The sequence below is a fragment of the Ictalurus punctatus genome, chromosome 17, assembly GCF_001660625.3.
Source record: "Ictalurus punctatus breed USDA103 chromosome 17, Coco_2.0, whole genome shotgun sequence".
Lineage (NCBI taxonomy): Eukaryota > Metazoa > Chordata > Actinopteri > Siluriformes > Ictaluridae > Ictalurus > Ictalurus punctatus.
In genome coordinates, this window is record NC_030432.2 from 16,320,053 (window position 1) to 16,580,473 (window position 260,421).

At 38.9% G+C, this 260,421-nt stretch overlaps 13 protein-coding genes and 1 long non-coding RNA gene across 24 annotated transcripts in view; 6 read left to right on the plus strand and 8 right to left on the minus strand.

Annotated features, from left to right (window-relative positions):
• egln2 (egl-9 family hypoxia-inducible factor 2) overlaps window positions 1-27,270 on the minus strand; it is a 29,717-nt gene extending 2,447 nt beyond the window's left edge. Inside the window, exons 1-4 of the mRNA XM_017491121.3 lie at window positions 27,037-27,270; window positions 25,127-26,359; window positions 1,404-1,523; window positions 1,040-1,176 (exon numbers count right to left, since the gene is read on the minus strand). Of these exons, the coding sequence (XP_017346610.1) occupies window positions 1,040-1,176; window positions 1,404-1,523; window positions 25,127-26,212 (1,343 nt within the window). The 5' untranslated portion in view covers window positions 26,213-26,359; window positions 27,037-27,270. The remainder of the gene's footprint in view (window positions 1-1,039; window positions 1,177-1,403; window positions 1,524-25,126; window positions 26,360-27,036) is intronic.
• A 14,165-nt stretch (window positions 27,271-41,435) lies between these two features.
• pitpnaa (phosphatidylinositol transfer protein, alpha a) lies at window positions 41,436-50,828 on the minus strand. Its single transcript, XM_017490642.3, has 12 exons — window positions 50,668-50,828; window positions 49,592-49,622; window positions 48,800-48,945; window positions 48,611-48,702; window positions 48,398-48,405; window positions 48,057-48,131; window positions 47,768-47,851; window positions 46,961-47,038; window positions 45,164-45,274; window positions 44,768-44,890; window positions 44,385-44,453; window positions 41,436-42,321 (listed from the first exon to the last, which is right to left on the minus strand). The coding sequence occupies exons 1-11, from the start codon at window positions 50,682-50,684 to the stop codon at window positions 44,406-44,408; spliced, it is 813 nt and encodes a 270-aa protein (XP_017346131.1). The 5' UTR covers window positions 50,685-50,828; the 3' UTR covers window positions 41,436-42,321; window positions 44,385-44,405.
• Window positions 50,829-50,977: 149 nt separating this feature from the next.
• LOC128635258 (uncharacterized) lies at window positions 50,978-65,476 on the plus strand. Of its 2 annotated transcripts, XR_008398194.1 has the most exons (4): window positions 50,978-51,562; window positions 60,471-60,579; window positions 61,661-61,802; window positions 65,110-65,476. It is a non-coding gene; the product is annotated as an uncharacterized LOC128635258 (long non-coding RNA). The 2 variants fall into 2 exon arrangements; XR_008398193.1 differs by lacking the exon at window positions 65,110-65,476 and having other exon boundaries at window positions 61,661-61,931.
• On the minus strand, window positions 52,585-77,984 carry slc43a2a (solute carrier family 43 member 2a). Its single transcript, XM_017490641.3, has 14 exons — window positions 77,808-77,984; window positions 75,115-75,344; window positions 70,916-71,144; window positions 70,752-70,807; window positions 70,578-70,654; window positions 64,091-64,183; window positions 63,447-63,580; window positions 63,087-63,289; window positions 61,315-61,458; window positions 60,423-60,549; window positions 58,552-58,684; window positions 58,171-58,244; window positions 57,963-58,086; window positions 52,585-56,412 (listed from the first exon to the last, which is right to left on the minus strand). The coding sequence occupies exons 2-14, from the start codon at window positions 75,272-75,274 to the stop codon at window positions 56,251-56,253; spliced, it is 1,716 nt and encodes a 571-aa protein (XP_017346130.1). The 5' UTR covers window positions 75,275-75,344; window positions 77,808-77,984; the 3' UTR covers window positions 52,585-56,250.
• A 735-nt stretch (window positions 77,985-78,719) lies between these two features.
• On the minus strand, window positions 78,720-88,055 carry si:dkey-118k5.3 (NLR family member X1). The gene is made up of 8 exons (XM_017490640.3): window positions 87,719-88,055; window positions 85,601-87,591; window positions 82,653-83,075; window positions 82,436-82,522; window positions 82,230-82,313; window positions 82,002-82,085; window positions 81,271-81,354; window positions 78,720-81,185 (listed from the first exon to the last, which is right to left on the minus strand). Exons 2-8 carry the CDS (start codon window positions 87,472-87,474, stop codon window positions 81,092-81,094), a joined length of 2,730 nt encoding a protein of 909 aa, XP_017346129.1. The 5' UTR covers window positions 87,475-87,591; window positions 87,719-88,055; the 3' UTR covers window positions 78,720-81,091.
• A 2,502-nt stretch (window positions 88,056-90,557) lies between these two features.
• Window positions 90,558-147,399, minus strand: myo1cb (myosin Ic, paralog b). Of its 5 annotated transcripts, XM_047161192.2 has the most exons (33): window positions 147,254-147,399; window positions 147,026-147,169; window positions 114,674-114,829; window positions 114,465-114,580; window positions 111,994-112,192; window positions 108,306-108,386; window positions 107,853-108,032; window positions 106,276-106,374; window positions 105,035-105,148; window positions 104,055-104,126; window positions 103,793-103,912; window positions 102,943-103,022; window positions 101,949-102,054; window positions 101,474-101,554; window positions 100,528-100,619; window positions 99,789-99,883; window positions 99,603-99,649; window positions 99,394-99,474; window positions 98,919-99,024; window positions 97,708-97,825; window positions 97,355-97,468; window positions 97,182-97,258; window positions 96,920-96,988; window positions 96,712-96,796; window positions 94,664-94,823; window positions 94,487-94,570; window positions 94,294-94,387; window positions 93,895-93,950; window positions 93,455-93,590; window positions 93,303-93,373; window positions 93,119-93,216; window positions 92,679-92,778; window positions 90,558-92,126 (listed from the first exon to the last, which is right to left on the minus strand). In XM_047161192.2, the coding sequence occupies exons 2-33, from the start codon at window positions 147,116-147,118 to the stop codon at window positions 92,100-92,102; spliced, it is 3,207 nt and encodes a 1,068-aa protein (XP_047017148.1). In that variant the 5' UTR covers window positions 147,119-147,169; window positions 147,254-147,399; the 3' UTR covers window positions 90,558-92,099. The 5 variants fall into 5 exon arrangements, with proteins under 5 accessions (XP_047017148.1, XP_017346428.1, XP_047017149.1 ...); XM_017490939.3 differs by lacking the exons at window positions 147,026-147,169; window positions 147,254-147,399 and adding an exon at window positions 143,053-143,527; XM_047161193.2 differs by lacking the exons at window positions 147,026-147,169; window positions 147,254-147,399 and adding an exon at window positions 124,066-124,098.
• Window positions 147,400-153,041: 5,642 nt separating this feature from the next.
• prpf8 (pre-mRNA processing factor 8) lies at window positions 153,042-169,080 on the plus strand. Its single transcript, XM_017490530.3, has 43 exons — window positions 153,042-153,194; window positions 153,899-154,015; window positions 154,136-154,304; window positions 154,761-154,925; window positions 155,095-155,313; window positions 155,432-155,644; window positions 155,750-155,875; window positions 155,966-156,071; window positions 156,554-156,744; window positions 156,826-156,945; window positions 157,093-157,282; window positions 157,411-157,530; window positions 157,737-157,871; window positions 157,986-158,115; window positions 158,233-158,429; window positions 158,539-158,745; window positions 158,828-158,991; window positions 159,109-159,235; window positions 159,350-159,542; window positions 159,672-159,859; window positions 160,955-161,193; window positions 161,465-161,611; window positions 161,722-161,932; window positions 162,056-162,172; window positions 162,332-162,579; window positions 163,211-163,390; window positions 163,490-163,625; window positions 163,731-163,900; window positions 164,001-164,130; window positions 164,231-164,377; window positions 164,526-164,686; window positions 164,865-165,056; window positions 165,169-165,406; window positions 165,529-165,657; window positions 165,789-165,902; window positions 165,998-166,171; window positions 166,278-166,471; window positions 166,652-166,891; window positions 167,035-167,176; window positions 167,265-167,405; window positions 167,534-167,673; window positions 167,962-168,164; window positions 168,527-169,080. Exons 2-43 carry the CDS (start codon window positions 153,907-153,909, stop codon window positions 168,679-168,681), a joined length of 7,017 nt encoding a protein of 2,338 aa, XP_017346019.1. The 5' UTR covers window positions 153,042-153,194; window positions 153,899-153,906; the 3' UTR covers window positions 168,682-169,080.
• Window positions 169,081-173,235: 4,155 nt separating this feature from the next.
• On the plus strand, window positions 173,236-188,726 carry rilp (Rab interacting lysosomal protein). 2 transcript variants are annotated; one of them, XM_017490534.3, is made up of 8 exons: window positions 173,236-173,896; window positions 177,120-177,246; window positions 178,400-178,521; window positions 181,724-181,918; window positions 183,179-183,330; window positions 184,457-184,579; window positions 184,661-184,747; window positions 187,159-188,726. In XM_017490534.3, the coding sequence occupies exons 1-8, from the start codon at window positions 173,588-173,590 to the stop codon at window positions 187,283-187,285; spliced, it is 1,242 nt and encodes a 413-aa protein (XP_017346023.1). In that variant the 5' UTR covers window positions 173,236-173,587; the 3' UTR covers window positions 187,286-188,726. The 2 variants fall into 2 exon arrangements, with proteins under 2 accessions (XP_017346023.1, XP_017346024.1); XM_017490535.3 differs by having other exon boundaries at window positions 173,238-173,896; window positions 177,123-177,246.
• Window positions 188,727-188,920: 194 nt separating this feature from the next.
• Window positions 188,921-200,380, plus strand: scarf1 (scavenger receptor class F, member 1). 2 transcript variants are annotated; one of them, XM_017490531.3, is made up of 11 exons: window positions 188,921-189,236; window positions 189,480-189,538; window positions 189,681-189,782; window positions 195,071-195,602; window positions 195,855-196,073; window positions 196,908-197,036; window positions 197,126-197,229; window positions 197,327-197,435; window positions 197,554-197,678; window positions 198,776-198,901; window positions 199,029-200,380. In XM_017490531.3, the coding sequence occupies exons 1-11, from the start codon at window positions 189,127-189,129 to the stop codon at window positions 200,102-200,104; spliced, it is 2,691 nt and encodes an 896-aa protein (XP_017346020.1). In that variant the 5' UTR covers window positions 188,921-189,126; the 3' UTR covers window positions 200,105-200,380. The 2 variants fall into 2 exon arrangements, with proteins under 2 accessions (XP_017346020.1, XP_017346021.1); XM_017490532.3 differs by having other exon boundaries at window positions 189,506-189,538.
• A 17-nt stretch (window positions 200,381-200,397) lies between these two features.
• On the minus strand, window positions 200,398-206,776 carry vtna (vitronectin a). The gene is made up of 8 exons (XM_017490533.3): window positions 206,625-206,776; window positions 204,670-204,789; window positions 204,315-204,548; window positions 203,975-204,114; window positions 203,095-203,251; window positions 202,795-202,950; window positions 202,228-202,716; window positions 200,398-201,387 (listed from the first exon to the last, which is right to left on the minus strand). Exons 1-8 carry the CDS (start codon window positions 206,683-206,685, stop codon window positions 201,266-201,268), a joined length of 1,479 nt encoding a protein of 492 aa, XP_017346022.1. The 5' UTR covers window positions 206,686-206,776; the 3' UTR covers window positions 200,398-201,265.
• Window positions 206,777-209,032: 2,256 nt separating this feature from the next.
• sarm1 (sterile alpha and TIR motif containing 1) lies at window positions 209,033-217,746 on the plus strand. Of its 3 annotated transcripts, XM_017491373.3 has the most exons (10): window positions 209,033-209,226; window positions 209,458-209,564; window positions 209,687-210,100; window positions 210,174-210,792; window positions 211,048-211,260; window positions 211,471-211,562; window positions 212,851-213,177; window positions 213,418-213,607; window positions 213,687-213,808; window positions 214,399-217,746. In XM_017491373.3, the coding sequence occupies exons 3-10, from the start codon at window positions 209,697-209,699 to the stop codon at window positions 214,538-214,540; spliced, it is 2,109 nt and encodes a 702-aa protein (XP_017346862.1). In that variant the 5' UTR covers window positions 209,033-209,226; window positions 209,458-209,564; window positions 209,687-209,696; the 3' UTR covers window positions 214,541-217,746. The 3 variants fall into 3 exon arrangements, with proteins under 3 accessions (XP_017346862.1, XP_017346861.1, XP_017346863.1); XM_017491372.3 differs by having other exon boundaries at window positions 209,458-210,100; XM_017491374.3 differs by lacking the exon at window positions 209,458-209,564 and having other exon boundaries at window positions 209,675-210,100.
• Window positions 215,603-222,026, minus strand: slc46a1 (solute carrier family 46 member 1). The gene is made up of 6 exons (XM_017491375.3): window positions 221,509-222,026; window positions 220,202-220,593; window positions 219,573-220,033; window positions 217,975-218,058; window positions 217,713-217,869; window positions 215,603-217,496 (listed from the first exon to the last, which is right to left on the minus strand). Exons 1-6 carry the CDS (start codon window positions 221,836-221,838, stop codon window positions 217,442-217,444), a joined length of 1,479 nt encoding a protein of 492 aa, XP_017346864.1. The 5' UTR covers window positions 221,839-222,026; the 3' UTR covers window positions 215,603-217,441.
• A 7,274-nt stretch (window positions 222,027-229,300) lies between these two features.
• Window positions 229,301-244,602, plus strand: foxn1 (forkhead box N1). 2 transcript variants are annotated; one of them, XM_017491376.3, is made up of 10 exons: window positions 229,301-229,783; window positions 232,564-232,641; window positions 235,647-235,775; window positions 236,404-236,739; window positions 237,888-237,995; window positions 238,547-238,674; window positions 239,984-240,080; window positions 241,493-241,700; window positions 242,483-242,920; window positions 244,268-244,602. In XM_017491376.3, the coding sequence occupies exons 3-10, from the start codon at window positions 235,668-235,670 to the stop codon at window positions 244,552-244,554; spliced, it is 1,710 nt and encodes a 569-aa protein (XP_017346865.1). In that variant the 5' UTR covers window positions 229,301-229,783; window positions 232,564-232,641; window positions 235,647-235,667; the 3' UTR covers window positions 244,555-244,602. The 2 variants fall into 2 exon arrangements, with proteins under 2 accessions (XP_017346865.1, XP_017346866.1); XM_017491377.3 differs by lacking the exon at window positions 232,564-232,641.
• Window positions 244,603-245,433: 831 nt separating this feature from the next.
• unc119a (unc-119 homolog a (C. elegans)) lies at window positions 245,434-259,783 on the minus strand. Its single transcript, XM_017490162.3, has 5 exons — window positions 259,356-259,783; window positions 249,579-249,692; window positions 249,313-249,415; window positions 248,696-248,868; window positions 245,434-247,545 (listed from the first exon to the last, which is right to left on the minus strand). Exons 1-5 carry the CDS (start codon window positions 259,468-259,470, stop codon window positions 247,433-247,435), a joined length of 618 nt encoding a protein of 205 aa, XP_017345651.1. The 5' UTR covers window positions 259,471-259,783; the 3' UTR covers window positions 245,434-247,432.
• Between the last annotated feature and the right edge of the window lie 638 nt (window positions 259,784-260,421).

The following is a 260,421-nucleotide window of genomic DNA, read 5'->3' on the forward strand; positions in this document are numbered from 1 at the left end:
GCTCATTTGATCTGAAACTAAAATTACTCTTACATTTCATTCATACTCTGAAAACTGAAAATAAATATATAAACATATCTAAATACAAAGTCAAACTGTGAATTGAAAACAGTTTAGCTACTACACAAAAAAAATAAAAACAGAACACAATGGGCCCAATTTTGCATTATTATCTAGACTACACATAAAATAAACATGGCACTGTGCTAATGTTTACTTAGCAAATATTACCTCTACAGCAAGAGCTATTTGACTTTATTTGTTAGTGACATTCACTAATAAGGTATAAAATGTTTGGCTAAGTATTACATCATCTACTTGAAACCAATAACGAAGCACTACTCGGTTACATTAAGCTAACTTTTATACTGTGTACACCAAGACTGCTAATCAAATAGCTCACATTATTCTAATTATTACATCATTCAAACCAGTAGCTAAGGTCACTAGCCAACTAGCTAATGTTAATTAAATTAACTAATCTATTTCAAATGGAAACACAAGACAATATACTAAATAATAAACTCACATTTGATTATTTTTTAAAAAAACAAACAAACAAAAAACTAAACTATGACACTGATTCAGTCACAAACTAATTCAATTCAATAAATTAAATAAACTAAAACAAAGGGTGTTTTTCTGGCTCAGTGAAAGACGAAACATTTAACATGACAAAATTAGACTTTTTAACTGAGAAACACTTCTACAAGAGGACCTGCTACACCTTTTAAAAACTCCATTATTTATTTCTTTTTTGGTAAAAGTTAACAGCATAGTGGGGAGATTTGGAACAAAGTAAACGTAAAAATATGCGTGTGAATTAGCATGCTATGGTTGGCTAAGTAAGAGGTTATATGAAGGACTTGTGTCAAGAGGAAGCATGTGCGGGTGAGCACAGAACAAACCAGCAGTCAGTCACAGATCACAAGGAAGTAAGAAACGTGTGATTATGTGTGATGTGTGTGAGATGTCAAGCAGCCCTGATGGTGCTCTCTACTGTTACAGCACGAAAGTAAATTCACAACAGTTAACTCACCGAGTAGCATAGGCCGGCTTCACTTCGTGAGGGTTTCGCCTGTCTGACCAGAAAATGAGCAGACGGTCAAAGAACGGCTCGATGCTAGCGACAACATTTCGGCCCTCAGGATAGATCTGCAGTAATCCACCATGAACCTGAACACACAGACGCACACCAAACAGACAAATACACACAAACATATCACGCATGCTGATAAGACCCAGAAATCAACTGTGGATAATAATCATCTTTAAAACACATGCACTGGTTTATCTGTTGGCCATGTATAAAATATTCCCTGATGGGTTTTTTCTTTTTTTCAGTAAAACAAGCAGGTTTGAGATCAGCAGATAAAGGAAGGTAGTATAACATCATACTGCACCTTCACATCCCAGTTCTTATTCAGATAGTAGATGCACGTAATGCAGCGTCCATCTCCGTTTGGATTATCCACGTGACGCACGTATTTCGTGCCGTTGCCAGGGTAACACGCCACCATAGCCTGAGGAGGAAAGCAGAAAGGTCATTCTGAGTAACAGTAGCAGAGTAACTGTGGGTGAACAAAACAACAACTGAGCCTTATTATAATCTAATCTTTTTCAAATCCTGTATTACAGTCTTTGCTTGTAATTTATGCACTGTACACATATATAAAATAACCATAAGCTGTGATTACCTTCAAAAGTTTTATTTGGATGTCAAAGTACTCAAATGCTTTTATTAGCCTATAATTTTTTGACTTGTATAGACAGTACATTTTTAAACATTTATGAGGAAAACCCCTGTAGGATATTGTTGTCCCATTCCCTTTTCAAAATTTTTATTTTTGGAATGCATTTGATTATTAATGGTCCAGTAATGGTCCAGCCGAAACCTTCACGTTTTTATCGAGCGGAAAACAAAATCAGCTAGAGGCAATGTTTGTTGAAAATGATCAATAATAGCTTTCCGACACATACTTTGATCATTTAGATGTAAACAGACAATTGATAGGTAAATGTGCATTTATTCAAGAGTCTTAAGTTCATCAGGTGAAAAGGGTTATCTGGCCAAGAAATATAAAAACGTACATTTTGATTGACTTACAGTACATTTTGTAACTAAAGTTATAATATGGGATTGTAAACATTTACATTACTTGCTTTCAAATAAATAGATATTAAGAAAAGTTCAAATAGGATTCGATCAATAAAATTAATTCTCACAGCTCTAAAGGGCAGCTCGAAAACAGCATGTTATAATGTACAGTTTCCTTGTCCAGGCCAGACACTGAGTGCCTAGAGACTGACAGTTTAATTTCCTTATAGATCCCAAACCCAGACACACAGAGCAGTCGTTCCAGATTGCTGTATTAGGTTTAAATATGGCTACTGTTAGCAGAGGAGATTAGCAAACAGTGCAATAGGCCACCCTGCCCTCTAATCCCAAACTCACACACACACACCTGCATGCACAAATATTGCCACTTATTTACTTTTTTCCAGTCCTGTAAAAGGACAAACGCAAACTAGGCCTGGGCAAAATTACAAAAGAAAAATTTTTCAAATGTATCAAACTTTTCAAACTTCTCAATTAATTTTTTGTAGTTCTTACATAATGAAATTGAAAAATTACACAATTTATTTATAAAGTTTTTTCTTTATTAGAATGGACTTTGGAAAATAGCACCATCTATAACAAATAATGCAAAAAATCCATCCATTTTCTATACCGCTTATCCTACAGGGTCACCGGGAACCTGGAGCCTATCCCAGGAAGCATAGTGCACCAGTCCATCACAGGGCACAATCACATACACCTTCACACGCTCATTCATACACTATAGACACCCCCGGCTTCACGAGGAGAACATTCCAACTCTGCACACACAGGGCCACAGCAGGAATCGAACCCCCAACCCTGGAGGTGTGATGCGAACGTGCTCACCGTGCACCTTAGTGCAAATAATGATCCTGGTAAAGGACAATAAAAAAAAACCTGGACAATAAAAATTGCTATGTGAGACTATTATTTGTTTAATAAATATCATATTAATACTGTCATTCCGACCAAGCTGATCCACAAGCTGCTAGATCTGGGACTAAGTGCCACATTGTGCAATTGGATCCTGGAATTCCTCACCAACAGACCCCAGCATGTGCGAACTAGCAGTAAAACCTCTTCCCCTCTGAACCTCAACACTGGCATTTCACAGGGAAGCGTTCTGAGCCCGGTGCTGTATTCCTCGTTTACATATGATTGTGTGGCCGTTCACAGCTCCAACACTATAATTAAGTTTGCTGACGATACCACAATTGTGGGTCTGATCACCAATGACCAGACGGCCTGTGGAGAGGGGGTGAAGCTCTTGGGACAATGGTGCCAGAGCAACAACCTGTTTCTTAATGTCAGTAAAAGTAAGGAGCTGGTGATCGACTTTAGGAAACAGAAGAAGGTACACGCACCCATCAACATCAGTGGGGACAAAGTAGAGACGGTCAACAGCTTCAGATTCCTAGGGGTCATCCTCACTTCTAAACTCACTTGGACTTAGCACACAGCATCCATCATCAAAAAGGCTCACAAACACCTCTATTTCCTCAGGCATCTGAAAAAAGCCAGGATGACCACTACAGTTCTCACCACTTTGTACAGAAGTCTGGTGGAGTCTGTCCTTACAGGGTGTACTGCATCCTGGTATGGCACTTGCTCCATACTGGAAAGGAAAGCTCTACAAAGGGTTCTTAAAACAGCTCAGAAAATCATCAGCACACAGCTACCAGCAGTTGAGGACATGTACGCTACATGCTGCCTCAGAAAGCAGAGTGCATCATGAACGACCACGGTCACCCTGCACAGGCACTTTTCTCTTCTCTGCCCTCTGGCAAACAACTCAGGACTATTTGAACACGTGCTACGTGATTCAGGAATAGTTTTGACCCCAATGCCATAAGACTGTTCAACACACATTAATGTGTAATAACAATAATGACTCTGGACACTTTATAATAACAATATTGTCACTTTGCAACTTGTTACTTTATTGCCTTATTGTATTGTCACTTATTGTCTTATTGTCTAGCAATTATTTATCTTTGTAATTTTTGTAAATTGTTGTAATTTCTGCACACATGTACACTTGTGTGCAATAGCAGTGACATATCTATTGTATTCCTGTCTTGTCTATAGTCTGTGGAGTAGCATTCAAGAAAGTTGTACACGGTACTTGTACACATGGTACTTGTACAAACGACTTTGACTTTGAATATGACGTCGTTCCGACCATCACATTACCACTCAGGAGAGAAGTCAAATTCAGCATTCTATTTTATTTTATGTAAACTTGTTCATCTAACTTTTCAAACTTGTACCAATTCCATATTTCTGGAGTGATATCTCCACCTTTCTTTGCTATGAGCTTGTTTTTTTTTGTTTGTTTTTTTAATTAAAATGTGAAATATGCATATCTAAACATGTCGTCTTGATTAGAACATCTGAAAAATTAAAAACACTCATTCGTATTAACCGAATTAATTGTGAAAATCGCCCAGCATTAACGTAACACAAGCAGCTTCAGATGATTGAGTTTTTAAGAAAAAGGTCCTGCTCCTCCAGTTTAAGGTCATCTCCATGTCAAGACAATGAACAGATTGTATCGCACCTGCCTCACTGCACGTGCACCTTGACTCTGAGCTAACACTGCCTTAAGACATGTTTCTCCTGCTGCAGGTGTAAAATGGTAAATGGCGCACTTATATAGCGCTTTTATCCAAAGCGCTTTACACTGTCTCTCATTCACCCATTCACACACCAATGGTAGCAGAGCTGCCATGCAAGGCGCTAACTTGCCATCGGGAGTAACTTGGGGTCCAGTGTCTTGCCCAAGGACACTTCGGCATGTGGAGTCATGCTGGCCGGGAATCAAACCATCAACCCTACGATTAGTGGACAACCCGCTGTACCACCTGATCCACAGCCGCCCCTGTACTTCATTCTTCGCCAGTGGAAGCACTTAACAGAAGACCCCTCTTTCTGCCAGGAGTGCATTTCATTTAACACCCTTTCAGCCTTTCATTTTTACTGTAAATGAGCAGAAACGAAAGAAGAAGCATTACCGGTCTGAAGATCATAAACACTACCAAAATGTTCCGTCACTAAGCCATTAAAGATGCAGTCTGTGATTTTTGTACTTTGTAATATCTGTTTAGAGGAGAAACTCCTACAGGAATAAAATATTAAAAAACGTCCAAAAATCATCCAACCCAGCAGGACAAGGAGACATCCTGCTAAGTCTCGCTTACACCTAGCATACAGGCTTTCTAGCCTAGGCAGCTTGCATGCATGTTTTACGGTGTGTGCTGTATTTGTTTGAATTTTCAAAACCACTTTAGAGAAATTATACTGACATTGCTGATTACACAAGTAATCCAGTTAATGGTATTAATGAATATTCATTAGTAGGTCTAAATACCTAGCACTATTAGTACTATAAATTATGTCTTAGCACCCAATTGCTAGAATGGGTGTACAGTGTCACAGTGATAAGATAGTTACCTTAAAGCTGACTTCAAAATGCAGATAAAAACATAAAAATTGTCCGTATTATTGCTATTTTTGCCTCATTGTGCCACTTTTCCTTGCTGCCACACTGTTTCATGATAAGGTGACAAAAATATCTGGAGATATTTGTTGTCGTATCCTGTGAGAAAAGAAATTCCAGGAGGTACTCGCTGCTTCCTTTCATCCCCCGCCCAAACCAAGCATTCGCCAAGTTTAAAATGTAAAACATAGATAAAGTTTAAAAGAACTCAGAAAAGCAACACTTCCTGCCTGCATACATGTTATAGACCGTTTCAAACGAATACTCAAGAGCAACGGAAGTGACATCGCTATTCCTAGGACATATCCTGTTGCCGGTTAACAGTTTCCAAAACAGTAGTGAAGAACCATAATTCACACGTCTGGAAGGTGGATTTAAGGACAGGACATCCAAATTAAAATGAGGACCCTGGTGTTTTGTTGTCAGATGGTCAGGTCACAGACGAGGAACTTAAGTCTTCCCTCACATATGGTTCCAGAGCCACAAGAACTGGAGCAACATTACTACAAACTTTGGCCTAAAACTAGAGGCCATTACGAACTGCATGTTTTATCCTAAAAGGGTGCATACTGAACTGTGTAATGTATTCATTTGCCAATCTTGAAGGTTACCCAATTCGCTAGCTAACTCATCCAGCCATACATGTACATTGTCCGCTTGCAATTTCCGCTTCCTTCTAGCAATTAACTATGCAGAATCAAGCGTTTTACTTACTCCAACTTCACCATACACAAGACAGATGCCATCCGCATTAATAGGTGCACATATTTCCCACGTTTCCTCTAAGAAAGTAGCTGTATGCATCCAAAACATGGTAGACTTTCAGTGCCTCTCTGGTGTAAACACACTGAGACGCTTGCAATTGAATGAAAACAATTAAGCGTCTTAATCGAGCGTCATTCAAGCGTCTCTTAAATGAGACGCTTGCAATTCCCGCTTCCTTCTAAGCGTTTTACTTACTCCAACTTCACCATACACAAGACGGATGCCATCCGCATTAATAGGTGCACATATTTCACACATTTCCTTTAAGAAAGTAGTAGAACGCATCCAGAATATGGTAGACTTTCAGTGCTTCTCTGGTGTAAACACACGCTGTATCAATAAAGTAATTCATAAATAAAATAATGCCTATCAGGCAGTCTATACAGGATTTCTCAGAGAGGTTTTTTTTTGTGACTGATGTGGCCAAGAATGCTTGATTTTGCTGCGGCTTTTTTTTCTTCAAAATTTGCGATGCAACTTGTAGAGTTTTTTCTTTTTTTTTGCTTTTTTTGGCGGAAATCTACTTGAATTAGTGAAATAGTTTTGTACTGTGTTTCACAGTGATGTTTGCTGGTAAATGTAGCTGTACTCATGTCCGACGCAAGTAAATCAAAGAGGGCTTTGACTGAATGCACATCTTGACACGTCTTGGTCCAAATCTGCATTAATTTAGAAAAATTTGAAGCTCCTCCGAATATTGCGGAGTTTGCTTGATTTCACGTTAATTACTGCGATTGCAAATTCGCAAAATCCTGGAGGGAATGATCAGGTTAACGGATCCAGTAATTACAAACTATCGTTTATTGTTCATTTCTGTATACATCTTATTTGTTTGCTCGTTGGTAGATTCGTAAATTACGAGCTAAATTTAGTTTTGACAGCTGCATTTAAAAAACAGCACAGCCAGAAAAGTTTTAAGAGAAGACATGAGCAATAACTTTGTTATTGTTTTGTCTCTAAAATGGAAGGCATGGTATTCTAGTGTGACTGGTATGTGTACATCATAAAGACACTCCTATTTCTGTTATCTCTTTCCACGTGCGAATAAATCCTAATTATTATAAATGTCCTCTCATGAGATAAAAAGAACAATTAGGGGATTTGATCCGTTTGGTTTCTGCTATATATACACAAGGGTGCGCAAATATTTTGTACAAAGATTTCATAATGAATATTGTTTTCATTTTAACCATTGTCTGATGTGTTTTCAACTGGTTAATTAATACCATGATACCGTGAAATTTTTAGACTAAGTTATCATTATATGAAAATGAACCTTAACACCCCTAATTGCTACCCATAACGTGTCTGTCTACCTCCATCTTCACACGTTTGTGTGGTTTTGTTTGTGTGTTGCTAAAGCATTGTATCTAGTATTTGAAACTTCCATGAGAAAACTTGTATGTTGCTAGCCCTTTAATGCGTGTCAATTTTGATGTGATCAGCATGCATGTATGGAGTTGACTGATGGCCACATGGTGCACTATTAGGTAAGGGAAGTTCCATCAGTAAAATGAGCCATCACGGTTCCTGCTTTTGCTGGCTGATTCTGAGACAGTGTCTGTGCTTTATCAAGCCCCAGAGAAAACGTATCTTGCCTTCCCCACCCAAACAAGTTCTTGCTCTCGCTTTTCTCATGCTCCATGCCTGTGGATTAAATTTTGCAATATGCTGTTTACTCAATTATAGTTTAAACACCAAACAATAACGTGCAAATCCTTTTAAAAATCCTTTTGTGATTGGTTAACAGTGGGATTTGGGTCAGGAATTGCAGTCTGATTGGTTCCAGTGGCAATGAGAGGAGGAATTTACAGTCAACAAAAGGCTAACAAACACAAATTAGTTAGTGATGTAATCAGATATTGGCGATGACTAGCATAACTGGTGCTAATCCTTGACATACAAAGATATCACTCATTTTTGTAAGGAAAACAGATTTAGTAAAGAAAATGGACCAGATTTTAAACAGCTTCTGAAATCGGCTAACATTACCCAAATAATATTAATATTTTATTTACATTTGCTTATTCAGCAAATAAGAAAAGTAACAGCAACTTAATAAAAATTCCTGAATTATGAATCTAGGGACTGGAGTAGGCTACAAATATTTTAAGAAAGGCAACAGGCAGCTTAAATTACCTCATGAAGTTACTGTATCTAAAAAAGAAAGTAAAAAAAGGCAAGATGTAAATCTGTTTATTTATTTTCTTATTACAAAATGTAGAACTAGATCTTTTGAGAAGCAAACTAAAACCATTTTATTTTCAACTTACTGATTATTAAAATAAACTATGTCTAGACCAAAGCTTATAAATAGTGCTTTATGTTCAGAGGCAGCATTGAAAATCTGCGTGAAGGAGGAGGATGGGAGCAGTGCTGAAAAAAGTAGAAAATCAACACGATTTATGAGAAACGCTACCAAGATAAACCTGTAATCAAACTCACATGTGCAATGTGATCTTTTATCATTATTTTTAGATATCACACAACCCTAGACAGGAGCACTTAAATAAATCCTAACTAATAAATCCATTGAAAAGGAAGCAGACCACTGGAGTGTTGAATCCCTTATTCTAGGTCACAGTTGAACCATTAGCAGATGAGCTATGGCTTCATAAACGTACAGCGACATGAATCACTGACATTGCTGAGGAAAAACACAATACAGTTGTGAGGTATATTATATAACTCTGCTACTAAGAAAGTGATCAATCAAACACTACCACTGAGTGATGTTAGCACAGAGAGCAACACAGCTAATAAACAAAATGTTAGCCAAACCTGCCCCTTTCCCTGAGAATTTAAGTCCTCAAACTGTCAGAAAGCATGTATTCTCTTAGTAGAGGAATAATGTGGTATAAAGGAGTTTAAAACACAGGGCAGGAGAGTCCTCATAGAAGGACATCGTCTCGTCTGTCCTGATTCGAGCTCTATCTGTTGACCCTTCATTTTGTTTGCACTCCGTTTTTCCCCCCTCGTCATTCCTTCCTGTTCTTGTTCTCTGTTTGCCAAGACTGTTCATTAGTATCACCTGTTGATTGTGACTCTTTTTGAACCCTCTGTGCTTCTCTGAGTGTTAATCAGGCGAGATCATGTGATACACAGATTCTGAGCTGGTGTTCCTTTGTTCCTTGTCATGATTCTCTGATGTTTATGTTCGGCCTGCCCGTCTGGACTGATTATAGATGTGCTCTCAGTGTGCTCGCTGTCTGCCTGCGTTTTGACCTCTGTCTGGGGTACAGATTACGAGTACTGGATTAGAACAAATAAGTACGTGTTTAGTACACGCTTTTGTCTGCAGCTCTACATTACAAATGAGGCAGCGTGTTCCATGCTAACAGGAGGATTTCATTATTCCAATTAACATGAGAACAAGGCACTTCAAGTATGAACACAGCAACCTAAAGATCATGAATACAGGCAGGTGACAAATTAAAGGAAAACTTGTGACTCTGGCTATGTTCACATTAATAGATAGATCTGAAAACTGGATTTACGTTTTAAAATGCTCTCCGTATAGACTGGCGTTTTCAAACGTTTTCCAAAAATTGCTTGTCTACACTGAAACATCTGAAAACGCTTATATCCCTATATGGTGCATGCGTAAAAAAAAACCTTAAGAAGCTTTGCGACGCGTCATTTCTGTCAGGTGTTCATTTATTTTCCGTCTCTTTGAATTGATGCCGCAATGTCAAAGACGTACAGAGTTGAAAAAATGCAATCTGAAGGTTGTAAAAGGTGACATTAATCTTTAACAAAGCTATCAAACTGGATAGCAGGCACAACAACTGTAGTACATCGTCCATCAGCTTGTTTGTTTTGCGTTGAAAGAATCACCGTGTCACGTGATTAAAAATACATATTTTGAATATCTCTGTTTTCGCATCCACACTACAACACGAAAGCGGCATTTTCAGATTAATCAGTGCGTATAGGATTTCGGTGAGGTTTTTTTTTTTGTGAAACAATGCTTGACTTTGCTTTGATCATTTTCTAAATTTGAGTTTTTTTTGATGAAAACTACTTGAATTGGTGAAATCACAATTGCACAAAATTGTTTTTCGCAGTGATATTTGTTGGTAAATGATAACTTTTAGCTGTAATCATGTTTGACGCACGTGAATCGAAGAGAGTTTTGGCTCAATGCGCGTTATGATGATGTCACATGACATGTCTTGACCCAAATCTGTAGAAAATTGCAAGCTCCCCCAAATATTGCAGAGTTTGCTTGATTCTGTGTCAAGTTCTGTGATCGCAAAAACCTGGAGGGACCGATTTATCAACTTGGGAGAGCGTTGTTTCGGAAAGCGGCATATCCGCTGGACAAAAATGCTGTCTCAGTGTGGACAGAAGCCCAAAGGTAGAGAAAAAGATGCATTTTTCAAATTTATAAAGATTCATGTGGACATAGCCTCTGTTATGCTGTTTGGGGGCATTTCTTTTGCTGGGATCGCTGAATGGTTTGAGGAGTATGAAAATGAAAGCACCACCATCATTAAAACACCAATTGAGGAAATATCTTTTGGAACTGTGGCGTTCATCCGTCCAATACATTTCCAGAAACTTGGAAAACCCATGCCAAGGTGCACAGAAGCTGTTCTGGTGGCCCAGTACCTTACTAAGTCACAATACTGTTTTTTCCAATTAATTTGCCATCTGTCTGTATGTAGGTATATATACTTAAAACTAACAATGGCACCGATCTGACACCCAGTATTAGATCGATACCTGCATTACATGGTGGAGGACATATTGGATACTGTAACAAATAGGACAATTTGGAAATGGATTTGAAAAAGTAATTTATCTTTGGAACTGGAAATGTTTACTTAGTTTTTGTTAGGATTGATTATTATATTCATACTTTGTTACACAATATAATGATTTGTGAGTGAAGATTGAAGTGCTTCAGTTTTTAAAAAAAAAAGCTTAGTGGTTTTTAAAGAAAACAATATCAGATGGTTATCGATATTGGCTGAAACTCAAGGTTGCAGTAGCAGAAAAGCAAAAGTGGTATCATTTCATTTCCACTTAAAATAGATGTTCACTCTAGATGCCATATGGCCAAAAGGTCTGACACATACAAAATCTCAATCACCAAAAGGTATATTGTCATTAATAGGAATGCAAGAATGTTTCCATAACAATGATTTGTTGTTAAGACCATTACAAGCTTCATATTTTGCCATTTTGGGCTTTAATATTCCCCCCCCCCCCCCCCCCCCCCCCCAGGAGAGTACTGTAGAATAATTAGAATTTAAAAACTCTTTCATCCCATTTAAAACAGGGAGATCTTGTAAAAATGAGAATAACGCTAACTGAACACATTTTGTGCAATGATAAGAACAGAACAACAAGTAAGAAGGACACGGGCATAAGATAAGACCGTACAAATACAGGGACACAGTAAGTGCGGCCCAGGGCAGCTCTAACGGCTCTGTATTCTCAGAACATTTAGAACAGTCAACAGTAAAACAATAAAGGGTGAATCAATGACGAGTCACAGGGTTTGTTAAAGGCTACTCTTGATCTCATATGACCAGTGCTCTGAGTGAGTCACCATTTTTATTATGCATTAAAATGTCATGCTTCATCTTTTATGTCCTTTTGTTTCTACCGTGTTAATTTAATACGTATTACACGTTTATCATCTGAATCATAGCTAAGCTCATTTCATCTTAAAAACAAATAAAAGAGGAATCTTTTGAAAACAACTGTACTGTACATTTAGGGCAAAATACTATTTAAATGTCATGCCTCTTGTCATGCCAGCTGTTTCTTCTACAGTACATTTTTGCTGCAAGATTCCTCTGTTATTTGGTTTGTTTGTTTTTTAAGATGAAATGAGCTAAGCTATGGCTCAGATGTCAAATATGTCACAAATATTCAATTAGCAAGGTAATACTTTATATCCATTTCCTTAACTGACATTATTTAAGGCATACGTAAACAAACCAGAACTTTAGGCATCAAGAAAGTTCTACTTTCTTGTAATACTTGTAATCAAGTAATAGTTGTGTTAGTTGAATTTAGCATTTAACATACCAAATAATTACCACCTATATTAAACAATGTTCATCACTGAGAAAAACCCACAATGTGCACCTGAACACAACCTTAATGAACACATTTGTGGCAACTAAGCCTGAAAAGTACGTTTGAAATGTTTGCACTTGAAGACCAGCACGCAGAATACAAGTAAATCAAAAAAAACTTTTAGGAACAAGCTGAAATGTAATTTTTGCTAATTTATGAGAACTAATATTTATCACGTGTTGGATAAACATTACTCTGTGCAGGGGAATTTAGCTACTTTTAGTTATTTAGTCATGTTACTATTACTTAGTGTATTAATGCTCATGTTTAACATTTGTCAAATCAAATCAAATGTTAATCAATGCAGTAAATAGTGTTAGATAAGGTAAACTTCATGTAAAGCATTGCATAAAGCATTAGGAATACCGATGTATCACTATCGGACTCTGGCTCAAATTGATAAGGTAAAACTGACGACATTATTATTGAGTTGAAAAACTGACACGCACTATAAGAGGTAGACCAATCACAACAGACTGGGACACCTGACCAATCAGAGCAGAGTAGGCTCTCTGAAAGGAGGAGTTTAGCGTGAACGGATCCTTGAGCAAGTCGTTTGTGACACTGAGAAAAAGAGGTGATGCTGCAATGTACATTATGAGGAAATTAAAGTGACCTTGGATGCATGTAAACCTATTGTATGAGAGCTCTAAAACAAAATTAGGCACTTCTATATAGCATAATAGGGGCACTTTAATCAGTATGTAATACAATTCTTCATTTTCTTTATCATACAGGGTGTCCAAAAAGTCTCTAAAAATTAACATTTTAGCTAAAAGTCTTCCAAAATGTATTATTTATATATATATATATATATATATATATATATATATATATATATATATATATATATATATATATATATATATATATATATAGAGAGAGAGAGAGAGAGAGAGAGAGAGAGAGAGAGAGATTTTTTCAGATAGCCTTCAGCATACCTTTGACAAGAAAAGAACGTCTTTAAATCATTCTCATGGCTGGATCAAGAATCTTTTGGGACACCCTGCAGAATAGACAGTGTCAGTTCTAAAATCTGATTGGCTGAGCCACAATCGGAGCCATATATATGCATATCTGTGAACGTATGATGATAACTGAATCCAGTATTAATGCAGAAATAAAACCATTACACTTAAGCATCCATTGTGTCCATAGAATAGCCCAATCTTTGTCCTTTGCCAAAGCTTACTATTAACAGATTACACTACCTGGACAAAGAACTGTTTATAGTCAGTATTAATAATAATAAATGAAATTATTTATTGAACACTGGATTTTTCATATTGTTTATCAACTTGCAACACAATGCAGTGTGTAAGATGTCTGTGACAGCGAGTCTGCCTGAAATTTGAAACAGTGTACCATATCTGACCTTGTGTTGCGCACTGCTCCCAAACAATTAATCTCACAACACTACATGCCCTACAGCCCCCATGGCAATTTCACCTTTCCCTTCCATATTTTTTTACACAACAATGCCTCTTAGTCAGTTGGTTATGAGCTCACGGATGAGACCTTGGTGAGGTTGTTGCTGTCAGAGGAGGAATCCCAGTGACTCAGTGTGTCCAAACCGCTATAAAATCACTCAGCTGACCCTGCTTTTTCTTCTACTATCCAAACACCACTGGACTGACTCACTCTCATTTCAGAGTACTTTAGTCATCGCCTCCTACTTAATACTGAAACTCAAGTTTCGTTCTGAAAGTCACTGCAGGCTTAAAGAAGACGAGGAAGTATTAGGAAATATACAAACCTTTTCATGCAGCATGAAAACTTGGACACAAGTTAAAAAGTAATCGTGTGGTGGTATTTTAACAGTTTTCATGTATACTACTGTACTGACGTCAATACTGTCTAACGACGTTATCTTTGTTCTTGTTGTTTCACTGGCATGCATACTTGTGTGTGTGTATGTGTGTGTGTGTGTGTGTGTGTGTGTGTGTGTGTGTGTGTGTGTGTATGTATGTGTGTTGGTTTGTGTGTAGCTGGCAGTGTGATATGTGATGTAATTGCCAGTCTGCAGCACTCAGCGAGGGGAGGATGAGAAAACCATTCAGGCAGTGTTTCTTAAACACAAACTCCCTCTGTCTCTTTCTCTCTCCCTCTCCCCAGCATCCACCCATCCCATTCCTCTGCTGCGTTTTACAGTTGCATAGGCAGTTGGGGGGGGGGGGGGGGGTCATCTAATGTGCTAAAGGTCTTTGTGCTAAAGGTTTGGCATAGGCAAATTATTCAGGGTATGCCTACCCTTATGGCTACCCTTATTCCATCTTCACCTTCTGCATGCCTTGTTGCCAGGGAAACACTGGCGAAATATTTTCTCCAGCTAGTACGAAAGGGCTTGATAAGGTACCAGAGCAAGCAAAATAATAAGAGAGGGAGGAGGATGGATAGAGAGAGAGAGAGAGAGAGAGAGAGAGAGAGAGAGAGAGAGAGAGAGAGAGAGAGAAAATCCTGGGAGTGAGAAGGCAACCGCTTGGAAGGACCAGCAATTCAGATGCAATGATATTAGGGATTCAGTCAGATTCTCATTTTGTAACACTTTTGACCTCCTTTTCCTCTTTCTTAGACTCAGAGCCTGGCAGCAGAGATTCCAGACCGAGGGTTCTTAAAATTGTTGGAACAAGGATCCTTTTAAGTATAAATGAACTTTTATGGAACCCCTCAGAACGGATTTATTTTTTAATCATCTTGTTATGTTTAGAGTTACTGGGCTTTGTATTAAACCCATTTATTCATGTGACCAGTCAAACAGGCTAGAAACAACTTAAATTAAGCCTCAGAAATTAATTAATTGAGCTAAAAAAAATTTACTGTGATTTATCACAATTAACACTTGTTGGCCAAAAATATATCAGTTCTGCTGTAAATGTCTTTTTCTATCTAATGCCAAGTGACAAAGCTGTGTGTGAATTTGTTTCTTAACTACTTCAGAACCAGGGTACAGGTGTATTGAAGTCATTGTATAATTATTCATTTGAGTAGATATTAACACCTCACTTTTTTCTCTGAATGAAAGAAAGCAGCTTTTACACATGCAGAGGCGTGTTGTGATTTCTTATGTCTACTGGATTAGTTGTGTGAATACACACGAAAACTCTTAATGCATGTGACATCAGGAATGGGGAAATTACTCCATTGTTAGGTGTCTTGTGATTCTCTTCTGAATGATACAGCAATATTCATAATAGGACTTTTACATAAGGTCCAACACAGCTGATTTCCCTGCACTAATACAATGCTAATGCAGAATGACTGTCATTCATTTTCGATATACATGCATGACACAGAGCCGCAACTTCAGAGACAGCAGCAAGCCACAAAGCGACAGTGTGACAAGAAACAACTGAATCGAGATTTTCTCAGTTCTATGCAAATTAGGTAGAATAGGGTAAAGCAACAAATCCAACAAACCCAATCCTATGGATTAACTGCAATTAATTCACATTAATTCACTGCTTGACGCACAAAACTGTAAGAAAAACTTATAATTGTGGCTTCACTTTATTGTCATATGCAAACTTACATTAAACGTGTATAGAGACATTATGAAGAAAATTAAAGTTCCGACAGAAGTAGCAGAGCTCATTGTTGTCTCTAGTGAGTGTACATACACGGTGTGGCCAAAGGTATGTGGACACCTGACCATCACACCCATATGTGGACCTTCCCTAAACTGTTTGGAGCACACAATTTGTTTAGAAAGTCTTTGTTCTGTAGTATTGTGAGTTTCCTTCACTGGAACTAAGGGGCCCAAACCTCTTCCAGTATGACAGTGTACCTGAGCACATAGTGAGATCCATGAAGACATGGTTTGCCAAGGTTAAAGTGGAAGATGTTAAGTGGCCAACACAGAGCCCTGACCTCAACCTCAACCTCAACTTTGGGATGAAATGGAATGCGGGCTGTGTGCCAGGCCTTGCGCCCAACATCAGTGCCTGACCTCACTAACGCTCCTGGGGCTGAATGGGCAAATCAACACAGCTGCGCTCCAAAATCTAGTGGAAAGTCTTCGCAGAAGAGTGGCAGTTATTATAACAGCAAATGGAGACTAAATATATAATGGAATGCTCAAAAAGCAAGGATATGATTGGTTGGGTACTTTTAGCAATACAGCGTAGCTAGTACAGTTTCTTATTTGCCAACAGAGATCAAACAAAGCCCAGCATGTAACATGTACATCAAACAGTGTATGTCCACTGTAGCAGTCACAATACACTCACAAGAGACAAATTAAAAGTGACACAAGCAATTTGTCACTTGCCAGTAGGGCTGAACCTAGGGTTATGATTAATTACTGACGTGAGTAGTTATAGCATGTATATTCTGGAGACTAATTATTAAAAAAGTAATTCAAACGGAAACATTTTTGTTAGGACAAAGATAATCATCCTCGAACCAAGCATGAATAAAATGTGAATTAAAGGGTGTCTCCATACATAGGGAAAATAAACACGTTCTAGCAAAATGTCTTAAAAATACTTAATTTATATATGTTTTTCCAGATAGCCTTTAAGAATGCCTTTGACAAAAGAAGAACGTACTGAAATCATTCTCATGGCTGGTTCGGGATGCTGTCGCAAGGTTGCGATGGACTGAACTGGGGGCCGAAGTTGGGAGCGACGACTCGTGTGTGTTTACAAAAAAAATGGCAATAATGCAGAGGATGCTTTGTAAATAAAGTTACATTCTGCGAAAGTGTTAATTTCCTCTATGTATGTATGGAGACTTTTGAGACACCCTGTATTATGCTTAATGTTAATGGCCAGTTTTAATATGACAATGGACAATATTCCGGTCATGTGTTTGATAAACGCAAGAGGCATCAGTGGACATCATGGAGAAAAAGGAACAGTACATACTGGCATGACCCGACTAGCTCAAATAGTCAGACCTGCGTCATTGCAGCAGCTCCACTCCTCCCTATTGATGTGGGCTTACGGGCATGGTGGAGCACTCACAGACTGCATCTGGGTCAAATACCTCATCATACATAACTCAACCTTTATTTTCTGAGCAGGTGTGTTTGCTATTTGGCACAGAGAAAGTGCATTAACCTTCAACTGCACTGTGTTGCCAACATTAAGTCAGACCTGTCTGGTTTATAAGATTACTACACTGAATGCCGCACAATGTTTTTGTGAATAGCATGCTACATGCGTTGTCTTTATTGTATTTCTGTCGAGGAACAACAGTATAAACTATGCATCTTCTACAAGTCAAGTTTTGATAAGCGCTCACTCGAAGACACAAATACACAGGAAGAGCACTACACAACAAATACCAACAGACACAAACACACACACATACACAACTGTAGGCTGCAGATGCAGTAAGAATGCATTGTTTTGGTACTGGGTTGCAGGTAGATACTGACAGAAAGTCTACAAACCTGAAGCTCTGATCGTGAGAGTTGATAGGACAGATGCTCGGCAGAATGACAGCGAAGCTACATTCTACTCCCTAACTGTGAAAAACATTCAGAACGCTAATACATGAGTGACTTGATTACATCATATCACCCTGCCCATAACTTCCTTCATACTTTAGACAGGCAAGATACAAACTATGATGTCTGCCATTGTTTACAACTATCTGCATTAGCTGAGTTACACACAAGCATACGCTTTGTCTCTGGGTTATGAAAACAGTGCAATAATTCTCATAAAAACATTGAACCATCTGCACTAGGTTCATCAAAACTATATCCAGTGCAGACGTCAGGGCTCTACCCAGCCCACCTCTCCTAATTAGCCTCAATTGAGTATTACCATGCGCATACTTCACCCTCACAATTTCGGAAATGAGGCAACTAGGACAGCACAACATAATAGAGGATGTGCAATGACACTGCTTCATTTCACAAGCCAGCCACGAGTAAGCGCCAATCAGAGCCAACGACTGGGAGCCAATCTTTGCTGTCCTTTGGGGGCTACAATGGACAGGCAATGTAATTCTAATACACTGATCATTTATTGTATTATTCATAAGGATGTCCCACTTTGTGACCCTAATGCCATTGCTTCACTACCACACTACCTCATGTCTCAACTTTCACCCTACTAGGGTGGTCACGATAACATGAACATATGATACTATACCCGCTAAAGTACCACTATACTAAGTAGTATCACAATACCATGCAAATGGTACCACAAAATTGACATAAATACATAGATACAAGTGAAAACAGAGAAAACGAATTTTCCTCTGAATACTTTATTAAAGAGAATGAATAACTGGCTATTGGAAAAACTCAAGAACGATCACATAACTGGCAAGCAACTAATTCAATGTGCCACATTTCATCTATTGTTCCCTAGAGCAGTGAAATCATGCAAATGGAATTGTCCTAAGAGTAACAAGAATGAACACAACATTTCTAATAAATAACTGAATTTGGAAATTAACTCCAAAAATATTATAAAATTGGAAACGTTAGCTCACTTACTAGCAAACGTGGCTAATTTTAGTATTTACACACAGCGGTTAGTATAACGTTAGCTCGCTTGCAAGCAAACAGGAAATCTTTAAAGATATTAAGGTAAAGAATTTAGGTTAAACGAAGTGTCACTAACCTTTGTGTATTCTGCAAAAGCAGTGAGATGTGATGTTTTAACGAAAATAGTATTAACTGCCGCACATACAACATTGCTTACAGTACTACCGTATTCACGATCCTACCGTTTTAAAAATTCAGTAGCATCAGAGGTATTTTGAAGCTTTAGTATTGCGATACTACTGTAGTGCTAGTATACCATGTATAGTGCTAGTATACCATGCAAATCTACACCGTACCACAAGTTCATCTGGCTTCCATTAACCTCAAGAAGGTCTTTAATTGGATCTCTTCATGCCTCTTCAAAGGACTTTCAGATCTCGTTTCCAGAAAGTACCATCACCAGGACTTTATCTCCTAGCAGTACGTACAGGAGTTTTTTTGTGATTGTTGCGGGCAAAAATGCTTAATTTTCAATCAAAATTTGTGATGCAATTTGCAGCGTTTTTTGTGCTTTTTAACTGAGAAACTAGTTGAATTAGTGAAATTGCAATTGCACGAAATTGTTTTGCACAGACTTTCACAGAGATGTTTGTTTGTAAATGAGACCTTTTAGACCTGTACTCACGTTCAACGCACATGAATCTAAGAGGATTTTGGCTGAATGCACGTTGTGATGATGTCACATGACGCGTCTTAGCCCACGTCTGCGGAAAATCTGTGGTAATTTTGAAAAATTGCAAACTCCTCCAAGCGGAGTTTGCTTGGTTTTGCATTCATTTCTGCAATTGCAATATTGCCAGATCCTGGAGGGACTGTCCCAGGCACACTACAGCTACATCCAGACCAAGATACAGAGCCTCGGAAATGTCTTTCAAGATAAAGCATGCATCAATTTGACTTGGACTTCTTCAAGAGCTTGGCTATCTAGCTACACATAGAAGCTGCCCAAAACTGCAGCCCAAGTTCTTGGATTCCTCCCCAGTTTTTATAGTCCCACAATCATTCTTCATTTCATTTGGTAGAGGACAGGACCTGCAAACATATCTAATCCCTGCACATGTTCCCAAACACAGTCAAGTGCAGCAGTATTTTAATATTTAGTGAAGTTTGAGCGCAATCCTAACTAGGTAACATTTTAAAAAATAAAATACATTTCAAAAACATACTTGTACATTTACTGAAGCTGAATCTCAAATTACTTTCTACACTATTCATGATTTGTACTGACTAGAATGAAGGTGGATTTTAGTTGGATCATAGCTAAACAGAAACATTAAATCACTGCTTTAATCATTTGATTGTCTGGCCTCTTAAATGTGCTAGAAAAATTACTTTTAAGCCATGGACATTAATCAGGACGTCTGTGCGATCAATCAACTGGTCACAACTGTAGAAAGGCACTATAAGTGAGCACAGACTTGCATTCATTTCACAGATTTTGGCAAGTATTTTCTGTAAATTACACGACAGAAGCAAATATGTTTTGGAACGGAACATCTCATTTTTCAAATCATAACGAAATTTTTATTTCAAAACAAAACATAAAAAAAACTCCTTTATCCATTATATACAGTCAGTCAGGAACCAATGGGAATAGCAATATATAATGCTGATCAGCAAATATGCTGATCAGAATATCTTGACCAAAATCTGCAAAAACATGATACGGCAGCTGAGAAAATGCATAGAGCATGTAGAGGTGCAACAACTAATCGACGTTGTCATCGAATCTTATTATTGATTGGTTAGTCTGTTGGATTTCTTTTCCGAAAACATGCATCCGAAAAATGGCAGAGAGTACAGACCCAGATAAGTTGTGCCCCAAATATGGTGAGCAGACATCCCGCTTTGTGTTGAATGTTCTGTGTTGCAGTGAACGGAGGCAAGAATAGAAAGTCGGGCTCCTCGAAAGACAGAAAGAGTCAACCAGCACAGAGCCATGTGTACATGCGTGTGTCTATAAAATAAAACTGCTGAAAAGTGAAAGTGAAAGATAAAGAATAGCGCTAGAGCCTTTTGAGTTGTTCCAAGCCTGCCTCCAGCTTCCTCATTCCCTACCCGAAGCTGGGAAAGTGTTACACTAAGGTTTTAGTTATTTTTTTCTCATGTTTCTACGATAATATTTCAGTATATTATAAACTGGAATAGACAGAAAACATCAGTTGCATTGCTCTCGAAGCAATCGTTCCCAGGGGCGTTGGCCAGATCTGACATTAATCCAATGATTGTGAAGAAAGTATTGACGCCTGTCATCAAAGAAGTATGGTGTCTCCGCAGAACAAAAAAAGGCGTTTTCCAATTATTGGGTGTTTTCAAACCAGGATAGGCGTTTTCAACCGCTTTACTTGAGTTGTTAAAATAATTCACACCGTTAACCCTATTCATAAACGTAGTTGATTGGATCATCCAATTTGAATGGCTGAGCAGTGTCTAGCCGGTCTGAAGACTGAACACTGATTGGGAAACGCCCATTTATGTTCTGCAGAGACCTATACTTGCATCAAAGGACTGTCAGCTTTCACTCCAACTGGACACACGTCAGGACAAGCCATAGAAATTCTTTTTTTTTTTCCATAAATTTTTTTATGCAGTAATGTTTCTCTTTGTTGCATTGTTTGATATAAGAGATATAAATATAAATAAATATAAATGGGCCGTGTACACGTTTCTTACTCATTTAGATAGGCATCAAAATGGTAGGCCTTCGAATGTCGGAAATATATCCCACATTGTGCCACACAAACTTACTACATGTCCCACATTTGGTCTGTTTACATCTGGTCACCCTAGTCCATAATGATGTACTATACACTATGCACTTACACTATGCACTCTACAGTCTAGTGTATGAAGTTCAGAAGGGTAGTATCGTCTCAAATGGAGCACAAGCGTTCTTTTTACTGACCAGAAGTGTAAGCCCTTTCCAAGTCGATGGCATGTGGCGTAAAACATACGTAATGCAACTCAGCTAGCGTTAGCAGAATTAACGAAAATTCATTTGTTGAGTTTACGTCAACGTTACCTTTTATGCCCAACATAACCTCAGGTCACCATCACACGGAGGCGTAATCGTCAAGTGACAGCGGAAAAAAGTGTACGACCCTAAAGCATAGTAGCATTTTATATTTAATGCGGCGAAGAAGATTGTAACCTGCAAATCTTGGAAAGTGGAGTTTGTGTAGCACGGAAGCACGACAGTGATGCACGAGCACAAACTTATGTTTATATCCAAAAGCTCCACTGTGTGCAAGGGGTTGGGGAAACTGGTGTGAGTTCCTTAAAAGGTTCAGTTTAATTCAAGTTTATTGTCATTATATGCTGTGTTTGTGTGCTTGCAGTGTCAATTCTGTCGTTTATTATAACAGGAGCAATCTATTTGTAACAAGGCTGTGCCACTCCTCACTCGCAATGGAGACGCAGTGATAAACAGTGTAGCACAAGTAAGATCTCTGACGTCTAATTAAAATGGTATGAACAAAGTAAAGTAAAACAATTTGCCTAATGGCAGTGAGGAACAGAAACCGTAAGGTGCAGAGAAAATGAGATTTTGTTATTAATTTAGGACTGTAGTTTAATTATCAGTGCTTTTTTTTTGTGCATCCACAAATATTATGCATAAATACTATTTATATACACACAGTACTGTGCAAAAATTTTAGGCACATGCAAAGAAATGCTGTAGAGCAAAGATGTCTTCAAAATAATGAAATTAAATGTTTCTACATTTTTTTAAAAAATCACACAAAAAAAAACAATACAGTAAAGAGCAGTAAACAGTAGTATATGAAACAAAGTCAATATTTGTTGTGACAAAAAAATTTAAATAAAAATGGTATTCTCTGATACAATTAGTGCAGTTTTATAAGGAAATGGGCTGTAAGTTGTATTGAGCATCTTGCAGAACCAGACACAGTTCTTCTGGAGACTTTGACTGTCGCACTTGCTTCTTATTTTTGCAGCAAAACCCAGGAGCCTTTATTATGTTTTTTTTTTTATCTGAAAAGTGTCTCTTATATTATATACTGCTTTCTTTACTGACATACAGATGTTACATTTTTCTGTAACATTTAATTTTGTGCTGGAAAACTAATGTTTGGGACTCTAAAATGTTTTTGTACTGACTCGATAATGTAGAAGTCATAAAATAATAAAGTAAAAATCTATAACAAAGTTTGTACTAAAAAAAAAGGGGTGCCTAAAACTTTTGCACAGTACTGTATGTGTGTAACTAGCTTATATGTATAACACTCAGTTTGTGTATTTTATTTTAAATAAACCAAAAAAAAATGGTATAAATTTTTTTTGCTGCTATAAGATCATGTTATAAATGATAATTACTATAATTAATAAATATAAATAGAATATAAATTAAATATGTAGTTTTTTTCTCATTGGTTACTGACTTTAAAGACACCCTGTAGTGTAAAGTGACTTACATGACCGAGTCACCTTATTTGCCTAACTGAACAATGTTCAAAAAAACAGTCTAAACTCACAAGCAAACATAGCTGACGAAATAGATAAAATTTGCAAGCTAACATAACTACTTACCTAGCTGAGGTTCCTAGCTAAGTTGGCTTTCTTTGAGTAAACACACTACAAAGTAGTGACTACATGCTCAAGATATTTTGTAGATTTATGGTTCAATAAATAGAATAATAACATTAGCAGTTGCTGCACTAATTATTTGGTGGGTTGGGGGAATTTCCACAGCTTTTAAAAGCACAACCTTATCAAATTAACGCAATACGATATTATTAGATAGAATTAGTGCTAGCTAAAACCTATAATAGCTCATCAGCTCGTCATTCCAATGCTAGATAGTGTTGTTCCCTCAGGGTGAAAATCAGATGATTGACATTAGACATCATACAAGACCTATTTCCAAATTTTAAATATTCTCTACAAAACTACAAGCAAGTATCGTTTCCATTCAAATGACAAGTTATGCGATCTATCTTTGATGTGTGTGTTAGTTTGAAAGGGCCTTTATTTATAAATGAAGAGTAAAACTTGATAACCATGAAGTGGGTCCATTTTGTTTAGTTTGTCTATTCATTTAAAATATAAAATCACAAGGTTAACACCAGGTTTGCATGTACTGCAGTACAGGCAGAGGGCCCCATCGGTGTGGTAGTTCTGCTGCTGCATCGAACATATTACTGCTATACTATAATATCTGTGCTTTGAGACTCTGAGGAACTAGGCCTTGATCGGAGCACCAACATGTAGTGCATGCACAATTGACAAGATTTTGTAAGATCAGCACATTTAATGACGCCTTTTTACACAAACACATGTATGTAAGCATGACATTTATCCGCATGATCTCTCCAGTTACAGCTTGTTTTACTGTGAAATGCTATGATCGGTTTTCAATATAGTTTTATCCTCACTGAAGGAATATTCCAGCATTTTTCCAACCTTACGGCCATCTACTGCATACGTAGGACGTGTGATTACTACAGGCTATAAATGTCCATTCCCAACTCACTTAAAATGGACATCTAAGAGCACGTTTGAGGGCTTTTTCAATAAATGTGTGCAATTTGTTCATTCAGAGATGGGATTCTTTTTCAGAGGAAACCATCATAGTCCACCATCATATCATTTTACCATCATAGTCGACAAATTAAAATAGACAAGTGACTCAGTTTTAATACCACAAACCTTACTGCAAGTAATTAGAATCTCTCTATACTGCATTGCTCCAATAGTAGAAATATAGATAAAACTACATGACATCTTCAGTAAGACATTTTCTTATGGCTGTTTCATCCTCAGACCTTTATTATTAGAATGTAAACAATTTAGGTGTTTGTTTGTTTTTTGTTGCTTTTTTCTCCCCATTATATAGTCACATATCTTGATCAATTTATGACAAAATTCAACAACTACCCTTGGGCTTCCATTATCAGTGAGTTTTGAATAAACAGGATTTCTGGTCTTCTCTCAACTCAGGGATAATGTGTAAATTTTTTTTTTTTTTGTCTGTGATAATCAAACATGCTATAGATGTAATGGATAGAAAAGGTTGAAAACCGGTTGAGTATCCCTTCAAACAACCTAGGTGTAAATGCACACACCATGTGAATCCAGCTGTCTTCCCTCCCACTTTATACCAAAGTGGTTTATTTGTACACATACAGGCATATCTTACCTTGGTACGGCCATTAATAACATATTGCCCAAGCTGTCCTTTTGCTGAACTGTGCATTATGGCTTCGTCGACATGAGCCATGAGCATGCCGATAGCTTCACAGCCAGGTTCTCCACCCTCCACCCAGGCTATCTGATCTCCACGGATGTTCTTAGATGGGATGTTCCTCTGGCTAACCAGCTGTCCTCCACGAAACTTCCCACTCTGATTCAGCGTCTCCACCTCCTTTAGCACCCGGTCACCCAGTTGTGCCCCAAGGAAGTTATCTTTAACACAGATGCCATAGTATTTCATACAAGGCACTATGTAAAGCTGGGCAATACTTTCCATGGACCAGCTGTTTTCAACTCCACCCGCCGGCGGGACGGAGGGCACACCTGCAGTCATCACGCCGCTTGGTACTGGGTTCAGGGTCACCACACTGCGCCCGTTCTGGTGGCCTCGTCCAGGAGGGGACATACCGTGCGAGCTGCTACAGTGATTCGGATGCTGGCTGTTGCCCGGAAAAGGGCCTGTGGACGGTGTGCTTTTCACATTTTCTGTTTTCGAGTCATTTTCTAGCCGCCTCTTTTTGCAGTCAAGAGGCGGGCAGAGGTCCTCGAAGTGCTTTGGTGACCCTAAATCTGCTCGGGCTGCATCTAAATCCCCAGAGATAATCTCAGCATCTTTCAACCGCTGACTTCTGCATTTCAGATCTCCGTTTGCTCGCTTCACGTGGAGGGTGCAGTTGTCTGCTGGCCGCAGGGTGCAGACGCTCGGGCCGCAGGGCGTCTCGCTCGGTCCATTCTTCTGCCTACAGGAATCTGCTTGTAAAGGAAATCCGTTGCAATTCCCAGATAGAGCTGCAAGTGATGATACTGCCTCGCCGTTGGTTTTCGGCTCTTGCTGCAGAGCTGAGACTCCGGAATTGGGCGTTAAACCCCCCAGGAGCTCGTCCGGCGCGGACGGGCTGCAGTAAGTGGTCAGGCCCATGCTCGCTGTCGCAGAGCCGCCTCGGGCCGCTTCCTTCCGCTCGGCACAAACGCTATCGGGATCGTGAGACGAAGAGCTTTCTTTTACAAAGTCCCTACTGTCCGAGCTCTCCATTTCATTTCGTCTGCTCCCGGATGCGCACGTAGCTCACGTCCGATCCTCATTTTCTACCCAGTGCTCGGTGCACATAGCCGCGCGTTGCACAACTGGCGGCGCTGTTAGCACGGAGCCACGGGACCGCGGCCAGAAACTTCTCACGCGCTGGAGGAGGAAACACAGGACTGCTTCAGTTTATCGCCCTTAGATCGGTATTCGTATAGACGAGTGGAAATGAGATTGTGTTTAGATTAACACCGTAAAAACGCTCGTGCAATCGTAGCTAATTTACTTCCACCTTCATTCTCATGCATCTGCAGGTGTGTGAGTCGGGCTAATGATAATATTCTCTACAAAACTTCATGCATCTAATGTGCATAACGACTCTTTGTCTTAGTTACATGGTTATAGTCCTGGCAGCACAAATAAATAACTAATCATTATAACACACACACACACACACACACACACACACACACACACACAGAGAGAGAGAGAGAGAGAGAGAGAGAGAGAGAGAGAGACAGTGACTAACACCAAACCCACGCACGCGCTCAGTGTGATCTGAACACATGCACGTTTACAGTAAACATATACAGATAGCTATAAAGCAGGTTTTACTGTATTCACGCTGCCCATGATATAATCTCAAATGCTGACCAGAAACAGCTTTAGAACTGACACACACACACCAAATCGCATTTACAGCAGACACGAAGTATTACTTCAAGTACGATTATTTGGGATAGGTAACGTGTATTATCTAAGCTACATATAACAAGGACCTGTCATATTTTGAAGCTGTACTAGCGTTTGAATCGAACACAAATAGATCCACTTACCCCCACACACGCACTGCTGTATAAATGACCACGCAGCCGGCTATGACACTAGATAGGGCACTACAGACAGTGCACGGGTATTTATTCACTGCTTTCTGTTTTTTTTCCCCTTTTTTTCTGACTACGAGGGTCACCACTTGTGGTGTAAAGTGAATTCTTTCACGCCCTTTATAGTGCACGTATACAACGAGTAATGAATCGTTAAAGATAGAGCCTGTGTGTGTCTCTCGCTCGGCCCCGCCCTCTTTCACTCTCCATCAGCGCCTCTGCAGCTCACACGTGCGCACAGATCACGTGACACGGGCCCCGCGCGACAACAACAAATGCATCTTCATCGACGGTTCTTAGAATAAATCAACAAACTTAAATGATAGAATAAACCTAACTATTAAACACTACGTGCAGAAGGGGAGAAATGTTCTTGGCCATAAATGTAGTTACAGTGGCTCTGGTGTCAGAACTTTTTCCACCTTCAGTGTGATATAACAACTGGGGAGGGGGGGGGCTAAAAACATACAATAACTAAGAACAATAGCCCAAATAACACTTTAACTAACACTTTGTTAACGGACATTTTGCGTCTTTTTGGGTAAGAGTCTACCGACTCTGACTTGCTCCAAAAATGCTCCAGATCTATCAAATTGCGAGAGGATCTCTGGTGCACAGCCCTCCTCAAGTCATTCCACAGCTTGATAGGATTTAGATCTGAGTTCTGACTAGGCCATACCAAAATGTTTATCTTCTTCTTCTTAAGCCATTCCTTTGTTGACTTGGATTTGTGCTTTGGGTCGTTATTGAGCTGGAAAGTTAAATGTTTCTTCATCCTCAGCTGTCTAGTAGAGGCCTGTGGGTTTTGTGCCAAAACAGACTGGCATTTGGAGCTTTCCATAATTCCCTCTATCTTGAATAGAGCCCCAGTCTCAGCTGAAGTGAAGTAGCCCCATAAAATGACGCTGTCACCACTATGCTTCACATGATTTTTCTAGCTTTCATTTTTTACATAATCAAAACCTGATTTTAACTGTAATCTAAATATTATTATTGTTATATAAAAATAACTTGTTTGTAAGTTAAAGAAAAAAAGGCCAAAAGTTGAAAATTAAATATGGTGTATCCGGCAACACGGCAACAATAAAACACAAATATAAAATATTTTAAGAAGAACCAAAATTATCATAGGTCCGGCCTGATCTGAAGGAGGCAGTGCCTGGGACACTTGTGGCATCTGGTTTTAACCATTGTGCATCAATTAAAAAAAGTTACACATAGGCCAATAGAGGACAAAAATGTCCAAAAACTGTCATAAAAATATTATACATTAATATTTTATTCCACTTTCACTGATTATAATTACCAAACATTCATTCGTTTTCAGAATTGTATCCCTTTAAATGCTGGTTTGTTTACATAATGCCACAGATGTGTTTTATGGAAAAGAAAAAAAAAGAAAGAAACATAGTCATTATTTTCCATATACTAAATGCTAAGCAGAATTTTTTTTTCTTTGATTATTACAGTATTTGATATGTCAGTGATTAACAACAACATTAATTTAGATGCATTCATATTTTTTATGCAGTGTCAGATTAAAAAAACAAAAACTTACCACTCAGGTTCATAAAGGACAAACATGTCCATATCAAAAAACTGTCATAGAAATAATATATAGCCCTATTAATATTTTTTCCACTTTCACAGATTTTTTTTTTACCAGGATCAGTTCTGATCATAACTACCAAACATTAATTCGTTTTCAGAATTTTAACCCTTTAAACGCCAGTTTCTTTACATAACGCAAAAATCTTCAAAGCTCAGTAACCTTCTTTGACTCATATGGGTGGGATTTGTGATTTCCAAAATATAATTTCTTTCTTTCAAACTGTTCACACACATTAAATTTTCAGTACACATATACAAATCAGAACTCTGGTATCCATACAAACACACACACACTATATCTGCATTATTTATTCAGTTTGTCTGCAGTGCTCTATAATACAGCAGAATCAGAAAAAAGTAAAAGCATGTATTTTCCCCACAGGCTAAACCTGAGAACATTTTTCTCAAAAATTTTTCTTAAAAAATTAAATGTTTTGAAATCTTGTAAACAAAATAAAAGCCTATTAACACAGAATGCATGGTTTTATCCTAAACGCCACAGGGATTAAATATTGCAATTTGAATGGGTTTCAATGGGGGCATTTTTGTCCTTAAGGTCCTGAGTGTAACTATTTTGCATACTTTGTTTAAAATTGATTTATGAAAGATGAGGGTGAAATATTACAATTCCAAAAAAAATACACACCTTTTGCAAAATTTATGCTGTTTGCATTAACAGGGACAAAATGGTTGTTGTTTTTTTAATGACAAAGACAAAAATGTCCATAAGGACGCACAAGGGTTAACAGACACGTCAAGAAGAATGTAGGGTAAATGTAACAGTTGAAAGGATCCAAAAGCTGGTCACAAGATGAGTTATAAAGGGAGAAAGTAGGCATACAATATTTGTAATCACATTCAGAAAGAGAGATGCAAACTTTTGAACTGACTGTTTTTTAAAAATTATTTACCATTTAATGTCCTCACCTTGTTGTTACTTGAGCTAATCAGGGAACATATGTGAACATGCTAAATGTCTTATTGGTTAAAATAATTTAGTGTGGTTTTGTCCTAAAGGTTGGAAACTTTTGCAATTAGCCTTACCAAACTAATAAACACACCCATTAAAATAACAGATAGGGTTAAGGTAATAGAATTGGGATCAGGCCTGACACAAATAATATGCAGAGCAAGAGGACTCCAGGAGGTAGGATTGAGAAATACTAACGCAGGTCAAATCAGTGGCTTCTCTCTCTCTCTCTCTCTCTCTCTCTCTCACACACACACACACACACACACACACACACACACACACACACACACACACACACACTTGGCCACCCAACCAAACTAAGCACATAATATTCAATAGGCTATTTGTGTGTTAACAGTCACACACACCCTATGTCTAGCAGCATGTGGCTTCCTTTCTGTCTTTCTTCCTCTATTGTGAAAAATAAGTCCAAAGAACAGAGAAAATGCTGTGTCCACTAAGGCAGTGAGATGTTGGACATCCCTGCACAAACATTTTTCATAGTACATAGTCATAGTCATACCAATTTAGACTTATTTATCATTTACTTATTGACTGATTATTAAAAGAAAAAAAAGTAAATCCTCTATAACATTAATATATAACCGTAATGGCCACGCTAATGGTTTACAAAGATATTATCTTTATGAATTTATAAAGGGAGGAAAGTGTGGCCTTTGAGTGATGCACTGTAAATGAATCATCAAAAATGTGCCTGCAAAAACAATATAAACCTCACCATTTCCTGCCTAGTGTCTCCTCTACTCACAAACCTGATCGTTCAGCAAAACAAGAGTCAATTACTCAGTTTCTGAAGAATTATGCTTTTTCTAAAGTCAAAGAGAAAGTCAGAGAGAAAGTGAGAGAGAAAGTGCGTGAGAGAGAGAGCTTCATAGGGACGGTTCAAAGGACAAAGGTCTATACTGATAAGTACTGATGAGAGCTGTAGAAAGGAGATACAATGATCTTAAACCTCTTCATTGGGCTACTGATCGGAAGGTTGTGAGTTCAAACCCCAACACTGCCAAGCTGCCACTGTTGGGCCCTTGAGCAACCTTCAGCTGCTCAGATGTATAAATGTAAGTCAAGTTAATACAGCTTTATTTCTATAGCACATAAAAGACAGCAAATGTCAACCAAAATGCTGCACAGTAAAATCAAAACAGTATTAGATTAAGATAAAATAAAATACCAATTTTAAAATTAACAACACAACTAAGAATTCAAATATACTGAATAAAACAAACAAACAAAAAAAAAACACCATCAATAACAAGACAAAAACACATACATAGCTGGATAATGGAGACCTTACAAGCATTCCAATGTCTTGGAAAATAAACAGGTTTTCAAATCAGATTAATAACTGTCTCTTGTGGGGGATGACTTTTTAAGCAAGGGTAAACTATTCCACAATCCTCTGGGAGTGTGGATTTCTGAAAAGCTGCTTATTAGAAGATCATAAGGTTCTGGAGGTGGAAAGGGAGCAAAGAAGATCAGAGATGTAACTTGGTACCATGTAGAGCTTTAAAAACAAACAATAAAACCATGAATTCAATTCTGTAATTAATTGGTAGCTAATGGAGGGAGGCCATGGCAGGGACAGGGATGTTTTTTCTTTTATTGGTACCTGTTAGATGCCTAGCAGCAACATTTTGGACCAGTTACAGGCGTGACAAAGTTGAGTGACTGATCCCAAAATAAAGAAAATGGCAGTAGTCTACATGGGAAAAAATTGAAAGCACGAATGACAGTTTACAGATCTTTAAAGGATAAGATGCTTTTTAGTTTAGCAATGGCTTGAAGCAGGATAGATAGATAGATAGATAGATAGATTTTTTTTAGGATGTATGACACGTTCAACTTTATTTAAGATGTCCTTATATACACTATACTTACTTATACTTATTTATATTTATATATATATATATATATATATGTGTGTGTGTGTGTGTGTGTGTGTGTGTGTGTATATATAGACATACTATATATTCAGATTTTTTTTTTTGAAAACAACAATGGTAAAATTGCAGTGGTGATTCTAAAATTCTAATAATATGTACAGTGACGGAAAAAAGTATTTGATCCCCTGCTGATTTTGTACGTTTGCCCACTGACAAAGAAATGATCAGTCTATAATTTTAATGGTAGATTTATTTGAACAGTGAGAGACAGAATAACAACAAAAAAATCCAGAAAAACGCACGTCAAAAATGTTATAAATTGATTTGCATTTTAATGAGGGAAATAAATATTTGACCCTTCTGCAAAACATGACTTAGTACTTGGTGGCAAAACCCTTGTTGGCAATCACAGAGGTCAGACGTTTCTTGTAGTTGGCCACCAGGTTTGCACACATCTCAGGAGGGATTTTGTCCCACTCCTCTTTGCAGATCTTCTCCAAATCATTAAGGTTTCGAGGCTGACGTTTGGCAACTCGAACCTTCAGCTCTCTCCACAGATTTTCTATGGGATTTAGGTCTGGAGACTGCCTAGGTCACTCCAGGACCTTAATGTGCTTCTTCTTGAGCCACTCCTTTGTTGCCTTGGCCGTGTGTTTTGGGTCATTGTCATGCTGGATTACCCATCCACGACCCATTTTCAATGCCCTGGCTGAGGGAAGGAGGTTTTCACCCAAGATTTGACGGTACATGGCCCCGTCCATCGTCCCTTTGATGCGGTGAAGTTGTCCTGTCACCTTAGCAGAGAAACACCCCCAAAGCATAATGTTTCCACCTCCATGTTTGACGGTGGGGATGGTGTTCCAGGGGTCATAGGCAGCATTCCTCCTCCTCCAAACACGGCGAGTTGAGTTGATGCCAAAGAGCTCCATTTTGGTCTCATCTGACCACAACACTTTCACCCAGTTGTCCTCTGAATCATTCAGATGTTCATTGGCAAACTTCAGACGGGCATGTATATGTGCTTTCTTGAGCAGCGGACCTTGCGGGCGCTGCAGGATTTCAGTCCTTCGCGGCGTAGTGTATTACCAATTGTTTTCTTGGTGACTATGGTCCCAGCTGCCTTGAGATCATTGACAAGATCTTCCCGTGTAGTTCTGGGCTGATTCCTCACTGTTCTCATGATCACTGCAACTCCACGAGGTGAGATCTTGCATGGAGCCCCAGGCCGAGGGAGATTGACAGTTCTTTTGTGCTTCTTCCATTTGCGAATAATCGCATCAACTGTTGTCCCCTTCTCAGCAAGCTGCTTGGCAATGGTCTTGTAGCCCATTCCAGACTTGTGTAGGTCTACAGTCTTGTCCCTGACATCCTTGGAGAGCTCTTTGGTCTTGGCCATGGTGGAGAGTTTGGAATCTGATTGATTGCTTCTGTGGACAGGTGTCTTTTATACAGGTAACGAGCTGATATTAGGAGCACTCCCTTTAAGAGTGTGCTCCTAATCTCAGCTCGTTACCTGTATAAAAGACACCTGGGAGCCAGAAATCTTTCTGATTGAGAGGGGGTCAAATACTTTTTTCCCTCATTAAAATGCAAATTAATTTATAAAATTTTTGACATGCGTTTTTCTGGATTTTTTTGTTGTTATTCTGTCTCTCACTGTTCAAATACAACTACCATTAAAATTATAGACTGATCATTTCTTTGTCAGTGGGCAAACGTACAAAATCAGCAGGGGATCAAATACTTTTTTCCCTCACTGTATTCCAGTACAAAAACAAATTTTTGCATTCGACTCAAAGTTAATACAAATTCCACACAATAATGTTTTCAGATCTTGAGTTCAAAAGAGAAAAACCCACACAGAAAATGAGATCTTGTAAAACAAGCACTGCAGTGCCATTTTGTCAATACATAATACTACTATAATTAATAGTATTAACATCAACATGTATCAACATGGGATCTTGACACATTTATTAACTATGTGTTCTGCCATATGTGATCAGTTGTTCCTTGAAAATATCACTTTGTCTTATTAATTCATTTTTTACAAATAAGCAAGCCAAAAAGTTCTTTCTTGACTCACTTGCACCTATTAGATATTTTCTATCAGAACCAAGTTCTGTTCTTTTATAATAACGTTATAGTTTTATAGTCTGCACCTGTTAGATGTAGTATTTAACGTACATGGGCCACAAACTTTATAGTGAGAAAATCCCAACTGCTGTTATCTGTTTCACTGCGTCATAAAACAGTTTAATGTCTTTGCATGAATTTGTACGAATGGATTTGTATAGAAATTATTATAAAGCTCTAGGTTTGAGCATCAATTCTCAATGAGTAGAATCAGAGAATCGACTCTTTTTGGGAGAAACTCCCAGCCCTTAGCAATTAGAGTATTTTATTCCTGAACATTACAATCAACAGAACCCAAACCCAATACAGCGGATTAAAAGATGTGAAACATTTTGTATCATATAAACTGCATGTCTCCTAGTATTTAGGTAAAGTTTAATGTATTTATAGTTGATATTGTTGTTGTTGTGGGGGGGGGGGGGGGTTCTCTACACTAAAATCAAGGTATAAATCAATCAGGTTGATAATAATAATAACTTATTAATAACTATAATTTATAAATAACTATAACTGTAACAGTGACTGATCATGTTCTCCGCCACAAATCACAGACCCCTCTCAGATATACTTCACTGACCCCCTTTTAAGAACCATTGCACTGAAATATCCCTTTCATGAGAGACTACAACTTTTCATGTTTTGTACTCTGTGTGGTTTTTTTTTTATACTGAAGCTACACGGTAACAATGTTCTATGTGTGTCTTCGATGTGTGCTTCTTTTGTGTGGAAAAGTAGCTTTTTTACTCTCCAGTGATTGCGTTCTGTGAAACAACAATGGATTTTTCTTGTAAGTTCAGACACGAAACAGATACGCAATCTTAACCTGATTTCTAAGAATGACTGCATTTCAGTTCCAGGTACGACGGTGACTCATCCCTTGCCTGCCACACAATTTAATGATTTGTATGTAATCTAAGAGTTCTGAGACACTGGATTTCCTGGCAGTGCTTGGGCCACTGAAACTGCTGAGAAAACAATTTTCAACACACAAACCAATTGTATCGTAAGCTTCAATAGCAGCAGTGTTTCTACAGTTATTTACATGAGATATGTACACGATTAAAGCTGATCCCCCTCCCCCACCCCAACCCCAAAGAAATCTGCCAAATGCACTGTGATGCATGTGCAATAAAAACATTATGAATGTAAATATAACTTGATTTATTCAAAGGAGGCAGATGTTTGGCATTTATATGTACTATTATTATAAACATAGTAAAAAGGCAATAGATAACATTTACATTTGTTCAAAGTGACTTGGGTAATAACTAGGGGAGAATCCAATTCAATCATAGACCTATTAAAGGAACTTAGAGAGATACAAGTGTTAAGAAGCTTTCACTAGCTGACCATGAACAAGATCATTGAGGAATGTGAAAACTTAAGAGTTAGATTAAGTGCTGGTACTCAAAAGTGCTATAAACATGTCATAAAATAGTCTATCAATCAATGTCATCTATCAATAGGCTTAAAACAAGCAGAATACAACATAAAACCAGAAGGAACACAGGTTTCTAATAAATGAGTAGCAGCAATTTGTCCAAAGAGAACCCGTATGAATTAAGGCAGGACATGCTGAGAACAGATCAAATAATGTCATGTTCATGCTCTGTATTTTACTTATTACACTATTATTGCATCCAAAAGCACACAGGAAGTCATTACACCACAGATTGTAATTTTTGTATAATCTTATTTCATCAAATTATTACTTTTTTAATTATTTAATCTTTAATTATTCTTCACTGTTTTCTTTTGCACTTTTGCATGAGCTGCACATACATAAATGAATATATATATATATATATATATATATATATATATATATATATATAAAACATTTTATATAAATATAAAATACGTGACTTGAAAAACCTTATATTTTAGATGAAGTGACGTTTACTGCTCGCCATATAAAAATTAAAATATAAATATTTATTATTGAATCAAAAAATAATATAATGTTTAATGTTAATTACTAATGCTGGATACACTAGCTGGCTACTTTAATAGGAACACCTGCTCATTCCTGCTCTTATGTAGTCATGCAGATACAGGTCAAGATGTACATGTATTTCTCACCATTCATTCTAAACTCTATAGGCCGTTGTGTGCGAAAGTCACTGGAGATGAGTAGCTTCTGAAATATCAGAAAAGCCTGTTTGGCATCATCAACCACAGTCACTGAGATCAAGTTTCCCAAATTGTGATGCTTTCTTCGAACATTAACTGAAGCTCTCCACTTCTATTTTATGCATCGTACTGCTCCAGCATATTTTATTTTATATTAGCCTATATCATTTAAAACCATAATAAAGCGTTACAGACTACAAAACAGAGTTTACAGCTATAATTAGGAGCCTAGATGTAAAGACTCCATCAAAAACCAGATTCTAGCATGCCAAAACTATATATAGATAGGCTTATCTTTTCGTTTTTGGTCGGTCCACCCAAAAACAATGAAGTAAATAAAGAAAACAAATCCATGTGACTGCAGTGATGCACAACAATACATGTTGCTGGAAACCAAGTGGAACATGATGAAGCTGATTAAACACACAGACTGCAGGAATGTAGGAATATAGGATTGAAGAACAGGAAATATCCAGTGTGGGAAACACCTGATGAAGAAACTCAGATCAGCCTGTGTTTACTCATCATGTTTCCGGAGTTCCACAGAATCAGTTGGCATGCTGCTTATGTTGTTTGAGTGACCAGATGTAACCTACAACTTCTGAGGAAGAAGCGCTTGCACTCTGATTATATAAATAACCACAGGGTTTAAATCAGGTAATAAAACACAGTAAGCATACACTGTGTGTGTTCTGCATCACGTGGTTTGTCTAGTAGATAAATATATGCAAACAATTCTCTTTGTTTTTATTTTTTTATTTATTTATTTATATGTAATGACATTAAACAGTGTGCTTGTACGTCTTGGCTATAATGATCAGTAGGCTGTAGAGTTATAATTAGAAAGGCGGGATCCTGCTGCAAAGAGATGACTAGTAAGTAGTGCCAAGGTCACCGTTTTCTAGACAGCTGTGCTGAAATCCCCCAGCATGCATTGCGCTGAAGTGTGCAGGACAGCACGTATCCAAAAGCGGCTCGCTCCCCAATCCGACGCGCGCTCCCTTCACTTCCTCCCTTGTTTTAGCTACTGCACTCTTACCTACACAACCCGAGTGACTGCTGGAGAGGAGACAGTACTTGAAACCAGCGGCGGATTCAAGACAACGGAAGCAAAAAATATTTTTTATTGTGCATATAAAACAGCAGCCATGTGGAGAATTGAAAAAGAGACGATAAACTACATATGCAAAAATATATATATATAAGAAAAGAAAAACCATTAAAAGAATGTATAGGCAAATTAACAAGCTGAAAAGAGTGTTACATTTCCAAAATTTAGGTTCTGAAGGTAGGGGCTGTGACTTTTTTTATTTTTATTTATTTAGTCACTGCTCTTTACAACCCACCATGATTAAAGTTATTATATTTCTGTATTGAGTTCTTAGACTTATTAGTCTGATTGGCTGGTCAATGGAATTGGGTTTAACATTAATAACCCAAAAACTAGTAATAACATCAACTAATGTGTTCTTGGTGTATATTTAGCAAGAATATTAATCCACACATTTGAATAATAAGCCTAATATTTGCATAGTTCGTAAAATAAAATAAATATTGTGATGCTATGAGGGGGTATGTGGAATAAAGACCACCATTCACCGGAGGCTATTGCTGGCTTTTGTATGTTGTTGAGCTCACATATGAGTGTCACTACAATTTTTTTTTATTTAAAAAAACAAACAAACAAACAAACAAAAACCTCTCCACCAGTAGACTATGTTTTAACCAGTGTTTCTCAACCGGGGGTCCGCGGACCCCTAGTGGTCCGTGGCGTAATTGCAGGGGGTCCGTGGGAAAGTTTTTAAAATATTATATATATTGTTAAATATATCATACGCCAATCAAATGTAAGAACAATTTAATATATGTTTTAAAATTAACCAATTTTGTTATTCGCGTGCATTCACAAATATCACGTTAGCTGAGCTGGCAGTCGTCCATTGATGCATTTATTTAAAATTTAATTACAAATGAAATTAAAATTTGCAAAAACCTACGAGTGGTAGACAAGTTCAAGTGTCGCACTGACGGATAACAAACAAACAGGTAATTCAGGGAGTCAAATAAAATGTGACACCAACTATAAAATGTAAAAAATATATATATAAATAAATAATGTTTTGATTCAATTATAAATGTCCAATGTTAATATTATTAATGTTAAATATTAATAAAATAAAGTAGCATGTATAAAAATGACTGTTAAATATATAGGCTGTAATTGTTGTTGTGGAGTGAGGGGGTCCTTGTGGATTGTTCGAAATATGCTAGGGGTCCAGAGCTCACAAAAGGTTGAGAACCACTGTTTAAATCCACTAATAACCCTGAAAACAAAGTAGTTTAATATAAAATTGATCAATTCATGATTTTAATGTATTTAGTGGGCAAGCTTCAAATTTGTGTGTTGAGATTTGTCCTACATCATACACTTACATATACACTAATCAACTATAACATTAAAACCACTGACAGGTGATGTGAATAATATTGATTATCTTGTTACAATGGCACCTATCATGGGGTGGGATATATTAGGCAACAAGTGAACAGTCAGTTCTCAAAGTTGATGGGTTGGAAGCAGGAAAAATGGGAAAGCGTAAAGATCTGAGCGACTTTGTCAAGGGTAAAAGTGTGATGGCTAGACGACTGGGTCAGAGCATCTCCAAAACAGCAGGTCTTGTGGGGTGTTCCTGGTATGCAGTGGTTAGTACCTACCAAAAGTGGTTCAAGGAAGGACAGTAAAATCCGACAGGGTCATAGGCACCCAACGCTGATTGATGCGCATGGGGAGTGAAGGCTAGCCTGTCTGGTCCGATCCCACAGAAGAGCTACTGTAGCAGAAATTGCTGAAAAAGTTCATGCTGGCGATGGTGTCAGAACACAGTGCAGTGCAGCTTTCTGTGTATGGGGCTGCATAGCCACAGACCAGTCAGTGTCCATACTGATCCCTGTCCACCACCAAAATCACCTACAATGGGCACCAGTACTGGACCATGGAGCAATGGAAGAAGGTGGCCTGGTCTGATGAATCCCATTTTCTTTTACATCATGTTGCTGGCTGGGTGCATGTGCATCGCATACATGGGGAAGAGATGGCACCAGGATGCACTTGATAACTGAATGTATTTCTTTAATTGGGAGGACAACTTTATTTATAAGTGTGGCAATGCCATCTGGTTCTCAGTATGTAAACAGAGAAGGTGTGTATGCAGTGTTTTGATGAGTAAAGGAGAGTGAAGTGTTCCAGCCTCATATAAATACCTTATTGCCTGAAATAGCTGTTACTCTCTGTAACAGATCAATATCACAGCTGTTGGTACATGTTTTTAATCCTGATTGCAGTAAATATTTGTATAGCCCTCAAACTAAATAGATGCAACCTGAGTAAACAAATAAAGTTATCTGCCGTTTTAACATATTATAATACACTTGTTTTTGTACATGTAATGCAGCTTTTTGGGGATTCAAAAGTAAGAAATTAATTAATAAACATTTATATTAACTGAATAAAAATTTGTAAAATACCAGTTAAAAATGTAGATAAAAAGCATAATAGGTAAAAAAGAAAAACAAAACCTAATTTACTGTATTAGTCAAAAAGACCTGTAGATGGTTTTCCAAGATCTGCATAATCACTCACATGTGCACTAAAATGTAGATATAATATAGCATTGAATGCTTTTAACCCTAAAGTTTTTTTTTTCATCCTCCTAGTGCTGAAAACATGTACTACTCTAATCTCTGAGAAAAGTATGAATCGTTTTTTTAACATCTTATAAGGCAAGAAGGTTAAACTCAAGCACTCCTGTGCTAGTAAAATAAGGCAGTTATATCCACATGTAAATGCATAATTTACAAACTCAAACGAGAGAACCTCATTTGTTTGATTGCAATTAATTTAAAGAAAAATGCTTTCTGTCAATACTGGGAACCTGCCTATAGAGAGAAAGGAACAGGAAATATGGACTATGGTGCTATCTTGTGGCTCTAAACAGATATTGTGCTATCAATCAGCTAACAAAATAATATCCAGTCAGCACTTCTGCAAACAATGCTATCGTAAACTGGTGTCATTGTAAACGATTGTTGGTATGAGACACAGCATCAGAGCAGAATCAGCTTTGTATACAGTTTCTTTAAAAACAGAATTTCTGAGGGATCTTTTAGGCTGGAACCTACCTTCAGTGTTTGTTGCCCAAATGCTGTTTTTGTCTCCTCTGACCATAGAACCTGGTTCCTGTCAAACTCGAACTCTGGGAATGCACTTTTGTGTTAGATGAAATAAAAGTCTTTCTTCTGAATTGCATTCCAAACAGTCTGTTGCCATCGAGGTGGCGTCTAATTGTAGATTTAGAAACTCCGTGACCACAAAATGCTATAAATCTGCAAATCTCCACCCATGATCCTTGGAGAACTTTCTGCTTCTCTAACCCTTATCTATACAGGACATGGGCATTTTCAGCTGTGTAACCTTTTTTTTTTTTTTTTAAACAATTGCCTTATTTATGATGATCAACACACTCTCATTTCAGTATATTTTCTAATCATCCTAATCATCTAATCATTAATGAATGACCAAGGGAATTTGGCTTCTGTCATCTCTTGGGGTGGCTGTGGCTCAGGTGGTAGAGCGGGTTGTCCACTAATCATAGGGTTGGAGGTTTGAGTCCCTGCCCGCATGACTCCACATGCCAAAGTGTCCTTGGGCAAGACACTGAACCCCAAAGTTGCTCCCGATGGCAAGTTAGCACCTTGCATGGCAGCTCTGCTACCATTGGTGTGTGTGTGTGTGTGTGAATGGATGAATGAGACACAGTGTAAAGCGCTTTGGATAAAAGCGCTATATAAGTGTGCCATTTACCATTTATCTCATATTCGTACCACTACGAAGCAGGAAATCAAGGATGACTGCTTAAGGATTCCTAAACAACTAGAACTTGCTGCCAAAGGCATCTACATGCCTCCTCTGCCAAGTCTAGTCTTTCTTGTTACAAATTTATATGCCTGAGATACCAGCAACAATCTTCTAACAGGAAGGAAAAACAATTACACATTTGGCCTAGCTGTGACCGTGACCCTGTTTGGATAAACTTCAAGATCTAATCAGTTCATCTGCTTGTTACAATGATGACTCCATATACATCCTTGAGATATCACACTAACGATAATCTTGGATGGACATACAACCTGAAAACATAATGCCTCAATCACCCAGTGGCATAAATATAAGTGGGGATGTGCATTGTTACATTTTGTTCCCAAGAATTATTAATGGTGCCCAGAATTGGATTTGCGAACATTTGGTTTTGAATAAATAAATAAATAAATAAATAAATAAATAAATAAATAAAAACCAAATAAGCCTTTTTTATTTTAAAAAAATAATAATAATAAATGTACATTAATTACAAGTTTTTTTAATAAAATATATTTTTAAATAACCTCTCATCTTTCTGAAGGGTGCCAATAATTATGGAGTTTGCTGTAGCTCACTGATTGTTCCTTTGCTCTATAATAAGTTAGATGGATTCTAGACTCACACAAACAAAGTTTAAAAAACGTCAACAAATCCATTAAAACAAAAACAATACAAATATAAGTCTGTCATTTTATTGATCCGTTTCAAATGATAGAATTTCCAGAAGAGTAGAAAAATGTCAGCCCTACACAGTGTTGCATAATCCCAGAAGATTTGACAAACTGTAAAAATACCCAGTGAATAAATAAACTAACTTCAGTGCCCCGGTTTAAAATAGAGGCAAAGTAGACAACTCCAAACTTTCAGACCAAATTGAAAAGGAGTACAGCACTGATGTGACCATTACAGTGAAGACCAAGTCACATTGGCGCTTAAAAAAAAAAAAAAACCTCATTCCCTTAAACACGTGATGCATATTCAATCAGGCTGAGGTTATGTAAACACAATTACACCATACTGCTTACAAGGAGTATTTTCTCATGTGTTAAAAGTGGTGGGTCACATGATTAGGAGAAAATGCTAGCTTGAAACAAACACCCACACAGCGCCCTAAGGCAGCATTAGGAGCAGACAACAGTGGGGTGAATGTAGCTGAAAGAAGTGAATAAAGCAAATCAAACTAACAAGAATGAGTGTATGAGAAGTGTTACAGTGGTGGGGTCAGTGCTTATACAAAAAATAAAACCAAAAAAAAAATAAAAAATCTAGTTGTCAGTTAGCTCAATAAAATCGTGCAGGGGAAACGCCTGTGGTGATGAATACAATTTTAAAATAAAAGCAGTAAACATTAAAAATAAAAGGGAATAATCAGTAATATTAGAATTATATATATTATTGTTTAGTGTAGAAACCAGCTTTAGGAGGGTTTATAGTGTGTAGGAGTTCTGTGGTTGTGGGAGAAGGACTTGAAGGAGGCACCTTATTGAAGTGGATCAAGAGGAAAGACTTCCTCTTGAGCACTGCCTGGGACACAAACAATACTGCTGCTCACTGGGCAATATCTAAAACACACACACACACACACACACACACACACACACACACACACACACACACGAGAGTGACAAAGTTATTATTTAAACACTCATGAACTAATCATATGAAGATGAATCATTTGTTTGAATGTTTTTTTTAATGCCCAAGAAACAACAAAAAATGGCCTAGGACACAAACCCTCATTAAAAACAAGGATATTTGAATATCAATGTATAAACGATATAAATATGCCATTTGGAAGCCCACCATATCCACCTGCCGTCCCTAATAACTAGCCAAACCTGTTAACATATACCACAACACTCTACTTCATCTCTACTTTTGAAATTGCACATGTAGAAGAATTATTGAATTGAAATTGCAATGTTAAGGGTACATACAAACAGCACTTTTGGAATCTGCAATCGGATCGAATTCATTCGGACTGACGAAAACTGGTGCAAGTAAACTTACCTAATGAGAGTTTAGTTGAAAGGTAAAAACCCAACTGACTCTCAGAGTGTCTCAGCCCTCTAGTGGTTTGCTGCAGTTCAATTTTAACCCCACCCAAACACATACTAGTCACTGGTCCTAGCACCAACACAAACACATTTTACACCACTGAAGTGTTTCAGCAGTTACGTTCCGTCAGTCCTCACATTAATGAGCATCTTCATACTGTTTTCGTCACTAAATGTGTTTTATAGAAGAAGTTACTGGATACTTGAGGTTGTTGGCTGATGACTGATGGATGGCACCTTGATGGTGCTGATAATAGTCATGCCACATCATGTTCTGCTATAAACTTTTTTAATTGTTGGTTTAAAGGGATGGATAATACTATACCATTGACAATACAGAAAAAGGGGCCAGAGTCAAGACAGCTTCAAGTCAAGCATTTATGGTCAAGCGGCCTGTAGGATTAAAAATACAGCACAGTCAACATTGGATTGGATGCGTTTAGCATTGATCTTACTATGGTTAATATGGGAGAGACGTCTTGGCTGTCATATGAAACGTTATGCTGAACTATTCTCTGACCTTTCATACGGGAAGTGGAGTGAAACGGGCAGAATGGAGAGAAATTTGTATTCTGCTGAGTGAAAAACCAGTATCAGATTCTAGGTACGTGTCCCAGTTGTCTCCTTGATCAGCCATTTCCTCAGCTGTCCTAGAAGTTGTTCAAAGTCTGGCAACTTTAAGGAATTGTTAAACCTTTAAATCCGTTAATCAACGAGAGAGAAGAAAGGAGAGTTCTCGATTGAGGATACCATGTGCATTCTACAGGGAAGTCCTTGTGCGCGTGCCATAAGCGTACAGTACGAATGCTCCACCTATCCAGAAAACAATAAGAACTACAAAATACAACATTCATAACTGAAGAAACAATTGGTACGGATTTAAAGAGCTGTATAAAAGTTGATTACATTGCGCCTGACTTTTTTTTTTTTTTAAAGGAAAAGTGATACGCACACCCTTCTATATGCTAAAAGATCAATATTTTTTATGTACAATAATGTATTTACTGATGTTTATTCAGGGTGATAATTACACCGGACTGTATATATGCTGATCTGTTATGTCCAGTGATACACAAAAGACCCTGCGCAAGTCATTAATAAGTGAAGTCACTTCTAAGTGATGCTTCAGTGAGCGAGGACATCTCATTGATGCTGCGCCTCTACTGCGCAGACTCCATCTCCAATTTCCTTCTCCTGCGAAAGCAAGAAGGCACCTCCTATTCTACCTTTTGGCTCAAAATCAGCTTATCCATGCTGTCAGTCAATCATATATACAGTCTAAAGTTGCTGTTTTTTTTTTATTTTATTATTATTATTTTTTAAGTGACCATTGTGCTGTATTAACATATTTGACACAATCCATATAATCAGGATCCTTCATGCAGACATTGTGGTGTCTCTCTTCTGGAATCTCCAATATACAGACACTGAAAGCCTAACCACACAGTCAGTAGCTGACTGACGATGGCTAGGAGCAGTTAAGATGTCTCTGTATGCCAGTGATATAGCACTCAGCAGCAATTATTCTCCCTGAGACCAGTAATTAGAAAACGTCTTAGTATACTTACAGAGTCCCAGCTGCAGGGCCTTTACTCATCTGAGGCAGACATCCCTTTTACTGGGTCCTTTTCTCGCATCTAAAGGTGAGGAAAATAAGAGACCTGCTATGAAAACTGCACAAAAATTGGTAAAACATTTCTAAATATAGTTCTGCTACTTCAAAAAGGTCCAAACTGACCATGATGACGCATTTGCTATGCGGTCATAATTTATAGTGACGCTGAAATCTAAATGTTAGCAAATGCAACACAAGTTTTTTTTTATTTATTCTCTTACATAAACAGTTCTATAATAACAGGCTTTATTAATAATATACATCATCCGTGTAATAAAATATAAGGCATCCATGTATCCAATTTCCATCAGTTAAAAGCCTTGAAACACAACACACCTTATCAAGTTCCTTTTGTGTCTCCGCTTCCATCCGTCGAATGTCGTCCATTGTCAAGTCAATCCACCTGTCTATCCAGCAGAAAAGCTGCCTGTGGAAGTTGGTAAACAAGCGCTTCTCTTGCTAGAAACCACACCACAAAAAGAAAAGAAAAAAGAAAAAAAAAGAGAAAAACATTAAAAAAAAAGGAAAGAAAAAAAGAAAGGGTCATGTTTCTCAGATAAAGGTAAGTGTGCTGCAGTCACAATACAATCCTGTGACACAGGAACAAAGTGACAATTTCATTTTTTAGACAGTTAAATAAAGAACAGAACATACTTTCCTTACTGTAACAAATAAATTCAATCATGCTGTACAAAAGATGGCACCATGAACTTCAGTAGTCCAGACTCGTACCTTGTGGATGAAGCCTTCCACTTTGTTTTGCAAACCAAACCACTTAAACTTGACAGTGACAAGTTTATAGGCACACATGTGAGGGCAGTCAGTCTTCTGAGGAAGTTCTTTCTATATTTGGATTAGACAAGTAAAAAACGCATTAGCTTGGATGCAACACTGTGAATGTGAATTAATTTCTAGAGAAAATGGAATAGCTGGAAACAGATACATCAATGTACAACCCCACTTCTGAAAAAGTTGGGACAGTATGGAAAATGCTAATAAAAACAAAGAGGAGTGAATGCAAATGTACTTTGACTTGTATTTATAAATAAATAAATAAATAAATAAATAAAAACACACCTTATCAAATACCTTGTCTTTTTATGTTTTACCTAATCAACTGCATAGTTTTTTGAAGATAAACTTTATTTTTTAAATTGATACTTGAAACATGTTCCAAAAAAAGTCAGGACAGGGGCGATTTAGGACTAATAGTGACGTGGCAAGTTGAAATAAGCAAGTGATGTGAAACAGGTGAGGCAATCGTCTAATCATAGTATGCAAGGAGCCTCCAAAAAAGGCATGGTCCTTCAAGAGCACAGATGGGTCGAGGCTCGCCAATCTACCAACAGATGCGTCAGCGAATAATCCAACACTTTGAGAACAACATTCCCCAAAGACAAATCGGTAGGATTTGGGGCATTTCACCTTCTACATTGCGCAATATAATTAAAAGATTCAAGGAATCCAGTCAAATCTCGGTGTGTAAAGGGCAAGGCCGAAAACCACTTCTGAATGTGCGTGATCTCCGATCCCTCAGACGTCAATGTCTTAAAAACCATCATGAGTCTGTAAATGATATCCTGACATGAGCTCGGGAATACTTTGATAAACCTTTGTCAGTCAACAACATTTGCCGCTGCATCCACAGATGCAAGTTAAGACTTTACTATGCAAAGCACAATCCATAAATAATCACTGTCCAGAAGCTCTGCCGACTTCTCTGGTCTCGGTCTCATCTGAGATGGACTGTAGCACAGTGGAATCGTGTTTTGTGGTCCGACGAGTCGACATTTCAAATAGTTTTTGGACAAAACAGCAGTCGTGTTCTCCGGGCCAAAGAGGAAAAGGACCATCCAACCTGTTATCAGTGTCAGGTCCACAAGCCAGCGTTTGTCATGGTATAGGGGTGTGTCAGTGCCCATGGCATGAGAAACGTCCACATCTGTGAGGCACCATTAATACAGAAAGATATGCACACATTTTGGAGCAACATATGTTGCCATCCAGAGCAGGACAACACCAAACCCCATTCTGCCCGGATTACAAGAGCATGGTTGCATATGCAGAAAGCACGAGTGTCAGCATGGCCTGCCTGCAGTCCTGACCAGTCTCCTTATTGAGAATGTGTGGCATATTATGAAGCGCAAAGTACGGCAGCAAAGGCCCTGTACAGTTGCACAGCTAAAGAACTGCATAATGGATGAATGGAGGAAAATTTCGGTTGCTAAATTTAACCAACTGGTGTCTTCAGTTCCCAAACGCTTAATAAATGTCATTAAAAGAAAAGGTGATGTTAAACAGGGGTAAAGTCGACTGTCCCAATATTTTTGGTGTGTTGCAGTCATCCGATTTGAAATAAGAATATATTTTCCAAAAATAAATTAAATTCACAAAGTAAAACATCAAATAATGTGTTAATAAAGTGTTTTCAATATAGTACAGGGTGAATTTAATTTTCAAATGACTTTTTTTTGCATTTTCCATACTGTCCCAACTTTTTCCAGAATTAGGGTTGTATATTATACACACTCGCCACTGAGGTCCTAGAGGTCCTCTTCCAGTCTTCGTTGACTTGAAAGTGGCTGGATCCTCCTCAGGTTTGTAGTCCTGTAAGGATTAAAAAAAAAAAATTAAAAAAAAAAAGAGCTGACTATCTGAAAAGTGTATCTGCTCTTGAATTACATTACATTGTTTAGCAATTTGCTCTTCTGCTGACTTGTTCTCTTGAAATCAAGTTTCCTATTGGACAAGTGTTATTAGACACTATAACCATTTCTAAACAACAGCTCTAAACACAGTCAGTGACTTTTCATATTCCCCTTCTGGCTGAGTCTTCCAACCTTTCACACACTGTTAAAGTCTAATTGATTTTCATATGCAAAGAAAACAGGGAGACTTCATGCAGATAAGCCAAATGGCAAAAACCATGAGATGTCGTTACACGATGGTGTTTTAGACCAATACATTATTGGGTCTTTAGTATGTGTGTACACAAGTCATTGTCTATTTAAGTTATAAGATGTTTCGGTGAGTCACAGTTGGAGATACATGATGTGACAGCACCAAGCCCTGACATTATAGGTCTGTGGTCAAGGCTTCATTCTAAACATAGCCATGACGAATAGTAACACGTCTTCGTAAATTTGATGGTTCAGTAATTCTATGTATGCAGACTGAATTGTCATTGCATAAGATCTCTTACCACTTGATCTGCAATTATTTTGAATAATATTAATGGACTAGATGGAGTAAAGGTTAGAGCTTTTGGTAGTAGCAAAAGGGAAAGTGGTTACCTTTTTCTGTACATACACAATAGAGACATTCCTTTTTGCTCACCTTGTCATCTACCTGACTCCTGTCAGCAATATCAATGTAAACGACCTCGGTCTTCTTCCATGCTTCTGCATCAAGTTTATGTACCTACACAAATGACATTTAAGATTGGGAACACTGAGACACTGACCTTCTGTTTACAAGATTCAAAGCTTTCTATAAAAAAAAAAAATTCTCCATATAAATGGACAAGATAAAGTTCATATGGTTTGTTTCTAGAGTCCAGTAAATTGTTCTAGTTATATGCACTGGTCTGGGTACATTTAGCTTCATTAGATAGGTGAACACTTACATTTTCTTGGTCACCGTAGTCAGGCTTGTGCCACGTCTCAATCATGATCATAAAGTTATCCTTCATGTACTCGTTCTACAGCGCAAAGAGGAACAATGTGATTTAAATAAAAAATCTCATCTCTTTAAATTTCCATTCAGCAGCATTTCTCAATTCTAGTGAACTTTCTGCATCTTAAGTTTATCAATCATTACCATTATTATAATAGTGTATCTCTTAACTAATACTACGGAACAGCAGCAGCATTTTACACAAAAACACTTTAAGGCAATACAATAGTCTCTGAATGCTTATTTGCAGAAATCAACTACTCTGGGACAGGTCATAGCTAAGATACTTACTGTGAGAACTAAAGGTGTGCAGAAGAAGAGCAGCACATGGAAAAGAAAGAGTTGAAATGAATTTTGTGCCATTTTTGTGAAGACATTGAAGCAATGCATTGATCATGTTAAAATGACCACATGCAAGTGCATTTTTAATATATAGATAAACAGAGTGCAGATGTAATGTGTCACTATTTGTGAATTAATCCGTGATTAAATTTGGAAACTTACTTGTGCGACAGTATGGGTAAGCATTCCAGGCCTTCTCGTGGACCTTCAGAGCCGAAGCCGGAGCCAGCATCCGCACAAAGCCTGGTACTTTACTACAGGAGACGGCGAGAGAGAATGAAAGCACTGAGCAATTAAGACCGCTGTGTTCAAGAACCCATATTTACACGATCTTAATGGCGACATGCATACCTCTGCAAATGGTAGATCTTATGGGTGTATTGCCCCTTCTCTCCATCCTTCTCATAAGGCTCATTCTTCAGTACCTCCACTCCTTCTCCTCCTCCCGTCTCATTCTTACTGGCCTCAGCCACCGAGTAGAGCTGGGCCACTTGGTACTGCAGAGCAGCGGAGACAACACAGTTCCTTCCACATTCACACAGCACATACATAATGTGTGGGTTCAAACACTGGCAGACCAATGAAGCAAATGTAATTCATTTACTGAATAATGCGAGTGAATAACAACCTTTAGAGGGCCATGCCACTGACGCCATATTTAGGAGGAGTTATTACCAAAACATATAACCATAGAAATTTCTAGAACTACAAACATAGGTTATATCATTTCCACTCCTCATAACCTAATATTTCTGCTGATTATACGATTGATTGGGCAGTTATGAGCCATTTTGACATACATGATGTGCATACATAATACAGCCAATGTGGAAAAAGACTGAAGGACACACATGAAGTACAGGAACAAGGTTAGGATACTTGATTAAATCATAAGCAGCACTGTTTATACTTGTGATTAGATAACACTGACTTGTACAACATGCAATACAACAAACTAAATCTAAAGTGCTTATAAAGCACACACATCAGCTGGGCCTGGCTAGTAAATCCCACCGAGGAACTTCCCAAGTCTGTGTAAACCGGGAACACTTAGTCACAGGGTTGGTGGTAATTCTGCTCTGTTGCATAATGCTCAAAGTTCTAAAGGTCTGGATGGGTTAATGGAAAAAAAGCCACACTTACCTCTTCAACAGAAATGGGAAGAACAACTCGGCTGAAAGACGGAAGACATTTCCATTACAATTAAAGTCAACAAAGACAGATTTACAGGTTTTCTTTAATCTAGGCATTGGAAATGAATGTAACTACAACTGCATGGTTATGTTCTTTCAAATAGACTAAATGTTTAATTCAAAAAAACAACCTTCCTGATGTGGGTTTAAATATCAAGCACTGCTCTACTAATGAAATATTCTGGAAAAACCCACATGATTTAAGACTCAGTCCTTTGTGCTCCATTTCTAGGGTCAAAAAATTGTTTTTGTGGGGTTTTTTTGTGGCTAGTGTTTTATAATATCAACGAGCTGTGTCAGCATTTAAAATGGCACTTTGAACAATGTTCATGTAGTGAAACGTGCGCTTATCACACGCTCTATGAACTGTAGGAGCAGTGACGTAGACAAGTGACGTACAGGTCGGCAGCACGTGACCGGCACGCTCATTAACATAAAGAAAAAACTGTATGATTCACACAGGTGTGGATTACTGTACCGTAGTTTGGGATGAAACGGTTTACCAATGGAACTTCATTATCAGATTAAATAAAATGTTCAAAAAAGCCATTCTGTGATTGTACATGCTTCTTTATTTTTTAAATCGATGTCATTTAATCTCATGTTTTCTCAAGCACCGTTTACACCAAGTCAGACAGTTGGTAGATGTTGGTGTACTTGGCCAGAGCAGTGATTCATTTCAGTATGAACAAACTAATTGGGGTTTGATTAAAATGGCGAGCTAGCTAGCAGCTGTAATGTTAGCAGTTATAACCTAACTAACTCCCACAGAGGAATGGGCAACACTATCAACTGCTTCATCGCTTTCATTTCGCTTTTTAACGTTGGACTGAAAAACTCATTCAAACTCGTAAATACACGAAAACCTACGCTAGAGAAACAGGTGAATTAGATGACTTAGAGGTAGCAGGTAAACTAGCCAGGCATAAGTCAAGTTCTCACACAGAACTGGGGTTAACGTTACTTTTCTGTACAAACTTGTTTTTTTGTGCATTTTCGAGTATCGTACTACTTATCATTACTTACTATTCTTTAATAAGCATCTTCTCGTACTCGCGCCGGCGTCCGTAACATTCAAGCCAAACTTCCCCCTTCAGCAACTGTTTCGTCCGCCTTCAAGTGCTTCGAGTTCCTGCTTTTCTTATTTCTCTATATTCATTTCCTGAAAGATGTCGAAGGGGCACGGCGTTGTCACGACAACCACTCCCTCGCGTAATCGACACCGATTACGTTTCGTGTCGCGATTGGACAGAACACTTGAGGAGCCGGCGCGTGGGAACTCAAGGTCACGCCCCATTACGTTACCTAACAGGTTTAAAAAAAAAAAAAAGCAGTTGGTGCCTTTACTAAAGGTAAATGGCGTCAGACCCACCCTCTCAGTAGAACCCACTCATACAGCTCAGGCTTTTAAACGCTGATCTCTGGTTCCATGTGTTTAGAGAATAGAAAATCGTTACAGGGTGGAGTGTTTTCAGGCAGCATTTCAGTTTGAACCTGTTCTCGAACCCAGACAAGCCTTTCCAGTGTCTTTGTTTAACAGAATAAACACACCAAACTGGTCTTCCTCCATTCTCTCTCCATGCATCCTGCTGACAGCTCTGTCAGGAAGGTGTGGAAGTCTGCACTGCAGATAATTATGGCTGAATTATGAACATGATTATTGGCCGCCTTCATGAAAATGAAAATGGACACGTGAGGAAGCATCAGCTCTACGTATATACTCTGTAAAGTCACAATCAGGATCCTATTTAGTGGTGTATTGTTGAGGCTTGTTTTGTGGTTCGGGGACTCTTATAAAGATGTATGGCATCATGAATTCTGTTAAGTACCAGGATATACGTTCATTCATCTTCAATACAGGGTCGTAATGGATTTCCAGCCTATTCTGTGAACACTGGGCACAAGTCGGGAATACACCCTGGTAAGGAAGTCAGTGCATTGAAGGGCACCATGCACACACACTTTTACACACTCATTTATACCTGAGACATTTTAGTGTACTTAGTCCACCTGGCAGTATGTTTTGGGTGTCAGTAGAAAATTAAAGAACCCAGAGGAAACCCACACAGATATGGGGTGAAAATTGACCCATGAGGCACCAATGCTAGCTTTACTTTGCCACCATTGCTGAAGTACCAGGATATGTTAGCCCCAGTATAATTTGACTATAAAAGGGGGGTGGGGGGTATTAAAATTAAAAAGATATTAAAACCAAACATATACTCATATTTACAATGTACAAACTTCAATGTTTTTTCTTTATCTCTATTATCTATCTCTTTATTATAAAAAAATCCTTCAACAGAGTGTTTCCCTATCATAAAGGGTTCCAAAAGATAGCAAAGAGCCCTTAATTACCCAGTGAGCCATTAAAGAAGCCTTGAAGAACCAAGAGTCAAAATAAAAAATTTTATGTAAGAACAAAATGTTTTAAAATGACCATCTCAAATTTTGGATTTGAACTTTATGTGCTGTTATTCTCTCCCTGGTTCACCAAATATTAATTGTGGGTGTGCTAATAATTTTGAAATTAGTATGTTGCAGAAAGATGTTCATCAAAATATTGTTAAAATGAAACTATACCACATTTCCATATGTTTGACCAAATGTCACTAATTGCATATGGTATTTAATTTACATATATATTTTTCTTCATTTTCATATAAGGTGCCAATGATTCTAGAGTTTACGGTATGTAATGCATAATTTACAGCTCAGATAGTCAAGAAATATATTTTTTCTGTCAGTGACTGATTAAATGGAAAGAGAATTGGGATACATTTAAGATAGACTGTATATTATTAATGATAACATAACCCTAAGTTCAAACCATGCCTTTTTGGCTAAAAATAATAAAATGAATTAGCCAAATAGTGTCTGTGTGATGTACAGGGCAGCCATGTGCACACACAAACTGACATATTCTAGATTTTAATAGAAAACTGATTGTGAATTTATATTTATTTTTCATATATTTGATTATTTTTTTTTTGGTTAAAACAATTCATTTAAAAATCAAAGAGCAGGTGCTAAATAGTGATATACAACAAAGGAACCAAAATGCCATATAAACCATTGAGACAAAATCTTTCACACACAACAGAAAAAAGACCTAGAAAAGATGAAACAGGTAACAAAGTGGGCTACAATTCAATGAAGTACAAAAGACAAGTTGAGGAACAACATTGATGTTTCAGCTGATATTACTTTCTACACTTCAGAAGCCCAAAAGCATCTGCACTTTATCTGCTTCTATCAATGATCAGTTACTCAAAATTAGCAGGGGCAATCAAACATGTAAAAACCTACATGTATACACTTGAATTATGACTCTAAGGATGAACAATTATGGCATGGCAGTGAAAAAAGTGCATTTTCCCCCTGTATTTGGGGGTGGGGTTGGGAGGGGGTATGAAGGTTGTACTCCAACATTCATTTGCTTTTTTACAGTACTGCATTAATGTGAAATACCATCTGTAATATTCAAACACGTTCAAGTCTGTAAAAGCTGAGACATGCACGCTCTACACACAGATAAACTCCTTACAGAGAACCGTTTTATGCAAATACTAGAATGTGAGAAAGATTTAACCTGTTTCTCTGCACAACTCACATCCATTCTACTGAAAATCACAGCAAAACATCTCTGAGAAAAATCAGTGAAGCTGTGTTGGGCTACATTTGGTCAGATGCAAGGACATTTTTTTTTTTGGCTGATTTATCATCCTGGTGAAAGGTCAAGGTGCCACCAGTGTCACTTTTTAACCACAGCACTCATTCACTAAGACAACAGAGATGTTTATCTGTGATGTTTACATCCCATGATGAATCACTACACAGGGTCTGGGAGAGCTGTGACTATCTCATTACTAGCAGTTGACAGGACGGACATTTCAATACAAGTCATGATTTATTATGTTTTTACTTGAATCTCATCTCAAACGATTTTTATACTATTTCATATGGGCACATAAAATGCTGAGGTAAATAGTCTGAAATGAGAACACAGAGTAATTTATGTCTTTGTTGGAGTTGAGCTTTTAAGGAAAGACAACACTGGGCTAAATCTCAGCCTGGACCCCTGCATCTCAGCCTTATGTTAGCTACATGAATGTAGGACTAGATAAGAGATACAGCATTTTTTAAAGCACCTCCCTTTTTGATTATCAAAGTAAATTCAAGTTTAGTCAAAAAGTGTGACTATGGATGTATGATAACCTATGTTTGTAAGATTCACTAAGGTACTCATTTAGGTAAACACAGTAACAGTACAACACCCAAAACGCTTGAGCATACACATGACTGACTGCCTAAACAGCCCTTTGTGCGCTTGTCTTAGATGGCTGTGTATGGTGAAGAATTACAGCACACATTCACAGTAAATACTAGCAGAAGCAAGCTAAATCCTCAATTTTTAACCAACACCATGATGTCACGTGTTTTATCTCTCCATAAACACAAAACACAAACTGTCATGAGATGGAGCAAAACTTGAATGGGGTCAAGCCACATTGCAGTTAAAAACATACAAAGAGTTATTACTAGTCTAACTGTTTTCACCCAAAAAAAAGAAAGAACCTAAAACATGTATAATAATAATTATAGGTAGCATGTTAACCTTTACAACAAACTGTATAGTTCAGTACTGAATGAGCAGGTGGGTGGAAACACACTGACACACCAGTAATCAGTACAATACCTACAGTCTAAGAACTATTCACTAAAGTGTCGCAAATTATTGCTGGTGAAGTTCAATCTGTTGTACTATATGTGATTTTTTTAGATTCCTTACAGTCACTTGTTTACTATCAAGTTACTGTCTATGAGCCACTCTTAAAGCAAACCATGTCTTTAGAGTAATACTTCTACTGCAACACTGTGATCGTCTGAAGTTGAAATATATTGCAAAACATATCACATGCCAATCTATACTGCATTGCTAATAATCATATCAGATCAATTCAGATAATAATCAGCTTGTTACTTTTTTTCAAGATTAAATGCTGCATCTTTAACTGATCTTAAAAAGGAGAATTCATTTTATAGAGCGCATTGTTTAGCGTAATTGTAATTAAGTACATGCAGCGTGTCTCGGATATGCTCCATTCAGGAAAAGCTGCAGTCTCATGGCCATGCTGTGCTGTGTGTATTAAGGTTGGGCAATATGACAATATGATATAAATATTGCGATATATATTTAATATATTAAGATCATGATACACTTTCATGAGCACTGTGAGCAGTGTCTAGAGTCAGTGCTTCTTCATTATCGCTGTAACTGATTCGACGTAACAAAAAAATACAAATCTGCTTTTGAACCAAGTGTTTCCTTTTCCCTTATTAAATAGTTAAATTGCGAATATTTCATAATATGGCTCTACTGTCTTGTTAAACATCAGCAAAACTAAATATAATGATATAAAATGATTATTTTGAAGGCGTCATTAAATATCGCAATATGATATTTTTGCCATCTCGCCCACTCCTAGTGTTTAGTATGCTGCAGGATCTGGCCTGGTCTGTATTTATAAAATATCTCAAAGCAGGAGCATTGGGCTAGGACCTGTTTTTGTAATTATAAGATCATTGTAAACACTGGAGGAACCAGAAATGTCAAGCCACATACTGTAACTGAGGTTGCAGTCATAATTACTGGCAATAATGCATGTCTGAAAACACTTGTAGCAGTCTTTTTCTCTTCTGTTGTTTAAGCATGATGTCCAACTGGTGGCTGAGTCTTAATATTGTATATCAATATATCCATAGTATGAAGAACAGGAATATGATTTTTAAGAATCCAGAAGGAAAGGACAGGATAACATGTCTTTGTGGCGTTTCTTCTCTACGTTCCTCTTTCTTTGCACACTCTTGGCATGTCAAGCCAGATAGGTAGTGTGGATGTAGCACATTCCTGTTTTATTCAAGAGGACCATGAGCTCTTTGAAAAGTTGTTGTGTTATGAGAGGAGAGCCAGTGCAGGTAGCATCACATGTTGTGCCTTGAGATTCACAGTGTTCATTAAGCCCACTAATAATATAAAATTATCCAGGTGAAACAATATTGTTTGGTATCATCGCTATAGAATTAATCCTCCTTGCATTTTATTCTAGCCACACAGGCCAGGATCGGAAACTGAGGCAAGAAATCAAGGACTGCTCCCAGTAAATTTGGTAATCACACCTAAAAACAAAGGTATTACTGGCTAACCCGGGTTGTTATCTGGGTTTATATGATGGACAGAGAACTAGGAGAGGGGTCTACATGGAGTAGCTAGATGCTCATAATCCATAGGAGAATTCCAACTACACAGACAACACTGTATTTAATTGTAAAGGAACATTTTCCAGTATCCAGATGTTCTTGGTTTACACATTGAATCTGGTGCTGAGACTACAGAGTGTGTAAACATGTTTAGGTGGCACACTGTCACTTTCAACTGTATTTGCTGCTTTGCCCATGTGTCTGTGTTTCTGTCTGTTTGTGTAATAGTATTGGAACACTGATGGAGATGGATAAGGGAAAGAGGGTAATTATTATTCCCTTCTCCTTTCCTCTCTCTTGCCTCCTGGCTCTCAGACTGACTTGTGCTGTTCATGTGCGAGTCCATGTTCAGACAAAGGCCTCTTGGTTGTTGCCATTGCTGATCTTGAGACAGATCTTGGGGTCGTCCTCCCGTTCCTGTTTTTGCCTGCGCAGCTGCTTGCCATAACAGAGCAGGTAGCCAGGGAGGCAGAAGCCCAGCATGCTGAGACCCAGCAGGCCCACATTTACCTGCAAACAGCATACAACATGGTCATCAGGGAACACACATTACTGTACTGCATTCACTGTGGCTGTTATTAGATTTATAACATCAGAACCAGAACTGAAATGCAGTGGAGATTGCAATCAAGAATGCCTTTACTATTCACAGAGCACTATATTACCAAAGCACTATATACACAAAGTACTATATTCCCAGAGCATTATATTCCCAGAGCACTATATTACCAAAGCATTATATTCCCAGAGCTCTATATTACCAAAGCATTATATTACCAAAGCATTATATTCCCAGAGTACTATATTACCAACGCATTATATTACCAAAGCACTATATTCCCAGAGCTCTATATTACCAAAGCTCTATATTACCAGAGCATTATATTCCCAGAGCATTATATTCCCAGAGCTCTATATTCCCAGAGCATTGTATTCCCAGAGCACTATATTCACAGAACACTATATTCCCAGAGCATTGTATTCCCAGAGCACTATATTCACAGAGCACTATATTCCCAGAGCATTGTATTCCCAGAGCACTATATTCACAGAGCACTATATTCCCAGAGCATTAAATTCCCAAAGCACTATATTCACAGAACAATATATTCCCAGAGCATTGTATTCCCAGAGCACTATATTCCCAGAGCATTATATTCCCAGCGCACTATATTACCAAAGCATTATATTACCAAAGCACTATATTCCGAGAGCACTATATTACCAAAGCTCTATATTCCCAGAGCTCTATATTACCAAAGCTCTATATTACCAGAGCACTTTATTCCCAGAGCTCTGTATTACTAGAGCACTAGGTTCCTTCAGTACAATACATTATGGGAACTAGTGAAAGGGTTCCCATGGTCATGGTCATGGTCAATGTCAGGGAGTCTCCAAATATCAGACCTCAAAACACCCTTGAGCTGGAAGCTGTTTTTAAATGTAATTGAAAAGCTTTCAAGTGATCTGACTGCTACAAATGATATAAGGGAATATTAAGGATATATAGGATTAAGACTGAATAATAGCGCATTGGGAAGTTGGGCTGTTTCCTAGAAAATGTCATTGAGGGAACATAGAGCGTTAGAGATATAAGGTTATATCTGAAATTACAAAGAGGGAAGACACTGCTGTATGTATGTCTTGGAAAGCTAGGGGCTAGTTGCCTGTCTGATTAAATTATATTACCTAGCTATATTTAGCCACAGGAATGAATCAGTCTATGAAGCTGACAGACACGAAACAACTGAATGGGACTGAGTGTGTACATGTTGTCTAATTAATATATTTTTTATAATAACCCCTCACCCTCTCAGGAATCATCACTGAGTCCAGGCTTACCTTATTCGTGCTTGTAACTACAAATGTTTCCAATTAGTGTTACTGTAGTTTATGAATAATTCATAGTTGTTAAATAATATGCTTTAAGATTAATAACTGAATAGTAAGTCTGGGGTTTAGGAGGGTTAAACAATATTATAGTAATTAAATATTGTGGTTATAACTGATTATTGGAACATGGCTACAGTCACATGATGTGTGTGTGCTGTAGTCCTCACCCAGAGAGGATCTCCCATTAAAGGGCCCATCATGGCCATGAAGAGAGGCTGTTGCAGAAGAGCAAAGAGAGCACTGATCAGAGACTGCAGTCCTGTCAAACTGCCAAACTGAGAGGAGGGGTACCTGCAGAACAGATAAAACCACTGTCATAAACCGGTTTCAAAGACACAAATGGGCTAAGGTCCAAGTCAGAGCTATTGTACTCACACAGCAGCATATAGGCCTCCCACAGCAGAATGGATAAAACCTCTCACGATGGTGTGCAATATAAAGGACAAAATCTATGGGGAGAGTGAAAACATCATCTTCACATCAAACGTTATATAACAATACCTCCATATGCTGTGTGTATGATTTTTCTGTTTTCCTAAAATGGATTCTGTAATGCATAAATGATGATCGGAAGAATAGGCAGTTCCTTGATATGGAAAAAAAAGCCAAATTCATCCACAAGGGGTCACTAAATTACTGTACATCTGCTATAGCAACAGCTGCAGTGACATATTAGTGGCTTTGCACCCACTTCCTGCCCTGTGGATATGTGGTGCAGGTAGGCATGTGGTAAACACTGAGTATAGTATAGTGTACCTGAAGAGGCAGGTTGGGGATCAAGCAGGTGACCCCGAAGCCCACTAGCAGTAGGTTTGTGAAGACAAAGGCTCTGGTGGCATTGCTGATCTGCTGGATCTGCCTATTACGCTTCGTTGACTGGGTGGGGTCTCTAAGAAAAGGAGAGAAATACAGGCAAATTGATTATACTGACACGCGTCATATCCAGAGGTTGTGTTTGGGAAATAGACGGCAAAAGGTTGTTGAGCTTCTCAAAATGGGAAGTGGATATAAGGAAATAGCACAAGCATTGAAAATGCCCATTTCACCATCAGGGCAATAATTAAGAAGTTCCAGTCAACTGGAAATGTTATGAATCAACCTGGAATTGGACATGTGTCTATATTGTCTCAACGCACTGTGAAGAGGATGGTTCGAGTGGCCAAAAAATCTCCAAGGATCACAGCTGGAGAATTGCAGAAGTTAGTTGCGTCTTGGGGTCAGAAGTCATCTACAGTCGGAAGTCATCTACATCACCACAAGTTGTTTGGAACGGTTTCAAGAAAAAAGCGTCTACTCTCATCCAAAAACAAACTCAAGCGTCTTCAGTTTGCCAGACACTACTGGATCGGGTTCTATGGTCAGATGAAACCAAAATAGAGCTTTTTGTCAGTAAACACCAGAGGTGCTTTTGGTGCACACAGCGCGGTAGCCATGTAGAAAAGTACCTCATGTCCATGGTTAAATATGGTGGTGGCTCTTTAATGTTTTGGGGCTGTTTTTCTGCCAGAGGACCTGGACATTTTGTTAGGATACATGGGATCATGGACTATCAAATATCAGACATTAAATGAAATCCTGACTGCCTCTGGCAGAAAGATAAAAATCTGCTGTGGTTGGATCTTTAAGCAGAACAATGATCCAAAGCATACATCAAAATCAACATAAAAATGGTTTACTGGCCACAAAATTACAGTCCTGCCATGGCCATCCCAGTCTTGTAAGTCAAGTCACCCTTGACTTGAAACCCATAGAAAACCTGTGGGGTGAACTGAACAGGAGAGTCCAACAATGTGGACCTCGAAATTTGAAGGATCTGTAGAGATTCTGTATGGAGGAATGGTCTCAGATCCCTTGCCATGTATTCTCCAAGCTCATCAAGTATTATAGGAGAAGACTCAGAGCTGTTATCTTGGCAAAGGGCGGTAGCACAAAGTATTGACTAAAAGGGTGCCAATAATTGTTGCACACCTATATTTAACAAAGATTTATTTATTTATTTATTTTATAAACCTGTGTTTTGTTTGTAATTGTTTTATATCAATGAGAGCAGAGTATTTTGTTAATTTTTTTAAACAAAAGATCAAAGGTTAAACAATGAAGACAATTTTTCACAGCCTTCTTTGCTCATATTTACCAAGGGTGCCAAAATTAGTGGAGGGCACCATATATAAATTTGTTATATTTTACTTATAAAATGTGTATAATAGGTATGATATTATATACTGATAACATATGATTATGCATGATATTAAGTTAATCATGCACATACAAGTGACATTTGATATTTGAGTGTTAGAAGGAGAATCAGAAGGAGTCATTTGTGAAGATACACAAAAAGGCCTGATACAGAATATTATGCTTCATTCATAATTTGCACCATCCAAATAATGAATGTGAATTACAATTAATACAGTGCACTATTTACTTTAGTTCTATTGAAGGGTTGGGAGCTGATGTTAATATGTGGGTGCTAATGTCTATCATAAACACATCTCTATCAAATATTAAGACCCACCAATTTGAACAAGCAAATGAAACAGCAACGGGTATACACTTTCAAGTTGGGGTAAGGGGAAGTATGACGTGAATGTGCTAGTAGTATTAAAGGGTTTAACTGTCCCACTCACTTGGTGATCTGTTCGTCATTCTTGTCCTTGCACTCTTTTAATCTCCAGTCCATGATGTAACCAATCACTGGAGAGGTCAAGAGACACAGCAGCTGTAGCACACCAAAAATAGAGGTGTATGTGCTCACTGAGAAAGGAAGACAGAGAAAGAACCACAGTAAGTATCAAATCCTAAATCGTTCATTTATGGCTGTATCGAAATTATTTCGATATAAGTGTGGGTGGACAGATTGCGTAGTTGAGTCGTGACACAAAGCAGGATTTCTAATCCAAGCAAGAATCCATTTGTGTTTTATATGACAACGTGAATTAATGTCAAAGTTAGGAGGTGGAGGAGCAGGAAGACAGAGAATGAAGAATGCACATACAATTTAGCCTGCAGTCTTACCCACTTCCATCTTTTCCACTGAGAGGGCATTAGAAAGCATGAGAACACGCAGAAAAAGCAGAGAAAACACACAGAGAGAAGAGTTAGAGCATGAAATAGCCAGTGGAGTAAATACACCTTCTCCAACATGAACGACATATCAGAACATCAGAAATGAGCAGCAGTGACATTCCAGGGAAAACAGCCCAGAAGTAGTCAGACATACTTGACAGAACAAACACTAGTGACTATAAAGCTTCAGTTTTTAGTGTGTAGTATTATGCTCTGTATTTAGCAGTGTCACATGAATGACAAAACTACAACATTCTATGCTTCTTGACACACCAAGCCATATGTGTATCAAGTCTTTGTACGTAGTTTTTGTGCATCCAATACTATTGCCGCTTTATAAGTATTTGAGTGTGCGTTTCCGCAGAAGACGTTAGCCAGTGGCATTCAGTTATTAGTCAGCCTTCGTTGATGCTAGTCAGGACCATCAAAGTTAACCTCTTTTTTTGTACACACCCGTGCTGAGGTCTACTTCAGTAAAGGACTCCAGGATGCTGTTCATGGCTCCCATGTAGAAGATGAGTCGCAGCTGAGTGGCACACATTGTGATGAGGCTGAGCAGAAAGATGGGGCTGAAGACACTGCGCATGAATGACTGGGCTAGAGAGAAAGAAAAGAAGAATCCTTTCAGACCTCATCTTATCTACAAGACAAAATTCCTTCATCTTTTGAGCTTTTATATATATATATATATATATATATATATATATATATATATATATATATATATATATATATATAGATGCATCATCTTTGTTTGATGAAGTATAAAGTGATCATTTATCCGCTGCTTTTTTCTCAGAGGTGCTGAATGGAAAAGTACTGCAGTTCGTGTTGACCAAGCAAAGCTGTGGCCATACCTCTCATGACAGGAGACGGGAAGAAATATTTCATTAATTACAGCAGCCTCTGGAAAATAATTCTACAGGTGCTCGGATGGCAAGGTAATGGCTGGAGAAACCTTATGGTCCATTACAGGCTGGAAAATCTGGCCTGTTAATAATCAGCCAGTCATGGTGTTGACCGATGAAGAAAAGGGATTTATAATCCTGGACACAGCTGTGGTGACCAGTTATTGCTCAGTATTTTAGGAATCTACCTTACTTCAGGAAATAAAAACCCTACCAGAAGACACACACAGACTGAGTGTGTAATGAAAACATGAGGTCCTGAGGGCACTAGTTCTAGGATTTGATCAGTATCAGACTATCCTTTAAAAAACAACTCACCCATCGCTGCTGGCTCTCAGTCTCTGTCCCGCCATACTTTTTACCAGCCAGAGCTTCTCATAATACTGTGTGAATTGATTACATGGTCCATTTAGCATGAATGAGCCGAACGTGGGACCCCCATTGTGAGTTAAAGACCCTCATATGGGAAGAGAAGGCTTGCAAAGGTCTGTGTGTTCATCACAGTTCGGCCTTACTGTATTGTATAGATCTGGGTTAGTGCAGCCAAAGTTCACAGAACTCTCCCTCCAGCCCTGAGACACTGGCTCTTAGTCTGACTCTGGCTACTAAAGGAACTTAAGGAACGCCCACATAAAAGCGCTTTAATTACATCCATTTGTTAGCTTGTTTGCTGACACCCCATTATGTTGTGGATCAGGATGCGAGGTGTGTGCTTTAAAGGGAAAGCCTTCTTAAATCACTTGGACTTGGACAGCTTGCAGGCAAAAGGCTGTCCATCTTGTCTAGACTAATGTGGGCTTGAATAAGGCTTTCTGCTTGAAGGAATATGTGATTTGTAGCTTGACTGGCAATTGTAACAGCATTACCAACTGTTTACTGTATCTCAAGAATTAAGTTCTTTGAAAATCTTTGTTGAAAGCCAATGGACTGACAGTGTATGTTCTGGGACACTTCAGAAATGTTATCTCAGCAAATATCTTAGCAAAATATCTGAATATAGGCACATTTATCTAATAGTTCTTATGATGTGATCATTGTACATATATGAGATTATCAACCCTATTCCTAAACATTTTTCAAATTTCAAGCTTGTGCTTTTGGTAGATAATTTTGCTTATTTCTGGAAATAACAGCAAGGAAATAATCAAAATAATTAGCACAATTATCTTCAAAAAGAATACAACAAATTAAAAAGACAAAACAATCTTTAAACTGCTTATGCAGTTCTGCCAAAAGCTAGGTCAATATCTTTCCTACCTTCTAAGAAGACATTGCAATCATATTAAGTATGTACGTATGAATAGATATGACCCTTACACTCCTCTGTAGACTTGCACTGCACATCTAGGTCAACAGTGGACAAGCAGATCTTGTTTCCGTCCTGCGTGGCCAGCATTTTGGTTTGGTTTTTCATAGAGTTCCCCACACTGAGTCTGCGGCCCACAGTGGTCACCTGTCTGTAAAACTGCTTGCCTGTGATCTTATGGTCAAAACCCAGCCAGCTGAACTTGATCTTCACACTAATGGAAACAAGAAGCAGACATTTTGAAACAAATTAATGATGAATTGACGAGTCGTGATCAAAGTCTTCTTTTCATATGATGGTTGGATGGAACAGACTGAGAGTGATCAGAGTGAGATTTGTGGACCTTGTTGTGTTTGCAAGAGATCACATACGTGTAGTCCATGTCCTCAGGACCAGGGAAGGGCTCCAGAGGCCAATTGAAGAAGCAGTTGAAGAAGACAAGGCCAGCGCAGCTAGCCCAGACAAACAAAATGGTGATAAAGGACACGCCCAGGTCATAGATCACCTATGAGAATAATAAATGTTAATTCAAAGACACAATAAAGGGATGGCGACATTGGTTTGTTCTATCGTTTTTAATACTCGTGTAAGTTGTGGAATTAGCTCAAAAAAAATAAAATGTTTTAATAATGATTAAAATCAACACTTAAGCTATATACAATATATTAAGTCTACATGAATTGCACAGGAGTAATATACCCCTCAATGATGTGATCTGAGGTCACATTGGGATGGCAAGGCTTATCACATGTTGTGTCACCATGTGTCACCATTAATAATGTGTCATTAATGTGTCAAGAAGCTGGGGTCAGCCATGATACAGCACCCCTGGAGCAGAGAGGGTTAAGGGCCTTGCTCAAGGACCCAACAGTGGCAGCTTGACAGTTCTGGGGCGTTAACCCCTGACCTTCCAATTAGTAGCCCAGAGTCTTAACCGCCAAGCCACCACTGCCCCAATGTTACCATTCTTCTAACAGAATCACTAACAGAACATGAATTGGCTTTGGATTTTTACCTTAATGCCTGGAAAAGTGACAGCAGAAGAAGCATATGATCCAATCATGAGTGCAATGAAAGTGGAGCGTAGATCTCCAAACATGTTGGGAAGCTGAGAAACAAAGAAAGACAGCATTCAGGAATCCAGTATCACAATGAAATAAAATGTACAAAAATTCTCAAATTTCAAACTAAGCAATTCTGTTTATAACACAAGGTTCTAATATTTTATTTACAAAGAACAACATGTCATAATTTATATCTGTCTATAGTTAAATGGTGTGTAATACCGGCAAATAATTTTAATAATTCAACAATAACTCCCTCACCACCTCTCTCTCTCTCTCTCTCTCTCTCTCTCTTTCTTTCACTAGCACTCTCACTCTCTCTCTCTCTTTCTCTCTGTCTCTCACTCTGTCTCTCTCTGTCTCTCTCTCTCTCTCTCTCTCTTCTTTCTTGAAAACAATGTGAAGGAACCACTGAACCAGCACATTAATATACATCTATGATTTGTGCCTTGTAATGTGTAAATATTGAATCAGTGTGACATATGAACAGAGCATTATGTGGATGGTTGGATTTTTTAAAATCAGAAGTCTGATTTGTGTGTGTGTGTGTGTGTGTGTGTGTGTGTGTGTGTGTGTGTGTGTGTGTGTGTGTGTGTGTGAGAGAGAGAGAGAGAGAGAGAGAGAGAGAGAGAGAGAGAGAGAGGTTGTAAGGTCTTGCATAAGAGTATTTCCCTTATGAGCAGATAAAGAATTGAGGATAGAAGAGAGGAGCACAGAGTGTTCTGAGCTAAGCAACTATCAGGTATCACGAAAAAAACCCCCAAAAAAACCCAGAACAAACGAGTGAAAGTGTTGAAAAACATGCTCTGACTTCCAGATTCCCTGAGGACGTTTCAGAATTTAATGTATCACTGTGACAACTAGAATGCCAAACCCTGAAAGTGTCATAGTATCCATACTGGCTGACTGTTCTTAAAGTCACACTACTGTTTTTTCAAGAACTTGTCTCTTCCTCTCCACCCACACCCAGGGGGCAGGAATGAAAGAGGCGACTGGAGCCCAACCAGACGAAATTCCCTGCCTCTAATTAGAAGAAAGGTCACTTCCTGTCCAGGAAAGACAAGACATTCCCTATCCAAAACATCCAAGATGACACTAGCAACAACAGTCTCTCTCTCTGTCTCTCTCTCTCTCTCTCATACACACACACACACACACACACACACTTGGTCGGAGAGGACCTTATGCTGGCAGCACTACAGTGACCCACATGAAGTGCTTTCTGTTCTTTTTCAAGACTGCAGATGGTTGAGTGAGCAGTAAACAGGGAAGAGCACATTAAAAACACCACCACACTCATACAAAACTTGTAGATTAAAGAGACTATTTCAACATCACCACGCCAGTGTATTCCTTCTTCCTTCCACAATGACCTGAGCACAAGACCTCATTTATTAATTTATACATTCACTATCTATTACAATATGTTCACCATTGTACTGAATCACAACACATATACAGTATTTTAACAAACATGCATCAGACGTACCAAGCCCTGTGCCTTTTGTTTGTAGATGTCCAAGACATCAGTTTTTATAATGTTTTAACTGGAACTTTGCCTTTTATTAGTTTCATGCGCTGTACCACTTTTGCACTGCACAAGCATGGGAGGTTTGATGCAAGTAAGTGGGGCAGATTAGATGATGATAAGACCAGCACATAGCTTTAAAAAATCCGAGGGGAGAATGTACTTTAAACCTGTTGTTAATTAAAATAATACATACAAAATTCCAGGTTGCTGTCTAATGCAGCTATGTTACTGTAAGTCCAAGACAAAATTATCTGATGGACAACTCAGACAAATATCTCAATCTTAAAATTACAACATGGAATTCTAGTCATTTGAATTACAAGAGTATGCAGCAAAGCTAATGATGTGAGTAGGACAAGGGAAAAACTGGTTTGTGCATCTGCCTAGAAAGTAGTCTATTTGCAGTGGAGCTCAGGTTAAACATGACTTGCATGATATTCACTTAATGTTTGTGCTATTTTTAGATTCGCCTCAAAGCTGAAGCGTCAGTGTTCAATGTATTGTGTTACCAGGTCTAACTCACTTAACACACTTCTCTATAAAGGGTCAAAGATGAGATGCATCTTTTAACTTGTTCATTTTACAGAAAATAATTCCATCCATCCATCCATCTTCTACCACTTACTCCTTTTCAGGGTCACAAGGAACCTGGAGCCTATCCCAGGGAGCATTGGGCACAAGGCGGGGTACACTCTGGACAGGGTGCCAATCCATCGCAGGGCACAATCACATACACATTCACACACCCATTCATACACTACGGACACTTTGGACACGCCAATCAGCCTACCATGCATGTCTTTGGACTGGGGGAGGAAACTGGAGTACCCGGAGGAAACCTCCACAGCATGGGGAGAACATGCAAACTCCACACACACGGCCCCGGCGGAACCTGAACCCTGGACCCTGGAGGCATGAGGCAAACATACTAACCACTAAGCCACTGTGCACCCCAGAAAATAATTGACATTCATAAATATTATATGATATCACTCCGCTCTGCATGGTAGCTTAGTGTTTTCATGTTCTTGCTGTTCTTTGGGGGTTTCCTCTGGGTTCTCCGGTTTCCTCCCCAGTCCGAAGACATGTGTTATAGGCTAACTGGCATCTCTAAATTCTCCATAGTGTGTAAAAGGGTGTGTGAGTGTGTGCGCGATTGTTCCCTGCAATGAATTAGCATCCGGTCCAGGATGTCCGCCGCCTTGTTTCCTGAGGTCCCTGGGATAGTCTCATGGCTGCCTCTGACAATGTGTAGGATAAGTGGTGCAGAAAATGGATGGATGGATGGATCACTCCTCTTTTTGGAGTTGTCTCATAAAGGTGCATAAATAATTACACACCAAGGGAAAAGTAAAGTTCTAAAGCATAATGCTGTTGGAGTAACAGTTTGCTAAGTTTTTTAAACTGTGTAAAAATGTTTAGAAGGAATATAAATAGGCATTTATGTATTTAAACTCCCAAATATGTTGGTAATATACTGTCCGATTGTCTGCATTATGGAAAACTAACAAGAACGTTCCATCACATTGAAATGCAGGGCACTTGCCCATCCGCTCTGTCAATAAAAAAATGTACAGATGCCAAGAAGAAAAAAAATCAGTAAAGCTTGTGATGGGGGAAATAAAACACTAGAAATGGAATTTCCAGCTTGTGTAAAAGTAATTTCAATGCCTGCCCACCCCACTTCCTTTGTACAAAACAGTCCTCTACAGCAAACTGTAACTTCTTTTAGACTTCCACTTGAACAGGAGGGATTTCGAACTGCAGAAGAGAATGAGTCATGTAGCGTGGCTAAGTCTCTCACGCTAACCACAAAAGACCTGGAACCACAAAGAGGGAAATGAAATGGACATAGAAGTGGAAAAGAAACTGGATTGAACTGAGTCAGGTCATGAAACGAGATGTTCTGTCACAAGAGACTCATGTGCTGATAGCACAGAACTGTATTTAAGGAAGCACAGCACACAAAGCAAGGTTGTTCAAAACAGCATCAGTGTGCACCTAATGACCCAAACTGACTGAACAAATCAACATGACCTTCAGATCTGTGCCAGTCAGAGCAGATGATAGAAACAGTGTCTCTGATAAACAGTGCTGGTATGCCTGTTTACTGGCTGTTCTCAGTTTCGGCATGTGTATCTGTCTGGAACTATTATTACTCATCCAGCTCCATCTTGCTCCATCTGCCAACACCCCCTCCCTCTTAAACCCAACCCAGTCGCATTAATTCTCTCTTCCTCACTCCATAGCCAAACCTGTTTTGATCAAATCTGCACATGAACCAACATGACCAAAAAGTACTGAAACTTCATTTCAGGCAAGACTGACTCCAAAACAGGGATTACTGAGCAGAGTGGAAGAGAATTTGTCCTAGTGCAACTGCATAGTCTAGAGAGCATAACAGGTATCTCACACAGTAGATGAGGGAATTGATGTCAAATCACACAGAAGAAAGAAAAAGAACGGAAGAGTAAGGGCGACTCCATGATTGTAGATTTATCTGAGACCATGTTGTGAGAACAAGCCAAGGGTGTGAGGTGAGCGGTATGCACTTAGACCCCCCTCCTCACTTGCTTACTGCAGTTAGTACACATTGTGCTGAGTGAGCAGATAGAGACTGTAAACAGATAGAGGGGGAAAGAAAAGGAAAGAGATAGCGGGGAAACACAGGATGAATGAGCAAAAGGATAGGAAAGAGATTAAAGCCTAAAATTGTTATATACATTAAGCAGTTAAGCAAGATTGATAAAAATCTTTCCTGGTTTCCAAATTTGAGCAATTAAATCTTCTTCTTTTTTTTTTAAGGGTACTTTTCTCAGTTCAGCTGTGATTAAAATATGCAAAGCACATACAGCACCTCAGGATAGAAAGCATGTCATAGGAAAGAAAGACACCCCTGTGGAACCTCCAGACTCAGCTGTGTAAAACCAACAGTTATTTCAAGTAGCATGGGTGTGCTTACTAGAACCCAGCAGCTGAAACAACTAAAATTACTAACTGTAGCATGCTCCACAGCATGATCTGACACACATTGTACACACATTTATTTCTTCTGCCGGTCTTCAACGCTTCCTCTTATGTAAACAGAGCAGGTATGCAGCTCTAAGGCCACATTGTGTCACCTGATGAAAAAGTAAAAACCTTTTTTTTTTTTTTTTTTTTTTTTTTAAAAAAAAAGACCTGTTATGGTGTCAGGGTGTCACGCATGTTGTGAACTCTGTGTCTGTGTATGTACAGGAAACACCTGCTATATACAATTGCATGTCAAAAAATTTTAATATCATGGAAAAGTTCGTTTTTTTCCATAATTTAATTTAAAAAGTGGAACTTTCATATATTCTAGATTCATTACACACAAAGTGAAATATTTTAAGCCATGGCTTACAGCTCATGGAAATCAAAAATCCAGTAGCTCAAAATATTAGAATAAAGAGTTTATAATACAGAAATGACGACCTTCTGAAAAGTATGTTAATTTATGCACTCAGTACTTGGTCCAGACTCCTTTTTTATTTCCTTGAGCTGTAAGCCGTAATCATCAAGATCAAAACAAAAAAAAAGGCTTGAAATATTTCACTTTATGTGTAATGAATCTAGAAGTTCCACTTTTTGAATTAAATTACGGAAAAAAATGAACAGATTTTTTGAGATGCACCTGTAGGTTTTATTACAATTTCTGAAGAACGGGAAGTCTGGTTGGTTGCCTCTACCATAAACTGAGCAAAATGTATTATGAAAAGTTACACACTGATATCTAAAAGAACACAATAGGGTTTACACAAACACGGCTCTTCCTCAGACAGCCTGGGTTGCTGTGAGGATGGAACACAGATTGGTTGTCTGTACCATTCCTTACTAGCACAACTGCAGGGAACATTTTGTTCATCCAAACAGTAAATCATACTGATGTCTTTTTCTGGACCTTGCTTGGAGCTTAGAGCTGAGGCAGAGGGCAGATAAAACAGAACAGAGAGAAACATGTCTGCCATGTGAGGCTAACAAAACTAATAGCACTTAACAGACAGCTGAAGGAATTTTTATGCTTACATAACTCTACCCAGGAAAGTAGAAGGAGCTCTCAGGAGGTTATCATGTGGTAAATAATGATAGCCATGTTTAGTAAAACATTGCTTGAAAAACCAAAGTTAAATGAAACCAGGCATAACCCATTAAAGTTCAAATGTATATGGCACTGCTGCTTGCCTCAATAACAGGGTGAACTATAGTGATAGCATTAAAATATTACAAATACTCCATGAGTCAAGTACTTTATGTGGCTGAATCTAAAATATCATTGTTCACTATGCATGTAGGGTGTACAACTGCAGTAAGGAGTTCTACTCAACTCACAGGTGATAAATATAAACTCAAGTTAAATAGTGACTAGGATAATTAAGTGAATAAACAAATATGAAGTCATTAATTACTTTTAGTGCATCTGACAGACAGCCTTATCCAGAGTGACTTTATTTTATTTATACAACAGAGCAGTTGAGAGTTAAGGGCCTTGTTAAGGATCGAGCAGTGGAAGCATGGTAGTGCTGGGATTTGAAATCATGACCATCTGATCAGTACGCCAACATCTTAACCACTGAGCTACCACTGCCTTATGAATGTCTACATGGGGGAACAAAAAAAAAGCTAAAGATTCTACACTATTGAAATGTTCTGGGAGAAAAGCAATCCTAGCCGGAAATATCATCAGGACTATTGTGTTTGCCCAATCAGTGGTCTGCACAATGTTTAGCTCCGCCTGTATGTCCTGCTTACATAGGCTTGCATATGCTATTGCATAAGAGTAATCAAATTCAACACAGGTACTTAGGATCACAGTTAATTTGCTGTGCTAAGCAATGCCACATCACCTAGCAGAAAACAAGACGCCTAATATAAATAGAGACACTCACTGTGAGGGAGGTGAAGGTCATGCACATTCCCCCGAACCCGTTCAGTGCCAGAGCAAAGAAGATCAGGAATGAGAGGTCTGCAATGATCAGACAGACACCGTATTAGATTAAACAACCAAAGATAGATTTTGGAAAGTGACTACTGTTTCAAACAAGCAAGGTTTCTGTACTTACTCTTTGGATTATAGGCTCCATAAGCGATCAGCATACAGGAGAGGGCGAAACTGGCACTGCAGTCACAGAAATCTTATATTAATGGATTTATTTTTTACATTTGAGGAGGTAATTATAATGATTTTTACCTTGCATACCAGTAAAATCAGTCAAATCACTCTTACCTGCCAAGCAGACGAAGTTTGCGTGGCCCATATTTGTCCATAATGATACCCAGCGGCAGTGTAATGGCACTCAGAAGGAAGGAGCCGATGGTGAAGGCCAGATTCAGCATCTCATCCTGCTCTTTACAGATGGGCCAGCCTTTCATTTTCAAGAACTCTTCACTTTTGTTTCCTGAGTTTATCATGGCTTTCTCACTCTCTTCAGACACGTTCTGCATTGTACTGTTGTCTAAAGAAATACAACATAAGTGATCAAACCAGTCACCCAGTAAAACCAGAAAATTGTCAAATAGTCTTGTACCTTATTATAATAGTTATGTAACTTATTATAATATTATAATAGTCCATCCATCCATCCATTTTCTATACCACTTATCCAATAGGGTCGCAGGGAACCTGGAGCCTATCCAAGGAGCATGGGGCACAAGGCAGGGTACACCCTGGACAGGGTTATTATAATAGTCATGTATCTTATTATAAAAGCTGCATGTGTCTTCATTATAATAAATGTGTGATTTCTGACTACAAATTTGTCTGCTGATCTGGATTCATAATAAATGCCTTATGCTTACATCCACCTGCCTCCACTCGGTGACAGTCATTGTTAAGTTCAATATGAAAGCAACATTGTTTGGGATTTTTTGTTTCACTGATAGGCCATTTCAACCATTATTTGAAAAACCCACAATGAAACAACATGTACTTTAACAGTGTACGTACTTTAACAGTTTAGTAAAATCACAGTAAGGTTAGCACCCCACTGATCAGCACCAACTCTGAATTAGTTAGTTGCTAGTCTTATGCAGGTACCAAATATCCTACTTCTGGAACCTTTGTTATTTGGACTGGTGTCCAATGGAAAAAGGCATTTCAGGTTTCTTTTTAATGCCAGACGTACTTTGTGCAGTTGAAACCTGCCCTTAGTTAGAGCTGAATTCTAGATAAAAACTTAACAGGAACTCATGCTCAGGGCTGGGTAAGAGGAAAATGCATTTGGAAAACAGGCTGAGCACCTCAATTCTCTCTCTATCTCTCTCTCCCTCCCTCCTCTTTCTCTCTCTCCCTCCTTCGCTTTCTTTTTCTCTCCCTCCCTCCCTCCGTGCGTGTGTGTGTGTGTGTGTGTGTGTGTGTGTGTGTGTGTGTGTGTGTGTGGGGCCATGGTGAGACAGTGGTCAGGAAACAGGCAGAAAGGTCAGACCAAAAGGCACAGCCTCACACCATGTAAACTGGCAGAAATAGAAGGACTGGTGTCTTCCCTGAAATTGAACTCTTTCACTGAAGTTTGCTTCAGAACCTTGCCATATTTTTTATAAACATCACTTGTTTTGACTAGTGCATTTTTTGCAACACAATCGAATCCACTGAGATGACTCAATAGCCTTGAGAAAAGTAAAATTGTATAACTGTACTAAAGTGGAGTCAAGGAGGGCACATGGTTATGCAGTGCGTGGGTGAGTGTCATGATCGTGCAAATGTAAGGGACAGAATGTCTTTGTATTTCCTGGAAGGAAAGACTTTTTTTGTGACTGACAGACAAAGGAGACACGCTTGTTAAGCAAGATTGATTTGCGGCAGCAAATAGATGAAGCCTCATGAGACAGTTACTGGAGAACAAACAGCAGCTGGGCTTTAGTGGCTCTCACTGAGTAAAAAAGAAGCCCTGAGTGGCACCAAGCCAATAGCAAAATGAAGCCTGTGTAACACTCATCACACTCACATCCAAACAGGGTCTGGTTTAGCACACACAGTAATTCACTTCCCTCTTTGGACACACATGGTAGGAAGTGAGAAAGGCTGAGTATGCACTGCAGAGTTTGGTTTAACTGATCTGAAGCCTGTCACACACTCACACTTTGTCAGAAAAATACTACATGAGCGCAGATTCTTTGCCAGCTATGCAGTAAGACTCACATATCATGTGCTTACTGAGGTAAAGCAAGCTGCTGAAAAAGGAAGGTGGAAGCTTCACGTGTGACACAGGATGATCATAGTGATGAGCTAGACACAAATCTGTTCTGTTTCTAACCATGTGAGTCCAAAATCACTGACACAGTCATGGAAACTGGACACAAGCAGTTTAAACAAGATCTAACCTTGATATTGATTTTAAAAGTGCAGACCATGATTAAAAAAATCGTGTACATGATCACACTCTTGCTGAAAAGCAAAGTAAGGACTTACTTCACTGTTTGAAGTGTCATAATAGTCATAATATGTATGATATTATATATAGGAAAATAATTAATAAGGGAGTAGTATGATTATTATTATGGAAAATAATGATTAATTGGTTATTTTCCAATAACAGCATACATAAGCTAACACCCTTTTCACCATATCAACAGGTAGACATTTTGCTTTGTTCATAACAATTTTTTTTATGTTTATATTTATTATTAGCCTTCAATTATGTCAAGCATTTGCCAAACAAGTCCCTGTATATTAGCTGCTACTGTAGAAACAATAATGTATTACAATGAGTAATTAATATGCAATAAAGCAACACCTTCTAACTAATGAGATTCGATAATTAACTGTGGTATAAGATCATATAAAAATCCATGTCTGAGATTAGTAACTAGTAGCTGATTGGACATTTAAATTTTTTCCATTCTGGTTGTTTAATTTCTCCTTCTTAAACATTACTGTCTATCTTTCTGAAAAGATTCCAGGTAGAGTCAGGTTGAGCTAAAAAGCCTTAATGATCCAAAGAACCCCTAAAGAGCTCCTTTTCTTAAGGGTGCAGTGTATGTCTATATCAGTGTGAGCATTATATTGGCTATTTCTAATAACAAACTATCTTACTAATAGCCAGGTAGAAGAAGGGAATGTTGGCGTGTAGGCTTCAAACCTGACACATTGACTTCCCTTGACATGACTCCTTGACTACTGCTATTAGCTGGGTGATAAATGTGCTGCCAATGTGCCACTAAAGAAACTCAGCCAAAAGACTGGGGCGAGACTTTTTCACAAGAACAGGATGGAAAGTGAAGGGTCTATTCCATCTCTCAGAGAGTGAAGTAGGTATAGCAATTCTCAGTAAAACACCTCCACTTCTTAGAATGGGAAAGCAGTTATTAGAAGGGAGAACATGCGCAATGAAGTCATTAATCAACAAGATGGAGCAACATTTCTAACATCTACAGACCTGCAGGAAGCAAAGAACGAGTTCTAATAAAAACAGAGTTACAATAAGAAAACTGAAAATATGGGACATTTATTTCATAATGTGGATGTGTATGTATGTATATATGACTTCATTGCGCATGTTCTCCCTAATGATTTTAGTTTTTTATAATGTGGATGTTTGAGTAAGAACTCTTCATAAACCATGAATTCAATATGGTTTATACTGGTGAGTGTTAATCCTGTATGAATAACATATAATGTTCTAAAACATAATGTTTCCTCTCAGTGGATAAACACAGTCATATACCAGTTGCAATAAATAGCATCCAGATCACATTTCTTTTTCTTTTCTTTTTTTTTGCAGTTAAAGAAAACACATATCACACATACAGGCAGGAGTGCGTCATCAATATTGATTGCCCTGTTGATCTACACATTTGCAGCTGCATTGAGTATCATTCCTGCACTATACTGTGCCAAATAGCTTGGGCTTTATTGATGTTTTTTCTCTTTCCAGATTTGCTTTGTGTGTAAGAAAACAACATTCAGAAGTCTTACTTAAATACTGTAATCCTCAGCCAAGTTGTATGATCAGCAACTTCTAACAGCAATTTAAGAACATAAGCAAATCCAAAACAGATGGATGCAGCAAAGCCCTGGAGTTTAAATCCAGCCTACTCTGCAATGATTATTGTGCAAGATAGATCTTTTAGACATCTCTGATTTCATCTTACCTTTAATGAAATTGCTTTTTTGTGGAAGTTATACATTATGTTGGAGGTAGTATTGTGCAATTATAGTGTATTAACATCTTAGTCAGAGAAACTGTGGGAAACCCCACTCCAACTAATAGTTTTGAATAATTCTCTAAACTGATTAAGTAACTGAGTGCTATAAAAAGTCAGTTGGAGGTAATGAGAATAGACTAATGTGAGCCGGCTCCTTCTTTTAAATTGTGCCCATGGTGAGTTTCTTTGTTGTCAGATCTTTGTTCTTGCCTAATACTGCACACTACCTGCATTTAGCATGCCTGTGAGTCATGCTTATTACCTTGCTGTAACCGTTCTTACCTGGTACTTTGCAGAGGGAGGAGTAGAAGCCCTCTGATTTCAGCATGATGAGTAACGAGCCCCATCCCAGGAGTACAGCAGAGAAGAGCAGATTCTCAATCACCGCTGTCACTGCCATCCACCAGCGGCGTGAGAAAGCTGTGGCCAGTGAGGGAGCCATGATGCTGGGCGCTCTGACACTCACACACCAGTTATAATGGCAAAGGCTCGGAAAGCTTTGATGACTAAGCCTGGAAAACCCAACATGTTGTTAAAATCAAGAGGGCAGCCCTATAAACCACATCTTGTTAAATGTAGTGTCTTGACTACATTATCCTCCACGGCAGCATAATTTATATATATATATATATATATATATATATATATATATATATATATATATATATATATATATATATATATACACAACATATGCTTTAGTCAATATACTGATGACATTGGTCCATTGGGCCCCTATTGGACTGCACTGATGACATCAAGCTGTCTCTGAAAATTATATCTAGGGATATGGGAATCGTTTTTGACAATGGACGATCAGCAGAAATGATATAAAGAAATATATCATTATCATACAGGCCCAATTGGTTGTTAACTTGAAATTATCCTTCTAGGGGGAAAAAACAACAACAGAAAACCTAATAGAATTTGTAATGGTTTTAATGGTTATAATCAGAATTGTATTGGTTTTAATGGAAACTGTAAAGTTCACTGTGGGTCTCTACTGGTAAATTGTTGCCTTCTGTTGGCATGTTATGTCTAGTGGATACCATTAAGGACCAATAATGGTAATGGTTAATGGTTAGCTGATGGTTTGTAATGGTATTTGTAGTGGAAACCATTACATTATTGCCAATTTAGATCTAAGTGTTATCTTAACTAAGCTAGTAAAAAATTTAAAAGTTCTGTAATATAATAAAATGTTAACTGAATTTTAACACTGTAACTGGTTTGGGTCTCATGAGTGGGAAGTTTAGGAATCAAAACACTCTCTTTGAATAAACATGATGGTGCATACTCAACTAATGTGTTAATATCCCTATTATTTGAATAGTAAAATAATCTGATTCTGATAATCTAGTAAACAAAACAAAAAAAACGAACAAAAAAAAATCCCTTTGATCATCTGGCAACAAGTGCTTTCTGTGTTCATGGTCTCAAAATGGAATTCACTTCCTGTTTAGGTTTGGGCCATCGTCATTGTTCACCCTCAAAAACACATGTTAAATAACGGGCCTGTTTGTTTAATATTGGAGTGTATACTTATTAACGTTATAAACGGTGTCTTGTGGTTACAGCCTCGACTTTTTATCCTTTCCAACTCGTCCTTTGTTCCAGTTCTCTACAAAACAGCTCATAAACAGAAAACAGCTGAGCCACAAACGCGTGCTGTTTATTAACTCCGCCCATTATTCTGGCCAAGCAGGACTGATTGGAGGACGGTTTTCCTGCTTCTCTGTCATTGGCTAAAGAAGAATCCTTTAGCAACAGAAACTCCATGTGAGACCGAGATCCATCCGGTTTAAACCAGCGCGGCGCGAGACTATAGCGGTTTTTCTTTGTGCGCGTATGTAATGTTCATTTTGATAATTATCCACATGATCGTTAATGTTATTAGATTTAAAACGATTTTATAAAAAGAATATATATATATATATATATATATATATATATATATATATATATATATATATATATATATATATATATATGTAGTTGGAGCGAATGGGAGTTAAAAGATGTGGCTTTTTCCACATAAATGTTTACTATTCATTTGCACCTTCTGAAAGCTCGTGCATGGATGTTTTCACGAAAAATAAATCCTCGATTGCACTGCGGGTTAAATGTTATGCGGTATCCTGCGGAAATAATCAGCTCTGAAACTGGTCTGAACTGGACAGAGTAATGAGCGCCTCCGCCTGGAAGCCCCCTCCCCGCACCTTGTGTATATGCATGAAGAGCTGTTTGCAGAGGAAGGACTCTGTGCGCTTCCTGCTTCCAGCACTCTCTCATCCTTTGTTGGCTATTTTAAAATGACAGTTAATTCAGTGTTGCTCTCGAGAAATACTCAGGACTAAATTTCTGCGATGGTTCTCCTGGTGCATTACAGGTTGTCATGTTAATGCTTCATCATATCTTTTCCTCCAGCCCTGTTTTTCTAATCTAATATAGGATCTCCCACTAGCGTCTGAGCAATCATCTGCAATGGTTTATTTCTTACCGTGCAGAAGAACAACAACAACCAAATATAGACTATATGGATGCGTTGATGTTTTGCTGTGTATATTAGATCACTCTGCACAGTGAGTGGTAAGGCTTATTGTCGAGGGTTCATTTTAGCCGGTAAACATAGTTGCGACACAGGATTCAATACATCAATACAAAATGCATTTTAACAATCTTACATGATGTTTTTCCAAGCTGTCATCATCAGCATCACTGTATGAAATAACTAAATTCTTCTGGTATGTTGATCATCTCATCTATTCTCTTAAACAAGGATGCTCAGCCCTGCAGTACAGGCTCTAATACAATAAAAGCATAACACCTGTAATTTCGTCTTTGTTTATATCATTATTCTATAATAATAATAATAAATTGATGATGTTCGACGTGTTGTTACAGTGTATAACCATCGGTTCGTTACAGTGCTATAACTTACTGCAGAGCATCCTTACGATAAACAAAAGTCATACCTGCTTATCAGTGATCTTCACCAAAATCTTGCTCTTTTCCGACCCGACAGCACCCATAGATGAGTAAATGTTCCGATGTTACTATTAATTTGGCTTCTCTGTATCTATACATTTTCTAAGGTAAGAGGTTCCTGTTTTATATTTGCACCGCTGGCTTCATAAACAAGACAACTTCCTGATTGGCTGTTGGCTGAGCTAGAGCCGAACGCAAGCCAATCAGGACCGAGCACTCCTGACTATGTAATGAGATATTATATTTTCTTCTCTGTGTCCCACAAAAGATCATTTTCCGTGAAACAGATGTGTTTTTCGGGCTATAAAGACTGTCTCTCCGATTTCTGAAGTTGTGCAACACGTAGTTTAAGATCATTATCATAATCAAGATACATTTATGTCACTGTTCCCCATTTATAGCACTGTAGCATTTATAGCACCTTCACCATTTATAGCACTGTAGCATTTACAGTTCTTCAGAACAAAGATTTCCGCATTGGCTCTATAAGCAAATTAAGCTGGAGATAACAGCAACTACAAAACGACAGAAAAATAACAAAACACGGCAATAATAGTCAACATGTAGGGCATATTATTAGTCTAGAATAACTTTCTGAGAACTATCCGAGAGGAGCATATAGACTACACTGCCTTAATGAGGAGTTTAAAACACTCCTTTAAACAAAGTGATAATAAATGTAACTCCTTACAGTCTGAAAATTAAAGCTGGTCTAAATAACCAAAAAAAAATAGCCCATGTTCACCTTAATCATGTAATCAACATAGTAATGAAATATACTCAGTGAGTTCCACAATACAAGAGCACAAACACCCCCATGACTATTTGTTCACATGAAGAAAACTTTGGAGGGACAAAAGGAGTAACAAACCAATTAAAACACAAACACAGTCTCCCTCTGGTGGTGGAAATCAGTAATTACACCTTTAATTAAATCCACATATTCCTTACTAATGCACAGATTTCCTGCCTGTACAGTAGGGTTTTGTTCCTTATAATCATTGAAATGTCTGCTCATTCTTGATTCAGTTACAGATCCAACAATCAAGTTGTAATTAACCATATCGATTCATATGAGTATTCATTAATCTAATTGAAAGTACTTATAGTCAGTGGTTGGTATCAAAGCAAAACACAATAAATAAACACACAAAAAAAACATAAAGGTCCAGAGACTCGTGAGAGATGACGTTATATCTTCAGAAACCATGTGAATAAAAGAAATCACCACTTCATAATGACGACTTTGCAGTGGTTGCATTTTAACAGCTGGAAACATCTGTGAAAACTCATGCACTTAAAAAAATATTTTCTGTTGAGTATGAGATTAGAACTTTAATCGGAAGTGAAGTTTATAAAAAAAATAATAACTGCATCTTTCACACTGAGTTATGAAATCTAAATACTATCTACTGTATACAGTATAATATATTGTATATATAATACGATATATCATAGATTAAAGAGCACCAGAAGCAAACGTAACGTTCAGTTTTTGATACTGAATGATGAAAAGTCTTAATAAATGTATTGGGCTTGTTTAACTTATATGTACTGCCCAAAAAGACAAAACACATTAAGGACAATTTTGGTTAAAATTGATTTATAACTAAAAATAAACTTGTGTACATTAATCATGTGATTCAAATGTCTTTGGTTTTTGGAGAAAATATGGTATATCAATTTATCTACAGCACTTTGGGCAGAACACCTCATTATAACTGGGAACCATTTAGCAGCTTTGGTGTTTATGGAGATGCTTTATAGGAATGAATGATTGCAATATTGAGATTATACACAAACACACCAATCCAATCTAAAGTCCTGCATACATTAGTTATGAGATAGAAGGCTTTTTGAATAATAATAATAATAATAATAATAATAATAATAATAATAATAATAATTTTAATACAAACGATAAATAAATCCACAAAATACAAAATCACATTATAGAATTTTACTGTATCATGCAAAAATTCCATGACTAACACTTTAAAAAACATGTTTGACTGAATGTGCATGGAAAGAGAAGCATGTTTCCTAATCAGTCATTCCTGTCTACTAACTTTAATATCGGCATGACAGAGCCGATTTCTTTCTCTTTTTTTTTCCTTTCTCATGTGCATTTGTCTATTTTGTAACAGCAATGTAAAACAAACAACCACAAAAAAATACATAATTGTGAAAGTAGAAGTTATCTTGTCAGTCCAAATGAGGCGTCTCTGCAGGCTGACATTCAGAATTCTGGTCTGGTTAGTGCATGTATACTGTGTTTCAACACTGGAATTTGATTATTGCCACAATAACATCAATGGACATATGATTTCAAATTCACAAGAACTTGATTGATCCATTGTGATGAACTGGCGTCCGATTCAGAGTGTATTACGACCTCATTCCCAGCGTTCTGGGTTATAGGCTCTGGATCCACCAAGATAAAGCGGTTCCTGAAGATGAATAAATGAATGAATTCAATGATCCAACTTGGATGAAGCGTTATGAATAATTAAGGTTTGGTCTAGGGGAAAACTTGGCTCTTGTGAAATTCAATAAAATAACTCTTACTTTTTGTTAAAGGCACACATTCTTTGTAAGATCGAGTGAACTTCCACTACAGTGTACAACTTACACTCTTGTAAACTGGACATTCCAACCAAATGACCTTAGTGACTTTTAACATGGCATGACATTTGCCACTAGGTCAAAACTAGAGTCCTGGTGAGTGAAAAAGATACTTGGTCAGACAAATCCAGGTTTCACATCTTGTTAATGGAAGAGCAAGTTTGGCGCAACAAACAAAAAATCTGTTGAGTTCTACCTGGTACATAGTAGAGTTCATAGTACCTACTGAACATCTGTAGGGCAGGGTGAATATAAACTTCACCACTGGTCAAGTTAATCCATTCATGGCTACAGTTCATCGATATCTTCAGTGTGATAATGCACCATGCAAGCCATGTATCATCAATGAATGATTCCAGGAACATAAAGTGCAGGTTCCAGTCACACGTCAACCCTTCCATGAAGTTTTGGGATGAAGTGGAAAGCAACACTGTCTAATGTACAGTAACTGTGCAGTCCCTCCCACATGGTACGACATCCCTGTATAACAGATCCAGCGTCTTGTAGAACCCATGTCCATGCGGATTCAGACCAAAACAGGCGCAATACAATCCTAGATAAGCACAAACTAGGAGTATCCTGAGTTCGAACTATTCCCTTTTACCAATAGCATGTCTTTAATCTATGATTATTTGTTAACTGGGGATCAGTAGCAGACCTTGATGTCAAGATTGGGTCTGTTCTTTGAAAATTCCTTCAGCTGCCGCACACCTTCCTTGGAAAATTTGTTGTCAAACAACCTAAAAGATAAAACAGTGCATTATGAAATTCAAGTCACTCTGTTTAACAGATCTGTGCAGCAGTTTGGTATAGTGACAACATTACCACAGGTACTCTAAGGTGGTGTTGTCCATTAGGGCTGCCTTGAGGAGTTCTGCCCCTTTGTCCGTCACTACATTGTCCCTAAGTCTAGAAAATATACAAACATAAAAATAAAGAATAAGAACAATATTAAGGAGTAAGAATGCTAATTATATTAATAATAATTCATTTTAAATATAATTATTATTATAAAGAATGTCCCAAAAATCTCCATACGTAGGGAAAATGAACACTTTTTAGCCTTTGACAAAAGAGGAACGTATTGAAATCGTTCTCATGGCTGGATCGGGAAGCTGTCGCAAGGTTGTGATGGACTTTAACAGGAAACATGCCAAGCACATCACACACACACACAACACTGCTGTCAAACTTTTTAACAGATTCAAACTGACTGGAAGTGTTCCAGACCAGCCGAGAAGTGGACGTCCACGAACACCCATTGACGAAGGCACAACCGAAGTGGTGCTGGCAAACATAGTCCCCTACGTATGGAGACTTCCGAGACCTCCTGTAGTATTTTATCAATATAACACCTTTACATAATGTAAATTTAAAAAACTTGACAGTATTTGTAAAAATCAAATCAATGTACTGTATATAAAACAGAAAACCTTATTTAAAACAATACAATTACAAAAAAATAACCTGCTAAAATGTATTTTTTTTTAAACTGAACTCTCCCAGTGTTTACCCCATGGGTGTGTTTTCAGAATAATCAAAAGTATATTTCTTACCGAATATCTTTTAGAGTACGATTAGTCGTCAATAATTCAGCAAGAGAGGCAGCTCCAATGTCACCAATATTATTAATAGCCATTCTGCCCAAAAATAATGCAAAGTCAATATTATAAAAGGATAACTCACCACTGTGTATAATAAGCATTTTATCTGAAGGATGCATATTTATGTAAATTTAAATGTAAACACACTCAACCAGTGAAAACTGAAACGTTGTCCGTTACCTGAGGTCAAACACTGTGTTGTTCTTTTTAAGTCCCTCTGCTATGATCCTGACTCCCTCACAGCCCAGACCCGTCGATACCACCCTGACACACACACACACACACACACACACACACACACACACACACACACACACGCACAAACACTGTCACTGTGAACTGGGCACGTGTTAGAAATCAAAAGGTCATTGGTATCTCTAACTTACCACAGTCTCTCGATATGACAGTCAGGGCTCTGCAGAGCAACAGACAACACTTCTGCCCCCTCTGGACCAAGAGGATTCTGCGCAAGCCTTAGGAAAAAATAATGAATATCTTAATAATGAATGATTAAAGCAAGTTCGGTAGCTCCTAGTAGCTCAGCAGCTCCTCAACAGATCAAAGTTGTATACATGATCGTCAAAAGGTGATGCATGAAGTCACCTGAGGGTGGAGAAGAGGGGAAGTACAGGCAAGAGTCTGCGCAGTCCCTCAGCATCGAGCCCCTGTGCATCCAAATTGAGCACCTGCAGGTCTGGACTCAGCTGCAGCAGAAAAGCTAGCTCACTCCAGTCCCTGTAAGCTACAGTACAATGACCCATACCCTCCTGAGAGAGCAATTTTAGCCAGGCCTGCAGTCGCTCAGGCAGTCCAGGGTCCTTAGCCTCGTAAAGGCAATGGCACACATTCAGCTGCCTTTCAGGACTCAGACTGGGGCTATGGAGCTGTGAGTGGAGCAACTGCAGCACAAATGGAGGAGAAGCATAAAGCAAGGGCACACATGAGGCCAAATAAGACTTTGGCTCATCACGAAAAAGGCCATTTAAGATGAAGCGGGTCTTGGGGACTAGCAAGCCAGATACAAACCTGTGTAAACAGTGAAAAAGTGATTATTAGAGCACTATTATTATAAGTGTCAGCTAAGAAATGTCGGGCAAAAGCAACAAAAATGGCAACCTGACGTGTCATAAACACATTATTCCAGTTAGAAGGTTTATATGACAGACAATATTCTGATATAGAGAACTATGGAAGTATAACACTGCCAAATGTCCTCAAGGCAAAATTGGCATGTTGAATTACATAAACTGAATAAAAACATATCGCAGTAACAATACTTGAATTTTTCTGCCCAGCAATTTGGCACAAATTGAAGAAAAAATACCTCCACAGCAATAACAATGCTTGAATTAGTTTCAATTCACCGGCTTTGTTTATTTTGATTGAAAACAAAATTCCAGCATTCAAAATTCAATGCACACATATTCATCTTCCTAAAACTATGGTTCCAAAATATTCAGGTGTTAAAATACCATCTTCATTATTCGTCAGGTAGTATTTCAACGCATTATTTTTCAACCTCAAAATTTCAGGCTTGCAAAAATTCAGGTTTTACAATTCGGGTCTTAAAATTCAAGTCTTCACATCCGGGTCGCAGAGGAAGAGCAATGGATTGTCGATACCACTATAACATGTTACTCTGGGCCGGCCCCAAACTCTGGTGTGTGAGTGAGTAGTGGTGGGATTGTGCAGACAAGCCACAAGAGAAGATGAACCTAGCGGACTGGTATAAAGTTGGCTTGACATTGGACGTTCGATATTCGCAGATATGTGCAAATTAAGGGAGCGTCTCTAAAGTTACATACGACATTGGTATACATGTTTCTAACTTCAATAGCATTCGAAGGGATGACGGTCATAAAACCAACTGTAAAGTGTTCATCTAGGTGTCAGCTTGGACATTTGGCACTATTATACTTCCATAGAGAACACTCCTAAAACTACATAGGTATACAGAGGAATATAAGGAGGTTCTTCCTCTCATGCACTGACATTCAGGATTTTTAGCCTCGGTAGCATGCATGGATTTAGAGGAATTACTGAAGGGAGGGGCTGTATTTGTTTAAATTTTGGGTATCAAAACAGCAGCTCTAACTTGCGTCAAAATCAGTACAGCTTTACGTCATTTACCACTGATCAGCCACTGAACATTAACATTAATACAATACGGTCATTTTGAAAATAAGACTCTTAAATATGTTATTACACCCGTTTCGCTTGACTTTGCTTTTCCTCACTCAATAGTGCATCTAAAAAAATTTTCTAATTTCTGCACAAAAAGTTTATTCAGAATTTCCTTTTTTTTACTTTTGTAGTTGTGTTAGAAGTAATATCCACAAATTCATGCTGATCAGGTAAAGTGCATTCTTATTCGTATGTATGGCTGCTCCAAGGATTTTCTCAATTAAAAGAAACCTGTGAGGAAATCCTAGCATATTGTTAGGGCACAATGTACAAATTGTGACTAATTCAAGATAACCTATTGAATAATGAGTGCTCTGTGGTCTCCTGTTTAATTTCTGCCTACATCTGACAGATTAATGTGCACTATTGCAGAAAGAAATGTTAACTTCTATAATCATCAAATAAAGAAAATAAGACCACAGATTTTATACATGAATCATTTTTAACAGTGGCCCTCCTTTAGTTACATTTTGTGTTTTCGTAGGCAAAACTAAACTAGCCATTCCTGCCAGATTTACAATTGTTGGTACGCCAACTTTCCTCAGCTAGCATGGTCACAGATGAACCTCCGTTTATAGGGCAACGTCTGTTTAGTCCTAATTGAAGAGATAGTTTTATTTGTCTTAATATATAGATATGTGTCGTACTGCTTCCTTTCAAGTCATTAATATGAAATGACTTTCACAATACTTTCATGAAATTTGTGTGTAAAATTGAAATAACTAAACTATTTAAATTTAACCACATAATCTGTATATAAAATTGCAGGATCTCATGCCAATTATACAATTTGAAGCCTATCAGTTGAGGTTCACATTCGGTTAATAAATTTGCTTGTATCCAGCTTAATGGGAGGTTTGTTAATGGGAGGTTTGTTAATGAGAGATTTGTTAATGGGAGTTTGAGCGAGCAATTTAAATTACTCTGGAATGTTAATCAGTTAATATTACGATTGTAATACACTACAGATAATAACTTGCCATTTTAGCAAGTGAAAACATCTTGAATATAGGCAAATCTATCTTTATATTTCTTATTATTAAAGTAAACCAAATATAAGATCATTAAACCTATTTCTGGACATTATTACTCATTTCAAGTTTGAAGTTTTCTTCTAACGGCAGATTCTAATGGCAGATAATGTTGCTTCTTTCTAGATATTAATGCTTGAAATTAGCACAATTTCAAGCTTGAAATGAGTACAAATGCCTTTAAATAGGTTTAATAATCTTAGATTTGATTTATTCTAATCTTATAATAAGAAATACTAGATACATTTGACTATATTCAAGATATTTACATTTGCTAAGAAGTAATTTTTTTGCATTGGGATGAAGAAAAAAACCAAAATGTACTGAACACTAGACCTGCAGAAGAGATCCAGGTGTCCAGACTGATGGCGTTCTCCCCAGTGGAGAGCTTTCTTAATTCGTCTACGCAAGAGAACTTGTGGTCGCCGTAATTTACTAATAACAGACATTAGGTGCGTGTGCACTGTTGGAGCAAGCAGGCCCATGTTTGGCTTGAGTCCTGTGAAAGGGTCCGAACCTGACAATGACTCCAGAACATAATAAAGTGCAGCTAGGAACTCTTGCACACTGGTATGAATAAACTGAAAATTCTTCTCATATGTTAGAGAAGATCTGTCCACTTTAAGACTTTCCACTAAGAAGGCACGCAAGAGATCATTGTTTTCTAGAGAGAAAGAGGCCAGGTCTACGGAGTCGAAAACAAATCTCCTCTCCAGCAGGCCTTTGAAGGCCAGAGCTCCCAGACATCTAAGCTTTGCTTTTGTCTCCTTTAGGACACGAGGAGCATCCTGGAGCCTGTTGAGATGCATGTCCTCCACACACCCACCTACATGGAAGAGCAGTATGGTCTTAAAAAAGCAGCAGTAGATCTCAGTGATTGTGACCGGCCTGGAGCCAATGGCATGTCTGTTGTTTATCACTGTATTACTTTCAGATGAAGTGTGACACTGATTTTCTCCTACTTCTACACTTGGACTTGTTTGTGACTCACCACCCCGTGGTACGGTGTCCGAAAAGAGGCAGGAAGCACCATTGTGCAAGGCAGTAGACACAATCCAGCAGAAGGCAGGGATGTGACACATGAGTTGAAGGGGTTTGTGGGAAGACACAAATCCCCACACGGCAGCAGCAATCTGGCTAGAGGTAGAGCTTCGCTCAAAGTACTGCCGTTGTTGAGTCGGGGAAAACCCCAACACACTGCAGAACTGGTTGACCAGTAGCTGTGGGACTTTTGTGACAGCATGAGGCCGAGAAGTGAGGAGAATAGAGATATCCGGCAAGAGGTTCCTTTTTATTAGATTCACTACCATGGCTCCTACTGATAGCTCCCGCTCAGGGTCTGAACATTTAGGGGTGTGTTCAAAGTCCAAGGGGAAACAGAACTCATCAAGCCCATCCAGAATAAGCAGAAGCTGGCCTTGGTTTGAAGTCATTAATTCTGGCAGAATAGGCTTGAGATGACTGTAATGATCAGACAGCAAAACCTGGAGGCTCTGGGGTTCAGTAATAAGGCTAAGTTCACGAAAAGTCAGAGGTAAGACGATCTTTTGCGTGTCTGCATCGACAGCCCATTCCTGAACCAACCGTTTAATCACTGTGGTTTTGCCACTACCTGCAACCCCAGACAGCAAGTCCACACCATCCCCTGAGGCAGAGAGCAGGCTCTGATAGACGTCTTTAAAAGAACAAGTCTCTTCCGGTCCTCTTGCCTGGGCCCTTCCTGCCCTAAATGCGTCCCCGACAACTGATGTCTCGTGCTGGAAATGAACTGGCACTAGTCGTTCCGTATGCCTAGAAAATGTAATGTCCGTGAACCAGTCTGCCTTGGGAAGTCCAGATGTCGAGCCGAGATAATTTCCTGGTGTGTGTTGCCTGGCCAAAATATCCTTGTGTCGTTGGAGATGGTCACTCACAGGCTCTTTCACGCTCAGGTTTGTGGTTCTAGTGAAGTTCGACGCTTCAAGTTTGGGCAACAGGAACAGAAAAGCCTGACATGGTTCCTCTCCTCGTCCTTGCAGGACATCCAGAAGTGTCCTCATACAGTCTCGTTCACCGAAAAGCCCCCCACCTTTTATGAAGCTGAGGTCCTCTTCTGTCACAGCCCCCATTTCGAAGAGGCGATCCAGCAGAGGGTCCAAGTGTTTGCTCCAGTTCTCCACCAGCTCCACCCTGCGTTTTCGTATCTGAACGCTGCATGCTTCAACAGCCATCAGGTTTGTTATGAGAGAAATTGACTGTAAATACTTTCAGCAGTTACTGCAGTCTTTTGTTGCTGTTGATGGAACACTCCTGTTCTTCTTGGAAGTTGTTCCCTTTTGTGAAAAGCTCTGTTGAAACACAAAAGCATGAACATACCAACTATTGGCTAACTCAAATGATGAAATGACTTAGAGCAGTAACACTGTAGCCATATTGTAGCTCTAATACAACCGATAATGAGTAACTTAATCAAACCTTGCAAGTGTATCCCAGATCAAATCCAATCAAGTGGTCGACTTTATCCATACACCTTCAATCCCAAATTGAAAATATCAGCGTTGGAGGATAAACCTTGATAAACCTCGAAAACGAAACTTGCTGGTTTATTTCCTGTCACGGTAAACAACCGCATTAAGTCTCACACCTATCCAAGCGGTAGTTCCACATAAAATGACCTCGATCTAGATCACGGTGCAAGAAAATCTCGATAAAGAAAAACTTCTATCGCGTACATGTTCATGATTACAGTCCAGATTTCTCGCGCCCGCTCGCTCTGTGGTCATGTAGGTCAGCTGATCACTGAGGTACTAGTATTTGGGCCGTGCCCATGACTCCGCCCCCTGAAAGATCGGAAGGATTGTTATTCAAGTTTGGGACGTTTTTCAAGTTTTACCTCGCAGTCGTGTATGAAAAGGATTGACATGCATAAGCAAGTGAAAAACATAAACACACGAGTAGAATTATCTCACAGTAAGTAATGAAGCCAACATAAAGGTGAGGTATACACTAGCTCTATATATACACTGGTGCTTGAGGCTTGTGAACCCATAAGAATTTTCTATATTTCGGCATAAATATGACCTAAAACATTTTCATACAAGTCCTAAAAGTAGGTAAAGAGAACCAAATGAAGCAAATAAGACAAAAGTGTTATAACTCATGATTTATTTTTTGAAGAAGAAAATGATCCAATATTACTGAGAGTGGCAAAATTATGTCAGCCTTTGCTTTCAGTGTCTGGTGTGACCCCCTGCTGCAGCAATAACTGCAACTAAACACTTCCGGTAACTGTTGATCAGTACTGCACATCGGTTTGGAGGAATTTTAATGATAATGAGTTTCTTTGCATATCCCAGCATGTTAGGAGGTTGGGGTCAGAGCACAGGGTCAGCCATAATATGGCACCCCTGGAGCAGAGAGGGTTAAGGGCCTTGCTCAAGGGCCCAACAGTGGCAGCTTGGCGATGCTGGGGCATGAACCCACGACCAGTAACCCAGAGCCGTAACTGTTAAGCCACCACATTAAGCCCATTCCTCAGTACAGAACGGCTTCAACTCTGGGATGTTGGAGGGTTTCCTCACATGAACTGCTTGCTTCGGGTCCTTCCACAATATTTCTATTGGATTAAGGTCAGGACTTTGACTTGGCCATTCCAAAACATGAACTTTATTCTTCTTTACCCATTCTTTGTTAGAATGACTTTGTTAGGGTCGTTGTCTTGCTGTATGACCCACTTTCTCTTGTGATTCAGTTCACAGACAGATGTCCTGACATTTTCCTTTAGAATTCACTGGTATAATTCAGAATTCGTTGTTCCAGCAATGATGGCAAGCCATCCTGCAGCAAAACAGGCCCAAACCATGATACTACCACCATCAGGTTTCACAGATAGGATAAGGTTCTTATGCTGGAATGCAGTGTTTTCCTTTCTCCAAACATTCTTCTCATGTAAACCAAAACTGTTCTATTGTAGTCTCATCCATTCATAAAATATTGTTCCAATAGGCTTCTGACTTGTCCATGTGACCTTAAGCAAACTGCAGACAGGCAGCAATGTTCTTTTTGGAGCGCAGTGGCTTTCTCCTTGCAACCCTGCCATGCACACCATTGTTGTTCAGTGTTCTCCTGATGGTGAACTCATGAACATTAACATTAGCCAATGTGAGAAGACCTTTAGGTGCTTAGAAGTTACCCTGGGTTACCTAAACTATTACATTAAGGGGCAGTGGTAACTCCGTGGTTAAGAGGTTGGACTTTTCACCAGAAGGTTGTGAGTTCAATTCCCACTGTTGGGCCCTTTAGCAAGAGCCTTAACCCTCAACTACTCAAATGTATAAATTAGATGAATGTAAGTCACTCTGGATAAGAGCTTCTGCCAAATGCCATATATAAATGTACGTCTTGCTCTTGGAGTGATCTTTGTTGGTCGACCACTCCTGGCGAGGGTAACAATGGTCTTGAATTTCCTCCATTTGTACACAATCTGTCTGACTGTGCATTGGTGGAGTCCGATCTCTTGAGATGTTTTTGTAACATTTTCAAGCCTGATGAGCATCAACAACTCTTTTTTTTCTGAGGTCCTCAGAAATCTCCCTTGTTCATGCTATAAAATACACTTCCAAAAACACAAACTCTAATTTCACCTCCAAATTAACTGAAGAAATATAGAGAATTCTAAAGGGTTCACAAACTTTCAAGCACCACTGTATATATTCTCTCTCTCTCTCTCTCACACACACACACACACACACACACACACAGTATATGCACTCACTGTCCACTTTAACAGGAACCTGACAGGAAGGCTACAGTAATGCAAATAACCACTCATTAAAACCGTGCTGAGCAGAAAAGCATCTGAGAACACACAACACATCAAACTTTGATGCAGATAAGCTACAACAGCAGAAGACCACATTGGGTCCCACTCCTGTCAGTCAAAAACAGGAATCTTCAACTACAGTGGGTACAGACTCACCAAAACTGGACAGCTGATGATTGGAAGAAGAAAAAAAAAAAAAAAAAGAAAGGAGACATTTTTCCAACTTAAACTGTCTGGTTCCAGTGTCCCTTTACCCACTGTGTGCGTGTATGCAGTAAACAGTATATGCTGAATAAAAAATGCTATAATTCCTGCATGTTCACCCAATTTGTATGTAGATACCCACAAATTAACACTCAATGTCTATATATAAACTCCTATATACTGTAATAGACAGCTAAATGAATAACTTTGTCAATGTCCAAATATTTATGGACCTGACTATATTCATCTTTACATGTCTCACAGAAAAATGAATAAGTGGAAAGAGGCTTAGGACTGACAAAAGCTTTATTTAGGAAACCAGCTTTATTATGCTTAAGTATATTGTCAGTTTGCATCCAAATAACATTTTTCAGTTGCTTAAATTACACAAATAGTATAAAACAAAATCACAAGTGTCAATTATGCTTATCTATAGGTGCAGTAAGAAAACGTTAATCGTAGCTTTTCCAAGGACAGCGTTGGGATCAATTTATAACCATAAAAAATATACTTTTATATATTTGTTCTATGTTACACGTGGCACTTAGAATAGCTTTTTACAGCTGCGTTATAATAGTGTCATCTTTAAAGCTTAATATTCGCTGTGAGAATAACTGCGATATAGGCACTTGCTCCACATTCTAAAGTGACCCTTAACAATCAATAAAAGGCAAGACCAAAGATTGTACTGTATACACAGTACAAAGGTGCCTGATTTCCGATGAAGTGCATGACTGTCGTGCTAATGTGCACTTTTGTTCCTGAAATACCATATTCATTATGCACAAAAGTAGTGCTTACATACATACAGTACACAAACCCCTTTTTGGTGGATACTTCACTACCATGTTCTTCTTCACAAGCTAACAGCTGCTTACCTTGAGCCTAAATAGCATGTGGATTAGGAAACAGCATTACTATATATCCAGTGTAGAAAGAGCGAGGCAACTATTTACTACTGTAATGGGAGTAAAGTTATTCTATAGGCAGAACACATTGCTTATCAAATCACAGAGACCGTCTATATTTAGCACTGCCTTAAGCTTTAAATAATTACATAAATGTCATCATAGTAAAGGGTAATGGTATTCATGTGTGACTAAAGTGTTTGGTGTACAGGAGCATAATATATTCAAGTCTATTCCAACACATCAGTTTAACTTGGCTTGAATAAAACCCACTCAGCCTTCCATTACCATCATGAGTTGGTCAACATGCACTGTGATCATACTAAGATAATCACTCCTTTCTTCATATTTCCAAAAGACTTAACACAGGCTCTCAATGTACTTAGCATTAACTCTCAACAAAACAATTAATATTCCTATTAACATTTTCCCACAATATACCAATCACAATTAATATCCTACTGCGTGCAAAAGTATTTGGTATAGCGTTTATTTAATTCCTATGGAATAATTTAAACTTTCAAATAAAATAAAAAAATTGAGTAAATGTTCTCTCACTACTGTAACTAAAATACAAGAGGATGATTCTGCTTTCTGAGTCCCTGGAAAAAAGTGAACAGAAACAAGGTTCTTACGGCTAACCCTGATTTTCCTTGTACATAAGGCAGAAGCTTTGCAGACATCAAATTATTGTTCCCCACATTAAGCAAGATAGATACACAGTGCAAGAAATATGCACCGATATATTGTTATTTCTTGGCTTCAAAAATAAAATCATAAAAGAACAATAATATTAAAAATTTCAAACACAGAAATATAAATATTGATTAGTTTGCTGGAAGTTCACAAATGGAAGCAAAGCCTTTGGCGTCTTGTTGGCAGAGTGCAGCTTTGCCTGCGGTCACTGGTCAGGACGGATCAATCATCTTGAATTGAGGCGAGGGGCAGTCTGCAAAATAATGACATGCGGGATTATTTATATATATATATATATATATATATATATATATATATATATATATATATATATATATATATATATATATATATATATATATAAGCTCCCTAAAAATCAGCTTCTATTTCCACAAATCAGGACTCTCTAAAACATTTCCAAATCTGTTGGAAATGTTACATAGTATTATTATGAAACAAAAAATATGTTACATAGTATTATTTAACCAGCGTTTAATATTGCTGGATTCCTTTTAACTTTTGGAGGACACTGTGTGCTATTGGCATGATTAAAATTGAATCATGTCATTATAATTAAAACTTTATACTAAACAGATGAGCCGTCATTAACAAACATCCGTAGCTACCATGGTCTACTACAATAATGTGAGAATTTATTTAACATACACAAATTTGATGTATACCAATCTTTATAATCATAATTATTCATCCGTGAGGATTAACGCATTCATTAATTGGCAAACCATTGAACTGGATTACTTTAATGTGTATTAGTTATGAGGCAATGCATAGTGCCACTCCTTACCACTGAAAGGTGTCCGTTTTTAGCTTTGGCAATGAGCAGCTCAGAGCCGGACGTGAAATCAATCATTCCTTCTTTTCCTTGACTCACTGTGAATGTTATGCTGTTCATGGATAGAAAGAAAGAAATTAGAAAGCTGCTGGGAATCCAAAAAATGTCCTTAATTTCTCATATGCAGGTGCATCTCAAAAAATTTTTATATCATGGAAAAGTTTGTTTTTTCCCCCCGTAATTTAATTCAAAGGGCGGAACTTTCAAATATTCTAGATTCATTACACATACAGTGAAATATTTCAAGCTTTTTTTTGTTTAAACCTTTAATCTAATGATTACGGCTTACAGCTCAGGGAAATCAAAAATCCAGGATCTTAAAATATTAGAATAAAGAATTATTTTGAGCTGCACCTGTAAATTCATATTAAGTACACATGCATGAGGCTGACCTTCCCTGGCTGATGTTGATGCTGTTGATCTTCTCGGCACAGATTGCCACTTTGGTTAACGTCTCAATCACATGATCACTCTGTAGAACTGCATCACCCTATGAACAAGATATGAGTTTATATATTCATTCCCCCTAACCCCCCCCGCTGTAGCCATCCTTCACAGATCATCGTTTACTCTCACCTTCTGTTTGTTGTCCTCACAGGCAACGTGGAGGACAAAAATGCCATCGCTGAGGGAGCTGACAGAAATGCCTAAAAGTGGAAGGTCAATATTTATTTTTTCTTTTATTATTATTTATGCTCACTATATATTATTTTCATCTGCTGCTTCACCTTTCAGAGTACTGTAATCAATGCGTTGTTTCAGCTTAGTCTCCTCTACTATGACTGCACTGCTGCAAGTCAGTAGCAGCTGCCGTGAACGTGGTTTGTATCCTCTTCTGTCATATTTAGTCACTGGAACAGCATACTGTAAAGAGCCACACATTGGACTTAACTCCATATACAAAATAACTCCTATACAAGTTACACACATAGGAATTTGAAGTGTTGTGTGATTTCGATGGCCATCTGAATATCTATCATCTTTCTCCAGAAGGCTAACGTTGTTTATAGCGGAAGCCGGCTTCATAATTCTGTTGACAGCATTGGTGATCATGTCAGTCTTAGTAGGCTATTGGAACTGTGTTGTGTATTTATTTCTTTTTTTAACAGAAAATAATACTAATTGCGACAACCTTCTATTTGTACCCCATCCTTCAGTGAATGCATACCTTCATTTTCTCACTGCCCAGAGCCTGGAGCACTTTAGGATTGATATCTTCCCCATCTAAACAAATACACACATGCTAAAACATTATAATACACAGTAGAGAGAAAAGATTTATCCCATACAGTACTAATGGATTTTGGATCCTTGCCCAAAGGATAAACCCTTGTAACATGTACAAGCAAGCATGTAAAAACATTTTCTGGGTTTGTTTGTTTGTTTGAGCTATGAGTGAGAAATAATTGCTATACAATTACAACATTTGCCAGCAATAATATCCATCCATGAAAATCAAGTTGAAATAAAATAACCCCTTATTTAATTACAAGTACAACTGGGATCAGCTGAAAGCCTAGAATTGGCCATTTCAGCAACAAATAAATCAGTACAGAGAAACACTTACTGAGCCTTGTTCCCACAAACAGCTTGGCGACACTCTGAGGGTAGTTGTCTTTCTTGTCCTTAAAAATTTCACTGGCCACCGACTTCTGCTCCAACTGAAACGCAAAGGAAAGATGCTCGTATTTATCAAGTCCCAAGTTGAACTGTGAAAAATCCTCTATTAATTTTAAACCAGTAAAGAGTCAGTGCTCTACCTGATGCTTCCATTCTGGGTTGATGCTCTTGCAGTACTTCCACACCATGTTCTGCATACACAGCTTGCGGAGGTGCTCTGATGCCTAGCATATATCAACACACAGTCATATCCATACTCCATACTGTATCCCGTATATGTAAGAATAAGGGAGGGTTTATAGGAAATGTCGTCAAACCTCAGTCAGGGCAGGTGGTGGTGTAGGCCAGCTCTTGTCCAGTACTGATTTAGGCAAACTCCTATGTAGCTTCATTAGGAATGAGTAGCGCACATAGTCAAGGAAGTATTCGTTCTCAGGACAGCGTGGCTGGTGACGGTACATGAATCCTTTAATGAATCTGTAATAAAAGGAAGATTTTGAATTAAAAAAGCCTAGCTACAAATGTTTGTAGCATAATTGAGATAATAAATAGATACTGTAATTGCATACAAATCTCACTATATAGTTTATAAACCACAGCCCTGCTGAATTCTCAATTCTGATTGGTCAGACAGTGTTGATTAATTTTCTACAACAGCAGCTCTGACAATAGTGCCAGCTGCAGGGATTATAATTATCTTTATTAACTGTTCTAATACGTTATCGTTTCTGTAGTATCCGTGCACAGGAACTTGTATAGAAGATGCTCCACATTCAAAACATGAGAAAAGTCAGAAATCATTTAGGTGTTTTCTCTGAGGAGATTTATTTAGCACTTTTGGAAGTCTTGGAGTCTCCAGTGTCACCGATTTGTAACAGTTAGAGGTAAGGATGTTCCTTTAAGTTTTCCGACACAGGAATGTCTTCAGGATGGAGGACTTTGTGGCTTCTTGCATGACAAGGTGCATTTTTTGCCTTATTAACTTCAAGTGAGAGAATGAGAGAAAAAAAAAAATTAAAAAGAGAGAGAGGCTTATAAGGGACCAACTGTTAATAGCTGTTATAACAATGGTCATAACAAGGACCGGCTTGTGTTATGGATATTCCACAACATTAAACATAACTATAAATGAATAAAAGTAATACTCCTTGGTAAATTAAGAGGAATAAAACTATTTGTGACATGATGGTATTACAAAAGGATTAACTTCTTCTTGCTGATTTTTGTCCTAACACAGCACACCCCAGTAGGTTTTATTTCCTAAAAAGTTCTATAATAAAAATATGATCCATTTCACAATAATTACTATATATGAGACAGAAGGCACCAGAAAAATGGCCTAATATTAAATCAGCCATGATTTAACATGACAAAATTATAAAGGCTCTTTATAATTTGTCTAAATTAAATTTCTATTTTTATGAATCATACAGTAAGTCAGTGCTTCACTACTAAGCAATGAATACATAATTACTATTCTGACGTCCAGGAATACGCATTATGAATGTAAGTTCTTGGGATCACAATAGTATAGTCATATAGGCCACCCCCTATTCTTAATGTGGAACATAAGATCTGAAAGGACCAGATAAGTAATTCAGATCAGAGGGCGTATCAGACACTGGGACTAACTTGGCCTGGTGATGCCACAGATTATTCACTATATATTTAGGCTTCCTATAATAGTACTGTGTACTGTTAGGGCTGCAAAATGAATCATATTTGAACCATGTTCTTAATAAAAAATCACTGTCACATATTCCACGTAATGGAGGTTAGGACGGATGCAAGTGCAGATAAAAGCTTTTAATAAAGAGAGGCAGGCAGACAAATCATGAGACAATAGCGTGCTCAAAAAACAGGCAATGAGTCAGGCGATCTGCAAACAGGCATAAACGAGGTGAGGCAAGGCAAGGAACAAGAACAAGAAACAAGATCAATGATCCTGAAACAAAACAGGAACAGGGTACAAACACTTGATACAGTGATAGCACTCAATACTTCACAAAGAGTGAATGCCTGGAAAGTCCTTTTAAACTGTGGTGTGACTGTGTGTGAGATTGGATGCAGGTGTGCGTGATTAGAATGAATGAGTGTTCTGGGAATTGCAGTCCATGTTTGTATGCCAGAGTGCAGGATGGGAAATGTAGTCACTGGTTTGCTGTGATGTGACCATCATAATTGACTAAGATACTGCAGCTGCCGGATATATGCATCTGTTTGAAAATTCAGATTTATTTTAACCACCTTTGTGACAATATGATTATTTTGTTCGCAAACTGCAGTTTCAATATTGAGCAAAATAATTGTGATGATCAGTTTGGCCTTATTATGTGGTCAGAGTAAGGTACTGAAGCAGACAGACCTGCGGATGGTGTCAGCAGCTTGTCTTCTGCCACGTGCTCTCCTGCGGGCCAAAATTCCTCTCCACCAGGCCTGAATCAGGATAGCTGCAGAACAAGAACATTCAATTGGTCAATTTCCTTTTGGACAAGAGAAATAACATTAAATAGACAGTCAAAATGAAACTATTGTGTCTTCATGAAATGTTGGAAATGCCTTTTCAGTCATACCAGATCGTCTCATTTTACGGTATTTGGATTTCTGACAGCATCCCTTCCAGTTCGCCTGAAGCTTGGTTGCTGCAAATGCAAAGATATTAACCATGAGCATGCTTTGGCATCATGCATATGCACATTAATATCATATACAGTCTTGTATATGATATTGATATGTTCAATAACATACATAGTCTTATGAGGTTTTACCATGGTTTGTTTGTATTCTATATACTGATTCACCAATATTATTTTAAAAAGAAAAAAAGGTTCCTACCAAGACTGTGTTTTCTGACTTCTAATGCATCTTCTGTTGCAAACAAGGTTTTTGGAAAACGGATGAAGATTTTGGTCCTAAAAGTGCAAAGTGTAATAATCACATTTTCAATCAGATTTGTAAAAAACACATGTGGACACATCTGGAAAAGGGCCTTTTTGGGTACAACAAACCTGCCAAGTTTGTACTCCTCAGGTTTGTAGCCCAGGTGCCTGACAAGTGTGGAAACTCCATCTACCAAGCGACCATCCCAGCTGGGCCAGGTGTCTGGACACAGTGACTTGTACCTGTGGCAAAACCACACATACCATGAACTCTCCACAAACTTCTCCGGGCAAACCTGATCCCACGCACCACAAAGCTGTGTTGGCCAATGGTTACACCAAAATCCCAGAGTGATGAAACACTGCACAGGAACTGAAAGTGCTGACACTATATTTACTGTATTTGTTTGGGAACAAGGACCATCTGCATTTCCCTCTGGCTTTAAACAAGTAGATAAAGACACCCAGTAAGAAAAGCTGACCTCTGGAGGAAGATCTCGTAGCGGCGCCGGTACGCAAAGCCCGCTCTCCTTACTCTTAAATTCTCCATCAGGCCCAGATACTTCACTTGATGTCTGATCAGAACATCGTCAAATCGGCCTGCGAAGAGAGACACACGACGTCCAAAAGATCAAATTTTACTTCAAATCCAGAAATTCTTGATATAACAACAAGGGTGCCTCCACCACCAACAAGTCTTTCTAGCCCTTCTTGTTGCAAATTTTTATGCCTGAAATACATTTAAAATCAGAATATACTTAAATCAGAAAGGAAGCTATTGAAGGAAAACTATTTCAGACATTTGACCTTGCTCTGACCTTGACCCTGACGATTCCATAATAAATCCTTCAAACATTCAACTACTTGTTCTTGATATCGTGATATACCGTGCTGAAGAAATAAGCTCGTCTGGACGGTCGGACAACCCGACACACATAATGCCTCCACTATCTAGTGGCATAAAAACAACTCAATATATAAAGAGTAATACACAACAGGGAAAATAATTAAAGACTGTTACTATCCTGAAGTTCAGTATTTTCCAATAACAGCATAAAGTGTTTTATTCCTCTCATACTACAGCAATTTGCCAACGACTAAATTTGTTTTGTTTTTTTATTATTTATGAACACATATCAGCTGCCCCTCTCTCTTAAAATGAAAGGCTCCACCTGACAAGTGCCTTTTTATAAGTTGCTACAGAAACATTTTAGAACAAGCACATGAATATACATTTAAATGATATACTACTGTCAGAGCTGCTATGATAGAAAATTTACCAACACCTTCTGACCAATCACATTTGAGAACTGAACAGCACTGTGGAATTAATTCAGCTTAATCACACTCAAAACAGTAAAGACAGAACTTGAGAACTTGAGGCATAGAAAACACACACACACACACACACACACACACACACACACACACACACACACCAAATACTACAAAGTGTGCAGTGTGGATGGACAGTGGACCAAAAACACCAACAGTATAAATGATCGCAAAGTCATTTTTTCAGCACAGACGGAAGAGATTTTTTTCCACTCGGACTACTAAAGGATTCACCACATGGCTGTGCTGTTCCATCACCAAACCAAACAAGATTGCAGAACATATAAGACAATCACACCATCTGAGCATGAGAAACATACACACATACACACACACCAGGCTAAATCAGGGAACTCACCAGCCTGCTTGGCATCGTTAGGCTTGATGCAGCGCACGTATGACGGTTCCTTAGACATGAGGATTTCCATCAGCTTGGCCAGGCTGTTCTTAAACTGGGTAGCCGTCTAGGCACGGAGGAAACAAAATAGAGACAAGAAAGAGAGAATGAAGAGTGAAGGATTGGAAGAACACACGTCCTAGTGTGCAGATTCAGCCAGGCGGTGACAGTGTGGGAGAGGATGGCCATTAACAATGCATACAAACAGCTTAGCCACATCATCAGCAGCAGCCCACTCTCTCTCAGCCAATGGCCTACTGCAGAGTGGGCACACACACATACACACACAATGATGAGTGTGACCTAAGAGTCAGGGCATTCCTCACAGTGTGGGCACCGAGCAGAGATTCCCCTTCATATCACTCGATTTAGATCATGGATACTCAAAATTAACGTTTTGATGCAAACAGGGAAAAAAAAGACGATTCTTTCTCACCGTTTCTGGCCTCTTCTTGTCCGTTAACTCTTCGCGGTCAAAACACTGAGTGAGGATCTTGTTTTCCGACATGCACATCACCTGCGTCAAGCACGATCACAGACCCAGACATCGTCATACATTACAAAGTTAGATCAGCGAAAACGGAGCTACAACACAATGTTTGTGAATTGTCCTAGTCATACTTCGCTCCAGTCCCACACACTGACCTCTTTCAGGTTTCTGAAGAGGAGATCATTGTTCTTGTCCAGAAAGCCTGGGAGTGAGAAAGAACACAAGGGGGTCAGTAAACATGCTGCTGTGCAGAGCCTGAATATCAGCTCTAGGCAGAACTCATGACTCGGGTATTGGAGCGTCCTCTGATTTGGTGACCGTGTCCGTGTCCTCTCCCTCACCGTGTACATTGTAGTTGACTTCTCCGGCATAATGCAGCAGCCTAAACTCATCTCTACCCATCACTTTCCGGGTCTTTCCGTCAGCCAGCTTATGACTGAGGTAGAGAACAAAGCAGAGGCAGAAGGTGTTTATAAACTACGACCCAAAAGTGTATTAAATTAATAATAATAATAATAATAATAATGTCAAAGGATAAATATTTAAAGGAGGTTTTTCTTCTAATCTCTTGATACTACATTTGTAGCATGTGTGTGATTTCCACTGACAAGTATCTGAACAATTCTGAAAGAAAATAATGTGCAACCCATTTACTCAAACACACATATAATGCAAGACTAAGGGCAGTCAATGCAGATTTTTTAAAAACACGCTCATGAATTCTGCTACAGGTAGAGCGCAACATATCAAGAAAAGCCAGAGTACCCAGCATGCACTTCATATGTATTGCTTCAGTATAGAAAAGTTGAATAAACTAACATGAAAAACAACTTTGATAAATCATTTGCTCTAATTCTTCCTCACACCTTTATTATTAGAGTGTCATGGTTGTAGTTTTAAACGTGCATTAGGTAGTCATGTATTTGGCATGTTTATTGACCAAATTTAATAACGGTCCTTAGGCTCTGGGTGTGTTTTGTGTAAAAAGAATCACTCGTACATTATAGGCGTGACAAAGAGAGATTAAATTAATGACGCTGGTGTTTTCTGGTGTGTATATTGTAACGAAGTGCGACTGACGTTAAGAAGTGGGCATGGCCGGCTAACGTGCCCTCCAGCTTCTCTAGGAAAGTTAAGTCGGTGGCATCTCCTGGCCTCAGACATTCCTCATCCTACAGAGAGAGGAAGAGAGAGAGAGAGAGAGAGAGCAAGGTTTCAACATTTTACATGTATTAATCTAATAAATAGACACACTCATTAGACACAGAGCACATGGAGTAAGGTATACACTCATTGACTGCTTTAATAGCAACACATGTACACAATTGGAGTTTGGAAAAAGTCCCGTTTTGGTGAGCCTGTACCCACTGTGGCCTCAAGCTTCCCTGTGTTGTGCATCCTGAGATGCTTTTCTGTTCACTACGGTTGTAAAGAGTGGTTAATTGAATTATTTGAACCTTCCTCAAAATAGCTCAAAATAATCTGCCCATTCTCCTCTGACCTCTCTCTATAACAAGGCTTTTCCACACGTAGAACTGACAGTCACTGGATGTTTTTGTTTTACATGAAAATCCTAGGAGATCAGCAGTTTCTGAAATATTCAAACCAGCCTGTCTGGCACCAGAAAAACAACAACATGCAAGTTCAAAGTAACAGATCACCTTGTTTTTTTTCTTTTTTACCATTTTGAGGTTTCATGTGAACATTATTTGAAGTTCTTGTCCAGTATTTGCTTGATTTTATGCACTGTGCTGTGGCCACACGATTGGCTGATTGGATTATTGCATGAATGAGCAGGGGTACATGTGTTTCTATTGAAGTGTTCGGTGAGTGTATACAGAACAAGATGGACAGAGGGTGCTTGTGTATCAGAGAGGGGGAAAAATCTAGCGAAGGTTACAAAAAAAAAAAAAAAAACTTAACCAGAGGTCAAAAGGTCTAACTCTAGTAAAAGAAGAATTATGTTTAACTTGGACAACATATAGTTATTAATAGCTATTACTGGATATTCAGAGAAAACCCTCACCAAGATAGAGATGATGCCTTTGAACTTCTCCTCCACAAGATCACAAATAATCTTATTATTGAAATATTGCACAGGCTCCCACTGCAAACAGAAAAAGAAAAACGTCTCAGAGCAGGACTGCATCTGCAGCAAATGACATTTAATCACACTTTTCCGTGTTGGTCACACAGTTCTGAAAGCAAATATCTCTAGAATGACAGGAATTCAAAAGCGGCCCACTCCGGGCGTGTGGTCACAAGCAGGCTTTCTTTAAGAGTGATGATTTTAGGATGCTGCACGAGGTCAACATTATCAGAGTATAGAAATGACACGCAACACATGCTTCAAATACTTACCCTTTAAAATAGGCATATAAAAGGCTATCAGAGGAACTTCTTCTCCCATGACTTGGAATACAGTAGACCAGTGTAGAAGTGTAAGATGAGTGTGTGTGTGTGTGTGTGTGTGTGTACGTGCGTATCGAAGGACGTCCTACCGTGATTCCCTCAGCTTCATACTCCTCTTGTTCTGATTTCAGGGTCAGCTCGATGAAGAGTTGCTGCAGCTTCTCGTTGCAGTAGTTGATGCAGAACTGCTCAAAACTTCACAAACAGAGAAAAGATTTATTGTGTGACTGCCTCAGCTACTTGATAATAGTGTTACAGCTTTATTTTCATGAATATTTTTCATTCTAATATTAAAATTACATACAGTCACATGACATTGGTAGATTGTGAGCACACAATACTGTGTGTGGAAAAAAATACATACTGTTTTTTTTCCCACCTGGAGACTGTATATCAAATAGAATATAGTGAATTGACACTTGATGTTATACCAAATATTCAGGAGAATGAATTTAAGTGTGTTCGAAATGTGAAAATGGTCACTGGTGAGGTTTTGCAATATTCAAGCTTAAGTGGAAGCTGAAAACCCAACTGAAGTTCCTAAATTAGCACCGAACATGTGACAGGAAAGTGTTATTGCATCATATAATATATAAAAACCTACCCCGTTGATTTATGCAAACGCAGGCCATGACACGTAATTTGCATATTCATGGTTTTCTTGCCGGTGTACAAGTGTACAACGCATTTTTCTCTTATCTAATCATTATTACTATTCTTTTTGGCCATTCTTATTAGCTTTCAAACGTACAACCTAACACAGATTCAGTCCTATTATGCTCTTTTACCTGAGGGAATTACTGCAAAGCAGTACTTGATAGAACCCAGGAGAAACCAGGAAACCAGCAACACATCATAATGTTATTTTTGTTTACCACAAAATGCAAATTTGATTCTACCAAATGAAGGACAAACACTTTGCTATGCTAAGCAAAGTGTTCGGTCTACTCACCTGTGTGTTTGCTAGTGCAAGAGCTTACTAATGCCATGTACTTAATTATATAATAAAAAGAGTTATAATTCTACTGTTCTACTCAGTCAAAAAACATTACCACACTAGGATTGGTTAAATGCGACACACACCTGTTGTTCTGGAAGACTTCAAACCCGTAGATATCCAACAACCCAATGACAGACATATTCTTACCGCTGAAGAAGTCCTCCTGAAAAAAACAACAACAATCCCAGTAAACACAGTGAAGAGATACAAAAGATAGAACAAGAACTGCAAAATGATCGATATTAAACCAGCAAGCAGGTTTCAACGGTTAGAAAATTCTAGTTCAGGGAAATTCAACTTTTGAAAGTCCAGTTACATAAAATTGCATCCTTACAAAGGTCCAGATAAGCAACTATCATGACTGAATGGTGACAACATTTACCTTTAATGCTTATGCTTATTAATTTCTAGCGTTTGTTTCAGTTCCATGTTTTGTTTTGTAGTGCACATCACATTTCCACTTTTCACTAGCTCAACTGACTCTGAACAGATGAGCCACAGATGAGATGAGTTTTAAACTTGAAGCAGAGAATAAACACAATAGGACAACAGGACTTCTCTGCCTATTTGTCTTTAAACATCATTTTGATAATAAATTTTTTTTTAAATTTTTATTATTATTATAATAATAATATATATAATAATATATAATATAATATATAATGGACTTGCTGAAATACCAACCCCCCCCCCCCCCCCAACCCCCCCTTTTCAGACATTGGTCACCTATGCTACAGTATATTTTAAAGTGCTCGGTTTGGTCGAGTGAAATACTTTGTCCACATCTGCCATCCAGCAGTTAAAGCCTCTGCTCTATTCAGTAAACGTTTGCCATTTTGATGATACACCACTGGAGGGAGACAAACACCATCCCTCCTACTCCTACTCCCACGGTGGAACCAATCTTACACTGCTAAACATGTACAAGTGTACCTTGAAGGCCAAAGAAGTATTGATTTTGTTCACGAGCCAGGTGAAGGTGCGTCCATAAATGGCTTTAGATAAAGCATCTCGTGCTGAAGAAGCCTGCTCCTGATTCAATGGACTCATCAGCTGTAAGATAGACATATATAAAGGAAAATGTCAGGCGTTGGTAACACACAATCAAAAGTTTTTTGCATGAAACTAGCTTGCACTATAGTAAAATTTGAATTATATAGCTGTACAGTAGTGTAGTGACTAATAAGTATTATACCTCCTCTCCTTTGGCAGTAATCTTCTTATGTGTCAGAGCCTCTTTGAGAATGCAGCCATCCACACCTAATAACTGCAACGCCATGATAAAAGAAAATGTTGCGTAAGCTTTGACATGCACCGTTTTCTTTTATACACCATATCTTTATATGTTGTTTAATTCTGGAGAAAACACTACTGGTTGTTCTGGTGTCTATGGGTTAAAGGTGAAAAGGGTTTGCGTTGTTGTATAGTGTAACAGCAATATTTAATATTTAAATAAATGTATGCAAAAGAATGTGGTGGCTCAGAGGAAGCAGGTGTTAAACTTTCCCCTACCCAGTTCATATTGTTCATGCGATAAGGAATTTGGAGATTTTAAACCAATATATAAAATAAAATGAGTAATTTTTTTTGACTATTTGATTATGTGATTTATTTTACAGTTATCTTACACTGACATTTTAAAAGGGCTTAATTTCCATAATTTTTTGCCATTAATCTTGAATGAATATAATCCATCATCCATCCAGCCATCTTCTACCGCTTACTCCTCTTCAGGGTCACGGGGAACCTGGAGCCTATCCCAGGCAGCATTGGGCACAAGGCAGGGTACACCCTGGACAGGGTGCCAATCCATCACAGGGCACAATCACATACACATTCACACACCCATTCATACACTACGGACACTTTGGACACGCCAATCAGCCTACCATGCATGTCTTTGGACTGGGGGAGGAAACCGGAGTACCCGGAGGAAACCCCCGCAGCACGGGGAGAACATGCAAACTCCGCACACACATGGCCCCAGAGGGACTCGAACCCCGGACCCTGGAGGTGTGAGGCAAACGTGCTAACCACTAAGAAACGTGTTTTTGCTGTTTTGAAAACCATATTTTTATGTTCCATTTTCTTCAAATGTGTAACACACTGACTGGCAGTGCTATTCAGCAGCTCCTGCATGGGGGAAGGAAGCATGTAATGGGGCTGGATTCTCACCCTGGCTAAATATTTAATCTGGATGTCTACGGTAATGTAGGCGTTGCCACCATCCTCACTCCCGTACTGAATATTCCCCAAATGTAGCACGCTGGCAATGATGTTTAATAGATCCTGCAAATACAGGGAGAAATCATGAGGGAGAGGAAGAGAGAGAGACAGAGAGAGAGAGAGAGAGAGAGAGAGACAGAGAGAGAGAGAGTGAGAGAGAGAGAGAGAGAGAGAGAGACAGAGAGAGAGAGAGAGAGAGAGAGAGAGAGAGACAGAGACAGAGAGAGAGAGAGAGAGAGAGAGAGAGAGAGAGAGAGAGAGAGAGAGCGCAAGGAGAAGGAGAGACCAAGGTGTAACAGCGATTTGCACAGCAATTACATTTGAAGACATTTTATCCATCACATCACAAATGTAAACACTCTGGCTCAATTACAGTCCTTTCTGAGACGGTCAGAATTGTCTCAGAATAACAAACACATTTCAAATGTAAAAAAGAAACATTTTCAGTAAGGAGACATTTATTTAACATCTTTTTATGGAAAGAGTTTTGAGTGTCAAAGCTTTGTGACAGGAAGTACATTTTCTGAAACGTCTTCAGGATAAAGGACTTTGTGCTTACCAGGTTCCTACAAACATAATCTCAAAAGACAGCGAAAAAAGACTGTTGACTATTTATATCTGCTAACATAAGTGATTACAGGAACTACCTGTTCTAACCTCCCTAACAGGGGTTTTAGACTGACAGGTATTCCTAGTGAACTAGTATGAGGATGTGTGTTTGATGGAGACTACAAAGCACTTCTGTGAGTTGCTCTGAATACGGGCATCTGCTAAATGCCACACATGTAAATCCCACACATGTAACGGCAAATGTAAACTTGTCTCGTGGGCATTCCACAATGTTAAATGTAGCCATAAATGGATTAAGAGTAAGACATTGTTCATTAATAAATGCAAACTGATATGGTGTAAGAGGAATAAGGCCTGCTGTTATTGGAAAGTTTGAGGTAGTAACAATAACTCTGTTATGCATCCACCCAATCAATGATTATTTACCTAGAACAGCACATCCTGTCATGCTTTATTCCTTATTTATTGTTTGGCAGTCAATATCAATCGCTTTTTTTTTTCTCCATCAGATGTACATGTGTTGCATTTGCCATACTGTACATTTCTTCTACTTCCTTTAAGTACTTGGGTATGAAATTAATTTCACTAACTCTACAGCTATGACCAATAGGCCCTCTTACCTCCACTTCATCATCACTGAACCCAATGACGCTCAGAGCTTTTCTCACCACTTTCCAGTCACTGCGGTCATTAATGGAGCTCACTTTGGGACAATTACCCTGTAATGCAAACACACAAGCATTTTTTTCCACATCAATGCCATTTATAAACATTCATTAAAAGGTCCATTTGATATGCAACTACTTAGTCTTCATCAGTGGAAAGCATGATGTAGCCACAGGTCATAATGTGGTTATAGTGTTGTCCCATAAGTGCTGTCAGTTTTCCTTATGCATAGTTACAGCATTCAGAGATCATCATCATAGACAGAATGACAACAAAATGTATATTGTTGCCAATTTAGTTCATATGTGGATAATTATGTAATATTAAATATAAGGCACAGGGAAAAATTCTATTAAACTTTATATTACAGCATGTTAGAGCAGGTTAACACTGGTGCCCGCACAGTGGTCTATGATAAATGATAGCTCACAGCGTGTAACTAATGTTAGCCTCAGTTAATGTGTGTCTAAGTATGAGAGAGAGAGAGAGAGAGAGAGAGAGAGAGAGAGAGATGGAGAGAGAGAGCACGAGAGAGGGGTGTTGTCTAATGTATATACAACTGCATAAATACAAAAAACCCCACAAAAGTAACCCAGTATTCACACTAGCAAGTCACTGATGCTGATTTAGCTTTGTCGCTTGTCCTGTATGAAAAAGTACTAGCTCAACTGTATACACTCTGCTGTATAATTTCTACTCGTCACAGTTACATTTGTGTAAAATGTATTTTAATATTACAGTAAAGCCTTGTTGGTGCTACTGTGAACACAAAGTGTCTAAAAAGTTTGAAATAGAGTACAACAAAGCCCACCGTGATCAATACGAACCAGCACTTTAATAAGCATGTTTGCGGTTGTTAACTGGAGAAATTCAGATCCGAGCTTTTATCTCAGACCAGACTTTTATCAGAGATTTATCAACATTTGGGCATTTGCCATCATTTAATTTATAGTCCGGGGCTGAGTAAACATTAGTCAATGCAGGTGCATTTTGTTACCATTTAAACAAAGTGAGTTAGTAAATGTTACTTACTGCTGCTTCGTTAACATTACGTACAGTTTATTAACGCTGACGTTCATGGCAAGTTAAATGACGTTAATGTTAATGCAGTAAATAAATGTTCTTTAAGGTCACCTTAATGTAAAGCATTACCAATCTGAATTTAAGAAATATAATACTTAAGGCTGTTCATTTCTAAAAGGTAATTAAGGACCCGCAGAACCTTTAAAGGCAGAGAAAAACAATGAATGAGCTATGAGCTCAAACTGCAAGCTGAATGTGCATGTAAATGAGAAGTGCAGTCAGGACGCATCAGCGGTATGGTATGAACGGGTGTGTATTTGTGTGCGTGTTTCTCCCTGACTCCCTGCAGGCAGAAAGACTCAAACACACACTCAGCAGAACAGAGGAAGTGAAGGGAGGGACAATGACTGTTAATTTCCCGTATTAAACACCAGGGGAGTGCAGAAATATGAAGACTCCTGAGTGTGTGTGTGCTTATATGCTTATGCATGCTCTCAACTGTCCTGACCTTCACGAGGTACTGGTACTGCTGTGCGTTCCTCTCCAGGCCGAGTCTCCTGAGCAGATCCTCCTCGCCGCCCTCGAGGAGCTGATAGAAAATGTGGAAGTTTCGTTCTCCGTTGCTCTGGTGCACGACACGAGATTTCTCCAGCAGGTAGTTTAAGATTTGACCCCCAACGGGAGCGCCCTGCCAACGGGGAAAGCCAACGGGAATAACAGTGGGACGCTGACATACACGTATACACAAACATCACCAACACCACACATACATGCAAGGGCATACAGGTGCACAACCCCACCCAAGCAATGTAAAAGGGAGGCGGTACAGATGCATAAAAGTATGAATATTAACATCAGTGATGCAGTGTAATTTTTCAAGCATTATTCACTCTGGGTGACAAATAGCAGCAAAGCCACAATCCCGATGACAACTGAACACATCCTCAGTTACAGATATTACCTTGAAGTCAAACTGGATGTCCATGTATTTCCCAAAACGGCTCGAATTGTCATTGCGCAGAGTTTTAGCATTTCCAAAGGCCTTAAATAGAGACAAATAAGAGTGAGAAACAGAGGGAATGATCATGAGGAGAGAGGAGAGAAGTATAAGCAATAGCAATCTTTCAGACAGTGACACACTTTTAGGTGTGACGGCAAGGGAAAACCATTTTGACCTTTTCTACTACATAAAGAAGACAATGTATATAATCTAAGGCTAATAATAAATGGATAAAAAAAAAGTGTTATTAAACAAAAAATATATAGCCGTTATTATGGCGAAACTTTCTGTAAGGAAAGATTTACAGTGGGGGAAATAAGTATTGGACGTGTTAACATTTTTATCAGTAAATATATTTCCAATGAGGCTATTCACGTGAAATTTTCACCAGACATCAGTACTAACCCAAGAAATCTGGAAATATGAAGAATTCACAACATTAAAGTGTATGTGTAATAAAGTGGAATGACACGGGAAAAAAGTATTGAACACGCTAAGAAAAAGCAGTTCTACAAGGCAAGGTAAGGCAAGGAACCAGCTGAAATACATAAGTAATTATACCCCTATCTGTGCAAATTAATATCAGCTGGTTTAGTACACTGGTCTATAAAAAGGCTTTTCATTATCAAGGTGTCACACAAGAAACATCTCATGATGGGTAAAAGCAAAGAGCTCTCCCACCCAAGACCTTCACAAACTTATTGTTGCAAAACATATTCATGGAATCAGATACAGACGTATTTCATAACATCTGAATCTTCCAGTAAACACCATTGGGGCCATTATCCGCAAGTGGAAACAACGTCACTCCATCATCAACCGGCCACGCACAGGAGCTCCTCGCAAGATTTCTGACCAGGGAGTCGGGAGAATAGTCGGAAGAGTAGCCCAAGAGTCAAGGACCACTCGGAAAGAACTCCAGAAACACTTGGAGGCAGCAGGTGCCATCGTCACAGATAAAACAATAGGTAATGCACTCCACTGCTCATGCTCACCCTGCAGACTCCATTACTAAAGAAAAGGCATGTCGAAGCTCATTTAAAGTTTGCTACAACTCGTTTGGACAGGCCTCTGAAACACTGGGAGAGTGTAGTCAGGTCAGTCGAGAGCACATCACCTTAAAAACACTATACCAACAGTAAAGTTTGGAGGTGGAAGCATCATGGTGTGGGGGTCTTTTTCATCGCATGGTACTGGCAGACTTCATATAATTGAAGGAACGATGAATGGAGCTCTTTACCGGGAGATTCTTGAGAAGAATCTGCTGCCATCCACTAGGATGATGATGATGAGACGTGGGTGGACCTTCCAGCAGGACAACAATCCAAAGCATACAGCAAAGGAAACTCTCAATTGGTTTCAGAGGGAAAAAAAACTAAGTGTTAGAGTGGGCCAGTCAATCACCTGACTTCAATCCAATGGAACAAGATGTAAAGACAATATGTTTAGAAGAATGGGCCAAAATCACACCTGAATACTGCGGCCCATTAATTTCTTCATACAAGAAGCGTCTTGAAGTGGTCATTACAAACAAAGGCTTCTCCACTAAGTATTAAATAAATTTCAGTTAGTGTGATCAATACTTTTTTCCAGTGTCATTCCTCTTGATTACACATAACTTCATTTATGGACTTTAACGTTTGGATTTCTTTATGGTGAAAATTTCATCTGAATAGCCTCATTGGAAATATATTTACTGAAAAAAATGTTGACACATTCAATACTCATTTCCCCCACTGCATTTAACATTCATGGAAGTAGTCTCCAGTGTCAGCACATAGAGAGTCTTATTAACTTCAAGAGAGATAAAAAAGAGAAGCTGGTATAACAAAAATAACAACAACAGTAACCAAGCTGATAACAGGAACTAAATTGTCTCACAAAAGTTCTAGACATTAAAACGCAACTACAGTCCCCTCCGAAAGTAAGGCCAATTCTATTGTTTTCACTATACATTGAAGACATTTGGGTTTGAAATCAAAAGATGAATATGAGACGATAGATCACAATTTCAACTTTCATTTCCTGATATTTACATCTACGTGTGTTAAACAACTTAAAACGTGGCGACTTTTGTTTGAAACACCCATTTTTTTTAGTGATCAAAAATATTGTTTCTTGCTGCCCAGGTGTGCCCTGTTAAACTCATTATTTAAAGAATTAATAGCTCTGAATGTCTACTCTTGGTTTGAGCCATAGGTTTTGCCTGTGAAGACTGCATTTGTTGTTAAAAAGGATAAACCAACAAGACCAGAGAGCTGTCTAGGGGAGAAAAGCTAACCATTTTGAAGATGAGAAAAAAGGGAAGAGGAGCCTTGCCCAAGTGGTTAAATAGCATAATGCTACGTTCATTAATACATTAACAATTGTAATTGTTGGCAAATCACTGCGGAATAAGAGGAATAGAACACTTAGGGATGTGCTGTTTTATGAAAACAGTATTACACCACCCCGTAATGGATGACTGTCTTATAACAAGGACATGCCTGAGATCTGCTTACTTCCAAAGGTGAAAAGGGAAGGAGTTGCATTTGAACATTCTGTTCCTATTACTCTATAACACACCAACACACTGTCAACAACAACTGCAATATATTGATTTAATTTGCATAAAATAACAATCAATAATAAAAATACAAAAATAATAAACGTGACCCTGAAAACTGTCCGTCTTTCTTTATATCGGCTCTTTTTCGTGGCCTGCAGCTGTTTTACCAGATATACTCTTTGGAGAAACCGAGGCGAGTTTACAAAGTTAACAAAAAAAGATTAATTCATTGTTCTGGGGAATTATTTATGTTTTTAAAGCAGAAGTGTCAAAGTATGTTGTACAGCCAAAGCCACAACTAATGGGTTTTCTCAGACCGCCACAAACATACATGTATATAAACATACTATTAAACAGCTGCACGCTTACATTAGAGGGTGTCCGCCACCTTTTATACACATCTGTAAACCATTATGGATGCACGGCAGTAACCACTCTGCTTATGTTACACATCTCACATCCTTAACCCGACTTTCAAAAATGCAAGCTCATCACACACCTCTTAGGTAAATACAAGGCAAATCTAGTTTCAGATACAGACATCCTATTTAGCTAGGTAAGTTATTTAAGTGGTAATTAAGTAGCTGGTACCTATTAGGGATGACGGGAGTTTACGTGGATGTTTCTAATTTGAAAATGAATGATTATTCTTAGACCCTGTCATTTTTATATGAAATTAAACTGTACAGTAGGTACGTTTCTAGGCCATTTTAAACCATTTTCCCCCATTTAGGTCAGTGGTGGCTCAACAGTTAAGGGTCCGGGTTACTGATCGGAAGATCGGGGGTTCATGCCCCATCACCGCCAAGCTGCCACTGTTTGGCCCTTGAGCAAGGCCCTTAACGCTGTTTATCATGGCTGACCCTGTGCTCTAACCCCAACTTCCTAACATCCTGGGATATGCGAAGAAAAAGAATTTCACTGTGCTGTAATGTATATGTGACAAATAGAGACTTCTTCTTCTCCTTAAGAGCATAAAACATATGAAACAACTGATTGTTATAGATTAGTTTAAACGTTTACAAGGGCATGTTCATAGACACTAATAGCTTGCTGACTACAAAATGCTAAATCCACTCATGGCAGGATGTGGGTTGTTACCTCCAGAACAGGGTTGGACTGCAGTAGGCGGTCTTTCACGGTCTGCACTTGTTCGCTGGCAGGACAGGTGACGGCGTAGTACTGCAGAACTTTCTTAGAGGCTTCAGTCTTCCCAGCACCGCTCTCTCCTGAGATCAGGATACACTGGTCCCGTCTCTCCGTCCGCATGGAGCGATACGCATTATCAGACACCGCGTAACTACAATAAGCAGAGGAATTATGAAACACTGCATTATAATAACTTATACAACAGCACTGTTGAATTGTCAAATCTGATTTGTCAGAACTATGACAATAGTGACAGAATTAATAGGGGTATCATTTCTACAGAACTATTAACACATGGATGTTTGCAGCACATCACAAACATGTTAAAAATATATGTAGTTGTTAATATGGTGAAGTTTGTTTTTTTGTTTTTTTGGTGAAGAGACATTTATTTAGTATTTTTTGAAGGAGTCTCCAGTGTCAGTGCTTCATTGCAGCCCTCAGGGGTAAAGCTGTTCCTTTAAGCTGTTAATTTAAGAGAGAACCTCAAGGAGAGTGTTGAGGTAGGGAGGTGCTGTTCCAGACAAGGTCTTGTACATGAGCATCAAGGCCTTAAATTTGATGCAGTCAGCTACAGGAAGCCATTGGAGGGAGATTAAGAGGGGTGACATTAATCACGGCCATTTCCCAGCCATCAGGCAGCCTGCCTCAATAACACTACAGCTACCAACCAGGGAGGGGGACCGCATCCTGCTCATGCAATATCATAGGGTGGGATAACACACTCACACTCATGATTGGTATTTCCACTATGACTGATAGAGAGAGAGAGAGACAGATGTGCGACACCCTTCCCTCCGTCAATCCCTGAGAACACTGCCAATTTTGCTCTCTTGGCCACGTGGCATTATGAGGATTCGAACTCACAATCTCCGGATGATAATGCAAATGCTTTTCTGTTGCACCAGTCGGGAGTCCAATGGAAAATGCTTTCTGTTATCAGGAGGACAGGAATGGCACTAATGAAGGTCTGTTATTTCAGCCTGCCTCACACCACCACTGAGATAAACACTTTCAGTGCTTACATGACCCTGTGATGAGCATGTAAGGAGAGTCCCATTACAGCACTGCACAGGAATCTCGCTCATACACTACCGGTCAAAAGTTTGGAGACACTCGACTGAAATGTTTCTCATGGTCTTAAAAAGCTTTTGATATGAAGGTGAATGATTAAATATTTGAAATCGGTGTTGTAGCCTAAAATATGATTGTGCCAACATATTCATTCCTTTCATTAGAAAACTAACATTTTATTTACAAAAACAGATTTTTTTAATGGATGACTCGGAGCGCAATATTCCGAAAAGCAGCGAATAAGAGTTGAGCGTCGGTGGTGACTCCTTTAATACTGTTTTAAAAAGCATCTTGGGGAAATTCCTCAAGAAATCAGAATACATTTCTGAAAATTCTAGACAAAAAGGCTGTGTACTTTGAAGATGCTAAAATATTATATAACTTTAATTTATTTGGGATTTTTATTATCACAACATAATTCCCATAGTTCCATTTGTGTTATTCCAGAGTTTTGATGACTTTATTATAATTCTAAAATGTGGGGGGAGAATTAAAATAAAGAATGAGTGTGAAAACTTTTGACCGGTTCGTAAAAATGAGTGTGTAAACTTTTGAGGTACATCTTTCTTGATCTCTTACTTGCTCTCTGCTCACTTCCTCAAAAACAGAGGAATCGCTACACTCCTCCCTCATATTAGAATCCAACTAGCTCTTAGCAACTGCCAGTACAGCCTGGGCAAACACGCTACTGCTGACAGGTCATTCTGTGTCAGTGAGAGGGAGTTTATGGAAATGATGAGAAGCATGGATTTAGGCTGCATAATATATCATCTGTTTACCATTACTACAGGCTTTTGTAAATCATGATATTGCAATATGAAAGTGACCACTATTCCAAAGCATGTTTGTGTTCTGTGATCAGATGGATGCCAATGGTTACAGATCTGAATGAACTGAAATAAACTTGATTGGGATTTTTTACTATTTGATTTACACAATATATCTAACATATATTATAACAAAGGTGCAAAATATTTTTTATTGTGACACAATGGTTAATAAAAAAAAAAAAAAAGCAGACATTTGTTGATTGCATCAGTTTTCACCCCACTGGGTCAGTACTAGACAGAATAAACATTGTCTGCAATTACAGCTTCTGTCTCCATCATGTCTCTATCAGATTTACACATCTGGATCATGAAATTTTTTGCTCAGTCTTACTGGCTCGGTCAGATTGAGGGTTTGGGGGCTTGGGGATATTTTGTGTAGATTCATTCCATATTCATCCCAATTAAGTCCATTTCATTTCCAGGTTATAACACTACAAAATGTGGAAAAGTTCAAAGGGGTGGGGGTGAATACTTATAAAAGGTACTGGAAAAGTAATACTTGATGGAATAACAACTCACATGTGAGGGGAGACCTCGTAGAAGTTAACACCCCTGTACCGCTCCATATGCTGCTTGGTGTAGATCTCCAACTCTTTATAGGGATTCACTGACACCAACACTGAGCCAATGTAGGTCTGTTCAAAAGACAAAGAGAATGATATACTTTTGCAGAATAAAAGCACCAAGACCTTGGCCTTTAGTTGGAATGAGTGAGAAGAAATTCTTACATAGATGAGATTCTCCTTTAAGCGCTTGCGCAGGTTGTCAATAAAGGCCACCTCGCTGGTGTAGTTCTCCAGCAGGACAAAGTCCTGTACTCCCACCCGGTCCCTGGCTGTCAGGGCACTCTCCATCATTGCCCGCACACCGTCACTGCCCACCGCCTGGCACACGCCCACAGAGACACAGAGAGAGAGATGAGGTGAGATGAGATGCATCATAACACAAACACTCTAGCACACACCCATTGAAGGCTCTCCCAGTGCCCTGAAGGAGCTCATGGCTGAAAAGAAGTTTAAACATAAAAACCTATCACAGAACTTTGAACAGTTTTGTGCTTATGTGCATGTGCTGAGAGTTTTAAGATTGAAATCTGCTTTACATTAGTTGTTCTCTCCTGACAGACCTTTTAAATGAGACCCTAATACGTTTCATTCATCTTCAATAACTTCTTCAGGAATCCTGGCCATGGTTATGGTGGATCTGGAGGCTATCCTGGAAATACTGGCACAAGGAGGGAATGTCATCGGACACCAGTCCATCGCAGGACACCAGTCCATCGCAGGACACCAGTCCATCGCAGGACACCAGTCCATCGCAGGACACCAGTCCATCGCAGGACACCAGTCCATCGCAGGACACCAGTCCATCGCAGGACACCACGCGCATACACAATCACACCTAGGGGCAATTTAGAGTCGCAAATGCACCTACCGGCATGATTTTTGAGAGGTGGGTGAAAACCAGAGAACATGGAAGAAACCTGTATGGACAGGGGGAGAATATGCAAAATTCAGAGCATGAACTACTATTGAACCGGGAACCTTGGACTCTTACCCACTGTAATCCAGGATGACAGATTACAGGCTAGGTCTCAATACATAAAGGAACTAAGAAAGTAACTAATTATAAACACAAGTTATGATAACGTCTTATAACCACAACATGAGCGAGCAAAATTTCCACAATTAACCTTTGTGTTCTGTTCACTACTTGGCAGTGTTCCGTCATATTACCCCACTCAAACTGTTTAGGCTTCTGTAGCAATACAACAGTAGCATTTACTTCAAAATTCCCAAACTATCTTCTTTTCATATCAGTGACGATCATTAAAGACAATGCTAATAAAAAAAGCCATGTTTGGAAAACCTCCGCATGTGTGAAAATACGAGATGGATGAGGACGCAACAGCAAAATCACCTATTTGGGTCAGATTTACAAACACCAGGCATTTCAGCATGTGTGCCATCATGTTCACTGCCTTTGAAATGTAAATCATAAATACAATCTTTGCTCATGTCCATTAGAGAACCTAGTACTAGAGCCAATCACATAAAGCGTCATGTTGCAAGAATCATTTTAAGCATTTCTGCTCTTTTACTAAAAATTTACATGAGTCATGTTGATCTAAAAAAGAACCCCAGAGCCAAATCATCCAGCTGTGCACTTCGGCAAATACAACACAACAGAGCTCCACCTAAATTAACAAATCATAAACACAACAGCTTGACAGTTTTACTTACATCCATGAACGATTCAAGATTTTCAACCACAAGAGTGTTCTCCAAAATGGAGGCGTGGGCCTTAAGCAGCATATTCCTCACGTTACCCAAATCCATGCTTTCCAAATAGACCTACGCACCCAGTTCAATTCTCAACGTATGTGACAACTGGCAACACTACGAAGCTCACTCCTGAAAATCAACCAAAATGAACATGCATTTTGCTAAAAGAAGCAAAGCTTCACTTTCCTCCTTATTTCAGATTATGGAAGCTTCAGAGACCCTGATCTGAGAGCTGTAACTGAGTCACACGCACACACACAGACACACACACCGATGAACAAATGAGCGATTATGCGCCAAAACACACACACAAACACATTGTGTGAATACACCAGCTGCCAGTACTGTTGTTTTGCTATTGACACAGCAGCACCCATTCCCGAGAGAGAGAGAGAGAGAGAGAGAAAGAGAGAGAGAGCGAGCGCGAGATAGAGAGGGGGGCACCTGAGAGAACATATTAATTAAGAAGCTTTGAAGCAGATGCTACTACAGCAGTGAAGGGAGAGAGGGGAAAGAGTGAGCAGAAAAAAAAACACAGAAGAGTGACACTCAAACAGTAAACAATGTTGTGCTAGGAAGTGACTGCACTCCCAATCAGTCATCTCACCGGCTGTATTAATAACTCCGTCCGTTCAGTGCTGGAGTCAGGTCCTTCTGTCTCTGTCTTTCTGTCACTAGCTTCATCAGTCATATGCTTCGCTTCCACTCCCAGGCTTAGCACAGGATGATGACATCTATATCAATGAGCTATGATATCATTCTCTAAACAAAGCTCTATCGTATGATTTGCTCATGTCCATACCACAGTTAAATCATCTAGGTGTGTCCTCCAGTGGCTAGGTGTTCAATCATATTAGAAAGGCATTTGGCCCTGCAATATTGGAGTATAAAATGTTTTGCATGCACTATAAAAGCAAGAGCTATGGCAGAAGTGAAATAGGCCCTGGAGATTTACTAAGCAACAGGCATGTTGTTCTGCTCCAGAGCCTCCAGGGTTACATATGGATCTGTGCTCCTGCTCATGTACAGCAGCTGTCTAAATGTAAACATCCTCCAAGGCTTAGACTGTTCAAGCTTCTGGGACACCCTGCAATTATCTGCAACTACAGTATATGGCCTAAGGTATGTAGACACCCATATGTGGTTCTTCACATAGTTGGAAGAACACACTTGCATAGACTGTCTTTGTATGCTGTAGCATTAAGATTTCTCTTCACTGAAACTAAGAGGCCCAAACCTGTTCCAGCATGACAATGCTCCTATGCACAAAGACATTGTTTCCAAAGATTGGAGTGGAAGAACTCGAGTGGCCTGTACAAAGCCCTGACCCCAACCCCACTGAACACCTTTGGGATGTACTGGAACGCAATCTGCACCCCAGGGTCTTCTCATGCAACATCAGTGCCTGATCTCACTAAAGCTCTTGTGGCTGAATGATCACAAATCCCCACAATCACACTCTCAATTTTAAGGGCAAGCCTTCCCAGAAAAGTGGGGGTTATTATAACAGCAAATGTGGGACTAAACCTGGAATGGGATGTTCAAAAAGCACATACGAGTGTGATGGTGAGGTGTGTGCAAACCTTTGGCCATACAGCATATTAGATGCTCCGAGTGTCCGAGGTTGAGAATGCATTTAACCCGAATGCAATTTTAATGGGACTTGGAAAGCATCTGTTAATACAATATAAAATGTTTAAAATGTTTAAAAAAATAAATAAATAAAAATTACCACAACTAGAGCTGCAACAACTAATCGATGAAATCAATAATCGATTATGAAAATCATTTTCAACAATCTCATAATCAATTAGTTGGTCTGCGCACGGTACGTTTACTCACTATGTTACTTCTGTTCCGAAAACATGCTTCGGAGAGTAAATACTAAAGTTGTGTCCCAAATGACTATACACTTACACTATGTACTCTACCGTCTAGTGCAGTGGTTTTCAAAGTGGGGGCCGCCAGGGGGCTTCAATAATTTGGTCGGAGCCCCCAAACCCATCCCTTGCCACTAGTGTGTTTTCTCTTTCTCACTCTTTCTCACCACATACACACACACACACACACACACAATCAATTCCTAATGTAATGTAATGATGTAAGATATAATGATTAATATAAAAAAGGGGGATATATTCAGAAGTCTGTATTTTGAATGTGTTTTAAAGTTATCTTGCAAAAGGGGGGCATCGGTAAAATGTTAATGCCATTTGGGGCATGGTCTAATGCAGTGTTTCCGCGGACCCCTAGTGGTCGGTGGTGTCATTGCAGGGGGTCCGTAGGAAAGTTTTAAAAATGTGTAAATAATATTTATATATTTTTTGTTGAATGTATCAAAATATATTCAAATGGGATGTTTTAAAATGAATCAATTTGGTTATTCGCGCGCATTCACAAATATCACGTTAGCTGAGCTGACAAGTGTTCATTGATGGATTTATTTGAAATTTATTTACAAATGAAATGATAATTTGCAAAAACCTATGAGTGGTAGACAAGTTCAAGTGTCGCATTGATGGATAAAAAGTGTTTCACAACACAGTGTCCTCCTCAATTATTTGCACCTTTCATGAAAACAAGCAAATATTTCAAATAACAGGAAGGGTTTCTTTTCTTTAATGCTCCAAATCTCCAAAGGTGATTTTTAAACAGATGATTTTTAAACTTGACGTCCACAACGATCACATCTTTTTTTGTTGTGAATTCTTTATAGTTCCGGATTTCTTGAGTTAATACTGATGTCTGGTGTAAATTTCATATGAATAGCCTCATTGGAAATATTTTTACTGAAAAAAATGTTGACTAGTCCAATGCTTATTTCCCCCACTGTAATTATGTTTTTAAAAAAATGGACCTATTATATTTGAATGGTGGTTTATATTCATAAAATAAATGTGCACTGCAATTATAACGGGGGGACAGTGCACTTTTTTTCCCCCCCAAACACTGCAATGGGACCCTGGCTGAAAAGAACACAAATAATAATAAGTTTCATATCCCACAATCTAATCTTTGAAAAACCCTATGCGTGCGTTTCTTTTTTATGTTATGCATGCCATGGTTGCAAGACACAAACTAAACTGATTCCTTTTTACTCTAAAACTGCTTTTAATTAATTCTGATCAAACAAGAATCTAAAAGATGCATGGAGTAGTGCCCTCATGCACATGCAAACTTTATTTTTCAATGCAAATTTGAACCACAGCTGCTGGTGACGTAAAGCTTGAACCATCAGAAGAATCCAAAATCAGTTCAACTTCATGAAAAGCATCATAGGGATTTTTTTTTTTTTTTTAAGAATTAATTAAAGATTAGCGGAGTTAAATGGCCTTAGGTGGTGGAATAACGCACACCCTCTGCTGCTATGCTGCTGCTTTTTCACCTCCCTGCCGTTGCTCACTGAGGCAGAGGAGAGTAGAATTTCACACAGCACTCTAGAGAGCCTTGGGCACTTGGGGCCCTGTGGGGAGTGTGTGTTACCATGTATGTGTGTGTGTGTGTGTGTGTGTGTGTGTGTGTGTGTGTGTGGAACTGGAGACCTAGGGTCCTTAAGGACCTGGTCATGGCTCACAGAGCTTGTTAGAGCTTGTTATCATGCCATCTCTTTTGACAAATGTCCTCTGGCAGCTAAAAGGGAAAACACTTTGTTAAAGTAATAAAACCATGGAACTCGGCCAAAACATGATGGACAACTCCAAAACAAGAAAGAAATTCCTTGGTCTCAAGTCTACTTCTCCGTTCATTGTACTGTATTGTTCCTAGATGGAATATAGTTTAACTTTCCCGCTTCCACCCCATACCTCCTTCCCCGTCAGCACCAACCGTCCAGGCTGCTTTGCCATTCGGTCGCTTTTTCCATATCGCGCATAAGGAAGAAAAAAAAAAGAAAAGAAAAAAGTGATGACAGACACAAACTGGCAGGAGAAAAATGTCAAATTCTTAGCTCCTTTCCCTTCAAGTCTCTCTTTTTCGCTCCCTGCTCTTCTCTCTGCGTCTCCTTCGCAATCATCCAGAGCCGAAACCCGCTGAGACTTGAAGGAACGAGAGTGTAGTACTTCTTAAACAATGACTGCTCTTTATTTGACCTTCTTTGAGTTTCACCTCTGCAAGCGCTCAAAAGTGCTTGTGAAAAAACTATTGGCACAAGCTATACAGAGGGACAGCGTGGAATCTGCAAAGTCATAACCCTGTCCGTGCTTCTAACATTACAAAGACGTCAATAAACTTCGGAAGAGACAAAAAGGAAAGGAAATGAATTACACCTCATAGGCATTTTAGTTAGAATAAACGTCACAAATAAACGAGTCAGCCTTTAGCGATCGTCAAACTGTACCGTTTAAAGAAAATATTGAATACACTCATCACCGGGTTATTTGAGGCATTCCTATAAATCAGGACAGTATGGAATAAATAAATAACTCTGGAACAGAACTGTTTAGAAAGTATGTGTTTCTCATGATAGCAACAGGAGGTGAAGAGGTCACATTCTTGTCAGGCTTTAAGAGATCTGCAGCACGTCAGAAAATCAGTGCAATCTGATCTGATCCATTTCCCCCAAGCATGGTCAATCTTTTCCCTACTTATGGTGAACCTTAGGAGGGCAGCACATTTTTGTTAATGGAATCATCACGGCACCCTTTTCCGCTTTCAAAGTATGTGCACACTGCAGCTAATTACTAAAAGAACATAAGGGAAGTCAAAGACTCTCTACATGTCTGATTAGTTGGTGCTACCCTTAGGACCCTTACGCTATTTACATTCTACAGATTATTTCTTCAAGTTTCGTGGGAAACGGCCGAGAGTTGGCTTTTCAGGACGCTGCAGATGTCTGAAGAGAAAAAGTTTTTGGCATGCACACGTCCCTGAAGCTGAATTTCCAGAGTGGCTCATTAACTTCACAGTGTTGCTCTACAGAGAACGTGTGAAGAAAAGGGGTGTGTATGTTCTAGTCCTGTGCTGCACACCCACCTGGTGACTGTCACACTAACGGGAAAAGCTGTGAGATAGGCGAAAGTACTTACAGCAATAGACCCTCACTACAACCACGTTTAAATAAACAGATAAATAAATAAATCTTAACAGAAATCTTCACCAGTTCTTTATCTGTTTATGTGGAGTGTCCACCACACAAGACTCTGCGAAAATTGTTACTATAGAAACAACAACGTGCACATTAATATAATCCTGCCATTTGAGCAGCTGTTATAGAAACTTAAAATCAACACCTTCTGACCAATCAGAATCAGCGCTGCATTATAAACAGTGTTAAATGTTGTCATCTCTTATCGACCACACACCTGACACTGGCCTTCATGAAATAGATATAAACAAACTCTGCTGATGAACATTCATATTAATGAAGGATGAACTCGTATATAGAAAAACAGATGGAATCTAAAATAAAAACAGCTCTTGACAGTGAAGTCGTTCTGGTGAATGAGCAGATGCATTTTCGTCCAACCTGCTAGACAACGCTCGGCATTCACGGCAAGCTGAAGCTCCATTCAGCCTTCCCAGAATCAGATGAACGAACACTAATGCAGCGCAGACTGTCCGTCTGTTGTTTCTCATTTGTCTTTCGGTCAAATTCAGAATTAAAAAAAAAAAAAAGATGCAACGCTTCATGAATGTGTACAGCATGCCTGTGTGAGGAGACGTATAGCTGAGATAAGAGTCAATCTGGGAACTGTGTGAAGGTATGCTGACCCTCAGGCTGGAATCTCGGTCGAAACTGCACGCACGCACACGCACACACACACACACACACACACACACACACAGAGAGGTATGCCACTCTGACTTTAAGCCGGATATAGAACTGACAAATGAGTGTCCTTCATCAATACACAGATGTAGAACGGAAATGCTGAGAATTCTACTTAGGACAGCTAAAATAATCTTATTTGAAACAGATTATTAAAATAAATCATAATTAATTCAACACAATCAGTAGAAACAATAAAGGTTATCTTATTGGCTAGGTGTTTTGAATATTGTGACTTGTGTATTAAATCACAAGATCACACATTGCCTTGGCTTATTAAGAGTTTATAGCTAGCTTCCCTGCAGTTCTCACCTGGTTTCCCACTGAAGCTAAGCAGGGTTGAGCCTGGCCAGTACCTGGATGGGAGACCTCCAGAGGAAATTAAGGATGCTAGTGGAAGTGGTATTAGTCAGGCCAGCAGGGGGTGTTGTGTGGGTCCTAATGCCCCAGTATAGTGATGGGGACACTATACAATAAAAACAGCACCGTCTTTGAGTGGTTAAACAGAGACCCATTAAAAAAAATAATAAAGCCCAGGACATTTATTGTAAAAGAGTAGGGGTATACCCCTGTGCCCTGGTGAAATTCCCCCCATTGGACTTCTCCATCATGGCCTGCTAATAATCTCCATCCTTGGATTGGCTACATCACTCTCTCCTCTCCACTAACAGCTGGTGTGTGCTGAGCATTCTGGTGCACACTAATGCTGTAGTCGCATCATACAGGTGGATGCTACACACTAGTGGTGGTTGAGATTTCCACCTTACAATGTAAAAGCGCTTTGAGTGTCTAGAAAAGCGCTATGTCACTGTAACTATATTTTGAATTTAAAAGCTTCTAATATATCCAAGAATCAGGCACAATCTAATCCAGATTGATCCATGCACAGAAAGATCATTCATATCGAGTAAAATGGTTGGGCCTAGTTTCATAACCATCAGCCTGTTGATCCATCAGTCTGTTTCTCTCTTCCTTATCTCGCTGCAAATCGGCGCTTTGCGGATGCTGTCTGCTTGTTGTCGCACTTAATCGTTGCGATTCCAGATGTGATTCCAGATGTGCAGTCAAACTAAAGAATTAGATTGACAAAATGACTGAAACTCCTGTCGAAAGCTGGGGAACTCCTGACAAAATGTTTCAGCCTACTTCAGTCCACTTCAGCCTATCAGTGTTCGTCTAAACGCGCCTCTAAACCGGCTTTGATGGTTGTGGAAGTTCTACGAGGCTGTGAAAGCTCGGCAAAGCAGTTTTTAAATTAGCGCCGGTAAGCTTTCCGAGTTTAAATCCCAGGCCCTCGGCTGTATGTATGCTTGGATTTGGGTCTTGCTCATTTGAAAGTTGCTTTGTATAAAAGTGTCTACCAAACGTATACATGTAAATGACAACAGGACCCAAGTACCGTGGCCTAAAAGAGCAGGTGAGATGTCAGACAGGAAGAAAGGCACAGGGTGGAACGGTCTACTGACAGACAGGGGTTTCATTAACACAGTCACTTTTTCACTTCTTTACTCTCTCCATTCAGCTCTCTCAGACAATTCTCCAGAGAGACACTGGCTGTACTTTGTAATGGTGTGTGCATGCACACAGACTCACACATTCACACATATATGCATACATGTATATTATATATATATATATATATATATATATATATATATATATATATATATATATATATATATATATATATATATATATATATATATATATATATATATATATACACACACATACATACATACACACACACACACACACACACATTCAGCTGATTAAAGTGACAGGTTGATAAAGAAGAAGATCATCAGCTATCAGCTTTCAGGATAAGAAGATGATTTACTGTGGAACAAATCAGTGAAGTCACGATGTGGTAGAAAATGTCTTCTACGATCTACCGAAACGAAACCATCATTCACAAGAGACAAGATGTTACAAATGACGAAAATTATGCTAACCCTACTCTCCCTGTCCACATCCAGAACAGTAGCATGGCTCATTTCAAACTTCAATGTTGCTTTCCACAGCACACAAACAAAAAGTTTTTCACAGGACCCAGTTTAGATCTTACCAGAGCTTGATACTTCATCTTTCCTTTTTTCCCCCCCAGTGTATTACTCTACGTTTCTTTTCAAAAACAAATCTCTACATCAGACAGACCACACAAAGCCTCGTTACAGCAACTCTTCAGCTGCCATCCTTTCCTGGTATTCCTTTCGTCCTTTTTTCTCCTCTATACCCGATCTCTCTCCTTCTCATTTTCTCTCACTCCTCATAGGCGCAAGTCCCAATGAAAAGTGACACACTCTCCCCTCCTCCCCTCCCTCGTTCCCACCCTCCCATACCTTCCCCACTCACTCACTCACTCACACATACATTTTGGCACTTTTCCACTGCATGGTACGGCTCGACTCTGCTCTCTTTTTGGGGGCTTTCCACTGGGGATAGTATCTGGCACCTGGTACTTTTTCAGTACCACCTCGGTCGGTTTCCAAGCGAGCCGAGCCGATACTAAATGTGAGCCACGCACTGAGGGAGCAGGGAATTCTCCTTAACGTGTCGTTCTGTATTCTGCCTGAGTAAAAGTGTCATTTAATACAGTCTTTGCGTATGGTAATATTCTATTAATTGAAAATTAGGTATAATTTATTTCATTACAGATCAATTTACAACAAAGGTTTCCGACTAAGATTTTTACATCTTGCTTGTTACAGATTTCCAAACAGGAAAATATCGAAGTCACTCCTGCCGCGGCTGAATCTAATCCGAGTCATATATACACTACGTAGGTTCTAGAACAATGTTATTTTACATCCATGTTCAGTGAACAGGAAAGGCATTTGGAAAACTGCCTGACCGTGTATTTGTACAGGGCTCCGATAATACAACATTATTCCTGTGTGAAGGCGAGTGGAAGATGACACCCGCGTTGAGGCGGCACTAAACTGCAGTGGAAAAGCAAGCTCAGAAAAGTAAAGCGAGTTGAGCAGAGTCGAGTCGAGCCGTACCGTGCAGTGGAAAAGAAAGAGAGTCGAGTCGAGCCGTACCGTGGAAAAGAGAGTCGAGTCGAGCCGTACCGTGGAAAAGAGAGTCGAGTCGAGCCGTACCGTGCAGCGGAAAAGTGGCATACACACTCGATCTCAGCCTGAGCTCTCCCACTGTATTGCACTCAAAGCCAGGTCAAAGCTGTTCAACTGTATTTAACACACCAAAGCAGCAACACAAACGTGGCTACAGCGAGTGGGAATGGGAGTGGGAATGCACACGTGTAGCAAAAGAAGTTGGAATTTGGGATAAAAGCTTCTATGAAAAGGCTGTATTCAGGATTAAGTGAATTAAATCTATTAAACGCATAGAGATATTACACCAAGTGTTCCCCCTCCTTCCTTCCTCAGTTTCTACATCCCTGTGCTTCTGTCAGCACAGGTTTTGCTAGCAGAAGCAGATTTAAGGCAGTCTTAGCAAAGGTTTAGGGCCGATTAAACCACAATTCAGAGATAGTGCCAAATGCGCATTTAACCACAATTATCTCACTTATCTTTTTTTATTCCATCCAGCACTCCAAACCACCATACACGGCCAAGTTCTGCTCTTCCATCACAGATCTCTCTTACAACATAGCTGTATCAGAAAACAGAAAATGAGAACTGTCTAAAAGATTCCTGAGGAATGGAATCTTAAAATTTAAAACTGTGCCAGAACCTGGTCGTTCATCTCTACTGCAGTGACTAAATTATTAGCTTGTGTATAAACTATTGCATATACACACTTTAAGGCAGAGAGGCAGCTGTAAATATAAGGGGCGTGTCAGTCTGTGTGGCTTTGTGGTTAGCAGGTATGCCTTGCACCTCCAGGGTTGGGGGTTTGAATCCCGCCTTTGACCTGTGTGTGGAGTTTGCATGTTCTCCCCGTGCTTCAGGGATATCCCTCCTCTGAGTATTCCGCTTTCCTCCCCCAGCCCAAAAACCTGCGTTGGCATTTCCAAATTGTCTGTAGTGTGTGAATGGGTGAGAGATTGTGCGCTGCAATGGGTTGACACCCTGTCCAGGAGGTCCCCTGCCTTGTGCCCTGAGTCCCCTGAAACCCTGTGTAGTACAAGCTGTGTTATGGAAAATGGATGGATGGATTACTGTCACTGAATCTACTGTCTGGACTAGAAAGAAATCAGCCTCAGCTTCGCTTCTTCATAGCACTCCGTGTAAGACCATGGCAGTACTGTTGCGCTCGTTTCCACACAAATCCAAAATAATCCATTTTAAGATATTTGTTAACAGCAAATACTCTGATGTGAAGGCCAGAAATGAGATTCTTTTGAAATCTTTGTAAGACAGCAGGACTTTAAACCAGTCCCTCCTGGCCATATCCATTAAAAGTATAATCAGTTATTTTGATGGAACTTTGCTCTGCAGTGCACCTAAAGTCATAGCGCCAAGTTTGATCCATTTTATGGCACAGTTCAATAAAGAAGTCTGTTTGATTTACAGCCATAAAAGGCAAGATCTGTTTGATAGACTCTGACACAAACAGGATATAAAGATAAATAAGATGCAGACAGAGGATACGTGAATGAAGAAAATGGCCTGAACTGAAATATCTCCTGTGCAATGCAAATCAATGACAAAGCTGAACAATGATCAATCAGTGTGCACAGAGAGGGAGAGAGAGAGAGAGAGAGAGAGAGAGAGAGAGATAGAGAGAGAGAGAGAGGGAGGGAGAGAGAGAGAGAGAGAGAGAGATAGAGAGAGAGAGAGAGGGAGGGAGAGAGAGAGAGAGAGAGAGAATAAATGGAGGAATGCCAGGAGAACTGATCATAAATCATGCATCATCAAATTTTTCATCGATCGAATTCTACCTTGTGGAGACCACATTAAAAGGGGCACACTGTTTCTCCGTTCTTACCCTGCACAACACAGTAAAACCAAATTGTGTGTTTATAAGCAACAGGTGGATTATCCTATCTTTATGAGCTACTCCCACTGACGTGTCCATTACAGTGGCTTCGTCATTTTATCCCTACACCTACTCCTAACCTTAACCTGAGTAAACAAAGTGACATCATTTACCTATTTTCTTTAAAAAAATTATAATAATAATAAGCTGCATCTTTTCTTTATAGGGACCAGTGAAAAGTTTCCATTCCTACATTCCAATCAAGGAGGACATTTGATTCACAAACAGATAATTACACGCCCAAACACAAACACTGGTTTTATCATCCTCATCTAAATGGTATGCTTACTCTTACCCGTAACCCTAATCCTGTTTTAACCTCTGTAACCGAAGGGAAATCTTTTGGCTGCTATAGTTTTGCAAATAAAATCTGCATCTTCTGTATTAAAAAAATAAAGCACACCCTCTCCCCAACACACACACACACACACACACACACACGCCATAATCAAGGTCACCTCCACTGCCCTCTTCAGTAGAATATTGCCATCTAATGGACAAAAAAATCCAATAATTACAAATCAAACCAATAATGAGTGAACACTTTCTTGCTTCTAACATTTTTATTCTGCCAAAGATGTAGAACAACATTGTCAATGTCAAGGTGTTTCTGAGCCTCAGCTATTTCAGCTATATGTTGTAATAAATCCTCCCTTGGCTTGGCCTGCCCCCCCCATCTCTCTCTCTCTCTCTCTCTGAAGCAGAGCCCCCGCCTGCAGGAATCTATGTAATATTTTCCAGACGGTGTGAGTTTCTGTTTCTTTCACTAGTAATGTAAGCATTAGAAAAAAGTGCAGGGAGGAGACTAAATCAGATCTCACGGCAGCACAGAGACAATACTCAACCACCTCCCTAGGTTTACTTATCTACACACACCCCGATGCAACACATGTTCAAACATTAGCCTTGGTACAGGTTTATGATGTGTTGTACATCAATCTTTTTTTTTTTGCCCATTATCACAGTTGTCAATGGCACAGAATAAACAAACAGACATTATCTAGAAGGCAGCCTCTTATTGGTGCTCGTGTCTTTATTCAATGCTCACTGGTCATATCTCTTTCACTGATGAGCCGCTCCTGCCCTTTGAGCACCTGCCACAAATCTACCTAACAGTACTTGGATACGGGACAAAGCCCAAACAAGCTTATTGCCAAGGTCTGTCTAAAGATAGGATAAGTAAACAGAAAAAGGAGTGTCACATAAAACCCTGACCTGTCTCTCTGTGCCTCCTGCTCTTAAATACGGCTTAGTGCCAGTGACGTGGACTAGACTGTCTGGGCGATGAGAAGATCTTCAGCACTGAGACTATCCTGGGCCACGTCTCCACAGGCAGAATGAACACTCACATGTCTCCTGAGAACAGTCACATGGTGCAACATCTGTGGGAAATTACAAACCGAAACTTTATCCCCCCCTCGTCTTCACTCTATTTTAAACTCACACTCTCCTGCTCACTTCTGCCACTCATAGCTCCCTTCCTGTCTTACTAGCTCATTTATCCCAAAAGCATCTCACTGCCTGCCTCCTCCTCTTCCACTTCCTCCTCCTCCCTCCTTCTGAAGCCTTCTTGGCCTGCAGCAAAAAAGATAAAACTGCTATTTCAAATAGCACCACTGTAGTACTTTTACTACACATGTAGCACTACACAGGTTATGTCTCAACCAGCTCCCTAGTTCAATAGTCAGGGCACTGATCAGGGAGGTGGCCATTTTAAGGGCTGACTCAATCGCAAAATCCTTCCAGAGCAGTGGAAGGTTCGCTCCCACAATGCACCACGATAACCAGGGAGAATCAGTGCTCAATATGATCCCTTACCGGAAATGATGTCATGTTTTCTGAAGCCTTTCAGCTAAAGGCAGGGGGGGTGTTTGTTAACATGATTACTTATGTTAGCGATTTTTAACTTTAGTTGACATTCTATATATGTATAGACTCTATATTACATATACACACACATATACATATATACATACATACATATACATATACATATACATATATATATATATATATATATATATATATATATATATATATATATATATATATATATATATACACACACACACACACACACACACACACACACACTAATATATATATATATATATATATATATATATATATATGGTTTGTTTGAGTCTAATGACTTAAGTGTTTAATGATTTTTTATCCACTATTTAGCCTACGATTCTGCTTGAAGTATCATGAAAGAAATGAATGAAATTAAGCTAACATATTTATGACATATGTAAATATTTTTACGTTTTTAATTTTTGGTGATGTTTTACAACACGAGTATGTAAGCTTGTTGCTGGAAATTGAGTTATCAGTGTTCCAGTGTATAGTGAGCCGGCACTGAAAGCCCCCTAAAGGGATTCTTCCTACAGTGCCAGCTGTATATTGGGAGCCTGTTATACCCATTATACCCGTTAAGCCATCAGAGAATCCATTGCTGGAGTTCATGTTGTCTGGGTTTGTCGTCTCAGCTCACCAATGGGCGGAGATCCTGATCTCCACAGGTAACTTTGGTCTAGGTAGTGTGGCCAAATTTGTGTGTGAAGGTGAGCTATGTGAAAGCAGACTCTAGCTTTGATTTACAAAGTTTTTTTGGAGAGGGCCAGCCTGATGGCCAAATCCACGGGGCTGTTCACCATGTACTACGAGGTGGAGCCAGAGGCCAACAGTGCGGTCTCCATACCTGCAGAGCTCAAACCAGTGGTCAATGTAGCGACCTCCGGAGCTCCAGCCTGAGACCATCGTGGTGGCCTCACCTCCAGAGCTCCGGCCCAAGAACAACGGAGTGAGACCAAGCTCCAGTTTGAGGCCAACAATGAAGCCTCCCAAGTCCTGCTCCTACTAGAGGCCGACAACGTGGCCTCCCAAGTCCTGTTCACACCAGAGGCCAACGACAAGGCCTTCCATGAGAGCCTTATCTCCCTGCAGTTCTCACCTGGTTTCCCACTGAAGCTAAGCAGGGTTGAGCCTGGCCAGTACCTGGATGGGAGACCTCCTGGGTAAAAGTAAGGTTGCTGCTGGAAGTAGTATTATAGAAACCAGCAGGGAGTGCTCACCCTGTGGTATGTCAGTATAGTGACGGGGACACTAGGAGCCCACTCCAATGCTACAGACAATGTCTGCCTTGGGTCATGAGCGGATACTTTGCACGAGGGGCAGGACCGCTGGGAGGGAGTGTTTGTGGGCACGACAGCACACTACTGGGTTGACATGACTATTTTCTTTGCCATGTGTGTTTTGTTTTGGCTTCTGTCCTATCTCCACCCCTGTTTTGTGATTGGTTGTTTCCCTTGTGTATCATCATCGTCATTCCTTATGTGAATACTTTTTTTATTCATCGTATTGCACTCTTGAAAGAGCCTGCATTGATGCATGATAGTGATCATAATCAAACTTTTATTCATTCAACCATCTTCAGTAACTGCTTTATACTGGACAGAGTCATGGTGGGCCCAGAGCCTATACTGGGAAAACACTGGCTATGTGGTGGAAATACACCTGGATGGAATGTCAGTCCATCACAGGGCAATTTATCTTAGATACCAGAGAACCTTGAGGAAAGCCACACAGGCACAGGGAGAATATGTCAAACTCCACGGACAGTAACCCAAGCTCAGGATTGAACTGGGAACCCGTTCAACCAGATTAATTAGGATTATACATAAATGCTTTTTGACATTCCAAAATCTCAGTATCAGATATTTCTGCTGAGAAATAAGCACTAACTACAGTAGGCCTAGGTTTTTGTTTGTTTGTTTGTTTGTTTTTTTATAAAGGGATGGATTGTTACATTTTAAAATCAGCCAGTGGCCATACAGAGGTAAAAAAATATGCTGCTCATTTATATAATCACAAACTGAATTAAAACCAAATTCTTAAGAGATCCCCACCCCTAGAAACATGCTTTGCATAGACAGAATGGCAAAAATTCAACATGAGATGCCAAAGTTTGGTAACCATTAACCAAACTAATATGCAAAAGTAAAAAAAAAAAAAAAAACAATCAATATGAAGATGGAGTGCAAATGATTAAGCTCTGTGGCAGACATGCAAACTCTCTTTCCAGCTCGTGACAACCATCTGCAAGCCGTGCAGAACCAAATGGACCTACTTTTTTCAGTGCTACATAAAACTTATTTTAACCCTGCACTGGCCTCATGTATTGGAAACTCATCTTCTCACGTTACGATAAAGCGGAGAGAGGCTCTAATTCAGATGGTGCATAGCAGGAAAACCTATAGTGTGGAATTAACACTTACACTGTACATTGGTGTCCAGCTAGTAATGCTCCACTGGGGATTTTTCCGTGTAGGGTGAAAATATTTGCTCTCTATAGATTACACATCTCCTTCTTTCCTCCCTCTTTGTCTCCGCCTCTTTCCCTTCTTCTCCCTCCCGCCTCTTCTTTCTGAGCTATTTATACTGCAGCACCAAGACAAATCTATTTGTAGAAACCATTGCACAGATGACTGAGTGACAGAGTAAGAGCCAGGAAACAATTCTAGAAAGCTAAAAACTGCATACGCTTGCATTTTTTCCTTAAAACCCCACAAGATTTACAGGAAGAAGTGAAGCAATACACAAGAGTCAGTCCTGAGGATGGTACAGCAGTGGTTTGACTGGCTGTAATTTGAAGCATGCGTCTCACCTCCGCTTTGTCCTGCTCCAGTGTAAATACACAATCCCACAGCAGACAGTAGAACAATAATAAACTTGGGCTTCTCCCACCCGGTGACGCACAGCTGACTGGCCTGTTGCTGCCACAGTCCAATCTCTCCTCTCTCTAACAATCTCTGAGAATTTGGTGTCAGGGCAAACTCCAGCTGAAAGAGTCTCTCTTTGTTTACTGATGTGTCACAGCCCTGGGCGAGAAAGTGTGAGAAAGCCACAAAGATCATGGACCAAAAAGGGCTGGGAAAAAGAATGACAGGGAGGAGGAGGTAAAATGGGAAGAGAAGAGATGGAACAGCAAGAGAGAAATTTTATGGCGGAGTAGATCAGAAGCTGAGGTAGGAGCAAGTCGGGACAGTATCGTTTTTGGCAAAACAAAAAAAAAAAAAAAAGGTTTTGCAGCATGTTCAATAAACTATCTATTCAGAGGAAAAACTCCAGTCTCTTCATGCCCCAGGTTTAAAAAAGTGGAGAAAACACAGATATTGTTGCACCACCAACAATTAACGAATCAGAACTACTTACTTGTCAATCATGTTGCCTGTCAATTCAGGAAGTTATCATTTAGAGATATATAGACAGATATATGCAAAAGAAGGTGTAAAGACAATAGGGACGTGCAAAAAAAACTGCTAGCTGTGATGTCAATGTGTACCATATGGGTGGAAAACTGACAGCTGAGAAAGTGAGAAAAAGAGATGAGAGAATGCATCAAGTGATGAGAAGAGAGGAACTAAATTCTGCCCCACCCAGGGCTCACACACTATGTGGTAATAGGTCAGGGAAAAGTCTTAAATCATCATTTCTCAATGTGAGCTGATAGATTTACACGAAACCCTCCCAGTTTCTGAAAATCATACCCATCACCTCAGGATTTTGCGAGTCATACCTTTCATAGCATGCTAATGCAAGTATGACGCTGAAGCAACACACTTCCCCTCTCGTGAAAATGCTCTGCGTGCACTGCTATGTTGGCTGGGGCAGGAAGAGATCTCTTCAAACCAGCCCATCAAATCTGGGCTTGGATCCCAATGACATTAACTATTTTCAGTGTTTGAAAAGCCTGAATACACAATGCTCCCAACCAACACACTCACAAGGATGCACATCTCCAACAGTGCTAGTTTTTCCACTTATCTAGCACTTTGGCTTAACTGGCACTTCCTTATGTGTTCCATAAACATATGCACCATTCCTCCACATAAGCAGAGTTGGAATCTAGTGGGAGGAGGTACACTAGCCTGCAGATATAAACATACATCTCAGCTGCCAGTGGAGGGGGAGGGGACTGCAGACAGATGCAGAAAATGGGTAGGGTTAAGTTCAATCCATAATACCACATTTAAGGTGCAACAGTTAAAGAAGGGTCAAATGGTCTAGCAATAAGCTCTTCTATGGTTGAAACAAAACATCCACAAAAATGAACACATGGTCATGGAGAGTTTTTCAGGAGTAAATAAAAATATTTTATTTGGTGTATTGCAGGTGTAAAAAGCTTTCCTTTTTCTCATCCTTCTTTTCGCTCGACATTTTGAGTTAGCTGCAGGTTCGTTCACAAGTCCTAGGTCACTGGAGCTGCACTCGCTTGCACTGTATATTGATTGTGTCATTGACTATGCAAATGTGTCCCTTATGTAACCTAGATACAGTCTGTAATTGTGTAAAAATAGCCAGCTACTCTCACCACTTTCTAAACGAACTGCAAGAGTCTCCAAATGTTCTCATTATTTTGAACACGGTTTTCGCAATACTATCCCATTTGGCAGTAATATAATTCCATATACTTCAATCAAAATGAATGCAACAAACTTGGTAAATTTGGACAAGATGGGACAAGTACAGGAACTCTTAACATTCCAATCATCCCCAGGGCCCTGTGCCCTACAGCCACTCCCTTCAGGCAGTGCTTTGCTCTGTGGGCATGGCACAGCCTGGCTATATCAGTCACATACCAGTTAGAAATCCCAGCCCTGGAAGTTAGAGGGCCGCTTGACTGGAATTGCTGCGGCCTCGATCTCCTCCTCCCAGTGCATAGAATATTCACAGAGCCTTATAAGGGCGGGTCATGCTGTTTGGAGCGGGGCAGGGGGTTCCCACAAGAGTTCCAGTGCTGGTCCAAGTTAATGCTGAGCAGATAGAGCAGCTACCTTCAGCTAAATAATTTACACCAAAAAAAGACCTCTCAAGAGAGGATCTGCGACAGAAGCCAAACTTTTTAGAAAGCTGGAGTCAAAGAACTACAGCCAGATTGTTGCGTATGTTTATCATCTCTGCTACAGTATCTTTTGGGTCCAAAGTGGGTGGACTCAGATGAAACAGCAACTGCAATGTTCTCTGCAGGCTTTACTGTTCATAATTTAAACTGGCATTTAGATGCTAGATGTTTAAGACCGGCTTAGAGATCTGTCTTTACAGATCTGCAACAACTGGGCCTGCATTTTCAAACACAGCATGTCATGTTGCTTATATAGTAAGATAAATTGCTTTATTAGTTCTCTTTACTTAAATGGTTTGGTGAGCTTGCTGCACATGCAAATGAAGACGAATTCTTAAGACAACTGCTTGATTCATCTTCAGTAACTGCTTTATAATAGTCAGAGTCATGGTGGATCCAGAGACTATCCCAGGAACAAGCCTATTCCAAAGCAAGGAACACACCTTGAATGAAATGCCAGTCCATTGCCACACACACACACACACACACACACACACACACACATACACACACATACACACACATACACACACATACACACACATACACACACATACACACACATACACACACACATACACACACACATACACACACACATACACACACACATACACACACATCCCCTCTCATTCATACCTTGGGGAAATTTAGAGTCACCAATCATCCTATTGGCATGTTTCTGGGAAGTGGGAGGAAGTCATAGAACCCAGTGGAAACCCACACATACACTGGAAGAACATGAGAAACTAGACAGACAGTAACCCGAGCTCAAGCTGCAATGCTACCTAACACTAAGTGTCGCAAAATCCATCCATCTATCCATCCATCTTCCATACCGTTTATCCTACACAGGGTTGTGGGGAGCCTGGACACCCAGGACAGGCTCACACACATTCACACACTATGGACAATTTGGAAATGCCAATTAGCCTACAACGCATGTCTTTAGACTGGGGGAGGAAACCTGAGTACCCAGAGGAAACCGGAGTGCCCCCTGTGTGTTAGGAAATACGCAAGGTCAAGGCAAAGGTAAGCGCTAGTCAGGCAACCTCGACAATGTATACTGTATACAATTCTTAAATGTGAGCCTGATCACATTAAAGCTTTATAATTAGACTAAATATTCAGACCGTTTGCATCTGTGCCACTGAGGAATAGGTCGAGTGATTCCTATTGCAAAGCATGGGAACATTTAATTCCATGAAATACTAATAGACAAAAACAGGGATTATCTTTGACAATAGAATGCATTGAACGTCTGACACACAAGTCATATTACAACAACGATGGTATGTCAGCATTACAACATTTCCTTAGCCACAACAGCCAAACCATAGTCAAGCATAGAAGTGAACACAATATATCTGCAGAGAGCTCTGACAACGGCTATTATTACTCCACACAGCTGCATGTCAGTGGTGGGTCATTTGGAATTACTCCCAGTTGGTTAGCAGACAGACAGAGCTTATGAAATCATGACAATCATCATGCCCTGCCATTCCACACATTGCATCCATAATTACGGGATACCAGCGTTCCTATGGGTGAGGAGGAAATATTCTGGTAGATATGATGAGCATCTGTTCCATTCTCTAAGCTTCTCACAAAAATATTACATTCACAATTACTTTGCAATACAACCCTTAAATGTTAACATGATAATCTTGTGAGACATGACCATAAACTAGGAGGCCAGCACAAGCACTACAATGAGGTCCTATAGGCATCCTGACAGGAACATACAAAGCTAAACATGCCAGAACTCCGCTGTGCACATACCACCATTATCTAGGTACTGATATCATTTCAATCAGTTTGCATGCAAAAGCATTCCTGTAACTCAGATTTTCCCTTTATTTTATCAGACATTTCAAATGTAAAATGCCTTAATCTTACACCATATAGTCTTTCTTTCTTATCCTGCACCCATATCATTCATAACATATCATCAATATGTTATGGGTTGATCAGCAATTTCAAGAAACGCCACAAACTCTAGCACAAGATCATAACAGGATCATAACAGGCTACATCAAACAGGTTCAATCGGGTTTCTCTTTAAAAAAAAAAAAAAGAAAAAGAAAAGAAAAGAAAAGAAAGTGTTTTCTCTCTGAAAATGAGCTCAGGTATAACTTGAGCAACTGCATATAAAAGTACTTAATAATCATCCATCCATCCATATTCTATACTGCTTATCCTTTTCAGGGTCACAGGGAAAACTGGAGCCTATCCCAGGGAGTATCGGGCACGAGGCGGGGTACACCCTGGACAGGGTGCCAATCCATCGCAGGGCACAATCACAAACACATTCACACACCCATTCATACACTACGGACACTCTAGACCTACCATGCATGTCTTTGGACTGGGGGAGGAAACCGGAGTACCCGGAGGAAACCCCCGAAGCACGGGGAGAACAAGCAAACTCCACACACACAGGGAAGCAGCGGGAATCGAACCCCCGATGTGAGGCGAACATGCTAACCACTAAGCCACCGTGTGCCCCACTTAAAAATCATACTTGACTAAATATAAAGTAATGAAACATTAGTGCGTAACGACTCGAGTAAAAATAACCCACAAGAAAATTACTTGAGTAAACGTTGAAGATCTGCTTTTTCCTCACTGTTTACTATGATACATGATTAAAAGCTTTCTCTTTTTCACAAACTCTGGGATTGGCACCCTGTCCAGGGTGTACCCCGCCTCATGCCCGATGCTCCCTGGGATAGGCTCCAGGTTTCCCCGTGACCCTGAAAAGGATTAAGCGGTATAGAAGATGGAGGGATGGATGGACAAACTCTGGGGGAAAAAAAAAGTCAAGTATGTGCTAACCTATCTCAGTGAAGTGGGGAGGGCGCTAATATCTAGCAGCTACCTACTTTAGTAAAAGTTTCACTGAGTGAAGCAATGTTCGTGCTTGCCGGATGTTTTTGTTGATTTCTGCAGATGGCAAGTTGGAGATTAAATAGTTATACACACTTCAGTTCAATTCAGAGCTTCCCTACTGAAACATCCAGCTCGGTCTGACCAGCTAGCAGCTGTGCAAACACACTCTGAACTGGTTAAACTGGTACCATCTTGGGCAGCTGGTAAGTGCTTGTAGAAAAGAAACAGGTTTTTAAATAACTGCTATATTGTAAAAGAAACATTGTTCTTTCATTGTTCAAAAAAAAAAAAAAAAAAAAACCACAACAGTAAGACATTTTTAAAATATAAGACAAGTAATAGTGAAACTGGAAATTAACATACCAGTTTGACCAACTTGAACTGTGTTTTGATAGATTGTCAAATTTTTCAGCATGGTTAGCTTTCACTTGCTACCCTGACAGGATTTCTGCAAGACTTTTTAAGCTATAAATGGATAGATATTTAAATGTGAATATGTTAAAAAAAAAAAAAAAAAAAATTATTCAGTAACTGATTACATGTTCAACCTTCAACACTGCAGGCCTTTGCTAGATTATGGGTAGTGGTGAGCTGGCTAATTAGTTCGGGAGGTAAAGAAGTTCATTTGTCAGCTTATAACAATGTTTGCCTAACATTCTAGAAAACTAGCTAAAACTTGTTCAAATATAGGCAGGTATACACTCAGCATCCACTTTACTAGGAACACCTGTTCATTCATGCAGTTACCTAATCAGCCAATCAGGTGGCAGCAGCACAATGCAAAATAAATAAATAATAATCATGCAGATACAGGTTAAGTCCTTCAGTTAATATTCACATCAAAGATAAGAATGAAGAAAAAACGTGTGACGTTAACAGTGAAATGGATGTTTGAACCAGATGGGCTGGTTGAGATTTTCATAAACTGCTGATCTCCTGGGATTTTCACACATAACAGTCTCTAGAGTAAAAAAAAACAAAAAAAAAAAAACGCACACAGTAAAAAACACTGGGCGAGTGACAGTTCTGTGGGTGGAACTACCTTGTTGATGAGAGAGGTCAGAGGAAAATAGGCAGATTGGTTCGAGCAGCCAGGAAGGATATAGTAACTCAAATAATCACTCTTTACAACCGTGGTGAGCAGAAAAGCATCTCAGCATGCACAACACATCAAACTATGAGGTGGATGAGCTACAACTGCAGAAGACCACATCAGTTTCCACTCCTGTCAGCTGAGAACAAGAATCTGAGGCCGTCATGGACACACACTCACTCAAACTGGACAGTTGAAAATTAGGGGGCGCAAAAAAAAACAAACAAAAAAACAAACAAACAAAAAAAATTCACCTGAAGCTCTTGACCTGTATCTGCATGCATGATTTATTTGTTTTTAAATTGTGCTTCCACATTATTGGCTGATTAGACAGCTGCATAAATGTGCACTTGTACAGGTGTTCCTAATAAAGCGGACAGTGACTGTATAATCACATTTTTCCCCTCACATCACACTTCCAGTGTTCCAAGCAACACCAAGTGGCTTATCGGAGCGGTAGAATAAACCGGGTTAATTTTTAAACACAGATCTGGGATGTGTGAGCCTGAGCATGTGTGCAAGAGATAGTGTTTTTCCAGACAATCATGTGTTTGCAAAGCAGCTTTGATGCAATAAAAACCAGCTTCATGAACATTACTTCTAAATGAGAGCACCTAAATACTGTAATCATATCCATGCAGAAAGCAAAGCAGAAACGCATGCACACAGTCTCAACAATACATTTACTACATTTACTAGGTGTTCTATGTGGTTGTACTGCATACCGGGTATTTCTGTGTGTCTGCTGTCAATACAGAAACGTCTACCACATACCACCAGGTCACCAGGATGAGGACGAAATAACAGGAGGGAGACTGATTCTCTACTACACTAACCTACCTTCCGTATCATCCGTGTGGCGTTGATGAGCTGAAACACAGTGACTCCAAGTTAATGGCTCAACAATAATTCAATACACTACACCACTAGTGATATATTGTCAAATAACGTTCTGGTGAAGCTAAGGATAGATATCAGTCCTTCCAGGATTTCGTAATCTCCAGGTCTCCGCAATGTTCCGAGGAGCTTGCAATTTTTCAAAATTAGCATAGATTTTCCACAGATTTGGGCCAACACCCATCATGTGATGTCATCGCAATGCGCATTCAAAGCCCTCTTCGATTAATGTGCGTCGAACATGAGTACAGCTAAAAGGCCTCATTTACTAACAAACATCACTGAGAAAGGCCGGGCAAAACAATTTTGTGCAATTGCAAGTTCACAAATTCACTTTCTAACAGTTTTCCGCAAGGAAAAAAAAAAGAAGAAAAAAAAAAAACAGCATTTAAAAAAAAATAATAATTAAACTCAGCAGCAAAATCTAGCATTTTTGGCTGCAACGATCACAAAAAAAAACCTCCACGAAATCCTGTATGGACCAGATATGTACTAAGTAATATTCTTCCAAAGTGAAAAGGAGACCATATGTACTTTTTTCATGACAGGAAATTATTATTTTTGTCATTAGGATGCAGTCTTCGCTTTGATAGCTTTTATCATTTCAGGAAACAAAAAATGTTAAAGTAACCTCATAAAGTAGGCGCTTAACACTTGATGTTCTCATGATACTCATTATATATCATGAGATTTAGTTTCGCTAAATGACCACTAGGGATGGGCGATATGGACTCACAATATATTCTGGTATTTATTGCGATAACGATATCAGTGACGATATAAATATAGTACCACTGTTTTTTGCTACAAGTGATAGCTGTGATCTTGAGAGCCTCAGAAACACAAACATTGGTCTAAATGTAAAACTCATTTTCTGTAACCAAACCAGTTCCAGATTGTAAAGATAGCTCCTCGTTTAGCGATAAACTCCTCCTCAGATTCACGTCCGCCTTCCGCCGTACATGTTTTCGCTCTGCACGTGAGCTGCGAATGGGTCGCAGACCGTCGCATACAAATACGTCATCAACTAAGCTTAATTGTTATTATCGTGGGAAGAGTAATTCTTATTGTGGGGAGAATTTCTACCGGTATATCGCAAACTATAAGATATCGCCCATCCCTAATGAGCAAAAGCATACTGGAACAAAGTTGAAATTCTTTTCTATTAAGAAAAGACAATGCTACTGTGCTTGTTTGAATAACAATGGAGTTGGCTGTAAAAAAAAATATATGACTCCAACGACATTTTCAGATAACAATGTGATACTGTCACATTGCCCACATTAACTAGCCTCTAGCAAGTATTTCCTGCTCCCTGTCCTTCATCTCCTTCGACAACTCTGTCCATTCTTGTCCGTCATTACATGTGATGTAATGTGTTAGAGGATTAAATATCAACTTGCGCCACAGGGTTAATCAGCACAGTTTGTGCGTGTGTGTGCGCGTGTGTGTGTGCGCATGCACGCCCTGGGAGTGTACCAGGATCTTAAGCCTTCAGGAACTGCCAAGTCAGCACATTTGACTTCTCTATGCAGGTAAATTTGAATGCACGTGTAAGCAATGAAAGCTGCCATTTAAAAAAAAAAAAACAAATGAGGCGAGACCAAGCTCACAGACAATTATGAAGAATTCAACAAGAACCAGGTTAACGGATCCAAGAGCTGTGAAGTGGCAATTAAAGTTGTAGTGCCTATATTTTTTCTTCCTGATATGGAACTGAATTAAATCCAAGGGCGGTGCCCTTCAGCGCTGAGAAACTTTGAGTGGAAAAGCCACAACTAAATCGAGAGAAGCTGCAGACCCAGCAATGACCTAATGACGTGCCAAGACTTTTACTTATTCCCCTTGCACCAGAGTCCATATACTGAGTTTTCTCTTTCTAAGGGTTGCTCATTCTGTGTGTTTCTCTCCCTCCCCCACTCTTTCAGTTTAGAACAGTTTTCAAATTGCGTGCGTTTACCCAGGAAACGTCCACGGTCCATTGCCTTTTCTGTTCTTCTGAAAACCAAGACATCAAACTGTAAGTCATGAGAACCACTATACCCTCTGTACTTCAGCTATTACAAATGAATAATCTCAAGACACGGGAATTCTGGTAAGTGTTGGCAGAGCTAAATTTAAAGAGTTTGTGAAGTGTAAAAACCCTTCCTTGGCAGGGCTTTGGGCCAGACCTTGGTACTTCCTGCACTGTGGGTTTTTGAAGCAGGTGTATCCCCTCCTCTCTCCAGGGCCAGCAATACGTTGACAGCTGACTCTAGAGGACAAGATTTCCTCCACAACCCGTGTCACTGGTCCTTGCCCTGAATGCACCTCATCACTTGTCTCAATTAAGTTGGAAAACTCTGACTCACAACAGATACATTTTGTAAACATCTGATGATCACCAAGTGGAAGATAACCGTACAGACTACAGAAGTTGTTCAGCACTTGAGACACCATTAGCCGAGTATGTCTGGCCCTGAGCACAGGTTCCTGCTGCTAGAGAACACAGTTTTCTGCTGACACAGCGCTCTGAGATGGGAGGTTCCATGGACAGCTGGAAAAAACATTAGGCCCAAAGTCCTGCTGCTCTTCAAAAAAAAAAAAGAAGAGCAAGGAGTCTCAGTCCAAGAACCGATCCCACAGAATGGAAAGCATGTTAAATAGTTATAGTTTACATGCCTGGTCTAGCAGCTTTGCTATGGAAAAGTATACCAATATGAAATCAATATTTTCAGCTCCAGTGCAAATATTGAATGACATCACCACCCTGAGGCAGTGACAGTTAGTATGTTCACACATACAGCGATTTTATCTCTGCAAGTTGCCAGTCGCTGTACTATGAAGACGCCAGTAGACGTTCCTACTCCTGGTTGCCATAGTAACATCTATCAGTGAGTGGTGCAACTAGAATTCCACTTTTGACAACAAACCAGTTTTCTTGCCGTAGAGAGTGATTGTATATAAAATTCACCTGTGTGATTATATATATATATATATATATATATATATATATATATATATATATATATATATATATATATATATATATGCTTCATATCATAAGAGATGAAGAAGCAGCAGCGTGTGCTTTTTGCCATTGCGGCCATCTATCTGTAACGAGAGCTCAAGCGCCAGACTGACATAAATACTGACATGTTATGGATGCGTCTGCAAAGCTGGCTAAAAAAAATAGAAAGATCAAATCTAGGAAGAATTGAACTAAATGCCTGATATGACTGATAGCCTGCATGAATCTACAGTCTAGGATAGAAAGAAATCAGCCCCAGCCTTGCGTCATCATCATACCATCCTTGTGTATGTTTGTGTGTATGCTGTTGCACTCGGTTCCATAAAAAATAAAAAATAAATAAAAACCATGTTAACAGCAAATAATCCAACGTGAACGTCAAAAATAAAACCTCATACAGATTGTATTTCTATCTTTGAAAGGGTGGGAGGGTTATTACTGCTTATTAACTCACAAACCTGGACTTAGCGCCAAAGAACTGAACCAACATGTCTGATTTGTTCATGCAACACCGACAGCAGAATGTCCGCCAACATATTGCTCAACACCTCTTTTCTTTTTCTTTGTGAAATCTGCCTCCCCCCATCCCATCCCATCCCAGTTCTCTAAAACTTGACAGATGGCAGCAATGAAAGCTTGTGAGAGGACACTCAAGGACATGACCTACTTTTAACCTTCTCCAACTCTCAGCATAATGACACGCCACATCCTATTTTCTCGGGCAGTGAAAACAATGTGTAAGGAGAACTCACACCTCTGAGACTGTCTGTAATACAAGCCTGATGATTGCAGGAGGATCAGGGGATGGATCATCTCAGGGGCTGAGGGAGTACACGTGGGGCTGGGAGGTACCAGCTTCTCTACTACCCACTGGTGTGCATTTTTTTTTTCTTTTTCCATAGTAGATATCTAAGTGTAAGTGTTGTCACGCACAATCACTGACTAAATAAACGACCTAAGAAACTGAACACCACGTGCACTTAGTCTCACGACCCACGCACGTGTTAAAAACTTACAAAACCCGGTCGAGCTGCGCGCACGCGAGCTGTTTTAAACTAAACAGGCAGATTTCTCTCGTTTAAACAAGCGCACGCTTATGGGTAATTACAGCCTAACGTTCATGGTCGAACATTTTTTTAAAAATAATAATAATAATAAACCATTTCTGTAAATTAACAGCATGTCAAACTGAATGAAATTTCTCTCACACAAGACACTCAGGATTAAGTTATTTACTTGAAGGTTTTGGTGTTTGTTGGATTGGATATTTATGCTTTAAGCTCAAGTAAAGCTTTTGAGGTTCTCTTACCTTAAACTCAAAGCCGGAATCGTTCGTTAAAGCGTTTCTCCAGAGTCAGGGTCACTTTATAACATTGTTTTCATTCAAGAGAAGTTCAAACGCGTGAAGAAGAAAATGATGTGAATTTCCGTTAACGGTGTCGGTGCTGTTTCTTCTTCTTCTTCTTCTTCTCTGTAGCGTTTTAAAAGGTTTAAGCTCTAACCTGGGTTTACTCCGAATGTAGACTGTCAGACATATGTTAGCGATTTTCACTTTTAACGCTAAAGCCAGAGCAGACGGTCAGGGTTCTGGTCCAGTGCTCATTCAGTGTGAAGAAAGGAAATGAGAAGCCGCTCCTTAACCTGAGTGAGCTGTAGTGGAGAAACGAGCTGAGCTTTGAATGGAGAAATGTTATGAGATAGATAGACCGGCTACCCCACCCCTTCAACTTCACACCTAAGCGACAGGAAGTTCACACAGCCAAACCCACGACTAAAGTGTATACGTGTGTGTGTGAGTGAGAGAGTATATAGTCAGCTTCTGGGCGAACATAATATACCTAAACCCCAGTGACGCTAAATTCCTATTCTTTTAGGTTACCTGCTTATGAAGAGTCGTTTGTTTTTAGCATAGCATGCTTATATATATATATAAATCTAGTAGTTTTTACTGTAGTAGCGTATGTAGTCAAAGCTTTAAAAATGTCCGTAAAATGAACAGGTGAAAAAGTATTGAGCGTTGAAGGCTTTGTTTAGTGTAAATAAATGATTTTCCCCTTTCTTTTGAGTACATAGAGGAGGTGAAAGACTTGACCTAGTCTAGGCGTTGCTTCTGCAGTAAATTTGATTTACCCTGCCATCTAGTGATGATCACTGGTATTGCATCTAAGTCGTACATTCATAAAACACACTATGCATAAATCGTGAACATGGCGCATACAGGCTACTGTAGGTGTTAGGGTGTTTATTATAGAGGGTAGATTTGATGAAATAAGATGCGTTCATACAGGGGACGTGTGAGAAAGACACATAAATTGTATTTTTCAAACACCTGTACAACAGGCCATACCAGTTCTTAACTGCTGACATGCCTCAGGTTTTATCCCCTTATTACATATTCATTAACTGTATGTCCCCCCCATACACACAACTGTAATTGTACAAGTCACATTCTGTAAGCTCATTCATTCATCTATCCATCCGGGAGGCAACTGTGCTAACCACTAAGCCATTGCATTCATTCATAGATACATTCATTCATTCATTCATTCATTCATTAACATTACTCATCCTCAGTAGCTGCTTAATCCTGGTCATAATCATGGTGGATCTGAAGACTACTATCCCAGTAACACAGGGTGTGAGGTGTGAATGCACCCTGGATTGGATGCCAGTCCATCACAGAGCACCATATACACACACACATTCACAGTCATTTACACCTAGGGAATTTTAGTGTAGCCAGTCCACCAACTGGCATGTTTTTGGTAGGTGGGAGAAAACTGGAGAACCCAGAGAAAACCCACATGGATACATGGAGAACATGTAAAACACTGTACAGACAATACTCCAAGCTCAAGATCAAACCAGAGAGTCTGAAGCTATGAGGCAGCAATGCTGAGCACCCATACTGCCCCATAATAATCAGCATATCTGCTAAATTACTTATAGGACACATATGAACTGCATATATCATTCCAAACTGGCTTAAGAATGAAAGGTGAAAGTTATTTGCCACTTATCAGTGGGTTTAAATTATGATACTTATTTATTCATTATCCATTGTTTTGTTCTGGTCAGGGCTGTGGTGTTCTGGAACCTATCCTGGGAACACTGAGCATGAGGCAGGAATGTACCCTGGATGGGACTATAATACTATGAATAGACTATTTATTCGCTGTGTATTCCCTTGCCAGATAAGTACACAGTGGTACCTGCAGTTCAGAGTTCTCATATTGTGCACAGAGTTGTATATATTTGCTTTTTTCTATTAGGCACCTTCACAGGGTAAATTGTCGACTGACAAATTCTGCATAGCAACAGATGGGCTACAGATGAGAATCATTTTATACCTACAAAGTGACATATAATGTATGTTTATCTGCGAAAATGGCCAGTGAGTATAGCTGCAAATTGTATCTAATAAACATAATATACTATCTAATAGTATAATATACTTATTGCATAGGCTGTGTTAGTAAAAGCACTAAAGTCCCAACACCTGCATATGCATAAAGTACATGCATGAAGCATTCTTTTATTATCAGTAGTAGTAGTAGAAGGAGGATTATTATTATTATTATTATTATTATTATTATTATTTGCTGCTTCACTGTCATACTATGTAACTTAATCCTCCTCCTAAATATTAAAACAAATAACTGTTGCATTGGTGACCTCAGATGCTCTAAAGTCCATGCTGGGTGATTAATCCAGTATGTAAGAGCCATATTAACTGCCTTACTCAGGCTCATGCGGCAGCTTCGGATAGGAGAGCCAAACAAGGAGGAAAGGTTGTATCCTGTTGACAAGGCAAAGTTGGACATACAGGCGGTACTTCAGGGTGTGTACCTGTCTCCTGTCACCGGTTCGAATGGAAATGGACATTACAGCAATTGTTCCAGTCTTGATAGCTCAATAATAGCTCAAAAAGTAGATTACCTTCTTTCTTAAGCCGATGCCATACAAACAAACACACACACACACACACACACACACACACACACACACACACACACACAGGTTGATGTGACCTTAGAGGAATGTCGGGAAAAGCATTCAGCTCCAGAATGTCTGTTTACACAAAATATAATCTCAGCTATGTTGCATTCCAGATATGACTACATGTAAATGAATAATTAATGAGACGTTTGATTATTGTGTTCACCTTGATGCTACAGTAATATACTTGCTGCCTCACCTAATGCTGCAAACTGTATAACAACTATATAAATATACATAATATAATAAAGCAACTATATACACAATCTATAGAAAAGTATATCATGATTTACCCCCCATTTTCACTTGTCTACTGTTTTGATCTTTTCAAAATGTTTCTCAGATGTTTTTTTCCCCCCTTATCAGTCAATTTAATCTTATCTTACATGCATTTTATTTAGAAATCCACAATGCCACCAAACCCCAGAAACAATTTCATTACCAATAATTGAAGAATCTAGTCATTTTAATTGACATCGTACATTTAAAACGATAGGAGAAAGTAGGACTGGGTGTTAATATCCGCATTCATCGTCTGGTTTATTTAGAAATTATCACGTTAATAAAAAATGTTAGGTACAGTAGGTGAGGAAAAAAAATCTTAATGTGCATTTCAACACATTTTTCCAGCTACACTAGTGTAGGAAAATTCAGCGAGAAGGGAATTCAGCCTTGAGTAAGCTGAATAATACATATGCAAAATATAAACATATAAAAATTATTAGGTTTGCTTTAAATATTTTGTTGCACAGATTGTATTTTTCTAATTACATGAACAACTGGCAACCCAGTTTTCAGAAATCTTACTGCCTCATTGCATATTCTAATACCAAACGCTCTTCTAAAGTGAGTTTGAGGTCAGATTGAACACATGAAAAAAAAGATGTTCATTACAGCACATGCATGATTGAATTATAGCAGTGAATGTACTCTTTTGTTAATGTCTTGAAGATTGTATACAGGGTGCTGTATGAACAAGTGATAGGTTATAATTGATATCCCAGACGTCAGAAATTAAACTCTAGTCCCTGATGTGGAAAATTCTAGTGTTGTTGATTACCACAGCAGCAGAGCACATCAACAACAACCTAGTTGAATACCTTGTCTGGTATTATCAAACTCCTTTATATATATATATATATATATATATATATATATATATATATATATATATATATATATATATATATATATATATATATATATATATATATATATATATATATATATATATATATATATATATATATGAGTCTTTAAAAGAAATAACATAATGCTTCTACCTTGGCGCAGCAGTTACAGTAGCTCTCTCCATTCTTCCCGGGAGACAGGATGATCTCTCCCGTTGGAACCAGCTGAATCTTCAGCTCCATCATGCTGTCTGTCTCTGTGTGTAACTCTCCGTCACACACGCCACTGATACTCCTCTGTGGATGCAGGAGATTGTGGTTAACTTCATACAGTGTAGAAGTGAAAGCAAATGTGAGAGAGATACAGTGTTGTAGGGTCACCAGGAGCAGTGAGAGAGCCACTGAGAACTTCCTCTATATAAGGCGAGGCGAGCGATATGGTGGGATGTCCGAGACTCTTTCCGAAGCCAGCCCTGCAATATAATTAATGTTCCTGCAGGCTGAGCTGCTTTGGACACCGTAGGTTTGCCGCCAGGGCTTCCTCCAGGCTCCAGCATCCTGTCCTCAACATTCCCAGATTAAACACCAGAGGAAGGCACTTTGTTTCCCTTATATACTGTGCAGGTTTTTAAACCTACATGTGTGGGGGAGTTTTTTGTTATGGAATGCAATTATTTTTTGCAGTCTGGGACAGAACCCATTAGCTCAAAGACATTATTTGTTTTTGAGTTATTGAGGTTTGGATTAAATTTGTTCAATTAAAGGGATCAGTCAAACATACAAATCAATAAATATAACTCGATAATAACTATGATAACTTTGATAATGGAGACTGTTTTCCTTCAAGTAACTAAATGTAACAAAAAATTAAAATGACAGACCCCCTGCTTCACGGAGGACTCCAAACCAATTCTGAGAAAAATCGGTATACAGAATGTTACTTTCGCTCATGACAACTGGTTACTGTTTTAAGGCAAAGGGAAGAAGGAAAGGATAGGTAGATAAGATATTGTGGTCAAGAACTTTTGTGACAGTGGGGCGTTAATGTTTTCAAATAAACATCCCTGCTGACCTCCAACCTGACTCTGGCAGGCTATTGACACAGACATTCCTGTTTGTTCCTGAGCAACATGTCACACCCAGCACAAGCGATTAGCCTCCTCTTATTATATTCATCCAAACATTTATAAATTATACATACTGTGACGTCTAGAGAATTTGAAACCGAAGTTAGTGTCTTATGACATATCAGTAGAGACTTTCCATTAAATAAATAGCTAAATCCATCCATATATCCATCCATATATTCATCCATTTACTGTACCGCTTATCTTACATAGGGTCGTGGGGGAGCCTGGAGCTTGGTCCAGGGAACGTGGGGCACAAGGCAGGGGACACCCTGGATGAGGTGCCAATCCATAGCAGTGCACAATCACACACACACTCATTCACACACTATGGACAATTTTGAAATGCTAATCAGCCTACAATCCATGACTTTGGAGGAAACCGGAGTACATGGAGGAAACCCCCACAACAGAGGGAGGACATGCAAGCCCCGTGCGTCCAGGCAGAGGCAGGATTTGAACCCCCATCCCTGGAGGTGCGGGGCAAATGAGCTAACCACTAAGCCACGAAATATAATAGATATTATATTTGAAAAATAATCTAACAGATGCACTGGAAAGAAGTTGTATCCTAAAACTTTTTGAGTTGGAGTTAGAGTGCATTCAAAATGTTTATGAAAATAGGGGAGTAAGTGCTGGAATATCAAATAGTTAGGTCCATGTTTGTGTCTGTGTGTGTGTGTGTGTGTGGGGGGGGGGGGGGGGGGGGGGGGGTTGTGCATGGTGGTACCTATTATTGTCAGCAATAGGTGTGTCAGTAAAATATAACCACATTAAAAGAGGAAATGACAGACACACATCCTTTGACCTGTGACATAGCTGAGACATTCATGATTCCTGGGCATCAACAGGAAACAGCAGCTATGGTGGCCCTCAGTGCCAGAGAAAGACTTGACAGAAATACCGATAATGTCAGTATGATATTTAATACGCAATGTTTGAAAAAAGACACATTACAACTTTTGATTTCTTTTATTGGATCAGGTTGGAATCTGGGGCTCTGTTCATTCATAAATTCATACAGTACGTAACTTCTTTTAATCAGCTCATACTTTTGAAGTTATGAATAGAAGTACTGACTGTTCAGTAGCTGATCTAGGGATTTCAGTTTCTCAAGGCAACATTTTTTAATAGTTCTCGCAAGTGAAACGGAAGACCAAAAAAATCCCATCTGTTGAAATGACAGGTCACACGTCAAAGACAACGTATCTTTTGCAGGAAACAGTGTGGTGGGTGTGCTTCCTGCCCTTTCCCCTCCCACTCTTTTTCCTTTCACATGCCTAATCCTACCACACACACTGAGCAATCCTTCCTTCTAAAAGTCAGGGCAGCTTTTACATAACACAGATATTAAATTATTCTGCAACTGCAAAAAAAAAACAATCCCACATAAGATGACCAGGGGGCGCAGTGGCTTTATGGTTAGCATGTTTGCCTCGCACCTCCAGGGTTAGGGGTTCGATTACCGCCTCCACCCTGTGTGCGCAGAGTTTGCAAGTTCTGACCCATGCTTCAGGGGTTTCCTCTGAGTACTCTGCTTTCCTACCCCACTTTAAAGACATGTGCCGATTGGCATTTCCAAATCATCTGTAGTGTTTGAATGTGTGTGTGATGGGTTGGCACCCCGTCCACGGTGTCCCCCACCTTGTGTGCCAAGTCACCTGGAATAGGCTCCAGTCTCCCTGCGTCCCTGTGTAGGATAAGAAGTACAGAAAATGGATGGATGGATGGATGAGATAACCACATCATTTTGCTGTACCTCATTTTCCCCTTCTACATCATCATTTCTTTCAGTTAGGCCCCAATTGTGACAAATTTCTCTTCCTGTTTGTTTCCCAAAAATAAAAATAACATAGTACATTTAGCCATAAATAACATTCTACAGTGCTGTGAAAAAGTATTAGCCCCAGTCGGATTTCTTCTGATTTTGTGTATATCTCATGCTAAATGGTTTTAGATCTACACATGAAATACAACATAAAACAAAGGCAACCTGTGCAAACACACAATACAGTTTTTATTAATTATTTTTTATTGAAGAAAAAAAAGTTATCCAACGCCTATCACCAATGTGAAAAACTAATTGCCCCCTTAAAATGAAAATCTGGTTGTGCCACCTTTAGTAGCAATAAGTGCACCTAAACACTTCTGATAACTGGAGATCAGTCTTTCACTTACTTCTAAGACTGGGATTTACTCCTATGCTTTGGATCGTTGTCTTGCTGCATAATCCAGTTGCGCTTGAGTTTCAACATACGGAATGAAGACCAGACATTCTCCTGGATTCATGTTTCCCTCAATTTGTGAGTTGCCCAGGCCATGAAGCAGTAAAGCATCCCCACACCATCACACTTCCACCACCATGCTTGACCATCAGTGTGATGTTCTCTCTGTGGAGTTCTGTTTTTAGTTCATGGTAGATGTAATGGGACTCCTGTCTTCCAAACAGTCCCACTTTCGACTCCTCAATCCACAGAACATTCTCCCAAAAGGTTTGAGGATCATCACGGTATGTTTTGACAAAATTCAGATGAGCCTTAATGTTCTTCTGGGTTAGCAGTGGTTTTCACCTCACCACTCTTCCATAGATGCCATTTTTGCCCAGTGTCTTTCTAATAGTGGAGTCATGAACAGTGACCTTTATTGATGCAAGAGAGGCCTTTATGTCCTTTGATGTTGTTGTTGGCTTTTTTGTGACTTCCTGGATGAGTTGTTGCTGTGCTCTTGGAGGAATTTTGGAAGGTCGGCCACTTCTTGGAAGGTTTACTACTGTGCCGAGTTTTTCCATTTGGAGTTAATGGCTCTCACTGTGATTCTTTGGAGTCACAGAGAATTTTAAATAGTTTTGTAACTCTTCCCAATTGATGTATTTCAATCACCTTCTCCTTCATCATTTCTGGAATTTTTTTCAGTTTTGGCATAGTGGGTTACTGGGTAAGACCTTCTAACCAACTTCATGTTGTTGAAAAAGTTCTATTTAAGTGTTGATTTGATTGAACAGGGTAGTAGTAATCAGGCCTGGTTGTGTCTAGTCCAGCTGAACCCCATTATGAATGCAGCTTCATAGATTTGGGGAATTAGTAACTATGGGGGCAAATACATTTTCACACAGGCCCAGTTGGTATTGGATAACTTTTTTTTTGCTTCAGTAAATAACATTATCATTTAAAAATTGTATTTGGTGCCTACTCAGGTTGGGTTTGTTTTACCTTATATTTTGTTTTAATTTCTGAAACAATTTAGTATGAGATGCACAAAAACAGAAGAATTAACTTTTTTCACAGCACTGTATATTGTGTGGTGCAAAATGTGTCTGATATATTGTAAGTAGCCTAGTGCCTGACTAAACATCAAGTAGTTCACAGCACACAGACCTAAATAAGACCTACATATCTATCAGATGTCATTTATAGTACATCTGTTGGATAAGTGAATAAAATATCTAAATATAATTAGAAGTATCTAATTTTGTTGCCACAGTATCATGAACACTTAAGGGAATGGCATCCTGTCTGGAAAGACGCCAGCTGCAGGGAAATCGAGGAATGAAGTTGTATCAACTGATGACGGATGAAGGGCAAAACACAGTTACTAAACATCATAGCATTGGTGCATGCACAACAGCACAGCAGTGGCTGTCAGAGCTGAGTAACTGAATCTTCCTGAATGCCTATTTTTAGCATAAAAAAGGAGAAGGACACAAAAATCTACTGCCATTGTATTTCCACAGTCCTATTCCGCATCCTTTACTGGCTTCAGTACATTTTCCACAGGAAAAAATGTGCTGTAGCCTTGAATGGGAGTCATGATGATTATTTGATTGGAAGCTCAGGGGAAAATCTCTGTTTAGTGTTTGTATTCTGTGAGCCAGGCTTACATCCAGATGGTGCTGATGTTCCTAGAATATTGGTTTATGTAATCACAAAATACAATTAGGTATTATATAACAGTGTCTACACAATAGGTGATCCTCGGGTGAATCATGCAGCCCACCAATAACCCTGCACTCCCTACCCACAGTTATTACACTGAAACCTCCAACCCTGATTCCACATTATTTAGACACAATACCGACAGTAACGCTAACCACACACACCACATTCTCAAGCTTCATATGTACCTAATACTTTTCCTGTATATTTACATCATATATAGCTCAATTCAACATATATCCAGGGTATTTTACAGACTTTGTGTATTCCTGTGTGCAAATCTAGTTCGTCCATGTTCAAAATGTATATGCACATATGTACATAATTCTTTATGCATAATTCCTCTTCCCAGTGTCATGTTTTACACTGTCTATTTTTATGTTCTTATGTAACAACTTTCATTAGCTGGATCAAAAACAAAAAGTGGTTTAATTGTATTTCCCCAAACTTGTACAGTGAAAATAAATTAAACTGTATTTAATTCCATTTCAAATACCCACAACCAGTAAATAAACAGCATAAAAATAATAAACAACATATAGCTTCACACACAGATGTGTGTGTATATATATATATATATATATATATATATATATATATATATATATATATAATATATATATATATATATATGTGTGTGTGTGTGTGTGTGTATGTATGTATGTATATATATATATATATATATATATATATATATATATATATATATATATATATATATAGTTTTCCTCCACATCATCAGTAGATTTTTCTTTTTTAATTTAAATAAACATCTCAACAATGTGAGAAAAACCAACCAAAGTTCAATCAATCAGAAAAATATAATATATTATGTAATGCAATGTAACGTAATATAATATTATATAATATAAAACTTTAAAAAAATAATAATAATTACAATAAAAAGCTCCATGTTTTATAAGTTTGCAATTTTAAACGCTATTTTATTTATATTAAATCAAAGCTACATTTCATAAACGTAACCGTGAATATGATTTATCCGTGAGATTTTAAACCAACGGAAAAACAGAAACTACACAATTTCACTTCCGGTGTAAAACCCGGGCGTTCGGTTTACGTACTTTCTACTCTTCCTCCGGAGTTCTATATGTCCTACGCTCAGAAAGTGCGTACTACATGTTGGTGTATTGTAGTTGTCTACGCACAACGTGTAGAATCGTTTACCTTGTGCGCCATTCTGCAGAGCTGAACAGGAAACTGTAACGAGCAGGTCGAAGTGGAGAGAAACTGATTTTAAAGAAAGTAAGATGTTTTGAGATGTGTTAAAGTGTTTCATTTTATTTTAATATCTGTAGTTTGCAATAGTTGGTATTCGGCATTCTGTGCAGTATGAGTGAGATGCTATGTAGCTAAGTTAGCTTGCTAGCATTGTTATATGTTGCACGACATTGTGTTGTGCTAGCTAACGTTAACTTTCTTCCAGTTAAAATAGTCTCAAAGTTCACATTGTTGTTTTTTTGTATGTATGTATGTATGTATGTATGTATGTATGTGTTAATTTATTACCAGACTTATTTCTTGCCTACTGAAATACCGTAAAGAAGCTCTGCTCTTTAGTAGCTAGTTTTCAGTAGCAAGTCAATGCTTTTAGTTGCTAGCTAAAAGCTAAGCAAAGTCAAAAAGTAAAAGTAGTTGAAATGGATTTTGGTGGACCTCGCGCTCCTGAATGCTGTTCCTTTCTGTTATATTTATGAAGAAGTCGTCCTGCGAGTGTATTCTGGGTTTTAATGAGTGAACAGTCGATATTTCGTGCTTCACTTCATTAAGTTGCGTTGTACCCTGTAGTTTTAGGTAACACTGCCTGCTCATTCAGTTCTGCACACTGAGACACTACATGACACATGATGTACTGTTGTGCGAGATCATTTAGTGCTATGGCTTTATTTATGTCCTTATGTCCTGCTGGAGCTAAATATCACTCATTTCTTGTTCTTTACATCCCACAGACGCTGCCATGGCAGCTGCGTTTCCTTACAGAGGAGTCCCAGGTGGGATGCCACCGGGTGTTCCTCCTCCAGCTCCTGTCCCTGACTACATGACTGAGGAAAAACTGCAAGAAAAAGGTGAGTTCTTGGGGTTTGTGTGTGTGTGTGTGTGTGTGTGCCATATAGAATTCTGTTTCATTCGTGTGTATTGCTCACACTGGTGCATTCTTCAACTTTTTTAAAATTTTGGAATACTAGCTCGAAAGTGGCAACAGCTGCAGGCGAAACGCTACTCGGAGAAAAGGAAATTCGGGTTTGTGGACGCTCAGAAGGAGGACATGCCTCCTGAGCATGTGCGCAAAATCATCAGGGACCATGGAGACATGACCAACAGGAAGTTCCGTCATGACAAAAGAGTCTACCTTGGGTAAATTGAGATAAAGCTATACACTTATAAAGAAATCGTTTGGCTGAATGAATTTTAATTTGACTACATTAAAAGTACTGAGATTCATTTTGAATATAATATAAATGGTTTGCCAACAACTGTTCATTTTTAATTGATACGGTTTTCCTCGTAATATCCAAATATCAGTTAGCTAAGTTATGTTTGGTGTCTTTAAGTTTCAAGTTGATTTGTCAGGACTGAAAGTGTTTTAGAAGTACCAGTCCAGCCAAATCAGATATTTCAGCAGGAGCTTCAGTAAAGTCTAGCGCACACATTCAGAACTTCTATAAAGACATTACCACCCACTATAAAGAAGCTCATTCAGTTTTTCAGCAATGGCACACAGAATTACTATCGTTTAGGACACAGTATGATGTAATGAAAACTACAAAATTTGTAATATCTTGTGAATTTTTTATTTTTTTTTGCCTGTAGGGCTCTGAAATACATGCCTCATGCAGTGCTCAAGCTGCTGGAGAACATGCCCATGCCCTGGGAGCAGATCAGAGATGTACCAGTGCTTTACCACATCACAGGAGCTATTTCCTTTGTTAATGAAATTCCCTGGGTCATTGAGCCCGTCTACATCGCACAGTGGGGGTGAGGAGGCATCTCTAATTAAACTGTTTTGTACTGTGCATTTATAAAAAAAAAAAAAAAAAAAAGTATTTATTTATTTTTTTAAGTTGTGATAGAGATACTAAATTCTGAAGTCTTAATCAGTAACCACTCTTTTTTCTTCTTCTTCTTCTTTCTTTCTTTAAACCAGTGCCATGTGGATCATGATGCGGCGTGAGAAAAGAGACAGGCGACACTTCAAGCGCATGCGTTTCCCTCCCTTCGATGATGAAGAGCCTCCCCTGGATTATGCGGATAACATCCTTGATGTGGAGCCTCTGGAGGCCATTCAAATGGAGCTGGACCCCGAGGAGGACAGCTCTGTGACGGAATGGTTTTATGAGCATCAACCCCTGAAGGATACAACAAAGTGAGTGAGGGACATTTAAAAAAAAAAAAAAAAAAAAAAAAAAAAAAACTACTTGTGCAGCACTCATCTTACTGCCCCCCCCCCCCCCCCCCCCCCCCCCCCGCATTTCTCTCCACAGGTACGTCAATGGAACTACATATAGACGTTGGCAGTTCAGTTTGCCCATGATGTCTACACTGTATCGTTTGGCCAATCAGCTGCTTACTGATCTGGTGGATAGAAACTACTTTTATCTGTTTGATCTGAAGGCCTTCTTCACTTCAAAAGCATTGAACATGGCCATTCCTGGAGGACCCAAATTCGAACCGCTAGTCAGGGACATGAATCTCCAGTATGTGTTTTTTATGAACTTATCATCCTGATTCTGAACCCACTAGCATGATTGAAAGCGGTTCACATCGAACAATTTAACCTAATCCGCTTTGTATTACTACAGGGATGAAGACTGGAACGAGTTTAACGACATCAACAAGATCATCATCAGACAGCCTATTAGGACGGAATACAAGATTGCTTTCCCGTACTTGTATAACAACCTTCCCCATCACGTGCACCTCACTTGGTACATGCTCTTTTCACGGTTTGACTGTCAAACTTTGATTAAAAAATAAATAAAAACCTCCTAATCCACTAACAATTGATTCGTACCTAGGTACCACACACCTAATGTGGTGTTCATCAAGACAGAGGATCCGGATCTGCCAGCCTTCTACTTTGACCCTCTCATCAATCCCATTTCTCACAGACACTCTGTTAAAGTAAGCAACATGTCAAATCCTGGGCTAAACGTTTATATCTAGTGGTTTAACTCTTATAGAATATTAGTTCCTCAGGATGAGAAATCTCTACGTCCTCCATCATTAAACTTTAGTGTTGTGAATTAATACAGGATGAGAATGTTTACATGTTTAAAGCTGATGTTTGCGTCAGGCATGGTGATATATCGATGTTATTAGATTGCAAATTTATTTCTAGAAAATTAGTCGATATTATGGCATATACTAATAGAGGGATTTTTGTATATTTATTTTTACTGGTTATAGCTTATGTATGAAGTTTGTTATTATGAAGCTTAATTTAATCATATATATATGTATAGTGTGCTTATTGAAATGGATTGGATTTGTTTTTTGCTCCAGATTTGTTGTCATATGGGTATTGTAAAAATAAATAAATCAATAAATTTTGCCTGCCATTTTAAATAAAGCTCTTAATTTAGAAATGTGTTGCTTGTCCTCAGAGCCAGGAGCCACTGCCTGATGATGATGAGGAGTTTGAACTTCCTGAGTATGTGGAGCCTTTCCTCAAAGAGACACCCCTGTATACTGACAACACAGCCAATGGCATTGCTTTATTGTGGGCCCCTCGTCCGTTCAACTTGCGCTCAGGGAGAAGCCGTCGTGCCATCGACGTTCCTCTCATCAAGAACTGGTGAGCGAGTCATTTTTCTTCAAGCTTGTCTTTTATATTATATACATGGTGTCTTTGTGGTTTAAAAAAAAATCTCTTTAGGTACCGGGAGCATTGCCCTGCAGGACAGCCCGTAAAAGTACGCGTCTCGTATCAGAAGCTTCTGAAGTATTATGTGCTCAATGCTCTGAAACACAGACCACCTAAAGCACAAAAGAAGAGGTGAGTTATTTTGTAATGACGTCTTGTGTAGTTCTTCCACAGAATGCATGTATTTCTTTTTTTTTTTTTTCTGGAGAAGTTTTGTTTAGACATAACGTCTTTTACGAATATGCTGTAGCGGTGACATTTTTTGTCGTCTGTCCACAGGTACCTTTTCCGGTCCTTCAAGGCCACCAAATTCTTTCAGTCCACAAAGTTGGACTGGGTGGAGGTGGGTCTCCAGGTTTGCCGTCAGGGTTACAACATGCTGAACCTGCTGATTCACAGAAAGAACCTCAACTACCTGCACTTGGACTACAACTTCAACTTGAAGCCTGTGAAAACCCTCACCACAAAAGTAAGCAGATTTTAGGATTGTCTAAAATGAAGCCAAACCTAAAAAGTAGATGAGGATGATTTTTTAATGTACGTGCAGCGTTAATCTTTTTGTGTATGTTTACTAATGGTAACGGTCTACTTTTCCAGGAACGTAAGAAGTCCCGTTTCGGGAATGCGTTCCACTTGTGCCGTGAGGTTCTTCGTCTGAGCAAACTGGTTGTGGACAGCCATGTGCAGTACAGACTGGGGAATGTTGACTCATTCCAGGTACTACTTCTGTTATTGAACCAAACCTATATAAATGCGTCTCAAATGACCTGTAGTAGGGGTGTGCGATTAATCGGAATTTCAGTGTTGATTATAGAAACAAAATAATCGAGATAAAGCGATTATTGTGCTGCATTCCACTTCGCAATGTTCTCGTTTTGTCTTTTTAAAAACTGGTGTTCTTGTTTCTTTGTGCTTCTCTGTAGTTGGCAGATGGACTGCAGTATATCTTTGCCCATGTTGGTCAGCTGACTGGCATGTATCGTTACAAGTACAAGCTAATGAGACAGATCAGGATGTGCAAGGACTTGAAGCATCTCATTTACTATCGCTTCAACACAGTAAGCACAGTTTTGCACAGTTTTACACAGATGTAACCCTTCCATCGAGCATAGAGCAGGTTTTTCAAGATGTTTTCAGGCTTGAATGTGAAGTTGGTATGTTTTTGTTATTAGGGCCCAGTTGGGAAGGGTCCAGGTTGCGGCTTCTGGGCTCCAGGATGGAGAGTGTGGCTCTTCTTCATGAGGGGCATCACTCCTCTACTGGAGAGATGGCTTGGCAACCTGTTGGCCAGGCAGTTCGAAGGTAAATAAAATGTATTTGCGTAGTTGCTGTATAAGCTTGTTCAATAACACCTGCATCACTATGGATTTTGTTGGCGAGCATAAGAATGTATTAAATCAACGTCATCGTTTCCTTCAGGTCGACACTCCAAGGGTGTCGCAAAGACTGTGACTAAACAGCGTGTGGAGTCTCACTTTGACTTGGAGCTGAGAGCAGCTGTGATGCATGACATCCTGGACATGATGCCTGAGGGAATCAAACAGAACAAGGCCAGGACCATTCTGCAGCATCTCAGTGAATCGTGGAGGTGCTGGAAGGCCAACATTCCCTGGAAGGTATATATTCAGCTCTTTATGTATCGCGTGTCGTAATTGTCTTGGATCGTGTCTGTTTTATAGATCTCCAAACGAATAACGTTTAGATAGTAACGTCATCGATTTACAGGTTCCAGGGCTTCCCACCCCCATTGAAAACATGATCTTGAGATACGTCAAGGCCAAAGCCGACTGGTGGACTAACACGGCGCATTACAACCGTGAGCGAATCAGGCGAGGAGCAACCGTGGACAAAACTGTCTGCAAGAAAAACCTTGGCCGCCTCACACGCCTCTACCTGAAGGCTGAGCAGGAGAGACAGCACAACTACCTAAAGGTAAAGTTCTAGATGTGTTATTTCATGCTTAAGGGAAGAGTAAATGTAGCAGCAGAATCATTCATGACCCGGTCTGTCTCAGGATGGACCATACATCACCGCTGAAGAAGCGGTTGCTATCTACACCACAACAGTGCACTGGCTGGAGAGTCGGCGCTTCTCTCCGATTCCCTTTCCCCCTCTCTCATACAAGCACGACACCAAGCTGCTCATCCTGGCTCTGGAGAGGCTCAAAGAGGCTTACAGGTGAGTGCAGACCCTTCCAACGAGACATCCAAACAGATAATACGGGCGACTGATTTAAGCACGGTTTTACCGTTTATTCGGAGCGCCCTCTAACTGTTTGTGTTTTGTATGTATTAGTGTAAAGTCAAGGTTGAATCAGTCCCAACGTGAGGAGTTGGGTCTGATTGAGCAGGCGTACGACAATCCTCACGAGGCTCTGTCCAGGATCAAGCGTCATCTCCTCACTCAGAGAGCGTTCAAAGAGGTGAATATGTGAAATCGTTATGCACAGCACTGACACACTATCAAGCCTTTCAGACCTTCTCGTGAGTCCTTTGTCCTACTGTATGTGTCTCAGTGCTGTTTGTAATTTCTCCAGGTGGGCATTGAGTTTATGGACCTGTACAGTCACTTGGTGCCCGTTTATGACGTGGAGCCTCTGGAGAAGATCACAGACGCTTACCTGGACCAGTACTTGTGGTATGAGGCTGACAAGCGCAGGCTTTTCCCACCTTGGATCAAACCTGCTGACACAGAGCCACCTCCACTGTTGGTATACAAGTGGTGCCAAGGTGAGGGATAATGCTGCCCTTTGTTGTTAGACATGGTCAAAGGCGAGTGTCGGTCATCTGGTAACGCAGACATTATCTTAGAATTTCAAGTGATCTGAAAATGATCTGAAAATGAATTTTTTCCCCCAGGAATCAACAACCTGCAAGATGTATGGGAGACCACAGAGGGCGAGTGTAACGTCATGCTGGAGTCACGCTACGAGAAGATGTATGAAAAGATAGACTTGACTCTGCTTAACAGGCTTCTGCGTCTGATTGTCGACCACAACATTGCCGATTACATGACTGCAAAGAACAACGTGGTCATCAACTACAAGGTCTGCCACTTGCAAAAAAAACATGAATCATTTGCATTTAGTTTTATTTTGCATTATTTATGAAATTTATTATATATAAAGTTCAAATTCAGTTCGCAAAGTTTGAAAAGTTATGTCTAACAATGATATTACATACGCTACCGGTCAAAAGTTTGGAGACACTTGACTGAAATGTCTCTCATGATCTTAAAAACCTTTTGATCTGAAGGTGGATGATTAAATGTTTGAAATCGGTGTTGTAGACAAAAATATAATCGTGCCAGCATATTCATTTCTTTCATTAGAAAACTAACATTTTATTTCCAAAAAAAATTCATTGAAATGGATGACTTAGAGCGAAATATTGCGAAAAGCAGCCAATAAGAGTCCAGCATAGGTGTGAACTCCTTTTAATACTGTTTAAAAAACATCTCAGGGAGATTCCTCAAGAAATCGGTTGAGAAAATGCCAAGAAAACATTTCTGGAAATTCTAGGCAAAAAGGGTGTCTACTTTTTAAGATGCTAAAATATGAAATAATTTAGAATTATTTTGGATTTTTTCATCACAACATAATTCCCATAGTTCAATTTGTGTTACTCCAGAGTTTTGATGACTTTATTATTATTCTACAATGTGGGGGGAATGAAGTATGAATGTGTCAAAACTTTTGACCGGTAGTGTAAGTAATTGAGAAGTTCCAGCAGACTCTTCCTGTGGAATTTTTCTTTTTTCTTCCTTTTTTTTCTGGAGCTGATTCTCACGTAGAGCTCCTCTGGGCATTTTGGTGCAGGTTTAAAATAAATACAAAAAATAATTTCTCATTGAAAAATGACTTTCATCTGGAACATGTGTGGTATAAAATCATAACTGTAGGTAAATACGTGTTATATCATGAAATATTAAAAAAAAAATTATTAAAATTGTTTCTGCAGCTTCAATATATTCTAGCAGCACAACTTTCATTTCCATAGACATGGTCTTTGTCAGTGACGGAATGTATTTATAGGCCAGTTAACGTTTAAATGCTTTCTAACTGATGCAGATTGTAAATCAAATGCGTACCGGACACAAGTATCATTGTTCTCGACCGTGTGGTGTTCTTGCCTTGCTCTAGGACATGAACCACACCAACTCGTACGGCATCATCAGGGGCCTGCAGTTTGCCTCCTTCATTGTGCAGTACTATGGGCTGGTGATGGACCTGCTCGTTCTGGGTCTTCACCGCGCCAGTGAGATGGCTGGACCCCCGCAGATGCCCAACGATTTCCTCAGCTTCCAGGACAGTGCTACAGAGAGTGCCCACCCCATTCGCCTGTACTGCAGATACATTGACCGCATCCACATGTTCTTCAGGTCAGCAAAATCCGTAAAAAGCATGATATCATGGCTGAGAAAATGCATAGAGCATAAGAGTGAACACGTAGAGCATATGTTGTACGTAATAAATACAAAATGAAGTAAATGTGGTTTTGCTCTCATTGGTTCCTGACTTTCAGACAATTTTACGGTTCACTTCTGAATGGGAGTGCTGTTTCTAATTAATGCACTGATCGGATCTCACAAATTATAATTTTTTTTAACTAATTAAATGAATAGGGACTCGAGAGTATTTTTGTTTTCTCAGGTTTTCTGCTGATGAAGCCAGGGATCTGATCCAACGCTACCTTACTGAGCACCCTGATCCCAACAATGAGAACATTGTAGGCTACAACAATAAGAAGTGCTGGCCCAGAGATGCTAGGATGAGGCTGATGAAACATGATGTTAACCTGTAAGTATCAACACACTAACCCTCGTTCTGATATACTTTTTAAATTCCTTAAATTTGTGTTTGAAAGTATATACGACAGGGCTGATGTTCGTTTCATTGTGATTTTCAAGGGGCCGTGCCGTGTTCTGGGACATTAAGAATCGCCTTCCTCGCTCTGTGACCACGGTGCAGTGGGAGAACAGCTTTGTGTCCGTATACAGTAAAGACAACCCTAACCTGCTCTTCAACATGTGCGGATTCGAGTGCCGCATCCTGCCCAAATGTCGCACCAGTTATGAGGAGTTCACCCACAAGGACGGAGTGTGGAACCTGCAGAATGAGGTCAGGACACTAAAATAAACATGTCAATCATTGGAAGCTTTTAGTACCATTGACTGTATTTTTATTATTATTTTTTTAAGGCTATGTTGTTTGGCTAACTTGTATCTATATGGTTGTCTGCAGGTGACCAAGGAAAGGACAGCGCAGTGCTTCCTGCGAGTGGATGACGAATCAATGCAGAGGTTCCATAACCGAGTGCGACAGATTCTCATGGCCTCTGGATCCACCACCTTCACCAAGGTATGAGACAAGAAAGAAAAGGATATTATGACATATCCTCGACCACACGTTTATAGTACATCTATAGTACAAAATTGTTATATTTCTGTTATGTATCATGCTCTGGTTTAGTCTGTTCACGTCTATGATTTTTCTTATTTTTACTTTTGCACGTCTCAGATTGTGAACAAATGGAACACCGCTCTGATTGGTCTGATGACCTATTTCCGTGAGGCTGTGGTTAACACTCAGGAGTTGCTGGACCTTTTGGTGAAATGTGAAAATAAGATCCAGACCCGTATCAAGATTGGTCTGAACTCCAAAATGCCTAGCCGTTTCCCTCCTGTTGTCTTTTACACCCCCAAAGAGTTAGGAGGTCTGGGCATGCTTTCTATGGGTCACGTCCTCATCCCACAGTCTGACCTGAGGTAATGTGTGTTAGGGTTGAATATTTTGTCATAGTCTGGCACATCAGCATTCACATCCAGACAAAGTAACACGTATAAAGGCACATAAACTACATTTAGTGTGATAACTGGTGTACACTACCGGTCAAAGGCTTAGACACACTCGTTATTTATTTATTTCCACAGTTTAGAATAATAATAAAGTCATCAAAACTGCAATAACACAAATGGAACTATGGGAATTATGTTTTGATAAAAAAAAAAAATCCAAAATAAATCTAAATAATTTAGTAGTTTAGCATCTTAAATATAGACCCCTTTTTGCCTAGAATTTCCAGAAATGTATTCTTGGCATTTTCCCAACCAATTCCTTGAGGAATCTCACGGAGATGTTTTTTAAACCGTATTAAAGGAATTCCCACCTATGCTGAACTCTTATTGACTGCTTTTCGCAATATTTTGCTCCAAGTCATCAGTTTAAAAAAATATCTTTTGTAAATAAAATGTTAGTTTTCTAATGAAAGAAATGAATATGTTGGCGCGATTATATTTTTGTTTACAACACCGATTTCAAATATTTAATCATCCACCTTCAGATCAAAAGGTTTTTAAGATCATGAGAAACATGTCAGTCAATTTTGTGCGTTACCAGGTGGTCCAAACAGACCGACGTGGGCATCACTCACTTCCGTTCCGGTATGAGCCATGAGGAGGATCAGCTGATTCCCAATTTGTATCGCTACATCCAGCCATGGGAGAGTGAGTTCATCGACTCTCAGAGAGTCTGGGCTGAATATGCTCTCAAGAGACAGGAGGCCATTGCCCAGAACAGGTACAGTAATCAGATAAAGAACTAAATGTGAATGAAATGGAAAAAATATTTCTGCTTTTTGTTTTTACCTAGAATTAAACTACTTTTGTGTTGTTCCAGGCGTTTGACTCTTGAGGATTTGGAGGATTCCTGGGACAGAGGTATTCCTCGTATCAACACCCTGTTCCAGAAAGACAGGCACACGCTGGCCTATGACAAGGGCTGGAGAGTCAGAACAGACTTCAAGCAGTATCAGGTTAGAACCCTTTCTTTCACCCAATATGATTTTGATATGTATGGAGATCTTTCTAGTTTTTTTTACGGACTGATCTAAAATCTGTTTGTATGATTATGTTCTCAGGTGCTTAAGCAAAATCCGTTCTGGTGGACTCACCAGAGACACGACGGTAAACTGTGGAATCTGAACAACTACCGCACAGACATGATCCAAGCCCTAGGAGGAGTGGAAGGAATTTTGGAGCACACTCTGTTCAAGGGTACATACTTTCCCACCTGGGAGGGTCTGTTCTGGTAAGGGTTACTGCTTACCCTATCAAAATTGTCTGTTTGGCCTTATTCATCATAGAACTCCATCGGGATTATGTTTTAACCATTTATTTCTTCTCCATAGGGAGAAGGCCAGTGGTTTTGAGGAGTCCATGAAATGGAAGAAGCTGACCAATGCCCAGAGATCTGGTCTGAACCAGATCCCCAATCGACGATTCACTTTGTGGTGGTCTCCCACGATTAACAGAGCAAATGTACAGAATCATTCTTATTGTAGTTCTTGTCATCTCTTGTCTTAACTCTATAGCTACTTGCTGATGTCCTCTGTTTTTTTGTTTTTGTTTTTTTCTTTAGGTATACGTGGGTTTCCAGGTGCAGTTGGATCTCACTGGAATCTTCATGCATGGCAAAATTCCCACTCTCAAGATCTCCTTGATCCAGATCTTCAGAGCTCACTTGTGGCAGAAGATTCACGAGAGCATTGTCATGGATCTGTGTCAGGTTCGGAGTGTGGTTTTTGTTTTTTAATAAAGATGTGCTTTATTGTTTGGCCAGTAAGACTGGTGTGCTAGTTGATTTGCATAGCTATTCAACACTTCGTCACTATACTTGTGCTTCATCGAGATTTGTATGTCGTGTGTGTGTGAAGGTGTTTGACCAAGAACTGGATGCGCTGGAGATTGAAACCGTCCAGAAGGAAACCATCCATCCTAGGAAGTCTTACAAGATGAACTCCTCTTGTGCGGATATTCTGCTTTTTGCATCGTACAAGTGGAACGTCTCAAGACCGTCACTGCTGGCTGACTCCAAGTATGTTCTCAAACTCTGCCTGCTGGCTCTTTTTTTTATATATATATATATATATATATATATATATATATATATATATATATATATATATATATATATATATATATATATATAAAATTTTTTGGTTGGTTGGTTTTGTTCAGTGTGTGTGTGTTTTTGCTTGTTTCTTCTAATGTAGGGATGTGATGGACAGCACCACCACTCAGAAGTACTGGATTGACATTCAGCTCAGATGGGGAGATTATGACTCCCATGACATTGAGAGATATGCCAGGGCGAAGTTTCTGGACTACACCACAGATAACATGAGTATCTACCCATCCCCTACTGGGGTGCTCATAGCCATCGATCTGGCATACAATCTGCACAGGTCAGTGTTTCGTCGGGATAGTCTACAAGGCTGTTTTTAATATTTGGGTTTTGATATTTTGGCATTGTTTATTCAATTTTTTTTATTATTTTTTATCTGTATTTCCATGCAGTGCCTATGGAAACTGGTTCCCTGGCAGCAAACCTCTGATCCAGCAGGCCATGGCTAAGATCATGAAGGCCAACCCCGCCTTGTACGTGCTGAGGGAGCGCATCCGCAAGGGTCTGCAGCTTTACTCCTCCGAGCCCACTGAGCCCTACCTGTCATCACAGAATTACGGAGAACTCTTCTCCAATCAAATCATCTGGTTTGTGGATGACACCAACGTGTACCGAGTCACCATCCACAAGGTAAGGATAGCCTCCCAGGCATTCTCCGTTGAGCGTTCTCTTCTGGCTGTGTACATTTACATTTGTGCAATTAAATTTGATTTGTGTTTATGCTCACAGTGATTTTTGTCTTTCCATTACAGACCTTTGAGGGCAACTTGACCACAAAACCCATCAACGGGGCCATTTTCATCTTTAATCCAAGAACCGGGCAACTCTTCTTAAAGATCATTCACACATCTGTATGGGCTGGACAGAAGCGTCTGGGGCAGGTAGGATTATTATTATTATTATTATTATTATTATTATTATTATTATTATGATTTTTATTTCTATCATCAATGGCTCTTCTTGTCTGAAGTAAAATGGACACACAGGCTCTAAGTTGACCTTTTCATTATAGCTGGCCAAGTGGAAAACTGCTGAGGAAGTGGCTGCTCTTATTCGATCACTGCCTGTTGAAGAGCAGCCCAAGCAGATCATTGTGACCAGAAAGGGCATGTTGGATCCTCTTGAGGTACGCTCACTTCAGAAGCAGTTTGTTAGATGCTATGAGATAATCGTGTGTGTGCGTGCGCACCATCTATTCACTGTTTTTCTCTCGTTTTCTAGGTGCACTTGTTGGATTTCCCCAACATTGTCATCAAAGGCTCTGAGCTGCAGCTGCCCTTCCAGGCATGTCTAAAGGTGGAGAAGTTTGGGGACCTCATTCTGAAGGCCACTGAGCCACAAATGGTCCTGTTCAATCTGTACGATGACTGGCTGAAGACCATTTCTTCTTACACTGTAAGTTAATTTAATCCTTTTCTTAGTTTCTTTGCTTTTTAAAATAAAAAACAGAAACATGGTAAAGGACTAGCAGTACCTATAACAAGGTCCCATTCCTGTATAGGCCTTCTCACGTCTGATCTTGATCCTGAGAGCCCTCCATGTGAACAACGACCGTGCAAAGGTCATCCTGAAGCCTGACAAAACCACCATCACTGAGCCACATCACATCTGGCCCACTCTGACTGATGAGGAGTGGATCAAGGTGGAGGTGCAGCTCAAAGATCTCATCTTGGCTGACTATGGTAAAAAGAACAAGTAAGTAAGGCTCCTCGTGTGAAGGGGAAAAAACTGCAACAAACGAATGCCCCTATGAATAAGGATATTATTGTGGAAACAGAATACCTTTTCTTGTGAAAATGGTCCAGTTGAAAAAAATGAAGCATTAATATGAATGAACTGTGTGCTCCAAGTCTTATTTCTTTCTCTTTTCTCCAGTGTGAACGTGGCTTCTCTGACGCAGTCTGAGATCAGGGACATCATCCTGGGTATGGAGATCTCTGCTCCCTCTCAGCAGAGGCAGCAGATTGCTGAGATTGAGAAGCAGACTAAAGAGCAGTCTCAGCTAACAGCCACGCAGACTCGCACCGTTAACAAGCACGGTGATGAAATCATTACTTCCACCACCAGCAACTATGAGACTCAAACCTTCTCCTCAAAGACTGAATGGAGAGTCAGGTAGGACATGACTGTTCAAAATGTTCCATATGTCATACGCCCATGGATATGTCCTCCTGCCTATGTAGCAGTGTATGTCCTATATTCTTGCTAGTGTGCTGTATGCACATTTTTTTTTTTTTCTCTTTCTCTCTCATTTATAGGGCGATCTCTGCAGCCAACTTGCACTTACGTACCAACCACATCTATGTGTCTTCTGATGACATCAAAGAAACTGGATACACTTACATTCTGCCTAAGAACGTGCTGAAGAAGTTCATCTGCATCTCTGACTTGCGTGCTCAAGTGAGTCATAGTTCTGCTGTTTCACAGGCTTTTACTTTTCTCTAGAATATTGTTTACATTTCTTCGTTGTTGTTTTTCCCCCCTATAGATTGCCGGTTATCTGTACGGTACAAGTCCTCCAGATAACCCACAGGTGAAAGAAATTCGCTGCATTGTAATGGTGCCACAATGGGGCACCCATCAAACCGTTCACCTGCCTGTTCAGCTGCCACAGCACGAATATCTCAAGGTCTGTCTCTGTTCTTTAGTTACGCGTCATAGAAATTTCTATATGTTCTCTGATCTCCATAGTCTATTGATTTCCACCACAGCATTGCTTGTTTCTTTCCAGTCTTAGAAAATCTTGTTCTTTTATAGGAAATGGAGCCGCTTGGTTGGATCCACACCCAGCCCAATGAATCGCCTCAGTTGTCTCCCCAAGATGTCACCACACACGCTAAAGTCATGGCTGATAATCCATCCTGGGATGGCGAGAAGACCATCATTATTACCTGCAGGTACACAGAGAAAGTGCATTAGTGTCAGTTCGCAAGTAGTATATGGTTAATTTATTTCAGTGGTCCTGTTCCTTGTGTTTTAGTTTCTTAGCTGATACTGGCTGTTTTATTTTTATTACCCAGATCATTTGATTGGATTGAAATTCTACTTGGATCAGCCTTAATCAGTTTCCTTTGTTCTGATTTAGCTGCATATTATATTAGGGATCGAATTCTGATCAAGCAGATTATTAGGTTGTGTGGAAATGAAGCCAGTGATTGATTTGATTATTGTTCTCTCTTGTGCAGTTTCACTCCAGGATCTTGTACGTTGACTGCGTATAAGCTGACTCCTAGTGGATACGAGTGGGGCAGGCAGAACACAGATAAGGGCAACAACCCCAAGGGTTACCTGCCATCTCACTATGAAAGGGTGCAGATGCTGCTGTCAGATCGCTTCCTTGGCTTCTTCATGGTGCCTGGCCAAGTGTCCTGGAACTACAATTTCATGGGTGAGCATAACAAGAACAGGCTGAAAACGTTGAAGCACATTGGTCCTTTTTTAAACATTTTTTAGGGGACTTACATTTTATATATATATATATATATATATATATATATATATATATATATATATATATATATATATATATATATATATATATATATATATATATACATATGTGTATATATATATATATATATATATATATATATATATATATATATATATATATATATATATATATATATATATATACATATGTGTATATATATATATATATATACACACATACATATGTGTGTGTGTGTGTGTATATGTATGTATGTATAAAATAACCCACTTATTTATTTCCCCTTTTCTCCGCTCCAGGCGTTCGACACGACCCTAATATGAAATACGAGCTGCAGCTGTCTAACCCCAAAGAGTTTTATCACGAGGTTCACCGGCCTTCTCACTTCCTCAACTTTGCATCGCTGCAGGAGGGCGAGATCTACAACGCTGACCGTGAGGACATGTACGCTTAGCACCACAGACTTCTCCTGTTGACATTCAGTGAAACACCTAAGAGGCTTATGCTTGCAAATCTGTCGTGCTCTGTCCTTCAAGACTTGGTGTCAGCTTGGAAGCACTGTTTCAAACACCTGTTTTTAAGATTTTGTATAATGCTTCGTTGTTTTTTGGCATGTTAATTTGTGTTAATACACATTTCTGAAGTGTAGTTTTGTCTGACAGTAGTTGAGGGAAAACTACATCAGTGTTTTTGGATAATAATCAATGCTCTTTTTTTCATAATCTTAAAAGTACATCAAATTTGTTTTTTTTGTTTTTTTAGTAAGTCCGTTGTAATATTCCTTTAGCTATGTTCTGCCTCAGTCATGTACGTGGTAGTTTGGGTCAAAAATAAAGATTGACATTGGAACTTTGAGGCTGTTTTTCCATTGCGACAGTTGAACAAGTTTGACCACTTTCTGTTGTTTTGCCTCAGGCAGGATCAAGATATTAACAGGGATGAAGCCTCACAGATTCTTAAACTAATTAAATCAGGGGTGTCACCCTCACTTTATGTAACAGGCCATGTTACACTTAGTCCAATGTCAAGTGGGCCAGACCAAATAATGTTTGTTTATTTATCACCGTTTATGCGAAAGGTATCAAATCTGCATGCAGAATGCTCATGTATCGTCTACAAACCAGACACAGGCTGCAGTTCATTGCCAAATTATGCTCTTATTCCATAAATGTTAAATCAGTTAAAATTTTTAGCTTGCTAATTTCATATCATTAACTCATTTTGTCAATTGAGTTTTTGGGCCCTGATTTTATTGCTCTCTTTTGCCCCCTGTAGGATAAGAGACACTAGATTTTGTATAGGTGTGTGTGTGTGTGTGTGTGTGTGTGTGTGTGTGTGTGTGTGTGTGTGTGTGGTTTTTTGTTTGTTTGTTTTTTGTGTGTGTCCGTCCCCCCCAAATCTTTCAATTCATGTTATGGTCTACAAGATGACTTCAATTTATTAATTCTAAATTCATTTGGTGTGCTGGATTAAAACTTGAATTGGGTCAGTCGTATGTGACACCCCTGGTTTTATATCGTTTCTTTTTATATCCAAGGGCTGTTTACAAAAAGAGATCTAAATGCAGTTTGGTTAGCAAGAATGTAGTGAACCGGACAGAATATTAACGTTTAGAGTCAAGTAGCCAACTGCAGGCAGGGTTAATTGATGCCCTGAGCAATTCCTATGTACTTTATGCAATAAAAAAGTGATTTTTGATTAATGCTGCAAAACAACTGACAGTGGGTGTGTTTTTTTTGTTTGTTTGTTTGTTTGTTTGTTTTTTTAAATATAGCATATTGCATGAGTGCCATCTATAGTTTCCATTAAAACCAAAATAATTCACATTATAACCATTACAAATTCACTGTGGGTATCTATCTCTCTATCTATCTTTCAGCAGTCAAACTGTTTTGGGGGGTTTTTCTGCGCATAATGTTTAAACCTGAGACTTATGTGTACTAGATTCTACTGTAGTCAGTTTTATAGTTCGCAAGTGACAAAACAACTGACAGTGGGTGGTTTTTTTACAATAGCATGTTGCCGGACTGCCAGTGAATATGCGTTTGTTAATGGAATTAATTATAAGTGCGTCAGTGCATGAGCTGTGATGTGCTCTACAATGCTCATCCCATGATTCCTATACTTGATGTAATAGTGTTGTGTTCAGGGCCTCCCACGCTGGTTTTCAGAAGAGTAAATATATTTCCACATAGGTAAACACACAGTCACTTTTTTTTTATTCCTTATCTTTTCATGTATATATAGGACCTAACAGTTGCACAGTGTTAATAGATTAAAAACAATTTGTATCATTTTACCACCACCTATTTCACTCAAATTGACGTAATTAATACTTTTTGAGTTACTGAACTTTAGATTAAACACATTTGATTCAATTATGCTTACGGTTTATAACTGCATGGTTAATGAGAAAATACGCTCTCAATTTCTCTTGGTTTTAATTATAACTATTAAAACCATCACAAATTCTATGAAAATAAGTTAACATCTGACTGTTATCCCTTATGTCTGAATGTATTCATTTTTGTTAATTGTTAATAAAGTGGGCGGCTGTGGCTCAGGTGGTAGAGTGGGTTGTCCACTGGCGGTTCGATTCCCGGGCCACATGACTCCACATGCCGAAGTGTCCTTGGGAAAGACACTGAACCCCAATTTGCTCCCGATGGCAAGTTAGCGCCTTGCATGGCAGCTCTGCTACCATTGGTGTGTGAGTGTGTGTGAATGGGTGAATGAGAACCAGTGTAAAGTGCTTTTGACAAAAGCATATATAAGTGCAGACCATTTTTTTATTGTTAATCTAGCAATGTCCCCCTGTGACCTCAGCTCAAAGGCTAACCTCTAACTTCTCAGAGGAATAACAAATATAAAGCACCAATAAACATATCACAGATACACTATATGTCCAAAAGTATGGAGACCTGACCAACAACACCCATATGTGCTTTTTGAACATCCAATTCCAGATATTATAATGTAGGTGTTATAACTGATTGCTGATTGTGTTATAACTTATATGCTGTTATAACATTCATTATTCTGAAAAGGCTTTCCACCAGATTTTGGAGAGTGTCTCTGAGGATTTGTTCAGCCTCAAGAGTATTAGTAAAAGTAAGTCACTGATCACCGGCGAGGAGGTCTGGCATGCAGTCAGCATTCCAGTTTGGGCCTCTTGATTCCAGTGAAGGGAAATCTTAATGTTGCAGCATATGTTGACATTCTAGACATTCGTGTGCTTCCAACTTTGTGGCAACAGTTTGGGGAAGAACCACATATGGGTGTCAAGGTCAGGTGTCCATATACTTTTGGTCAGTATAGGATGGTGTTTCCCTTTGAATAGTAATCTTCACCACTCTAACGTCATTAAAAATATTAAATCCTTAGTCACAAACAAGATGTCTAAGCTATGAAATCACGATTTATCAAAAGTCATTTATAATTAGATGGAAGTCCCTGCTGGAAACCCCCCTTGCCCCCTCCCCCCCAAAACATCACAAAATTTCTAATAGTTTCCATTACAAACCATCAGCTAACCATTAAAACCATTACTATTACTTGTCCTTAATGGTATCCACTAGACATAACATGCCACCAATAGAATGCAACAAATTACCAGTAGACACTTACAGGGACCATTATAGTGTCCATTATAACCATTACAAATTCTATGAAGGTTTCTATTGGTTTTTTTTTCCAGCAGTCAAACTGTTTTTTTGCACATAATGTTTAAACCTGAGACTTTTTTATGTGTACTAGATTCTACTGTAGTCAGTTTTATAGTTTAGGTGTAAGTTAAGGCTGATTTAACTGGTTTCTTTCTTTATTTATTTTTAGAGGTAAAACCCTTTTACATTCCCTCTCATAGCTACTGTGACCACACCACTCAGTAGAATGAGGTCCTTATTGCTCCCATACTGCACCGGTCTGTTGTGTAGTGTAGTGGTGTGTAGTGTTGTGAAGTGTGTAGTTGTGTGGTGTGTAGTGTTGTGGTGTGTAGTGTTGTGTGGTGTTGTGTGTTGTGTAGTGTGTTGTGTAGTGTCGTGTGTAGAGTTGTGTAGTGGTGTGTTGTGTAGTGTTGTGGTGTGTAGTGGTGTGTAGTGTTGTGTAGTGTGTGGTGTGTTGTATAGTGTTGTGTAGTGTGTGGTGTAGTGTTGTGGTGTGTAGTGTAGTGTAGTGGTGTGTTGTGTAGTGTTGTGGTGTGTAGTGTTGTGTGTTGTGTAGTGTTGTGGTGTGTAGTGTTGTGTAGTGTGTGGTGTAGTGTTGTGGTGTGTAGTGTTGTGTAGTGTGTGGTGTAGTGTTGTGGTGTGTAGTGTTGTGTAGTGTGTGGTGTAGTGTTGTGGTGTGTAGTGTTGTGAAGTGTGTAGTTGTGTGGTGTGTAGTGTTGTGGTGTGTAGTCTTGTGTGGTGTTGTGTGTTGTGTAGTGTCGTGTGTAGTGGTGTGTTGTGTAGTGTTGTGGTGTGTAGTGTTGTATAGTGTTGTGTAGTGGTGTGTAGTGTTGGGTAGTGTGTGGTGTAGTGTTGTGGTGTGTAGTGTTGTGTAGTGTGTGGTGTAGTGTTGTGGTGTGTAGTGTTGTGTAGTGTGTGGTGTGTAATGTAGTGGTGTGTTGTGTAGTGTCGTGTGTAGAGTTGTGTAGTGGTGTGTTGTGTTGTGGTGTGTAGTGTTGTGTAGTGTGTGGTGTAGTGTTGTGGTGTGTAGTGTTGTGTAGTGTGTTGTGTAGTGTCGTGTGTAGAGTTGTGTAGTGGTGTGCTGTGTAGTGTTGTGGTGTGTTGTGTAGTGTGTGGTGTAGTGTTGTGGTGTGTAATGTAGTGGTGTGTTGTGTAGTGTCGTGTGTAGAGTTGTGTAGTGGTGTGGTGTGTAGTGTTGTGTAGTGTGTGGTATAGTGTTGTGGTGTGTAATGTAGTGGTGTGCTGTGTAGTGTTGTGGTGTGTAGTGTTGTGTAGTGTTTGGTGTAGTGTTGTGGTGTGTAATGTAGTGGTGTGCTGTGTAGTGTTGTGGTGTGTTGTGTAGGACAGCACTACGAGTTGTGTGGGTGTAAAGCTGCTGATCGCATGTTACAACGTTTCCACTGGATCAGATCAGATCAGATCAGATGATGTCGGCAGGAATCGGACATAACACCACAGTAGGCTGTTACAGTCTATTAAACTAGGCAGGAACATAAAGCGTCTGGTTTATTGCTTGGGAATTATAACTTCATCGACTGTCAGCGTGGCAGCGTAAAACTGAAACTAACAACGAAACACACACACACAAACAACTACATTCTCGGAATAGCGCTGAAATGTCAGGCGTGTGTGTTTGGAGGGGGAATTTAGTTTCTACTGCTTCTTCTTCTCGGCTCCTGTTCTTTTGACTCTGCCATGGAAACCATCCAGACCAACCAAGACGACAAGAAGTTGAACGAGTGTTTTGAGAGGACCGTTTCAGCTCTAACCGTGGACGATGTGTACAACATTGCCAAGCTGATCGGCTCCGACGTGGAGAAGCTCATCGACAACTATGGCAGAACGAGTGTTGAGAGTTTGGTGCCGAAAATAGTGAAAGTGCTGGAGCTCTTGGAGAGTTTCACAGCCAGCTACCACACACAGAAATCTAAAGAGGAGAGTCTACTCAGGGCGTTTGAAACACTACAGGTTCAACAGCACGAGTGCAACAAGACGGACGTTCGCGTAAGACACACACACACACACACACACACACACACACACGGTACGACATTTCACACACAAAAATGTTACAGTTTGACAACCACGTTTTGTTTGGTTTGTTTTCTAGCCCAGACTGTAGCGTCAATATAACGAAAGAAATGTACATTATCCTAGCCTTAGCTCTCAGGCAGCATCCCAAATGCCTCCCTACTTCCTACATTAGTGCACTCCATAGTGTATGACACAATGTTGTGCTCACTATATAGGCTATAATGTACAGTAGGGAGCCATATTGGATTAAGTACGCTATAATAACTGCTAGGTCTAACCGTGTTGAGTGTGAATGCAGCTTTTACAAGTGTTTCATCATTCAAAAGGATTTCTCACACACAGCAAGTTGGAAGTGTGTGACTGGCTTTCCTCACCAACACAGAGTCTGGCTTTTCTAAAGCAAAGCAGTCTGTTTTTTCTTTACCATGCCTTTACAGAATCCCCAGTGTTGCGAGTTAAAATGGACACATACTGTGTTAGATAGATGACTGCTGAACAACTGTGTAACCCCGGAGATTTGAATGTCAAATGTGGCCATCATAAGCGAGCAGCTGCAGAACATGTACACAAAAGAAGTCCATTAAGTTCAGAATTGACATGTCTGAGCCAGGAGAACATAATGTTCAGGCTGCCAGGTCTGTATGACAAAAACAACCCAATGAGCAAAAAAACAAACAAAAACAAAAAACCTACCCAAAATAGCATAACCGATCACATTAAATCTCATATACTCTTTAAAATGTCAACATTTTGACTATTATGAGTATGAAATAATGTGCTTTGCATGAATACCAAATTATACAATATTAACATTTTGTTGCATTATAACCTGGAACTGAAATTTAATTAATTGGGTTTTTATGTCAGGAATCTACACAAAATAACGTGTCGGGGGACACCCTGGATAAGGTGCCAACCCATCGCAGGGCACAGTTGCACACACATTCACACACTACTAACAAAAGTTGTCCGTTGCTGTGAAAGCCCTAATTTAATTGCCATAAAAAATCACACAATGACTTGAATGCAGTCGGTCTGTGTGCAATTTGTGTCACTTATCTATCTCAATGTAAATACACCTGTTCCTGGAAGATTTCAGATATTATCAGAGAACATCTTTAAACAAACAGCATCGTGAAGACTAATGAACTATCAACACAAGTCTGGATTCTGCCAGCTGGGTTGGGTGGGGGGCTGGCAGAATCATGACACCAGGAGCCTAGATAAGATTTGTCCACCAAAAGCCAGTGATTGAGTAAGGAGGGTATTAGTCAGAGGAGCAACCAAGAGGTCAAGGCTAATGCTCAGTATGATGCTACCATCACCATGCTTCACTATGGGCTTGGTGTAAAATCGTACTCTTCCTAAATGAATTGAGTGACTGTAAGCTCTTAAAATTCATCCCAAAGATGTTCAGTGGGATTGAGGTCATAGGTTTTGTGCAGACCATTCAAGTTCTTCCACTCCAACATCAGCAAACCACGTCTTTCTTTATGGACCTTGCTTTGTGCACATGCTGGAACAGATTTGTTCCCAATATAATAATGATATTGATAATTAAAAATGTATTTCATTATTATTGAAACCTTGTCTTTACATGATTTCTTTAGAACTGTTTTAGATCACTTTTGCTTAGTAATGTATATTTACTGCAGTTACAATTTCTTATTTCTATCAATACATTTCATCTGTTAATTCGTTACATTTTATTCAGTATGATTTAATCATAACCACCATAACCTACATTTGTGTATAATAGGCAATGCATTTACTCTTTGCAAACAAAAATCAGCTTACTATTTCGCTTAAATCATATTATTGAGTTGAGGTGAATCCCTTTTATAAGTGTTCTCATAATTCTTTGTTGTGGTTGTTTTTGTTGTTGCTTTATCAGTTAAATCTGATGTTTGTCTGTCTTCATCTCTATAAGTTGTTGTGCATGTGTTTTGTCTGTTTATAAAGCTCATGTAACCCATGTACTGTAAATGGTCTCTTTCCCTCTACTAAACATGGAAATATTGATACAAGCTTATTATATAAATTGAATCCCCTGAATTCCCAGGATCAGATTTACATTTCTCACTCTCATATCATGTTAGTTTCAATATGGTTACACAATATCCTTTAAGATGAATTGTATGAATTGTATGTATTATTCAGTTAATTGAATAACTAAATAGTAAGCTGAGAATTTAAGGGTTTAAATATGTCTATGCAGAATACAAATTATATACATATTATTTTAATATGTATATTTAAAGGTTTAGTTTTGTTATCAAAAACATTTTGTTAAAAATTCATTCTGGTTATTTCCCATGAGCAGTTCTCTCACAGTTTCAATACCACTGAATTAATGTATGCAAAAAGCCCAACCTTCAGCCCGCAGACAAATTCAGCACACAGCACTATTTCAAACATAACCCAATTCCACAGGACAATTTAAAATCCCGATATTGGAAGATTTAGATTCTATACAAACAACAAATAACTCAATTGCTAGACTTAGTTTCATATAATTTAAAGTGGTTCACAGAGCTCACCTCTCTAGGAGTAAACTGTCTAAAATATATCCCAATGTTCCTGACATATGTGAAAAATGCAAACTTTCGCCCTGTAACCTGAGTCATATGTTTGCACTCTGTCCCAAACTGCAGAACTTTTGGAACTCTTTCTTTGAAACTATATCTGACGTTCTTAAAATCAAATTGGATTTCTGTCCTTTAATTGCCATCTTTGGTGTTTCATCTCAGTGTCAGCCTCTGAACCTTAAACAAGCTAGTGTTGTGGCCTTTGCATCGTTACCTGCTCGGCGCAGAATATTGTTGTCTTGGACCTCTCCACAACCCCCTTCTATATAAGTCTGGCTTAAAGACTTAATGTTCTTTTTAAAACCTGAAAAAATCAAGTACAACATCAGAGGCAGGGGTGACTCATTTTTGGGAAAATGGCAACAATTTATTACGTACTTCAATGATGTACGCACCCTGGAGGTGGATTGAGGAGAGGTAGACAGTAAACACTAATCATCTTACCCTTTTATTTTTTTTCGGTGTGATCAGCTAGGCATATACAGCATGTAAAAACTGTTCACAGTCATGCATCTGTGTTGCTTGAGTCTCTCAAGAGTGTGTTCCAGCAGTGAGTGACAGTGTGTGTGTTCCAGCAATGACTGACAGTGTGTGTGTGTGTTTAGCAGGAATGGCAGCAGAAGGAACAGAAATTGAGGCTGGAGATGGAGGCATTGCAGAAGGAGGTGCTGCACCTACAGGAGGAGAACCAAGAACTGCTGGGTCGCCTGCAGAGCTCCCTCTCTAAAGAAGGTGAACTGTGCAGAAGACACAACTTCAACACCAATCACACGTACACACACAACGCTTCTAAGCCATACATCAGTGTTAGCACTGCTGCATCACACAATGTTTCTGAAACCTCATGTTTATGAATAACAAAGACTTCTGGAGAAGGTGAATCTCTGGTGGAATGCAGATGACGAACAGGTGATCAAACAAAACCAAATTGCCTACTGCACAAGCATAACATGTCACTGTGGAGGTCTGGTAATATGTTTAAACTGCTAAGTGTTTAGTCACATGGGTAAGGTGTGTAGGTCTTGACTCACCAAAGTGTTACAGTTAGTGTAAGATGTTAGAATTTTAAATAAAATGTGTTATAATCATTATTATGTTATAAAGGCATTGGGAATTTTTTACATTAATATCCATACTCCAGAAAGATCATCTAAGATTGCATGACTACATAGTGTGATCAAGTTAGTAGTTTAAGCAATTATTAGTTTCATTATTATTAGTTTTAAGCATCTAATATTGGAATTTAACAACTGCAGGGCAATGTTGAAATTTTTGTCTGAGATGATCAAATGCATTACAGATGCAGTTGATAAGGATTACATTATGTTAGGTTGTTGTTTAAATGAGAGTGATTCACACTTGCAGCTTGTCCAGTTATTAAGTGATAGTTATGCGGGGGGGTTAGAATTACACATGGGTGTATCATTTATTCATTCATTCATCTTCAGTAACAGCTTTATCCTGGTCACAGATGCGGTAGTTCTGGGTTTATCCCGAGAACACTGGGCGTGAAGTGAGAATACACCCTGGGGACCCCAGTCCATCTCAGGACACCACACACACATTCACACTTTCACACATTTCTCACACCTAGGGTCAATTTAACATCTATGTTGACTATAGCCAGTCCACCTACTGGCATGTTTTTGAAAGCTGGGAGGGAACCTAGAAAAGGAGGGAAGCCTTACAGCAATTGAGAGAACATGCAAAACTCCACACAGACAATAACCTGAACTCAGGATCGAGCCAGGGACCCTGGAACTGTGAGGCAGGAATGCTACCTGCTGTCCCATGGTGCCATCACATGGGTGTAATAATACTGATTTCTCCCACTGAGACCTCTTGAAATGATTTCTGCTAACAGTATTTTAACTCGTCCCCTCAGACCGTACACAGCGTCAGGAGAGAGAGGTGATGCTCAAACTTAAAGAGGTGGTGGATAAACAGCGTGACGAGCTCCGAGCCAAAGTGCAGGAGATATCCAAGATGTCTAAAGAGGTGGAAGCGGTATGGCAACCAATACACACACGCACACACTCACTCAAATATACACCACTAGGGCTGTATTCAGAGGTTAGTTAAGCAACTAGACTTAGTTAGAGCTCAGAATTAAGTTGTGCTCGAGGCGTGTGCATGGAGCGGAATTTGAGCCAAACTTAGGTGTGTCTCAATTATTGGCCATGTGAACAGTTTCAAGTATCTGTAATATTTCCATTTTTGCAGACTTTATAACTTAAATATATATTTCCTGCTTTTCCTCCAGTACTTTCTGCAGCATGCCAGTCGTTACTTATCACACCGAAGTCGAGGAAAACTGGACTGGATAAAATACCTGAATATGACACACTTTCGAATTGAAGCAAATCAACCATAATGTAGTGCACCTTATAACTGGCTGAGAAACTATTGTAGCTGTCTTTTTACAGTGGCTCCAAACACATACGCAAAAATCTGCTATTAAAAAAAACAAAAAAAATTACTCATCTTTAAATACAGAGATGAAATGCTAATATTTCCAACAACCCTATTCTTTCTCTGATGCGGGTTGCAGCTAATTCTGAGCGTTTCATTTTATAGATGAGTACTTTTTTTGTTTTTCTTCTAACAGGAATGCATGCCATGTGTGTGGGAATGCCTGCTTGCATAGACATAAAAATAATATTTTAACATCTTAACCTTATCATACTTCACAAAATATTGAGCTCAGAATGCCTTTTTAGAACTAATTTTACAAGAGTAGCCTACTTGAATAAGAAGATAATTAACTTGAAATCCACGATTTCATGACTGGCCCTCAGACTGCAAGGCACTAGCAAGCAGTGGACATGTACCATCTTGTTTTGGTCATCAGTCATTGAGGTCTATAGAAACCGATCATCAAAATAATAACGTTAAACTTTTGCCTCACAACTCCAGGGATGGGGGTTTGAATCCCGTCTCCACCCTGTGTGCGCAGTGTTTGCATGTTCTCCCTGTGCTTTGGAGGTTTCCTCCGGTTTCTCTGGTTTCCATCCCCAGTCCAAAGACATGCGTTGTAGGCTGATTGGCATTTCCAAATTGTCTGTAGAGTGTGAAAGGGTGTGTGAATGTGTGTGTGATTGTGCCCCGATGGGTTGGCACCCCGTCCAGGGTGTCCACTGCCTTGTGCCCCGAGTCCCCTGGGATAGGCTCCCCCCAGACCCAGACCTATATAGGATAAGCGGTATAGAAAATGGAAGGATGGATAGAAATACGTGTCACTAAGTAAACAAAATGGCTCTAAAATCTGTTGTTCTGTTTAATTCTATCTTGTATTGTGTCTCCTTTAAGTGTTAAAGGTTGTAAATGGGTTCCTGTCTCAGTGATTTTGTCCATCACTGGTTACTGGTGAACTTTCTTGAGCTGTGAATTCAGTATCACTAGCTGACTGTTTTGTTCTAACCGCAATATTCCATCCTGAAATTAATGTTTCGAGCAATGTAAATACACAATAACGTATGAAACGCCATTTTTGCCTATTTATATTTAGGAAAGAGTCAGGAACTGAACACACAAATTACAAATACTCACTGCAGATCTTGATGGCAGGACTTCTAGTTAGTCATGATCCAAGAAAACACCCCAAAAAATCTAGCAAAAAAATCCCCCCTGAGCTTTGGTTAACCTGCTTCTCCTTTATAATAAGAAATGTACTGTATACTACTGTACTATCACAGTGTTGATTTACAGGCTGGTATTAATGCGAGTACATTCAAGATTATTAAATTGAAACATAGTTGCATAGATGACTTGGAGAGTTCATGACTTCAGCTTAAAATGTTTAAAATGTATTTCGAAAATGTATTTTTGTATTTTGAAAATGTATTTTCTAAAATTGTTTTTGCTTTTAGCAATAACATACAAACTGATAGCAAAAAAAAGTGTGGTTTTAACAGTCCACTTTAAAAAAAAAAAACTTTTGGCATTTTCTGTCTGAAAATTGAAAAGTTTAGCTTGAAGACAAGTACTTGTTTTAACGTTGGTCTAGATGCACAAAAACAGCAACCACGGAGTGTCATGAAACGGGCGTGCTGGTGGATGCAAGTCCAGTAAAAGGCTTTTATGAGAGGCAGACAGACAAATCCAAATCGTGCCCGAAAATCAAAGTCCAAAAACAGGCAAGGGTCAGGCGATGTACAAACAGCAATAGGAAGGACAATCCAAAAGGAAAAACCATGAAGCTAAACACTGACGCAATACTGCACGGGGAACAAAGACACACGATGGGTTTAAATACACAGATTAATCAAGGGGGGAGTGGGAACAGGTGAGACAGACATGACATGTGAAGGATACAACCAATGACAAGACTGGGGATGAGGCAGGACATGAACGAAAACAAAACACGCATGTTAACATAAACAAAACGTAACCCGGAGGAACTACACACAAGTAACTTTAATGATCTGAATGTGCCAACCAGAATATCAAGATAACATAGCCAAATCTTAATACAAATAACTTGTCTCACATAAAGACTGACATTTAAAAAAAAAAAAAAAAAAAGAAGTCGCTAAATAAAGCACTAATAAAGAACATCTGAGTAATGAGAGTAATGGCTAATGTGTGTGATTGTTGGTGTACTGTACAGTTCAGATTAGTTCAGCTACTGTCTCGTAGCCAGCAATGTGTTTCAGATAAAGAAACACATCAGATGATCAGGTTTCAAGTTACTGTGCACTTGGCAGTATAACACAGTCAAAGGCCAAAAGCTTAACCGCAGCCTGCCACACCTTTTTACAAGAGACAAGTCTGAACAAAAATCTTCCACACAGATTGTGCTTGTGTGTCTTTTTTTTTTTTTAACATTGTCTTTTTAACAAATATTCTGACATTGCACAATGTGTTTCTCAGAACCTGTTGGAATGCAGCGTTCATAAAGCACACTATTGTGTGTTACACGGTGTTTTTAAAAATTGCCTAAAGTAAACATTTCCAAACAATCACAAAAAGCCAGCGAGCGATTCAGTGTTAGTCAGTGATTAATTCAACTTCAATTGCTTAACCCTCAGATTAGCAAAAAAGAAGTAGATTCTATCTATAAATACGGTCATAGCATGACCATAAAGGAATTGTATGATTGTATGATATAGTACAGTTGTTTCTGTTCATTATAATATGTGTAACATATAGTTGATTGGAAACATAAAATAAATGTACATGTATTGTGGTGGTGTGTTTTGTGTGACAGCTTCAGGAGCAGTTGGATCGCTTTATGAAGATGAACGGAGAGCTGCGGAGTAAACAGAACATGATGCAAGTTCAGCTGAAGAGTGCTGCAGAAAGGAGGGTAGACCTCGAGGTTGACCTGAGTGAGAAAGACAAAGAGATAGAGCGACTTGTCGCAAAGCTGGAGCAGGCCAAGGCAGACACTGCTCCTAACACGGTAATAACTGGTGTGTGTGTGTGTGTGTGTGTGTGTGTGAGAGAGAGAGAGAGAGAGAAAGAGAGAGTAGATTAAAAATCTTCATCAAGTAAAATTATACTCTAAAACCGGATAGTTCATTTAACTCAAAAAATTTGAGGAAACTAATTAACCTCAAAATTTTTACTTTGATAAATCAATTTCTTTAAGCCAAATACACTTAAATATAACAAAAATGTTACTCAAACTTTCTGATTTAAAATGATTTTTTGTTATATTTAAGTGTATTTGGCTTAAAGAAATTGATTTATCAACTTAAATTTTTTTAGGTAATTGGTTTCCTCAAATTTATTAAGTTAAATTAACTTATCCGGTTTTATAGTGTACTAGAGGACTCACATCCCCTGGTCATCCAAAAATAACTTTAAAAAAGTATTAGAGTAGTGAAAAGGCTACTCAAGCATTTATGCATTCAAATTATATAGCACCTTTCTAACACCCAAGGTCACATTAAGTACATAACTCAAAGTAACAACATACAGTAAACATTGTGTTAATGTTAAACAGAAATAGATTTACATTTCAGAACAAGCACTGATGATGGGAATCAAATCAAAACCACTCGAGTAAATAAATGGAGACATTAAACCCATGTATTAAATTCACTGTATGGCCAAAAGTGTTAAAGCCAAATAACTTTTTGGCATGCAGCCATGGATGCTTTGTCTGCAGTGAGTTGCTGGTTGCCTTCAAAAGTCAGTCTGTTGACCTTAATGTGTGTGGCAATGTGATTGGTAAAAAAAAAAAAAACATTTAAATGTCAGTAGAAAACCGACCGAGCTCAAGAATTTCTAATGAGCAAAATAAGCAGAACATCCATTAGAACTGAAAACAGGGAAAAAACAGCTGTAGCAAAGTGAAAGTACCGTTTTCTCTTTACAAGTTTACTTGAGTACAAGTAAAAAAATGTTAAGTGAATGTAAGACATTAAATATAGTGCTGCACCTGATGTTTAAAACACACCCAAAGTTGTTATAAAGCAGGGAAATAAATAATTCATGATGTCTTGTCACACCGAACACTCAATATACTAGAATCAGTCCAGGTTATGATGAATTTAGGGATTTTTTCAGTGTAATCGTTGCCAAGTCACGAGACATGAATTAGTCACATGTTATAAAAAATATTGCTGTATCATTCTACTACAGACTTCCTCTCTTTTACAACTGTGTACTTGGTTTGAACATCATCAGGACTATTTATTGTCTTTTTCTACTACAGAACAGTCCAGCTGTTGACATGACATATAAGGTGACGGTTGACCCGAATAAGCCGTGCTTCACCAAGCAGGAAGTGCGAGACATTTTGTTTGAGAGGAATGAGCTAAAGGCCAATCTCTTCCTGGTGCAAGAAGAGCTCGCCTTCTACCAGCGGTGAGAGAGAGAGAGAGAGAGAGAGACATACTAACACACACACAAATTTTAAAGACAATAAAACATTTGTTCATACAGAAATAGAAAAAGTACATGTTTGGTTATTGACCTCATTGTTTTTGGTGTGTGGTTTAGCTTAGTTAAGTATTGACAGGAATGTCATCAAACCAGTATTATATATATATATATATATATATATATATATATATATATATATATATATATATATATATATATATATACACACACACACACACACACACACATATATATATATATATATATATATATATATATATATATATATATATATATATATATATATATATTACAAATATTTGTATTTAATTTATAAAATAAAAATGTTAGCATGTTTTAGTTTACATTCGATCCATTTTTAGTAGATTTGTCAGTAGATCTGTAGAGATATTTTTTTTTATCTTGAACTATATTTCAGTTCTCAGGACAGATTAAAGGTTGTGGATGGATTATTTTTGTGAATGTGTTTGAGATGTCAATAATGGCCTAAAATTTAATTTTGATTCTACAATGCTGTATGAACAAATTTGTATTGTTACAACAATATTGCAACATGTGCAACAAAAAAAAAAAAGAATAATTTTCGTCGGTTTACTTCATTTGTTAGTTTCTGAGGCAATATTTCACATTTTAGGTTACACAGATGGACATAAGTTTCACATGCATTTGTTATATTATATTGTAATATAATTGAATATAATATTTTGTGTAAAAATAGATTTTAGTATAGTTTTTTTATGTGGCAGCCTTCAAGAAGTATGAATATTATAATATTATTTTATTTTTTGTGTATGAAAACGTTTTCTGTAGTCACAAAAAATAAACCAGCACCCAACTGACATATTACTGCAAGAAAATGTTAAATATATGTTCTGTGTAATTTTTTCATCTCTTCTAATTAATTCACTTTGCATTTGTGCAACTGGATTAAAATGTTTGGGTGAAACTGATTTGTTTAGAAGGACATGAAAAGCACAATGTCTGCCTTTGTATTATTCCTTCTCTACACTATTGCACCTCTTTCAGCAGTCTGCTCTCTGATACTAATGAGACATTAACTGGAATCCTCACTTGTGTGAAATCACAGGGAGATCCTGAATGATGAGAGATATCCCGGCTTCTTACTGGGAGCAGTGCGTGGCGCTATAAAGAAACAGAGGACCATCATTAAGGCCAAAATGCTGGGTATACCAGAGGATGACTGCAGCAGGTAGAACAGAAAATGAGTCATTTTGTGACATTCTGCAGTTACTGTAATGTGATTTTCAACATTTGTATTTGTGTCCAATAGTGATGAAGAGAAAGGACCTTTGTTTGAGAAGAGAAAGGATGAAGACTGCCCTGACAGCAAACCTCCAGAATCACGGATCAGAACCCTGTAAGTTACTCATCTACTGTACCTGTGATTCAAGACCGTAAGACTAACATCTTAATAAACATTCACATTTAAGCTACTGGTGGAAGAATGTGTTGGTTATGAGAGAGTGGTGGACAGTGACTATAGAAAATTGGCTTTCACTTTTACAAACACTGTCAAAATACCAGCGTAGATCAGTATGTGTACATGTAACACAGTCTGAACAGCATGTCATGCTGCATTCTCATGTTAAAGCACGTTACACACCAAAATTCTTAGTGGTAAATAAACTCTTATTTGGGCTGCAAGTAATACAAAATTATTCTGTCAGTTTCAAAGAAAATAGTCTTGTTGTGCTTGATCATTTGATCAGTTTACACTTGTACAAAGAGTACGAGGTTTTGTACTCTTTGTATTAACATTTTTGGTTAAACTTTAACCAGTGAGTTGTGTAAAAAAAACCTCTAGACTTAGAAAATCAAAGTGTAAGGTATACGTGAACTGAGAAATATTAGTGACTTTATTTGGTTTTTGAAAAAACAACCAACCAAACAAACAAATCTAACTCTAACTGGAGAAGGCCGATCTGAATCACTCTAATTAGGGACACTGGGTAGCAAACAACATACATTAGACTTACAATTAATATATTAGCATCTATCTAGTAATATCATCTATCTAGTACAAATCTACTGTATGTATACACATTGGAAAAAGAAAGAATCCGTATGTGTACATAGGTACCATGTGAATTGACTGAGTTACATTGATACAATTTGTGTTTGTACATCCAACATGATTTGATTATGTATTTCAAAGCCCTGGAATAAAATTGAACTCGACACATTCATCTTAGCTCAGGACCAAACTCGGGATGTTGGCATTGTCAGGCAGCAGCATTACCTAGTGTGTTACTGTGCTACACATGAGTAAATCAAGTTAATTTAGTTCTGTAGTAATTTCTTCCTGTCAGTGGCAATGTCCTCATGAGATTTTCTAATGTAATTGGATCGCGTTAATACTGCCTGAGTTGATCACACTCACTTCATAATTCCGTTATGTATCAGACTTGTTTAAATTAAATGAATTAGTATAGGTGATGAAATCATGTTTTGATGAGAAATGTAATTTTTGATTAATGTTTTATTTATATTTACAATATTTTCTAAACCTGACTGACCGCATCCGAACAACAAAGTGCGTTTGATTTTATTAAAACACTAATTAATATCTCCATTGGAATCTGAGCATGGATGATGAAGAAGTCTTTAAGTACTGTACAAATGCCTAGGTAATTATCTATCAATGTGATATTATCAAATTATCAGAGTTATGTGCAGCCACAATTCCAAAAAAGTTGGGATGCTGTGTGAAATGTAAATAAAAACAGAATGCAATGATTTGCAAGTCTCATAAACACATATGTTATTCACAGTAGAACATTTCAGATGTTTAAACTCAGTGAATGTACCATTTTAAGGGGAAAAGAAGATAATTTTGAAATTGATGGTCGCAACACATCTCAAAAAAGTTGGGACGGGGGCAAGAAAAGGCTGGAAAAGTAAGTGTTACTAAATAGAAAGAGCTGGAGGAACATTTTGCAACTGATCCGGTTTTAGAGCAACATATGCTTCCATCCAGATTCCATCCCATCTTTACTTCTGAAAGCCTCTCTAAGATACTCTTTTTATACCCAATCATGGTACTGACCTGTTGCCAATTAACCTCCAGCCGTTTCTTTTTAGTAACACTTACTTTTCCATGCTTTTGTTGCTCCGTCCCAACTTTTTTGAGATGTGTTGCGGCCATCAAATTCAAAAAGACCTTATTTTTTTCTTAAAATGGTACATTTACTCAGTTTAAACATTTGATATGTTTTCTATGCTCTATTGTGAATAACATATGGGTTTATGAGATTTGCATTCTGTTTTCATTTACATTTCACACAGTGTCACAACTTTTTTGGAATTGGGGTTGTATGTTTAATTAATTGAGAAAGACAAACATCATGATCACACAGTCCAGTTTATTTACCATTCCCCAAGTCTAGTGGATGTTGATGTGCAGATGGCTGAAATAAAGAAACACTGCTGGTGTTCATTTAGTGAAGTGTTAATTCAACACTATGGATGTTAATTTAACACTGCTATTTTTACTGTATAATAATACTGGCAAAAACAAATGGGCTAGATTTGAATTTATATTATATACATAAGCTCCAGAAGTGAATGTCTGTAGATGTGAACAAAATGTTCTTCCCCTTTTTTATAAGACAACCTGTAGGTCATTTCCTCTGACTGAAGGACTCTTATCTCGTGCTGACAGTATGAAAAGTCTTATTTTAAACTGTATTTGTGCTCAGAGGAAATTCCCCTCCCTCTCTCTGACCTCATCACTGATTAAAGTCGTATGTTTTCTGCCCGCTCTCTCAGCTTTGGCTACCTGAGCCGCTCAGGCAGTGATAGGAGTGGACATCAGATCAACAGTTCTGCGTGGGAAATCATCAACACAGAGGAGCACCTACCGGAAGTGGAGAATGGGCCTGGAGGCTCTCCCTGAGAACTTTCATATTTTTCTCCATTCACCGCACCAGGGAAGAGTGTGGACCAAACCAAACTAAATAAAAACATATGTACAGAGATGTATAGCTCAGCAATGAAATCAAATTAGTAAGGGTTTTTTATGCTGTTTTGTGCCAGAAGGCTGTAATTTTGAACCACAGGACTGGTGGGCTGATAGGGTTAGACCCCAAAATCTTAACTGTTCAGGGACAATGTACAGATGTGCTGACTGAGATTCCTGTCAAAGATGCGATTTCTGTAGAAAAACAAAACAAAAAGCTCAAACACAGAAGTAACATGAAATTAAAAAGACATCATGGAGAACTTTTGGTTGTATGAGAGTAGTTTGGTAACAAAATGGAGAAAAGAAGAGAGGATAGATAATACCATAATCAGTAATTATAACTATCTTTGTCACCGTAATGGTGTTTATTAATTAAATATTAAAAAGAAAGCACTGGAAATGAGCACAAACATTTTATTTTGTATACTAAAAATCTGTATTTGTAACAGATAGTGTACTTTTAGTTTGGTGTTAATATGATATACACTGTAAATGTATATGAGGAAACAGCAGCAGTATGTTATACAAAAGTTTAATTTTTTAGTATTTTTTTTGTAAAGATTGTATTTTAGTATGATCTTTAAAGCCAAAGATGCCAGCTTATATTAGAACAATCAGCAAAGATAATCACGCTGGTGCTCTTTTCTGCCAGCAGGGGGCATTACAAAGTTTGATATTTTTTGGTGTTAATTTTCGGTTAATTCATAGGACATTTGGTTTGTGCTTTTGAATTGACTCAACTTGACGATGATATTGTTTTAATGTTGTTGTTTTTTTCCCCCAATAATCTGAAATAGTAAATCACTAATTTGTACAGACGTATGTAATGCTTTTCACCATTTGTGTTCAGACACAACATCTTTCTTTAAACAAATTGTATTCTTTTAGTTTATGAGACTCTATTGAAGTGGTCTGTGTATTTAAATGCAATAGAACCCGGATAAAGTATAAACGTATATAAAGGATGGCTTTCATCCTTAAAATTTTGCATGAGAATCAGTTTGCCAGCTTATGTTTAGATGTATTAATAACTGGTAAGGTGAAGAACCTGCTGGACATGAGCTAGATTAAAACTCTAACCCTAAACATTTGTTGGAAGGTCAAAGATTTTCAGAAATGTGAGTTTTTGTGTGATGTCATTTTAAGGAAGCCTCCGTTTCCTTTAGAGAAGATCAGACAGAATAGTCTGGTGTTCAGAAAGACACCAAGACTACCTCTGTCCTGTTTATACCCATTTAAACATACTGCACTTATTATTTGCTCAGAGTGAACGTTGCTATTTTTGTATGGATGTGTACAATACTTGCCTTTGCAATATAAATCTGAATAAATTTTTAGTAAATAAAGTAAATAAAGTGTTTGTAGGTTTTCAGAAGTGATTGTAGGTTTCCTTTTTATTCTGAGCTGTATTCCATTCTTATGTTGTATTGACTTATATTCCTTACTACATAGTGAGAGGGATGACATCTGGTGTGCTCACCCCCATACAAGAAAAAAAAAGCTCCTCTTCCCAGAATTCTATGTTGTGTCTTTAAACAGACCAGTGGCTGATTGAATTGGTGGAAACTGGCTTCACTTCCCCAGGAAACTCATGGGGGGAAGTGGAGAGGTTTCCCCGAGCCTTGTTTTAGAGCCAGGCCTGGAGCAGACATACAGAGAGCGAGTAAGAGGAGCAGCGGTCCAGCTCGGGATAGGAGCCACATGGCTGAGCGCTAGCCTTGTCCTAAACCAGGACAGGAGCCTGTGGTCTGGTGGAGATTAGAGAGTTTAATGTTATGGAGTGCCTGAACATTGTCCTGTCCTGCATGGGACTGCTCTTCCTCTGCTTTCCGGTCTCCACTCAAAAGCTCTCATCAACAGGGAGGAATGTTTGCCTCAGCCCAAGGTACAGGAATTCAACCTTTTGAAAGCTTTTTTTTCCTAATCTTGCTTGTTTTTTCGTGTCATTTTGTGAAATCCTGATGTTTACACAGCTTAAACCTATTTTCAATTATTATAATGAAGCCAGACAATAATTCATGTACTTTTACATAAGCATAATATATAAGGAGTCACCCAAGCCTGCCTTTCCTTTCTATTATGTATGTCAGCATTTAGAAAAAGGTGTCTCTTGTTCCTTCGTAAACAGGGACTCGGCTCTTGTGTGTTGTTTAGGATGGGCCCAGCAGGGTGAAGAGTGCACAATACGTGAGTAAACATTGCCAACAGACTGCAACATACCATGTCCTTATTTTAAAAGAAATATTTTACCCTGTTAGTCTGTTGATGTTGAAACTGTCTGTACATGACTGGGTTTGGGACTTTGACCTTCACTCTGATCTTTCTGTAGCTCTCTGTGAAGGACAGAATGCCTGCATGCAGAACGACGTTTGTGTGTATCCCGGAGTGTGCAGATGCAAACCAGGCTTTTATGGATTCCACTGTAAAACTCGTGAGTGCTAACTAAAAGCAACACACACTAACACTACTGATATTATCCAATAATTAAAACAAAACTAATGTACAATAATACATGACTTTATGTAGTTTTAAAGCTCAAGAATAATAATAACAATAAAATTGACATAGGATTATATCTACATTTTTAAAAAATACCAGGATCTTTAAATATGCCAGAGTATGCGCTTTGGAAATTCCCTCATCTTCACTCATTCATTCATTCATTCATTCATTCATTCATGAGGAAGTCACTTACTGATTTTATCACAGGAGAAACAACTGTTTATTTGTACAACACCCAACTGAACACTGTACTTACATATTTGTATAAAATCTATTCAGGCATACCAACTGTACACCTGTACTAACATGATAGATCAGGCTGGTTCTTCAAATATGGCCCGCGAAGTCCTAAGTCCTGCAGAGTTTACCTCCAACCTCAAACTCACATTTTTTACAGCAGAATGTTACTATAGAGGACTTATTTCTGTGAAAATTTCATGTTCATATCTCGTCCTCTAGCAGAGATATTCAACTGGAAAATGAGGGGAATTCCACTTTCTCACATTGCACTTGCTCAGTCCCATAAAAAAAAAAAACCTGAGATGTTCTGCATGCACAATAAACTTACCTAGGTAACCAATAAAAAAATTAAGACTGAGACTCAAACCCTTCCCATTATAAATTAACCCTAACAGTGGAACTGTGAGCAATCTTGAGCATTACATATGGAGTAAAGTCTTAAGTCTAAGGCACAAGAATCTGCTAAATATTTTGCAGATATATACCTTATAGATATATGTACCTTATAATGTGCTCTAGAAATCAGTTTTAGTTCCAAGGAGCTAGGACTATCCTGAGCTGAGATATTGAGGTTTCCATAAACAGCTGTATAACCAAAATTTGCTGTGTGCCATGACACAAAGATGGCCTTCATAGTTAAATCAAGTTAAATAAATAAATAAATAAATAAATAAACCAACCTGGTTTTACAATGTCAATACATAGAGATAATCACTAAAAAAAAAAAAATAGGAAAATTTAAAATGGTCGAGCAAACAAACTTTGCAAACACTGGAGCTGAGATAGAATGACCTTCACATAAACACTGACAAATTTTATGAAATTGTGCTGTGGCAATAAATTTGACTCAAATACCAATATATGTAACAAAATAATAATAATAATAAACTTTATTTTATAAAGCGCCTTTAAAGCTGCTTCTCAAAGTGCTGTACATAAAATCACAGTCCACAGAAAAATAAAACAAATAAAAGTTAATAAAAAAACAACAACATTAATAATAAAAAATAATTATAAAACAATCTAAAAAGACATCAGCAGTCGAATGCAAGTTTAAAAAAGTGTGTCTTGAGAAGCGCTTTAAAAATGCCAAAAGTCTGGGCTTCCCTGAGTTCAGGAGGAAGAGAGTTCCAAAGTGAAGGAGCATAGACAGAAAAAGCCCTGTCACCTATAGATTTTAGGTGTGTTTGTGGAACAGTTAACAGATTACACTGTGAGGAGCGCCGTCTGCGATTTGGGGTGTAAGGGATTAATAAGCCAGATAAGTATTGCGGAGCCAATCCATGTAATGCCTTGTATGTCAACATCATGATCTTGAAATCGACACGGAACCTGACCGGGAGCCAGTGTAAGGACTTCAAAACAGGAGTAATATGGTCACATTTCCTGGTTCCCGTCAGGATCCGGGCGGCAGAGTTCTGAACATATTGCAGTTTATTAATTGCGGTTTTAGAAACTCCGGCTAAAATGGCATTACAGAAATCCAGCCGTGTGACAACAAATCAGCTTTTCAGCAACAGATAAGTTTAGCATTGGGTGTAGTCTGGCTATATTTGAGGTGAAAAAAGGATGTCTTCACAGTGCCCTGAACAAAAAAATCAAAAGTGAGGCTAGTGTCAAAAATTACACCATCTTACTTCTTCATCTTACTTTCGGTCGCTAAAACAGAGCCATCAACAAACAGAGACAGTGGAGCCGCTTTGCGAATTTGATGACGGGAACCTATAAGCATAACCTCAGTTTTCCCGCTGTTCAGGCACAGAAAGTTATTGTTCATCCATATTTTTATCTCAGAAATACAGTCAGACTGATAACAAGCATTAATGTTTTCACCAGCTTTAGAGTGAATGTAGATTTGGGTTTCGTCAGCATAAAAGTGATAAAGAAGGCCAAGCAATCGTAGCAGATGCCCAAGTGGAGATAGATAAATATTGAAGAGTAGAGGGCCTAGAACTGAACCCTGAGGAACACCAGTGAGCACCGAGCAAGTGTCAGACCTAAAGCCACACATAGAAATAAACTGGGAACGGTCAGTAAAATAGGATTTAAACCAGTTTAAAACTGTCCCGGACACACCAAAGACACTTTCAAGGCGGGTAAGTAAAAGACCATGATCCACAGTATCGAAGGTCAAGAAGAATAAGAAGTGAGGTAGCTCCAGAATCAGAGGCCATCAACAAGTCATTGGTGACTTTGACCAACACCGTTTCAGTGCTGTGAAATTTAGGAAAACCTGACTGAAGGGGTTCAAAGAGGTTATTGGTTGTAAGATGATTGCAGAGTTGAGAGGTATTTTTGCCAGAACCAGAAGATTTGAGATGGGACGAAAATTGTTAAAATCATCCACAGAAACATTTTCTCTCTTTGGTACAGGTGTAACAGCAGCAGTCTTTAGTACTGCTGGAACGACCCCAGTCTCCAGTGATTCATTTATAATGCTGAGGATAGTAGGGCACCACACAGCGAAGCACGATTTGAATAGATTCGTAGGAATTGGATCCAGTATGCAAGTGGTAGATTTCATGCTGGATACCTCCCTTGTGAGAGCCTCAGAATTAAGCAGTGAGAAATGAGTGAAAGAAGCACCAGTGAAACCAGATGGATGAAGGAGTGAAGTGGCACAGTCATGGTTAACAGAAATTTCTTTGCGAACATTGACAATCGTAGAATTAAAAAACTGTAGAAAAGAATCACAGAGCTGCTGAGAAACAGGCAAAGTGTTAACAGCATTAACTTGAAGCAATCTGTTTATGGTTTGGAACAAGTGTCTGGGATTATTTTGATTGTTTACAATAGTCTGAGAGAAGTAAGAGGAATTTTCAGTCTCCATTAGTGCACGATAATCCCCCAGAAGATCCTTCCACGCTTGATAGTAGACATTCAGTCCAGCAAGGCGCCATTTTCGCTCCATTTTCTGACATACGGCCTTTCTAGAGCGCAGATCGTCATTATACCAGGGAGCAGAGCGGGCGAATGTGACCTTACGTGACCTTAGAGGAGCAAAAGTGTCAAGATTAGCAGCAAGAGTGGAATTTAGCTGCAGAACTTTCTCCTCCAGTGATGAGGGATGAAGATCGCTTAGGATGGAAACCACAGAACTGGAGAAAGCTGTCTGATCGATAGACTTCCACTTCCGGAAGGTTACTGTTCGGATGGTAGGCTCATTGAATGATACAGTTCGAGGTTAAAAAAGACAGCTGAATGATCAGACAGTCCAATGTCAATAGATGAGAACTGCGATACAAATGAGCTGTTTGCAATCACAAGATCCAGCGTATGACCCTTGTTATGAGTCGGGTCAGTTACAAACTGTGTGAAGTTAAAACAGTCAATTAGAGACAGAAATTCCTTAGCTGCTACCGAGTCACTCCGGTCCACATGAATGTTAAAATCTCCCACAATTACAATTCTGTCAAACTTCATACACAACATCGATAGGAAGTCCGCAAACTCTGCCATAAAAGCTACATGTGCCTTAGCCTTAGGTGGTTTATAGACAGTAGCGATGATAGTGGATACAGGAGCGGAAATACTCAAGACCAGGCATTCAAATGATGAAAACTGGAGAACAGACACAGCGCTTGTGTTGAACTTCAAGTTGTAAACCACAATAATGCCTCCGCCTCTGCCAGATAGCCTCGAGAGATCTAAAACTCCAAAGCCCGCTGGAGTGATCTGGTTAAACAGGAGCCCATCATTTTCTTTATGTCAGGTTTCAGTTAAAAACAACAAGTCCAGCTTTTTATCTGTAAGAAAATCCGATGAAAGCAGCGCTTTGTCATTCACAGACCGCGCATTGAATAATGCGGCATAAGCCAGGCTCTGAAGCGGACACGACGGTGGGTTAATCTCCACGCGGGGAACTGATATTAAATTGCTGTGATCAACACCGGTATGGAGCAGTTTGTTGGTCTTACGTCGACAGATAGGGACATAGATGTCAGGAGAGGATGAGACAGCAAGACTGCGCCTCAAACCCCGATGAATATATCGCTTAGGACGTTGCAGACCAGCATATCGACAGAGATTGTAAGAGTCTTTTGCTAGGCAATAACAGTTCTGTTTTAGATTCGATAGCTGGCGTGTAGTGTACCTTAGCGAGTGAAACTCCGGAGCGCACTGCGAGCACAAAGTCCTACAATCCTCACACACGATCCACAAACGCAGCCGGACCGAGGCGTTGATTCAGTTACACGCTGCAGGTTATTCCAGGTGAAGCACAGAAATAAAAAACTACAGTCCAAAATATATCGAATGGCACCGCCACATCGCAATCGTTACAGCACTAAAGACAATGTAACTTAAAAAAACTCGCAGCTATTTAATAAATAAATAAATACATAAATATGGCTTAAAATAATAAACCAAAACAAACCAAACGGTAACAGGAGCGGCAGCAAAACACGCCAGCGTACCCTGTCACCGGAACCGAGTGAAAATCCACTCAAGAAGAGTTTTCTGTTTAAAAACACAAGCAATAAACCACCAGAGGATGTGCTTTACAGTGATTTTATCATGGGTAAGGCCCAGCGCTTAAACCCTCCTTCCTAAACCCCTACATCTGATAAAATTACTGTAACACAGCCTCGAGTGGCTTAACGCTTTTATGAAATGGTGCCAAAAAATATTTAAAAATTCTATGTTCAATGAATAATTTAATGTAATATTTAATATTTTGTAATAATATTCACAATAAACAATTCTCCTGATATGCATTGTAGTCTGTTAACAGTAAGCTTTGGTTGCTAAGCAACATAGAGGGGCAAAGATTAGGTTTTTTTTTTAATGGACAGAACTAGTATTTTACAAGAACTTTGAACTCAACTCAGCCAATCTGAAACAGTAGTGCTTTACCAAATACAGTTGTTTACTCTTTTAAACATTTCCACATGGTTGATCAGAACACACTTTAATCTTATTTTTTATGATGTACAGTACATAGACAAGCTTCAATAATTCAACCCATGTCCTCTGCAGCTTGCCCTCCTGAGTTATGGGGCTCTGACTGTCGTGAGCAGTGCCTGTGTCACCCTAACGGCCGTTGTGACCCTGCTACGGGTGTATGCAAGTGCTTTTCTTCCCACTGGGGCAATCTGTGCCAGAATAGCTGTAAATGTGGACGTCACGGCCGCTGCGACTCCGTCTACGGCAACTGCACTTGTGAAGAGGGCTGGTGGAGTTCCACCTGCACCAAGGTGTGCCAGTGCCACCCCAGCACCTCCAGATGTGACCCTGCCACAGGCCACTGCATCTGCAACAAAGACTACTGGGGTCAGAAGTGCAGCCTTCGCTGCAACTGCTATATATCACCATGCCTGCAACACTCAGGCGAGTGTCAGTGTATAAGTGGCTGGTGGGGACCCAATTGTGATCGGCAGTGCATCTGCAACCTGAGCCACAGCACGTGTGACCCCCGCACAGGAGAGTGTATATGCCAACCGGGATACAAGAACCCCTTCTGCCATGAGCCGTGCAGCGCGGGATACTATGGCAGCGGCTGCTCAGAGAGGTGACTGCAGAGAACATGGGAATGGGAAATGGGATGCTTTTCTTTCTATTTTTTTTTGGTTTTGCTGTCTATCAAGGACATGTTGTGGTTACCCATCAAATTCCTTTAATTTTTCAGTATCTATCTATCTATCTATCTATCTATCTATCTATCTATCTATCTGTCTATCTATCTGTGTTCCATCATAAGTGGAGATGCTTATATCATGTGCATGTGTTATGTGTTTGTTACTCTGTGTGTGTCTGAGCACAGCTGTGGACATTGTGAAGGAGGTAAACCGTGTTCTAAACTGGACGGCTCGTGCAGCTCCTGCGCTCCGGGATGGAACGGCACACGGTGTGATCAGCCCTGCCCATCTGGTTACCATGGCATCTGGTGCCAGGAGGTGTGTCCTCACTGCAGGAAAGGGGACCCTTGTGATGCCGTAACAGGAAAGTGTGCACACTGCGAACCTGGCTGGACTGGACCCAGGTATCAGTGTGCATCTGCATGCTGCATCCATGAACATTCAGTGCTAGAATTGTTTTATATTGTCGGTTATTATACACCAGGTTGTAGGTGCACAGTGCCTGATGCAAGCTCGTATGCTGCTATGCACAATTTGCCAGACCAGATCTGTCCATCATTGGTGGACCACCACTGAGCAGATATTACTCGGGTGGTGTATCATTCTCAGCACAGCATTGCACTGTATTATGTATGCATGTATCAGAGTTACTGTTAAACTTACCGGCCACTTTATTAGAAACACCTACATTTTTGTGAGCGGACAGTTAGAGAATATGGCACATTTTTCTATGCACAATTTGTGTTCATTTTCCTCTTGACTTATAGATGAAAGACCGCTGATGGTTGGATTTGTTATCCTAGTAAACTGTTCTCAACACAGTAGCAGGCAACAACACTACACATAGTACCATGTCAGTGTCATTGCTATACAGAGAACGATCCACCATTGATGGACAGTGTACTGTAGAGGAGGACTGACACATTGTGCATAGCAACAGATGACCAACAACCAGTAATAAATATGGACCTACAATGTGTCTGTATGTATATCTAATTAAAAAAAGCTCATTAATGCAGGTATAAGCTAGATGTATCTAATAAACTGTCAAATGAGAGTATAACAGTATAGACATTATAACTATTGTTTATATTATATATAAACAATATAATATAATATAAAAACAGAAAGGACAAGCCTTTAAAAATTGTTTTTAAAAACATTTACATATAGCAGTAGAGTATAGCGTCGCACTGATAACTGGAAATTCTGTACTAACATTTTCACTTCCCTTTCAGGTGTGACCAGCTGTGCGCCAGTGGTACTTTTGGGGACAGCTGCCGTTTCCTGTGCAGTCCCTGCTATCACGGTCGCTGTGATCATGTGACAGGAAGTTGTCTTTGCCATCCTGGCTTTCAGGGTGAGAGGTAAGTTTGCTGAGGATGATTTGAGAGTGTTGCTGCTTGTAAACTACAGTGATTTAAATGGAACTGACTCAAAGCTGTTGCTAATGCAGCTGTAACAGTTCATGTCCGGATAAGATGTATGGAATAAACTGCTCGTCATCCTGTGACTGTGGAGGTGATGCGTGCCATCCTGCCACTGGAGAATGTCCCTACAGTACGTCTTTAAAACCCTTTTGCCAGTATAAAACATTGGGCTGTTAAAGTGAAAATCTATACATTACACACAAGCATTGTGTGTGTGTGTATTGTAGGCAGTCGAGCCAGACTTCTAGCAGGACTTCTGATTCCTCTGCTGGTTCTCATCCTCGCCTTGTTGTTTTGCTGCTGCTGTTGTGGAAGTCCAGCTGATGGGAAGGACAGGTTTGATTTTTCGACCTAGATAAATATAACATAATTTTGTCTTACACCAAATAACATCTACATTTAGTTTTCCTCCTGCCAGTGTGGACACGGTTTAAAACAATCTGTTAATCTTCAGAGTGGCAATAGGGGATGGAAGCACGACAGGTCGAATGAAGCATCATGTCTACACAGTGCTAGCCAACATGGGCTCAGCCATGCCGTGTCTCACTCTCTGGTCCTCTGGGCTTCCCAGGGTTACAGGTTAGATTCTTTTTTAAAAAGCTGTTAAATGATTTGCACAACCGACGATATTTTATAGCTAGGGCAGTCAAATGCCTCAACAGTAAGTGTGCATCGCTAAATTATTTTGTCTAATTAACTCCAATTAATTTTTTTGTGTTTTGATTTGCTCAAATGTGTCACTCAAGTAACTAACCTCTCTTCTGTTATGATTATGGTCAGAACATGTGAACACGGTTTCCAATTTTAATTTGCATATAATCTCTGAGGTACTTATGTTTACTAATCAAAGTCCAGTAGTCTATTTTTAACCTGTTGCATATTTTGCAATCATTGTTGGCCACATGCTACTAGTCTGTATATGGGTCAAATGATGAAAGAAGGAAAATGCTTTAATGACATTAAAGAATAGGGTTATTTAAAGGTCTGTCACTTTTAAGAAGCATCAGTGTAAGAAAGTAAAATGTGATATGATATTTGCGTTATTAGAAGAGATTAACTATGAATATATGCTGTATTCTGTTGCACAGCATTATATTGATTTGATATCAAATTACCAGCACTGACACAAATACAGTACATCAGTGCTGCTAATTACCTTTTGTAGACTAGTGCAGTGGTTTTCAAAGTGGGGGCCACCAGGGGGCGTCCGTGGGGCGCAACAATTTGGTGTGAAAAATAAATGTATGTTTTCTCTTTCTCACTCTCAGACAACCACACACAGACACACAATCAATTAATAATGTAATGTAATGTAAAGATGTAAGATGTAATTATTAATAAAAAAGGGGGATATATTCATTGTCTGTATTTTTTATGTGTTTTAAAGACATCTTGCAAAAAGGGGGCTCGGTCAAATGTTAATACCATTTGGGGGGCCTTGCCCTGGAAAAGTTTGGGAACCCCTGGACTAGTGCTCGACTCAAACACACTACTCACCTAGGAAATATTTTTCCATTCTTGTATCTCCTTTGCATGTTCCTTCCATTTATATAAGATATTACTGGATATTACCATCATGCCTCAATCATGTATAATAAATATTTTGCTATTCAACAGTAAATAAAGTCATCCATGTGCTTCGTTATGACAACGAATGTTCCCTGTTGTGCTGCTAGTTTCTCACCATGATCCAGAGCTCACCTTTAACCACAGCTTCATCGAGCCCCCCTCAGGCTGGGTCTCAGACTCTTTTGAGACTGATGAGGATGGTGAGGCCGTGTACTGTGTCCCTCCACAAGAAGGTACTGGGGCTCTGCTCACACTCTGTTAACCCCCTGACTTTTGGTGTTCTTGGGAAATAGTACCTGTGCATTCAGTTTCCCCCAGAAGTATCACTTGATTAAACAATTTGCTCTCTGCTTTTTACAGACATCCCAGCTGTAGCAGGAGGTGAGCTCCAGTTCCAGGAAATGGGCTCGAAGTGTAACTTCTTATCTGAGCCACCAACGTTCAGCAGCGAGGACATGTCTCTGGCTTTTGGCATACCAAGGACCTCTAGCATTGCCAAGTCCAAGCGGCCCTCTGTTTCCTTTGCGGAAGGCACCAAGTTCAGCCCGAAAGAGCGGCGTGGCTCGACTCAGGAGGTTGCCCGCAAGCCCAAAACTCCATGGGGAGTCCTGATGCTCTCCAACCTCCAGGGAGCGCAGGGGAGCCATGGGCAGACCGAAGGAGAAAAAGATGAGACAAGCGATGAGGCGAAAGCCTCAGAGGAACAAGAAGCTAACTCCTTAACTGAGGCAGACCCAGAGAGGAACGGCTCCACCCCGTCAAGGACTCATTTAAGTGTACCAGGCAGCAGGCGGCATGCTCCATCCAACACTAAGAAGAGCCTACAGTCACAGCCCTCGTCTGAGGGGCATGAGATGGATACAGGGACAGAGAAGGTGTCCACTGTTTATGTGACTGTAGGCAAGCCTCTGCGGGCATCGAAAGCAGACTTGAGCTCCGAGGGGCCAGTGCAGGCCATGTTACGCAGGCTGGGCAGCATCCAAAGACATAGAGAGGAAGCAGTACAGCCCAAAAGTAAGGGGGCAGCCATGACAAAACCCCCACGGAGGAAACTGGGGGCGCGGGCCAGCTTGTGGGAGCAGGCGGCTATTTCAGGAAAGCCAGATGTTGTCATGAGGAAGCCTAGTCGTAGAAAACACACCTCCCTTAGCTCTCCATGTACAGTAGGGGCTGCAGAGTCGCTGCAGGAGAACAGCGTCCCCAAGAGACCTCTGTCCTCTATACTCAGGAATGTCCCAGAAAGCACTACGCAGGTCTCAGGGGGGGACATGGACACGAGAACAGTCTCTGACTCAGACACTAAGAGTGACGCTATCTATGAGACAGTGGCTGTATCAGAGGAGGTGTCTACTTCATCAGAGGTTATTACTAATGAGACTCTGACAGTACAAGATGAAGAGCCCAAATATGAAAATGTTTATATAAATCATTCATGAGACTGAGTAGTTGATATGCTTATATGTTTCAGTTGATTAATGTTAGAAGTATATATCTATTTCTGTATTATTGTATGCAATATGAAACAAATTCCCACACTTTTTCCTACTTGCAGTACTTCTTAGATTACTGGTTTGTTTCTTTTCCCCTCTGTATGTATTTTATAACTTTTATTTCTCTTTATAAATCTTCCAAAATTAGCTGTCAACACAGTTGGGGTGATTTTGTATGCAACTCTAATTTATTTGATAATAAAGAGAGATTACACAATAAGAGTTCACACACTAAGAAGTGTATTATTGATGATGAATATTTAATGATTTTGAAGACAGCCGATTGAAATATGACTCAGCAATCTGGAAGAGTATATTTTTAGTGTCTGAATTTCAGGTACTGTTTATATGAGGCAGTACACAACGATCAAGAAAACTTTTATCAGATAAATAAAAGTTGTGTTTTGGGCGAGCGCTTCCTCTAAAAGGAAAGGTGTTGTGTTAGTATAATCTCATTGCTCAACTTTCAATGCTTTACAATGGGACAAATTAACCCATAAATATCATAATTTCATTCTTGACTGGTATTAAAAATCTCTTGGAATAAAAACACCGGGAAGAGTTCCTTTATTTTGTTTAGGCTTTGTGGCATTAATGTGGAAACTATTAATGCAGAGGCATATTATAGGCAAATTGCCTGAAATAACTCTCTCAAGGTCCAAATACAGTACATTTGATCAAACTTACTCCCAGAGAGGATGGAAGACAATGTGACTATTTAACTATTAATCATGCTTTATGTGAAAATGATTCCCTCGCCAGGTTAAATGAAATGAATATTTCACTGCAGATCACAGAACCATAATCACAGATGCACAAACATATTTACAGCACTTCTAATAAATCAGTAGAGATTATCTATGAATACAGGTTGACTTATTTACACCATCTGCGTTCAGAAATTGACGATAACTCTACACAACAATTTCCATATAAATTAGTTACATTTGGATTTAGAAACTGGTTGTTTACTTACTGAAATTGTACTGATGATGTTCTACAAAATATGCTATGCTTTACATTAATTACACATCATAAAATGGTACATATTTATCATCACAGGCACTAAGTACAATAACTGTTGTACTACATCTATTTTACAGAGACTTATCTTTTCTCTGCTCCTGGACTGTTACTGCAGCCCAGCCAATATTTGCTTATTGGTCTGGGGTACGAAGGAATGGCATAGTCAACTCGCTTGGTCTGTAAATTGAATCTGTAGTACTGATCTGTAGATGAATTGGAACAGAAGGAGAGAAAGACCTGTAATGTACACTCCGGTAATATCCTATATTAACAGTTTTGGTGGTTAAATTTCATACAACTGAGTCATTTTAAATGAAAAAGTGAGTAATGTGTTAAAGTGATGAGAGATGTCCGTGACTCATATGAAAATTCTCACACTTTTTAGCACCATGTACTGTATACTGTAGATTTGCCTCATAATTAATAGTAGCACTGTCTATGGATCTATTATTTACAAGCTTTACTGATTTACCCTCCAAGTGCATCTGCCTTTAATAAAAAACTCATTTAAATCAACATCAACAGCTTGCTAGTTAAGTCCTTGAACACAAAATATGTTGAATATTCTTCCTTATTTAAATGAATAAATGTGTCATTAATAGTAATTAAGTAAGGGTTAAGGGGAAGCTGTTTTAGGAAAATAATAAAAACTGGGTTCATGTCTGAAGTTGATTAGTTTCCTATAATGGCATGTCCTGAAGTGTTGTATTCTTGTAATGGCACTGATCAATCAATCAATCTATCAATCTATCTATCTGTCTGTCTGTCTGTCTATCTGTCTATCTATCTATCAGAGATATGATGAACTGACTTGTTGGATTGGTGGCATGCTATGACAGTGGCACATTGAATGTCACTGAGCTGTTTAGTACAACCCATACTATGGAAAGCATGGCTCAATTTTATGTACCTATTAGCAGTGAGTGTGACTGACATAGCTGAACCTTCCATTCAGAAGAAATGACCTTTTCCCTTGTAGTGCATACGTTGTAAACACCATTACAAAAAATACATTACAATGAAAGTTGGGAGCTTAAACTCACCTCCTTTAAAGAAGTAGACACTCTGTAGTGGCCGGCTCCAGCGGATTCGGTTGAATGTTGCATCCTCAGAAGGGTTGTATTTGTAGTCATAATCATTGTCATACTGCTGTTGATAGCCATTCCTACGTCTGTCCTGATCTCTCCAGTTGTCCTGGTCAAAAATCTGTCTGAATTCCTGCCTGATGCCAACACCTCTCTCACCCATAGTGTCCCAGAAAGGAGATCGGTTCTGTCTGCGTCGCGAGCCCAACTGTTGCTGGTTCCACTGCTGGTCCCACTGTTGGCTCCAGTCTTGGTTCCACTGTTGGTTCAGCTGTTGGTTCCACTGTTGATTCTGATGTTGACCCCCCAGTTGATCCTGCCGCCTCTTACTGGGCCGTTGTAAATATCTAGGTGAGACATACAGTCTTCCAGCTAGCACTGCATCCACTGGGGATTTGATACCAATCCAGTCTTTGCTAATGAAGTGATTGCCATGTTGGCTTTCAACTGGAAAAAAGAAACACAGCATATTACAATTTGTATTATAAGCTTTATTTGCAGTTACATGCAGTTTCAAAAGCTTACTGAATCCACTGAAGAGTTGGCTGAAGTGCTCTGCCCAGCGATCATAATATAAATCTGTATATCTTCTGAAGAGTGTTGACGGGAAGATCTTGGACATCTGTATGCACTCCTCATGGGATGGCTGGTGCTTAAACTCATACTGATAATAACGGTCACCTAAGGGTGGTAGTTTTGAAAAAGAGGAACAAAGTGGAGTAATTATAACAAATCTGGATGTATACTTATAAGTAGAACTGTATTTTTATTAAAATTTTTTTTTTTTTTTACAGAAAGCATTTTGATGAAATGTATTTTTCTGACCTTTAAAGAAGTAGACCTTCTCTTTGCCATTGTGGATGTGAGCAGGGATAGCAAAGGCAGCATCTAAGTGATCTGGGATATTTTCAAATCCAACAGAGATATCTCTTGGGAAATCTTCATCCAGGAGTCCATTGTCAAACCTCCAGTACTTGCTTCCCTAGACAGTAGTGCATATCTTCGGATTACAGAATTATTACTAAACACATTGATTAACAAAATATCAATTGAGAAAAGGGCTGTTGACATAAATAATTCAACATCAACTGGAAAACTAGACATATGTAATTACATTTTCCCATCACCTCTAAATGAAAACTCAGTTAATATAATTTATACCACCTCATTATTGAATTCTTAATTCTGATTGGTCAGAAGGGGTTGCTTAATTTTCTATAATGGCAGATCACTAAACTTTTCATGGGTGACTCGCCACTTAAACCAATTAAGAAATGTGGGTAATTGTTGATATGGTTAAGTTGTCTGTGAGGAGACCTTTAGTATTTTTGAAGCAGGCTCCAGTGTCAGTGCTTTGTAAGAGACAAAGGCAAAGCTCTAACTTGAAATCTTTTGAAGAAATTCTTCATGGACTTTGTGTTTTTTTTGGTAACATAACAAGCTGCATTTTGTCTTTTACACACTTTGTCTTTTACAACTTCTCATTAGGTAATGAAATGTGCACCCCCATTGCTGTTGTTGATTTAGGTATGTAATTCCATGATGGTTTGCTATATTTGTCTGTGTATCTGTACTTGCATTATACTTTTGTTTGGAACATTAGGGAAAATGTAAAGGGGGAAAATAAAGAAATAATCTAGATGACCAAATGGCAAGTATATTTATGCTGAATCTGAATCCACTTTTAGTTTTCAGGACTCCAAACCTTAAAGATGTATGTTTTTCCTTGGCAGTTTATGCGTGTAAATGCTGCATCTATAGGACCTTTTATCCCCCAAAAGTCTTCAATGAGTTTTGGATAACCTGGCAACACGGCCCTTTCATCCAGTTCGAAGAAATACTTTCCTGTTAACACACAAAAAAATATACTACTATACACACTCCAAGAATTAAAAACCACAAAGCAAACCTGTTTTGTTCATCTGAATAGAGCAACTATAATTAACCAGCAATAATATTAATTTAAAAAAAAAAAACCCTCAACAATGTGTTTTTTTTTTTTTTTTTTTTTTTGCTAAAGTAATGAACTGATTTGGACCACTCACCCCTGAAGGCATAGAGTGAGCCATTTTTGAGTTGCATGAAAGAATTAAACGGCCTGCCACTGCACACCTCAGCGTCAGGGTCCAAGGTTAGTGGAGATGTAGTGAATACAGTTGGTTGATTGATAAGAGATGAAGGCAGGGTCATTGTGTTTATGTTGTCACCACTGAGTGTTGGTGACACGGCCGAGCTGTTCACCTCATCCTCAGGGAAAGATGGAAAAGTGTCTCCACGAGCTGTGGGTGTACAAGTATTATACTTCTGCAGTCCTTTATTCCATTCAAAACTCTTGACTAAAATAAACAGCTATTTCATAAAATAAGCATGAAAAGGAAGGTGAAACGATTCCACTCTTACTCAAATTGTCACAGAGTGACGCATAATCAGTGCAGCAGCTCCTGTAGTACTTGCATAAAGAGTCACATTGGCATTGTTTGGTTGCATCAAAGCCGCTATCACATCGGTCAATGCAAGACTCTGACATGCACAGGCAGAACACACAGAAAACATTGCACTGTTTAAACCCGTATTAAACAATTCACAGAACACTATACCAACACAGACACCAAATATGCCTCTGAAAGCCAAACTGTAATGTTTTTTTACCATATAAACCAAACTCAATAACATGGTTATACAACCCCAATTCCAAAAATGTTGGGGTACTGTGTAAAATGTAAATAAAAAACAGAATGCAATGATTTGCAGATTTCATAAACCCATATGTTATTCACAATAGAACATATCAGAAAACATATCAAATGTTTAAACTGAGTTAATGTACCATTTTAAGGATAAAATAAGGAAATTTTGAATTTGATGGCCACAAGACGTCTCAAAAAAGTTGGGACGGCGGCTACAAAAGGCTGGAAAAATGTTACTAAAAAGAAACAGCTGGAGGAATATTCTGCAACTAATTAGGTTAATTGGTAACGGATCAGTAACATGATTGGGAATAAAAAGAGTATCTTACAGAGGCAGAGTCTCTCAGAAGTAAAGATGGGATGGACTCTGGATGGAAGCATATGTTGCTCTAAAACCTGTATATACCTTTCAGCATTGATGGTGCCTTTCCAGATGTGCAAACTGCTCTTTACCACTAATAGGCATAGGCACCAATGCACCTCCATACCATCAGAGATGCAGGCTTTTAAACTGAGCGCTGATAAAAAGCTGGATGGTCCCTCTCCTCTTTAGTCCTCTTTAGTTTAGAGGTGCCATTTCTGGATCATGTTCACATATAGCTTCTTCTTTGCATGACAGAGCTTTAACCAGCATTTGTGGATGGCACAGCAAACTTCTGGAGGTGGTTTCGAGCCCATGCAGTGATTTCCATTACAGAATCATGTTTGTTCTGAGGGCCCGAAGATCATGGGCATGCAATATTGATTTTCACCCTTGTCCCTTGTGCACAGAGATTTCTCCAGATTCTCAGAATCTTTTGATGATATTATGTACTGTAAATGATGAGATATTGTGAGATAATCTTCGCAATTTTATGTTGAGTAACGTTTTTTAAAAATTTGTTCCACAAGTGTAAACGCAGTTTTTCTCAGATTGGTGAACCTCTGTCCATCTTAACTCTGCCTCTCTAAGATACTCTATTTATACCCAGTCATGTTACTGACCTACTGCCAATTAACCTCCAGCTGTTTCTTTTTAGTAACACTTACGTTTCCAGCCTTTTGTTGCCCCTGTCCCAACTTTTTTGAGACGTGTTGTGGCCATCGAATTCAAAATTACCTTTTCAAAATTACCAATTTTTTTCTTAAAATGGTACATTTACTCAGTTTAAACATTGGATATGTTTTCAATGTTCTACTGTGAATAACATATGGGTTTATGATATTTGCAAATCATTGCATTCTGTTTTTATTTACATTTGACGCAACGTCATTTTTGGAATTGGGGTGGTACTGTATATGACCCCCACAAAGATGATATGTGCCCCTTTTGTTTCCAAACATTATTATTTATATATAAATGTCATTGACATAATATTACTGTATATAAATATGATATAATACCATTGCACTGTTATTTCTATGTCATGGTGTTGTTTAAAGAAAAAATGTACAAGAAATAAAGTTTTAAAGTGAAACACTGTCCATGAAAGTATATTTCATTTCTGTTTGAGTTTGAAAGGTTAAAAAGGTGTTTCTGTATTTCTAAGATTTTTCAGAGAATTATTTACAGTATTGGTGGCCCTAGCTTAATCTATAATGAGTTAAAGGATCACTGAAATATTCCCAAACAAAACCGTATTTTAAAAGCAATGTGACAGGATTCCAGTGTAATGAAAATGAACTTACCCTCTGCGGTGTGGCCGGTTTGCAGCAGTGCAAGCAGCAGGAGCAGCAGCTCAAGCTTCATGTCTGTCAGCGAGAGTAACACTGAAACATTGAGGGATCAGGGGAAATGAGGCCTGCTGATCAGTGCACCCAGACGTCACTCATCTTGTTTACGTGACCCGTCAGAATGAGTTCAGAACAGTTAATCATTAAACAGAGATAGACAGTGACTTAACACAACTTTTTAAGTTAATTTACTAAATGTCTATCAAAATAATTCAATTGTTTTAGAGTAGTAGAGGAGACATAGTGTTTCAGTAGTTTCTATTCTCAGTCAAAGTTGAAATACATATTATTCAATGCTTATTTTTTGGATTTTTTTTTGTAAGTTGCTTTTAATAAAAGAAAACACCAAATGTTTTAATGTAAATTCATTGAGCATTACAGAAAATTGATGGAAAAGACACTTCAGCCAATTGATCTTTCACTTCCTTAATTGTAGCTTAGTGTAGTATGTAGGGACTAAAACACAATGAGACATGCCGTCGTAAGAAAAATAATCAACGACAGGGTAGTGTGATACAGCCTGACAAGAAGCAGGATTTTTCAATGACATTGTGTCCTCTAATACCACAGCAAATTGTCAACAGTTTCAATTATTCATTTATTAAAGAACATGTCAGTTTATCCATTTATATAATTTGATGCTGTTGAACACGTTAGTTCCTGTTATTACTTATGTTGTAACAGTTAAAAAAAGTATATTTTTTCTCCTCTCCCTTCAAATCTCTTTTAAGTAATCCCCCTGCCCTCACAAAAAAAAGGCAGCTTGTCACGCTAACCGCAACTATCCTGTGTCAGTAAACGTACAATTGCTGGTTTACCAAGAGCACTATAACAAAGTGCCGACACAGGAGAATACTTTAATAAATGTTGAATAAACATCTCCACAAAACTCTTCACAATATCAACAATTACACACGTTTTTAATTTATGTATCTGTTTATGTGGATTGCCCGCCATACAAATCCCTGTGTAAATTGTTACTATAGAAACAATAACTTATTGAACAAGTGCATTAATATAAACCTGTGATTTGCCTTGCAGCTGGAACTGCTGTCAGAGCTGCTCTTATGGAAAATGAATCAACACTTACCGACTAATGGAAAATTCAAAAGAACTGTCACATAAGAATATCTAAGAAAGATTATGATTAAATAATAAATTAATTTTAATTAAATAAATTATTTGAAGCAAAACACATAATCATTGTACATTCGAAACAAAGTTGACAAAGTTTCTCTCTATTATGTCTGGAAACACTGGCACAAGGCATAAATTGTCTTTAGGGGACACAGTGGCTTAGTGGTTAGCACCTTGTACTTCCGGGGTTGGAGGTCTGAATCCCACCTCCACCCTGTATGCGTGGAGTTTGCATGTTCTCCAAATGCTTTGGGGGTTTCCTCCAGGTACTCCGGTTTCCTCCCATTTCCAAAGACATATGTTATAGGCTGACTGGCATTTCCAAATTATGAGTGTGCGTGAGATTGTGTCCTGTGATGGGCTGCCATTCCATCCATGGTGTCCCCTGCCTTGTGCCCCGAGTTCCCTGGGATAGGCTCCAGGCTCCCCGTAACCCTGGGTTGGATAAGCGGTACAGAAAATGCATGGGTGGATGGATGAATACATAAATGTGTACGTATTGTACTTGTTTTCAAGATTTGATGGAAATGACTGGTGTCATTCCAAGAATTTAGGGAAGGGGAAAAAGTCAAATAGAAAATTCCAAAGCCTTCACATAATAAATTTCACATAATAAATTTAAAGCACGATTTGGTTATGTTGCTAACCTTCAACCTAAAAATGTAAATAGAAGCTGGATTAGTATTTAAACAAATATAAGCACTCATACAGTTAGGCGATGTCCTCCGATTTGAATTTTTAATCAGATTCTTTATATTTTGCTGATTCACTTCTGTCACATTGGACCTGACATTTGTGAACGCAGCACAATGCGCATGCGCACATTTCCCCAATCAATAACGTTATTGATCCACGTGTCATGAACAGCAACAGAACACATCAAGAAATAACCGCGCGTTAAAATGAGCCAACTAGCAGGGAAAAAATTATCACTGCAAAACAAACAATGAAACAAACAAACAAACAAAACAAAAAAAAGATTTCTCTTTGAGGTCTGCTGAAGCGCCTCAGACCTTCATGATCAGGGCAAGAAGACCAAAACATGGCAGATGAACAGTCTGCTATTCTGCAGCTATTCAGCTACTGATATTTCCTCAGTTCATTTGTAAATATGAACACGTAAATCAGTTATTTATTTCATTATACGATACGGATTTGTTTACTGAAATGAAACCCCTCACTGTTGTTGTACTCCTCTAGGCCTCCAGAGGGCGACACTACAGTGCGTGTTCTGTTCTGCTTTGTGTTGCTGAGGAGGAGGAAGCAGTCGCGAGCTCCTGGTCAAGATGCGCTCAGAGGAAGTGCATATGAAAAAGGTTTAATTTTGCGCATAAACTCGACAATTTCTAAATAAATATCTCTAAAAGGAGACGGGGAAGACTTTCTCCACATGAGCCGCAGAGCCGTGCTTGGCTGACAGGTAACAGAAAACACCGGGCTTCTCACAAACATAAACACAATGCATGTCGTGTAGCTTCCGGAAGTGTGTGTGCTTATTATGTGTGTGTTAGTGGTACACGCGTTTCTCACATCCTACACTATGATAGCTCTGTTATTTGAGTCAGTTAATGTTAAGTTGGTTATTGGGGATGATGAATAACTCTCTAGGCCTCTCCCTTCTGTTCATTTATTTATTTATTTTGCCCCACAGTGACATCATCAAGTGATTGGATAAAAGGATAAAGAAGACTTTCATTATTGATTTATTTGTTGTTTATACATTAAACAACTTAAGGACACAGCTGAATATAATACAGTGTATCCTGGAAGTGTTTCACTGTAGCACAGCTACAGATTTCCAAACCAATCATTTCACAGGCAATGACAACTGTTTCTTAGATGCTCTTGTCTCTCGCTGTTTGCCTTAGCAATATATATAGACGCTTCCCAATGTTCAGTTCGGACAGACTCACCGTCTCTGAGCGGGTCAGCCGGCTTCAACCGCACAGATCGACCTCTGACCCCAGGGCTGTTTCACCTGGCCTTCATGTCGATGTCCAGGCTGCGTTGGACAGATCTCTTCCAGCACTGCGGACTGCTGTGAAAACACTCAAGTCCTCCAGAGAATCCGAAGATGTGCCAAAGACTCGGCAGGCTATCGCTGAAATATTCCAACTTGTTGAGGAGGCCTGGGTTTTGCCTGCGGTTGGCCGGCAAGTGGCAGAGCAGATCTGCAACAGAATACGACTGGACGGAGGTCTTGAGTCACTGCTGCTGCTACTGCGGACTCCTGCTGAGGACATCACGTATGAGTGCGCCAAGCTGCTTGAGCAGATTCTGATCTCAGAGAACAGGTAAGCCGCAATTTCGCTTCTTATATTTATGGGATCTTAACCGCATTCTGAACTGAGAGGTCTGTTCCTACAGAGACTATGTAGCACGCATGGGTCTCGGTGTGATTCTGAACCTGACCCGTGAGCAGGAAGATGCCCAGCTTGCGCGGAGCATCTCAGGCATCCTGGAGCACATGTTCAAGCACACAGAGGAGACGTCGGCCCAGCTCATTACAGACGGAGCCCTGGACGCGTTGCTGTTCTGGTGCCGGGGTACAGATCCCACGGTGCTGCGGCATTGTGCCGTGGCTCTGGCCAACTGCGCCATGTATGGTGGGCACCGGTGTCAGCGCCTGATGATCGAGAAGCAGGCAGCTGAGTGGCTCTTCCCGCTGGCCTTCTCAAAGGAGGATGAGCTGATCCGATTCCACGCATGCTTGGCTGTGGCTGTGCTCGCCGCGAACAGGGAGCTGGAGAGCGAGGTGGTGAAGTCAGGCACGCTGGAGCTAGTGGAGCCGTTCATCGCCTCGCTCGACCCAGATGAGTTTGCGCGCAGCCTACAAGATAGCGCCGACAGCGTTCAAGGACGCACCGCTGCTGACCTTCAGCACCTCTTGCCCCTTCTGGATGGGACGCGGCTCGAGGGCAAGTGCATCGCTGCTTTCTATCTTTGTGTGGAGAGTGGCATCAAGTTCCGGCAGCACAACATCAGGGTGAGGCAGAGTGGGAAATTGAAATTGAAATGACCAGAGGTACTTTAAAATGCAACGGATCTGGCTTTTTTCCCCCTAAATTTCAGGCTTCTCTTGACAGTGATTTGGATTGCATAAATTTAGTTTTAGATCAATCAAGAGTGTACAACTCTCAAAAGGGAACCTTACAGAGCATACATACTGAAGGTTTAACAGCGAGGGCGGTGTCGGTTAGAAGAGGATGATTTTATTCAATTTGTGCATCTTTTTTCTCAGATATTTCAGGAGATTGGGGCAGTTCAGAGTTTAAAGAGGATCGTCATGTACTCAAGCAATGCCACCACACTCTCTCTGGCCAAAAGGGCCCTCAGGATGATGGGTGAAGATGTTCCACGCCACATAATGTCCTCTGTTCCTAACTGGAAAACAGTGGAGGTACAAACGTGGCTGCAACAGATTGGCTTTAGTGCCTTCAGTGATCGATTCCAGGTTTGTGAGCAGCAGATTAATTTTGTTGTTCAGTATAGATAAGAACACATACGTAATATGAATGTATAGTAACGTGGTACTAACCTATGATCAGATCCTTGCAGATACTAAAACTGTGCCATTTGAACAATGAGGTTATTTCCACTAGGGTGATCACAGCATTCTGACTGACTTTTATCTGCGTGCATTTGGTGTGTGTGGTTGTGTCAGGGGCTGCAGGTGGATGGTGACCTGCTACTTAACATCACTGAGGAGAACCTGATTAATGACCTGGCCATGACCTCTGGGATCACTCGCAAAAGGTTGGTCTGAAACCAAACATACACGTTTTGTAGTTATCTGTAAAGGATAGTTTTGGAAAAAAATATGATTTGAATTCTTGAGTGTGGATAGTAATCGCATATCCAATGTTTTTCTTACCATCAAGTCACTGTGCATGAAGAAGGAAAAAGAACAGATGTCCCAGGAATCAGTGTTAATTCCAGTCTAATGTTTAGTAGATGTCTGTACGGGTATTACAAATTTACACAATGCTGCGTAGAGGACAATTTGTTCTCATATAAAAATGCATCCTGCACATTTGACTAATAACAAATGCCCACTCCTTTCTCATTTAAGAGTTCTGGTTAATGCATTAGTTTGACTAGTGAGTGAAAGGCACCATTTACATGGTGAAAATGTAACATTTTCTACTACATATACACTACCGGTCAAACGTTTAGACACACTCATTCTTTATTTTTATTTAAATTGTTCCCCATTTTAGAATAATAATAAAGTCATCAAAACTCTGCAATAACACAAATGGAACTGTGGAAATTATTTTGGATAAAAAATCCAAAATAAATCAAAATAATTTAGTATTTTAGCATCTACAAAGTAGACACCCTTTTTGCCTAGAATTTCCAAAAATGTATTCCTGGCATTTTCTCCACTAGTTTCTTGAGGAATCTCCATGAGATGCTTTTTAAACAGTATTAAAGGAATTCCCGCCTATACTGGACACTTATTGGCTGCTTTTATTCACCCGTTAAAAAAAATAAATTTGTAAATAAAATGTAGGCCTCTTCTGAGATTCTGAAGTTCTGGTATTTTAAAGTCTGTTTAACTCCAATAGCGAAAAGAGAGGACATTGCAGTTAAACATACCATTACATATCCGATTACAAACTTAATTTATTAGACTTGTCTGTTTTACTATGGCATGTAACAGACATTAACCATGTGAGAATGAGTTATTACCACTGTGATTGTTAAACTAGCTGCTTACCCAGGAAGATAGCATTTGCAAGATTATAAGTAAAGTAAATAAAAACATTTCCACACTGTTTTAGTGAAATATATTTAAGGTTTCTTAGTGGAGGTGGCATAGTTTGTTATAAGCAGAAAAACCCTATATTCACCCATCACCCCCCCCCCCCCCCCCGCCCCCCCCACACACACAAACAAAATAAAACAGAACCTGTTCACCAGAATTCAGTTATGGTAACATCCGATGAGTGGATACCTAGCAGAAGTGAGTCATCAAATGGCAGGTGAATGGGGTGAGTCTTATTTCACGCAATGCCCTCTGTTATGATCACTGTGTCAGGTTTATGCGAGACCTGCGGGTACTGAAGACTTATGCTAACTACTCCATGTGTGACCCTAATAATCTGGCCGACTGGTTAGCAGACATAGACCCACGGTTCCGTCAGTACACCTACAGCATGCTGCAGTCCGGTGTGGGTCGTACCAACCTCCTCCAGATTACGGACGAACAGCTGCAGCGGGACTGCTGTATAGAGAACGGAATCCACAGGGCTCAGATCCTCGCTGCTGCCCGCCGGCCTGCCAGGCCCTGTTTCATTGATTCACAGTGCACAGGTCCAGATGTGTTCATCAGTTACCGGCGCACCACTGGATCACAGCTTGCCAGGTCAGAACTAACACCTATAATCATGAACATTAGATTACTCCAAACCTCATTTATAATCGATTGAAAGATCGATTGAGCAGCGATTGGTAGTGATTGTAATTTGTTGTGCAATAAAATGTTTTATATCCTAATGAACGCTAATAACTTATGACCAAAGAGCTGAAAGCCTCGACATGAAAACGAAAGCGTTTGTATCAGTTTGAATCTTTATTGAAAATGAAAGTATCTCTTTTCCTTCAGTCTGCTGAAGGTGCACTTGCAGGTGCGTGGCTTCAGCGTTTTCATCGATGTGGAGAAGCTGGAGGCAGGCAAGTTTGAGGAGAAGCTGATAAGCAGCGTGCAGCGAGCGCGTAACTTCATCCTGGTGCTGTCAGCCAACGCTCTGGACAAATGCATGGGTGACACTGGCATGAAAGACTGGGTTCATAAGGTTAGATTATTCCTTTCCACCTTCAATGTGATTACATGTACTAGTGAAGTCCGGACATGGTGGTGTGTGTGATCTGCAGGAGATTGTCACCGCCCTCAAAGGAAAGAAGAACATTGTTCCTGTCACCGACAACTTTCAGTGGCCTGATCCCAGCTCTCTTCCTGAGGACATGCAAGCCGTCCTCACATTTAACGGCATCAAGTGAGTCAGTGTTCACAAAGCGTACATGTGCACAGTTCTTACGAGAAGTAGAGTAGTGAAGATGGTCGTCTGTGGCAAAAATGCTGGTGGATTTCGAGGTTTAGGCAGGTTAATTTTACACTTAATTTTACACACACAACTGTGTTCAGTTTTCATTAGACAAGATTACGACATTAACGTCAATCAATTCAGAGCATAAAGATACCAGCTAATTGAATTGATCTTCCCATTTCTCTGAAGCTTCTCTTCTCATTGTTAACAGTAATGCTACATGATTAGAGAAAATCCAATTCTGAGATCAACTGTATTCTACTAAATTTTAAATTCTAACACATAAAGCAATTAGTTTTTTGGCATTGTCAAATGGCATTATCAACTAAAAAAAATTTCAAATGCTCAATTCTGTCATCATGTCATTGCTTAGCCACTTTGATTTCCTCAGCTGCTGTGTTAATGCAGATTTCTTTCCAGTCCCTGTAACCACCGATTAGAACGGGACTACTGCACTTAATATACCTCCCAAATAAAGACATAATTGCTGAAATAATTTGATAAGCTTATCAATAACATTGACCTCTTCAATACTGCAGGTGGTCCCATGAGTATCAGGAAGCCTCAATAGAAAAGATTCTTCGCTTCCTGAAGAGAGGCTCCAGTCAAGAGCAGCTGGACAGCTCAAAGACCTGTATGGAGCCAGAGCAGAATGTTCCTCCAACCACTCAACAATGTTGAGCTTTCCCACTTATCATATAAGATAAGATAAGATAATACTTAAAAAAAATAGGGATGCCTGCTAAATATGCACACATCAGTGACCGAACTACTAACTGTTAATGCTACTAACCTCTGATAGGCCAGTTCTATTACTTTATGTGCTAGGATTAAAACGAGTGATACATGGAAGACAGACAGTACTGTAAAGCTCTGTAATCTTTTGATCCTTAATATGTCATGTAAAGCTATCACTGCTTAATCACTCAGGAATCCAAATACAGTGTCTATTCCCAACCATATCTATGTAATCTACTATTTGTCCCTTTTCATCATAAACTCAGCAAAAAAAACCCCAAAATGTCCTCTCACATTCACCTGCAATATGCAACATGCAATAAGGAGTCCCTGAACAATGGGGCGGTCAATATTAAAAGTAACAGTCAGTATGTGGTGGCCTCCAACTGCTTTAAGTACTACAGACATATCCTCATGGACTGCACCAGATTTGTCAGTTCTTGCTGTGAGATGTTCCTCCACTCTTCCACCAAGGCATTTGCAAGTTCTCCATCACGTCCTGGGGGACACATGGTTACATGTAATTTTCCACTGCAAGGACGGTCAGCTGTCCTTCCTGTCTCCCTGTAGCACTGTCTTAGGCATCTTACATTACAAACATTGCAGTTTATTGCTGTGGACACATCTGCAGTCCTCATGCCTCCCTGCAACAGGCCTATGGCATGTTCACGCAGGTGAGCAGGAACCCTAGGCAGCTTTCTTCTGGTGTTTTTCAGAGTCAGTAGAAAGGTCTCTTTAGTGTCTTAACTTATTGTAACTATTGCCTTGATTGCCTAGTGCCTGTAAACAGTTCGTGTCTTAAGGACTGTTCCACAGGTGCATGTGCAATAATTATTTATGGTTCATTGAACAAGCATGAAAAACATCATTTAAACCCTTTCCAATAAAGATCTGTAAAGCTTATTTGGATTTTACAAAATTATCTTTAAAATACAGTCTCCTGAAAAAGGGACATTTTTTTTTTGCTGAGTTTAGACAATGTTACTTAATCAGTTTAAAATCAGACCTGGTAACATACTGCAGTATGTGGTATGGTTGTTCACTTTCTTGAATTGTTTCTTGTACTGAATATGATACAAGGACATTAATGCTGAACACCTGATCACTACATAAAAACAAGTCATGTAATTGGGTTGATGTATGAAAATAACTGCTACGATACCATACCTGGTCAAATTAGCATGAAACTCTAACTTTCCTTTTTGTTATACAGTTGAAACAATGCCCCTTTGCAGAAATTTGTTCAATTTAAAAACATGAAACCTATACAAGCTTTCAAACACATTGTTACTTCGTTACACAATAAGTGGCTACTTGACTCAGACCTAGCTACAATATCACATGCAGTATTGCGGAAATAATAATTAGATCTTGTCGCCACAACCCAATGTACAGTTGTGCACCTGTAGGCAAATTCTATATTTGCTGTTATATACAGCATCATACACTCTTCACACAATCACAATAAGCTCTTAAACACCTACAGTATCAGTGATCTTAACATTTCTTACAGTGTTCATAGCTTTACCCTCTTCTGAGCTGCTGCCTTAATATTTAAAGATCAAGTTTATATATTAAATGTATGTTTGATGTAGAAAACCACTGAGAGAACAGGCCAAGTTATCAGGAAATAACTGCACAATATTAACTTTCTGTTAATAGGAAGCAAATACACTTTTATTTCAACTGTATCAATGTATTGTTTCCTTTTGTACCTACTGCATACAGCCAATACTTGCTGAGTTACTCTCTGAAAATGTCCCTACTTCTCTGAACTTGTGGAGAACTGGGAATTCTCACAAGGTACTGATCTAATCAGACTAAGTCGGAACGGCAGATGATCGTGATCCATGTTGCTACCATAAGAACATCCCCAGCGAGTGCGAACCTTTGTGATTGTGTTTTTTTTTAGGAGACCTGTGTCCTGTGTTGAGACTGTAGCTGTTATCCGAAACTCCTTAAGGGACTTCAGGCCATGCTCTCAGACCCCGTGTAACTCTGTATTCCCAGACTGCTACGGCACTGTTACGCTGTTCATGAGTCAATATCATGGAATATTGGGTAATATGTAAGCAATAAAATAGGATATGGTGTGCTGTTGTATGAAAAAAAATCTTCTTATCCCATAGCAACTTACTAACATTTTAAATAAAATGATCGTAGTAGTTATCTGTTTATAATTACACTATATGGTTAAAAGTATGTGGACACCTGAGTACTAAACATCCCATTCAAAAACCATGTGCATTAATATGCTAGAACAGGTTTGTGGCAACAGTTTAGGGAAGGCCCACATATGGGTGAGATGGTCAGGTGTCTACAGAATTTTGGCCATACTGTGTGTGTGTGTGTGTGTGTGTGTGTGTGTGTGTGTATGAGAAACATGTACATCAATACTTTAAGATTTCTCTTCATTGTACTCAAGAGGTTAAATGACAACATGTACAAACTGACTCACTGATCCTAAGCTTATATCTGCTGTGAGACATCTTGCTAGCCAACATGAGTGCAAAGATCACATCCATAATGCTGGAATTGATTATAAAATAATAATAAAAAAAAGACTAGTGCAATTTATCGAAATCCCATAGCCTTCTATTAGACGTACAGCTGTTCAAAAAATATAAAATGTCAAAAGTCACAGTTAAAACTGCTTAACTGTTAATACAGTTAAAGTACCCATTATTCCTTTATATCACACATCATGGGATTTCTACTGAAAAAAAAAGTTTCATCAAAATGTTCTGAGCAGTAAACATAGACATTTTGCATAAAACAGAGTCTGGGACTGAGATGGTTGTCTTTTTTCTCTTTTTCAAGGTCAAGGATTTTGCACAGCCAGTATCAGTTCACTGCAGCTTCTCCATTAATGATCCTCCTCTCTCTGAACCACAAGGCCCTGAGAAGTTAAAATGACACAAATATACATCTGAACGGGCATGAAACGGTGCAATGATTATACCAAACAATGATTCAGGCAATTTTACAGAGTTCTGCATCAGAATCAGAGCATCTTTAGAGTACAATCTTAACCAGACCATAATCACTGAGGGGAAACAAACTGCTTGGTTAATTTCTGAGCCAAGGTGGAGTCTGACCTCCCTTGTGATCTTACCCAATTATTCCAGCAGGAAAGAGAAGGAGCATGGCTCCGAAGAGGAAAGGAAGTCCCTTCATCATGTGTAAGGTGGCGAGGTAGAGCGAGTTAAAAACTCCGCTGGCCACCAGTGAGCACAGACCCTCTACACAAGCCACCGACGCAAAGAGAGCACCTAAGAGCATTTATACACAATCACTCCTGGAGCAAAGACACTTTTTAATTGTAATTGTTCTTTGTTTGGTATCACACTCAGCACTGGTTCAGATTTAAGCTCTACCTTGCTCTGAAGGGTCCACTAGTTTGGACAGTTTGGATCTCAGGACTGGGGTGGAAGCCATAAGGAGAAAACACAGGCCGTATCCTGGAAAACACAGATTCACAGAGTTCATGTTGACCGTCATAACTACTTATTCACAAAAGCCAATGGATAGCAGTGTGGAGTAGATAGTATGTATGAAGTCTGAACCTAAAAAGCCGGGTCATCCAACTCCTTGCACTTTGATTAGGGTGCATTTGACCAGTCGTCAACTTGTGGAACAGTTATTAAAAGAGGCAGAGTTATTTCCTTGATGTTAAGCCTTTAATAGGCTTGCCTTGTGGAACATAGCTTAGATTGTTGTAGCCTTGGAAATATCAAGTCCAAAGTGAGTCTAAGTCACCTAATCCTCAAATCCAAAGACCATAAGCAGCAAGTTAAGAGGCTACTCTAATCAAATCCTGAATGGGGTCAAGTAGGTGGGGTGCTGCCAGTGATTTATCAGGTTAATGAACTGCAGTAGGCTGTAGACCACGGCTTCTCAAACTAAGGGTTGCAACCTCATTTGGGGTCACATGATAAATGGTGTCCTAAGAGAAACTCACAGTTTTTGTTCTGAAAAAGTGCAAAAAAAATTAAGTCAGAAGACTGCTCTAAACTAGGGGTGTCCAATTTTATCTGTAAAGGGCCAGTGTGGGTGCAGGTTTCATTCCAACCAAACAGAAGCCACACCCAAGTCTATTGAAAGCCAAGATCAACTGATTAAACAGGTGGAATTAGATGTGGGTCCTGCTGGGTTGGAATGAAAACCTGCACCCACACCGGCCTCTTGTGGATAAGATTGGACACCGCTGCTCTAAAGGCCTGCCAATCAGTGACAAGGAACAAACTGTATATTAAATTGTACTGGATATTAAATTCCCAATTATTAAATGAAAGAAGACTAAATGTATGAAATGAAATGAATGGGTTGAGTGAGTTGTGGCTGTGTGCGCAGTCTCACTCAGAACTGATGTATTACGCATGAAACTCATTTATCAACATCGATTTTCTCCCACAAGTGGTTTATTATTTGCTATCAGCAGAAAAACATTGGCACAATTAATTATTTAACCAGCCATTAATATTGCTTGTTTGGACTTTTGCCATGTGCACTTGCATCCCAATCACTTCTCTTATAACCACTAAAATACTGACATAAAATCTAGTGAAAGTATATTTTCTGTACAAAGTCTATTAACCAAGTAGAAGATAATTTACAGATTTTTATATTTGATCATATTCCATGAAATATCTCACTGTGCTGCACTGCCCACACTTCTTAAAGAGAAAGACAGGAGCTGATCTGATTAGATGGCACAGCAGAACACCTAACCACACCTCTTAATAATGTAGAACTGTGAAGAAAGTTCATGCAAAATGGGATGATAATTAATTCATAATTTTATTTTTTTTTAAAACTACTTTGCTAAATATATCAGTCCCTAAACAAATGTTAACAAAAAACATATTCGAACTGAGCACAATAAGGCTTTTTATTTACATTTTCCACAAACCAAACCTAACTACATAAATAGAAATACATATAAAATAAAATCTCTTGTTTGAGGAAATGTTACCTGTGAACATGAGACCTGTAGTGTTTGCAAATGAAAACACCACCAAGCCAGCTATGTTGGACACCAGGCCAAGGATGGCCACACATGAGTCATCAAGGCAGCGCTGTAAGACCCTCAGGCCTAGCAGACTGGTAAGGTAGGCCATGTGCTGAGCGGCCGAAGCGTACCCAATTAGCTCAGAATCCCAGCACAGAGGTGTACTCAGCTCATAGAGTACGTACAGCTCCCGTGATCCAAAATGCACTGTGACCACCAGGAAGAAGCAGAGGGTGTAGAGCCAGAGTCTGGTCCTGTGTCCTCCTTGTCCTCCAGATGCATATAGATTATAGACAGCTCTGAGGTGCTGAGTGGAGAACAGCCTTGCCCCAGGGTCCGGAGTCACTGACTCGGGTACGAAGAGGTAAGCGTAGAGGGCCGTGGCCAGGTTTGTGGCCAGCACAAGCCAAAAAGGGTTGATATACCTAAAGTCAAGGACAACACTTGTTTAAAATTTATATATATATATATATAAAATATTAAAATTCCAGTCATGAAATCAAATTAAAATTACTTTGTAGTTTAAGGCACAGAACAAGTCATTCGAAAAAAAAAAAAAAAAAATCCACTACACTGAACAAAAAAGAAATTACCCTTGTGCATGTCGCCATTTGCCCCCAATTATGCTTGCAAACATCCCAGCAAGCCCCAGACATGCCTCCAGTATCGCCACACGAAATGTTCGAAAACGCTTGTCACTGATGTCAGCCACATAAGCAAAGCAGCCAGCCAGAATGGCATTGAAATCCCCAGACAAACCACTGCAGATTCGTCCCAATAGGAACCACGCCACAGGCAGTTTCAGGTACATGACAGTCAGGTAGACAGCAGCCTGGACAGCCAGACCTAAACTGGGAAGAATCAAGATGAGACGCCGTCCTGCTCGGTCACTCCACGAGCCGAGCAGGATCACAACGAAGAGGCCCACAAGATATCCTCCCAGATTGATGTACAAGTTCCACTGTGCAGTTAGAGCTTCCACCTCCTAGAAAGAAAAAACAAACAAACATGAATTACAGTGTTTGTTTCCTTGTTACCATTTAATTCTGGTTAATCCTACGGAACTCTTGATATTCTGCAGCTAACATTTTCAAAGAAAAACACTTCAAATGTTTATTCTGTGAGTCAGGGGCAAGATACAGTTCATTCATTTTCATGAGGATTCTGGACACTTTCCCTTTCTCTTGAATCAACCCAGTGAACCCTGGCCTAAAATCTTGCAGGTTGCTGTGGTGTGAACATGCCTTTTTCAAAAGGTAAATTTAAACACCTTTTTTCTTCCATTGACCCTGCACCGCTATCCAGAACCTGCATCCATTTTGTTCTTGGTTTCGATCTAATACACTGCTCTGTTTACAATGCTGAGGTTTATTTAAATTCCTTATTGCATAAAAAAAGCCAATACTCATTAGCATTTTCCAATATTAATCCATTTAATTCCACCGGTCACAGCTGTTTGCTTGTAAAAGTCTAGGAAAGTTGGTTTTTCCTGAACTGTCTGTAACTGGTCACGTGACCATTTACAAGCAAGCACCTGGGAGATCCAAAACATAAACTGTTAGGTACCTGTGATCTTTAAAGGGTCTGTTATTTTAATAAGACTGGATTTTGCTGTATTACGATTCACAAAAGAAACAGATTGCATTGACCCCACAGAGCCACCCTGGTCATATTACTAATATCGCAATACTAATACGACTCCCTAAGTGTCTTACAGGACACTTCATAGGCTGATGGATGACTGGATGGATAGAAGTCTTATTCTGAGAGGAAGGTGACTTTTGAAATGCATTTACTGTTTTAGATCGCGACACAGGATCGGGGTCCTCGTGAATCCAGGTGCATTTTGTGCGTCAGTCTGCGTAACTTATGCGCATGCGTTTATTGTTCATAAAACTACCTTCTGGAGCGGCTCGTGTTCAGCAGATGAATTACCACATCCTCCTCCTCCTCCTCTTCTCGTGCCGTTATAGCCCACATCCTCGCTAATGCGATCCCAGAGGTACTGCGTGTAAAGTGGCATCTGCAGTGCCAGTGAGAACATGGAGAGGAAGAGCACGGGCTCGACAGTGACTGAGAGCGGACATGCGAATGGAGGAGTCCCGGAACAGCCAGAGCGGCTTCCCGCCTGCTCTTCCAGCGCCGCCTGCTCCTCCAGCGCCTCCTGCTCCTCCAGCGGCCTCAGCGTGTCTGACGACATGATTTCCCTCGTGTCCGAGTCTTCCTCCATGATGACACACTGGAAGCATTCAAAACTTTAACCTACAAATGTCCGTTTAGTAAAGCGTCATCATTTAGTTTTTAAAGCCAGCCACTGTTAGTTCATTTTAAAGTTAAAATGAAAGTTTCCCCTCTCTGTAGCTGCAGACTCAAGTCGTCTGTACGCTCTCTGTTGTCACTTGTGCTTGTGTCAGGTCACGTGATAATCATATCACGTGTCGCATCATAACTGCACATGACCGTGAGCGTGCAGACATTAGTGCAGAGTTCAATTCAATTCAATTCAAGACAGTCTGGGAAAACACCATGCAGACAAGACATTGTTTACCAAATACTTAATCTGCTTCTCATACTTCATGCTAAGGGGCTGAGTCTTTCCTTCTTCTGGGTTCCTGCACATGTGGGGATAGAAGGGAATGAAATTGTTCGTGTATTGGCAAAAAGATCAATAAAACATGAAACAGTTGATATACAAGTACCATTAAGTAGAGCAGAGATCAAAACCATTATAAAGGGACACGCACATAAAATATGGCAGGAATACTGGGACACAGCTGACACCGGACGACACCTATATACCATACAAAAACAAGTAGGCATGAGTGGGAGGCAGGGCAGAAACCCAAAGGAAGAGATGATAATTACGCGTCTTAGAATAGGTCATGCTGGATTAAGCCTATCATTAAACAGAACAGGAAAACACCCCACTGGACTCTGCACACACTGCAGTACACAAGAGACAGTGAAACACATTCTGTTAGACTGCAAAAGGCATGAGGAGGAAAGAACTGTGCTAGAGATGCAGATTGGAAAACAAAACATGACACTAGAGAACTTGCTGGGGAAAACATCTGGGAAAATGCACCACCCCTAATAAACTATTTAAAAAATACTGGGATAAGTGAGAGAATTTAGTAATCTATAGTACAAATAACTAGTATATAGCCATTTATCTCTTTATTTTCTTTTATTTACGCAGTATTGTTTTGGTATTATTATTATTAGTGTTTTTTTTCTATTTATTATTATTATTATTATTATTATTATTATTATTATTATTATTATTATTATTAGTTTAAATTTTTTTTCCTGCCAAGCTACTGCCCACACACAAAGAAAGAAGAAAACAATTCAATTAAATTGTATTTGTAAAGCACTTTTAACAATGGACATTGTTTCAAAGCAGCTTTACAGAAACATATAAACAAAGGATACAGATTTTAAGTGTGTGAATTTATCCCTATTTAGCAAGCTGGTGGCGAAGAAAAACTCCCTAAGATGATCTGAGGAAGAAACCTTGAGAGGAACCAGACTCAGAAGGGAACTCATCCTCATCTGGGTAACAATGGATAGTGTGAAAGTAAAAGAAAGTTCATTATGGTTTTATATGAAGTCAGTTTTGTTTTGTTGAACTAGTCCACTGTTCAGTAAAGGAGACCTGAGTGCAAAGTTGTATGTAATTGCAGTCCTAAGGCCATAACAGCAACCGAAGTCCCAGCATGTCCATGAGGAATTGAGGTCCAAAACCATTTCCATAGTACTTCAAGTGGTACCATCTTCAGCAATTTCCAGTCTGAACCCTCCAGTTGATAAGAGCTCCATCCAGAGGTAGGGCATCAGGATGGATCAGGCAGGTCCGGAGAGCAGAAAGGGTCAGGATCACTGGCATCTCCAGAAAATCATGTGTGAGAGCAGATGCTGAAGCGGCCTGAGTAGATCTAACAGGTTCAATATTTTAGCAACGTCTAATAATTGGTGACGCTGCTGTTTCTCAAGCGACAACAAAAATAAACCTGTAAGACAATGAGAAACTTTTACCTTACCTGAATGAGTTTGATGAACTTAGACTTATAGATTTAGTTAGAGTAAAGAGGGGTAACATATTTCTGTAGCTACAATGTTGACCTGTCAGATTCATTGAATGTACTGTATCTATAAATATATCAATATCTGATCAATATGCTTAGTAAAATAGAAAGAGGAGGAGCTGACACATCACAAGAGCCACTTTATTAAATATTATAGTCAGTTATTATGAAATAAAAAGGGGTAACATATTTCTCTAGCTATAATGTTGACCTGTCAGCCTAGCCTACTGTGTCATATCTGTGTCAATGCATGAGTAATATGCATTTGTAAAGAACAAACTAAAGGCTCTCCAACATTATTGGGTAATCACAGTAAATAGTTATAAGAATAAAGATAAGCCTACATGTATCAGACAATCAGAATATGTTCAACAAGGGTGGCTGGGTTGACCCAGATGGCAAGTTAGTGTCTTACATTTGTGTTAGTGAATGGGTGAATGAGACACAGTGTAAAGCCATTTGGATAAAAATGCTATATAAGTGTGCCATTTTACTGTAAACATCTACTCCTAACAAAACCATTCATAGTAGTAACACATTAGCAGTCTAGCAGCAGACAAAAACAGCAGCATTAATGTTTTATTTCTTTTCTCTACAAGCATTTAGATGCTCAGGACAATATATAGCTTGTCCAATGGACATCTTTTATTTACAGCACCGCTCATTCTGCTCCAGTGATTTCGACACAACACCTGATTTTACCAGTCTGTGTATTCTGGGTAATACTATACACAGGCGGGTTTTAATTTCAAATTAATTTTCAAAACAAAATAAATCAAATTAAAACAAACAAACAAACCAAAAACCAAAAACAAGACAAAGCAAATGTAAAACAAAACATACCTACAAATAAAATGAGAAAAACAATTTAAGCTCATTATATTTTTAAAGCTACAGTTTGTAATACTTGAAGGTATTTCTAAGGCTGTTATAACCACATTATTTAAAAGAAAAACTTATATAAACTTATATAAACCTATATACATATTGTAGTATAGTGTACTTTATCGGCTCACGTGGTGTAATTTCTAACAATAAAGGGTGGGCAGATATGTACAAAAACTCCACACAGACAGTAACCTAAGATCAGGATTGAATCGGGGTCCCAGGAGCTGTGACGCGGCAAACTACCCACTGCACCACAAAACATAAAGGAGAGATCAGTTTGACTGATGTAAATAATCACTGTTACATCTGAGGGTTCACCTGTGGGTTTTGTCCAGAACCCACACAGAGGATATTTACATGGTAATAGCACCTCTTTGTGGATAATCTTCAGCATGTGAAATCTGTGCAGCTGAGTGAGATACAGGTAAATTGTACTGGATCTAAAAATCAAACAACTTTTGTGGCTAGAGGAACTGATTGAGCAAAATTACATTCCACTATTCCAACAGGAATCGCAGTAGCAGAGACGTAAAACTGGTGGCCAATGAATAGTGTGATATTAGTGGCTGTAATGGCACAAATATAAGACCTCTGTGACTGTAAAAATATGAAAATATTACACAAAAAATGTTGTGACTCTTTTTCCTTTCAGAAATAATTCACTTCATTACTGAATACCCCAGCAATGCTGCTGTCCCTGACACACTCATACCAATGCAACATGCACTGGGATTAAAGTACTAATAATTATTGTCGCTGATTATTGCCTTTAGCTTCCACTTGAACTCTTTGTAGCTTTGTGGATCTGGGCGTAGCTACTGTTGCAGTTTGAGCCAGCCATAGTAAAGAGGTAATGACTGGCTAAAGACCTTGAGGTCAAAGTCATTCCTCACGTGTCGCAATAATATGCTGCCTTTGAGTTCAGTAAACAGAAAAGGTGTCATCATGATAAAGTACAGCAGAAGTGAGATCACTAATGTGATGTCCCAGAGTGCTTCACTGATAAAGCTGCTTCACACACACCGTACTCTATTTTCACTAAACCAATGTAAAAATACAGAAGAACAAACTCTGCCCCTGTATTTAATGCTTAATGGTGTTCTTAGTGTAAACAGGCCTCAAGTGATATGCAGGTCACTCCATTGCATGATCAGGACTATTTTATGGATTCTGTTTCTACCAGTCGAACATGTTAGTCGAACATGCCAGTTAAATTATGATTGTATCAAAATAATAAAAATTGCCTTGTTACACTAATTGAATGCCTTTTATTAAGTTTTGTGAGCAACAGTAAGTATAAATAATCTGTGGCATGAAAGCACTTGGTAATTTATGCATGTTTGGCATTTATCAACATTAGCACAGAGTATATGAGTATATGAAGCAAATCAGCATTATCAAAATTATAAATCTGCTGGGGATTTTTTTTTTTGTTCGATTTGACCTATGAAAACATTTACATATAACTTTACTAAAAGTAAAACTTTAAAAATAAAACTTTACTAATTTTTACATTTGTAAAAAAAAATACAGTATGTTAGACTGTATGATAGGTATAAAGGCTAGGTTATCCCAAACTCAAATGCACAAATAATTCAAATGACCTGGCCTTAAAACTGAGCTACGCATGTTACTCCTGCCCTCCGGACCTGTTTGATCCAACCTAATACTCTACTTATGTGTGGAGACTCCTTCACTGGAGAATCATTTGCTACTACTATTGTGGATGGTACCATGTTCTTACTTGGATAGTGTAAAGCCTGCACTTGCTAAAAACAGTTTATGCTGTTATGACTTTATGGAGTCCCAATCAATGAACAGTGGATAACTTCACTTTGATATTATAGACTTACATTTAAAAGTATAATGAAATAATAAAAAAAGACTCTGTTGCTCGTACTTAAGATCCTTTCAACCCATGTAGCACTGAGTGACTCTGTAGTTTACAGCTGAGTTATGACTCATAATCACACTATCCGTTATCACCCAGAAGAGAAGGGGTTCCCTTTTGAGTTTGGTTCCTATCAAACTTTCGTTCTCAATTTATCTCAGGGAGTTTTTCCTTGCCACCATCTCCCCTGGCTTGCGCTTTCTGTAAAGTTGCTTTGCGAAAATGTCCATTGTTAAAAGCGCTATATAAATAAATTGAATTGAATTGAAACCGAGCAGCACCCAGTTTAATTTTCCTTCATTTTAAATACCAAGAAGTGGATCTCAAATGAAGGGCTGTTATTACTGTATACTATTGTAAATTCAATTCAATTCAAGTCACTTCAATTAATCTTCAGTAAGACTTTATCCGAAGTCACTGTGAGTCACTACAGAGTCTATCCCAGTAACAATTTATTGTGAAATTGCAACATGTAAATGTCAAGTGACAAACACCCAGAAATCTTTTTTTTGGGGGAAAACAGAAAAACAACAAAAAAAATCCCAATATTGAACTTGCATAAGTGTGCACACCCTTTTATATTTGGGAATGTGGCAGTGTTCTGAATCAACCAATCACATTCAAACTAATGTTAAATAACCCCACGTAATTAACCCCTAAAACGCCAACCCCACATTATCCTTTAAAAAAAAAAAAAAAAAAAGGAAAACAAAAACCCTTACTTGGGCTCTTACAACTCTACTCTGCACATTTTGCTTTTCTAGAACTCAATTAAGAAATCTTGTATAGTAGCACTACTTGTATTGTTCTCCGCTTGATATATCACTTCGCTTGTATTTCCTCATTTGTAAGTCGCTTTGGAAAAAAACATCTGCTAAATGAATAAATGTAAATGCTAATTAGTATCAATTAAAGTGCCATCACCTGCCATCAATTAAAGTGACTGATTATCCCCAAATAAAGTGCAGCTGTTCAAATAGGGTTTTCCTGACATCTTCTTGGTAACATCCAACTGGAAAAGGCATGGGCCGCAAAGAGCTTACAAAGCAGGTACGGTATCCCAAATCCATGTGGAATAATGTGTTATGGCCATAATACCAAAGGATATGTTTTTTTTTTAACAAAAAAAAACCCACAGCACATCAGCAAAAGAACACCATCCCCATGGGGAAGCATGGTGGAAATATCATCATACTTTAGGGCTAGTTTTCTTCAGCTGAAACTGGGGCTTTAATCAGGGTGGAGAGAATAATGAATAGCTCCAAATACCAGTCAATTTTTGTGCAAAAACCTTAAGGCTTCTGCTAGAACACTTAAGATGAAGAGGAATTTCACCTTTCAGCATGACAATGACCAAAAACAAACCTCCAGATCAACAAAGGAATGGCTTCACCAAAACAAGTTCAAGATTTTGAACTTAAACTGGAGTCCAGACCTAAATCCAATCAAAAATCTGTGGGGTGACCTGAAGAGAGCTGTGCACAGAAGATGCCCAGTCAATTTTGACAGAGTAAGAATGCATTTGCAAGGAAGAATGGCAAAATATTACTAAGTCAAGATGTGCCAAACTGATTGAGTCTTACCCAAAAAGACTGAATTTTTTATTTTCCCCCTAAAATGATTCTTTGTGTTTTCCCCTTTAATTAATAGGTTAAAATTTCACAGTCAAGGTAGAACTGGTTCTGACATGATGTGTGGTTTAATATATATATATATATAGTATCAGATTAACTAATTTGGTTGTGTTTGGCATGGACACTCTTGTGGGTGTGACTTCATTCATTCATGCAGGAGTTTTGCCGCACACCCTGGCAGCTGTTTGGACTTCTTTTGGAAGATATATAATTTTATTGCTTTCACCTTGAGCTGAAGCTGAAAGTGAATCATCAAGTTAATAAATCCAGCTGCTGTAAGGATGGATTTATGATTTATGAAACCATAAATCATCTTTGAAACATCAGAGGTTTTCCTAATTTGAACTGATGTTTGTATTCCTTTTCTGCACTCCTGACTTTTACTCAGGATCCGAAGTCAGAGAAACACCAGGCCGTTTGTTTCTCGCCAAAATGGCAGGGATTCAGACATGGTAGGAAAGAACTCTGTGTTCATTCACAGCCATTCAACCACCCTGTTGTAAAGCTGTCAGTATATGTGTACAACAGGAATGTTCAATGTGTTGTGGTGTATTATTCAGAATGAGAGATCTGTGAGTGTTGCCCGAGTTCACCAGATTTATCAGAGAGCATGCAAAGACTGGCATGTGTGTACTTATGCTCTATCATGCCACATCATGTGCCAAAGTATTTGCCACAATCTATACCCCTTCAGCGTTCTGAGGATATGTTATTTCAAGTTGACTCTCCTTTACACTCTTCCAAAGGAATGATCAGTGACAGCATGGAGCAACGTTTTAAGTGGTCACTGGTTGAGGATCAGAAAATTGGATCAAGGCTTTTGTTGAAATTTCTTATCTGTGTTCATCTACTTCATCTATATATCTTAGATGTTTACTTTACAGAAACACTCTTAGTGACGGCTAATGCATCAGTGTAAAATACGAACCTATAAAGTGCATTCAAAGTTAGATGTTTATATTGAACGTTATCAGGGACTGTATGTAATTTGGCAGCCATGACTTCAGACTACTTGCTTTTTATACACAGTATTCATTGTATCATTGTTGGCACCAGTCATGACAGTATAGCAATATGCCTTTCAGACTTGTCTCCACCTGGTTGAAATCCTTGTGCCGAAATGCACGTTGGAGAAAGCAGAGAAATCTTCAGATGTTACAGATGAAGGTGTGGAGACAGAAAATCAGGGCAGGAGAGAACAGCTTGGTGACCAGCTTAGGGGCTGTTGGGCAAATTGCCTGATAGGTACAGTAATGGGATGTCATATTTAAAAATCCAGAGAAAGAGAAAGAATGAATCCTATCTTCCCAAGCAAGGTGTGTGTATGTATGCATCTGTGTGTTGGGAAACCTGTTGCAGCAGGTCTCTCCCTGCCATGGTTGTGTGGCTCCTGTAGGTTGGCTCTGAGCCAGAGGGAGCGATATCTGTTAACACTGTTTCAGCTGAAACTTCATTTAGCACAGTGAGTTCGATCATTTTGCACAGTGAGCTAGAGTAGAGAGTTAAAGAACAAGAGGGAAAGACAGACAGGTCAAGAGCCCTTCCTAAGCAGCTTTAAGGGGGCGTTCATGTTTGTGGGTGTGCATGTGAATGATATGCTTATTATGGGCTGAAGCATGCGAAAGTCTGAATGGAACAAGATCTGAGGAGGGCATTTGCTAGATATACTGTAAGGTAAGTCATATCAGCTATGACAGTGGATTTTGAAATGCATGATACAGACTACTCATGATAATTCAAGAAGCACAATGATGCAATGTCATATTTATAACCTATTTCACAACTAATTATGCTAATTCAGTCTATCAGCTGCTATTATATATATATATATATATATATATATATATATATATATATATATATATATATATATATATATATATATATATATATATATATATAATTTTCTTAAATGTTAAGTCAAAAGGAGGCAACTTCATGTCACACAAAAGGCCACAGGAAGGGCAAACTCAGTGATAGCTGCAGCTGGTGTAATACTAATGTAGTCTGGAATTCTAACATGTGTTTATTGATTTGACATTGGGACTTTGTTAGTGATAAACTGGAACTAAAATATGACCCAAAATATTTAAAAACCATTTATACATACTTGACATGAATTACAGAATGCTACCTTCATGTCCCTTTCTATTATTTCTTGCATTGTAATAAACAATAAACAACTTTTAAATATGTGCAGCAAATGCAATGCATTACTTTAATTCTTAACATGGAATATTATTTAAGGTTTAAGTAATGGAGGTTTATTTCTCATTAGCATACCATCAATTCTTTGGTAGTTTTTTAAGAGCACTTGTCACAGGTTTGTGTACAAGTAGTTGCATGTGTAGAAAGTATACTGGAGCATTCCAGTAGAGCGATAAAATCAGTATACTCATATAACTGTCCACATAAATGTCCTCAAAATTGTGTAAAATAAGGATACATTTTAAACATCATACCGCACACTGTTTTAAAGATTTCTAAGTGAATTACAGTATAATAATATTAAATTGAGGGATTATCAGACAGATTAACCTAAAGTACTTTTCAGACTATTGTATTGTATTATTTCTGTAAACTGCAAAACACTGCAAAATGTGACATTTATGTTGACTTGGTGACACCACATTGACTTGATGTGGTGACATTTATGAAATGCATCAAAGTCAGAAATGGTTAAACTTTTAAGTCTTTGTGTGACAATGGAAACAGTAGGTTTGGCATGTTTTTTTAGGCAGTGGACCATAACTATAAAATGAAGTCAGAAAGACATTTGGAAATCTCAGGATCTAAAATCAATGAGAGAGCTAAACTTGTTCTACACATGTACTGTAGGTCGTTCCAGCACAACAGCAATAACCAGGACCTCTTTTTCTTTGCCCTATAAAACCATAAATCAGTCTACACTAACCTGTCAAATTATGCAATTTAGCTCCCTCTTTTCTCAGATTATTGTTTTTTGTTTTTTTTTACTGTTTAAAAAATTATACCTTTAAAGCCAAATGATGCACACAAGTAATGAATGATTTGTGATAGATGTTTAATGGTTAAGAGTTGATTACTTGTCTGTCATATAGATTTATGATGTAGTATGCTAAAGCAAGATCACATGGCAAATAGTCTGCACTTATATAGCGCTTTTATCCAAAGCACTTTACACTGTGTCTCATTCACCCATTCACACACACACACACTCACACACCAATGGTAGCAGAGCTGCCATGCAAGGTGCCAACTTGCCATCGGGACACTTCGGCACGTGGAGTCATGTGGGCCAGGAATTGAACCGCCAACCGTACGATTAGTGGACAACCCGCTCTACCACCTGAGCCATATGCCAGCGTGATAGCCCTCTATGCTGGAAATGCTTACGAAGCATAAGAGTACACATGCAGTTATTATGCAATAAGGCATGCTATAGTAAACACTGTATATGATATTTAGAATAGTTCAATTCAATGTCAAAGTGTTTTCTGGAATAGCAGAATAACATTCCCAGAATAACACTTTCACCAGCAACACATAGTTATGTCAAGTATTGCTGTCATGACACATCAAATATAATGTTTTCACAGCACAGAAAGAGTAATTTGGCTAGTATATAGTGACAGACAAACCACAGAAGAGTCAGATCTGCAGGAAGAGCGGTGTGGCACTTATTTTGATGCTTCTGACATTTGCTCTCACTGAATTGCACATCAGAGAAACATTTAAAAAGCAACTTTAACAGCCAAAGTGCAGAGAGGGCAAATAAAAAAAAAAAAAATACTACTGACATGATGAATGATATGGTAAAGGGAGAAACACAGTCCATTTGAAATGTCAATCAAAACTAGGTAGGGAAACAAATTCTACAGGATGTTGCATTGACATGTATGAAACAAGTCAGAGATCAGTGAGGTAAATACTTGTTAGATTCACTGTGGTGAAAGTCCAACTGTGTGCACTGATACGTGACAGGATCTGCAACACAATGCACACTAGGCAAGCTGAGCATTGAATGTACTCAAAAATTATTAAACACATTAATGATATGTTTCAAATGAGTAAAAAAAAAAGAAACTATTCACACACTATAGTTTAGTAAAAGATTAAACCCAAACTAAACAAGTCCTACATGCAAGCAATATAAATTTAAAGCAAGTGATCCCAGTAGACACCGGATCAGATATCATTGAACTCAAGCAGGACGTGAGCTATTCTGTCTGCTCAGCCTTTTCCTTTTTGTACACCGAACTGCTTTCAATCAAGTCACAGAGGTAAAGACATAAAGCATAAAGACATCTCAACTTCCTCTACAAGTCTCACTTACACTGTCACTGTGTTCCGCATGAAGTCCAACTCACCCATCTCTCTTTCACTTCATCTCCATTCTGCAGATAAATTTGCCTTTCTGTGACAAATGCTTCATGGTTTGTTGGTTATTTTAATGAGTCTCTTTCCCCTCTCAGGCTCTTACTGTAAGTGAACAGAGACAGCGTTTCCAGTAACTCACCTGTGGACACGTGTCTTACTTGTTCTGTGATCAGGTATCAGACGTATAAAATAAGAAATATATATTCCCTCATTGCAAAATTGCAGGCAGACAGTTTCACTGTTAGGCTGACTGAAAATGCTGAAAATACACATATACTTGAGAAAGAATTTCAGTGACTGTTAAGAAGTTACACAATGATGAAAGTGGGCAGAACAGCTGACCGCTAATTCTGGACATATTGAGATCTGAGACAATAAAATTACAGCAAAATATAAGGGGTGTGAAGCAGGAAGTCTGTGATTTTTTTTAAAAAAGAAAAATGATCAAAATTATTATAATTATTGACTTTCAAAAGTTAGCCTGTTTGTTCACTTGAATGAAATGGGTATAATTAAACAATATCACCCTGGACTTGAGGTGTTCTGCTGGTGATAACTCAAGAACAAATAATTCTATGCCTTTAATAAATAGCCAAAAATATTATTATATTATTGTACACATACACTCCTGGGCAAAAAAAAACCAAAACAAAAAACAAAAACAAAAAACAAGCAAAAAAATGGGCCAAGACCAAAATGGCAAAATATTAAGCTTTTAATAATCTTAACAACAAATCACTGGTCAGGAAATTAGCAAAAATTAAACAAAATAAATAAAGTAACTTGGCGATGTTTAAGCCTTGCGAGCTTAAGCCTTGTGGGTAAACTTACAAACAGCTTTTTCATTTTTATTAATTTATTTATTTATTATTTTTTACATTTTATTTTGATTTCATTTTAATTTTGTACACCCAGACATGTGTTAGCTTGAATTTTACATCAAACATTTTAATCATGATCATGATTTTACCTTTGTGTACAAGAAGACTTTATAAGTGAGTTTCCCTGTTTCTAGCTTTTCCCCACACAGTTCACAAGTAAGTGAGCAAATAGTATCACAGGAAGTCTCATTAGTGCATTTGTTGAATTCATGCTACTTTTCTGACCAACGATTTGGTGTTAAGACCATTAAAACTTAATATTTTACCATTTTGGGCTTAGCCCATTTTTTTTGCACAGGAGTGTATAAATAATTAGTATAATATGTGAATACTGGGGTTATGTTTGGAAGGTTGAACACTTTTGGGATGAACTGGAATGCTGACTGAGCCCCAGGTCTCCTCACCCAACATCAGTGCCTGACCTCACTAATGCTCTTTTGGCTGAATGAACAAAAATCCCCACAGCCACACTCAAGAGTTGAGGTTATTATAATGCAAAAGGGGGACTAAATCTGGTATGGGATGTTGAAAAAGCACATATGAGTGTGATGGTCAGGTGTCCACAAAATTTTGGCCATATAGTGTATATCAGCCCAGTAACAAAGAGGGAAAAAAAGTTCACATACAACTTATTTGCTGAAAATACGCTGTAGGTGAACATTTTGTTCTAAGAGACTGGATGGTAAAATATACCAAGCTTGATCATTCAGAATGCCTCCATCAGAATAACAGAGAAAATGCTAAAATGACTCAAGACAAAGTTAAAATAAGTCACAAGAATGTTATTTGAGAAAAAGTTGAAAAGCATCTGATATTAATGATTTTAAATATCACAAGTTATTAGGTATATAAAAAATTTAATACATTTTAACTACTTTCCAAAGCACCACCACCAGAACCAAAAAGAAATAAATAAAAACACCATCTTCTTTGTTCCAAACAATAATGTGTTGTTAGTATTAAAACTATTACCATCAATCACAATATGCTGTTCAATGTACTGTGAAAGTAAAAACTATTTTCAAGAATAATTACTTAATTTCTTTTTATTTGTATCATGATGGATGTTAGTAGTTTTTTGTGTGTTTGAACACAAAATATGTGTTAATGTCTGTTGGAACTTTTTTGTATGCTGATGGTAACCAACTAAATGTAGAAACTGAACTGTTATAGCACACTTAAGTAACTCCACTATAATCTTCAGCGGTAATGTTACTACAATAACGCTAACCCAACAGTATTTCTGAGAGGATTGACTGATTTAACCCTTTCTCACACCACTACTGTGGAGTGTGTCATCACAAAGAAATTCAATACTGAACATGGGCACCCCCAAAACAGGTAGAAATTCCATTTTTTGTTCTGAGCTCAAAGGCGTGACTCGGGAGTTCGATCCTACAGGACCCAACAAGAACAACAACAACAACAAAAAAAACCCAACACAGCAGTGGTATTTAATAACAAAATTAATAATAATACAATAAAATAATAAAAAATAATAGTCATAACCATTTTAACAACTGCACACAGTCATCTTTGTTGTTTTCCATGACAAGGTTAAACATGGCAGCTAGTTCTGCATCATTTGCAAATGAATCGGCTCTTTGAGTCAGATCATGTAGTTGAGTATTGGGAGTCTACTCCCAAATTGTGTATTTTGGCTATTAACAGGAAAAAAATATACAGTACTGTGCAAAAGTCTGTTAGAGATTTTTATTTTATGACTTCTAAATTATCTAGTCAGTACAAAAAACGTTTTAGATTTTCAAACATTATTTTTCCAGTACAAAAGTAAAAACAGAAACGTTACAGAAACATGTTTGTATGTAGCTAGTTCTGCAAGATGCTCAGTAAAAGTTACCAGCTAATATCCTTCTAAAACTGCACAAATTGTACCCGAGACTACTCTTTTATTTATTTATTTATTTATTTATTTATTTATTTATTTTTAAAGCAAAGGGTCGTCACACCAAATATTGACTTTGTTTAATTTATTATAGTTTATAGTGCTCGTTATAGTACTTTTTAAATGTAGAAACATTTAATTTGATTATTTTTGAAGGCATCCTCCTTTCTCTACAGAATTTCTTTGCATGTGCCTTTTGAAAGACTTTTGCACAGTACTGTATCAATTTAAAAGTATTTTTTCTTTTTACCCAATCATTTTGTATACTATGAGTAAACCTTTGCTTCCTGTTAGTTGTAACATTGTAATGCATACATTAAACAACTACAGTTCTGAACTGGTCTGCCCTAATGCAATAATAAATATTACTAGTATGATTAATTCTTCCTAGGGTTCATCTTACTGGGGACAGATGTCTACAAATCCAGGATCTTTCTCATCTGCAGTCAGCAGCAGCCTACCCAAAAGCATTCAGGATGCACTGCTGGAATCACCCAGTCTGCAAGTGCCACGGTCACAGGTCTGACTTAAACCTAGTAACCTAGTAAAAAAACCCTGATATGATTATATGCTCAGTTCCTGTGTTTGAGATGCTCTGTGTCTTCTAAGGGGTTATTGCTGCCAGGCAGCTGCATGCATGAGTATGCACATGCTTCATGCCTCTGTAGCTTGAAGAGGCCATGAACCTCAACACAAGGCACCATCTAAGGACAAGGTGCCCTGGAGGCACAGTGCCTGAATTTAACTTTGTCAGATTTATTTAATTTATTTTAATATGTGACAGCTCATATATCACATCAAATGCTTTCATGTAATCATTATCAGATAAAGGGGCCAAACATTTCTTTGCATTTTTATGCCGTCTTTTAGAGTAAAACTAGGACAGCAGGTGATGTCCTCTCATGATTGAAAGTAACTTTTATTTCTGTCTAATTTGAAAGTGGAAAGATATATTTCTAATTTGAAAGTAAAAGATAAAAACAGAAAAAAAATACAAGCTGTTTTAAAGACTTTTTATGTTTTGATCTTATAAATTTAAGCGAGCTGATGTGCTTGCTGATGATTAAGATTAAGAATTACAGCCTCACAATTTATTACATTAGTGATATGTTGTGGTTGACACTTTCGCTTTGCTGTGGCATGTCTAGTGTCTGAAATCCAGCAGCGCTCAGGGCTCTGTCACCAGCTCTCAGAGAGACAGCGTCCTCTACAGGCTGAAGAGTGGGGCTGCAGAGCACTTCAGAAGACACAGTGTGGATGGGAGTTGTATGGACCTGGAGTCCGAATCAAGCAAGGACAAGCGCTATCACCCTTATGGGAGGCAGTACAGTGATGGAGAAGTCATTGGATCTTCGCTGTATTGCTGCCTCAGGGAGAGTAAACTATCAGAATCCCTTACTCCAGCTAACACTGACATCACAGACCTACAAGAGCAGAATTGCTGGACTTCACTCAGCACCACTTTACAGTCCTCTATGTTTATGGTAAGAGGTTAAATAGAGTGAGTTTTTGTTGATCTTTCAAGATTAATAATTATTGAACATCTTGAGTGTGATCCATATTCAGTTTGGTAAGTAAATGGTGGCAAAATAGTTTACATTCATTGATTTAAAATTAATATGTGGCAAAATATTTTATTATTCCTAGGAGATGGCTTTGGGGTCAGTCATGTCAAGACAATTTACAAAATCAGTATTATTCAGTTCAATGTACTACACATGGTATTTTAGTCAAAAATAAGTTACATAAACTGGAGAATATTTTATTCTCCTGTGGTGTTATTTTTAGTGTAACTCACAAATGAACATGGTTTTGTAAGGTTTTACCTGCATGCCAGTCATCTACATATATGATGACAGAAGAGAGCAGATTTGAAGCATCAGCTGATTTTCAAAAGAAAAGTGTATTGAGTTATACAATTTAGTGAGCTATTAGTATCTATTAGTGAGCTACTGATAATGATCACAACAAAATCAAAACAGATTCAAAATATTCACAGATCAAAAATCCACTTTCTAATGATATCTAAATGTAGATTACAGTACTGTTATACCTGCTGAAATGTCAAAAACGCTGACGTCCCAGATCTCAAATTGAGTCTTTAAGCTTGTAACCTTTATAACCTTATAATACTAATCTCATGAACTTTAGCTTGTAGCCAGCATCCAGAAAAGGTCAAATGTTTTTAATCCTTCATGGGAGAAAGACTGTTTCATTTTTGTTTACTTCATAATAGCAAAGTAGGATATTGAATTAATATTTAGCATTTTAGAAATAACCTACTGTCATTCTTATTTGGGTCACCACAGCATACTTTGTAATAGTATCCCAAAAGAAATCCACCAATGGTGACGAACCTGAAAGCAGGCAAGGGGCAGGTTAAAAAAAAAAAAAAAGTAATGTAGCAGTCTTTAAGGAGGAAGGTGTAGATAGAGAATGAGCCTGTCAGATCATTGAGTAGTCAAATCTTGCCAGTGCAGTTGCATTGCCAGCGGCTAGACTTATTTGAGTACAAGAATGTTAGACAGGCAGATGTGATTGCAGATAACTCCACTCTAGAGCAATATTAACATTAATGAATTACTTTGTATATATATGTGCCAAATAATCTTACGGGCTGTTTTCGGGGCAGGGAGCTGAAGAGAGCACGGATCAAATGCAAAACAGGCCTGAGGATCCACCTAATTATTCCTCGTCTACCCACAGTGCATACAGCACCCTCAGGCCCCTGCACCAACAGGTAAGCTGTGTGTGTCTCCATATGCATACTTTGTATAAGTATACGCAGTTATATGCAGTGATAGGTTGTGAAATTTTTTCATGCACTGTGGAGAACAATGAAGACATTTATCCAGTTCCTACTTCTGTTGTCCCAGTGCATTCTTATTTACCCTGAAAAGCCAATATCAGTCCCACAGCTGACCTCATAACATGTATCAACAAGAAATGCCTCATTTGATAACAGAGGGATCGTTTGGAAGTGTTTCATACTTGCAATCAAAACATTGGCAGAATTTTCTCTTACATATTCTTAATGACAGAATAGAAAAAAAAAACAGTACAAGACAGCTCAACATGTGTACAGTGTCTTAGGAAATTAATGTGCGGTTTTGAAGAAACTCTGGGCAAACAGTTTTGTGATTCAGCCATGATTCAAAATTATTTGCAGAAATGACAATGGATTACAAGCTCGGAATGCATCTTTTATTGTACTTGTTCAGCACACAATTGAAAAAACTGTCACTGCGTGGAATTTACTGCATGGCATTCACTTTAATGCATTTTCTCCAGTTTCCAGGCGAATATTCATCGGGAGGACTAGACGTCAGCTCATGCTATTCTTACCAAAGCCTCTCTCCACAAACCAGTCGAGATGGTTCAGTCCAGCCGCAATACCCCAAACCCATCTACTCCTATAGGTAAGTACACAAGCCTCCTTCATCCTGTGCTGAAGTAACACACCTGCCCTCAACAAATCACTCCCTGAGGCATGCAGGTGTGCGGAAGTATGTACTCAGTTTATGACATCTGAGCTTAATATTTTCCTATAGTGCAGACATTTGAAGATACAATATCAGCGATTTAGCTCAATTTATTTTCTGAGACACCCCAGTCTGCAGCATATAAATGGAGCTTTGTTTTTTGTCAAGCCTAGAATTCCTGTAATGAATTGTTTTACATTCATTTACAAATGAATTATTTGTAATTATTTGTACAAAAATGCGCAAATAAATCAGGTTTTTGGATTATAATAAAGTATTACCACTACAACGTTATAATATTGTGGAGTCATGGAGGCATACATTACAGTATTGGGAATCAGTACAGGACAGTATTGGCATTTCAGCACAGAGGAATGCTTGTCAACATTTTCATTGCTATTCCACTTCCACTTCCATGAGATTTTAAAACAGGAAGACGAAAATAGCGGAAAAAAGCTCAAAATTAACCAGTTTTCTCCTACAATTCCAATGAATAGATGCTAAGATTGTCTTTTATGATGTGCGATACGAACACCTCTGTTAAAATCTCAGAAAATGTAGTTTAGTGTTTCTTTAACAAACCGGAAACTTCATCTTAATACACCCTAATGTTAACAAAATACAAAGTAAGGTTAGACAGGTACTAATTGATGTTTGTTTATTCGATCCATGACTAAAATTAAATTCACAATTGTACTAAATGTTGATTACTTACTGAACTTTGGTATCTAGGTGTAAATATTGAGACTTGCTTCAGCCTCAGTTCTCAATTTTTTCAAACGAACTTGTTAATTAAGGTGTTGATTTATTGTAGAATTAATTTTCAAATTTTTAGTTGAATCTTTAGTTTAATTGGTTTATTACTATTTATTAATACACGTTAGTTACTTTGTTAATGTTCTTATGGTGTTATTAATGCTGATTCATGATGTATTCCTGTTAAATAATGTGCTAATGTCAGTTAAGGGAATGTTAATGTCAAATGTTACTATTAGCTCTATTATAAAGTCTCACTGAATGTTAACGCGTGGAGTTCAGGACTTGTGTGGTTTATATAACAGTCTGAGTGCTGCATGCCGAGCATGTTCAGCCTGGCAGTAATGGAGTCATTAGACTGTATTAGAGTCTTGGTGTATGTTTTTGTGGCTCATAAAATCTCAATTCCCCATGTTATCTAAACACAGAAAGTTTAAATATAATAATTGATCAATTAGTAATCTAAACGTTTCCTCATATTTTTTTTCAGCATTCTTATTTTCATGGCTCTGAGGAATAGCAGGACTGGCAGCCTGCCTGTGAGTGAGATCTACAGTTTCATGACAGAGCACTTCCCCTACTTCAAGGTAGGGGCCTTCACTGGCCTTACCTCTTAACTCCTGCAATGCTGCTCTGTCCCATGATCATGCTACAGAAGGATCTCCTACTTATATTTATTTCTTAGCGTTTTGGTAGGGAACTGACACACTTTTTTACTGATCTTCATGGAAAAAACTATGTTTCTTTATGAAAATGATATATTAGGTATGTACATGGCATGCCTTTCCACTGCTCCTGGGGACAACATCCTGGCAGAGTCCCAGTCATGATCAATGATAGAATCTCAAACACAAATGGAGCTGCCTTGGGCTATGACCCGTTATGGCTTGATTTCTATGCCTTCTCCTGCTGACTTGGTTTGGCCTTAGACAGGCTTAACTAAGGAAGAGATTAACATGGCACTGTGTTGGTTGCACGGCAGGTAAACACAAGTTCAGTCAGCAGCTCCAACCATTTTACACTACTGTACTATACAATGTGTGAATGTGTAATCATAGAACATGTTTATATTCATTTTTACTTTGGTATGTGAATGACATAATAATATTACTCTTCTGTGTGTAAGGCACATTTTTTTCTGTGATGTCAATACTTTAACTTGGTAAATGGTCTGCACTTATATAGCGCTTTTTTTAACCTTAGCGGTTCCAAAGCGCTTTACACTGTGTCTCATTCACACATTCGCACACACACTCACACACCAATGGTAGCAGAGCTGCCATGCAAGGCGCTAACTTGCCATCGGGAGCAACTTGGGGTTCAGTGTCTTGCCCAAGGACACTTCGGCATGTGGAGTTATGCGGGCCGGGAATCGAACCTCCAACCCTACGATTAGTGGACAACCCGCTCTACCACCTGAGCCACAGCCACCCCAACTACATTAAGTAGTCTTATTTATGGTACAGTATTTCATATACATATATATTATATATATAAATAATATATGTTCTTTGCATATTTACTTATAAACTGAATGATTGGCATGGGTAATGATGGCGCCATTCAGTATTTTTCTTAAGAGCTGCCAAGCATCAGTCATGAGTAGTCTCCAGGCATAATTTAAATTGATGCAAAGGTTAAATTCCTTATGTATTATCTCAGGATTGGTTTTGGTTGTGAAATTAAATGAGCCCTCTTGCAGTATGAATCACAATAAAGAAAAGGGAAACTTGTTTGTGGAAACCTGATGAAAATGACAAACAATTACTTCTGCACCACTATGTCAAACCTCAAGTAACCTTGACTTCTCTTATCTGCTCCAGATCTGCCATTTAGTCATCTTTAGACATTTTTAGACATCTTTCCAAAGTTTGTAAACAGACACCACTTTTCAAAGACCTGAGCCCTTTAAAGACTTTGTACCTTTACATGACAGCATGTCCTGCATGTAGAGAGGCAATATTCTTCCCGGTCTCAGATTTCATTTCTGCTCGATCAGACAGCACCCGATGGCTGGAAGAACTCAATCCGTCACAACCTCTCCTTGAACAAGTGCTTCGAGAAAGTTGAGAACAAGAAGGGGAACTCGTCACGGAAGGGCTGCCTGTGGGCTCTCAACCCAGCCAAAGTGGAGAAGATGCAAGAAGAACTGCAGAAGTGGAGGAGGAAGGATCCTGTGACAGTACGAAGGAGCATGGCCAGACCAGGTGAGCACAGCTTGGCTGATGGGAGGTACACAGTGAGACTTATTATTAATAATATCGTTACTTTTTTTTCCATTTCATTTGAAAGAGAATGTGTTTGAATTGTAGAACATTTTCAGGCACATACTTTCACCAGCCACTTTATAGGGAACACCTCCACAGTGGGCACTGGCTTACCGTAATTGTCTAGTTTTGAGATGCTCTTCTGCTCACCACAGTTGTATAGAGTGTTTATTTGAGTTACCGTAACATTCCCGTCAGCTTGAACCAATCTGGACATTCTCCTCTGACCTCCCTCTTCAACAAGGTGTTTCTGCCTGCAGAATTGCTCCGCCGTGGACTGCTGTGTGTTAAAATCCCAGGAGATCAGCAGTTTTGAAATACTCAAACTAGCCATTATAAAAGCTATGGTCAAAGTCACTGAGATCACATTTCCCCCCATTCTGATGTTTGATGTGAACATTAACTGAAGCTCTTGCATGCTTTTATACATTGCACTGCTGTCACATCATTAGCTTATTAAATAATTTGAATAATTACATGAATGAGCAAGGGTACAAGTGTTCCTATTAACACATGCTGAGTGTATATCCTATGGTTTGTATTTAATTTTTGTCATATAAGCCATGGAAGTTGTCAGCAGTGTTACTGCCAATCATACAATTCTTCAGGTCCTTAATTATGTGCACTTTCACACAAGTGGTGTTTGTTTTATTGTAATTAGTGAGGAATAAAGTTAAATATCTTTTGTGCATATTCCAAACAATAGTGTCTCATTCTTGCAGAGTTACTGGATCATCTTCTGGGTGATAGACCAGAGAAGCCCAGGTCCCTGTCTGCCCACCTCAGCAACCACACCCACTCTCAGTTTCCCAGAGTCAGCCTGCCTCCCCCATACACACCCACTACTCACCAAAGAAGACCATACTACAGTTATTACACTTTACCATCACAAACTGTCTCCCAGCAGCTCCCATACCTGCCCTCTAGTCCCCCAAGCTTCTCATTCTACCCCTCCATTCCCCAGCAGCCCAGCACACAGTTGCCACCTAGGACTGGCAGCCTGGACTCACCCTTACCTGCACAAACACCGCCAAGCTACAGTGCTGCTCTACAGGCCAGCCACAGTGCTTTGGGCAGCATGCAGGAGCTCCTCATGGAGGGGGACCTGAGTAATGACGTAGACATGCTCAATCCAAGCCTAACGGACCTGCAACTCCATGGTAGGAAGTCAGCCATACAAACAGAAAAAACTTACTACACAAGCCGTCTTTGGGCTTGGTGATCAAATATTTCCATTTGAATGTTTCTATAAGGGTATGGCAGTATATTACAATATGAAAATCATTGATAGTGGTATTACTCATGATATCAGGAAAAGGTTATTAAGGCAGCATAATGGTGCAATTCCAGGGTCTGGGGTGAAATCTGTCTATGCAGAGGTTTACATTCTCCTTGTGTCTGTATGTTTTACTCTCATTTCCTCCCACCTGAATCTACCTTGACCAAGATAAAGTGATTACTGAAAATGAATAGATAAATAAAATATCCTTATTTCCAAATGCAGTGAGCCACAAAGATATGGTATGATATTTGGTAATACCTTATTTGGATAGTCCACTTTATAACAAGTCACAAACCATCTCAAGAACATGTCATAAAATGTATCAGAAGAGTCCACATGAACTGAACTTTTATTAGGGATTAGGGATTAGGGATGAGTCTATAAAGTGTGTATAGTTTATCTGTTAAATGTCAACCATCTAGCGGGGCATGGTGGCTTAGTGGTTAGTACACTTGCCTTGTACCTTTGGGGTTAGCGGGTTTGAATCCCACCTCTGCCCTGTGTGCATGGAGCTTGCATGCTTTGGGGGTTTCCTCTGCATACTCCAGTTTCCTCCACCATTCCAAAGACATGTGCTGTCGAATGATTAACATTTCAAAATTGTCTGTAGTGTGTAAATGTGTGATTGTGCCCTACAATGAGTTGGCATCCCATCCAAGGTGTCCCCTGCCTTGTGCCTTGCGTTCCCTGGGATAGGCTCCAGGCTCCCGGGTCCCCTGCGACCTTGTGTAGGATAAGTGGTATGAGTGGATGGATGGATGTCCATGTGTTGTTTAACAGTATTTGATAGACTGGTTGATGATAGTCACCAGGCAGGATGTAGACTGTTTGGTGTCTAGCAGATGATACAATTAAAGTGTTTCAGTGTGATGATGACTTGCACTGAGAACAAACACTCTTGATAAAATCTAGAACTTTGAAAGGTTCTGGGGGTACAGGTTAAGATTCAATGTAGAACTCTACAAATGAGTCGGAAAGGCTTCAATGGATGCAATAAACCCCTAACCATATGAAGAATAGTATTAGAGTGCTTTTAGGCAATATGGGAGAAGCACCTAGAAGATGGGCTATTATAAATTTTGAGAAAAAAAAATTCCAAATGAAAAATGACAACAATTGTATTTCTGTATTCCTATGATTAACTGTTGAAGAAGTTCATGATCTTATCTTTAGCTCTTTTAAGTTTGTTAATATACAATCTGACACATCATATCACTCTCTGCAGGTTATCTCTGGGAGGAGCTCAGGAATGACAGTTTGGCTTCAGACCCATTGACGCTTATGGACATGTCCACCATGTCTGACCAGCTCAGCCCTGATCATGTCGGGGATTATGGGAAGGGCTGTGTCTCAGGTAGTGGAGAGGTAAACACAGCTGGATCAGAAGCAGCACTGCAGGGGAGTGTTTCTGATCTCTACATCACTGGACTCTGTTCAAGCAACTTCACCAGTGCAGACAACATGTCAGGTCTCCATCCCACCATGACAAACACTCCGATTGCCCTGCTTTGAAGCGCTGTTTTCATTACAAAACCCTGTTCTACACTAAAATTCATAATCAGTCAGTATCAGTGAAATTGTATGCTGAATCACTGTTGGACTGAAAATCTTGACTTTAGTTTTATGAATTTTTTTTTTTTTTTTTTTTTTTTATGTTTAGGGTATAACCATTTAGAATACCAGTTAAGTATGGCAAAGCATTATCTAAATGCTGTGTGAAAAAGCTTTTTCAGGCTGTCACTCATTATCATTAGGTGTAGTTTACACAAGCAAAAGATAATCTTAGCACTGTATATCAAGATGCATTACTGCAAAAAAACATTTTGCACCATCCTAGTTGGCTGTGATGGCTTTTATTACTTGTCTGACAACTGAAATTTCTGCCTTACCTTTAAACCAATCTACATAGTTTAACCCTCAAATAAGCCATTCATCTAAACTTCTATTTACATCTCAATTTTCAGTCACTACAATTTTCAGTTCTTTGGTAGATTGACATCAAGATATCGGTGTTGACATTAAATCCAGGTAACATTTTATCTTTTGGATTTGGAGTTTATTCCAGTACCAGTTTATAGCACTGGGTGGCAGTAAAGAGCTCCTCTAATATGCCAACGCTGCCAAATCACTTGCAGGGGTACAGATGCTCCAACAATGTGCATGTCAGCAACAGCAGAATGATCTTTGGGTTCTCGTATACTTTACGAGAATAGATGCCTTTGGGATAATTCATACGGAAATGGTTCAGTGTTTTTAATAGGACATTATTGTCTATTGTGCCAGAGCTGTTAACCAGAGCACTAGGCATATTTATTTTATAATAAATGTAAATTGAAAGACAGTCTGTGTACTCTTCCTTGATCTCCTTGGTAAATCATCATTTCTCAGTGGTGTGGAGCATTTAATAAAGAAACCATATTTATTTCAAGAATATAGAGTCAACAATGATAACATTAATAAACACAATCACTATCATGTATAAACTATCTAACACAGAATATAGATCTCTCTCTGATTTGATTTTTTTTTTTTTTTACATGGCTATTAAAATATACTTCAAAGAGCATAAATAATCACATTTGCAATCAACAATCAACCAAATTTAATTAAAAAAAACCCCAAACGTGTCTAAGGGCAGTGGGCTAAACCCCTTCACCTCCATCAGTAATTGCACATAGAGCTCATGCTCACACAACTCTCACTCACACACACACACACACACACACACACACAACTTTCTCTCATTTGGTTAAAGGTAATGACCACATAATATTCAAAACTACACAGTAGGAAAAGTCTGAACATTAAATATTATTTGGAATGTTATGTGTGTCGTCTCAAAATAATATAAAAGGGATGTATCGATACCAATTATTGTTCCTATAGCGACCTCATTTACTCGTGTTCATATTTGTAAAAAATGCTCCAATATCAACATCTAATACCAAGTGAGACTTTGTGACTTTGTGAATTTGCTAGCTAGGTGAGAAAACAAATGTCTACAGCCAACACTAGCTGAGTGAAAACAACAGGTCCTATCCAGTATATTGTTCTTGAAGATCAGCAACTATCAGTTTCAACGAGGGATTCAGATGCAGTGAAGACAAGGAAACATACTTTATTTACAGCTGTAGTCTACAGAATCGCTTTTTCTTTTAAAGCGAAACAAACCCTGCTCTTTTTAAACGGGGGCAACATTCAGAGCTATACGGCACATTCTGTGGCATCTCAGTTTGCTTAATACCAGGTAGCTTACTCTTTTCTCTGTATCATTATGACGAATATAAAAAAAAGCATGTACTCAAACTCTGTAAAAAAAAAGAATTGTATCAGTGCACCCCTACTACAACCCCAATTCCATAAAAGTTGGGATGCTGTGTAAAATGTAAATAAAAGCAGAATGCAATGATTTGCAAATCTCATAAACCCATATGTTATTCACAATAGAACATTGAAAACATATCCAATGTTTAAACTGAGTAAATGTGCTATTTTAAGAAAAAAATAAGGTCATTTTGAGCCTGATGGCCGCAACACGTCTCAATAAAATTAGGACGGGGCAACAAAAGGCTGGAAAAGTAAGTGTTACTAAAAACAAACAGCTGGAGGTTAATTGGAAACAGGTCAGTAACATGATTGGGTATAAAAAGAGTAGCTTAGAGAGGCAGAGTCTTTCAGAAGTAAAGATGGGCAGAAGTTCACCAATCTGCGAAAAACCGTAATTTCTACAACTAATTAACTTAATTAGTTGCAAAATGTTCCTCCAGCTGTTTCTTTTTAACATTTACTTCTCCAGCCTTTTGTTGCCCCTGTCCCAACTTTTTTGAGACGTGTCAAATTTAAAAAAATCATCTTATTGTTTCCTCAGTTTAAACATCTGATATGTTTTCTATGTTCTATTGTGAATAACATATGGGTTTATGAGATTTGCAAATCATTGCATTGTTTCTATTTTACACAGTGTCCCAACTTATTTGGAATTGGGGGTTGTACATCCTGAAGTAAAGAGTGGATATTGAGAGAATGAACTCTACATGAAAATTACACAAAACACACAAGAGCACTAACAAAAAACACACGTCATGCAATCTGTTAATGCACACGAATGTATGCACAACTATACACTCACATACATGCAGACACACTCCGTTATAGGCAATAATCATAACCAAACTATTCTAGAATTAACATACATAAAAAGGAGGGCTCAGTAGGATCCACTTTTCAGTGTAGAATTTTCCTCACTCACACACACACACACACACACACACACACACACACACACAAACACACACAAACCCTGAGGTTGGGGTGATTTTTTTTGCCAAACAAACATTCCAAGACTCGATTGGGAGACTTAATGCTTCAGTCCATGTTTCTGATAAAGCTCCTATGGGCCGCCGCTGTAGGAGTAATCTGCTTTATTGTGCATCACCAGCTTGTTGTCGACAAAATAGAAGCTGTCCGACTGGGTCTCGTAAGGGTATTGGATCATCTCGTTCACTACGAAACAAAGTGCGGAAGACATCAGTTACTGAGCAGCTACACATCCACATTCTGATGTCCCATCCCTAATGAACATGCTATTCGAGAAACTACACTATTAATCTTTCCAATCCTTATCATCCTGTGAAAAAAAACACTCCGATAACCTAATAAGGAATCCGTTTTATTATTGATTTTTAGATTACTATTCAAAAGATATTTCAATTGATTAAACTAATTATTCCTTCCATGCCCCAAAAAACATGTCCGGAAGTGGATTGGCGACTCTAAATTGCTCCTGGTTATGAATGAGCGTGTGAACGTGTGCATGGTGTGCTGGGTCATTAAGGTTGTATTTCTGCCTCAAGCCCAGTCTTCAGGATAAGCTCCGGATCTACCATAAGCTTGACCGAGATACAGCGGTTATTGAAGATAAATGAATTTATTATTAATTTATGGGGGGAAACGGTGGCTGAGTGGTTAACAGGTTTGCCTCGCACCTCCGGGGTGGGCGGAGTTTGCATGTTGTCCCCGTGCTTTGGGGGTTTCCTCTGGGTACTCCAGTTTCCTTCCCCAGTCCAAAGACATGCCCTGTAGGCTGACTGGCATTTCCAAATTGTGTCCAATGTTCCCTGGGATAGTCTCCAGGCTCCCCGAGACCTTGTGTAGGATAAGCGGCATGGAAAATGGATAGATGGATGGATTATTAATTTATTATGTTGGAACGCTGAGTCAGATTTCAGATGTGAGAAATATAATTGTAATTGAAGGCAAATGTGCTTCCACACAGCATAGTATAAACTGGGTTAAACAAAAAGCAGAACTTTCACAAAAAAACAAAAAAAAAAAAACTATTGGCACCATCAGTTTCTTCACATTAGAAATGAGAAAAATACACTGACCCCATTCATGCAAATAAAGCTTCATGAGGAACGTATTTTGACAGTGACAGAAGTGGTCTGTGTGGTAAACGGTCATAAACACAATTCACTTTGCCAGATGGTGGGGTATTCTTACACTATAAAAATGAGCATGCGCAAGCGTTTTACTTGAATCAGCCCTATAGAAGACACTTTTAGCCTGAAGATTCCTGTGAGCATGGCCTCTACTCTGTGCTGGTGCTTAATGAGGATAAAGAAATTGGAGGAGCAGGTGAAAGGGCACTTACTGAGCTCCTCAGAGAGGGGAGGGAATTCATAGATGTGCTCGCAGGTGTTCTTGCTGCTGGGGATACAGAAACCAAACTCAAAGTCGAAGCTCTTCAGTAGCCGTCCTCGGAAGTAATGTCTCTCGATCATGCGGAAGTTGTTAATAGGAATGTCTCCTACTGTGAACTCCACCCTGCAGTGGTAGGGGGAAGACTAGTTACTCTTCAGGAAAGATTTCTATTGGCCATGTGCTGAAACATGGGATTTCAACTCCAATTAGACAATGTATCTCTCATTGATTCACATGTTTTCCTTATATTAGTGGCCACCACTACATTAAACCTTAAATAGTATGACCTCAAATGTTAGTTTCTTTGCTGATTGGTGTAGCTTGGCCTGAAATGATAAGAAATGAATGGATCAAATTGTATGAAAATTCAAATGACGTTTAGTGACGAATAGTGGCAAACTACCTTTTTTAGCCTCTTGGGTATTTTTTAATGCCTGAACTCTCTTTGGGTTTAATCAGACGAATGAACCACTGAAGCGTGATACAATGGGCAGCACACATACTAGGTTTATAATAGGGTCATCTAGAGCCATTGGGTTCTGAATAGTTTCCGTGCCCTGTACTTACGTAGCGCCGACTTGTCGTAGCCGCAGAAAAGCTGGAGTGAACTGGTAGCGCACAAAGCGTCCGGCGTTTGGGTCAAGGTCCTTTCTTCCGTCCTCCGCGCTCTCTGTGTAGCACAAAGGAGGTGATATTACAGCTTGTGATTCTGAAGCTGTGCTTATAAAGCACTGTATCTAAATGGAAATCAGAGCAAGCATTTCATAGTGTCTATAAGTCTTGTGGGTAGAATGAGGAGCTGGATGGAGGTGGGGGTCACGGTGAGAACTCACCCAGAGCAGGAGGCTTAGTGATCTCAAAAAGAACGGTCCCCGTCTCCATGTCGCGAATCTTGAACCTGGTGAACTCTATCTTGTGGACATTATCCTCTGGACTACACAGGTAATCTGTGGAAATAAAAGGAAACTAACATGAGGTATACTGAGCTTCTTTTGGTAGTAAAACGTGGAACGTTATTGAAATATTTCAGGTCATTACTGGAAATTAAAAGATTCTCATCATGCAGAGGATTACTTATGTAAGTGTTAGTATGCATCATGATGTGACACTGGTCCTTGCGTCACAAAATCTGTTGTGATGATCTCATGTGAGAGATAAAAATGGTTTATGTTCATTTATACCATACTCAAACCTGATTGGTCAGAAGGACCAATCCGTTTGCTCAGTAATAAGCTGTGTTTTTATTGGCTGGTGAGGGGATGACTCTTTCTACCTGCTATAACTTAAGTGAGAACAGGAACTAACTTGTTTTGTGGGTGTTCCACCACATTAAATGCAAGGTCTTGAATACATTAACTACATTTTCTCAAAAGTTCTTTGAATGCTCTCTATACACTTAAAAACTGTTTATCAAGGCTTTTTGAATGGTTAACCATTCCAGCTTTCCAAAGGGGTTCTACTTGAAATCTTTTGTGAAAGGGAAACTATCAGTTGTCTGATTCTAAATAGAAAAGGTTCCCCTGGAAGGACCGGTAGTTTAGGGAACATTTTGTTCCAAGATTGTATGTTTCACATTATATGAGCCATGATTCCTCTCAAGAATGGTGTCAAAATGACTGCAATCAGATACTACTCTTAGAAAAAGGGTCCTCCAAGGTTTCCTTAAAAGGTTTTTAGATGACTGTAAGAGTTCTGTTTAGGGCCTCTAACTGAAACACTGTTGTAGGATTCCACATAGAACCTCAAAAAAACCTCCAGCGGATCAACTAAAGAACCCTTAAGGGTATTAGATAAATATTTTTTCAAGGAGTGTATAGTTTAACATGTCGCAGCAAGGAAAAGATGCGTACTTAAGACAGAGTATGTTTTCCCCTGTGTCCCTTGTTCTCTGCTTCTCTCACCTCCCAAAAACATGCTGGTAGGTGGACTGTGTACTCTAAATTTGTGAATGAGTGTGTGTATGGTGCCCTGCAATGAACTGGGATCCCATCCAGGGTGTATTTCCAGTTCAGATCCAGCGTTCCCAGTACAGACACTAATACCACAAGATGGTGTCATGTGATCTCTACAATTCACTGAAAATTTTACACTTGAGTCCTGAAACAAAGTTAGGAAAATGACAGTGAACACGCAAGGTGACTCATTTTGATGTGCCAGACTCCCAGGACACGTGTCCGCTCACATGAGCTCTCCCTTTAAGGCTGGATAATACCCAAGAAGCTTATACTCTTCACATTATTTCTTTTAAATGACTTGACAGATAAGAAAATTACACTTATATCAAAATTGTTCGTTATTATAAGCCTAAATGTTCATAGAATTTAATGTGTTTAGAAATATGAAAGTTACACTAAATATGCTGCTTTTAGGATATTGATCATTTCCTAAACTGTGAAATTGTCTGGAATGTCACGGCAATTTAAATTCAAACGAAACAAAAATTTTAAGATGGCCTAACTGGTTTGGGGTCTGCGGCTGGCAAGTTCCAGTAAATATAAAGCAGAACATACTGCAAAAATAAACCTAATTTGTACAAATTTGTCTAACGTGCTGAAGATTTAAACTGTTGTGTTTATAAAATAAATGTGCATACTGTGTTCATAAAGAGGTGTGTTGATTTTCACGATTTCATGAAGGAGTCTCCGGCTGCAAAACAGTTTGAGAACCTACATTATAAAAACTAAACAGTATCAGTCTCAGTAATTATGATCAGTAATGTTTAGTGACTAGTACCAATCTGTCACATAACTAAAGCACTGAAAGGTTAGAATGAAGTCATAATGTGGCTAGATCTAAGACTTGTGGATTTGGTCTTAACATATTTGTAAATTGACTCATCATCAATATCCAGGACAACTGTTATGGGCATGACATTGTTTGTATGGCAACTGAGGCTTTTCATCAGGCCTCAGAGCAGCTGGCTTACATGATAAGACAGAGTGATTTATTTACTCTGCAGATGATTTGTGTAGTAATAACTGGCTTGTTCATTTTTCATCTTTCAAATGCTGTTCTTAAGTTTTTGTCTGTATTTTCACAAGATTCACAAAACTCAAGCTCAGTTCAGGAGCAAACTGGTAGGGAAACCCCCCAGCAAACACTATGATATAAAAGACATAGAAGATACCCACTGGTGCTCTATTTTCCATTAGTGAATGCAGACCTGTAGTCTAAAGGTTTTGAAATGGATCTTTCTAGTTCGTAAATTACATGGCACCACTTAAGCCGAGTCAAGAGGATAAGTCAATATAAACTGAGCCTAAAGCAGGTCTAAAACAAAAAGAAAACATGCGTTTGAGTACATAATACACACTGCCTGGTCACTTTACTAGGTACACCTGCTAAATCTTGCATTCATACAAATCAGCCAATCATCCATACAGTATACATATATACATACATACATACATACATACATACATACATACGTGTGTGTGTGTGTATATATATATATATATATATATATATATATATATATATATATATAATATATATATTTATATATATATATATATATATATATATATATATATATATATATATATATATAACGTCTCACGCGGACGTCTTGGTTTTTCTAAGCAAACTTTTGTCCTTGCAAAACGATCATCCTGTCCAGACAGTAAAAAGCACCAAGACGTCTCGCATCTTACCTCATTCTGGCTGTACAGGACATGTAGGGACAACATGTCCTGTACAGCCAGAATGAGGTAAGATGCGAGACGTCTTGGTGCTTTTTACTGTCTGGCTGCCCCTCAGATGCTGACAACAGCCACACTTCAATTCCTCTAATACAGTCACCTAGCAACATGCCTTCTGATACCACTCCAAGTTAAGTGTCTGCTTTTATAGCCACCTGTACGTTCTGGGTAAACAAAAGAAACTATGAGCTGAACATAAGGCACCATCTACATATACTATATATGCACAGTATTATCAAACCAACCTTTCTGCCAAAACGAGGAATCATATTGCTGCAGTTCAGGCTTTCCTTCATTGGCTTCTCATACATTTTGGGATTCAGTTCAAGGTGTCAATAATTGTTTTATGAGCACAGGAGTCTCGCCCTTTCTTGCCCGAATGTGCACATAATTTGGCTACATGATACGGATACTATGAAGTCACCTCATGAACCCGATACTGCGGGTTCATAAGTACTAACAGCTAACTCCACTGTTGCTCATATTGATCACATTTATTACACACTACATATATTACATCTAACGGATTATATATATATATATATATATATATATATATATATATATAGCTACCTTGTACTACTGCTTCATCTGCTTATTATACTCGTCTATATCTATAGATGACTGCTCAGACACTACACATCGCAACTGTTTATTTTACTACCTTTTATACTCTTGTTCCCATCCTGTGACTGCACATAATGTGAGGCTCAGGTACTCTGGAATAAGTATTTCAATGTCCATGACATTTTGTGCACATGATAAATAAACTTGCTGCTCATTTTTGTGACATTAAAATCATTTTTATGTTTTATTTTCTGCATGTTTCTATAATAAAATCACTTGCAAATTGAAAATATCAGACGCCATTTTTTCCCCATAAACCTCACTTAACGATACATCTTCAATCAACAAGATAAGACCATTTCCCTATATCGTCTACCCCTAATCCACACTCTCTGCTCCTAGATATCGGAGCTCTTTTATTCAGTTTTTTTTTTTTTATACTGGCAAAATTGAGAATTCAAAACTGTCTTCCAATACATGTGCTTCTTCTTCTTCTTCTTTCTAAGATTAATATGTACTTTAATTCATTAGCTTTGGGGGAAATTCTAATTTATTTCTGTGTGTTTCCGATTAAGCACTGGATAAAAGATAGTACATCCTTTCCTTTGCTAACCTGCTATTTCTCTAGCATTTAATATTGACATTTTACCACAATAAATGATTGAAGAGGCAGTTTAATTAACCTCAGGCTCCTGTCCAGCACGCTCTGCCACAACAGACCATAAAACAGAAGCTGTCTGTATTTTCTAAATAGGTGGTTTTAAATGATTGTGATCTAACCATTTGTTCTAAATCACATTTCTCCTGGAGCGGTCTTACTGATTTACAGAGTGAAATAAAAGAATATGCCAATAGTTTCAATAGTAGTGGTTGTGTAAAAACAAACTGCATGTCTCACTCCATCCAAGACTCAATCAGCAACAATCACCAGAGGCAGGATAATGTAAGACAGTCATTCTTTCTTTCTCTTCACACATCCCTGTAAAGATGATGGATGAGAAACACTGATCGGTGCAAATTCTGTGAATTTAAGTATTCAGACCATATTTAAAGTTTGTCAATTGCATCATGAAAAATAAGGCCTGTGTTTATGATGCAAGCATACAAAACTTTCACTGTCTGTTTTATTCATCACAGGCAGCCGTCAAACACGGATCGGCCATAGTAGTAAAACCACCTTCCCAATATTGTGTAGGTTCCCCTTGTACCACCAAATCAGCTCTGACCTGTCCAGACATGGACTCAACAAGACATCTGAATGTGTGATGTGGTATCTGGCACCAGATCTTTGAAGTCCTATAAGTTGCGAGGTGGGGCCTGGTGTTTTGGAGATGCAAGCCCCACCTCAATTTGTGTTAATACCAATTTATGTTAATAAACCTGAACTATAAGGGCCGGGCCAGCACCTGCACCTCTTATGAAAGTGAAAAGAGGATATCAGATTATGAGAAATACATGACTTGAGAAGTTCCATGCCAACTGAGAAGGCAGGATGAGGAGGTACTAGGGATATGCAACTATTAATCTGCCATAATTCAAACAGTTTAGCACTTGTCAGTTGAACCATAGCCAGTTTTGTAGATGTGCTGCTAAGGTTCTAGAAAAGCAAACTCATTTAGTTCCAGCAGCATATAACTTGTGTCTTTAAAGTGCACCTATTATGGTTTTTCAAATATTACATTTCATGTAGTGTGTTATAGAGCTGTTTGTGAATGTAAAAACAACTGCAAAGTTTAAAAAAATCAAAGTGCACGACAAACAGAGTTATTGACTCCCAAAAAAAGGAAGCGATTCAAACGTTCAAACAGCTGAAACGAGTCGTTAGTAATTCCAGACTTACTTCCTGTACTAACCTATGTAGGTTTGTAACAAAAACCCCACCTCTGGTCTTCATCAGCTGCTCGCGAACAGACCGAGCTGAAAATTTTTATGGTAGTGGGCGTTTCCTTTTCAACACACACTGACAGCTTAGACCAATCACAACAGGCTGGGACATCTGACCAATCAGAGCAGAGTATCCTCTCTGAAAGGAGGGGTTTAGAATGAATCTTTTAGAACGGATCATTGAACGAGTCGTTTGTGACACTGGGGGGGAAAAGATAATGCTGCAGTTTAAATTATGAGCACGTTAAAGTGTTTTTTGACCTTGGATGCATGTAAATCTAGGAGACCTTTACAACAAAATTAGGCACGTTTCAAAACCATAATCGGTGCGCTTTAAGGCTTGAACATATAGAAGAAAAGGGTTCCCTAAGGCTTCTTTGGATGATTAACAGGTCTAGCTTCCTAAAGACGTTCTACTTGGCACCTTATCTAAGAAGGAAACGCCATGTCGAGCGACAAACTGAAGAATTCTTTAGGGCTTCCCAACCCTGTTCTTGGAGTACTCCCAGGTCCTGCACATTTTAGGTTTCCTGATCTTACACACCTACTTCAACTCAGGAAGATCTGTTTTTTTTTTTTTTAATTACCTGATTAACTGAATCAGGTGTGTGTGTGTGTTAGAGCAGGGTAAACACAGTGGTAATGTGGTGAGCATATGAGCTGCAGGTTTGACCTACAGGAAGAAACGGCTTCATGAACTCATGCTCCGCATCACGGTAAAACATTCAATGCCTGCTTCTGTGGTGATAAGCAACAGCACACATTTGCAAGGTCTGATTCTGAAAGAGACAGAAAAACATCACCAGTTGTCTGCTAAAGAAAAGAATCTTTAAAAAAAAAGTCATCTTAATCAAAAGGATATTTTTCTTAAACTGGCATAAGCTTTTATCCAAAAGATCTTCCAACTTTTAAGCAAAGCAATTGAAATGAAGCGAAATCTGATTCAAGAATATAGCTTGGGTTTGAAGGTTTCATCAGTGACTCTCTGGTGTTTGTAGGATTTGAACTCACGACCTTCACTAGTACAGAATCCCAACATTGATTAAAGCTTGCAATGACACACTGTACATTCAGTTTCTCAGCTAAAGATAATTATGCTGAATTAAAGCTTCAGTTAGGGTGGGGGTGGGGGGGGTTTCCCTTACAGGATGACCTCACCCCTATGGCTATCCACAGGACAATGGACAATGGTTTGATGAGGATGAAAATAACATACATGGTAGGTTATCGCCTTCACGGTCACCACAACACAATCCAACTGAAAGCTCGACTTATGTCACTTTTTGAGTGACATGTTAGACAGCGCTCTCCATCATCAAATCTCAACTTTCAGCTTTTATTTCTTTTATATAGCACATTTAAAAACAACTTGCCCAAAGTGCTTCAGTTATTTTAGAAGAGTGTATAAAAAGTAAATAGTAAGAGATAAAGAGCAATATAATAAAAAAAAATACCAAATAACAATTAACATGCCTACACACAAATTGCCAACAACATTATCGTGCCTACACACACAGAGACAAGTGCTTAAGATTCCCTTCCTTCAAAAGCTAGGATAAAAAGATACGTTTTCAACCGAGATGTAAAAACCTCTATAGATGGAACCTTTCGAATATAGAGTGGAAGACTGTTCCACAATTTAAGACCAACTACCATAAACCCTCGGTCACCCTTTGACGACTTCTTAGAACGAGGGACATCCAACAACATTTGGTCTGTCGATCTCGACGTCCTAGCCACTTGAGACTTGTAGGATTGATGCACTGAAGTGCTGTGATGGCCCAACACCTTATTAAACCACTAAGGTGCTTTAATCCCCTTTTTAATTTGTCCCCCATGTGAAATTATATCATATTAAACCCTATGTGCACGGGGTACACCTTAACAACAGCCCTGCACAACATTTTCCATAGTATATGCATAGAGACCAAGGCCTGGTCCTCTGGTGGCCAGTATGTTGCTCTGACTATGGAACCAACAACACAACACAGAACTCAGGACAAAAGATATGAGATAATTATTCTTATCAAGCTCTGTTCTGCTTTCTGAACATTCTCCTCGAGTAGAAGTCATTTCATGTAACAGTTTTGTATAAAGAGGGTGGTCTTTATTTACATGAAGAGTCCACGTTATCTGTATCCTGTACATGATATATGCAATGCACACTATAAAGATCATCACGATGTGTAAATACGAGCATACGAGATGGGGCGAGGGGTTTATATCTGTAGCATACGCTTGTATGACAAGTAAGATTGTGTATAAACTGATTTTGTGCTCAGTCTAATCCTGGCCTTCTAAGTGGCTCGTTAGACAACTGCTGAGCCTTGGAATTGGATGCACAACTTATTTAATTAAACTTGGGCCAAAAGCCAAAGCAAACAGGGTAGAATGTGTTTCCATAATCAGCACATCAATATGCAGAAACACTTACAAATGGGAAATTTAACCTAGAAAATTTAGGGAATTCTACTGATTTAAAAAAAAAAAAAAAAAAAAAAAAAAAAAAAAAAAAAAAAAAAAAAAGTTTACATCAGTCACTGTTTAGATTCACTGAGTGAAAAATAAATTGCTGAATCACAACAATGTTACAGTATATCCGAAGCCAATTCCGGGAACAATGCAGGAAAACATCCTGGATGGGACGCCACTTCATCACAGGACATGGGGTTTTTTTTGGAGGTGGGAGAAAACCAGGAAAACCTAGAGGAAACTCACACAAACAACACTTTGCTCAGACAGTAACCCAAGCTCATGGCTGAACTGTGAGGTGGCAAGGCTAACTGCTGCACCATTGTACCGACCTCTTACAAGGTTTTTACATAATAACGTGTACAATTATTTTGCATCAAAATATTCTGCATGACTTTGTTTACATCAACACGTAAATTGTGTTAAAATCAATAAATATCTGAGGCACAAAAAGGGGTTTCGTTCTCCTTTATAAGTTGACAGCAAAATTGGGAATTTACTCATCAATATTAATATAGAAATATCAATATTAATTTGAAGAAATTCAATCTTTGTGGTAGGAACAAGGATCACCACATTCCCAACACAAACATAGGGCATTATTTGTTATCCAAACTACCAGTGTTCATTTAGATCCTGCTGGACTTATTTAAAACACTACAGCACCAACAATTTCAGTGAACAGTGAAGCATTTTGTTGTGTATAATTACAAGACAAATCCTGTGTGTTTTTTTTTAAGGCTTGTCTCATTTGCTTAGTGCTATATACAGCAGAGTTGCTGTGTCATTAGTTTATCTGCAGTTTAACACGAGTTAAAAGTGAAACTAGATGTGTGGTTTCTCAAATGCAATTGCTGTGTGCCTGTGGTTTAATGAGCACCTGCATGTCAAAACTAAACCCAATTGCTGTGTCATTAGAAATCGCTCAGATGTCAGTTTATCTTAAACCCAGTGTGCACACGCTTTAGGTGATGTTTAAGGGATATTAACTGTAACTTGAGTACTTCTAAGATTTGTAATAACCTGCTTAAAGTCGTATAGAGTCATGTATTCGGACTTACTGTAATTTACTGTATACTAATGAACAACTTCACTGATGCACACTGTGGTGTACAAATTACTGCGGACCTTTTCATTTCTTTTCTTTCTGATGCTTTTATAGCCTAGATGTGTTGTCACTCAGTGATGAAAAATCACACAGAGTAAATTCTGCACCTTGAGGAAAAATTATGCTTTTAGGGTACTTTTAATTTATATATAATTATATCAAATATTTTATTTTATATATTTTTATTTATTTACCTACTCTGCTTGTTTCACAATTTATGTGATTGTGAAACAATCACAGAAATTCTAATGGTTTCCACTACAAATACCATTACAAACCATCTGCTAACCATTAAAACCCATTACCATTAAGGATCTTTAATGGTATCAATTAGACATAACATGCCATCAACACGAGGCAACAAATTACCATTAGAGGCCCACAGTGACCATTACATTTTCCCTTAAAACCAATACAATTCCCATTATAACCATTAAAACCATTACAAATTCTATGAGATTTTCTATTGTTTTTGAATGTAGCTGATATTCAAAACTGACATTCTTTTATATGTCATTTGGGGTAAAATAAAATAAAATAAAATAAAATAAATAAATAAAATAAATCCACAAAACATCCAATGTTCATTTGTAAAATATTGAGTATTTATTAACAGTATGATAGAACTGGTGAACTGTTTAGGTCAGATATATGACGCCACTTCCGTCCCTCCACTTTAAAGGTTGTTTACATTGATGGCATTTGGCAGACGCCGTTGTTTAACGGCTTGACAGCTAAACGGTTTGTTTATACAAAGCGATAGCTAAAACCTGACACACTAATCCAAGTGTTTAACTCTTGAAATAAGCGTTTTAAACTGCTGCTGAACTTCACACCCCGACCCCAGCCGGCGCACTGGGTTGTTTTCAGTTACTCACTGTCGGTGATCCTCTGAAGGCCGAGCACATCCTCCGGCGTTATCACGGGCTTTTTGAGCAGCTCCTCCTCTGTGGTACACGGCAGTCCTCCCTCGGCCCCCTGCTTCACTCTCATTGCCCAATGCGTCTCCGGTTACAGTGTGAGTGTGTGTGTGTGAGAGAGATGAAGCCGTATGGATCAGAGCACCGCTTTATTTACTTTATCCTCTGTGTACTGAGGTTGCCAGTTTATGTTGTGTTATAGTATTTGACTATTATCCAGGCCGAATGGAAACCTTCAGAACCGATACGCGTTGTAGTTTTGACTCTACCAACCAAACGCCATGTTTACAGTCTAATACAAATACAAACAAGTCACTTCCGAGATTAGACGTCCAATCTGGCAACACGGGCTTTGGTAGCACAAATTCTTTGCACGTTCTCCTCATCCACTCACAGGGTTAGAGCGGATTTATCCCGCCCACAAAAATACTCCCTGGCTACAATGATTGGATGTTGATTTTCACACCGCGTTGTGATTGGACGTTATTAGCTTCGGGGTTGTAGAAATGAAATGTGGATCAGGTTAAAATTATGGTTATGAGTTATGATCCCTAATTCAAACAAATTAAGACATTTTAAGACGATTCTTAAAAAATAAACACTTAATCACACATCATGTAATATTAAACACTAAAATATGTTTCTCCAACATATGTGAAGTACACTCTTACGCCCCTACAGTGGGACGTACCATTTTTTAAAAAACTGCCTTGAGCACTTGAATGCTTCTCTTTGCATTCACTGTGAAGGGAAACCTGGCAAAACTTTTTGGGAATTAGCTAGCTAGCTTGTAGTTTAAATGGAACTGTGGTATATATTGTGTCTGAGTTATCCTTATATAATCAACCTGGGGCAGAAAAGCTGACTAACAATGCAAAAGAAGCTGCAAGAACTTGTTATACGTTTACAAAACTGAAACAAAATCTATGCTGACAAAAATTGCACATCAATCTTGTGCAATTTGCTCTGTTACACAAGACATCCAAAAACAACCAAATACAAATAAGGATACTAGTTGTCACAC

Coding starts and splice junctions, on each gene's coding strand:
- pitpnaa (XM_017490642.3), bottom strand. Junction 47,852..48,056: donor ACTACGGTGACCAAGAAAAT/GTAAGTGTTCAC, acceptor TCATTTGTGTAG/GTACATAAACTTGATGCAGA. Junction 44,891..45,163: donor TGGAAGGCTTCATCCACAAG/GTACGAGTCTGG, acceptor TGTGGTTTCTAG/CAAGAGAAGCGCTTGTTTAC.
- slc43a2a (XM_017490641.3), bottom strand. CDS start 75,274: ATGGCTCCCTCACTGGCCACAGCTTTCTCACGCCGCTGGTGGATGGCA. Junction 63,290..63,446: donor CCTGAGGACATGGACTACAC/GTATGTGATCTC, acceptor TGTTTCCATTAG/TGTGAAGATCAAGTTCAGCT. Junction 56,413..57,962: donor TAATGGGAGATCCTCTCTGG/GTGAGGACTACA, acceptor TGCTGTTTGCAG/GTAAATGTGGGCCTGCTGGG.
- si:dkey-118k5.3 (XM_017490640.3), bottom strand. CDS start 87,474: ATGGCTGTTGAAGCATGCAGCGTTCAGATACGAAAACGCAGGGTGGAG. Junction 83,076..85,600: donor CACCTGGATCTCTTCTGCAG/GTCTAGTGTTCA, acceptor CTGTTTACACAG/GTTTGTATCTGGCTTGCTAG. Junction 81,355..82,001: donor CGTACTCTAAAAGATATTCG/GTAAGAAATATA, acceptor TATATTTTCTAG/ACTTAGGGACAATGTAGTGA.
- myo1cb (XM_017490936.2), bottom strand. CDS start 116,284: ATGGATTTGGGTAACGTGAGGAATATGCTGCTTAAGGCCCACGCCTCC. Junction 104,127..105,034: donor AGATTAAATATTTAGCCAGG/GTGAGAATCCAG, acceptor ATGGCGTTGCAG/TTATTAGGTGTGGATGGCTG. Junction 94,571..94,663: donor CACCACCTGCCCTGACTGAG/GTTTGACGACAT, acceptor GATATATGCTAG/GCATCAGAGCACCTCCGCAA.
- prpf8 (XM_017490530.3), top strand. CDS start 153,907: ATGGCAGCTGCGTTTCCTTACAGAGGAGTCCCAGGTGGGATGCCACCG. Junction 156,072..156,553: donor CTCACAGACACTCTGTTAAA/GTAAGCAACATG, acceptor GCTTGTCCTCAG/AGCCAGGAGCCACTGCCTGA. Junction 157,872..157,985: donor TTTACTATCGCTTCAACACA/GTAAGCACAGTT, acceptor TTTTGTTATTAG/GGCCCAGTTGGGAAGGGTCC.
- rilp (XM_017490534.3), top strand. CDS start 173,588: ATGGAAACCATCCAGACCAACCAAGACGACAAGAAGTTGAACGAGTGT. Junction 177,247..178,399: donor GAGCTCCCTCTCTAAAGAAG/GTGAACTGTGCA, acceptor TCGTCCCCTCAG/ACCGTACACAGCGTCAGGAG. Junction 178,522..181,723: donor TGTCTAAAGAGGTGGAAGCG/GTATGGCAACCA, acceptor TTTGTGTGACAG/CTTCAGGAGCAGTTGGATCG.
- scarf1 (XM_017490531.3), top strand. CDS start 189,127: ATGGAGTGCCTGAACATTGTCCTGTCCTGCATGGGACTGCTCTTCCTC. Junction 195,603..195,854: donor GGCAGCGGCTGCTCAGAGAG/GTGACTGCAGAG, acceptor GTCTGAGCACAG/CTGTGGACATTGTGAAGGAG. Junction 197,230..197,326: donor CACTGGAGAATGTCCCTACA/GTACGTCTTTAA, acceptor TGTGTATTGTAG/GCAGTCGAGCCAGACTTCTA.
- vtna (XM_017490533.3), bottom strand. CDS start 206,685: ATGAAGCTTGAGCTGCTGCTCCTGCTGCTTGCACTGCTGCAAACCGGC. Junction 204,790..206,624: donor AACCGGCCACACCGCAGAGG/GTAAGTTCATTT, acceptor TGTGCATGTCAG/AGTCTTGCATTGACCGATGT. Junction 202,951..203,094: donor GAAGGTCTACTTCTTTAAAG/GTCAGAAAAATA, acceptor TACCACCCTTAG/GTGACCGTTATTATCAGTAT.
- sarm1 (XM_017491372.3), top strand. CDS start 209,646: ATGCTCTTGTCTCTCGCTGTTTGCCTTAGCAATATATATAGACGCTTC. Junction 210,793..211,047: donor TCCGGCAGCACAACATCAGG/GTGAGGCAGAGT, acceptor CTTTTTTCTCAG/ATATTTCAGGAGATTGGGGC. Junction 213,608..213,686: donor TGAAAGACTGGGTTCATAAG/GTTAGATTATTC, acceptor TGTGATCTGCAG/GAGATTGTCACCGCCCTCAA.
- slc46a1 (XM_017491375.3), bottom strand. CDS start 221,838: ATGGAGGAAGACTCGGACACGAGGGAAATCATGTCGTCAGACACGCTG. Junction 217,870..217,974: donor AGTGGACCCTTCAGAGCAAG/GTAGAGCTTAAA, acceptor AAATGCTCTTAG/GTGCTCTCTTTGCGTCGGTG. Junction 217,497..217,712: donor TTTCCTGCTGGAATAATTGG/GTAAGATCACAA, acceptor TTAACTTCTCAG/GGCCTTGTGGTTCAGAGAGA.
- foxn1 (XM_017491376.3), top strand. CDS start 235,668: ATGTCTACAAATCCAGGATCTTTCTCATCTGCAGTCAGCAGCAGCCTA. Junction 235,776..236,403: donor TGCAAGTGCCACGGTCACAG/GTCTGACTTAAA, acceptor TGGCATGTCTAG/TGTCTGAAATCCAGCAGCGC. Junction 238,675..239,983: donor AAACCCATCTACTCCTATAG/GTAAGTACACAA, acceptor ATTTTTTTTCAG/CATTCTTATTTTCATGGCTC.
- unc119a (XM_017490162.3), bottom strand. CDS start 259,470: ATGAGAGTGAAGCAGGGGGCCGAGGGAGGACTGCCGTGTACCACAGAG. Junction 249,693..259,355: donor CCTTCAGAGGATCACCGACA/GTGAGTAACTGA, acceptor TTATTTCCACAG/ATTACCTGTGTAGTCCAGAG. Junction 247,546..248,695: donor TCCCCTCTCTGAGGAGCTCA/GTAAGTGCCCTT, acceptor TTTGTTTCGTAG/TGAACGAGATGATCCAATAC.